Below are 279,530 nucleotides of genomic sequence, written 5' to 3' on the forward strand. Positions count from 1 at the left end.
GGAGGATTATGAGTTCAAATCTAGCCTCCGCAATGGCAGGGTGCTAAGCAACTCAGTGAGATTCTGTCTCTGACAAATATAAAATAGGGTTGAGGATGTGGCGAAGTGGTTGAATGCCCCAGAGTTCAATCCCTGGTACCAAAAAAAAGCCCAAGGTTTAGAGCAATTACATAATTACATAGCTTAGCTAATGTTACATTATCAATAAGCAGTAAACCAGATTTTAAATATGGTCAATCTTATTCTGGTATCTTACCACATTGTTTAATAGCATCATCTAATTTATTTCCTTTTTAGAAAAGCAAGACTTTTCTGGATAGGAAATACAATTGTACATTTCAAATAGTTCACATGGGCTAAATGCTTTCTGAATAACAATGTCTTTATTTTAGCTTTATATCTGACTTTCTATATCCTTGTTTTTACAATAAGTCCCATGTTGCAAGCACCAGATTGACAGTAATACCAATAGCTCATCTTTTCTTGATAGTATCAATTCCTCTTTTCTCATTATAATCTCTCATAGGGACTCCCTGAAAAAAAATATGTATATACATATGGGATTAGGTACTGATCGTACAGGATTATTAGAGAACTGGAAGCAACATAGAAAAACCAAAACAATGAGCAACAACTGTTGGAGAACAAGTAGGAATATTCAAAGATCATTTTGCAACTTTTAACTTCCTTGTAATTATCAATAAACACACATATATTCTTTCCATAATAAATCACTTTTGAAAAAAGGAATAAGAATGTTTGCTTTTACCATTGTTCTTCAACATTGTACTGGTAGTCCTAGCTAGAGCAATTTGTCAAGAAAAAGAAATAAAAGGCATTCAAATTGAAAAGGAAGTAGTAAAACTACCTTTATTTGCATATTAACATGATTCTCTCTGTAGAAAATCCCATGGAATTCACAAAAACCAAACCAAAACAAAAAACTCCTAGAACTAATAAATTCAGCATAGTTCAATGGTCAACACACACAAAATCACTTGTGTTTCTCTATACCATTAAAAAATAATCCAGAAAAGAAATTAAGAAAACAATTCTATGTAAAATAGCATTAACAAGAACAAAATATCCAGGAATAAATTTAACCAAGGAAATGAAAGACTTGTATACTGAAACTATAAAACACTCAAGAAATTAATTAAAGCAGGACTAACTAAATGGAAAACCAACCCATAGATTAGAGTGCTTAAGATTGTTAAAATGGCAATCTTAAAGCAGTATACAGATTCAATGCAATCCCATCAAAATTCTAATAACTTTTTCGGTAAAAAATGGGAAAATCCATCTTGAAATCCATATGGAACTGCAAGGGGCCCTGAACAGCTAAAACAACATTGGAAAGAAAAACAAAGAAAGTAGGAATCTCACTTTCTGATTTCAAAACAAGGCTAATAGACATGTAGATCAATGAAATAGAATTGAGAATACAAAAATAAACCCCAACAACTCTAGCCAATGATTTCAACAAGGGTGCCAACATCATTCAGTCTCTTAAAAAAAAAAAAGTGTTGGGATAAACTGGCTAACCACGTGCAAAAGAATGAAGTTGGACCCCCTCTACCTCATTACCTGTTTGACAGTACACTGGTTCAACAATCTAAATTTAGCAGCTAAAACTATAGAACTCCTAGAAGAAAACATGGGCATTAATCTTCGTGATGTTGAATTTGGCAGTGGATTCTCAGATTTTATAGCAGAAGTACAGCAACAGAAGAAACTGGACTATTAAATTGGACTACATAAACATTTAATAAAAACTTTTTGTGCATCAAATTATCAAATGTGAAAAAGGAACTGAGTGGAAGAAAATATTTACAAATCATGTATCTGATAAGGGTTTAATAAAGAAGTCCTTTAGAATAAAGAACTCATACAATACATAAAAGAAGCAACCGAATTAAAGTGAATAAAGGACTTGAATAAACATTTTTTTCTAGGAAGATATACAAGTGGCAGCAAGTGCATGAAAAGATGTTCATTACTATTGATCATTAAGAATATATAAAACAAAATTACAATAAGGTCATTCACACCCAGTAGGATGGCTTTAATTAAAAAAAGAAAGAGTAGCTCTCATGGTTTGTGGGAATGTAAAATGGTTTAGCCTCTTGGAAAATTTGGAAGTTCCTTAAAAAGTTCAATATAGAATTATCATGACTCAGTGATTCTACTGAAGGGTACTCAAAAGCAATGAAACCTATATCCACAGAAAAATATGTACAAGAATGATTATAGCAGCATTATTCCTAGGCAGAAACTGAATGTTCATCAATGGATGCATTGGTAAACAAATTACTGACAGATACAATGGCATGTTTTTCATCTATGGTTTTCATCTAGGGACAAGGTACTGATACTTGCTGCAAGTTGGATGAACCCCTGAAAACAATGCAAAACAAAATAAACTATTCATATTGTAGCTCAGTGGTAGAGTGCTTTCTTAGCATGTGTGAGGCACTGGATTCAATCCTCAGCACCTCATAAAAATAAAGGATTATGTCCATCTACAACTAAAAATGTTTAAAATAAAGAACATATACTGTATGATTCCCTTTATATATTATATCCATAATAGCAAATTTATGGGAACAAAAAGTAGATGGGATGAAGAGAAGAAATGGGGAATGATTATATATGACTATTTTGGGGGGGAGATGAAAAAAGTTTTGAAATTAGAACTAGTGGTTGTACAACATTCTCAATTTACTAAATACCACAATAAACTGAACATTTTTATTAAATTTATTATAAAAATATTTATTATAAAAATTTCCCTTCAACTTCAAAAAATCAATTCATATGGAAATAATATACAGCTTATTTCTAAAAATAAATGTATTTTAGGCATTACTCTTTAGCCTTCCCTAAAATTTTTCTTTTAGTTATCAAATAACTGACTTATTTTTTGAGCCCCTTTATAGGGTATGCGTTCTTCTTTTTTCTAGTCCAAGGCAGTAAAATTTAAATCCTTTCCTTGATGCTCTAATAATAAAATCAACGCGCACCCTTGTAGATAGGAGTACTTATTTATCTATTTCTGATATAGATTAAAAGGTTTAATTAATTTGTAAGTTTTACAACCCAATAGCAAGGAAATTAAAATCATTATATAAAACTTAACTCAATCTTGATGAGTTTCTTACAAGTCTCAGGTCATAAGATCCCATTTTTTTGTTTTAAATTTCTCTAACAATGATTTAATTTCCTTGAATAATTACATTCTTATGCAAAGTTTCTGAAAATTAACATTACCAAAGGTTATGTTCATAGAGCTAGTTAAATGTAAACAAATAATTTCAAGTTTTCACACTTTTTTTTTTAAATAAGAAAAAGGAAGCCTACTGTCAATTTTTTTTAAACATTTTTTTTTTTTTGTAATTTGTAGATAGACACAACACCTTTATCTTATTTATTCACCTAATAGACCATTTCTTTAGATATAGTTAGTACTTTAGCTACACCAGTGGTCCTTACCCAGTGGTTAATTTTGTCTCCATGGGGATGTTTGGTAATGTTTGGTTGTCACACCTTAACAATGCTACTGGTACCTGCTGTGTGGACTTCATAGATGCTGCTAATCTTCCTACAAATTCAGCACTGTCTCCACAACAAACAATTATCAGGTTCAAATGACAACCTTGAGAAGCTCCATTAGTGATCTTTTCCATTTTCAGCATAAAATTTGCAGCCAATCATAGAACATTTCACTGGAGCTGTTGTTTTTGTTTTTTTCACATCACAAGCTATAAATCTGATTTGCAATTATTAACTAAGAATTTATCTAAGCAATACAATCCGAGGAAAAGCAGAAGTTAAGATGGCAGAATCTGACAGAATGAAACATCAAAAGGAAATGCAATATAAATCAAGTTGGAGCTACATACAACAAAACTTTAAAGGATGAGTTTGTTATACATTTAGACCTCTCCACACTTCGGTCATAATTTGCAACACAAATGTCACAGAACATGACTGAAAATTAAGGGGCACTGCAGAAGTATTATCTATTTTCATGCTACATAAATAATTTTCCTTAAGACAAAATTTATTTCTATATTATTATTTCAACTTTCAGCACTGTGTTTGTCTTTATTGGCACATTATGTCTTCTTTGGAAAGAGGTGGGCACATAAATGAAACTATTTTTTAATACTACCTCAAGTAATAATAACAAACAAAGAAAATAAAAAGATGTTGCATCCTACTGAAAGTCTATTTTCTGACAGCACTATAAAACACTTTTTAAAAATAATGCTATTTAGGATATCCTTAATTCCAAATCAAACTTCCCCAGTGAAAGCCAATGTAAATTACACTTGCTACTTAAGCTGTTAATTTCTTAGAATTTTAAAAAAGGGTTACATCAATGTAGGCTCTTTACATTAGAATTTCAATTAATATTGATTCCTAAAGTCAGTTTAAAAATCATGTTTCACAAAATAAATACACCGAAGCAACTATAATAGTAATAACCTTTATTTAAAATATTTTTAATCTAGGAAGCTCATTTTACATGAGTTTCCAGCTAATTATTAGAATCAGAAACAAAGGAAATAAAACCAGAGAAAATTCTCTGTAGAAAAAATACACAAAGAACATTTCTACATGTGAAAAAACAGTAAACAGTCTTAACATCTGAACATCCACATATTAGACTTAACGCCATCTCTCCTAGTGAACACCACTATCAACCTTGAGATCTGATTTGTTCTTGTCATTCTTCACTGAGTAGATGAAATATGTTAAGGTGTCTTTTTCATTCACTGGAATAGACCTAAAGTGGCAACCAACTATCTATAAAGAAAAAAAAAATCGAGGAAATTAAATTTTAGATATAACAGGCTTCATAAAATAGGTAAAAGGTACTGTTTCACCAAATGTTCAAAAGTGCTATGTGATGATAAGAGTTATTTCTTTTAAAGATTAAACTATATTTAACAAAACAGCAACAGGACAAAAAAACACAAAAATAAGATGTTATAAACAAAAGACAGTCTGATTTTAAAGGACCCTTTGACCCTATTTAATTAAATATACATTGATTAGCAGTATATTTCCTTATATTTTAAATTTTACAACTGGGTCTAGATCAGGAAGTAAATATTTCTACTTTTAAACTTAAAATATGCATCAGATAAAAACTGAAGAGTCCACATGTATCACACTAGGAATGGTTTACAACTTAGAAAAAGAATAAAATGAAGTTCCCAAATTTTTTATATTAGTGAAACCATGAAATAGTTTACAAATATCTTTGCTGCCACTTATATTTATTCATTTATTAGAATTATTCTTTATAAAGATTCCTTGAAGGTTTTTTTTTTTTAGTATTTATTTTTTAGTTGTAGATGGACACAATACCTTTATTTTATTAATTATTTTTATGTGGTATTGAGGATGGAACCCAGGGCCTCACATGTGCTAGGTGAGCCACAACCCCAGCCTGGTTCCTTGAAGTTTTTTCTGAACACAGCTTATGAACAGAAAATGAAAGGAGAAAGGGGAATGTTCACTGAAGACTGTATATTTGCTTCCTTGTCTTTTTGTGGTGCTAATCTAATGTGTGGACTACCATTAACAATAGTAGAATAGAGCGAATGGGAGGAGGAGGAGGATGATAAGCATACCTGGAATCTAGATTTCTTATTTATTAAAAAAAATAGCTCTAGAATAATATAACTGTTTTTATAAGTTTGGATTATCAAAATTTTCAGTTTTAAATTTTGCATTAAAATATGTATGCATTTAAATACACATTGCAGGGCTGGGGATGTGGCTCAAGCGGTATGGCGCTGGCCTGGCATGCATACGGCCTGGGTTTGATCCTCAGCACCACATACAAATAAAGGTGTTATGTCCGCCTAAAACTAAAAAATAAATATTAAAAAAATTCTCTCTCTCTCTTAAAAAATAAATAAATAAATAAATACACATTGCATATACATGTTGCAGAACAAAGGTGACTTTACTCAATTTGTATCTGATCTACTTCATGGTAGGCAATATCTATGTTATTGCACAATCAAAAATGGACTAGATCTTTAAAATCAAATATAAAGAAAAAAGTTTTATTTTTGTTATGTAGGCAAGAAATAGAAAAGAAATTGTGGCTAAATAGCAAATATCTTGGATTTTAACAGCATTCAAAAAAATTTTGTCAAAGAACTGAAAAAGTTCTATTTATTTTTATCTTAATTAATATGAATATTTTATTTTATTTATTTTTCTGGTACTGGGGATTGAACTCAGGGATGCTGCCATTAAGCCACATCCCCAGCCCTTTTTTATTTTGAGACAAGGTCCACTTCATTAAGTTGTCCAGGCTGGCCTGGAATTTACAATCCTCTTGCCTCAACCTCCCAAGGGGATTACAGGAGTGAGCCATCACACCCAGCTAATATGCACATTTTAGAAAATTTTGAAATAACTACTAAATTCAAACTACAGAATATGAGAAAACTGATTCATTTATGTCTATTCTGTCTAGTAAGTGAAAAAAATTTATTTTAAATGATTAAAATGTAAATATATAAATCTATATGTATCTTAAAAATATTCAGATTTTTTGGTTCTGGTTCATATAATCAGTGAACTTTTCAAAACTAATGAGAGGACCAGAAATCCTATATAAAAGCAAACTATAAGTAAAAGCTTGGATAAGTTTTTGCCTCTCTTGATGTGAAGAAAACATAGATGTTAATAGTCAAACAAACAAGGACAAATTCTGAATAGTTAAATCAGCAAGTTATGGAAACATCTCTTAAAGACTCATTTGTAGACTCTTCCATCAGAAACTTCAAAAAATAAATTCTAAAAAAAAATAATGGCATATTTATTTATTATGCCTCAATCAGGTGTTCAATAAACATTAACTGATTAAATGGAATTTTAAAACTAATATTTCTAGAATGAGGAAAAAAAATTTTCATTCGATTGTGAAAGCCTTTATGTGAAGACATTGTACACAATCTGTATATAATCCACTAAGTAGTCATTACATATAGAAATTTCCTAAGTAGCAAATGTTTCTAGGCATCTAGATTTTTCTACAATACATTTCTTAATAACTTTGATCTTTCTAACCAAAATGCATAGTTACATATACTACATTAATACTTTTGTTAGCAGTATTTGTTTCATCACCTCTTGTTTGTGTATACAGGCTCATTTGAAGTTTATATAGTTCAAAACTCATATATACCTCAACAAGTTGAGCTTTATTAAGTCCTGGTCTGGTTGGTAGCTTGAAGTGTCTTTTGTATCGCCTAAGTGTATTTACTTGTAATTGGTATAAGTCAACCTAGAAAAAAGCAACATACATTAATTAGTTCAGAAATTTTTTGAAAATTTATCATTGATATGCATAATAACAATAAAAATTCAATTTGATTGTTGCAGAGCTATAAAAACTGTCAATTCAGATGTAAACATTCAAATTGTGTACATACATGGAGAGTGTTAACTGGCTATATTAAACTTTGCTTTAAACATTAAAAAATTGTTTATCTCTTTCTAGAAAAGCTTTGGAATAGAATACTTATGGTTTATATTTAACATACAAAAGTTTTTTTCTACCTCTGGAGTATCAATGTCTTGAACAGGTGAATCACCTCCATCATCATCACTCCCTTTTCTCTTTCTTCTGTTTCGGACACTTTGAATTAAGTTTTTATGATAATCACAAATGTAAAGATGCCTTGCCTGAAATAGAAAAGTTTCACAGACTGCTTATGATTACAGTAAAAATGCATCTATACTTTAGTAAAATGCATAGGCCACAATGAATTATTACAAATAAAAAAGTCAAAAACAAGTCATTGTTAATACAATGGCATGTTTCTTTCTATTCTTTTTATTTTTTTTTATTTTTTAGTTGTAGTTGGACACAATACCTTTATTTTATTTATTTATTTTTATGTGGTGCTGAGGATGGAACCCAGGACCTCCCACGTGCTAGGTGAGTGCTCTGCCACTGAGCCACAACTCCAGCACTCTTCCTACTCTTAAATTCTTTATCTTGTTAAAACATAAGATGCCTGGCAATACTGTTAAGAGGAAAGGGTATTGGTTGGACAGGTGGGGTGCCAGTTGGAGGCAGGGGGTGGTACCAATTGAGGAAGGTAGGGAGGCAGAGATAGAGAATAATAAATTCCAATCCTCTGGGTTTTGAGAAGAAACAGTGAGAATGACCTGAATTAGTTCATGCTAGATTCTTCCTCACAATAGAAAAGATGATATCACTCACAATTTGGCTACAGTATTTTCTGTAGTTAAAGAACAGCATATTTTAGTAATGTATGATTTACAATCTATATTTAAGCTTCAGTTACTAATTTTTCTTTCTATTAAATGTATATATTTATCTGAATACATTTTTCCGATTAAAGCAATTATTTTAAATTCAGGTTCATTTGAAATGTTTCTCATGAACACCAATGAAGAACTGTTACAATAGATAGAAGGTGTGACACACTTTTCTAAAACTTTACACTCTGGAGAGTTGTATAGTGACAATGAAATATTGGGTTCCAACTACTGAAAGTTAACTCCTTTAAAAAAAAATACAGTTAAGGGTTGATTTAACAGGCATTTAAATTTACTTCTAAGCTAAGTTCAAATTAAAAAACATACAGGACATGTGCTATGTTCTGTATCTTGTTATTTATTTACACAAGCCAGAGCTCTGAAAGGTAGCAATGGTTCTTTCTAAAAAAAGAAATTTAAAAAAATTCATAGATGGTCAAAAGAACTGACGTGCAAAAGGACGAAAAAAGAAATCCCGATGGCTGCCAAACCGACTGCAAAACCGCAGAGGCTTACGTGCTCTCCACGTTGGGAGCAGCTGCCCTAAGAGCTGACATCGCAAACATCGTTTACAAGCTGGCTCCTCTCTCACTCTGCGTTCAGAAAAGACCCAACATCGAAAAGAACAGATCTTCCTCGACTGCGGTGCAGGGTCCTGCAGGACTCCACTTTCCTCAGACGAGGGGAGCTACAACTCCCTGGGGCCAATCGCCAGCTCGGGCAGCAAAACAAAGGCGCCTCCATTCCAGAAGACTGCCGGGCTACAGGAAAACTACTCTGGGCCCTCGGTGCGGCGGTCCCCTTTGTTTCGTTTCCAGATCACAGCAAAAGGAGGAAGAGGGAAGGCAGTGCGCGGGAGAGGCGGGCAGCGGGAGTCGGGGTGGGGGACTAGCAGGACTGGAACCACTGCATGCGTGTGCATACGTTGTGGTTGGCGGTCCGAGTTGCAGCGACTTTGTTGTTTACTCCCTAACGGAGAACGCACGAGTCCGCACTGCAGCCAGTCTGCAGGAGCTGTGAACCCCGCCAACAGCCCACGTCTCTGCACAGCTGCCGGGACTCCGCGGGGCGGGCCGAGGTCACTTACACTCTTATCCAGCTCGATCTTCACCTTCTTCTGGGAGATGCTCTTCTGAATCCTCTTGCTGAAGCTGGCGTTGCCAGCCGCTCGGCCGCACCGCTCACCGTCCTCCCGTAAACAGCATAGCTGCCCGGGGCCCGGCCCGGCCGCCCCCGGGGGCCCAGCCGCTGAGACCGCCCCAGCGCCGGGTACCTCAGCCCCGGCGCCTGCAGCGTTCCCGTTCCCGGCGGAGGCGGCGGCCGCTGCAGCCGCAACCACCGCAGCCACGGCGGCAGCCGCGTCCCCGCCGCGGCTCATCTCCTCAGGCGTGAAGCCGTTCATGTCTATGTGCTCGGGGGCGCTGGCGCTGACAGAAATCCCCGCTCCGCCTCTCCCGGCCAGGTCCCTCAGGCGCCCTACCCGGCGGCGGCAATGCACTCTGCACCCCAAGTTCGGCGGTCGTCGGCCAAACACCAAGTATCCCCGGCCTGCTTGTCTCCGTCGGCGACGAACAGTGGACAGCGCTTGTGTCTGGGACCGAGAGTCGTGTGGCGCCTGGAGAGGGAACCCCGCTCACTGTCACATGGAGACTTCAGCAGTTGGACCGCGGCTCCCCCGCCTCCCTCCAGCCCCTGAACTTGCGCAAGCACGACGCATCTCCTCCCACCCCGCCTCCTCCACTCTGCCGCGAGGCCCCACGGGAACGGTAGTCCTCCGTGGGGGGAGTCCACCTGACCTGCGTTCTGAACCCGGCGCCTGGCGGCTTGGAGAAACTACTCATCCCGGCATGCAGCGTGCAGCGACTGGCCGGCCTTTTTTTGTTTTTAAGCACCCGGCAAAGGGGAGTGCGGTTTTAGGGTGTCTTGCCTCCTGTTTCTCCCGGGAAGGTGGGATGTGTTCAGCTATTGTTCTTTTGCAGAGTTGGTGTTCATTCAGTTGGCCGATTCCTGAGAAGCACAAATTGTGTGTGTGTGTGAGACAACTGAGCGTGTGGAAAAGTTTCGGGGTGTTTTGTACGACCACGCTTTTGTGGAAACCTGAGTCAGGAACTCGGGGGACCAGGCGCTCTGCCTCAACTTGACCAAACACTGAAGCACCAAATAAATACAGCGCGGCGGGGAGTGGGGGGGAAACGCCCTCCCGTCTTGTCGACCATGCCAGGTCCTCACAAACATCTACTGACTTAGTTCGCAATTGCAGGGCTATTTTTCGTCTCCACTTCCACCTTTTCAATCTCTCCTCAAAAGGATCTGGAGAAGGACGCAGTTAACATCGCTTAAAGGGGAACGCCACCACCACCAATACCAAGTCAGCCCGAAAGCTTCTCGGAAACTTCCCAGCGTCGGTTCCACCGAGCGTAACGGGAGAGAAATCCGATTTCCTGAGTCGTCCACACGCCCGTACGTGCGTGCGGGCGTGTGTATGCTTGCGTGGTAGTATGCTTGGGCTTGTGGAGGGAGGGGCAGGATGGGAGTGGCTAATATGAAAGCCTGCACCTTTGCTAGTTATTGTGCGTCATTATCAGCAGATACTGTTAACCAGTATCACTGTTTGAACAAAAATACGTACATTTCAGGCAGTAGATTTTTGAGGTTTTTTTTATACTTAACAAATTTATTGAAAATGCTATCTACACTGAAAGCCAAAGCTTTCCATTTCGTATGTGCATTTCAGTTCAATGAAAAAAATGCATTTAAAAAAAATCTTGCTTGTACTTTACTGAGCTTCTTAAATTATAATTAACATTTTAAATCAATTTTCAGAAATTCTAGGCCATTATGTTTTCACATATCATTTCTGCCGTTATCTAAACTGTTCCATTTCTGGGGCTCCAATTCAATACACATCAGGTCTCTCCCTGTATCCTTCTATCTTCAGTAATTTTAATTTTTAAATGTGTATCTCCTCTTATTTTAGATTCTTCTAACCTGCACGCATTCTTTCTTTAGATATGATTTTATAATTCTTACGTTGTTCTTTTTCAAACCTTAAGTCACCTTTTATAGTTCCCAGTTCTCTGGTAAAATTTTTGATTTTCTTCCATGAACATAGCAAAATAGTGGTTTTTAAAATTATGTATATTCTTTCTTTTGTCTGTCATTTCTGCTGGTCTGACTCATGCTTGACTCTTTTTGCATCCTTTATCTTTGATTTTTGGTATGCATTTTATCTGAGAAATTTTAGAAATAATTTGAAGAATTGGGTGTTATGTTCCTATAGAGAGAGGCTTCATTTCCTTTTTTAAAGTGCTAACGGGTACCAATAGTTCTTGTGGATTTTTCAGCCAACCAGATGATATTCTAGTCTATATTCCCATTTTGGGCTGTGCTTCTTGGAGTCTTACCCCAGAGTGATAACTAGGGTTATCACCCTTCATGTATATTGGATTCCAACCCTAGATCCAAGTGACTTGACAGATGTTGTTTGATTCAACTAGTACTATATACATTTTAAAAGATAAGCATTCTGAAGCTATCCATTATCTGACATTTTGTATAGGATATGGTTTCTACCATGATTTAATTATCATCAAAGTGTGAAGTGTACAGAAAAGTAGATGTAGTTCCCAGGTAATGCTGGAGCTTGCACTGGGTGCAAAATTACTTCTGGCTATCTATTGAGATAGAATGTTATGATCTTCAAAAATAGATTGAACATAGCTCCCCAGGATCAGAGGTGTGGGCCATCATGCCCAGCTAGAGTATTTTTTTTTTTTTAAGGAAGAAGAGAATGGTTATTGGATAGATAATTAAGATTTTTCTACAACGATGTAGATTTTAAGAATGTTTGACAAAGGAATAGACAGGTCCATGCTACTTTAAATTGCTCAAAGAGATGAAAAATTATTTTAGAAATTAGGAAATGAGTTATTATTTTAAATTATAGGCTAAAAATATTTTACCTGTTAACCTACAAAATATGTTCATGTATTAGAAATTCATCAAGTAAATATTTGTGACTTTGACACATGCATAGCACTGCACTAGACCCTATGAAATATATAATGATGTTATACATTCCTGCCTTTCAAGAAACTTCTAAACAATAATTTTTGATATTATACTTTCTGCTTTATAAAGCTCCTTCACAGGTATTATTTCTTTTGAAATTCTTAACAACTTTGTTCATAAGGTACAGGAAATATTTACCCAATGGAAAAACTCAAGTGTGGCAGACACGACTGATCTCTGCCCCTGCCTCTCTGACCTTTATTATTTCAATGTTCATTTCTTTGCTTGAGGGCTTTCTCCTAAATTGTGGAAGGCAGCTGTGTCCATGTGTCCATGTGGTCAACGCAGTTGAAAATGCCTTAGAATTAACTTCCCATCCTAGCAGCTTTCACCCACTAAAGAATTTGTTCTAACACATCCTAGCTAAGTCTGAGTTTTACACTATTTCCCAGAGTTTTCCCCTGAGATTATGCTCCAGGCTTTAGCAGTTGTAGCTGCTTGATACCGTACCCCTCAATGACTGTATTCCCTACTTTTTCTTTCTTCTTCACCTTCCACTGATGTTTCCTGCATCCCTTAGATAAACTATCTGCACTAAAATCCTTGTCTCAGATTTCTAGTGGTCCTTTCCACTTGGTTATTTCCCCCACTACTTGCCCCTTAGCTAAAGTGCTAGTTCAACAGGTGGTCACATGATTCAAGGCAGGCTACCTAGAATCCTTCCCAGGGAATTTTGTTCAATCTAGAATAAGAAAAAAGGAGCAATTTAACTTTTGTTTCTTTTTGTTTGTGCATCATCCTATACCCATTGTAACAATGTCTGGCACAAAGTAGACACTTAACATTTGTAGAATAAACTCAATCCTTAGAATTTCTTTGTTGCCAACCTGCCTTAGTCAACAGCTATAAATTTAAAAATGTGTGAAATCCTGTTGTTATAGCATGTCATAGTGTCATAACATACTATTGTAGTTAAGAGTATGGACTCAGGAGCCAACTGCTTGAAATTTAACCAATGCGATTCTGCAATCTGTATACGGGTAAAAATGGGGGTTCATAACCCACTTGAATCAAAGTGTGAAATATGATATGTCAAGAACTATGTAATGTTTTGAACAACCAACAATAAAAATTTTTTAAAAAAGAAATTTAAACTCTGTCACTTGACAGTTATTTGTGCTAGTTGTTTCTCAGTTCCATTTTCATTCTTTTACTCTCTCTTGTGTACCACAGGGTACTGGCATCCTAAAAAGCATTTGCCAGACTCACTTGCCTACTGATTTCAGTTCTGCTAATGGAAGATTAAAAGGCAAGAGGAAGACAGAAAACATTTTTTCCCTTCTGTTCAGCAGCCTTAGGAGTGTTGTTCTCTTCTATCCTGGATCCAGGAATGGTAGGGGCAAGGTAAAGGCTGGTTGCTGACTTCCTGAAATACACCTAGAAGAGATAGTTCCAATAATGCCATAGTTATATTCCAAAAGCCTCAGAAGCATCACAATTGTGGTTTTTTTATAACACTATTTGCCTTTTGTCCTTTTAATGATAGACGGTAGCTTTTCTTGTTCCATATTAGTATCAACACAAATATCAATAATTAAAGTTACCTCTTTTTGCTTCTCCAACCCTTATACTTTTGTAATGATTCTCTCAGTAATATTTCTCTCTGAAATATCTGAAGTGATTTTTGTTTTCCTGGTTGAACACTAACACTAAGAGCTTAGGCAATTACTTGCTCTTTGCTTCAGTTACTTCTATACCACAAAGATAATAGTATACATATCTCATTGGTGTTATTTTGAAGATTGATAGTTTTACAATACTTAAAATCATATAAAACACTGTTAAATAAATGGCATTATATATATTCTACTGTTAAATATAAATGGCCTGAGCCACAAAGTTCATAAAATCCAGTCTCTCTCCATATATTTGTTATTTTGTGCAGTTTACCTCCTGATCCATTCTTGACCTTACTGCTTATCACTGTTACTTTTTTTTTTAACCTGTGTCCTTTTATGCCTATCTTCTCTGTTGCTTCTCTTTCATGTCATAAATCGGCATGCAAGCTTTTCAGTGTATTTTTCTTATTTGCTGACATAATAAGAACATCTTGGAGACCCATAGGTTTAAGTGTTTGGAAAGGCTGTAATGGTGAGAAGATACTTAGGGTAGGCAGCAGCAATGGCAGTGAAAAACAGTAGCTTACATTAGACCCTGAAGATGAATCCAGAATTTTTAGCTTGGGATGTTGAGGGCCTCGTGTAGGAGAAAGACTTGAGAAATAGATTCTTTTGCTTAAATCTTGTCATTAAGATTATTTAAAATTTGGATGGAATTTTTTCACTGGCTTCTATTTTTGAATTTTGAGAATAGATTTGGTTTTGGACTCATATTCAGCAGTCTCCGGTTCTAGGATTATAATTACTCCATTCTTAAGATCTTTGGGACCCAAAACCCCCAAACAAACAAATATGGGAATAAGATAGGCCTATAAGATAGGCCTATAAGATAGGCCTAAATATTACTGAATAGACAGAATTCTTCTGTGTCTGAACAAGAGCTGGATCGCTATCTAGAGAATTGCTTATACAAATTCCTAGTATGATTGGTTTTTTTTATATTTATTTTTTAATTTTTGGTGGACACAACATCTTTGTTTGTATGTGGTGCTGAGGATCGAACCCAGATCGCACGCATGCCAGGGGCGCACGCTACCGCTTGAGCCACATCCCCGGCCCCCTAGTATGATTGTTAATGTTTTCAATGAAGATCACTTCTTTAATTTATACTCTTTTAAAATTTCAGTTAATCCTACTAGATACAGAATAAACTTAAAAAAATTTTTGTTGTTGTAGATGGACACAGTATCTTTATTTATTTTTATGTGGTGCTAAGGATCAAACCTAGTGCTTCACACATGCCAGGCAAGCACTCTACCACTGAGCTACAATCCCAGCCCAAGCTCTTCTTTTTATTTATCCATTGATCCAAATTTAAGGTATGCATAAATACATTTTAGCTTAATTAAAATTCTAGGATTATTTGAAAAGTACATTTGAAAATTTCATATTGTTTGTAAATGTATTTCTAAATACAGTCAAACTACTAAGCGCAGGAACAAAATTAGAAGACAAAGTAAATATATTACCTTTATATCTATGTGTATTTACATTAGAATTTGAAATTTTAAGTCATTACCAAACTTAAGAAAAAAAACTATCATTGGTTTAACCTAAGATCAACATAGTACTAATATTGTAAGAAGCATCTGCCATAGACATGCTGGGACTCATTAAATTGCTGGCCATAAGGAACAGCAGCCACTGAACTGCTTAGTCATGTCAGCTTGCCACTGATAAAGAGCTGTAAGGGGCGCTAGCCATAGGCATGCTTATCAATGAATGGTTACAATTGATAGGGAGCATAGATCCATGGACACGCTCAAAGAACACGCCCAATTGCAATTACATCACCTCACTGGACATAACCAATGGACATTGACTTTCACTGGGTGTAACCAATAACCAACATACACCACCAACTTGGAACTGTATTTAAATTGCTATCCTGCCACAATGAAGAGGTTTGCTCCAAGGCCATCAGTCAGACTGGCCGCCTTGCTGTCCATCTGTAGACTGACTCTACCATTCCCTGATGTCCAGCCATTGGCTGGAGAGAACCACCGGACAAGGACAACATCTGCTCTTTTACTAAGAGAAGTCATGTGGCATGGGAGGTATTTTGGGGCTCGTGGTTGCCCTAGGATTGTGTGGTTTGCTTATAGTGTTTAATTAGTGTGCACTGAATGCTAGTTGGGGTGCTCCAGCAAACCCAACACTTTTTACATTGTTTCTATTTGATGATTGGTATAATTGAATATACGCTTTACATTTAAAGACAAATCTACCTCTGGGTAATTATTAATAGCGCCACTAGCAACAAATATAAAACAAATTTACCTTAACTGAAAATACCTAGAAAAAAGTAGATAAAAGTTATTTTCAAAATTATTTACAAAAGAATTACTTTCCTATTGTATGAAAGCAAGGTCTGCCATCTATAGCTAGATTTTTGTCCACTAAATGTCATGAAACTCTGGGAGATTCACATTGTCTTTTAGAATATTCAGTCCTTGACTACTTCAAATGTCATGTTCAAACAAGTCATTGGCTTTTAAAAAAATAGCTTTGTTGGGGTGTAATTTATATATATAATAAATTTTACCCATTTGAAGTATATGGTTCAATGATTTTTAGTAAACTTATGCAACCATCACCATAATCTAGTTTTAGAACATTTCTATCACCTGAAGACATTCCATTGTGCCTTTCTTCAGCCAGTTCCTGCTACCATTTCCATCCCTGGGGGTAATCTTCTGCTTTCTGCTTTTATACATTTGCCCGTTACAGAAATGTTATGTTTGTCTCACTTCTTTCACTTAGTATAATGTTTTTAAGGTTTATTCATATTATAGCTTGTATTGTTGTTTGTTTTTATTGATGAATAGTATTTCAATGCATGGATATACCATATTTTTGTTTATTCACTGTCTAGTAGTAGGCATTTGGATTGTTTCCAGATTAGGGCTTTTACAAATAAGACTGCTATGAACATTTGCATTAAAGTGTTTTTGTAGACATTGGTTTTCATTTCTCTTGGGTAGATGCCTAGGAGTGTTTAAATTTTGAGAAACTGCCAAACTGTTTTCCATATGACTATAGCATTTCCATTCCCATTAGTGATATATGAAGGTTTCAATTTTTCCACATCTTTATCACACTTCTACCATCTTTTGATTGTAGTCATCCTAGTGAGAAGTGGGGGTGTCTACTGTGATTTTAGTTTGCATTTCCCTAATGACTAACAATATTAAACATATTTCACATGCTTAGTAATCATTAGTCATTGACTTTTAGTATAGATTAAGACATGGCATCTTATGTGCAAGAGGATAAATTTTTACACAGGCATATATCTAATACATATGTATTTATTTATATGTATTAGCACCTTAAACAGGATATAGCATGCTTGGCTCAATACAGTTTAATACAAATTGCTATTTTTACCACTTTATGAACTATAAAAGACCTTTACAACAACTCCACTTATCCTTCTCATCTTTTTTGCTATTGTTGTCATATATTCTACTTCCACATTATACAGTTATTATTGCTGTTTTAAACAGGTAATACTCTTTCTAAATCCACATAATTACTCTTGTTTGTGATCCTTTTCTCCTCCTGATGATTTAAGATTATTTTCGTTAAGCAGGACAACTTTTTTGTCTCGAAACATCTTTTTTTTCCTCTTAATTCTTGAAAACTTTTCCCCTGGATATAGAACTCAAGGTACTTTCTCATTTTTGTTTCTAAAGCCATTCCATAGGCTTCTCATCTAAGCGTTGGCTGCCAGCTTTATTTTTGCTTTCTTGAATCTCTCTCCTCTGGTTCCTTCTTCTTCTTCTTTTCCTTTGGCGGGTGGTACTAGGTATTTATCCATTGAACTATATCTGTACCCAGTCCCTTCCTTCCTTTATCCCCTGCAAAGCTCTCCCTTGCTTTCCTTCCCTTCTCAAGGATTGAACCCAGGGACTCTCTACCACTGAGCTACATTCCAGCCCTTTTTATTTTGAGATAGGGTGTCACTAAATTTCTCAGTACTTCTCTTAAGTTGCTGGGGCCGGCCTTGGACTTGTGATCCTCCTGCCTCAGCTTCCTGAGTCATCCTAGGATTACAGGTGTGCACCACTGGACCCAGCATGTCTTTAGGTTTTAACACTTTGTATTATGATGTGCTTAAAAGATATATTTTACTAGAGCAAGTTTGACCTTTGTTATTTAGGTAGGAACAACCTCTCTAATAGATGGAAGGATAAGGAGCTACTTATCACAATCCAGTGAGGGATTCAGCAGTGTCCGTTCTGTGTTGCAAAGTTTTAATAATACCCAGATCACCTGTGGTTTATTCCTGTTCCTTAGATATTTATTGCTGCATGATATTTTTTTCTTTTAATACAAGTTTTTTTTAAAAAAATTTTTAATGTAGTGCTGGGTATCGAACCCAGTGTCTCACATGTGCTAGGCAAGCTCTCTACTACTGAGCCACAACCCCAGCCCTGCATGACCTTTTGATTGAGGGCTGCGTGGTCTCTGACTCCTTACCCTTGAAAGACTGGAAAATTATTTTCATCAGGAATAAATCACTTTTCTCATGGAGATTTTATCTAAATTCACAAAAACAGTTTAATAGTTAAAAATAACTTTGTTTTCTTTCTATTTTTTGGTACAAGGTATTGAACCAAAGGATGCTTAAACACTGAGTCATATTCCAAGCCGTTTTTATTTATTTTGAGACAGTCTCACTAAGTTGCTTAGGGCCTCACTGATCTGCTGAGGCTGGCTTTGAATTCTCGATTCTCCTGCCTTTGGCTTCCAAGCTGCTGTGATTACAGGCATGTGCAACTGTGCCTGCCCACATTTTTCATTTTTTAAAACTTGTATTTTCAGTTCTTCAAAAATACATTATTCAACTATATCACTAAATTTCATTTCTGAAGTGAGTATACAGTTAGGCCTCATAATCAGTGATCTACCCACATGTGGATGTGCCTACTTGATAATAGGCTTATCTTTCCTCACTGCCTTTAAAACAACTTGAAAATACTCAGCTCCAATCTAAGATTACTCTTTGAGGAACTGTGCAGAGTATTTTTTTCAGTTTATTCACCAACTATGCAACTCAAAATAACTATTTTATATGCTGCTAACCTTGTATAAAGTAGACTTCATTTTGGCTCACTTTATGAGTTAATTAATCAATGATAATCACCATTGAGAATTTATTTATCGATTTTCAGGGGAACGGTCTACAAAAAATGTATATCCTGCCGGGTACTGTGGAGCATGCCTTAATTTCAGTGACTCAGGAGGATTGCAAATTTGAGGCCAGTCTCTGCAATTTAGTGAGACTCTGTCTCAAAATAAAAAAATAAAAGGGATGGGGAGATAGCTCAGTGGCAGAGCCCCCAGGATTTAATCCCTACTACTGGAAAAAAAATGTACATATTATCCATTAGTATTTTCCAATCTGATTATGACCACAGATTATTAAAAGTATAAAATTTTTAGGAAGACTGATCAAATAAATGATAGGCATTCCAATCTAGCATATCATTTTAATACAATTCTGCAAGACTGACATTGTTGTAGATAAATTCAAGTTTTTCAATAGAATAGTTGTTTACAGGTAGGTATAGGATAGGGACAAACTTTGGAAATAGTGTTGCTCCTCATAATTAGTTTATTGCTAACAGCATATGTTTTATGATTCATGAGATGCTGAATTAAGATAGTTTGGCAAATAAAATGATAGAATGATACCATCTGAGGGGAAAAGTTGTCCAGATAATTTTAATGAAAGGATAAGATGATGGAAATATTGTGTGATCCAGTTTGGTCTACATAATTTATTATGTTTAGCATCTATCAACTCTTACTCCATCAACCACTGTTTTAGAATAACTGGAATTAAAACTAATCAGTATTCTTATAGACACGTTATTTATATTTTTAAGTTTAATTATAATCACTGAACTACATAACAATTGCATAAGTTAAAATATGTTTATTTGCTCACATTATGATCACATACTGCCAAAATTACAGAATCATACAGTTTGTCAGTTGATACTTTAGAGATTATCCCCTGAAGCTCAATTTAGTTTGTCAATTGTAGGCCTAGAAATGCCAAGTGAGTGAACTGTTCTAAATCACAAGTTCTTGTTTTTTTATCTTTTTAAAAATATTTTTTTAGTTGTCAATGAACCTTTATTTAATTTATTTATTTATGTATTATACATGGTGTTGAGGATTGAAACCATTGTGCCTCACAATGCTAGGCAAGTGCTCTACCACTAAGCCACAGCTTCAGCCCCTTTATCATTTTTATGAAGAAAAAATACATTGTGCTTTTCATCATCTTTTAGAAAGGTGTACTGCCTTAATAAATATAGGGTATTTGTTTTAAAATACATAAAATTAATGTGTTCTTGGAAAAAATTGGTTTTCAAGTTAATTGAGAATACCACTTTATTTCCCTATTTAGAAATATCATAAGACTGGAACAGTGAAAAAGACCTTTAGTATTACTCCTTTTAGGACATTTCACTTTTCTGATAAAGTTGTAATACTATGTCAAATAAGTCATACTACGGTGAATCAGGCCTTGATTTTTTTTTTTTCTTTTTTTCTTGTTTTGGTGGTACTGGGGATTGAACTCTGGCCTCATGCATGGTAGGCAAGCACTCTACCACTGAGCCATATCTCCAGCCTAGGCCTTGATTTTTGTGTGTATTAATTCATCTTTTCAGAATTATATTTAGGACTAAGTTTTTTTTTTTTTTTTTATGCTACCAGATACTTTATTTTTTTTTTCACCAAAAATGGTAGTGTTCTGTAATCAACAACCATCAAGATCTTAGTTAAACCTATTTACACTTTAATGTGCTTCTCAATATTACTACTTCTAGGCCAGGAAGTATAGCATGAAAGTGAAATCTTAACAGCAATGGTAAAAGTAGATTAAATATAGAAATGTTTTTCTTTTCTCTGCTATTATGAAGAATGGAAATTGGTATCAGCAGATCTGAGAGCAGTAAGGGAAGGAGAATCTGTTACAGGTTTCTCTACTTGTATGTGCTATATTTTTGTGTTTTCACACTGTCTTACCTCTATACCTGTATAGGTGTTCAAATTTTTCTTTTTGATAAGGACATCAATCATACTGGATTAGGGGCTCATCCTACTCCCGTATGACCTTGTCTTAACTAATAGCATCCCATAATGACCCTATTCCCAATTAAGATTATCTTCTGAGGTACTGGGTGCTAAAAATTCAACATATGAAGTTTGAGGGGGGCACAATTTAACCCATAACACTTAAGTGGGCCTATCATCAATCTTGGCTTGCCTGATGGTCCTTTGTCTCTTCTAGACATCAAGATTAGGGATTAAAAACCTTTCTGAAAAATAAGCACCTCACACCCAACCAATTGCTAGTATAATTGAAAGGAAAAAAGGTCTTAGAATCATGATTCTTATAAAATAGAATGAAATGCAGACTTCAGTTAGTAGCTCTGATTTGGGATTTTTTTTTTTAGTTATTCTATTTTTATTTTTTTATTAGTTGTTCAAAACATTACAAGGCTCTTGACATATTTCATACATTTGATTCAAGTGGGTTGATTTGGGATGTTGAATAAATTCACTATTTGCTTTATAGTGAGTGACATAAAAAGTTTTGAAACCAATTTATTATTGCAACACAAAATTCTCCAAGTGGAGTAAACTTTAGTAAATATTGGTACTGGCGACCCAGGAACCCTCTGCTTCAGAGCTATGGCCAGCCCCTTTTCAACAATTTTGAGACAGGCCTCACTAAATTGCCCAGGGTGGCCTCCAACTTTCAACTCTCCTGCCTCAGCCTCCTGAATAACTGGATTATGGATCTGTGCCACTGAACTCAGTGGATTGACTTTAAAGTTAATGTGACTTCATTTTTACCATGCTGTAAACACTACCATCTAAGGTGGAAATCTAATTATTTTATCCTTTCTCACAATTTTCAGTAATTCCTTTGACTATAGGAAAGACTAAATTTCTTTGTAAACTGCCAGTCCAACACCATTCTTCTAGTTGATCTCCAAATAAGTCAGGCTCTTTCAAAGGCTTTTCTGTTTATTTTCCCCCCTATTTAATATTCCCACTCCAACTGTAATCAAATGCTACTTTCATGGAAGGCTTCCCTACTTCCCCATGGTGTTAGGTAATTATTTTATGCTCTCATAATTGAACAATTTCAATAATTATTATGTTTTACTGCCCTTTCCTATTTTTGTCTTCCTCTACACTGTAAATATTCCAAGGGCAAAGGCCATGACATTTCATTTTTATATTTTTACTGCTAAATTCAATGCTTAACATATTCAGTAAACAGTTCTTGAGTAAATGCCCAATTCTTATATAAGCACAACTTATAGTTGCAATTGTCATTTTGTAGGTATAGAAGTTTCGGCAGGCACAAAAATGTTATAAACTAAGGATTATGACTAATAAAATTCTTAAGATCCTTAAAACAAGAAAATTCACTTTTATCTTTTTGAAAAACTGCCACTTTTTTTTTAATTGTGGTAAAACATACATAAAAGTCACCATTTTAGCCATTTGTTGGTGTACAATTCACTGGCATGAACTGCATTCACAATATTGAGCAACCACTATCCCGTCATAAGGGAAATACACTTTAAAAAAAAAAATCTATAGTTTTTATTAGTAAATCTGGGTAAAGAATTGCTGGATCTGACGTATCACCGAGTATGATTACCATACTCAAACCAAAGAGGAGCATGCAGTTTCAAATGCAAGCAAACTTACTGTAAAAACAAGACAAAATTAAAAACCCGTTGAAACTGTCAGTGCAATAGATAATAGGCCAAAAGGCTGGGGGCGGGGGAACCTTCAAAACTAGACACAACACAGAAACAGTTTACTAAAGTGTCAAAGTCCTACCTTAGGGAAGGCAGCTTGTGAGGCTGGTAAGCAGCAAGTTAAGGCAGCTTGCAGGAGTCTAGAATGTTGCTGTACATAATTTGACGAATATATGCAACTGGGGGTGAGGCAGGGTGAAGCATCCATTGTTTTATTAGATTTTCAATTTTTTAAAAACTGTCACCTTAGAAGCCTGAGTCAATCAGCAAAGTGAGGCGGCCGCCTGGGCCCCGACCTCCACGCGCGCGCTGAGGACTGGGGCGTGGGCCGCGGGTCCCCAGTCCGCCCTGCCGCCTACCGCCGAAATCCGGGACAGGCCGGGGGGCGGGGCGAGCGGGGCGCGGGAGGGCGCGCCCGTTCACCTCCTAAAGTTTGACACCTGAGACAAAGAGCCAATGAAGGGCGGGACTTCCCGAGGGAAACTCCCTCGGCGGGAAGCGCCTCACTTGGCTTTTTATCACCCTACGCACAGGAGGCGGGAGCAATTGCCCTGTCCTGCGCCTCACACTCTGAGGCTTCTCGCCTTGTCTTTTGCGGGTCTACTCAGCCTCAACGACACATCCAAGGGGCTGAGAAATCGGTCCGCAGATCAAACTCCTCAGTCTCCCCCACTTACTGTTTTTGGAACAGTGCTAGGGAGACTGCAGGGCCGCAAGGGACTACAGCTCCCAAGAGACAACGCTGCAGGGTCGAGCTGGGACGTAGGAGAGAAAGGACCAAAACTGGTTGGAAAAGGGATAAGATAGGCTTCCGCCTTTACCTTAGCGTCAGTAAGCCCAGATGCCGCCGCCGGGCCCTGGAGAACCACCCCCAGGCTCCTGACTTATTACTTTTAAATCTGGCGGGGCTTTTCCTCTAGGGCCAACCACTCCTCCATTTGCAGTCCTGGCCAATCACTGTCAGGCCCGCCATTTTTCAAACCCTTTTCTTGCCGCCAATCAGGATCGAGCAGTACATTCCTCCTCTGACCGGTTCTAACGGGTCTGGGAGTTAACGACCTGGGCGACCCACCGAACCTGCTAGGCTGGGGAAAGGGGGACGGACCTAGAGAGACACTGACCAATAGGGAGACGTCTTGGGGAGGAGGCGGGGACTCCCCGGGTTTGAATAATCGTACGAGCCAATCAGAGAGGTGGGGGTGTGGTCTCTGGCGACGCTCGTCAAGTTGCCGTGGCGCGGAGAACTCTGCAAAACAAGAGGCTGAGGATTGCGTTAGCGATAAACCAGTTCACACCGGAGCCCAGGGGAGGAAGCTCCTCTGTCTGATCCGGCCGCTCTGCGGGTCTCTGAGGAAAAGCTCCCATCAGGCAAGAATCCCCCTTAATCTCTTCTGGTTCGTGGGCCTGTCCTTCCCCCTTCCCTCAGAGCCCTCTCTTGTGTCTCGGAGCCGTGACTCCTGGGGTCCGACCTGGCTAGCTGGATTTGGGGTACTGGCTGGTGAGGGCCGGGGCTGCCAAGGGCGGGCGGGGTCGGGTGTCGGGGCAGGCGGGAGGGCGGGAAGCTCCCCCGGGCCCGGTTCCAGTAGTTTTTGAATGTCGGTCGCGAGGCGACTCGTCCGCGCTAGGCTCGCGACGTAGAAGTCGGGGGACATTTCTGTCAGGAAAGGGTTGCGAGGGCGCTCGCGGCGTCCCGGGCCTCGGTGAGGGGCGGGCGGCGGAATCCGGCCTCGCGGAGAAACTTGCTGACCCGGCGTCAGGAGTCGTCGGCCGCGGCTGTGGCGGCGGGCGGAGGCGGCTGGGGAGCCGGGCGCGGCGGCCGCCTGCCCGCGAGGAGGGGGGCGCGGGCCGGGTTTGGGCGGGAAGCTGCACCCCGCCAGCGCTGCTGCGGGCCCCGCGCCCACCCGCCGGCTTTCTCCACGCCAGGTAGACGGCGGCTGCCACCATGGGTAAAGGAGACCCCAACAAGCCGAGGGGCAAGATGTCCTCGTACGCCTTCTTCGTGCAGACCTGCCGGGAAGAGCACAAGAAGAAACACCCGGACTCTTCCGTCAACTTCGCCGAATTCTCCAAGAAGTGCTCGGAGAGATGGAAGGTGAGGGCTTCCGAGCTGAGGGTTTTCAGGTGTTTGGGGCAGGCAGCCAACAACCTTGATGACCCTGGCGTTTCAGGCCGACCACTTCAGTATTTCACTGAGGCCACCAAACACAGAGTTGTTAGCTAAGGAAATGTGATCCTTAAAGATGCTCTTAATCTTTTTTGGATGTCTATAGCTTACAAAACTGCTGTGTTTGTACTCCTCATTCTATGCTCATAGACCATGTCTGCAAAGGAGAAGTCGAAGTTTGAAGATATGGCAAAAAGTGACAAAGCTCGCTATGACAGGGAGATGAAAAATTATGTTCCTCCCAAAGGTGATAAGAAAGGAAAGAAAAAAGATCCCAACGCTCCTAAGAGACCACCGTAAGTTTATTTTAAATTAACCAAACTATCCCTTCGATTTTTATTTTTGCTTTATTAACCCTGTTGCTTTCTTTCAGATCTGCCTTCTTCCTGTTTTGCTCTGAACATCGCCCAAAGATCAAAAGTGAACACCCAGGCCTGTCCATTGGGGATACTGCAAAAAAATTGGGTGAAATGTGGTCTGAGCAGTCAGCCAAAGATAAACAGCCATACGAACAGAAAGCAGCTAAGCTAAAGGAGAAATATGAGAAGGTATATTGTGGTAGTCTTAAAAAGAGGTTAAAATGAGGTAGACATTGTTTTTTTTAAAAGTATGTTAGATATGAACTGTAGAAAGTTGGGAAATTCAGGCAATCTTATGTTAATGGTCATCAGTTACATTAAGAAGAGCCTTAATGGAATTTGTCCAATTAAGCAACAAGCTCATTGAGGCCTTTCTTCCTTTGACTGAAAGCAATGTTTGTAGCACTGTGAAATTTCCTACATATGTTCTCATTTGTAGTTAGATAAGTCTGTTTTAAGAAGTTGGAGGGCCAAATATTTTGTGTAGATGTATTCAGAATGTGAAGTTGGCAGGGAAATGTGTGATGTAAATGAATATTGGTAGCAAAAGCACTCACTGACCAACTCCCATTTTTTATACCATTTGGTTTCCGAAAGTCTAAAGCAAACAAATATTCCCCAAAGTAAGGTAGACTCTGAATACCTATGTAGACAGCTATCAAGGTTATTGGTCAGTAGTTTTAAGATTTTTTACAATGAAGTGGTTTTTCAGAGTTGAGTAATGACACCGGATGTTGATTATATTATTTTGACAATATTTCAGGATATTGCTGCATACCGTGCTAAGGGCAAGAGTGAAGCAGGAAAGAAGGGCCCTGGTAGGCCAACAGGCTCAAAGAAGAAGAGTGAACCAGAAGATGAAGAGGAAGAGGAAGAAGAGGAGGAGGATGAAGATGATGAGGAAGAGGAGGAGGATGAAGAATAAGTGGCTGTCCTGTAATGATGTGTGTGGAGTGTGTGTGTGTGCTCAGGCAACTGTTTTGCTAAGAATGTGAATTCAAGTGCAGCTCAACATTAGCTTCAGTATAAAAACTGTACAGATTTTTGTATAGTTGCTAAGATTCTTTGTAGAGAAAATACTTTTTTAAAAATGCAGATTGTAGCTTTTTGAAGGGCTACTACATACAGTTAGATTTTAAAGCTTCTGATGTTGAATGTTCCTAAATATTTAATGGTTTCTTTAATTTCTTGTGTATGGTAGCACAGCAAACTGATAGGAATTAGTAAATTTTGGGTTTTTTAGGATGTTGCATTTTGTTTTTTTTTTTAAAAAAAATTTGTAATAAAATTATGTATATTATTCCTATTGTCTTTGTCTTAATACGCTAAATTAGTTTTCCCTTTTGAAAAAAAAAATTATGCCCAATAGTTCTTAGGTAATAGTAGAATTAGTAAAATGTTTTAAACTTTGAAATTCAGATCTGGAATTTAATACGCTTTAAGAAGTTTAATGAACTTTGTTTTCAAAGAAAGATTACACTTTGTGCTTGATGCTTATATTCATTTATTAAGTAACTTGTCCCTTACCTGCTCTGGCCTTCAGAAATTTTATGTAGCTAGGGTGGTGAATTCTAAAATGTACACATTTGATTTTTTAAAAAAAATTACAAAAATTTTAGCTTTTTATTAAGTTAAAGGTAGAATACCCCAGTAGATTTTGAATTATATCTGAAATCTTGGGTCTTAAGTCTAGAATTTTAGGTAACTAGCCTAAGAAGTATTTGATTGTGATATTCCCTGACTAAATTTCACTAGAATTTATATTTATAGGGGATGGCATTTATTTTAGGAATGCTTACTTGAGGAGGCAACAGTTAACTTGTAAGTTGATATTAGAGGTATTAGTGAAAGTTGATCATCTATGGACTAAATGCCTACCTATAGAAGTCTTTGTTGACAGTTTGACTATCTTGATTACCTAAGTTTGGTGGTTTTTTTTTTTCTTTTTGATATAGGATTGAACCCAGGGTCACTTAACCACTGAGTCATGTCCCCAGCCCATTTTTGTTTTGTTTAGAGGCAGGGTCTCAGTACGACTTTAGGGTCTTGTTAAGTAGCTGAGATTGGTCTTAAACTTGCAACCCTGTCTCAGTTTTGTGAGTGGTTGGGATTACAGGTGTGCACTACCTTACCTGGCAGGATTTTCACTGATCATAAAATAAGAATTTGTTTTCAGGTGTTCGGTGACTTAGTACAATTAAAGTATTTGGGGTAATGTATTTCAGATGCATACCCTGGTGTAGGGCTTTATAGAAGTAGGAACTTTTGAGCCTATTTTTTCCCATTTGTAATATGGGATAAATACTTATTTCACAGTGTTTTAATGATGAAAATTTTGTAAAGTACTTGAAAACAGCACCTAATGCACAGAAAAGATGGGAAGTTGTTAAAATCTAAACAGAGAAATTTTGTGTTTACTTAATTTCCATATCTATAGATTAGACCCACAATGCTGTCCTATTGAGTTTCTTGTCCCCTAACTTTGGGATACTGACATTCTGTTGTTTGTAGTTTAAGAACACCCATTTGAATCAATAGCCAATCAGGATTTGAAATGGGCCCTGCCTAGCTCATGTTTGAAATAAAAATTTCAGATCTGAGAGACTAAACAAGTTCTCAATAATTGCAACTAGGTGACTAAAAGATATATGAAAGCATTGAAATGAGTAATTTTTAAAATTCTCTTCTAGACTAGCTACTAATTGGAGGTATGTTTATGTAAGCTTTATAAATAGGTCATATTTAAATGGTACAAAATGTAAAAGGGTAGATATGAGAGGATAGTTCATCTTATTAAGTCCCAGCTATACTGTTCCAGACTATTAACTTGGATAACTCCAGTGATGCAATACTTTATCCAATAAAGGTGTAACCATAAATAACGGTGTATGTATACATCTAGATGCATATATCTAAATACGTAGTTCTTAACATTGTTGGTAACTTTTTAGTATGACAGTTGGCATATTAAATAGCTAACTGCAGTATGCAACCGAATAGATATTGTATTTTTTTTTTTCTTTAAGAACAATGTTGCTGTGACTATCCTTGTGATTTCACACATGAAAGAATCCTATAAGGAGTAGCTAGGTAAAAGGCATGCATATTTTAAAAAATTGCTAATTATAAAAACCAAACCCCATACATAGGATCTGGTAGAAACTGTCTTTGTGCTTTGTTTTCTCTCAGGCTTCTTGCTGAAGCCTGCTAAAATTGCTCTCCATAGAAGGTGTGCTAAATATACTCCACCTTTTATATGTTTTGCAGTGACTGGTTTCCTCATCAACATAATTCTCAAACTTTTTAGTCCCTTATTGTGATATATAAAAATGTTTTCTCCTGTTATTTTTTACTACATGTTAAGAGCCAATTGTGTTTTCTCTTGATCTGTGATCTTTTTTTGTCTGATTGGTCTTGTTATTCATAGTTTATTTAATATGAAGGAAAAGGATCTTTTATGACATGTAAATATTTCTTTGACTTTTGGTACTTTTTTCATGAAGATTTCTTATTTCTCTGTAGTCAAATGTTTCAGTTCTTTCATGGTTTTCAGAGTTCTTTCCTATTCAGATTACAACAACAACAAAAACTTTGGTTTTTCTTTTTTAAAATTTAAATATTTGGTCCTCCTGAAATGAGTGCAAAGACTGAGATAAAGGCTCAGATTTATTTCTTCCCCAATGTCACCCACTAGTTTTGGTCTTTTAACTTGTAATAGGGCACTGGGCTAGAAGACCCTATGGTCCTTTATACATCAAAGCACATACTGCAAACTTGGTGAGTTAATAGTACGCTTTAAAAAATATTTTGCCTTTTAACAGCATCATTTTCGATGAATAGTAAATAGCTTATCTTACAATAGTATAAATACAACAGTATCCTAAATCTGACTTCCCATTACTACATATCTCACTAGAAATGATTTTATTTCTTGGGGAATAGCAAGAAAATTAAAGGAGCTATTATGCCACCGCAGAAGCTCCTTTTAAAAAGAAAATAACCTTTTAGAAATAAGCCATTTTTAGGGAGTGGGGGTGTAGCTCAGTGGTAGAGCACTTGCTTAGCACCCAAAGCCCTGGGTGCAAAGTTTGTGGACACTTGTGCACACACACAAGCAAGCCATTTTTGGATTAGTTCTTCATGAGAGTTCCTCATGAGATGATGGCATTTTTAGGGAGAGGATATTTACTCATAGGAAACATAAAAACCCAGACCAGAAAAAAGCTTGTATGTGGTGAACTAAGGAGCATACAAGAAAACTCTTGGGCAAATAAAATTTTTATTTTATAGAAATTTATTAAAAATTTTTATACTGCTATACCCCAGTGTCACAAAGTGTTCTATGCATATTTGTAAGCATATAATGTCCAGGGCAAAGTGGACAGCCACTATTTAGCTCAAACAAGTAGATCAATCAATTGATGGTTCTATCCATCTATCTACAGACATCTATATATGAATATACCTATGTGTATAAATATATATACATTTTTTTGTACATGTGTGTGTATAAACGAGCGCACACACACACAATGTATAGATGTACGATAGAGTAATTAGATTCACTTCTGAGATTTTTGTCCATCAATGTGGGTAGGAAAAATAATCATGGAAGACGTTCTTTAAGAGTTTTTCTCAGCATTAAATAGAAATTCCTACCACAGGGTTCTGGGGATATCAAGTACAGGATTTATGTCCTTAACCCCAACATGAAATTTGTGAACTTACAATTATTTAACCTCTTGTATAAACATACAACTTACTGTATATTTAATTTTAGTCACTTAGTATTTATAAAGAGTGCTGAATGGAGTACTTGAGGAATTGCCTTTTTCACTTAACATAGTATTACTAAGACTGTTTATATCTAGTCCATTCATGTTCATCACTGTAATATTTGTTTTACCATAATTCATCCATTCTCCTTTCAATGGGTATTCAGGTTATTATTATTATTATGCTATTACAAATGGCAGCACTATAAAATTCCTGTACAGGTCAGCTAATACACAAAAGGACTCACCTTCACTAACTTCCCTGAGAAATTCCATCAGCTTTAACAACCCCAAACACCCACTTTTCTTGCTCAGCTCAGCAGTATCATCATTCTTGAGCTCCATTATCCATTTGTTATACCACGGTGGAGAAATTCTCTTAGACATAGTGAACCTGGGTTTCACCCCATTTCCCTTTTTAAAAAGTTTGTCTGTAAACCAATTCCTAAAAACAGTTGCCCCTATATATTTTGTCCAGTTTTAGAGTTGTTTAGAATAGCCAGGGTAATGTCAATACCAATTACTATGTCATAGCTATTTTCTACTATTTAGTTTTGAGCCCACCATGGTGGCACACACCTGTAATCCTAAAGACTCAAGAGGTTAAAGCAAGCGAATCATGAGTTTAAGGCCAGCCTCAGCAACTTAGACCCTGCCTCAAAGAAGTAAAAAGGACTGGGGATGTAGCTCAATAGATTCCATGCCCAGTACAAAAAAAAAAAAAAAAAATTTGATTGAATCTTAAATTAATCTAAATTAATTTGGAGTATGATTACCCATACTTAAAAAGATTTTTTTTTTTTTTTTTTGTACTGAGGATTGAACCCAGGGGTGCTTTGCCACTGAGCTACATTCTTGGACCTTTAAAAAAGATTATTATTTTGAGGCAGCGGAGTCCCACTAAGTTGCTGAGGCTGGCTTTGAACTTAAGAACTTCCTGCCTCAGACTTACTTCAGAGTTGTTGGGATTACTTGTGAGCACTGCTGAGCCCATCTTATTTACCCATATGAAAATCCCAAGTGAAATTTCATATAAAGATAATTTAAAGAGCACAGTGTCTTAAGACAACTTTCAAGATGGCACTTGGTTATCTAAGAGTTGAATTGGACCACTGAAAACTACTTTCTGCTTATCATGTGAATGACATGAGGCTGAGACAGTAATTTCTTTTGGAAACCATCTTACCTCTAGTTTCTTTAACTTTTGAGGTTAATTTTCACTTATAAAGTAGGGGTAATGATATATGACATATGGTTTTGAAACACAGGCATACACACACAGCTTTTCTAGAGGTCTGCAGTGTAGCCATCTTCTTATTCTGATTAAAGACAGATTTTAAGACTTTGAAACCAGATAATAATAGTTAACATATTACCTTGACTGTATTCCAGAAACTTTATATGAACTTTATATTAACTCATTTAATACTAATAACAAGCCTCTAAAATAGGCACTATTATTTCCCTCATTTTATAAACAAGCAAACTGTTAGTACAGAGGTTAAATAACTCACCCAAGTATTTTGTAGTGGAACAGGGATTCGAATACAAACGGTCAGACTTTGGAGTCCACCCTATTAAACTATATTATACTACCATTCAGATGAGCAGACTATACTAAAAGTTAAGGAGCCCTCTGTCACACTTCTGTTCAGATGTACTGAACCAGGTGTAATTCACTCAGAAGTTGAAATCTACTAACCTCAACTATGAGCATTTCAAAATCTTAAAAATGAGAATTGTAGAGCAATTATTGAATCTAATTTAGAAACAGTCCTTTCTTTATTCTCCACTTGCAGGGATAATGGTCCTCAAAATCCATTCCAATTTTGTCCATTTTCACACAGATTGATTCTAATGAATAATATTTTCTTAGTGCTTTATATTTTTAAAAAGTGCCTTCACATGGACTGATTTTCATATTCCTAAACTACTATTAAATATCTGGCTCAGGTCAGGTAGCTGTCATGTTTTTGAATTACATTGAATTACAGGTGGATTCTTTTCCAATTACATTTTCCCTGGAAATGAAATATATTCCAAGATTGCTGTAAGAGACTATCTTATGAAGTACGTGAGTCTCCATTTATTCCAGTCTAGTGCTGTCACTTTTCAAATTTCCTAGCCTATCCCTACAGCAGCGAAGAATTGAAAGACATGAAACAGGCAAATGAGTTGGAAGGTCCCAAGTCAACAAAGCTACTTACTTGAATCAGTTAGCAGCCATGTTTTCTCTTGGGATGGCATGTTTTGCACCACAAGGTCTTATGCATTATTTCTAATTTCATTCTCGTATGCTTCCCTTCTCTTCTCACTTGATCTGTTTGGTTGTAAAGAATTTTGATTTAAAGACACTTTCACTTTCAATAGGCAATTATATAGTAGAATACATTACCAAGAAAGATATAGCTTACTGGGATTATACTTTATAATTGGATAGGTGACTTAAAAAATTGCCACTCACAGGTAACTAGAATTGTAAAAAGAAACCTTTATATTTGCAACATTTGGATGATTATAAAACTTGTAATATGTAAATTTTTTTTAAAAAAATTTGCTTCCTTCCTATAGACAGGTAAGCGCTGAGTATTCTAAGCACATGCAGCAGAATTCTAACTCAACACTCAAGCACAAAGTCAACTAGTAACTATGGTTTGAAATATTTTAGCTGTAAACAGTATATCTTGTAAATTAAACTAATTCTTTAAAATGTGTAGATTTAGAAATGATTACAAATACTGAAAAACACCATGGGTTAAAATACAATATTTTATTTTTTCTCACCTAAAAAACAAGCAACCCAGAATTAGGATATACATAAGCTTCTCAAATTTACCCTAATAAAATTCTGAATATTTGTACAATTTCTACAGAAACATACAGTGTATCAAAATCTGCATAAATCAAATTTATAAAATGTGTAGAAATGCATAGTGATATTATCAACTTACAAAGCAAGGATATGAGAATTATTTCCAAAGCAGCCTACAGTAGAAAATAGTCATTATGGCAGCAGCTTCTGATGTTTTTCACGTTTGGTAAGGTTTCTGATTTCAATATATAGAATCATGTTCATAGAGTATCTTCTTTTAACGAATTGCACAAAAAAAAAAAACAACATTTAATTTACCCATAAAACTACATGCACAGTTCATGTGCCACCTTTCTTAGGCCTATGCATAGATAACAAGGTTATAATCTATTCAACATGGAAAATGGGGCCTATTTGCCAACACAAAAGTAATTAAAGTACCAATTCAATTCTCTCTTGGTTTCTTTTTTATAGTTGATTTTGCAATTATATAAGCATATAAATGTATTTCTTTTTAAATATCCCTAGAAATGGATGAACATTAAAATGGCTGACCACAGATCAGTAGCAAAATACAAACTGAAAACTCAAAATTTTGAATAAAACTGTTTAGGATGTTTAACTTTTACTCTCCAAATTTAAGAACTAAGTTTGGATGAAACAAATACGTAGGCTTTTCTTTTAAACAAATGTAGGATTCTTTTCTTTTTTAGGCTTTAAAAATATTTCTCCATGGCAGTAGTTTTTTAATTCCTTTCACTGTAATGATACCATGATTACAGATCAAAAATGCTTAATTTACTTGCCATTTTCCACCTTATCACATTTTTTAAGCACCCAACCTAGGCATTTTAATCTTTTGGGTAATAAAAGACTTTATTTAGACATCAAAATTGAATAGACTATTTGCAGTATTTGGTTCTCCTTTAGTAGGTACTGTCCTAATAAATGTTTAAACCTAAGCAAATCTTTTCACTGGAAAAATGCTAATAAAAATACACTTACTAAAAAAGAAATTAAGAAATAAAAGAGAATTAATACCCGATTCAACAGAAAGTAGTTCACAATTGTTAATGAGTGGTATTCTTAGTAATTTAATTTAAAATATATATAGGGAATTTCATTTGGATGAAGATAAATGAAATATCAATTCACTCTTGGTTTCATAGGTTACACAACTTAGGATGTAATGCACAGGAGTTTTATAAGGCTTAATCTAAAAAGGGCTTAGAAATTCTTACCTCAGCCAGAATGAACCTTTGACGTGTTTATTATAGCAGTGTTTTATTATTTTGGGTATCCCCCGCCCTGCCCAAGTTTCAAAACTTAGATTTATTTATAGCTTTCTGTATCAACAGGTACTGGGGAAAAGTAAATCCTAAATGTAGGAGTACAATTTTTCTCTAGTTGGAAGATCCCTTTGCTACCCTAAGAGTTGGCATGGACAGATGGCACTGAGAATGCCAGCAGGTCTGGGTGGGAGTTAATGCCACACAATTTTCAAACCCCATGTACTAAAGCCTTAAGATGTTACATATCATCATTTCTTACTCAAGCCACATAACATTCAACTTCATAGCAAATGGCAGCACACAAATTCATTTCTGAGAAGTCTAAGTATTCCTGATACAGGTGACAATTCATTCCATCATTACCATCCTATAAATTTCATCAAAAGGTCTTGAAAAATATACTGAGAAATGAAAGAGGCACTAAATGTGTTGAAATTCACCTTTCAAAAAAGCAGCATGACTGTGAAGGAAGGCCACCTTGGCTAATAACCTGTGGCAGTGCTTCAAAAAGATGTAAAATTAAATAAAGACACAAGAGGTTGATAATCACCAAGTTATATATGAAAGTCTGGTTACTACAACCTTTTTTCAAGTGTTTAAAAAAAAAAAATCAAACTGCCTTTCAGACCCCTGAGTGTAATCCCAAAGAAGACGACATGCTTTTAACTCTGTTCCCACAAAACAGAGTTAAAGGCACAAATTACCAACATCATCTTAAAACAAAACAAAAAAGATGTAAACATCTACAAAGTTTAAGGTAAAAGCAGTTTTGTAAACAGTAACTGCAGATGATAATGTTATTGTAAAATCACAGTTTATCAATGTCCTTCAAACTGATCAGGAGGTTCCAGGTTTGGAGCTGTACAGAGTTAATAATAATTGTTGCAGCAGGTTTCAGGCGGTTTTCAGTCCTGTATAAATTTACTTGTCAGTAGGTAGATTATTGGTTTCTTTTATTCTTTCTAAACACTGTGGATATTATTCATTTCCCACTTTTGAGTCATTTTACTAGAGTCACAATTAGAGATGAACACTTGATGTAGGACCTCGGAGCGATCCAAGCACTTTCCTGAAGGAATGTGAGTAAATCTGTGCAGGTTCTGGAAAACACAATAAGGAAAAATGAGTTTTAAATTTGGACTCTTTTGATAGCCCTGCTATTAGCAGTCAATATCTGGCTTTCATAAGGAAATCTTTCAAGCCTACCACACCTCAGACTTTGGATTTTTCTTGATTGTCAGATTTCTAGGTCCTTTTATTGTCTGTTAAGTCTTAACATATTGCTGGTACATCAAATTCAATGTGTACAATCCTAAATTCATCATCTTTACCCTTAAGTCTACTACTTTGAGTTCCTATTCTGGGCAAAAATGACAATACCACTTTCCAGTCCTCAGGAAATACTGCACTTTTCTTCATTTGTTTGTGTTACACCAGTTATCAAGAACTGATATTTGTAATGTTTCTGGTTTATATTTTTTTCCTTCTCATCCCTACTGACTATACCTTATATTAGTTTTCATCATACGTTGTAAGTTGTTTTACTATAACTCAAGTGTTTCTCATGGTCTGCAGACTATCCAAGATTAGATCTTAAAGGTGAAAACTATTTTCAGAATACTAAGAACTCATTTACCTTTTCAATGTATTGACATTTACACCATTGGAATAAAAGCAATGGAGTAAAACCACTGGAGCCTTAGCATAAATCAAGCAATGACACCCAAATATGCTAGTAGTCATATTTTTCACTGCCACATACAGTTAAAAAAACAATCTTGGTTTTGTTTAAGAATTGCTTTGGTTAAGTGGTTAACACTTATTAATCTTATTAAATCTTGAACCTCAAGTCTATTGTTCAAAACTACTCCAAGAGATGGAATGGGAAGTATGTATCAAATATTTCTACACAATAAAGTACAATGGTATTTTCTGGACAAGCACTTGTATAACTGATGTGAGGGATGAACTACCTGTTGTTGTTTTTTTTTATTGAAATGTCACTGTTACTTGAAAGAATGATTCATCAACAAACTATGATTATTCAAACTTGGGTAATGGGTAGAGATTTTCTCAAAACTGAAGTGAACCTGTCACTTCAAGGAAGAAGAAGAAGAAAAAAAACACCTGACAGTATCTGTTGTAATTGATAAAATTTGAGTCTGCAAGCAAAACTTGAGTTTTGGAAAACCTGTATCCATCACCATAAGAAACTGACAGCTTCACAAAAAGACATTTTTGATGAAACCAATAGTGGTTATATTTGTGATTTTTGGACATTGTACAATGAAATGTATTAACATTTGAAAGATTTATGTAACTTAGTAAAAATTGTTTCTAAGTGAGCAATGCATGATGTTTAAAGCTCATATGGATAAAAGATTCAATTTCAAGGCCTTTCAGGGGCACTTTGTGAATGGCATCATGCCCATGGAATAAGGTGTTTGGGCACCCTAAACAATGCCCACTTTGCTAATGTGACACAGATTGAAGATGCCGGCTCCCTGTGGGCAAAGTTGAAACTGCAGAAGGCTTCAGAAAGATGGCAGCCTGACACTGAGGAAGAGTATGAACACTCCAGTGGGAATGTTGTGAATAAGAAAACATAGAAAGATCTGAAAAGATAAGGACTGCTTTAGAGTACAGGATGCAGCTCAGCCTTTGGGCTTGCCCAGGCTTCCCTGAGATCTGCCTTTTCTATTTTTCTCAACTGAATGCTCTTAAAGACTCTGCTACAAAGTCTTATGGTCTGGCATGCTTCTTGTAGAAACAGGTCATGCTGGAAGATTGCAAGGTTGTGATGTGTTGTATCTATCTATCTATCTATATAATATATATATATATATATATATATATATATATAAAGATCCTGTGGGAAAATAAAATTAATCCCTTGTTTAAAAGAACATAAGGAAGACCAATGGATTTTAATGTTTAAAACACAACAAAATTTCAGTGATATGATTTCAGATTCTACACTGTCAATAACTTTCTAACTATCAATTATTGAATTGCAGTGCAGTAACAAAGAACAGTCACAATTTTCTGAAAAGATTATTAAATTATCCCTCTCTCTCAAACTGCATGTTTGTGTGTGTGGCAGGATTTTCCTCTTGTATGTCAACTTAACAAATTTCATTTGAATACAGAAGCAATATGAATCTAGCTGCCGTCTATAAACCAGATATTAAAGGGATTTACAAAACTCTAGACTATAATATTCTTCTATTTGCATGTGTGTATATTTTTCATTTAAAATATGGTATTTATATTACCATGTAATAAGGTGATTAGTCTTACTTTTACATGACTTAAAACAAAAAATTTTACAAATTTCTCAGATTTAATTTCTAATGCTGGAAATATTATTAGTGATAATCTACCTAAACAAAAGCTGTTTGAGAGGGAGTTTCAATAATTTTGAAGATTGTAAAGAAAGTCCAGAGATCAGAAAGTTTGAGAATTGCTGCTGGAGCTGACCTTGCTCCATCAGTTCATATCTTGCAGTATTTTTCAGGATTATTTTCCTGAAAATATCCATTGTTTCCTATTATTATCTTTCTCAAATAATCTCAATCACTCTCCAAAACTGACAAAATGAAGTTCAATGTTCTTTCTGATAGTGCATAATTTACGGATACCAAACAAAATGAGATTCTCAGAATTTCCTATATATTTTGATGGCATACCTCTGCACATCTACTTTTCTTATTTATCTTCCATGGGAAGCTTTTTTCTTTTGGGAAGTGGGGTTTGGGGATTGAATCCAGGGTCACTTTATCACTGAGCCACAACCCCAGACCTTTCTACTTTTTTTATTTTGAGAGAGGGTCTTACTAAGTTGCTTAGTCTTACTAAGTAGCTGAGGCTCCCCTTTAATTTGGAATCCTACTGCCTCAGTTTTCTGAGTTTGTAGGATTACAGGTAAGTACCACCACACTTGGATTTCCATGGGAAGCTTTTTGTATATTTCAGATCCGGTGCAATAATACTTCCTCTGTGAAAATTGTCAGAAATAATTACTTCTATTAATCTCTCCTTTGCACTCTGATGACATTTTGCTTATTTTTATTACTGAATTTTTCTTCTCTGACATTATAGCACAGTGTGTGGCTATTTTTCAAACTCTCAGACCATCTATTGTGTCATTGAACATTAGCAAAGACTTAGCAGAGTCTGATGTACAAAAGTGCATTTAATTCAGTCTCCTTTAAAATATCTAAAACAATATATATTCCATTTTTTATCCATCACTTTTTTTTTTAATGGTGTTGGGGAATGAGCCCAGGGCTCTGCTCTACCACTGAGCCACACTCCCTACCCCTCTCCATTACTTTTTGATGGTTATTTCTGGTCTACTAGGCTTCTTCTACTATTATACTAATATTGTTCTCACTGATCTCTACCATTTACTTCTATTCATTTTTCTTTATGAAAATAAATGCTCTGTTCTTCATGGTTTGTTAATCTATTTCTTAACTTGTTATAAGGGAAAAGAGTAATTGACACATATTTACCACGTTTGTTTATTATCTATGAAAGATGATAACTGGGAATTATTAAGATGGGTCATAATATTATTACTACATAGCAAATAAGTGCTTGCACGACAGATGGGGTATGATAACAAATATTAGATGAGTAAAGTTGAGTGTTGCCATGTTCTTTCAGTTTGAAAAAGCATTCCAAATGTTTTATCTCATAATAAATTGGTTTATTGTAGTCAAATCTAGATTGTGAAAACAATCCATAACTCACTTTGATTATTCATAATTTATGTTTGATCCTCACCTTGTCCTAGAGCATTAAACAGACACAGCTGAAACAGAAAAACTGTCCCAGAAATGTCATGTGAATAAATCCGACCTTTAATACAAGCAAATAGATACATTTATCCTGTTGTTTTTAATTAGCAAACAATGATAAGGAAGCAGAGAAGGCTTAAGCATCTTAGTTTTATATGTTTGTCTCTATCTCCACCTGCTGGACGACATGAAATACTAACCACACATTTTTTATGGTATTAATACATTTTACTTTAGTGAATGACTCATTTAGATTTTAAAAATCCAACTTTGAGCCTAGAACAATGGTGAGGATTACTTCTAGAATACTGATTTCCCTGAGTTATAGCAGTAGGTTTTCATGAACATCACTGTGACCTCATTATATGACAATATTTTATCAGAGAATAAAAGTGATGCCTCATTATAAAACAATAATTCATCCAGTACTCAGGAGAACCTGTTCAAATGACTAAATGAGAGGAAAATGCAAGTCAATTTGTATGTAGGTTTTAAGATTTATACATCTAAATTCCATGCTAGTTGCTATTGAAAATCAAACAGCATAAAAACAATATTTTAAGAGTTGAAACAATACCTTGAAGTACTGCCATTCCTTAAATTCATTTAGATTACAGTGCATAATCATAACTTTTGTTCCATCAGGCCCTTTTGCCAAACACTGGTCATATTGCATGAGCTGATTTGCTTCATTGATTCGGAAAAGCTATTAAGAATAAAAAAAAAAAAAAGGAAACAAATAACGGAGGCAACTTCCCTACTCATATGCACTTTACAAAAAAAGAAGAAAAAAAAAGGAAGAAAGGGAGGAAAGGGAGAAGAGGGAGGGAAGCAAGGAAGAAAGGAAGAAATTAAATTCCTATAATTAAGCTGAATAACTAACTTATTGCTTTATAGTTTTGTGTGTTTGGAACTGTTATTCCGCAGGCTGAAGTTGGTGAAGATCTCTGTAAACACTTAAACAATTGTGTTCTTTAGCCTCTAAAATACAGAATGGGTCATTAACACATACTTATTATGTATTATCATGTGAGAAAATGAAAAATTGTAAAGACCTGATAATATTTCATAATCTAAATTAGACATAAGAAAAATACCCAAATAAGGTAGTAAGAAAATATATTAGTAAAATACATTACTGTCAGTAATACTCTACTTTATTGAAGTGACAAGTACCTACTCAGAAAATATTTTAATCTCTTACATATAGACATCACTCCTAGATTCTGCTTGTTATGTCCAAGACTGCTATTATTCCCTTACTTAAGTGAATGTTTTAACATTGTCAATTCTTTAAAGAATGTTTTATTTTATCAAAACAAAAATACTGGGCTTGGGGATGCAGCTCAGTGGTGGAGCGTTCTCCTAGTATGCATGAAACCCTAGGTTTGATCCTTGGACAGGAGAAAACAAAAATCAAACTGAAAACAAAACTAAATCCTGTGATCAATAAACCCTGCATCTCTCTATGCTGACCAATGTATATGCAAAAGAAGGTGATGTACCTGATTTCCTCCCATCCTGTGGCAGGGTCCAAGTTCAACAATACCTCCATTTGTTTTTCCCATGCTATCAATGCAGTAAGCAGTTTCAAAGCCTCTGATCTAAAAATATAAACAAAGGACCAAAAAGCAAGAAATGCTTTAGTTCTTTAATAAGCCCTAATATCAGAGTAAAAGATTTTCATGTTAAACATTGCAATTTGCAAGGGAAATCTAGGGGTGTCTATTGCCAGGTTATTATGGCATTGTCAGTCTTTAAGTTGTTTTGAGCAAACCAGTCATCTTTGAAATTCTGATCTTGAAGTCAACACTGGGATGAGCTCTAGTAAGGGTACAGGCCTTAAAATACCACAGGGGAAAAAAATAAAATGATACCATAGGTACAATTTCAGAATCATAACAATTCACACGAATGAGAAACAAAGAAAATAAAGCTACCTTACCACACTGGCAACAGACACTGGCCCTAGGAATTTAGAGCAGAAGTGGATTTGTAAGAACTCACAGATAGCTTGGGGCACTATTTTTCCTAGTTGTCTCCAGGAGTCTCTAGGCAAACATCATGGCACAGAAGCCAGGCAGTGAGGTTTTTCTCTAACTATGGATAATATAGATGAAAAGCAAACACAGATTTCCATCTCTGGAATGGAACTTTGTATCAAAATAACTACTTTGGAAATACTATATATTTATCTCAATTATGCATCACTATAGTATTTGAATAAAAAGTTACATTGATTCATTCAGCAAATATTTACTATGTACTATGAAGAAAGAGCTTTTGAAGATACAAAGATGTGTAAGTCAGGGTCCTCCATACCCTCACAGTCTGTAAGGGGATACAGGGCTAAGTGTCAGCCTGTAGTGAGGATCTGGAGGAAGCAGTCTCTCACCCTGCCTGAGGAGCTCTGAAGACTGCCCAGGAGGTATTTTTTATTATAATTATTAGTGCAACTGTACAAAATAATGGGTTTCTTTGTGATATTTTCATACATGCATATAACATACTTCAATCATATCTACCCTGTTACCCTCTTAAATTTTCCTGGGACCCTCTCCCAGTCCATGCCTAATAGTCCCCCTTCTACTTTCATATCACAAAGACATCTTTTGAATAGACAGGGTTTTACCCTGTAATGTTCATGGAATGCTGAGAAATGAAGTGTAAAGGGCAGAATGGGGAGAGTTGAAATGAAAATGAATTTAGAAATCAGATAGTAAAAGTAGGACAGAAAATGCTATCCATCCATTCATCCATTCACTCATCTATTCATGCATTTACTCATTCATCAAATACTAAGTATATACCTATTGTGTGTCAAGCATGTTGTAAGGTTTGCTACTCCAGTGAATAAAACAGACTCACATTTCTAGGGAAGGAAAGAGACTACATGCAAAAACAAAACAAAAACACCATAATAGTCAAATTATTATGTTAATTACGGATAAGTGCCATGGGGGAAAAAAGAAAAGAACAGCAAGTTAAGTGGGGAAAGGGCTATCGAACTGAGGGGTGTACTACATGGTAAGTCTCATTGAGAGGGTGACAAGTGTACAAACTTGAAGGAGGTGCACAAGTTAAGACAAGTCTGCAGATGTTTAAAAGAAAGCAGTGTGGGCAGAGGGAATAGCAAAGGCAGGAGTAGTCTGGAGGAAGCCTGAGGACCAGCAAGGCCAATGGGACTGGAGTGGAGTGGAGAGTGCAGAGCAGGTGAGGCGAGAGAAATAGGGCAAGAGGTGCAGGCCTTGGCCATCAATGAGGAGGTTGGTTGCCTTTGCCTGAGAGAATGGGGTGTGACTGCAGGTTTTCCAACAGGGGGGAGACTTGACTTGCATTTCAAAAGGCTCACCCTGAGTTCTTGCAGTTTAGAACAGGCTCTAGGAGGTCCAAAAATTTAGTATTGGTCAGAGATGATGGTGACTTAGACCAAATTAAGAAAGGATCACATTCTGGAACTGGATGTGAAATGTACGAGGATTCAAAGAAGAGTTTAAAGTTTTTGGCTTGAACAATCAATCAGCAGAGATGGGGTGGGGAAGGAGAGATGGAGTTCAATTTTAAGTATATTGAGTTTGGAATGTCTGCTAGACATTCAAGTGGAGACATCAAGTACACAGTTGAATATACTTATCTGGGTCCTAGGAGAGAGATTTGAGTTGAAGATGCATATCTGAGAATCATCAACAGAATGATAGTGCTAAAGCCATGAGACTAGATAAGATCAGTACAATTCATTCCTCTCACAGAGAAGAAATTCCGAGAGATTAAAAGATAGCCAAAATGTGGTCTGAACTCCCAAAAGCTTATGCTTCACTTGGGAGTCAAACACAATTTGCTGTAACTGGAGAGATGAAATAAGAGTACAGGAGAGAGAGGTGTGGTAGGAGGAGGTACTGAAATGAACTACCAACAAAATAGTTCAATTTCCTCATAGACACCCTTATTTCTACTCTACATTTCCAAGCAGGGTGATTAAAAATAAACTATGAATCAAATCATATTAGCTTTTTGTTTAAAATCCTCCCTGGCTTCTCACCACCCTTGGGATAAAGGCCTTCCTTCTCACATGCCTGCCACTTCTGTCTCATTTAATCTCCTCTTTTCTGCTTACCAAACATGCAAAGCATTTCCTGACCTGGAACCTTGGAACTCAACATTTTCTTTACCTGTAACACTCTTCCCTGGCTCTCTGATGTGCTTGCTCTTTTAACATTCAGATCTCAGATTAATTGTACTTCCTCAGAGAGGCCTTCCTCACCCTGTCCCCCAACTCCTCCTGACAGCGTCCCAGGTTTATTTCCTTTTGCAGCTCTCACCACCTCTCTCAATTATCTTTGTTTTTTGTTTTCCTATTTTGTTTTGGTGTCTCTATCCACAAGTTCCCTGAAGCGAAGGGCCTTGCCTGTCTGGTTTTCTGTCTCGAAGAATGACTGACACACAGTAGGCCCTCAACCAATATTTGCGGAATGCATAAATAAGCATGGGCACATAGACTTGAAAGTTCACGATACTTTTAAGGTAACTGTGAGGCAGCAGTATAAGGTACTTGGGTGAGTACAATCAGAAATGAGGTTAAAAAGACAAGTCTGAAGAAACAGAAATGACAACAAGCATTAATATCTTTGGTTGATTTTAATAGCTTTTAATTATCATTATTAATTTATTTGACAAGCACTGTTTAAGTGCCCATTATATATTGGGTTCCTGCATTAGTTTATTATTATAGCACACTGGGGGTAGAAGTCCTGAAGTACTTAAGAATGGCTGGGGGATAGGCAATTTTGGGTGTTGGAAGAACCCATGGAAAGATCACAGAGCTAAGCCTTTCTGATGAAGTGGGTAAGAATAAGAAATTATTCTCAGTATTCATCATCTCTAAGTTGGGAAAAATAAGATAACAGTCAAGAAAGGGAATTGAAGTGAGGGACAGGGAAGTGGCAGGAGATGGAGAAGAGGCACAGTGTTCCAGGCAGGGCAGCCACACGTGCAGAGGCTGGGAAGAGACATCTCAGGGTAGCTACGGGTGTTGACTGGTAAGCTGGTAGATGTTTCCAGTCAGTTTTTAGCCAAACTTTTTCCTCCAAATTCTTTTCTTTAACTCACACATTTTCATCTCTCTTTGCCTTTTTCCCAAACGCAGACCCCAAACACACATACTTTGTGATCTGAATATTAGTTGATACTTACTTCTCCCCAGTCAACATTTTTGGGTGGCAAAGGGTAGTGTGAGGTGATGTCATAAGCTATTTCTTCCATGAACCATTTGAAGCTTTTGCAGTTGTGATCTTCTCGAAATTTTTTCAGCTCAGATATATCCCCATATGGTAATGCCTTTGATTCAGGACGACTAGCATAGAAGTAGTCTTTATACTCATCCCACCAAACCTCTACCACTCTAACATAATTCTGTGAAAAAGAAAATTAATATCATTTTGAAAACTGAAAACAATTGTAATGGAATAAATAGACCATTTTAGATACATGAAGTATGATCAACATATAACAAACAACCTCATTTCTACAGAACCTGGCATTTAATTAAACCAAAGAATTCAAGTGAGCTAATGAGTCCAATATGTCATTTGCCAAGATAAAAAATGTCACGTATGTTTAACTAAAAACTGAGGTACATAGAATATACTATCCCTGAATTGAAGATCATTTATTTTAAGTCAATGTATTCTCTCCTGGAGAGAGAGGAAGAAAATGAAACCCAGAGGATTCCTGAGAATTTGGCTGAGCACTGGTACTCCTTCTCCCAGAACAATCTCTTTCTATTAAACCACACAACTGGTATGCATAGGGGAAAATCTCATTTTAGAAACCATCATGAAAAAATAGCTCTGTTTGATAAAACATATTTAAAATTTTTTTTAAGATATTGATGAACATTTATTTTATTCATTTATTAAATGTGGTGCTGAGAATCAAACCCAGTGCCTCACACATGCTAGGCAAGTGCTCTACCACTGAGCCACAACTCCCGCCCCTGATAAAACTGTGTTTTATTTTTATTTTTTTAACAATCAGAATTGAATCATTTTACCATAGTCCCAAATTAAGGAAAAACAATTATAAAGCAATAAAATGGTAAGGAAAAGCAACTATGAAAAAAAATAAGTTGATGTTGTAATGTTACTTCCTCAGATTGAGTAATAAGCTGACGTTGTCTTAACTTCTAAGGTTTTATATAGAAAGAATGTCTGCATGAATATATATGAAATGACATTTACTCGTTCTATCCCTTGATTTTCTGTACTATACGCCAGCAAATTTTCTCTATAAAGGGTCAGATAGCAAGTATCTTTGTCTTTGTGGGCCAAATAATCTCTGTGGCAACTACTCAATTCTGCTAGTATAGGGTGAAGGTAGTCAGATGATATGTAAATAAATTAGTGGGACTGAACTCCAACATAACTTTATAAATGGGTTAGATTTGGTCTCTGGACCACAGTTGCTAACTTCTGTTTTACATCAGGAGTAGTACCTAGTGTTCATTTGAGAATTATTCATAACAGTCAAGACATGAAATCAATCTAAGTGTCCATCAATTGAAAAAAGGATAAAGAAAGTGTGACATATACAATGGAATATTTAGCCTTTAAAACTAAGGAAATCATGTCAACTGCAACAATATGGAGATCATTATATTACGTGAAATAAACCAGGCACAGAGAGACAAATACTGCATGATTTCACTCTATGTGGAGTAAAAAAGAAAAAAAAATGTGAAATAGAGTGGCTATCAAGGCTGAAATAGAAGTAGAGTGGCTATAAAGTCTGAGGTAGGTAGGAAAATTGGGGAGATGTTGGACAAAAGACACAAAATTTCAATTTGACAGGAGGAATAAGTTCAAGAAATCTATTGTATACTATGGTTACTATAGTTGATAACAATATACTGTACACATGAAAATCAATTTTAGTGTTCTCACCACAAAAAAGTGATAAATATGCTATGTAATGAACGTTAAATAGCTTGATTTATTCAATGCACAATGTATATGAGTCAAAACATTAAGTTCTACAGCATAAATATATACACTTTTTACTTGTCAATTAAAAAAAAATGGGATACAGTGAATAATCTTACAGAATAATAAGATTTCATTAGAGTAAGCCTAACCTAAGTTAAAGGTGAGAACCAGGATGACTGTTTAGGAGGTGTACCCCATATTTAATGAGATGACATTTGTTAACTGACTATAATAGCATGTGGTCTGTAAATGTTAGTTCTCTATCCTATCCTATCCTATCCTTCTCTCGTTTACTCACCTTTAGAGTTGGAGAAGACCCAACATAAAGGGGTGGAGGATTTCCTTGCCAGCCCTCAAGACGGTAGATGTGTCCAACACGAGAACAAGGGACAAACAATAATTTGCCGCCACATTGCCATATCTATCAAGAGACAACACATGTTGTTTATAATGCAAAGATGCATTATAATTAAAAATTTGTCTTCTAAGTATAAATCTTAAATCTAAATTAGATACAATGTCCACACAGAATTCATAAGCTGAACAAATCCTAAAATAATTGATCATTTAAAAAACTTATAATAACAAGGAAGGCAATGGGAATATAACAAAAAAACTGCTAAGGGGGTCTCTTCCTGTGTGCTTGCAGTCCTTAGAGACTTTTTCTCAATATAACCTTGCAAAACAATGCACATTCTTCATTCCTAATATCATCTGTGTTTTCAATGCTAACATATTTCCTACTTGGGTGATTATTATAATAACCTAACTGACATCTTCACCTTCTCTCTCTACTTAACTCTATCCTTATTTATAGCAAGAGATTACTGTGGCTGAAGGGCAGCTTTGGGTCATGTTATTCCCTTGCTTAGTATCTTTGATGGTTCTCCACTGCTTATAAAGTTAGGTAAGAATCTCTTAACTCAGCATTAAAGACTCTTTAATATGGCCCTAACCTCTTGCCCACTTTATCTTCTTACATGTCTTTATTCATGCTGCCTGCTTCTGCCAAACTGCCCTTCACTGTTTCCTGAATGTGCTCTTCCTGTCCATACATTTGTACCTTCTCCCAATCTATCTGCTCAGGTCTCCCTCTCCCCTCCTCGCTTGTTCTCTGCTCGGTTCTCTGATATCATTTGCATCTTTCTAGTTATGCCTCAAATTCTACCTCCAGCACAATGCTATTTATGAATAACACCAAGTGAATGCTATTCCTCCTTTTAATGTATTAGAAATTAAAATCAGCTGTAAATTCCTTGAGAACAAGGACCAGTTTACTCCTCTTCTAGTTCTCACAGTGCTAAAGCACAGGACAGTTAAGACAAGAGGTAATGAATACCTGTTTAACTCAAACTGTGATATAGTTTTCTCTCTCTTTTGGAAATTGGGGATAGGAGTGGGTGTTGAGGTAGGGGTTGGAGCGCGGAAGGTATTAGTGCTCGGGGACTGCCTCAACAGGGGAGGTGCTGCAGGAAGACAGTTCCAATGTCAGTCTGAGGATGCACAGTCATTGTGGGGATCTGCTTCTGTCTTGGCTCATCATGTCCTACAGTGATAAAGGGTGACTGTGTCAGTGGATGGTCAACTATGGCCCTAACACATGCAGATTCTCCAAAGAGCTACTATCATACATGGCTCCAGTGTACAGAAAGCCTGGGAGTGAGGAAAGGGGTTATTTCCACTTCTGAAGCTTATTGGCCACAATTTTGAAATAAGCTCTATAAACAAATAAATTTAGAATTTGCATTTTGCTCTATTTTTCCCCAGACGTATGTTAAGTCATTCCTTATAATTTGGAGAAATGCATTACATGGATTTTTTTTCAAAGAAACTAGTTTTATCTGAAAAATCACAAAAGTCAGTAACTGTAGAAAACTGCATAACTTAAATGAAACATTACCTTGTAAGAGATCTCAAAGTTTTCACCACCCCAAATCTGGAGACCTGGATCATACAGACCCAGTTCAAAGAAGAACTCTCGTTCAATAGCAAATAATCCACCAGCCATGGCTGGGGACCTAAGAAAGAAAAACATTGAGATAACCATTAAAGACAAACCCCCAACATCCTTTTACCAATAGAAACAAGATTTTTGGAATACAGTCTAAATATGCACAGAAGAGACAAAACTGATGGCCAAACATTAAGAAATTATAAATCCTTCAAAAATAACTTGTTCCTAATTCCTTAGCGAATTTATCAAAATTTCTGAAACCCAATTAGTTTGTCACAAATTGGAGCATTGTGTCATTTTACCATTAGAGGGCGCCTTGGTTCTTTGTTGATTTAAAAATTAGGCCTTCATTTTAGTTAAAATAAAAATTTCTTTCACTCCTGAAACACAGAGCCACACAGCCGTGGTTTGCTAACTGCTCCTGCAATGATTTATGAGTCATTCTGGGATGAACGAAACCATACACCATGGAAGTAGTCCGTCATTTTTTAATTTTATAGCTCAAGGGCTTGCCAAATAAGAGTGTAAATCACACTAGAACAGCCACAGTTCATTCAGAGTTTGCAAATGTAGTGTAGGAATGACACAGGAGAATTCCACATTACTATTTACTGTACAAAATGAAAAGGGTGATCTGTGGGCCTTCTTGAATGGATCTTAAATTAGGTACATTTTGAGGCAAGAGAAAAAGGACTGGGTATATTTTTAGGGTCAAGTCACTCCTACTATTGGAAGAAATGAAAGTGGAATAATTTTCATACTGCTATATGTCCTTCCACTCCCACGGAAAAAATAATTATTAATGCATCACAATTCTTAAGTTTTAGGGAACTTCATACCTTTAGGTACCTTCTTCGTCATCACACCTAATACTAAACCAATCACTGAATAATATTGATTCGACCTGGAAAATTTTGAATCTGTCTACTTCTTTCCAACTTCATTGCTACCACCCTAGACTACACCAACACTGCTTGGACTGTGCCAAATCTCCAGAAATTGTGTCCTTTATTCTATTCTGTCCCCATCCAAATCTATTCACACAGCAGCCAGAGCAGACTCCTTTGCATGGGCCTCCATGATTCCTCCCCACTGCCTAGGCTCACCCAGCTCCCTCTACCCAGCTCTTTGCCACTCTGCTCTTAGCTTAGCTAGGTCATGCCTTTGCCTCAGAGGCTTCACCATGCTATTTATACTCCTAAATGTTCTTCCTCCTTAAAGTCTCAGCCTCAATGACACTTTGTCAGGGATGCCTTTCTGGGGCCTCAAGATGGATCAAGTTTTCCTTTCCCTAAGTTCCACATACCTGTGATTTTTTTCATACTACTTATCATAGTTGCTGTTTCAGTTTTTTTTTTTTTTTTGTGTGTGTGTAGTAATCTGTTCAATTTCTATCTGCTATATTTTAAGTTTCATGAGGGAAGATATCTGTTAAAATGTACAGTGGCTGGCACATAGTAAGTACTCAATATTTGTTGAGTAGATAATGAATCAGATAATATTTCCATACTAACAGAAAACCACATCAAGAGAAAATCGTTTTACTATGCCTTTTCTTCTTAAAATATACTAACTAAATACACAGTACTATCACATTTTTGGTTATACTTTATCTGTCATTAAAAATTGTTCCACTACAAATGTGCTCATTTGGCTTTTAGATATATTCCCATCCATCTCAGTACAGATTTGAAAATGCTTTAACCCATTGGTCCCATCATCCCAGATGTGAAACACCTAAATAAAACTTAAACTGAGCAACAAATATACCAGTTATGGTAACTTTGAAATAATATTTGAATATGTTATTATGTTTTCAGAATCGAAAACTTGGTTTTAGTGGGCTATGTGGAAATTTGTGAGTTAGTTAAAGGGAAACCACTCTTAAATTTTCTAGCTTGCTTTAAAAAGGTCTTTACCAGCCCGTGGGATGAACAGAAACATAAATGTAGTCAGCATCCTTTATTTTTTTCCCCCAGAATTATTTGTTAGGTTAAGGAGGTAAGCAGCAGATTCCTGAAGTATTATGGGTAAGAAATTTTCAAATGAAAATTTGGAGAATGCCCAAAAAACCTTAAAGTTTTGTAATTTCCTTATGTTTGCCATTCAGTATCTTGATATCATGACATGCCCAAATCCCATTAGCATTTCCACAACATTGAAGCATCTTCCCAAAACAAAGTTCTAACATTTATCAGCAGCATAACAGGGAGAAAGAAACTGAAAGCAGAACCATAGGGTCAAAAAATAAAAACAGACACAATTTGGAGACAGCTGCACTAACATTTAGCAAACATTTCATTTGGGGGTCACTTTTTTGAAAGACAGTAAAATGTTCCAATTGAAAGATCAAAAAGAAGAGAGTAGCATAAATTGTTCTACTTGAAGAACCACAAGAAGAGACTAAAGCTGATTGTGGAACAGAGTTTTCTTTTAATCAAGTACACTTCTGAGAATGAAGCCATAGGGAGTCTATGTAACATCTTCTAAAGTGATGCATTTTTATTCATCAGATTTAACCAGAGCAAAATTAATATTTAAGAGTTAGCATATAAAACAAAAGGAGGGAACTTCCCAAATCTCTTGCTAGTATCTTTCATTGTTATCATCACACTAAGGCATCAAAGTGGAAATTAGAATCTTAGATTGTAAGTAATTTATGTATTTTAAATTTATAGGATGATATTGTCATCAAGAGAACAAAATTTTTTATCTAGTCTAATAGGACAGGACAGTAAAGGTTTTCTTTTTTTTACCTTATCGTTTCACATTATTTGTTTTCCCCAATGAAAGAGTATAATTGAATAGTGGAGCTTGCATTTAGGGTAAAAGCAATTACAAAGGAGCAAATGTGAATTCAAAGCTCTGAAAGAGTGGAAGCAAAGAAGCTCTTTCAGAATCTGAGACAGCATCTACAGGTTTAACAACAAATGTTTAGCTTGCCAAGAAGTTAATAGGTTAGCAGCAACTGGAGAAAAGAAAAATATGTAAGTGATTTAGTGATTACCGATACGGTTCAGTTTTTGTCTTTCTCAGTCTCTTCTCTTGAGGGGTCAGAGGCACCCGTTTCCAGAGCATACTCCAATCCCATGCTCCTCGGGCATACCCATCTTCATCACCACCCCCTTGGGGTACAATTTCATATGTGTTGCCATTTATGACATCTATAAGCGGCACAGTGCAAATGGTTCTGTATTGTGTTGATGATGGCAGCAAAGATCAAATGGAAACGTACGTATGGACCCACAGATTTATATGAGTTCATGGGGAAGGAAAAAAAAGTACTTAGATAAACATTCAACATTGAAAAAAAAAAGTAATAATCTTTACCGATAAGGTTCAGTTTTATGTTTTCTTTTGGCCTTTTCCTTGTGGCTTAGAGGGATACGTTTCCACAGTAAACTCCAGTCCCAGGCCCCTCGGGCAAAACCATCTTCATCCCCACCTTGCTGTGGTTCAATGGAATAATCATTCCCATCTATGTAATCTATTAGAGGCACAGTACATGTAGTTCTGAAACATTTACAGAAAATGAAGAAGCATTTAAGAACCCCAAACTGACTAGTTCAGCATGCCTAACTACATTGTCCTTTTTTGTAGTTTTGTTGTTGTTGCTTTGTAATTGGTTTATTTTGCATTAGGGAACTTTAATATCTAATGGGGAAACAGCAAATGAATGTTCCACACAAGCCAAGAGCCTATCAGTGCAAGGACAGGATAGAGGAGACTTTCCCCTAGGCTTACAGACAAACCTCAGGGACAAAGGGCCTTGCCAATTGAGTTTAATAGTGTTTTTTTTTCCATTTCACTTTGGTGCTAGTGGCAACTTTCTCTTGGTAATTTTGCACTATTTACAAGATTTTTCTTTCTGTCATTCTTCCTCCCTGTCCCCCATTAAAAATGTGTGTGTGCATGCGCATGTGCTAATAATAGTTGCCATATCATTAGTGGTTTCTAGCTCTTTGTTGCTATTTCTTTGAAAGCAGTTTTTATAAAAATGTGTTTTTGTGCTTGTACTCAATTGCCTTCCCTCCACCTTTTATTGCAAATATAAAGGTTCTGTAATGTATTGCTGCTTTAAAAAAAAAAAAAACAGCAAGAAAAAAAATCCCTCAAAATCTGTTAAAAACTTAAGTGGTGCAAGAATTTGGAACAAAGGAGAAAAAAGCCAATTCTTTCTATTTGGACATTATAAAAATGATAGTACTGTGCAACCAATCAGATACAGAGTTGACATTACAAAGGTAATCTGGTACCTTGCTTGCTTCAATGCTCATATTGTTGAAAAGGATTTTAAAATGTATTTCCTAAAACATAGATTGGACCTTCCCATAACCAGGTTACAGTTTTCTTTAGAAACCAAGAGAAAGGAAAACTCTCTGGGGGCTTAGAACCTTGATACGGGCAAGTAAATCCTAAAAGTGGGCTTTAGTCTTTCCAGAGTATGAACACACACTGGAGGTTCCCTGTGGGATATAAGAGATTGTCACTGGAACTTTGGAAAACCACTTTCTTATTGTCAGGAAGACTGCTAGCATCTCCCTGGCAAACTTGGTTATCTGATACCTGATTTATATCTTTTCTCACTAATCATGCTTTTCGCATTTCTAAAAAAATGGTACAATTTAAAATGGCTCAGAGACCTCAGTTTGGTAGTTTATTAGCTATCTAATCTGGGGCAAATTACTTAATTTCCCTAAGCCTCAGGATCCACTTCTATAAATGAAGCTAATGATCTCTAACTTTCAGGGCTGCTGTGAAGATTAAGTCATGTGAAAAAAATGTTTTATAGGACTTCATCTTAAATCCACTGATGATAAAATATTCTAAGTTCTTCCCCTGACTCATGCCATTCACAAAAGAGATATGTCTCATTCTCCTAGATTCTGAAATAGCCAGAATTCTGGATGAGAAGCAAGAAAGGCTTTTGGAACTAGGAAATTACGCTGCCTTCTGCTGTTTCAGAAATTTCTGGAGATTTAATGGTGAGCACCACATTTCCATGGCATAGCTATCTATTTCTAAACCTTAAAGTTTCCATAGGAACCCAAAGCCTTGACAGAAGTCATAGCTGGTCCTTACTAACTAAGGTAATAATTTAAAAGGGTGTTAAAAAAGAATAGGTACAATTTCAAAGCATGGTTCTTCAAGTCTCTAGAACTCATGTTCATGTTTAGAAGGAGCAACTAATATTTCTGTTAAGGAAAGTTTTTGGAATCAGAGGGAGTCTCAGTAATGGAATCACAAGATGACTCGACCTAGTTTCCCAAATACCAGACTTCATTTGAATCAACCCAAAGTATCAGCCAAGTTCCACCCAAGGAAACAACTAGCTCAAGGATAACACTTAAAACCCAATACTTGATGTACTAACTAGAAGTGGAATCAAAGAATATTATTTGTCCTTCTAGGACAAGGTTTACTTTTCAACTAGGAAAGAAAAAAAGCAAGGTAATGTTACCTGTCCTTAGAAATGGGAGCTACAAGTGGTGCATACCAGTTAACTGCCACCTCACAGTGGGCATCAAGGTATATCAAAACCTTAAAAAAAAGAGGCAGGGTGAAAGAATACTCCTTGCATATGGTACATCACAAATCACACACAATTTAAAATCAGACGCTAACAAAAATTAGCATTATAGTCAATTTTGACACAGTAGTTATTTGTTCAAGCCAGCATTCTCATTTCATTTTTAAAACCTGAAGGGTGATTAAAAATTTATATAATCTTTTAGTTACCAAATCCAAGCTATTGACATTGTGGATAGCATATGCTTCCTACCTGTCCAAGTTTAGCCTTCTGAGCACCAATACTTCGTGCTTGAATTAATCCTTCTCTTCTCTCATTTCGGAATACCTTTACTAGGCCATTCCACATCTTAATGTAGTCATCCAGTTTTTCTTTTAAGTGGTCTATGAATAAAAAATTTAATCAACATTATAAAATCAAAACTTTGCATATAATCAAGAATTATTTTTCTCAACAAAGAGTATAAATGTGCTGGGCAGTCAATAATTTTACATGGGCCCTATCAAATGTTTAATCTATTAAGAGGACAAGCAAGGACTGTGGCCTGCTGGGGGTGTAGCTCAGTAGAAAAGCCTGAGCTTAGCATCAGTGAGGCCCTGGGTTCAATCCCCAGGGGGAAAAAAAAGAATGGAAGCTGATATGTATTACTTAAGTTAAAATTTAAGCTTAATATATCTACACAGAACTGGTTGGTGTGACAATTATCAAACATCCTACTAAACTTTAAATAAATGGTGATTATGCCAATTGACAGTTGAGTCTTTAAGATACATTAAAATTTTTTTTTTAAATTAACACGGTAATGTTCAATCTAAAAGATTTTTTGTTGCTTTTTGTGTTGTCAGAAGCAATGATTTTGATTTGTGAAGATACACTGTGCACTGATAACATAAAACTTCACCGAAATCTGCTCAGGTTATACATTTCATTTCTGGGCTATCTTTCTCCAACTGCAGTAGGGAATGAAGTCTGCAGTCTTATTGTGATGAATATGGTTCCTGCCATGTTGATGAATAACTATCAAAAGATCCTATTTTCTGTATATCTTAGCATTACAAGTGTGTGTATAATTTTATTGGATTGTTATAATAATTGTATATATACACATATATGTTTATAATTTAGTAGAGGATATTTTCTTTTATAAAAACTAGATACATGGGCTGGGGTTGTGGCTCAGTGGTAGAGCTCTTGCCTAGCATGTGTGAGGCACGGAATTAGATCCTCAGCACCACACAAAAATAAATAAATAAAATAAAATCATTATGTCCACTACAACTAAAAATATTTTAAAAACAACAACAACAACAACAAACAACACGCATTATGTCCCTCTAGGACTAAAAATATTTTAAAACAACAACAACAAAAATATATTTGGCAAAATTTCCTTCTTGGCTTCCCATTGTAAGAGAACAGCTTTTGTTTTTATCACTATGAGCCTGTGAAATTTGCTCACCTCAGCCAGAATAAGCTCTAAAGATGATTCTTGACAATACAAAAACTGTTTAAAAATTTGGCCTATGAATATAAAAATCACAAAAAATTGCTATAGAAATGAGCTAGGGGTTAAATAGGAATATCAGACAATGCACTTAATATTTTACTAATTTTAGGGATCTTCTATTAGTAAGACAGCAAGAAACACATGGGTATTCAGAATTTAGAAAATTTTTTTCCTTCTGTTTTGGCAGTTTTAATGAGTGTTATAAATAAAACTCTTTTGTTCATGTTTCCCCCCACCCCAGAAAATCTGAGTAATTTTCCCTTCTAGATTTTATTTATTTATTTACTTTTAAACCTTCTCCTTAGATGATTAACATTAAACAGGGACGAGAGGTGGGAGGGAAAGGAAGAGAGAAGGGAAATTGCATGGAAATGGAAGGAGACCCTCATGGTTATACAAAATTGCATACAAGAGGAAGTGAGGGGAAAGGGGGAAAAAAAACAAGGGGGAGAAATGAATTACAGTAGATGGGGTAGAGAGAGAAGATGGGAGGGGAGGGGAGGGGAGGGGGGATAGTAGAGGATAGGAAAGGCAGCAGAACACAATAGACACTAGTATGGCAATATGTAAATCAGTGGATATGTAACGGATGTGATTCTGCAATCTGTATATGGGGTAAAAATGGGAGTTCATAACCCACTTGAATCAAAGTGTAAAATATGATATGCCAAGAACTATGTAATGTTTTGAACAACCAACAATAAAAATTAAAAAAAAAATAAACCTTCTCCCTTTTTTTTCTTTCTTTTTTAAGACTAGTATCCTAAGTTATTATTTTTTAAAAAATCTTTCTTTCTGAATTCCATTAGGTACATTTTTGGATGTGCAACCTAAACCATCTTAATTACATTTTTATGGACAGAAAAAAGTTGGTGGCCTATTCTTCAAGTTTAGATTATTGTTTAAGATGGCCCAAAAGGGGAAATAGTGAATACAATGACTCCTTGCTCCTTTGAAATCTTACATGGTAATAGACTGTATTAGGGTTCAAAATATCCACTACTCCTGGAGTAAAATTACCCGCCTCTAACCCACTGATGCCAGGCTGGGTGTGTGATTTGCTGTGGCCAATGACATGTGGATAGAAATGCTATGGGTCACTTGTCAGCAGAAGCACTATGAGGCCTTTTGTGTTTTACTAGATCTCTTCTTTCTTCTACCTTTATGCAGGCAGCATGAGCTGAAGCTGCTCTGCAAAGTGTAGGTCTTGCAGTGAAGATACAGCACAGAGATAGGCTGACCTGTAGGAAATGTAGTATAAAAAGAGAAAACCTTTTGTTGTTATAAGCCATTAAGAGTGGAGTTGAGGGGCTGGGGTTATAGCTCAGCGGCAGAGCACTTGCCTCGCATGTGTGAGGCACTGGGTTCGATCCTTAGCACCACATAAAAATAAAGGAAACATAAAGTAAAGATATTGTGTCTATATTTAAAAAAAAAAAAGAATGGAGTTGTGTTTTACCTTAGCCTGACTTAGCCTCCCTGGCTGATGCACATGTGTGTAGAGGAGCTTGCTATTTTAAAGGCTCCAAACCTTGTTGAGAGGACACACCAATTTTCAGAAATCTAAGTGCTATTATGAGTAGTTAGCTCCTTTGTGAGGTTTTTATCAGTAATTTTTCTCTAAAGGAAAACTTATAAATTCAAAGTTTAGTTTCTATATTGGAGAAAGTACAAACCAAATTTTTCACTCCAGCCATATTAAGCAAATATGATATTAATTTTACTGAAGTTAGGACCAACAGATTTAAAAATTATTGTGAGTTTGGGAAAACTAATGACAGATTTTCCGTACCTCTGTTCAAGGAGAACCTAAAAGGCTTTGCATACTATGAGCAGTCCCTGCATGACTGCCTTCAAATTATGGTACATGAGACTGAACATAAGAGATCTATAGCAACAGAAGCACTGATCACAAAGAGGTGAAAGTAAAAGGCACAAAAATCTTAAGCCCAAAATTCTGTTCTGACTTTCAGGATCAAGTAGTTATTTCAGGATGGTAATAATTTTTTAGTAAGCCTTTACATTTTTAAGGACATATTAAAATTTTTCTTATGTTAATAATATAGGGGTTCTTAAAATCAGTACAATCAAAGGCGATTTCTCAGAGTTGTTTTGTGGTTTAGGTTTTTCTATACTTATAATATTGTTGGTACCAACAGTATCACCATAAAACACATGTTCAAATATTTGTCTTGGAATAAGAATAATATTTTTGATGTAAACATTCCTGTTATAGAAAATTGCAACGAAGATAACATATCTATAATCTCAGCAACTCCAGAGGCAAAGGCAGTAGAATCGCAATCCATGCTAGCCTTGGCAAGTTATTGAGACCCTCAGCAACTTAGCAAGACCCTGTCTCAAAATTAAAATAAAAAAGACTAGAGATATGATTCAATGGTAGAGTGTCCCTGGGTTCAATCCCCAATAGCAAAAGAAATGAAAAAAATCTAAATGCATTTGATATGATTATAAAATTTAAAACTATACATTTCTCTAGTGTGATTAAATAGGATTGGTTGAAAAAAGTGATCCACTACACCAAGATAAAGGGAAAAGGAAGTAAGTCATATTTCTATTTCTCCTAATGCTAACATGTATGCAGATCATGATTATAATCATGTCTCTGCAAAAACAGTATGAGTTTATCCAGATTACAAGAGTTCTAAATTAAGTGGTGGAAGGAAGCTTTTCTAAAGTCATTTAGAAAGATTTTTTTCATGCTACCTATGTCTGTCTACATTCAATGATACCACTCTTATACAGAACAATTTTCTGCAAAATTTATTTGCCAGAATGAAAACATCCTGTTGTTATTGAGTAGTCTGAGCTCTCCGGTCAATTTTCAAAAGTTTCAATTCTATTTTGTGACAAGAAAAAAAAATCCAGATGTAGGTTGCAGCAGCAAAATTCCATTTTTATTTACATGCTGACTTAGATTCTGAGTTACAGCATTATTTGTATTTTCACTTCATGTCATTAAGACATTCAACTAACAGTAATATATTTAAAGAAAATATATAATTTAAAAAATCACTGGGGATGGGATTGTGGCTCTAGAGCGCTCCCTTAGCATAGGCGGGACCCAGGTTCAATTCTCAGCACCACATTAAAAAAATAAAGGCATTGTGTAGTGTCCATCTATATATTAAAAAAAAAAAAAAGATTCTCTCTCTCTCCTTTAAAAAAAAAATCACTTATCTGGAAGATCACTGCTCAATCATTCTCTTGCCAAATTGAGCCAAGACTAACCAAGACTTTCCTAAATGCTAAAATAGCTGCCTCCTTAAAAAGAATAAAAAGCATAATTTCCTTTTGTTTACTATTCTAAACTAAATATGGAACAAAATAAGCTTTAAAATATACTATAATAAATAAAATAGTTCATAGTTTCTGGTCAAAATTAATATTTCCCTCATCATTCAAATATAAAGTATAGGCTATGCAATAGGTATATGGATTTCAATGTGAAAACTGTGTACGGCCCTTTGGGTGGCCTTACAATAGACATGTGATTGCATTTTTTCAGTCTTTCAAACTTCCATGACTAAAATTTTGCAAAATCCAAGCCCTAAAGAACTGGTATAGTGTTAAGATAGTGACTGAAGACACAAACTTATGAGCCCGTGGCTTTGCATCCAACTTTTAATTACTGTCTTTGTGACTGTTAGCAAGTTACTTGACATTTCCAAGCCTTTGGTATGTAAAATGGAGATAATGACAATATTTATTCTAAAAATTACTGTTAGGATTAACAAAATAATTCATATACAATGCTTGGCACAGTGTCACTTGCTGATAATAAATACTGTCGGCAGTAACACTTAATTTTAAATTTGCAATTACTCATAATTAACTTGTTTTAAAGACAAACTGTCAACTTGATAGCCATTACCTTTATTACTGAAATCATCAATTAACACAATCTCTGCTAAATATTTCCTTGGAGTCCTTTTGATTACACTGTGGACTGTTCTCATGAGGGTTGACCATCCTTCATTATGGAAGACAATGACAACACTTGAAGTAAGCAGGTTTTCATCATAATGCCAATACTTGCATCTGCAAAAAGAAAATTTCATCATATTTATTTAGAGGTAATTTATAATGCTTGGCTCCAAACTTACTATGATTGTATTTTTCTAATTGAATAAAGTTTTATTGATTTAAATAAAAAAGTGAATGAAATACAGTCTTTCATATTTTAGCAGAAACACAAGATAGAAGAGAAAGCAGCCATGAGATAAAGTTATTCCTAGATAAAGCTAATTCACAACCAGTACATGGTGGGGTAAAAAGAACTAATTTATAAATTTCTGCTGAGAATGTGTAAGATACTACTAATAGGTATCAGGTTGTTGTTTTCTCTGACATAGATATTAGTTTATTTTCCTTTTTGAAACTTGAGCTTTTGGTGCAAGATGTTTACTTCACTTCTTGTGAAGAAACAACTCTATTACTGTGTTTAAAAGCTGTCCTCTCCAATATGGATAAGTAACTCAGAAAAAAAAATTCAACAGGCAGAACCAAAGCATACAGCAGGCATTAAAAACTTAATCTTGAATGAATAAACAAAGTCTAATGTTGTTTAGACTTTGTTGACTGGCTAAGAAGAATCTTTAGTTATTCTATGCAAAACTATCTGAAAATCTGCAGCAAGAATAAAGTTTTCCTCCTAACTAGATGAAGCACAAGACAGGGCCCAGCCCAAAGGAGACTCAGGATGCCAGGGGAGGGTCAAGAGTATGATTCTAAAAGAGGGGATTCAAGTACAACCTCAAGTAAAGAGAAGACAAATGCTCTTTCAGAATAACAAGTTTAAAAATATAGTAATGGAGAAATGCAAGTTTTGTAAGAAGATGTGATAAGTACTTCTGGAGAACAACTAATGTAGGCAGAGCAAGGAACATCTAATTTTAGGTAGGTAGGGATGGTAATCCCCCAAAACAAACTGTGATCTGGATGGAGGCTCAGGCAACATTTTTCTTCCTCTTACTCTAACCACTGGGCTGAAAGTGGCAGAACTGGCTGGGAAGGACAGCTAATTTCTAAGGTAACTCAAGGAAACAAGCAAGACAGGAAATTTGAAAGGGAAAGGGAAAGGAGTTGAAAACAAACTAAAGGAGGGTGGGAAGTGGGTATGTTGAAGACAAGAGAGAGGATCCATGAGGGCTTCTTCACTATCTTTGGACACTCCATGTGGAAACCTCCCAACTTGTACTCTTGCAAAGGACAGGAGACAAGAGAGCTGGAACAATATGTTGCTCATTTTATCCACTTCTTCTTGCCTATTGCATTTAGAAATAATAATTCTCTAAACATGTAGACTAGATTGTGTGCCAGTAGCAACTCTGGTTATTTATTTTTCTCACTTTTTTATATTCTTTGTTTTAAAAACAACAAAAGTAACACACAGCTTGTCATACAAAACTCAAATGATACAGAACTTTATAATGATGAAAATTCCCTTTCTACCTCTCTCCAAGCATGTCAGATTTCATCTTCTAGAGGAAATCATCATTAATAGTTGCTTGTATTTTTCTAAGTTTCTATTCATGAAGACATGTCTGCATGTGTACATGACATATATTCAGATGATTAGGTATAGATTCTTCTTTTATATGAGCATGTACAGACATATCTAATTCTTTTTTTATGGTAATTATTTATTCAGCGATCCAGTGAAAAATATTTTGCATGCTTCGCATCTTCCACTGAAAATGCACAGGTAAAGAGTTATTTTCTCAAAAATATCATAAACTACATTTTAATTAAATCTGATGTAGATTATAAAATAGTAATTCATTAGAATTGGCATCTACTACCACTAAAAAACTAATTTCTCCAGTTTTAATGCAATTCATAGCATGATTCAGAAATTGTTCACAATGAGTAGAGAAAACAGGTGTACTATAGGACTTGAGACACTTGAGATTTTAAAATATTCTGCTTAATTATCCTTAGCGTATTTTCATATTATATTATAGACCCTAATTTGGGGCTTGCAAAAATAGGTTTTCCACCTTATAAGAAAAGCAATCATTCTGCCTCAGCCTCCCAAGTAGCTTGGTCTATGCCATGAGCCATCATGCCTGGCCAATTACCCAACTGGCAAAATGGAGATAAAAAAAAAAAAAGACAGTAGAACTCTAATTCTTTTTAATAATTGTATAATGTTCCATAGTATAACTATTACATAATCTATTTAATCATTTCCTGATCAATGAATGTATCAGTTGAGTCTTCAACAACTGTTGAAATGATCAATCTTATGTATATATCTCCATGCTATTGAGATATGGCAATATTTCCTATAAAATGTTCAAGATTGTAAGTTCATTAAGGGTAGGAATGTCTTCTGTTGTGCTCACCACCTTCTTCCTGGCTCCTAACACATAGAAGCTGCTCCATAATAATTTACTGAATTGCTTTGGAGATAGTTATTTTGAAATGCCTTTTGATGTATTTTCCTCTTTCAATAATGTCCACTCAATGCATAATTTTTCTATTTAAAGTACCCTTGAGAACAAGTAAGTCCAGATGGTTTCATATTCCATGGAGAAGGGGGCTATTCCTCTTCCACATGAAAGGTTAGTAGAAGCTCTTTTAGTAGAAAAATCTGGAAGGACCAAAATAACAGACCATAACAAAAGCAGATGAAGGAAGAGACTTTTGCCTGGCCTCCATTTCTAAGCTTCAGGAGGAGACCATCTAATGTGGGGAGGCTACATTGCATTCTCCCTTCCCACCTCTTTTTTTTTTTTCCCCTATAATTTCTCTTGGCTGTAGAGTGACATGATAGAGCTCAGAAGCTTCCATGAGCTTTCAGTGGGGAATATGACAAGTAGTTAAGAGTTAAGAGCCAGCAGCCTGTTAGGAGATGCAGTGGTAAGGTGTAAGATGACATGCAGTGAATACATGGGGTAGAAGTTTGAGGCCAGGGTCTGGCCTCAAATATTATAATATAATATAATATAATATAATATAATATAATATATTATATTATATTATATTATATTATATTATAATATTATTATAATATAATAATAGAACCCATATAATATAATAATAGAACCCATGGACAGCAAAGTTTATGAAATATCAGAGAAATACACAAGTAAGAAAGTGGGGATGAGTCACCAGAGTGGGGCTGCTGTGAAAGGGACCACTGGCCCTAAGCTTAGGAAAGTGATAACCTTAAGTTACTATGGTTAGAATGTGTTCCCAAAGCTAACATATTAGAAACTTATCCCTAGTGGCAGGATATAAAATCAACACGCACAAATCAAAGGCATTTCTGTATATCAGCGACAAAACTTCTGAAACGGAAATGAGGAAAAACACTCCATTCACTATATCCTCAAAAAAAATAAAATACTTGGGAATCAACCTAACAAAAGAGGTGAAAGATTTATACAATGAAAACTACAGAACCCTAAAGAGAGAAGTAGAAGAAGACCTTAGAAGATGGAAAAATATACCCTGTTCATGGATAGGCCGAACTAACATTATCAAAATGGCGATATTACCAAAAGTTCTCTATAGGTTTAATGCAATGCCAATCAAAATCCCAAAGGCATTTCTTGAAGAAATAGATAAAGCAATCATGAAATTCATATGGAAAAATAAAAGACCCAGAATAGCAAAAGCAATTCTAAGCAGGAAGTGTGAATCAGGCGGTATAGCGATACCAGATTTCAAACTATATTACAGAGCAATAGTGACCAAAACAGCATGGTACTGGTACCAAAACAGGCGGGTGGACCAATGGTATAGAATAGAGGACACAGAGACTAATCCACAAAGTTACAACTATCTTATATTTGATAAAGGGGCTAAAAGCATGCAATGGAGGAAGGATAGCATCTTCAACAAATGGTGTTGGGAAAACTGGAAATCCATATGCAACAAAATGAAACTGAATCCCTTTCTCTCGCCATGCACAAAAGTTAACTCAAAATGGATCAAGGAGCTTGATATCAAATCAGAGACTCTTTGCCTGATAGAAGAAAAAGTTGGCTATGATTTACATATTGTGGGGTCGGGCTCCAAATTCCTTAATAGGACACCCATAGCACAAGAGTTAATAACAAGAATCAACAAATGGGACTTACTTAAACTAAAAAGTTTTTTCTCAGCAAGAGAAACAATAAGAGAGGTAAATAGGGAGCCTACATCCTGGGAACAAATTTTTACTCCTCACACTTCAGATAGAGCCCTAATATCCAGAGTATACAAAGAACTCAAAAAATTAGACAATAAGATAGCAAATAACCCAATCAATAAATGGGCCAAGGACCTGAACAGACACTTCTCAGAGAAGGATATACAATCAATCAACAAGTACATGAAAAAATGCTCACCATCTCTAGCAGTCAGAGAAATGCAAATCAAAACCACCCTAAGATACCATCTCACTCCAGTAAGATTGGCAGCCACTATGAAGTCAAACAACAACAAGTGCTGGCGAGGATGTGGAGAAAAAGGTACTCTTGTACATTGCTGGTGGGACTGCAAATTGGTGCGGCCAATTTGGAAAGCAGTTTGGAGATTCCTGGGAAAGCTGGGAATGGAACCACCATTTGACCCTGCTATTGCCCTTCTCGGACTATTCCCTGAAGACCTTAAAAGAGCATGCTACAGGGATGCTGCCACATCGATGTTCATAGCAGCACAATTCACAATAGCTAGACTGTGGAACCAACCCAGATGCCCTTCAATAGATGAATGGATAAAAAAAAATGTGGCATCTATACACAATGGACTACTATGCAGCAATAAAAAATGACAAAATCATAGAATTTGCAGGGAAATGGATGGCACTAGAGCAGATTATGCTTAGTGAAGCTAGTCAATCCCTAAAAAACAAATACCAAATGTCTTCTTTGATATAATGAGAGCAACTATGAACAGAGCAGGGAGGAAGAGCAGGAAGAAAAGATTAACATTAAACAGAGACATGAGATGGGAGGGAAAGGGAGAGAAAAGGGAAATTGCATGGAAATGAAGGGAGACCCTCATTGCTATACAATATTACATATAAGAGGTTGTGAGGGGAATGGGAAAATTAACAAGGAGAGAAATGAATTACAATAGATGGGGTAGAGAGAGAAGATGGGAGGGGAGGGGAGGGGGTATAGTAGGGGATAGGAAAGGTAGCAGAATACAACAATTACTAATTGGGCATTATGTAAAATTGTGGATGTGTAACCGACGTGATTCTGCAATCTGCATTTGGGGTAAAATTGGGAGTTCATAACCCACTTCAATCTAATGTATGAAATATGATATGTCAAGAGCTTTGTAATGTTGTGAACACCCAATAAAAAAAATAATAAAAAAAAAATAAAATAAAAAAAAAAAATAAAAGCAGTCTGGAAGCAAAAAAAAAAAAAAAAAAAAAGAAACTTATCCCTAAGGCAACAATGATGGGAAGTGGGGCCTAAGGAGAGGTGGTTAGTCTTTGAGAGCAAAGTGTATACATTAATGCTATTATCATGGCAATGGCTTCCTGAAAAGGAAGCTTGGGGCCTCCTCCCTCTTGTTTTCTCTTGTTCAAATTCTACCTTCCAGAGATCTAGCCCAGAGTGCCCATCCAAATAGCCCACGCAGGACCCAGGCTCTCAGTAGACCTGATCCCCCCAACCCCTGCATGGCAGACACCCGCCAGAGTCTAGCCCCTTCCAGCCAGCGGACTACCAAGGGAGGTCAAGCCCAGAGGCCCAGATCCATCCACTCCAACTTGCGCAGGACCCAGGTCCAGGATGCAGTAGCATTCATTGAGGGATACCAGCAGGGTCTGGAAGCCCAACATCAAAGTATACTACATGGGTACTACAAGGATATAGGGAAGAAACTATAATATCTCAGATCCACACTGCAAGAAAGCAAGACACATAGAAAAAACAAGGAAGGAAAGTGCCCCAAACAAATCAGGATACTATAATAATAGAACCCACGGACAGCAAAGCTGATGAAATGTCAGAGAAAAAGTTCAGAAGGTTCATAATTAAAATGATCTGTGAATTAAAGAATGACCTAAATGAGCAAATACAGGCCAAAATGGATCACTCCAACAATGAGATAAGAGAGCAAATACGGGTAGCAAAAGATTACTTCAAGAGAGAGAGACTCTGAAAAAAAAAAAAGTCAGAAATCCTTAAAATAAAGGATACAATAAATCAAATAAAAAACTCAATGAAAGCATAACCAACAGACTAGATCACTTGTAGGAAAGAACATCAGACAATGAAGACAAAGTATACAATCTGAAAAATAAAGTTGATCACACAGTGAAGATAGTTAGAAACCAGAACAGAACATCCAAGAATTATGGGACTGCATCAAAAGACCAAATCTAAGGGTTATTGGGATAGAGGAAGGCACAGAGTTTCAAACCACAGGAATGCACAATTTCTTCAATGAGATAATATCAGATAATTTCCCAAGCATGAAGAATGAATTGAAAAACCAAATACAAGAGGCTTACAGGACACCAAATGTACAAAATTACAACAGATGTATATCAAGGCACATTATAATGAAAATGCCTAACATACAGAATAAGGATAGAATCTTAAAAGCCACAAAAGAGAGGAATCAGATCACACATAGGGAGAGACCAATTTGTATCTCAGAAGACTTTTCAACCCAGACCCTCAAAGCCAGGAGATTGTGGAACAACATACACCAAATTCTGAAAGAAAATGGATGTCAACTGAGTATCTTATATCCAGCAAAACTAAGCTTTAGACTTGAGGATGAAATAAAAACTTACATGATAAACAAAAGTTAAAAGAGTTTACAACTAGAAACCCTGCACTACAGAACATCCTTAGCAAAGTATTCCAAGAAGAGGAAAAGAAAAACAGTGATTAAAATCAGCAGAGAGAGGGATTACACTAAAGGAAAATCTAATCAGAGGTGAAACCAAGTCATATAAAATACAAAAATAAACAAAAATAGCTATGAATACAAATCATGTCTCAATTATAACCCCGAATGCTAATGGCCTAAACTCACCAATCAAAAGACATAGACTAGCAGATTGGATTTAAAAAAAAAAAGATCCAACAATATGCTGCCTCTAAAGACTCACTTTGTAGAAAAAGATATCCACAGACTGAAGGTGAAGGGTTGGGAAAAATCATACCACTCATATGAACTGCGGAAGCAAGCAGGGGTTTCCATCCTCATATCAAATAAAGTAGACTTAAAACTAAAGTCAATCAAAAAGGATAAAGAAGGACACTACATACTGCTCAAGGGAACCATACACCAACAACAAGACTTAACAATTATTTATGCCCCAAACAATGGAGCATCTACGTTCATCAAACAAACTCTTTTCAAGTTCAAGAGTCAAAAAGACCAACACACAATAATTTTGGGTGAATTTAGCACACACCTTTTATCACTAGATAGATCTTCCAAACAAAAGCTGAACAAAGAAACTATAGAACTCAATAATACAAACAATAACTTAGACTTAACTGACATATATAGAATATTTCATCCTTTAACGAGAGAATACACTTTCTTCTCAGCAGCACATAGATCCTTCTCTAAAACAGAACATATACAATGCCACAAAGCAATCCTTAACAAATATAAAAAAAGTAGAGATACCACCCTGAATTCTATCAGATCATAATGGAATGAAATTAAACATCAATGATAAAATAAGAAATAAAATCCACTCCAACACATGGAGACTAAATAATATGCTGCTGAATGAACAATGGGTTGCAGAAGACATCAAAGAGGAGATTAAAAAATTTTAGTGGTTAAAGAGAACACAGATACAACATATCAAAATCTCTGGGACACTATGAAAGCAGTTCTAAGAGGAAAGTTCATTGCATGGAGTTCATTCCTTAAAAGAAGAAAAAGTCAACAAATAAATGATTTAACATTACATCTCAAAGCCCTAGGAAAAAAAGAACAAATACACACCAAAAGCAGCAGAAGACAGGAAATAATTAAAATCAGAGCTGAAATCAATGAAATTGAAACAAAAGAAACAATTAAAAAAATTGACAGGACAAAGAGTTGGTTCTTTGAAAAAATAAATAAAATTGACAGACCCTTAGCCATGCTAATGAAGAGAAAGAGAGAGAAAACTCAAATCACTGACATAAATGATGAAAAAGGAAATATCACAACAGACACTACAGAAATACAGAAGATAATTAGAAATTATTTTGAAAACTTGTACTCCAATAAATAGAAAATATTGAAGGCATCAACAAATTTCTAGAGTCATATAATTTGCAAATTTTGAATCAGGATGATATACACAATTTAAAAAGATCAATTTCAAGTGATGAAACAGAGATGCCATCAAAAGTCTACCAATCAAGAAAAGCCTAGGACCAGATGGATACACAGCCAAGTTCTACAAGACCTTTAAAGAAGAACTAATACCAATGCTCTTCCATTTATTTCAGGAAATAGAAAAAGAGGCAGCACTTTCAAACTCATTCTATGAAGCCAATATCACCCTGATTCCAAAACCAGGCAAAAACTCACCAAAAAAAAAAAAAAAAACCCCACAAACTTCAGATTAATATCTCTAATGAACCTATGCAAAAATTCTCCAATAAAATTCTGGCAAATCAAATACAGAAACATATCAAAAAGATGGTGTACCATGATCAAGTGGGATTCACCTTAGGGATGCAAGGTTGGTTCAACATACAGAAATCAATAAATTTAATTCAACACATCAATAGACTTAAAGATAAGAATCATATGATCATCTCAATAGACTCAGAAAAAGCATTTGACAAAATACAGCACCCCTTTATGTTCAAAACACTAGAAAAATTAGGGATAACAGGATATATCTCAACATCATAAAGGCTACCTATGCTAAGCCCCAGGCCAACATTATTCTAAATGGAGAAAAATTGAAGGCATTCCCTCTAAAAACTGGAACAAGGCAGGGATGCCCTCTTTCACCACTTCTATTTAACCCAGTTCTTAAAACAATGGCCAGAGCTATCAGACAGGTGAAAGAAATTAAAGGGATACATATAGGAAAAGAAGAACTCAAATTGGCACTATTTGCTGATGATATGATTCTAAACTAGCAGACCCTAATAGTTCCACCAGAAAACTTCTAGAACTAGTAAATGAATTCAGCAAAGTAGCAGGATATAAAATCAACACCCATAAATCAAAGGCATTTCTGTAAATTAGTGATAAATCCTCAGAAATGGAAATGAGGAAAACTACCCCATTTATAATAGCCTCAAAAAAAAAAATAAAATAAAATACTTGGGAATCACTCAACAAAAGAGGTGAAAGATCTATATAATGAAAATTACAAAACCCTAAAGAAAGAAGTCAAAGAAGACCTTAGAAGATGGAAAGATCTACCTTGCTCTTGGATAGGAAGAACTAATATTATCAAAATGACCATACTTACACAAGCAATATACAGATTTAATGTGATTCTGATCAAAATCCCAATGACATTCCTCATATAAATAGAAAAAGCAATCATGAAATTAATCTGGAAAAATAAGAGACCCAGAATAACTAAAGCAATCCTTAGCAGGAAGAGTGAAGCAGGTGGCTTCACTATACCAGAACTTAAACTATACTACAGAGCAACAGTAACAAAAACATCATGGTATTGGCACCAAAACAGACTGGCAGATCAATGGTACAGAATAGAGGAAACAGAAACTAACCCACAAAATGACAATTATCTTATGTTAGATAAAGGTGCCAAGAACATGCACTGGAGAAAAGATAGCCTCTTCAACAAATGGTGCTGGGAAAACTCGAAATCCATATGCAACAAAATGAAATCAAACCCCTATCTCTCACCATGCATAAAATTCAACTCAAAATAGATCAAGGACTTAGGAATAAAACCAGAGATGCTGTTTCTAATAGAAGAAAAAGTAGGCCCTAATCTCCATCATGTGGGATTAGGCCCCAGCTTCCTTAGTAACACTCCTGTGTCACAAGAATTAAAATCAACAATCAATAAATGGGATGGACTCAAACTAGAAAGTTTCTTCTCAGCAAAAGAAACAATCTGTGAGGCGAGTCTACATCTTGGGAGCAAATCTTTACCCCTCACACATCAGATAGAGCACTAATCACTAGGGTATAAAAAGAATTCAAAAAGCTAAGCACCAAAAAAAAAATCAAATAACCCAATCAATAAATAGGCCAAGGACCTGAACAAACACTTCTCAGAAGATGATATACAATCAATCAACAAATATATAAAAAAAGTTCATCATCACTAGCAATTAGAGAAATACAAATCAAATCCACTCTTTTAAGAATTCATCTCATTCCAGTCAGAATGGCAGCTATTATAAAGACAAACAACAATAAATGTTGGCAAGGTTGTGGGGGAAAAGGCACACTCATACGCTGCTGGTGGGACTGCAAATTGGTTCGGCCAATATGGAAAGCAGTATGGAGATTACTTGGAAAATTGGAAATGGAACCACCATTTGACCCAGCTACCCGTCCATACCCAAAGGACTTAAAAATGGCATACTATAGGGACACAGCCACATTAATGTTTAGAGCAGCACAATTCACAATAGCTAAACTGTGGAACCAACCTAGATGCCCTTCAATAGACAAATGGATAAAAAAAAAGTGGCATATATACATGATGGAATATTACTCAGCAATAAAAGAGGATAAAATAATGACATTTACAGATAAACGGATGGAGTTAGAAAAGATAATGCTAAGTGAAGTTAGCCAATCCCCCAAAAAACAAATGTTAAATGTTTTCTTTTGATATAAGGAGGCTGATTCATAGTGGGATAGGGAGGGGGGACCATGGGAAGAATAGATGAACTCTAGATAGGGCAGAGAGGTTGGAGGGGAAGGGAGATGGTATGGGGTTATAAATGATGGTGGAATGTGATGATCATTATTATCCAAAGTTATTCATATTGCCCCCTTTTAAAGGTTGAATCTTAACTTCTAGATCATTCACTGAGAAATCTCAATAAAAAGAGTCATTTGGGATTTGTTCTCTTATGAAGACAAAAATTGGTGTGAATACACTTAGTATACAACCAAAGACATGAAAAATTGTGTTCTATATGTGTAATAAGAATTATAATACAATCCGCTGTCATATATATATATATATATATATATATATATATATATATATATATATAAATTCTACCTTCAACCATGGGAGGCTACAGCAAGGAGGCCCTCGCCAGATACCTGAGCCTCAAACTTGGGACTGATCAGGCTCCAAAACTTGGAGAAATAAATTTTTAAAAAACAGTATTTACAGCGTTTGATACTCTATGCATTTTCTGCCACCCATTTGCAGTCTTAGAACATATCCCCTGTGGATAAGGTGGGAAGGGCTGCTGTAAGTTCTAAAAAGGAAGGCTAACTAAATAGAGAATGCCATTTCTAAGTGGACAAGTCTTGTTACACATTTTTGACTAACTTCTGCTCTCCAGCATCTCATTTTCCAGAAAAGCTTTTAAATCCTCCAGGATAGTAGTAGTTCACCTGTGTTGCAAAACTGCTCTGATTGTAAATATTCACATTCAGATTACAAGCTTGAAGTGATTAAAGCTATAGAGTTATTCTTGGGGTAACATTATAGAATATTTTCATGGAGCTATGTGGGCCAGGTGCTTAGTATCAGAAAAAAAGGTGGGAAAATTAAAAAAATATATATATCTTTATTTTTATGTGGTGCTGAAGCTCGAACTCTGCCTCACATGTGCGAGGCAAGTGCTCTAACGCTGGGGGCTATGATCCCAGTTCCCGGGAAAGAATTTTCACAGTGACTTTTCTGTAAGTTATATCAGTAGATTTCAAAATAAAAAATGAAGGATCTATGAAGAATTTTCTTGCATTCTCTCTATATCTGCTATGTTTTTAACATTTGTAGTTTGATATAAAGCCTTGGTATATTTGGACCTTATTAATAAATAGTATCTAATTCCACAGACTACAAAAAATGTAACATGTTTAGGCTGCAAATCCCTGCAATCCATATATGTTACCATCAGTCTTCAGTAAAGTGTGCATCCATACACTTGTGTGTGTGTGTGTAAGTTATTCATATTGCCCCCTTTTAAAGGTTGTATCTTAACTTCTAGATCATTCACTGAGAATCTCAATAAAAAGAGTCATTTGGGATTTGTTCCCTTAATTCTTCAAGCAGTCTAAATCTAAAAGGGAAGATTTTTGAGGCGCAGGAAATAAATCCTCAATTTGGGAAGCACTGATTTTTAAACTATCTACTTTGATTATAATTTTTAAAATATTTTATTGGTGCATTATAATCATACATGACAATGGGGTTCATTGTGCTATATTCACACATGCACATAATTTGATCTCTTCTCCTAGTACCTTCCTTTTCCCTCGTCTCCTTCATCCCCCCATCTGCTTGCTCTGCTCTACTAATATCCCTGCTTTATTATTATTATTATTAATTAGTGTATAATAAGTCAAATTGTATAATAAGTCAAATTCATTGTGGTATATTCATTCGTGGACATAGGACATTTGGGTAGATTGTATTCCCTAGTACTTCCCAATGTCCTCCCATTCTCCCTCTGATCGCCTTTTTCCACTCCATTGGTTTCCCTTCTATTTTCATGAGATCCCCTTTTAAAAATTCCCTCCACACTGGGCATGGTGGCGTATGCCTATAATTCCAGCAGCTGAGGAGGCTGATGCAGGAGGATTGCCAATTCAAAGCTAGCTTCAGCAACTTAGCAAGGCCCTAAGTAACCCAGTGAGACCCTGTCTCTAAATAAAATATAAAAAAGGGCTGGTGATGTGACTCAGTGCTTAAGTGCCCTTGGATTCACTCCCTAGTACCAAACAAACAAACAAAAAACCATGAACACCCCTCCCACCAATCTCTCTACACATGTGAAAAAAAAAAAACATTCAGCCCTTGACTGAGTCTGGTTTATTTCACTTAGCATGATGTTCTCCATTTCATCTTTTTACTAGCAATAAAACCCTGTTGTGTATACATACCACATTTTCTTTACCCATTAGTCTGTTGATGGGCACCTAGGCTGATTTCAAAACTTAACTATTGTGAATTGCACACTGATGTCCCTGTATCACTACAGTATGGTGATTTTTAGAGCTTTTGGATAAATATAAAAGAATGGGATAGCCAGGTTATATGATGATTCCATTCCTAGTCTTTTGAGGGATATCTCCATACTGCTTTCCAAAGTGGTTATACTTACCCAATCAATAAATGGGTAAATCAACTAAACAGATAATTTTCAAAAGAAGAAATACAAAGGACCAAAAAAAAAAAAAAAAGAAAAAATGTTCAACAGTATTAGCAATCAAGGAAATGCAAAACAAAAGTATACTGAGACTTGTCTTACTCCAATCAGAATGGCAATCATCAAGAAAAAAAGTAATAATAAATTCGGGCAAGGATGTGGAGGAAAGGTATACTTCTATTTTTGTTTAAAAAAAAAACTTTCGGGCTGGGGATGTGGCTCAAACGGTATCCCACTCAAACGGTATCCCCTGGTGTGCGTGCGGCCCAGGTTCGATCCTCAGCACCACATACAAACAAAGATGTTGTATCTACCGAAAACTAAAAAATATTAAAATTGTCTCTCTCTTTAAAAAAAAAAAACTTTTGCTCATTTATATAATAAAAGGAAGTGAAAAATGCTTATAATTTACATAAAACAGTGCTGATACCCAATGGTTGAAAAAATTAGTAATGTAGATATAAAATTTTGCTCAGCATGCAACATTAATAGAAATTAATATACATTTTCAAAAAAAGAAGAATTATCATTGCTAAACACAATTGCTCAAATGCAACAGACTGAGGTAAGTAAATTTTACTTAAGTTTTTGGTTCTACACACTTTGATTGGAATGAAACTAAGTTAGTGCCTTGACATACATTTGACACAGCATCTGGTATACTATGGTAGATGTTATTCCTTATAGCGCATTAAGAATAGCAAAATAAATAACCTAGGCATCAAAAGAAATTTGTAAATTACATATCCTTATCACACCTCAATGGATATGCTCTATTTTATCAATGTATGTCCTAGAAAAGATTGCTATAATAATTGAGATGTGGATTGGCAAACATAAGGGGATAATACTATAACCTGAGTCTATACAGCATATTCTTCTATATCCATGATTTAAAACTACATTGGCACCACACTTCTTTTGCAACTATATCACATTCCAGCTCACAGATACCTAGAATTTTTCTCCCCAATTTCCTGTTATGCCTGATGTTTCCCATTCTGTATGTTTACCATTTAACTCAACATAAAATAACATGCTTATGCTTTCTGCATTTTATATTGTTGGTTTAGGTGTCTGCTCCAGCAAGCTCTGTTTTCTTTTCAAAATTATTATCATTGGTACTGGGGATTACCATTAAGCAATATCCCCAGTCCTTTTTATTTTTCATTTGGAGACAGAGTCTTGCTAAACTGGCAATCTTCCTGCCTCAGCTTCCAAAGTCACTGGGATTACAGATGTGCAACACTGCCCAGCAGGCTCTGCTCTCTTTGGTGTTTATTATTTGTTATGAATAACCATCCTTCCCAGTTCTCTATGTTGAAAACTGGATTACTATGATTTCTATCTCATCTACTACTTATATGGGCAAATATGAGAAGGTCAAATGTTGTGTTTTAAAGCATGTTATCCCTGGATGATACCAATCCCTCTATTTCACCTAACATACTACTATTCAAACTACATTTCTTTATCTTGTCCATTGGGATCTGAAGACTTTACTAAAACATCATGCTAAATCAAGATGCAGTGGGCACCACACAGTAACCTGTTCCACTATGATAAGCTCATCTCTTTTTTCACATGCAGGTCTGAGTTTGGTCTGACTCCTTTTCATAGACCCATGTTAGCCTCTACTGAGGGCTTCTACCTAAGTGATCTCCTCCAGGATTTTACAGTGCATCAAAGTCAAGTTTCTAGAACCAAATTTTCTCTCTTCCCTTTGGAAAATAAGATATCTCATATTTGCTTACATCTCTCCTATTTCCCTAATACATCTTGATAACTGGCAGTACTTAACTCTTAAACCCACCTGGCAACTCCCTCAATATCTGGTGCTGTAAGAGGCACTTAAGAGCAAAGCAGTCTCAACAAATCTAATGCAGTCTTAAGATGTTGGTTATAAACTTTCAATATGGAGATCACTCCTGCTAAGAAGGAAAAAAGCATTGTACATGTGTTTTTTTCTCATCTGTTAAAATTATAAAATGCCCTAATAATTTACCTATGCTTCACTTTTTTGTTATTTTACTCTAAACAGAATTTTAATTTTTTTTATTGTCTTGGTATGCATGTCTGGAATGTTTCCTGCTGTTCTGACAGCTGCCACATCACAGAACCTGGCCTAGATCCCCTTCTTTAAGAGTCTTCTTGTCCTAAGAAGCAGTGGTCATATGATGTCATCCTTGGACTGGCAGAATGAACTAGCAGGAAACACTTGTCCACTGGGCCAATCAGAGCTCCTTTCCCTGGACTTTGAGCTTCCTTGTTGGTTTATATTAGGCTTGTGCACTGTGAGGCAAGGGCTGGACATGGAGATGGTGTTTTGGAGAAGCAAAGAATGAGGAGACGTGAATCCACAAACTCTAGAGGGTCCCAACATGTCACTTTACTTCTCAACTTTTCATCCCCTGGTTCCATGTCTCTCATGGTCATTACAAGTGCTTTGTCACCTTGGGTTCTATGAGATACCACCATATCCTTCTAATTAACCCCTCACTTCCCTGCCCTTCTTTTAGCTTAAGTTAATTAGATTTATTGGTAGGCAAATAATCTGTAACATGCTATTCTTGACATTTTTATAAAATTCAGTTCAGTTCATTTTGTGTACGTACTCATAGAATTGAACTTAAGGAGATTTTCACTAACTTTCAATTAGTCAATCTATTTTCTCCTAAAACATGAGATTATTAGAATAATCTCCTCTATGGTCATTGCTGAAGTTATAGAAAAAGGCACTAGAGACAGCCTCTCCAGATAGTTTTAATTGATGAACATTAAGTTTAAGATAATTATATATGATTACCAAATTCAAAACTGATATAAAAATATTAATTTGAAATGAGAAAAAAAAATCCTCAAATTTTCATGTCACTTAGTCTTCAAATATTTGTTAGTTAGATTATTTGGCCAACACAAAATTTGTCTTGATGGCTGGTGCCTTACAGTTTTGAAAGTTCCACACATCCTCCTCTATAATTGGGCTTGCTGAAAGACTAAATTTGTAGTGGCTAACTCAGACTCCCACTCTGTTGGACAGCTGCACAATGATCAGTTTTTCTTTGTCTTCATTATTCTAACTCCTAGGTAGATTATTCCCTTCTTCATTATATACTCTTTATTTTGAGTAGACACAATAAAATTGAGGTTATAGTTTATTTTTTCTTTAATCATTTTCTCAAACCCTACTTCAATTCCTTGAAGAGCATGTATTCTTTTCCTCCATGATTAGAAACTCTAAGATGACCTAATTACTTTTCCTTAATGTTCTTCTTATCAGTTAGTTCTCCCTTGAAGGCCAAAATTAAGTCTATAATAACAACTCATTGTTCAATATTATCTCCAAGAGGAAAGTGTTAGCAAAGCTAATCATCAGAAGTTCTGCTTTTAGACAAAATAGGTTTTATCCTTGGTACATACATGTTGACATGATTTCAAAATTTTTTCTGGGACTACTCTTTTTCAACTTTGTGCTATATCAAAGGCCACCACCCATTTTATTCATTAATGATTAAATATTCATGACAAGGAAAATAATCTTTAATTTCTGTTCTACTTGGGGATGAAAGTGAAATCAATCAACATAGAATTAATGGTTGGGCCTGCAAAAGTTTTTCACATATACCCCCTAACAGAATGGAACCAGGTAATTGAGAAAGGATGACTGCTAACTATAATCCTTGCTTTGGGGTATACTGAAGTGTGGAAGGCCAGGAACCAGAAATGAAGGTAGGGCTAGTGGATGGATGTAGCTCATCATGCCCATAATTCCTATCAGATCCACCTCTTCCAATCATCTCAATTTAAGTCAATAAGTGTTTGCTGAGCGTGCAAGGTTTTAAGACACTATCTGGTTCAACCAGGTTGCTGCATTTAATCTTATCCTGGGATAGAGTTCACATTCTGCGCTGATTTCATGTTGAACTGCACAGTTTTATTTTAGGCCCAATCAGTAGACTGGAGAAAAGGGGCTCAGCAAAGCAACATGGCTAGAACCAGAAATGACCATGGCTGAACCACAAGGCTGAAAGCTACAAAGAGAGCTAGTAAAAACCTTTGCTTGGGCTGGGGTTATAGCTCAGTGGAAGAGTGCTTGCCTAGCATTTGAGAGGCACTGGGTTTGATCCTCAGCACCACATATAAATAAATAAAGGTCCATAGACAACTAAGTATATATATATATATAAACCCCTTTGTTTTATGTAGCTTCCCTGACAAAGAACAGCACCACTTGTGGCTTCCTCTGACCCAGGGCTAACTGAAAAGCTTTATTTGTATTTATGTCCAATTCCTCTGAGGTAGCCATTTTCCTGGCACCCCCACAGTTAGAGAGATATAGCTGTTTAGTCATTAGATGTAATGCCACATTTTCTCCACCTTTCCTTTCCTTTATCCTCTCTTCTTATCACACAGTCTCTGTATGGCTAAAATGCACAGCTCTGAAATAGCCACAGGAGCTATAGGTTACGTCATCATTGGACCACACAGTTTATGGTCTCTGTGGCAAACTTAAATAGTGTGCACAAACCCTGGGGCAGCGACCTTTGAGTATGGCTCTGGAGAACACCTCCAGCTCAGCCATTCCACTGATGCTCTTCCTCAGTGTCCTAACAAGGCCAACCAGGTGAGAAAGGTCTGTCTTCCACCTTGAGGTACTGTAGGAGAAGACAGGGGTGAGAGCTTCACAGCTGAGCAATGTCAAGACTGGTTACATGGGTTGACTATACATATATATGTCCTTTTAGTGAGGACAATCAGTGGCATCAGACTGAGGCTAAGGAAACAGTGAGTGCTGGCTGCATGAGCAGCAGGGAGACACAGGGAAGGAACATGAGTACCCACAAGGAATCCCAGGGCACTTATTCCCAAGGATATGTTCGTTATTCCCAGCAGGCTCCCAGAACTAGTTATGAAGAAGTTGAGGAACCTAAAATTCTTGAAGAATATATGATGTTTAAGCTAAAAAAAAAAAAGTGTTTTTACTATTAGTGTGATCTCATTTAGTCCCAGCCTGAGGAAATGGGAGTTCTTATTATAGCTCTTAGTTTCCAAAGCTCTTTACACATATTATCTCATTTAAGTTTCACAGTCATCCTATGAGGAAGGGAGATATTATTATTGTTAATTTTATACATAGGAAATAGGCTGTTAGGTTATATGATTTCTTCAAAGTTACAGTAACAGGCGTGAGAGGTTTTTTTGGTTTTGTTTTTTTTTAATGAATCCTTTGACTGTGACTTTAATGTTCTCTCCCTAAACCACAGATTTATTCAAAAAGCAAACAGGGAAATAAATTTTTTATTTTCACCTATACCTACTAACAAAAATGACTATACACAGCTGGGCAGATTTTTGCCAGATTTCAAGTACTGAGGATACGAAATGTTAAGGATAGCTAAGAATGCTGAACTACTCTTTGGTTAATTGTCTTCAAATTTTCCTTTTCTGAAAAAGATAACATATCAGACAGATGTGTCTAGTTAATGATCTCAAATCTCAGACCACAGTTTAAGAAAAACCCTGGCAGGGCGTCCTAGGAATGGACATATGTTCTTTTAGATTTCTTTAAAATTCCTGGGAAAGGAAAAAAAAAAAAGAACATTTCACACTGTGAGCCATATGTTTATAGCTATATTGACTCTCATTTCACATATGAGCTTACATATCATATTCTAATTTTATAGAAGTGCCAGCTTATCAAACACCAATATATTTGAGCTGAAACAACCACCACCAACAGGAGTAAGGATCAACACCAGGTGCCACACACAGATATAAAAACACTAAATAACACAAGCAAATAAATATTTATATCTCTGACTTAGTTAACTAATTTATGCTGCACCTTATTCCATGAAGGACTTTGGGAAGCTTACAAAGACTCACAGAATCAAGAAACATTACAAAAATTAAAAATAGAAGGGGAAAAATGAATAAACAAAGGATGAGGAAGAGGGAGAAGGAATCAAGGCAGAGGTTCTAGGAAAACCTAGTTAAGTCTGTGCTTAACAAACTAGTTGTTCAGAAGAACTTCATACTCTTGGAGTGAAGTCCAGATGGAAGATTTTTCTTTTTTCAGAGGGTCTCCTTATGGTAAATACAGTAATGAGTTTCACTGGGCTGTTTTTCATGAAAGCTTCAATGGAGACCAATGGCATTATACCAAAGTGCAAGTCATTAAAAACAGTTGTGCAGAGAACAAGTTGGAAATTTAAGTTCAACACAGATTTGAAAATCACACTTTGCAAACATTCCTTAAAATGTTTATTGAGTCATCTTCTATTCCACATTTCATCACCCAGTGAGTGATTATATGCCTTCTCAATGTACTCTAATTACAATAAGGAATCACATCTACCATATGGAGAACTTGCATTTCCAAAAGCAAATTTCAACACTGTTAATGACTGAAGAAGAGTTATGAGCTTTCAGCAGTAGCATGGTAACTTTAGGTTCAATGATTTCCCAGCAAAGAACTATTAGAAATTTCAAGAGTTATCAAGACAGACCATATACTATTTATTTATGAAAGTCTTAAACACTGATTGATACTATAGCCAAATGAGGAAGTAATAGAAGGAGATAAAACAAATTTACTCTGTGTGAGGTAGAAGGAACACAGAACAAGATATAATGGTCAGTAGAGGAAAGTCAACCATTAAATTCTGATTACAAATGTGGAAAAAGTACATAATGTTCAACAGTTAGCATTTATTAATTCAAAGTAAAAAGCAAGTGCTAAGGCTAACAAAAATATATTAACTATGTTTACTAATTTATCTTGTTAAAAGTATTAGGAACCAAGTGGTTCATTTAACATATAATATAATTCATACAAATGAAATGTTTAATATATATCATGGAAGGGAAAACTTGGTAATACTATTTCAAGAAATCATTAAAGTAGTCTGCCTCTTTTCCAACATTAATTTGAGTTGTCTTTACTTACATCTTTGTAAAATTCATTGTAATTTTAGAAAATTATAGAAAATCAAATCCTTTTGAGCAAATGAGTCACCAAGATGGAGCTGTAGTTAGTTATCAAAAGATTTACTCCATCCATGAAATTATAAGCTAAGAACTAAGATGATATGTTAATTCTCATCCTGAAGAAGGCATATGTCAGGAAGTCTCAAACCAAATTTTTGAAAAATACTTTAGTTCACTCAAAACCTTGGCAGGAAACCCAAGGACTAAACACATGTGAACAAGTGAGCTACTGTTGACTGTCATCTTGAAACAGTATATCAAGTTTGCTGCATTCTGTCCTCATAGGTTCTGGATTTCTGATAGGTTTATAGAGAAGCTCATATACAGGAGACTACGAGGAGAGAAAAAGAAAAAAGGCGGGGGAATCAAAGGAAAGGAGATCTACTCTATGAGGTGGAAGCAACATGGAATAAGATATGATGGTCAGTAGAAGAGAGACTCCAGAGTTGAAAAAAACACTATAAAGTAAAGAAGAACAGATATTGATCCTTTGAACTAGAGGTTCCACTACACATTTGTACCATTGAAATAATAAATGATGGGCACAAAGATTGAGCCACAAGCTTGTTCATAACCACATTTTTATAGAAGCGAGAAACTGAAAACAATTCCAATGTTGCAAAATAAAGGACTGGTTAAATAACCTGTGGTCTTTCATGCTTTAGCATGCCCATCAAACACCTTGGAAAAATGATGCTGTGGAAAAAACATTTAACAACTCATTAAAATGTTTTTAAAAGTTTTAATGCATTTTATGAAATACTATTATGTACAATCTGCCTTGAAAAAAATACTATCTGGGATGGTAGTATTACAGGTGATTTTTATTTTCTTTTAAATTTTCTATTAAATATGTATAATTCTTTCCTTTTTTTCCCCAAGAATGTTTAAAAATGAAGTTTTTACTTAAGACAATTGCAAGTGAACTTAGAAAATTACTCTGGTGGCTTTATGATCGGTAAATCCCTGGGCAAGATAACCTCTTCTCTTGTAGGAACTATCACATGAAGGCTTTCCCCACAACAAGAGTGCTACCTTATGAAAATAATTGGACCAAAGTTCTGCATTACCTTTGTAGAAGCCTTTGCTGAAATACATCTATTCTAAGTATGCAAGGGCACATTTTAAAAAACATTATTATTTATACCCATTCTCATTTTCATTCAATGGCTAGGTATTTGAAGGACCTACAAATCTTGCTGAAGTTATCTCTATACTTCATTTCTGTCAGTTTTTTTCCATGCTGATACTTAGCTTGTTGTTCCACCTAATTGCATGGCCCTTCCAGATAGCTGTTAGAGGGGCCAACATGGAACAGAAGAATAGAGCTGCCAACAGATCTACTGTTTCTTTGAGGGCTGGAACAGCTAGAAGAAAGATAAATGTGCTTAAGTGGGAGATGGAAACACAAACAAAGATATAAGAGTTCTGTTGGAAGACATCTTTTCTAAGAGCCTGTGCCAACTTTTGGTGGTTTAAAAATTCAAACAGGAAAGCCAGCTCTTTGGAGTTCCAGGATAATGTTCCAAATATTACTAAGCAGATACATTTAATTATCACCATTTTAGAAATAAAGCATTTCATGTGGTATAAAAATATGCTTTTTTGATGGAAAAATCCATTAAAAACATTAGAAATTCCAGATATCCTGAAGAAAATGAGATGAGCTCAATTATGTATCATGTAACTCAAGAGTAAAACAAGTTTGACTTTGAAATTCCTTTAAATAACTGCAAGTAGACATGACTCTGCGATAATCTAAGGAAATGTATCTATTTAAATGCATTTCACTGACTTCTCAGTGCTCTGCCATCTGAATGCTCCTCCAGTATGTCATGCCATAGCCTGACAGCTTGCTTGTGGTAGCATTTGTCCACCTAAGATTAGAGTCACAGCACTGACCTCCCTGGCAATTTTAAGGCCTTCAAGAAAGAAAGTATGTTTTTGAGGCCTCTTCATTAACTAAGACATTACACCGCAGAACGCCAATTCTTCCCTTAAATTTTATTACCCCAAACACTTGTCACACAAAGAAAAAAACAACAACATTTTTTTTAAAAAAAATCTTTGAAACTGAAGGCCTCACAGGAGGGATTTGATTGAATCCCAATCTCACCTTAATTTCAAAGATGTCTCCAAGATATGATCAATAACACAAAAGTCAGAGGACTTTTATAAACAACTTCTTCACAATCAGCTGGGGAGGGGCCCTGGTGAGGTTTACTAGTTTCTCCGGATCTCTGCAATATGTTAACCCCCTAGAATCATGCCTGCAACTTTTGATGCTCAGAAACCATTCATTTCTTTTCCTGCATTATTACAATTATACTTCACAGCATGGTCTATTCGATTTTGTTGTATGTTTCCTTGAGACCAAGACAAAAGAAGCAGGTGGAATGTTCTTTTGTTCATATGATACATGGAAAGAATTTAAATTCTTTCTCTTGAGGAGGAGAAGAGATAATATCTAAAATTAATAGGCATTCCAGATAAAGTCAAGGCCAGTTACCAAGAAATTAAACAGATTCAGTGCAGCATCTACCCATCTAGGTAAGGTGATGCACCTGGGGTCTGAGAGTATGATGCTATCACATTTACATGGTCATCAGTACCTCTGAAATTCAGATTAGGTCTGCTAATCAAGAGAGACTTTTTCAGCACTAAATCTAATAAATATACCAAACAGTGCAGAAAACTCCTGTGCTCCATTGCTCATGCCACTGACTGCAGCCTCTGTGGTGCATGTCTTGGCATGACTCCAGTTTCCTTCCCAAGCCCATTTGAGCAGTAAGACATCCATAAAAGGAGATGGGGGATAAAGTTGGGAAGCAGGAGTGGGAGTGAGAAAATAAAGATGAATTACAAGGGTACACATTATAATAACTAGGCCAATTTATTTCTGTTCCTTGCATGGAAAAATTTAATATTCTATCCTTTTTGTTTTTGATATTTCTAAAAGCCATTGTCAGATTTTATATCTGGCACAAATTAAGAGGTAATAATATTTGTTCTATTAGTGGATCTTTATAATCCATGGCTTCAGTTTCCACAAATGTAGATTGAAACTATATCATGGACTCATGAAGATGATGACCTGCTTCTTGTATCTGCTCTCATACAGAAAGTGCGTGTCCTTTTGTAGGCTATTTAATGCCACATTCTTCTCTCTTTTCTGCTTTTTGTTGGTGATTTTACTGTTTAAAATGGCCCAAGTGTAATGCCAAAGGGCTTCTAGTATTCCTATGCACAAGGAAGCTGTGTTGTGCCTTACAGAGAAAAATTGTTTCATAAGCTTCGTTCAGGCACAAGTTATGGTGCTGCTGACCCTGACTTCTATATTAATTAATCAACAGTATACATAAAATAAGGTGTCTTAGAACAGGAACATACATAAATAAGGCCATCTATTTGATCAGTTGATGAAAATGTTGTAACTAAAGACTTACAGGACCTAAGGAACAACAGTTCAGTATTCATAACACAGTATTCACAGTTACCTTATAGAATCTAAGTCTCATGAACAATGGGGATCAATTATATCAAAATGCTAATACATAGAAATGACCTGTCACCATTAAAGATGAATCTTTTGGACTGCCCACTACAAAGGGAAAGCATGCTAGCTGAATGGATTTTCATTCTTTAGGCAATGCTTCTGAATACCAGAATAACCTGCAGAATAAAAGACCGAATTACATTCTCTCAATTAAAATTAAATGTATGCTTTTGAAAAATTATGCCAGAGAATGGGACATTAATCAATATAGTCATTAAAAAAAGCCAGGGCAAGTCAGAAACATTCTGTAAAATATTCAAGGGTGTCATGTTTAAAAATGTGCCCTGAAAACTGCAGGAAGAGACCAAAAGAACAGTGAGAAACAGGGTCTTCACCACCAAGTAACAGCAGTTACCAAGAGCCAGAGAGCCCATTTTATGACAAACCTATGCTAAGGACAACATGGTCTCTTGCTTAGATTATAGTCTAGGCTACAAAAATGATTAGAGTCAGAACAATTATAGGGTTAAGTTGGAAAACATTTATAATTTCAGAAATAAAAATGATGTTTATTTTGCAAAGTGCTAATAAATGTTATCTAAATACTAAGTATGACACCCAGGATGAATTTTCCTTCAATTCTCTCAATGCAAATTAGAGACTTGATCACCGAGTACACGCAAGGAAGTATCTTAGATTGCTGTTAAGGATTTTATGTTTGCTCACTTCCAGTAGGACTCTTCCTCCACTTATATAGTAAGATGGCAAGATAAAAGACAAGGAGGAGGGTCAGACATACACAGACAGGGCTGAATCCCACAGGCCCATCACCACGAGACCTGTGTGGAACAAAGAGCTTCTGTAGGTTCTCTGTGCCACACAGGGCCTGAACATGATCTTCAACTATTATCACCTCCAACCAGTAGGGCTCATGCTATCTACTGTGTGAGAAGTCTTTTGTGTTCCTTATCACATTTATTTCTCTTAATAACTTTATGAGCCAAGTATTATTACCCATATCTGCTGGAAGAGGAAATCAAAGCTCTCTGAATGCTGTCATGCTTATAACTCTTTGCCACCATACGTGGGACTCCTCCAGGTCTGCGTCACATGAACTCATGAATTGGGGCAGTCTCAGGTGCCACATAGCGCTCCGTTTTTGTCATACTTAGGCTCACAAAGGGGGCACAGAGCAGCCTCTGATCCTGAGAAGCTGGTGTGCCTATTCCAGGCAAGACCAGTTGAGGATAGCTGTCAGTCTGCCAAGGCTGTGGCTTCCTGTCACTGGCTGGTGATCCACATACCCTCAAGTGTAAAAATCTGCTGTCCCAGAGTTTTACAGGCATTTGAATGAAACGCTCTTTCACAGCATCTTCTACATATTTGGGCATGAGTTTCAGGAGCTGAGCCGGAGGATGATCTAAGGAACATGCACAGTACCATGGTAAAATCTGATCATTCCCACAACACCAATCCTCTGTTCTTGGGACTTACTTAGGTGCCTTTCTGATCTCAGTGTGGCTTCTTCCAACTTAGACTTAAGCAGAGGCCCTTATAGTTTAGGTTTTATATTTCTTTACATTTAAAGAGAGCCACTTTGGGGTTTGATAATATACTTCTTTTGCTCTTAAGCAAAAGTTTTATTACTATAAAAGAAGTTTCATGAATGTGACACAAATACTACACTTAAAGCTACTTCACTTAAACAAACTTTCCTGACCTTTTGTTTGGTATAGTGAAAGGTCCTAGAAGACTTGGATTTACTTCTGGCAATATTTAGTCATTAATGGTCACTTATTGTTTGGCCTGATAATTCTTTGTCCACAAAATGAGGGAAGAGTACCAAGGGATCTCTCTGGCCACGTTTGGCTCTCAAATTCTATATGACTATTTAATATATCATGACCAAGTACCTGAGCCATTTTCTTTAAAAGCTACTATGTGACTCTAAAAAGTGTAAACTTTCTCATGCATTCTTATCAACAGCTTATCTGGGCCATTTGAGGAGTGGGATGAGAGCAAAGATCTGCACTCATAGGGAGAAGATGGGAAACATAAAAAAAACAAGAATAGGAGTGCAGAAGGAATTCAAGGCAATCCCACATTGCTTGAGAGAAGAAGAAAAGGGGAGCAAAAAAGACAGAGGGACAAAGACAGATAACAGAGACAGAAGCAAGCATTTATGTCACCAGTACTATAAACAGCTAATGTGTACTTGCTGCCTATGACGAGCCAGGCAGGGTACTAACCATGTCATAATCTGATACCACACAGAATTGACTGGTGAGGCTCAAACATAAGGAAGCATAGAAAGTGATGAGTTTTGAGAACACAGATTAATGTTTATGCTCTAAAATTCCCAAAGTGTATAGATATATGGATAAAAAAAATGGCAAGTATCCACTAAACAGTAGTTGCCCCTAAAAGGGAGAAAGGTAACATTCAGTTCTTGATCTACAGAGCAAATGGGTTTTCCTCCATTTCAGGAGATGGTACATACAAAGGTAACAGGAAACACTCTCATAACAGGTTTATACTTTGGAAATACTAGCAGGGTTGAACTTGGCAATATAAAATGACTGATTGTCTTCTTAGCTAATCCATCCTGGTCCCCTGCCTGCTTCCGAGGAAACCAAAGAAGTGAGAGCCTGGGATCCTGGCTGCAAGACTGATGGTCTATCTGCCAGGTTGGCCAGTGTTGAGTGGCTGGACACCAAGTTCATGTTTTGCCAAACAAGTGCAAATTGCTAAAGTGCTGGAATCAAATCAGCGCTCACTTCTGTGTGAATACTGCATAACTCAGTGAATAAATGCTGCACCTACTGCTACTTTCCAAAAAGAGCCGTCACCCCTTGGAGTGGCCCAGGGACTGCCAGAACCCTCAGATCTTCAAGGATACAGGAAGAGGTAATACCCAAACAGAAAGCACTCCACCAACCTCAAGTGATTACACCTACACACCAGCAACTCACTGGCTGGTCCATTTCAACTTTTCCATGCAGATAAAAATGATGGAAACCTAGGGGAAGATGTAAACACAGAAAAACACTAATTTTAATATGGAAAAGATCTGGGAAAACAATCTAAGCCAGTGATGTCCAGACTAGTTTAAGGAGGTAGGGATTAAAGAAGGTATCAAGAATGAAAGTGTAGAGTTGCCTAGGAAGTCATCTGAAGAAAAGACTCTGAGGATTCTGTAGATAAAGCAAGATAAAAACCACTGACAACTTCCTCATTCTAAACAAATATGGAAACAGATTCATAGATTAAGAGGGAACAATACTTCACCTTACCCCATCTGATCTTACTGTGTACTTAAAGAATTCATATCACATTAGGACAGAGACAAAAAATAAATACCACAAGTGTGTAAACCCATATATTTTACTTTATGATGAACACTTATGAGAAAATAAGCCTTTATCATCCTGTAGGTTAATTTTGTCTTACAGCAATTGTCTCATAATCACTCATATTTTAATTACTTTGTTTTTAGGTGAATTTTTCTGATTCTAGTATGTATCTGCTTAAAGTTTTGCAGGCATTAGAACAGATAAAATAAACTCCTTCTGACTACTAAGGTATCAAATGGCAGATATTTTTCTTTTGAAAATGGAAGAATGTGCAGGGTAGAAAAATCAAAGTATGACCTCAAGTTGTTATAATTTGCTATTGAAACTTGGTCCTAACAGTAACTTCAAAGCTCAATTATTTTATCTATGGTAAAATGCCCCCCACCTTTGTTTAGAAATTTGGTAAGGGAGAAGGCCTTGCATGCAATAGCTTTGTAAATTATTCAACAAATGAGCTAGCAGTTTGGAACTTAGGTCATCAAAATAATGTCTAATGTTTTTTATCATGTAAATATTATTAACCTTATTTTATCATGTGTCTGCATAATATATTTATATTTATCCTAGTACTATCTCTAGACTTTATTTAAGAAATATAGACTAGACAACTTTTGGGCCCCTTATTATGAATTATTAAATTCCAAAAGCCATCACTACAAAATAGTGACTACTATAATAAATAAATCAACAATAAATTGTGTTTGTTCCCAGAAATTCCTTTAACATTAATTATGATAATGGTAAACTGAGTTACTCTTCCAGTTTAGAAGCTGGTTGAATTATACCATTTAAAACCATTTCTGTTCCAGGAATATTAGAGGTGTCCAAGTTTGTTACTGTTTTACCCATCAGTCCTATGCAAGTAGAGATGGGATTTCATACTATCAGATCATCTGCCATTTTGCAGACGTTCTAGCACTTCTTCTTTATCAGTTAGTTAAAATAAATATCGGTACAATTTTGGATTAAGTAAGCATCTTAATTATCTCACTGCTAACCATAGAATCTGGTGAAATTACCAATGATTCAGCTGTAACAACTTTATAAACTTACATTGTGTTTGTCAATGGTCAAACCGGAAGACTAAAGATGACAATTTGCGGGGCAGGGTACTGGGGATTTAACCCAGGGGCATTTTACTGTTGAACTATATCCCTTTCCCTTTCTATTTTGAGACAGGGTCTGGGTAAGTTGGTGAGGCTGGCCTGGGACTTGCGATCCTTCTGCCTCCACGTCCTGAGTCAGTGGGATTATAGGTAATGTGCCACTGCACCTGCCTACAAGATTTTTTTTCTTAAAGAGTTTCGTTATCATTATTCATCTAGTTCATTATAAAATCTATAGCAATGGTTCTCAAAGTATGATCTAAAGATCCTTGAGATTCCAAGAACACTTTCAGGATCCTGGTTAGTTCAAAATTATTTTCATGATAATATAAAGACTTTAATGCCTTTTTCATTATATTGATATTTACACTGACAGTAAAACCAAGGCAATGGCACCAAATGGTACTTGTCTTTCTAGTACTCTAGTATTTCACTAAAATAAATCCCACTTACACTGTACACCCTTGATGAAGCAAAAAGTCTTCTTTGATGAAGATTTATTAAATTTTATTAAATCTTGCCCTTGAGTACATGTTTTAAAAATATTCTGTGAGACAAAATAAGAAGTACGCATAGGGGACTTCTGTCACATGCTAAAGTGATGATTTTTCTCAAGGAAAAGCACCTGTGAGACTGTGATGCCTGCTAAACAAGCTAATTTTTTCACAGAATGTCATTTTCATCTGAAGGAACCAATGGACCAACTGAAGTTATTCAAACTTTGGTATGGGGCATTTTCACAAACGAACATGAATGAAAGGAGCCTGTTACCTCAAGGAAAATTTGAAGCCCAAGAAAACTTGAGCTTTCAGGTAAAACTTATAGTTTGGAAATATAAACCCTCCCAGGAGTTAAAAAAGACTTTTCTGATAAAATTGATGGTGATACTAACACACACGCTGCTGTTCTTACCCTACAAAACAAAATGGCCAATATTTGGAAGATATGCATTATTCAGGAAACTAGTATTTTACAGAAAGATAAATACCTCATATTCTATCTCAGATGTAGAAACTTAAAAAAAAATTTATCTCAGAGAAGTAGAGAGTAGAAGAGTGGTCTCCAGAGCCTGGGAAGGCTAAGGAGAGGGGAAATGGAGAAAGGTACAAGGTGTGGCTGAACAGGAGGAAGAACTTCTAACGTTCTACAGCACAATAGGAAAACAATGATTGACAACAATTAAATATGCATTTCAAATAGCTAGTAGAAAAGATTCTGAACATTCCCAACACAAAGAAGTAATAAATGTTTGGAGGTGATGGATATGCAATCACTCCAGATTTAATCATGACATGTATTAGATATCACTGTACCCCATAAATATTTAGAATTATTATGTGTATCAGTGAAAAATTAAAATAAGAAAAAGGTTGGACAAAATCACACAAAAAGCTGAAAAGTGCCATCAGTTACCACAATTGACTGAAAGGTAAAACTAGATAACAGGAAGGATTGGGTTTAAAAGAATTTTTTTTTTTAATTAAATAGTGGAAAAAAAAATAGCTCCTTCCACTTCAACCCCAGTACCTTTTTTTACCTTGACTGATCCCTTAGAACAGTGATTCTTAATCAGGGGTGATTCTGCTCTCCAGAGGCTGTGTGGTAAAGTCTGGAGATTTGGTTGTCACAAATAGGGATTCATAAAGGGTGGGCAGGGGATATGTGTGTGCTTCTGGCAAATATCCTTCAATGAATAGAATACTCCCCAGGACAAATTATCCAGTCTACTATGCTGAAATTGCAAAATGTGGTCTCAGAGGCAGAAAAAAAGTCTGCTTTATTATGTGATACAAAGCCTTTGCTTTTTACCTTCTTCTGACTTTCCTCTGTTTTTCTCCTGTAGCACACCATAATGGACTCCTCTGACTGTTAGTTTAGCATCACTAACAAGGCAATATGGTGTGTAAGCCAGAATTTGAATCTCAGTACCGCCTTCTTATAGTTATGCAACCTTCTAGTTATCTACTTACTCTGAGCCTCATTTCCATCATCTAAAAATATAATGAAAATAAAAATATGCTGTTTCAGTCTAACAATAAGGATTAGAGAGGGTGTATTTAAAAACCTAGCATACTTCCAGAAATTTAGTAGATAATCAGTAAATGGACAATGATGCTGTGAATTCTCCTGTCACTTATTGAGGACCCTGTGTCTTCATTAGCTGTGCAACAGAGAAAAAAGGGAGAGGAGCAGTCACAGCAACATTATTTATCACAGGAGGTGGAAGACATGGCTTAGGTTTCATTTAAAGAAATATTCCCCCAAACCAAATAAAGAAGTGTAAAAAAAAATACCCTAGGGCTGGGACCTGCTTTTCTGTATCTATGATGGGCATACCCTAGTACACTGCTAACTTTAGCCCTTGCACTCACCAGCCCCAATGTCCTGCAAGGACTGCAGAGACACAGACAATGACAGGAGACATGAGGTCCAGAACCAGTCCCATTTGAGTCTAGGTTGTTTCCTGTCTGCTTATAAATAGATTCTTCTTTACAGCTGATTTAAGTAAAAACACTTAAGCCAGGTATGGTGGTGCACACTTATAATCCCAGCTACCCAAGAGGCTGAGGTAGAAGATCCCAAGTTTGGGGCCAGCTAGGCAACATACTAAGACTCAATCTCAAAAAAAAAAAAAAATTTAAATAAATATGACTATTCAATGTCATTTTCCTAAGTAGTTGTGGTTTACAGATTTTGCCTAGAGCTTTTAGGAGAGAGTTTTATTGTCTTACTTCAATACCACTCTTTATTCCCTCTTTTTCAGAGAACAAATCAGTATTAAGAATCTCCCTTGGATGTGGACCCAGGTCAGCAGGCCTGCTGTTCAGCCTAACTGGGCTCTGGAGGGAGCTCCTGTCTCACAGTAAGGTGCAGCACAGTGGTAGTTCACATTCTCTTTTTACTGAAAAGTTTACAACTCTTTCCTTTAAAGTGACAGTTGTACATCTCCAGGGTCTTAAGAATGTATAGTTGAGATTCTCAAATCTTTCCCCAGAGCCTTTTATTCTGTTTTTGATTTTCTCACTGGGACTTTCTATTCTGGAGAACATATAGATACTTTTCATTTGATTAAAATGGTGTTGCTCATTCTAAAAAAAAGTTACTAGGTTATTAAAAATGTGATTTTCCTTCCACACATTAGCTACACTGTAGAGCATGGAATCTCCCCCAGGATTCAGTGAAGTTTAGAAAAGCAAAGCTATGGACCATTTCCCAGTGATACATTAAAAGGTATTATTGAATGTTATTTACATAATTTTAACTCATGTAATTAACTTGACTTTGGTGCTAAGTCCTTTCTACTTTTTTAGCATAGTCACCTTATATATTCCAAGAATGATGAAATAGCAATTCTATTGATATACCAAGTACATCGTTTACATATTTAGCTTACAATGAGTAAAGATAATTAACTTTCTTGTAAGTGCATTCAAGAAGTGGGGTGGGGGGGTGCTGGGGTTGTGGCTCAGTGGTAGAGCGCTTGCCTAGCATGCGTGAGGCATTGGGATCGATCCCAACACCACATAAAAATAAATAAAATAAAGGTATTGTGTCCATCTACAACTAAAAAAATTTTTTTAAATGGTACACTTATACATGTTATTACTCTACACACAATACTTGCTGAAGAAAAAAAAATGGTGCTCATGATCTTGTTTCCTAGCTCTTTGCAATAACCTGCCTTTCCCATTAGGGAGCTGTCACAAATTACCCGCCATGGACTATAAGGAGTGGATGTCAGCTTGAAACTCAGTCTGAGAGGAAGAAAGTCTCCCCTAATCAGCTCTGACCTGATTCAACAAGTTTCAATGACTGTCTTCTCTTCAACATTGCTCATTTTTCTCAGATATCCCATGAAGTCCACATGTACAACGTGAAAGAAACCAAGTTGTCATTTCGTGTTTTTACACCCTGCTGTGGCAATAGTGAGTGCTGGCTCTAAACTAGTCCAAGTTCCTCTCCAATGCAGGACCCAAAGTTAGTCCTAGCTCACTGAGAATAGTTTATTTTTCAGAATGGTTGCTGTGCTTTTAGAATAAATGGAAAGGTAGGGCATCTCCCTTTTCCTCCAATGTTGGTTTATGTTTAACAGCTAATCACTCTCACATCAATTATTAATCTTAAGCATGAATAACATCTCCCCTTCTGCTTCTGCTTTCCTATTGTCATACCATGACCCTAGGCCCAAAGTTTTTTTGGGGGGTGGGGTGGGGTGGGGTGGAGGGAGGGTTGAACCTAAGGGCACTCTGGCCACATCCCCAGCCCTTCCCTTTTTTGTTTTTTATTTAGAGACAGGGTCTCACTGAATTGCTTAGTGCCTTGCTTTTTGCTGAGGCTGGTTTTGAACTCATGATCTTACTGCCTTAGCCTCCAGTGCCGCTGAGATTACAGGCATGTGCCACTGAGCCTGGCCAGAGTTTGATTTTTGATGGACCTGTAGGTGCTATAATGTCATGTATATTTTCCTAATAGGCTTTTTGTTTTGTGAATATAAACTAAAAAACGAAAGAAGGAAAGGAAAAGAAATAAGACTTAAAGGAAGATAAGGGTTAAAAACCACAACACTCAAAAAACAGGGAATTTTGAGAACTAGAGCCCTAAGGAAAACAGAATCAGCACAGCTGAAATCACCACAGACATTTGTACTTTGTATTATGGTCCATCCTCTGCAGCCCTGAAATCCAGGGGCTTGTGTTTTCTTTTTGGTGGAGTTTTGGAGACATTTGCTTTCTAATACGAAATTAAAAGTATGATCCAAGGATAGCTTTGGATTCACTAATTTCCTTCTCGCCTTATTTGGATGCACTAGCAGTTTCCCCAGAAAGCTAAACAGTGGCAAGTACAATGGGTTCCAAAGCCACTAAACACTGGATTGACACCTTTTTTCCTAAGGTCTTCATAGATAGATTGTTATGGCTATACCTTTCCGAGAAACTCCAATTCTCACCCCCTCCTCATTCTCTCCCTGCCCCTGCCCCCACCACCTAGAAACATTAACACAGAGGAGGAAATCTACAAATCCCTTGGGACTTCCACAGTGAACTGACTGCATTTTCTCATTTGCCAAACACACAGGAGCCAATACGCATTAAAGCAGCACAGACCAGTGAACAGACAGCATCTAAGGGTTCTGCATTTCAGAGTTTGAACTGTTAAATTCCCAGAAGGGCCAAGTCAAGTCACTGAGGGAAGGGACTGCTCTGACATCCACCCTGCACGCAACATATTTCGGTCTATTGGCAGAAGCTCTCTTGTGAGGAATTGATGACCTTTTCACAGTGGATGAGTGATTTGATTGTTACCTCCTGCTACAGAACAAAAGGTCATAAAAAACATTACTCAATGCCCACATAAGTGCTCCTGGTGGGTAGGAATCTCACTCTAAAAGGAAAGAATTGAAGTTTTCTTAGTCTGTCATGGGAGTGGATAGCATACGGTATCTAGTGAATTTATTATAAATATTTTTCTAACTAACTTCTAGGGAACTTATTCTGAACTGCTGGTTGAGGGTAGAGGGCTGTGAGAAAACAATATATGAGATGGGAGTAGTAGATCTTTTTTTTTTTTTTTTTTTAAATCAGGTAGACTTGGTGACTTATAACTCTGGTGGCAAGGGTTGGGGGATGAGGGATGAGGGAGAAGAAATGAAGCTAAGTCTCCTCTTAAGAGAAACCTGGATAATGACCATAGTTGGAAGACCTCATTGACTACACGAGGTCTGGGCAGTAGGACAGATGTCTCCACTGAAGGAAGTTAGTCATCCTGGAAAGGTATCAAGGGGAAGGAGGAGCAGAGATGGAGGCAGAGATGGAGATCGCTGATGTTGATGGCAGCTCAGAGCAACCAACTGTTACAATTTCTAGTTTTTGTGGCCTCATTCTATGAATGCAGTACTCCTCTAAACTGCTATGGAACATAGGGGTGACATAAATTACTACATGACCTCTATAATAATTTGTTTCCTTAAATACATCTATTGTTAGCCAGAATCTTAAACAAAAATCAGTTCTGCCATCATAATGGAGAAAATTCCAAAGTGCAGTGTGTGAGTGTGTGAGTGTGTGTGTGTGTCTGTGTGTCTGTCTATCTTGGTATGTGTATGTTTATAAAGAAAAGTAAAAGAAACTAGGCATCAGAACTTAAGTTATTTTTAAAGTTAATCTCAAAAGCCCCTAAACTCATAAGAACTTTCCAAGAGTTAAAACTTTTCAGGGCCATTAGAAAGCACCTTTTGGACTTAAAGAAGCAACATGTACATTGTAGGTAATCTGAAACGTTTCTCTCTTTTTTAAGGTATTGGAAATTGAACCCAGGAGTACTTTACCACTGAGCTACACTCCCATCCCTTATTTATTTATTTATTTTTAATTTTTATTGAGATAGGGTTTCCATAAGTTGCTGATGCTGGTCTCAAACTTGCAATCCTCCTGCTTCAGTCTCCTGAGCTGTTAAAACTGAAACCATTTTCAAATGTGCCTGTTGTATATTAGATCTAAGGTTGCCAAATATAGTTGGAAAATGAGACCCATTTTGGCAATGTATGAGAGAAAAGAGTTGTGTGTTAAAAACTGGTGTTGTCAATGTAATTTTGGTGTTCACGTAGACCCATCATACATTCTGATCAAAGAACTGGAATAAAGTACTGAAATATATATAATATGAGATCCACATTTATATGTATGTATGATTTATATGTCATTTTATTTATTTGTTTCAATTTCTTATGAAAGGCTCTAAGATTTTAGTAATTTCTGAAACCAACAGGTCATGTTATTTAGAGACTGAAACTAAAAGGAAAATGACAGCATTTCAGCTAATTGACATTTTAAAAATAGCAACCATTTCATAAATTATAATGCTATATTTTAGATATAATAGGCATCAAAGAGAACTTTTAACATGGGTAATGAGAAAAACTCACAACCATATTCAACTTAAATAAAATTGAAGTATAAAAATCAATATTTACTTTGGAATCATGTAGGAAGAGAATTATCTGTCTTATAAGTTATGTGTACATATGTAAATTATTTTTAAAAATGCTCTATTTTGCACAAATGATCGGAGGGTATTAACAATTAATTATATTAACATTTGCATAGCTCTTAGAATTTTCAAGGCACTTTTTTTAGAAAAATATTTTTAGTTCTAGATGGACATGATACCTTTATTTTCTTTATGTAGTTTTTTTTATGTGGTGCTGGGGATCGAATCCAGTGCCTCATGTGTGCTAGGCAAGCACTCTACCACTGAGCCACAACCCTAGCCCTCAAAGCACTTTTACATCTATTATTTCACTTTGCAAATGCAACTAAGATAGCTTTCTATAAAACCAAAATGCAAAAGGTGTGTTAAGTGGGAGGAAAGGTTAAATATCAGAAGCAGCACATTTGCTCAACACGTCAAAATATTTAATTCATTTATTTGGAACAAAGCAGCTTGGATTATATCTCTCTGGTTATATGTCTTTGGGGGCAGAAAGAAGATAAGAATGATTTTCATGTATTTCCATCAGCAGTTCACAAAATAGATATAAAATCTCAAGTTTTAATAGAAGAAAATTTAACATCCACAAATAGAACTTTTCACCTCTTCCCAGACAGCCTTTTCATCCTGCCTGGCTCTGCATGAAGTCACCCAAAGCCAGCGACAGACTGGTTTAGGTAAATGAGTCTTCAGCAGAATGGTTGTTTTATTCTAACCACTGTTTCTGTTAATGGCGTGATTCTTCTTTGTATTACTGGGCTTCAAAACCTTGCATTTACCTTTGATTTTTTTCTCTAGTTGATCACCTGCCAAGGCCTACTGATTCAAACTCTTTCTTCTCTTACATCGAGCTCTTTTGGTTCTGTAATCTCCACTGAAGTTCCTACTCCAATACCACTAACCTCTAACAGGTCTCCACCCTCTAATCCATTCTACCAGTCCAACAGTCCTGAAGTTCTCTTTATCAACCTTCAGTGGGCCTGAATATTAAATTCAGTATTGACTTTGTAAATTGCATCATGGCCTTCCAATGCCCTAATCACCCTACCAGCTCTGTTTCTCTATATACTTTCTGATTCAAGTAAACCACACCACTTGTTCATGTCTTATGCCCTATTCCATCCTCCTGGGAACACTCCACTCATCCTTCAGACGTCTTACCTTATATCCCCTCTGTAAACCATTCTCTGACTCCCCTGAAGTGACCAAGAGTGACTCTTTGAACCCAATCATTTTGCTAACACTTTCCTTTAGCTCTTCTATTCTGCCCCATATTATGTCATTCTTTCCTTTCTCCCTGGGTACAGATGGTGAGCCTCTTGAAGGCAGGGACTATGTTTTCTATTAGTTGTGTTTCCTAGCATGGTACCTTATGTATTGGAGATACTCAGTTAATGCCTGGCAAACTGTAAAAAAAAAAATCATATTTTTTTAATCGAAAAAAAGTAATGAAAGCAGATGAAGTCATTCTTCACTCAAGTCTTTAATAAAGAAGTAGGCTCCATTTCACTCAAAATTCTGTTACTCATCCTTTTCACAAGCAATCAACAACCAGTAAATTACTCAGCCAGTGAATGTAATTCAAAGCTATCATATACTAAGTGTGAGTCATGCTGGCAGCTAGGCAGTTCTCACCTGCTTCGAGGGGAGAACACATTCATCTTAAAAGAGTATGGAACAGCCACAAGAACAAACAAGTTAACCACAGTGTCAGATGTCACAGCTGGACCAACAGTCCAAAGCTTGGTTGCTAAGTGTTGCAGGTGGCCCATTTATGTGACTAATAGAAGCAAGAGAACCAGGCTATTAAGACCTAAATTCTAATGTTGCAGAAAGTCAACAAAAACAAGCCAGTCTCTGATAGGCTCCATAGCACATTCTCCATGAGGGACAAGGGAAGCTGTGTGAGATATGAAAGTATGGTATGTTTTCAGTATATTGTCAGTAAAGCAGAAAGGTGCAATTTGCATATTAGATAATATATAAAACTTGTTCTTTTTTATTTTAGAGAAAAATTTTAAGATCGTCCACATTTAGGCTTATGAATAACTTTTCTTAAAAAATTGTTATACTCTGCATTGCACTTCTTTTCTCTTCTTTTTGAGATAGTCTTACTCTGTTGCCCAGGCTGGCCTTGAACTTGGCAATCCTCCTACATTAGCCTCTCGAATAGCAGAAATTATAGGTATGAATCATAGCCAGCTTACGATGAACTTTTTATGTGTTCACAGAGGAATGAAACCCATCTGATTTTTTTAAAAAGTGTGAGAAACAATCCAGCTTAAAATTAGAAAAATGCAAATTAAAACTAACAGAGATTTTAACTCTCTCCAGTCAGAATGGCAATTATTAAGAATACAAGTAAAACAACAAATGCTGGCAAGTATGTGGGGGGAAAAGGTACATTCAAACATTGTTGGTGAGACTGCAAATTGGTGCAACCACTCTGGAAAGCAGTATGGAGATTCCTCAGAAAACCTAGAATGGAATCACCATTTGACCCAGTTATCCCATTCCTTAGCATATACTCAAAAGACTTAAAATCAGCATACTATAGTGATATGGCCACATCAATGTTCACAGCAGCTCAATTCACAATAGGTATGCTATGGAACCAACCTAGGTGCCCTTCAACAGATGAATGAATAAAGAAAATGTGGTACACATACACAATGGAATAATACTCAGCCAAAAATAAGAATGAAATTATGGCATTTGCCAGTAAATAGATGGAACTGGAGACTATCATGCTAAGTGAAGAAAGGTAATCCCAAAAAACCAAACGCTGAATGTTCTCTCTGATATGTGGTCACTCACTCCCAATAGGCAGGGTGTGTGTGTGGAGGTTCTTTGGATTGGTATGGTGGGGGTGGGGAGTAAGAAAAGGGATGGAAATGGGAAAGACATTAGAATGAATCGAACGTAACTTTTCTATGTTCAAATATGAATACATGACCACTGTAGCTCCACATCATGCAGGACCACAAGAATGGGAAGTTATACTCCATGTATGTATAATATGTCAAAATACATTCTCCTGTCATGTATAACTAAAAAGGACAAATTTTAAAAATGTGGGGAAAAAAAAGAATCCAGCTTAGAATGTAATGTGGATTCGATTTAAAAATTATTTCTGGGGGTTGTTACACTTGAATGCTTTTTGTTGGGAGTTGCCCTGGCTCCAAAGACTAACTTCCCCATCCCCTGAGAAGAGCTGTCCAATGGTGAGCCCTGCTGGCTCACATGATCCTTATCCACCAATCAGACTAGCCCTGCTGGCTCACATGATCCTTATTCACCAGTCAGACTAGCCCTGCTGGCTCACATGATCCTTATCCACCAATCAGACTAGCCCTGCTGGCTCACATGATCCTTACCCACCAATCAAAAAGTACCCCATGCCAACTGTCAAACCATTAAACTGTCATAACTGTCAAACCACCCCCGGCTCTATAAATATGCAGAGCTATTCCTCAATAAATGGGCATTTTCTCCGACGATGAGCCTTGTTCGTTCTTTCACTTTTAAAATCATTTTTCTTTCTTTATTCATTTATTTTTGTGGTGCTGGGGATGGAACCCAGGGCCTCATGCATGCCTCTACAACCAATATTACAAATACTCTACAACAAAGCTACAACCCCAGCCCTTGAAATATTTTTAAAAAGAGAGGAATTTATCACTAGTATAGGATTTCAAATAAAGGCATAGGAGTATTTGCTAAGGTAGTCTTGAGTCATTTTATTTGATTGGAGACAAAATATAAAATGACACATAAAAACACAAAACATCCTATTTCTAGGTCCTGTTGTAGATGTGCAAAGGAAAGCACATGGGAAACAATGGACTATATGATGCGTGAGAGAAGAAAGGGAGGGAGAAAAGGCAGAAAAGAGGAGGAGGAAAGGAAAGGAGAGGGGAGAAAAGAAGCAAAGGGGCAAAAAGAAAGGGGAAAGGGGGAGATAGGAAAGAGACTGTAGGGGAGCTAGGAGGACTCTGATGGGAGTCAGATGGCAATTAGTGTGTCTAAAATTTTCAAGAGACAAATGAAGGCTTTGATATCATAGAAGCTACAAGTAGAAGCAAGATGACATAGTTAAGGCATGTGTGATATTTGTGCCTTTCAAAAAGCAATAAAGAATATCAAAGTTAAATAATAACTGAAAACATTCCAATGTTGACAAGAAAGTACTAAGAAAAGTGCCACAGCAGTAGAGGAGCTAATAATACTTAAGTTTCTAAACAACATGTCTATAATAAGAGTTTTAATCTATTGTTATTTTGTTCTAATGTAAATCCTGAGATTGTTATTGCTAATATCATTTTAAGTTAGAGGTCAGAAAGGATAAATAACAGGTTGAAGATCTCACATCTGGTGTTGGGGCCAAGGGCTGAATGTTGGCCTACTCCCTTAATTCACTCACTCACTCACTTATTCATTCATTCTCTCAAAGAGATATTTAGTTGGTACTACTGAGCTCCTATATTTTAATTACTGGGAGTAGCCAGTGAAGAAAAGAGACATTGTCATGTGAATGTGTGTGTTACTGGGGGTTGAACCCAGGGTCTCACACATGCTAGGCAAATGCTTTATCATTGAGCTACAACCCCAGTCCTAGACATAGTGAGATATTACCTAGTGAGAAAGATAAGTCAATAAACAACTAGGTAAGTATAATTTTTTTTAATTTTATACCTTTATTTTATTTATTTTTGTATGTGGTGCTGAGGATTGAACCCAGTGTCTCATGTGTGCTAGGCACGTGCTCTACCACTGAGCCATAATCCCAGCCTGTACGTATAAAATTTGATAAATACTATGAACAAAATGGTCAGGGAGTAGTAAAAGAGAATTAAGTGGGGCACTACTAAATTAAACAACATGGTTAGCAAAGTCCAACTGAAATCCAAAGGATGGGAAAGGGCTGGCAGCAGATGAAGAGCAAAAGCATTCATGGAAGAGGGAGAAAAGCATATGCAAAGACTCTGGGACAGGTCAACATAGCTGGAGTGCTATGGGTGAGGTGTATGGTGGCAAAAGGAGGTCCACAAGGCAGATCATGCCTTATAGGGTCACAGCATAGAGGCTGCTGCAGGGTGGGAGCTTGTGTCTTATTTTAAGAGCAATGGAAAGCACAGAATGGTTTTCAACAGACCATCTTTGGGTCCTAAAAGACCACCCTGTTTTCTGTATAAATAATAGGCAATAAGTAAGAATAATAGTATAGAGACCAGTAAATAGGCTTTTGCAGGATTCCAAGAGAGACGATGGTCACGTGGACATGGTGATAGCAATGGAGATGAAGGAAATGAACCTCAGAAGTGATCTGAGCTATATTTTGGTGGTAGAAACCAGAGGCCTTGCTGATAGACTGGATGTAAGAGGTAACAGAGAGGGAAGCATGGAGGATGCTCTAAATCCTGTGCACAACTCTAAGTCTTGTACATAATTTGATTTTCATACCACATTTCTTAGATTAGAAAGCTATCTATATTTATACTAGTTTTTGAAATTATACCATATATTTTTATAATTAGTTCATGTGCTAAAATTTCCATTTGCACACTGCCAAGTTCACCTTCTGAATGTAACATCTACTCTTATGTTCACTATCAAGAAAGAGACATACCTTAAGGGTGATGTGGTGAAAAGAGAAGGGGTTTTCAGACCAAGCCATCTCAGGGTGAATCACAGCTTTGCCACTTTGCTGAGTATATACAAAGAAGTGATCATTCTGAGCCTCAGACTTTACATATACAAGTAAGAACTCTCTCATAGTTTAGTTGTAAGAATTCAATAACTTATAAGTCCTGGCATGAAGTAGGAAGCCAATAAATGATAGACTCTTTCTTCTTATTCCCCTCCCTTCCCTTTCTCCTTCAATATAGTAATGAGAATACCACAAGTTCTCAAAGTCCCTCTTTAAAAGATAAAGAGTACTCTGTACATATGAAGTATATGACTGAGTGCTATATTTAACATAACTGGGACACCCTGTAGGTTGGGACAGCAGATCTTTTTATGGGTTCTAACAGGTACTCTCTGAAAAGTTCTAACTCTGCAACAATCACCCTCACCTCCTGACTAGAAACACTCCCATATGAAACAGAGGACACTCAGTTTATTTGGATTTTTACATAAACAACAACAAAAAGATTTTAGTATGTCCAAATACAGTATGGGGCTATACTAATTTTTTTTTTACTATCTATCTGAAATTCAAATTTAATTGTGCATTTTGTATTTTTATGGGCTAATCTAGCAACCCTATGACAAGGCAAGTCTCTACTAAGAATAAATTGGTCCAAGACTCTTTCTTCACAGTCCCATGTGATGCTAACTCTTCTCTGTATAAGTTATGTTTCCTACTGTCATGGTGCTATCCACTCCTACTTTCTATGCACATTTCATTCATCTCTTCTCATTCTTACCAATATGTGTATGAGTGTCTGACGTCTATTGAGTGGTACTACATTAGGTATGGAATTTTACTTAGTGGTTATAAAGACACTGGTGCAACCGTGTGTGTGTGTGTGTGTGTGTGTGTGTGTGTGTGTGTGTTTGTTTGTGGGTGGATATTGGGGGGGTCTGTGCACCTGCTGTGTTAACCTTTTCACATGAAGACTATGCTAACAATACATCATTTTGAGAATATACTTTGAAAGTTTTCTACCAGTAGTGAATAAATTTGCATACACATCATTAAAAGTTATTTAGATACCACACTAGTAGAAACAGTTATTGAATAAACTGAAAGAGAAAAGTTTTGAGTTCATTCAATAATCACTGTCACAACTTAAGAACTGGAAATCCTTCATTTAACTTATATATCACATGAAGAAAAAAAAAAGAAAGTTTAGGCCACAGTTTTATCTGAGTATTCCTTCTTAAAGGAAATATAAATCTACCTAATAATATGAGATACCCAGAGCAGTATTGGTATTTACTCTTGTTCCACAAAAAAGATAAGGAACGTGCTTGCTCCAGAATGAAAATCAACATGTGGAAGAAGTTTTGTATCAAAAAATTGTCAGGTGAACTAAACAAAGTATTTAATGGTATAGTTTATGTTCATCCTGGTATAAGCTAATTTTCTCACTGCGGGCAGGAAACAAACAAAACTCATAGATTGCTATCAGTCTGGGGACCATGTTTTGTTTCAGTAGCACTGATATAGAAGACTCCAGCATTTTATACATTGTACCTTCAATATGAAGACAAAAATGGAGGCCCTCATCTTTCAGGTCATTTTGCTCACCAAAGGTCCCCTTATTTCATTGAAATAAAGGCATAAATATTTTCTCCATCCCTAACAATCTCAATATCTAGCAAAGCAATAGTTGCCCCAATTTTAGAAAGAAGAGGATGTGTGCTTACTCTTCTTGACGTAAGTCATTGACGCTGCGGTCCAGTGAGATCATGTCACTTGCCACCATGTTAAATCCAAACTCTTTAATGCTGGCTTGAACTGCATGTTTGAATTCTGGTCCCAAAACCAATGGCTTGGCTTGTTCTCCAGGGCCACCAACCACTCCATGAGGCTCAGGTTCTTTGGGTTCAAAGTTACCAAGGATCCCGGGGCGTAGCACAGGATCACGATAGGTGAATGTCTGAGGCTTAAATGTGAGATACTGCCTCTGTATTATGTCTTTTTGGGAATCTCCTCCAGCATGGTGCTCCTGTTCATTTTTGGCCTTGTTTTTTCTTCTAATAGACTCTAAGTCCACTTCTACTCCTTCAACATGAGGCCATGGTACCACAGGTTTGAATCTGTCATCCCCAGGAGCTAATCCATTGCCTCCTCGGTTGGGCATGGGGTTATTGACATCTCTGTCTACCTATACAAAAGGAGGGGGATATACAATGAGTACATGAAGGCAAAGCACCACAGTAGAGTTTATGATACAAATTTTCATGTTTAAAGAAAGGCTGAGGCGGCAATAAAAACAGTTTAAAATGTGAAATGTAAGCAGGCCATTTTGTTAGGTCTTCATATTACAAGATCTTTCTCAGGGTAGAATGGAACTACCAAGAAATAGACTATTTCCTCACCATACTATTCCAATATAAATGAATGGACACTTAAAAAAATCATCTCTATAAACTTAACTAACAAAGATCTCTTACTAATGTCAATATTGTTAAGGGTTAATACTGTTAAGGATTAGAGCAATGAGTTTCTAGGATCTTTGATTAAAACAGATACTTAATAGGTCATGTTGTATAGTAATAATTCTCACAGGCATCTGGTATATGATAAATATAATCTTTAGTAAGTAATACAACCATATGATGGCAAAGGTATCAGCTGGCTTCATACCCCAAATGGCAGAGGAACGAGGTGAGGAAATGTACTCAACAGGCCAGTTCAGTGTTTTCTATTCAGTGAGAGTTTAGCTGAATTCAGAACTATGAGAAAAACTCTAATAACTGTAACCAAGTCTTTTAAACCTCCCCAAACCCCTAGTTTGCCCCATTCCAGGAGTGGCAGAGGTAAAAACAGGTTCTGCTTATAAGGATATTCATCAGGGGGCACCGCTCTTTTCTGTTTGGACCCTCTTCATCTATGTAGTTCTTTCAGTCAGAAATCCTGAGAGATTTTGTTAACTTATTAAGCCAGAACCATTCTTCTCCCCAAACAGTATTTCCCAGCATTAACATCACCTCAGTGGATTTAAAATACATACTGATGCCTGTGTTCTCCCTTCAGACACTGTGATTTAATTTGTCTGGGCATCCACTTAAATTTCTTAATGGTTTACAGGAAGAAAACTATACATTAGAAGAATATGGACTATGATGATACATGAAACCAACCTATCCAGTTGTGAAATACATGCTATTATCTAGGCTGGCCTGTGCTTATTTAAATATTTCCCAAATTCACCCACTTCAATAATAGAAGTTTTAATGGATTCAAACTTCGGCTTATCTTCTTCTAAAAGTTGTTTTGATTTTTCTTTAACTTAATGGTTCGTTGTCCAATATTAAACTATTGGTTTTCTTTAGGATTCTGTGAGAAGTCCATTTGCCATGCCTTTCTCATTCCAGGTTACCTCATTCTCTTCTAAGCTTAGTGACCAGATTTATTCTGATGATTCCTACATCCATCTTCCCAGCCCACATAATAGTCCTGATCTCTAGACCTTATAATCTACTGCTTCCTTAACATTTCTATTTATATGTCTCTGGGACCTAAATTTGAAACCCCCAAATCTGAACTTGACATTGACCTCACACCATATACCTGTTTCATTTACTGTCTTTCCCGCATTTATATAATAACTCCATCATTACCAAAGAAGGCAGGGATCGGCTAACTTTTTATGCAAAGGGTCAAGTAGAGAACATTTTGGCTTTGCAGACCAAAATTGTTTTTGGTCTCTGTTGCAATTATTCAAGTCTGTCATTGTAGTGTGCAAGCAGCCAGAGACAATATAAACTTCAATAGGACTTCATATACAGGATGGAAATGTAGCTCAGTGGTAGAGTGCTTGCCTAGTATGTTGAAGGCCATGGGTTCAATTCCCAGTTCTAGGGGAAGGAAAAAACTTCATATACAAAGATAGATGGTGGGCTGGATTTGGCCTCCCAATCCCTGTACTAGATGATAAACTCTAGGGAAAGATCTATGGTACACACACACCACTGCATTCCCAATGTTTATCTTGGCATATAAGGCTTCAGTGAAAATTTACTGAATAAATCAATGAATGAATTCTAAAATTTCTGCTTTGATGGTAAGAGAGATTCTGAGAAGAAAGGGTAAAGATAAAGAATAGAGAATTTGAAATTAAAGAAAAGGGGTTGGGTCAGATAGACCCTTACTGCCAATACCTTTGAATTCACCAAGGATGTAACTCTATATTCTCTATACAGTATTATATCACTAAAAAGTGATATATAACAGCACCAGAAAAATTTAATCTGCTCACTTCTTAAAGCCCATAATCATTAAATCTGAAGGCAGAACCAAATTCTAGAAATGTCTGACTAACCCAAGTCAATTAAGAATAATCATATCAAATCTTATGTTATATGGTTCAAAGAATGGCTATAAAGCAGTGTAATTCTTAGTTCCCCTGAGAAGAAAAACTACACACTTCCTTTTCCTGAGAGTAAATGAGAATCAGTAAATGCCTTTGTGACTCACTGGCACCGTGAAACTTTCATAAGCAACAACTAATTTACTGTATAGTCAAAATCAATGGATCACTGTTGAGTAGAAATGGAAGAAAATCATTAGATAATTTTCTGAGATTGTTAAGTTCAAAAAGATGGAAATGAACTGAAAAATACAGTCACTTATCACAGGTGGTAATATGAAATACCAGACAAAAGGCCAAACTAATCACTGTCCACCTTACAACTTAAAAAGTATCCCTACCTTGTATTCCCAAATCCTACTTATGTTTGCCATTTTTCCATGATAGTCCTGCCTTGCAAGAAATTTTATGAATCCAGAGGATTTAGAAAAATGGTTTTTGGAGCAAATGACAGTAATGTAGGCCTGTTTGCATTTCAAATCATAGATGGATCTTAGAAAATTTTACTCATGATGATGAGTTTATATAGTCACATGATTTCTTGAGAAATTACAATTTAGCAAAAGTGGCCACTTTTGAACAATATGCATACTATTTGGTTATGTTTCTTCATAAGCCATAGAATTTAAAAGTAAAACAAGACAAATTTCATTTTGTAATTTGAAGCCCACTTGATCAAAACCACCTTTAGTTAAGAAAAATCACATTAGCATCCTTTCTCTGGCTGCACTTACTCAACTAGGAGCAGAAGAACCAAGGGACAAAGAGAGCAGGAAGGGAGATTGTAAAAATAAAGCAGTTGTAACAAGTTCAGAGGAAACAGGGTGTGATCATAGGCAGGACTCCTCACACTCTTGCCAACATGTGGCAGGATGTAGTAGAAAATATGGGGTGTTCAGGCCTCAGTACCCTAGTTTCTCTCTGTTTAACTATGGCTGGATTCTAAGCTATCCCATCTGACAGTCTGTGCTAAGCAAAGACCCAAATCTTGATCCTTTCAGAGCAGGGAGAGCTTCCTGCACTGGGAGTTGTAGCTCTGCTGGGGGGTGGGGTGGGGGAGGGGTCAAATGATCTGTGCTTAATCAGGGCTTAAGATGGATAAACTCAAGATTAAACAGAGACCTTACCAGTCCTTGAATATATAGGATGTCATCCATTACAGGTAAGGATTCAATTTCCAAATATATTTTAAGACTCTTAAACTAGGAAGAGATTTAAGGCCACTTCCCAGTGGCAGTAACTCTGTTAGCAACTAGGACAGAACTGAAAAATGGAGAAAGTATGCTATCAGGTAAGTAAATTTATGTAAATATAAAAATTCCACACAAACTCTGGGTGTGGCTTAGTAAAATACCATGACATTTTGATAAGAAGAATTATCCACTGAGAGAAATATACTTTTTTTTTTTAAAGAGCCTAGCTAAGGTAAAAACTAATAAGAGTTAGTAGAATGAAGAAAAGAACAGTTAACACTGTGACTACTCCACCCAAAGAAATCCAGGTCAGCAACTCTTACGCTATAAATTAGACTTAGGCAGGGGGGCCACACTGAGTACTATAGTAAACCACATGAACCCAAACTTAACCCTAGGGACTAAAACATTAAGACTCCTGTAAGAGCTGCCTATTATATAATAGCAATAGTTACTCTCTTTATTTTTCTCTCAAGACTTCTGATCCACTACAGAAACCAGTTATAAGTGGGTAAGTTAGTGTTGCTTAAAATATATACTGGACTTTAGCAGATAATTCCTAAAAGGGAATTTTGAGCCAATTAAATGTTACTCCTCTTTAATCACTGTCAAGAGCCATCAGTGGGCCGTGTGTGGACTACATTGGCATCACAGTCTAGTAAATAGGAGAATCTGGTGTCTGGGAACTTCCAGTGGAAATTTCCTCTGGCTAATACTACCCAGACACATGTGACCTTATTCAAGCTCTGTCCCAGGCCCCACACAGCCCCAGAGATAGGGTGATTGGTGATTTACTACAGCCACATAGCCTCTCAGAGATGGATGTGACCTGCCAAGATGCCAATCAACCTGCTGACTGCAAGATATCATGAAGCAAGACTCCACCCCTGGAATCTATTTCCTGCCTTCAATATACCCCCTTAAATAAACCATGGGAGTCGTTTTTTAATTGTCCAGCTCCAGCGCCTGTGTGGGCTGGGCCTATCAGGGGCTCTACTGTAAAACTGTTTTTCTGACTCTATGTCTTTTGTTCTTTACTAATTATTTCTGACTTATTTTTTTCCTGTGGCTTATACCCTCCTGGGCAGGAAAAAAGGACCCCCTGAGAGGCCTGGAGACCTCCCCATAAACCATATAAGCATAATCAAAACATAAAATGCAATATATAATGCAGATCTATCCTATATGATAGTGAATAATACAGAAATTAATGTCTTCCTAAAGTTGGCTAGATCACATTCTTAAACACATAGTCATTTGAGTAAAAGGAAGATTCCCATTATGTAAGAGTCTTGTGCTAAATTTCATTGTTATATAAGCAAGTAACCAATTTTTGGATTTTCATGCATACCATTTGGTATTCTTAAAAGGTATTCTCCATTGACACACCAATTTCTTGAAGATTTCTGTGTAACCTAGAGTAATTCTGATCAACTACAAAATACCTAGAGATGACAAGCTTTAGATCTTTGGATCTTTCCCCATAGTTTTACCACAATTTCTTACTCATTATAGGATAACATAGTTTTGTGACCTGACTGTTTAAGGGGAAACAACCTTGAAAATACTATATATGGGTGCCCTTCAACAGATGAATGGATAAAGCAAATGTGGTACACATACACAATGGAATATCACTCAGCCATAAAAAAGAATGAAATTATAGCATTTGTCTGTAGATGGATGGAACTGGGAACTTCGTGTTAATAATAAGCCAAAAAAAAAAAAAAGGCCCAATCTTCTCTCTGATATGTGGATACTGAGTCACAATAGGCAATGAGCAGGGAGGGATCGGATGAAGGTTCACTGTATTGGACGGAGGGGAGTCAGGGGAGTGGAGGGGAAATGGGAATGGGAAACACAGTAGAATGATTCGGACATAACTTTCCTATGTTCATGTACGAATACACAACATGTTTAACTCCATATCATGTACAACTACAAGAATGGGAAGTTGTGTCAAAATACATTCTACTGTCATGTATAACTAAAAAGAACAAATAAAAAAATTTTTAAATACTATATAGTAAGTAGAAAAATATCAACTATTTTTGGCAATCAACTATTTGAGTTACTGCTGGGCATTGTGATGCACAACTATAATCCCCACAGCTCAAGAGGCTGAGGCAGTAGGATTGCAAGTTCAAAGCTAGCCCCAGCAATTTAGCAAGGCCTACACAACTTAGGGAGACTCTGCTTCAAATTAAAAAAATAAAAGGGTTGGGTATGTGGCTCAGTAGTTAAGTGACCATGGGTTCAATCTCTAGTACCCAAAACAAAATAAAAAGCAAAAACAACAACAACAACAAAAAAAACTACTTGAGTTACCAATGATAAACTCATGAAGGTACCAAAAGTTATCTACATTTTCTAATCCATGGTCCAAACATCCTTCCCAGCCTCTCTATCTGGAGACTGAATTCACTTTTTAAGCATGAGACAGATATGCATAGTCATCCCAGGTATTTCTAATCCAACCAAGGCTTCTTCCTCCAGGTAAATGAGGAGGTTGGGATGCTTGGAGTAGAAGCCTTTGATCTCTTCTAAGCATTTAAAATCATCCATCTAAGAAACCACATAGGGGTTAAACAAGTTTCTTTCTTCCATTTAATATAGCAAATATAAAATATTGACTCATCAGATGCATATGTTTTGCCTTTGGATAATAATTATGCCCTAAGGTATCTCCAGTTTTAAATCAGCCAATGTCCAATTATCATGGCCATCTGTATTTAAAGGAGATCTCTTAGTAAGTTTTTTAACATTTCATCTCCCTCATATATACTGGTAGTGGTAGTATACAAATTTTTTACATGGAAGCAACTCTTCATTTAGGCTTTAGGCAACTCTTCATTAAGGAAAATCACTCTTTAACAAGTAAGAAATATTACTATTCTTTTTAACAGAACCCAATCCTAACAGATAAGTATGAATTTCTTTATAGGATATACATTATTTAAAGTGTTTCAGAGATAGGAGGTCACACTAACAAAAAACCTTTGGAAATATAAAACTATTCCAATTTCTGAGTTTTATCTTTGGAAACTCTAAATTATTCCAGTGATAGTTTAATAAAAGTAATTTTGGAAGTGATATTAGTAAGTATGGATAAAAAAATCTATTAAATTTGTTTAGAAGTTTATAGTATAATTCTGAGCAAACTTTAGTTCATCAACACTAAACATGATTAAATTATTAAAATTATGCTAAAAATTACTTTTTAAAAACCATCTTGTATAGTATACATTTTAAAGGTAAGAGTAAACTGCAGATTCCTTATTAGTAAAAACTTTCAATTTTCAACCTAGAGGTTAGATTTCACACAAAATTCTTCTTTGTATTATTTTTATAATCTCTAATGTCCTATTCTGTAAATGTGAAATTCCCATTAAGCATACAGCAGTCCAAACCAGCACCTTAAACTCAGAATTCAGCTTCCAGAAACTTCTACCCTTCTCCCACAGTCCTGTGATTGTTTCTACCATTCTCTTCCTGTATTGCCTTAGCTGTTTCTCCCCAATCAGACTGAGAACTCTTGGAGCATAACGCACGCATATTACTTATCTGTGTGCCCCAAGCACCTAGTACACAGTAGACACTCAATGCATGTTTGTTTAGAGACTGAGTACACAAAGCATATCTAGCTGTGGATCATCTCTTATTACCCTGCTGGAATATAAACTGACTTTGAATCTTTATATTATCATATGCTTGACTTGATTTAAGCTAGCATTTCAGAAATCCAAATGAGATAACTGAAAACATTACTTCCCTACACATCTAAAATTTGAATAATCCTTTTTTTTAAAAAAAATTTCTTCTCTTCTTCAGATTTGGATAAATAATGTTTGCAAGTGAAATTTGGTGCTTCATAGAAAATGAGTACTTTATTTAAACATGAGAAAGTAAATCTGCTGATGTTAGTCGTAGTTCTCTAGACCAATTTATCTTGTAAATGGCTTTTCTGCTAAATTTGGTGCTTGTTGTAAACAGTAATAGGATAGAGATTCTAAATCAGATCAGAAAAAAATTAGGTTATACTTCAAAGTAAATTAAATGAAGAAATATGCAAAGGGCCAAAATATAGGTTAATTTGTACAATAGGAAAATAAGAAATTGATTATCCTTTTATTTAAAAAAAAACAAAACTTTTATTCATGAGACTATTTAATTGGCCCAGTTCAAAGTATTATCATAGACAATTAATCAAGAACTCTATGAAACACATTAAATTTAAAAATATTTATGAAATTGAAATAATTTTTATCTTTCAGAGACCTTATAAAAATTTATGCTTTAGTTAATGAGCTGAATCATGAATATACTTGCAGGTTTTAAATTATTTCTTATTGTGCATATATAATATTAACTCTTTAGTTGGTTTAAACTGAATTTTAAGAATCACAAGAATCACATGAGTATTAAATGACCAATAAATCATCGTTTAGTATATTTCAGAAGCTCATGTAATAGTTATATTTGTCCAGGACTATGCTGTCATTTCAGTGCTAAGAGCACAAATTATCAAGACAGGGCTATAAATACAAAGAATATCAGTGCTATTTAAAAGCCCCATCTCCCACAGGTTAGTAAAAGGCAGATAATACTTCTTGCAATCATAAAAGGCTATAATGGTTAGATTTTCACTCCTCCATGTTTGGGAGCTAAGTAATTCCTGAATTAAAAAAGAGAGCTCCTAAGTAGACTTTTTTCATTTTATAGATAACATAATAAGTTACATAAAATGTTTTCAGAAAACTGTCAATACTTTACAATATATCTTACCAAAATATTCCTATAAAATGACCTGTCTAAAGATAAGAACGGTATTAGGAGAATAAAAAAATGAAACCAAAGTATTGAGAAACGGATTGTAAAATAAAAATCTGAAGATTTTTAAACACATGAATAATTTATGCATGAATATATATTATGTATGCACATAGAGACAGGAAATATACATTTAAAAACCAAATGGCTTGGAAGGAGAAGAAATTAACCCAGCCGAATAGACCCTTCAAAAGAACAACAGCAGCATTTCATCAGGTGGAGAAAGGAGGAACTACTTAAAAGCTGAGCTGATTGAAATGAGGTCACATCTGCTCCTCTCCTGCCCACTCACATGTTTTGGAACTTTGTTTTAGCTTGTGCCAATCAACTCTATTTTCTTACCTAGACCAGCTAAGAATCTCTTTTCTACATCATCTTTAAAACATTTTAAAAGAGTTTTCCCAACATCAATCCCTGAAGACCACACTCAACACTTTTTTTTTTTTTTTAAATCCAGGGGAGTGCTTATTTAGTCCTGTCCTTTGATTCTTGTTTCCGAGGTAATAATGAATTTTATACTTTAGTGTCAGCCAAAGTCAAGCAGACAGTTTAATTCTTAATCTTCCTTCACATCTGGCAAATCCAGTGAAACCACATAATGATTTTGAATCTTCCTGAAAACCATATAGGAAATTATGTCACCAACAGAATCATCAATAATTCTTTCGACATTAAGGGAAACATTTTACTGAGTGAGAGTAGAATAAAGTAAAATGTGGCATTTGTGTTAGAAGAAAATGTTTAATACCCTCTTGAAAGTCAAAAGAGCAATGTCCTATTATCCCTCTAGGGGAGAAATTCAAGAATGCATACAGCACTCCCACATGAAGTGTTCCTATTTTATGTAGCTGGAAATGCATAAAACAGCTTTTTCTCTAGTGCTTCCTTGCTTTGCCCTGAAGCCTGGCTTTCATAACAGCTCATAAAAAACAGTATTGCAATGTGGGACTCTACAACACTTACATTTTGATTGGTATAAGATAATCTTCTATCGCAAACCTGGAAAAAAAAATCACCCCATGACAGAAAATACCTCGAAGTTTTCAAGGCAGATATACCATTTTGAAGCACAGACCAACATTTTGCTATCATGTCATGACTAGAAATCCACTGTAGGAGGGTTTGACAAACTGACATAATTATGTCAGCCAGAAAATTATCTGAAAGTAGATCAAGGTTATTCATGTAATAAACTTTTTGACTTTTTTTTTTACCATTCAACTATCAACATGCCTGATCTCAAGGGAGAATGTTTATCCAGTGATACTCTAGTTTATCTGGAGTATATTAGGTATTCAAGTTACTATTTATAGGCACCATTAAGAGATAAAAGAATTGTCCTTTTGGTACAGGCCTACTACATGCTAGGCACTCTACTCTAAGGGGGTCATGGCCTGGGGGAAGGGAAGCCTAGGAAACTGTCTGAAAACAGTAGGGGCTCCCAATCACAAAGCTGAGGGTGAGGACTGGTAGATAAGGAGGCAGGGACAGAAAGTGGGGCATGGAAGTCACTCTAGGCAGAGGCAAAGGTACAAAAACACAAGAACACAGACTGTTCTGGGAACTTCAAATGTTTTGGTATGGTAAGTGCAGGAGATACATGGGGAGAGAGCAGGAGATGAGACTTGAATTGGAAGATCCTCAGAAGACTCTTAGGAACTACCAAGTGGTTTAGAATCCATCCTCTTAGAAACTGGAGGGGTGCATGCAAGATCAGAGTTATATTTTGGAATTAGTATCATTTTCCATTCATTTTCTCTACCAAATTATTAAGATGTTTTCAGAAAGACAAGGAAAAAAATGGAAAGACAATGCAGGAGAGAATTTCAAGAAAGGAGTAGCTAATGGGGCTAAAAACTGAAGGCATGGTATTAAATTAGTAAGACTTAGAAAGCCTAAAGATGTAGATAAGGCAAGTTGAGTTGTTTAGTTGCAGTTCTGCAGTATGACTCTCTTACAAGCTATGACACACAGGACTGATGGAGGCCCCAAAAGCATGGATCTAAAGGCCTTAGGACTCCTTCTGTTTATCAGTATCCAGCTATAGATGGAACTATCACACTGCTTTCTATCATCTAGAGTACAAAAGGCATTTCTGGGATCTTCTTGTTCTGCCCTAGACACTAATTTGAAATGAAATGTCTGACTGATTAACAAATATATACTGAGTAGCCATTATATACCAGGTTACAGGGATGCAAAGATAAGGAAATTCATCCCTGCTCCTGTAGAGTTTTCTGTCCAGTGAAGGACTCAGATAATCAAATCACAAGTAAGGGCAAAATGTGGCTGGAGTACAAGAGTAACGGGCCTCAGTGGCAGGTGAGGCTGAAGACAGACAGCAGCCAGGCCAAGCAGGGTCTGGTGTCCACAGTAAGGAGCCTGGTCTTATTCTCAGAGCAGTGAAAAGCATGTAAATAGTTTAAGATTTAATGCATTATAGAAAGGACATAAGCATTTTGAAAAGAACCCTTTGGCTGAGGGAATAAGAGCACCAACTAGAAGGAAGCCACAGTGAATGAGGATAGATAAGGGAATGGATAGTACTAGCCAGGATGAGGATCTTGGCTGCGGAGAAAGAAAAGTGGACGGATTCGCAGGTTCATTAGAAAGTAAAATGGAGAAGCCTCATGATGGACTGGATATCTAACTTGTAAAATGCAAGTTTCTACACAATTGGATACTGTTCACTGTAAGAGAAAATGCTGAAAAAGACCAGCACTGAAAATGATGAGGTCCTTTTTAGACATGCTGAGATTGAAGTGCTTCTGAAACATTCATGAGGAGAAAAACAGATTTTTAGCTTAGAAAAAGAGTCTGGCCTAGAGAATAAAAATTTGGTGGACATCTTTATGTAGATAGTAACTGACATAAGGACTGGCAAAGGACAAATGATGGCAAGATTATAGTGAGAAAAGGAGAGTGCTTTGGACCTCACATGCAGGAATCTCTTAAGACATCTACCAAGGAAACAAAGAATCAGCACAATATATAGGAAGAAAACCAAAAACCAAGAAAAATCAAGTCAGTGTGCTCAGTAACATGAATTTGAGGGACGGTTTTAGGGAAAGCTGAAAGCTGTTTTGATGATATCCTTGGGTCAAAAGCCCAAGCAGGGTGAATGGAGATGAGAAGCTAGGAAGTGTGCAAGCAAGAGTAAACAGCATGTGGGAAAAGTTCCCCATTAGGGGCAGGGTAGAGATGCACAGGTAGATGGAGGCAACAGGAGGTGTGTGAGGAGTTTGGGTTGGTTTGTTTTGTTTTAATGGGGAAGACCTGAGTATTTCTAAAACGAAGGCAAGGGTGAAACATTAAAATACACATAAGAGAGGGGGTAATCAAGAGTAAAAAAAAAAACCCTGAGATTGCGGAAGGGATGGGAGCCAAAGCAGCAGTAGGCTTGGTCAGGAGGAGGTCAGCCCCTGTACTGCAATAGGAAAGATGAAACAAGTGCAGACACCAGCAGTTTTCTCCTCCCTGGGATTTAAATCCTCACCACTGCTGTCTGAATTACTCCACCAGCCTCTTATTTAATCTATTCTACATACTGTATTCCAGCAGTTCTCTTACTCAATAGTCAGTCATGCCCTGTCAGGAGATCATTTTTTTTAAAAAATACACACACACACACACACACACACACACACACACACACACACACACACACCCCACACACATATACATATATATCACTGAGTCTGGCCTATAGGGCTTGGCTAAGGTTATAACCTTAGCTTATAGCACTGACCTGTTTCCTTCTCTCCTTTCCAATTCCATTTATACAGATTTAGCCCTTGCCATCTGCTCTAGTAATTTTCCCTTTTGTGAATTTCTACTCAAAACTTTTCTAATTCTTTAACTATCCTATATATTACCTTTTCTTCCAACCAGACTACAAGCTCTAATTCATAAGTCTTGAAGTCTTTTGCACAGGAAGTTTCTATTACATTTCTATTATGTATCTTCTCCTAAATTCTCTGTCATTTCTCTTTTCTTTATTCTTCCCTCCATAAGCAAAATAATAACACCTATTCAATAGGAAACATGATGCTTCTGGCATCCATGTTTCTAAAAGAAACATGTTTTTTTAGATGCATTATTTTGGAGGGGACAGTAATGCAAAATTTGATTTTTAAAAAGTAAAATAATGAAATACTATTAAGTATGTTATATACTCCAATCCTCACAACTATCCAGGAAGATCAGTCACATAGGTCTTGTAATTTTATTTTCACATTTGTAATTGAGAAAGCTAATGATTAGAAAGACTAAATTCCATTGCATTAACATAAAATTAGTAAGTAACTGATCTAGGATTTGAACCCCAGTCTATCTGGCTACTAATAACTGAGCATGTAGTTACAAAGCTAAATCATTTCAAAAAGACTATTTGGTGATGTCTTTTAGGAATTGAGAAATTTATAAAAGCTATTAATTTCAATGGCCTTCAAAATGTGCAATTAATATAGACTACTGTATCTTTACTCTGTTTTTTAATCATGTTACAAAGTCTTTCTTTTACAACCACTTACACCAAAGAAATAGCCAATTCTGACATTCTGCACAACGAGATCTGCCTTGTCAAAGACTTTTTTGCTCCTCCAATGTGTTAGGTTATAATTTCCCTTGACAGTGTGTGAAATAAGGAAGAAAGCATTTTGAACAATTTTATACAAGGAATTAAATAAATCTTTCTCAAAAGCAAGGACTAAGATTTTTTTTGTTCTATGTTAAGTGACTGTTCTGACATACCACTGTGAATTTTGAGTGGTTCAAATGACCATTAAAGAACACCACTGCCTTTTTTATGACCAAAAAGATTGCTGTGGCTATGGAATAAAACTAATTATTCATGATCAAGCTATGGTTTTGATATTCTTCTCTAATCAAAAACTTTCCAAATACTTGGTTCCATAAAGACAGATGAAGTTTATTACATCATCACAAAGGAACTGCTATGCTTCTCAAGACATGTGAACTGTACCTGAGACTACAGTTCCATTTATTTTTCTTCCCATAGTGTAAAAGGTATCAATCAGAAAAAGGAGAAGAAATGCTCACATAGTGCTAAACCACAGATGCAATCAACAGTCTATTTTTTTTTTAGGACACATGAAGAAGCTCACTAGGAAATCGAAACTGAAACTGAACCAATTAGGAGTAGGTACAGCAAGATACTGCTTTTACAGAGAATAATTCAGGATGTTTCCTAATTTAATCTCTGGTTTATCATGTAAACACACAAATTACACTTACACTAAAACATTAAAATTTAATGCAGTTAACTTCAAATTAAATTTTCCATTTCTATTTCCATTTCTTAATCTTGCTAACCACCACCTTTTAGATATTAGAAATATTTCAATTTTATAATAAAAATGTTCATATTACTTATAATTCTTTTTAGAATACCTTATAAACAATTCAAATGGTCACTTCAAGAAACTTTTTGGCTCTTTAAGAAAAGGAAACCCAGCAGTTGTTGAGCAATAGGTAGCAACTCTACCAATTAGCTGAGAGAAGCCAGTCAGTCACACTTGCCTGAATTCAGCTGTCTGACACATTCCAACTGCCACTGGTAACACATAAGTTGCCAAGTGAAATCTGATATCCTTTTGCAACCAAGAGTAAAATTCTGGCAAATAATATGCATAATAATTGGGAGAGCTAATTTTAATAAAATACCTCAGTTTTATTTTGCCATAATCATATCTGATGACCCTGAGTCACCTGGTTTGTTTTCTATTCCAAAGATTTATTTACTTCTTTTACCTGGTATAGGGAAGGTATGCAATATATTTAACCCGGTATGTATGAATGAAGGGGAAAGGAAACCTGCTGTTACTACAGCACACATTGAAGACAGCCTGTCAACTGTCAGTCAAAGTACTGCCAAAATTAGAACAGAACTTCCAAAGGCTTAACAGGAAAGTGGAAGAGGAAAAAAAAAAAAAGTGATGAATCAATTTAATCAGTGAAAGTGTTTTATAGAATACTGATGTCCACCATGATAGCTATTACAAACAGAAAGGGGCAGAAGAACCCTTACAAGGACTATTTCAAGTGCATGACACCCACCTCTTTTAACCCCTACAATAACCCTTTGAATAAGGAACCACTATTCTTCCATTTTACAGATGAGAAATGTGAGGCCAGAGAGTAACTTACTGAAAACCCAAACTAGGGAGGTAGTTGAGGATTCAAATCCAGGGTCTCTAGCTCCATAGCCCATGTTCTCAACTGTTTTACTCTGTCCCTGGACTAAGGCATCCAGGGTTTGGTTTGTTTTGTTTTGTTTTTGTTTTTGTTTTTTAGCTTTTCAAACTAAAATTTTGAGTGAACTTTAGATAAATAGATAGCTATCTTTAAGGTTTTTTATATGCCCAAACCTACGTATATTCCTTAGAATCACTGTTAATTTCAATCAGTTCATTTCAATAAAAATTCCCTTATTTTCAAACTAATTACAATGCTATTAACTAGGAGTAGTAATAAAATAATTCACAGAGGACTATTTTAAAAGAAATAATCTTCTGGAAATCCAATTACTACTTCAAAAGTAGAAATAGCTTACTATAATGCCCACTACCTAGGTGAATATCAAGATGTAGGAAAATGTTGTATACTGAGAATGATACTCATCTCATATTATTTTATTTCTATAAAGGAAAAAATGAAATTATTTTCATTTAGACACTTTGACACATAGAACCATTAAACTGAGTTGCTGTGCTTGCTTGTTGTGATTTCACAGAAACAGAATGGTTTTCAAAAATCCACTGTTTGCCACTGACAAATACGAAGCAAATAAAGTAAGGTTCTCGAACTGACACCAAGGAAGATTTGCCAGAATTTCAATTCCCTAGGGCATGTTAGTACTCCTGAAAGGTATCTTCAATTTTGGTCACATGTAAGTTGCACTAAGATCCCATTTTAACAAATTTCTTGTACATTTACTTCAGGCTATGTTTGCTGCTAGACTTGGAGAAAGTTAAAAGGTAGCAATAGCTTCAAGAAGAATAAAATTTCTTTATAAATATATATCGATGGCTTAACCTTTTTTAAGATGATAAAGATCTTGGAAGAGAGAGAGAGAGAGAGAAAGAGAGAAGAAAATGTACAAATAGTAGAATGTTGGTAGAATTCTTTGTACAACCATCTGCCTCTATGTACCAAGATACTTAAAAACATTCTTTCTTCCCAACTACAAAATTTCAGACCAAGGAATATATTCTAAAGAGATAACTGTGATTACAGAAAAGACATTATACGTAAATGCTCACTGCATTACATACCAAGAAATATACTAGAAATTAACAGGTTTTCTCAAAGAGAGAGTGGTCAAGAATATTATGCTACACTTAACACAACTGAGCAATATAAAACTATAAAGAGCTTAAGCAAAATAATTTTGTGGAAAATGCTTATGTTGATTTTTAAAGAGTGGGGCACATACATTGACTATACATAATGCTTTATACCATATGACTTCAAATATGCAAAATAAATAAAAACAATAAATTTTATGACATAGAAATAACTACAAAAAACACTAACAGTGCATCTACAGTGGTGAGATTTTAAGTGACAATTGTGTTATATCTTTGTTTCCTTATTCACAGATTTAACATATGATTGTGTACCTTTTTAAAAATAATTATGCTTCCTATTGTTTTAAAAGTTTATTCAGAAAAAAATGACCTTTCAGAAGACAAATTATATAATAACTTGAAGTATTTTTTTTCCAGTAAGGAAGTTCTTTATCACAGTAAGCTATAAAATTTGGTCATTGCCAAAGAGATCATTTTCATAACTTAAGGATCAAACAGAAAACACCACTATGGGCAACTGAGAGAGAGCTTAGAGAAAAGTATTTAAGACCATAAAAAGGATTCTGCTGAAAGTTCACATGATACCTAGGAATATTTTTTTATTTGAGAACACAATCAAACTTATGTAACACTAAAACAACAGCAGAAACAGCAAAAACTTGCTTCAAGCAAAAATTTTTAAAAGGTTTATGTGAAGTCAATTATAAATCACTCAGACATCAATTATCAATTTAAAAAGCAAAGAGAATTATGTTGTAAGATATGTTCTAAAATGAGACATTCATGATATAGAAGCCTAAGGCCTACACAGCATAGGGATTTATGTAAAGACATATACACCTTTTTCAAAGAGAGGCATTAAATTCTGCACTTTACACTTGTCTCTTACATCTACTCTCAGTTCAGTCTTCCTCAAGATACTTCTTTAAAGAGACTTAAATTGGAAGTTTTTTAAAATTAAATTTAAAAATTAAGGAAGTTAAATTAAACACCTTTATCTTAATTTCTTTCCAAAGTGGTAGATAGATGATGAATTGGGGGGGGAAAAGGAATTAAAAGGAGTGGTTGGATTTTAGCATCAATTTGTAGGCTATTTTTTCTTACACTGACTTTTATCTGCACATAAAAGCATTTGATATATGCATAATTTTAAAGCATTTCATTTCTAGTTTAATGAAATGAAAATACTGTAAAGCAAAGAAGTTATGTTTCTGGGTGCTGAATTTCAACATAAACAGAAATGATTTACTTTTTTAAAAAATAAAGAAGTTGAAATTATTTCAAGATCTTCCAATAAAAATAAAGACCTGACATACCCCTAAAGTAAACAGCACATTTATAACATTCAGCCTGACTTGATTCAAATGTAAATTCAGGCTTTTTCCTGAGATGACATAATGCTACAAACAAGGAACAAGTTATACCAGGCAGTGGTGATATGCAGTGGTGCCATGCTTCAACCACCTCCACTGGTCCAAATGAGCAGGTGGTTCATTCTCTGTGCAATGAGATGGTGGCTCCTTCTACATAAAGGCAGAAGACAGCCTGCAGCATTTTTGCCTAAAAGTTTATACAGAGGAAAACAGACTGTTGGGACAGATGGGGAGCAGGTAAAGAGACTTAACTCAATCCAAAAAAAAAAAAAAATCAGGATGAGGGATGGATGCTGAGTGTGAAAGTGTGCTTCAACAAAGAAGGACTGGAAAATCAGGAGGTCATGAGCATGGACAAACACAAGGATCTTTTCTTGCACTGACTTCTTTGAGAATCTTCTCAAGCAGATTATAAAAGAAAAGCAGAATAAAATTATGAAGACTGGATTAGAGATGCTAAACACCTGATGTTTTTAAAAACAGCAAAAAGTTATATGCATGTAAACCTTTTGGCCCAGCCAAAATAATATAAGGCAAGGACATAAGTGTAAACTTCTTTAAATACACATTCTTCGACAAGGTAAATAAGAAAAGGATAGCCAGTGGTGGTGATGGGGGGGGGGTGTCTTTATCAAGAACAATTTGGTTTGGAGAAATTATATCAAATTTATCAAGATGCGGTAGAATAGCATGATGACACCCTAGATGCCCTAGAAAGGACTTATTCCTCATCTCCTGTGAATACTGGCAGAAGTGTGTCTTTGTTGTCAGTCCTTGTTAGAGGTTAATTCCCCCAACAACCTTCTTCCAGGAGTAGTCTATATAAAATAGTAAATACAAAGGTAAAATAATCCAGTCCTCCCACCTCATAATGGAGCAGACTATGGGGGGACTACTTTTGCTCCAGAGCTTTCTGTGGGACTGGCTGGGGACTTGCTAGAGAACTACTTTAAAGCTCAACTTCTGGTAGTTGTCCTTGCTCCGCCTCCCTTCCAAGCTGTTGATCCCCAGAAGACTCTTAATAGAATCATGCATCTACTCTTCTATCTCAGAGTCTGATTCCTGCAACCTGACCTGTAGCAGAAGATAATATTTGTATTTTCCTTGAAAAGTAAATCAGTAAGCAGACAGTAAATGTATTTAAGTCAATTTCTTCTTTTTTAAAATTGGAATAATACATAAGCACATTGAGGTAACTGCAAGGACTATATGAAGTAATATATAAAACATTTTGAAAGCCTAGCAACACTAAGTATGCAATAAATGTTAAGCCATTATTAAATAAATCCTAAAATGATATTCTAAACAGGATTACTGTTTAAAATACTCTGAAGAACTATAAGGAAGATGGGGATGATGGGACTCTGAAAATATGCAACGTTAATTGTTCGTGGCAATAGCTTCTAAGCTCCCTATACTATTTCCCTGCAAATTCTTATTTTTCTTTTGGTTTCTCAGTCCATACTTTTCCCATTTCTATATACAGTTTGCCTTGTACCAGTTTTTTTTGACAATTACATTATAAGAAAATTATAAAAGTGTTAGAAGAGCAGGAGGAGAGCTGAGAGCTGTCACCCAAAGGATAACAAATTTCACATATTCCTGCAGTCCTGAGACTGACTAGCTCAGACCATGGATTTTTTTTTTTTAAATACAAACTTATGGGCTGGGGTTGTGACTCAGCGGTAGAACACTTGCCTAGCACATGCAAGGTGCTGGGTTTGATTCTCAGCACCATATATAAGTAAATAAAATAAAGGTATTGTGTCCAGCTACAACTAAAAAATAAATATTTTTTAAAAATACAAACTTACAAGTTGATATTCCTCTTGCCCCAAGATTCTGATTCAGTAGTTTAGGGAAAAGTGGGCACAAGTAATATATTTTTCAAAACTCCTCATATTAAGACACTATAAAGAAATCTTAACCTTCATTCAGAATTTTATTCTTAGTAGCAATAATGACAACACTGTAACTTTATATATGAAGCAAATAAACAAATATTAGTAAGAATCAATATTTTCAATAGGAGACATAAAAGATAAAAATTATTATAGTGAAATTAAAAATGTCAGGACTGAGGTTGTGGGTCAGTGGTAGAGCACTTGCCTCACAAACATGTAAGGCATTGGGCTCAATCCTCAGCACCACATTAAAAACAAAAGTATTGTGTCCATTTACAACTAAAACTATTTAAATTAGAAATGTCAATATGAATTCATGATTAAAAGAAACATGTTTCCTTGCTTTTGTATACTGAAATAGCCTAGAAGTGATGATTTTTCAAGTCAGAATAGCACTTATCTAAATACCACCTCTCACTAAATAGCACTAGGGCTCCTTGAAAAAATTTTAGGTCTGAGGTAGGAGACAATAGGGTGAATTACATCAGAAGAAAAAAAAGCACTGGGAAAATTTCTGATTTGGTAAGATCTACTCCAAACATGGTAGTTTAAGGGAAGCATTAAGCGTGTACCCTTGACCTTAATGAAATAACAGTAGTTCATCCACAGGTGTAGAAGGAACTCTCACCTTCTTAGAATGCCACCTAACCTATTAAATAGAACAAGAAAGTCCAATGGAACAACAGATCTAGCAAGGACCAAAGGATGTTAAAACCTTTAGGTAAAATGTTGGGGAACAGCATATTCATACAGTACGGAAGTATCACCTGTTCATATTTGTTATTTATGAAAATGAGATCTGGAAGTTACTGCCATAAACAAGGGTGTGTTAGCTTTTAGTCACTGTGACTAAAATACCTGACCTGAACAACTTAAAAGAGGAAAAATTCATTTTGACCCATGGTTTCATTTAGTCAATCGTTTGTTGAGTTTATTGCTCTGGGCCCAAAATGAGGCAGGACAACTTGGCAGAAGAGTGATAGAGGAGTGTGGCTCACCTCATAGTGATGGGAAAACAAAGAGGGAAGGCACAACAGGGAAGATGAAGCCTTCCAGGGTATGCCCCCAGAGACCCACCTGCCTCCAGTTACCACCCAGTTAGTTCATTCAAACTAGGATGGACTGATTAGGCTATAGCTCTCACAATCCAATCATTTCATCTTTTTTTTTTGGAGGGGGAAATTAAAACCAGGGGTGCTTAATCACTGAGCCACATCCCCAGCCCTTTTTAGTTTTTATTTTGAGATAGGGTTTAGCTAAGTTAAGTTAAACTAAGTTGCTGAGGTTGGCCTCAAACTTGCAATTCTCCTGCCTCAGCCTCCCTAGTCACTGGGATTTACAGGTATGCTCCACTACACCCAGCCAATCGTTTCATCTTGAAACATTCCTACATTAACACAGGAGCTTTGGGGGAAAGGCAAGTGATATTTAAACCATAGCAAAGAGATAAAGTCATAGAACAATTTAGCATCATTTGTTTCTTGATACAATGCAATATATGTACACACATCAAAAAATAAGTATTTTAAAATCAATATGCTTTACCTAAACTCAGATCAAGCTAAGATTTACATAAATAGGTCTATGTATATACATGGAGAAGGAGAGAAGCAAGTGTGTCAAAATATTAACAACTATTGAAGCTATAAGGTATTTACATCAATGTTCATTGTACTTGTGTTTCAACTTTTTATATATTTGATGAAAATTTTCATTATTAAAAAACTTAAGAAAAATAACACTAAAAAGGTTTATAAAAATTAGATAGCTTATAAAATTGTGGACCAGGAGATTTCACTTATGAGAGAGAGTTGGGTCTATTCTAAAATTTAAGTAAAGGAATCCCTAAAGATAACACAATGGGGCCTGGGGTTGTGGCTCATCGGTAGAGCGCTTGCCTAGCACGTGCAGAGTGCTGGGTTCAATCCTCAGCACCAGATAAAAATAAATAAAGGGACTGTATCCAACTACAACTAAAACAGAAAAAAATTTAAAAAGATAACAGTAAAACGTACTATCAGTACTTTTAATTCAAAAACATTTTTATTACTGAACAACAATTATGAGAATGCCTTATGTAAAGGTAGTATGATAAACTTCTCTTAGGTCAAGATGAAATACAGATATAACTCAAGCTTGACTTTACTAATTTAAAAGAACTACCACTTATTCACCAAATTTATTTATGTGTTAGGACTAGGCAGGATGTAATATTTTTTAAAAAGGTAGTAAAGTCTATTGCATTATAAACCACAATGAATGGAATCTATACAGGATACAGAGACTGTATGTCTTGACTTTGATGATTGGAGTAAGTATGAATCCTTGTAATTCTCAAACTCACTCATCAGGCAGCTTGCTAAGGGCTTATCTTTTATTAAAACACTTGCTTATCCTTAGAAAGCTCCACCTAAATACAAGTGGTTCTTGGAATTGATCTGGAGAACTGATGAGGATAAGCTGGATTTTTTTAAAGGATGATTCTCACTGTGGAAAAAGAAATCATACTACCATTGCCAATGAAGATATGGAGGCAGAAACTAGCAGAGTTTCACCAATAACAGAAAATTACCATGACCTTAGTGGCAATTTTATTTAAAAAACTGATAGATGTCAATGATACAAGAGGATTGATTTCAGCTCTAAAATAGGAGTTACAACACAATTCTACTTTCCAGCCAATGTCTTCCATTAATTAGCTACATGATATCTGGCAAATAGCACTTAACTCATTGGTAAAATAGAAATGATAATAAGAACCCAACCCACAGAACTATCAAAGAGGATCAAATGAAGAATGTGTGGGAGGACACTATGTTATCTACATGTGGTAGGTTAAGAAGGTGACAGTATAGTCTAATAATTCCAAGCACATGTTGGGGAACGTATAAATCTTTACTGCTTCAAACCCCGTAATTTCAAGACACTGATTTTAAACCACTACCAAACATAAACACAGGGCATAAAGTTAAGACCTTCTCCGTGAAACAAATGCTCTGTTCCTGCAGTGTTCACAGAGGGTCTAGGAAGCAGGTGCTGATGCTGGAGCAACAACTCAGCAGGAGCTATTCTGTGATGGCACAGCTACAGAAAGTAAGTCAGCACTGAAAGGTTCTCAAGCATCCATGAGATTAGGTTACATCTTCTGAATCTGAATCAGACCTGTATTTAGTATGCTTTAAAGTTTTTCATTTTTCTATTAATTCATTTTATTGTAAGAAGTACTGGTTTGTGACTGAATAGAAATAAAATAAAACAAACAAATACCTTCACTGCACATAATTTGAGGAATAAGTAGAATATTAAGTCATGAGAATAAAGTTTCTGGCTCATTTTGTGGGTTATGCTACAATTTAATATCTCTACTAGACAAGTTTCCCTAAACAGCAGGAATTAGAGAGTGGGTGGAAATGAATAGATAACAACAACCAAAGAGGTAATTGTAATTAACTTAAATATTTGCCTATATAATTAAATTTAGATATGACAGATCTTAACCAATATTTGAATCAGAGCTGAACTGGCAATATCTGCCTTCAAAGAAACTTAAAACAGTTAATTTCGTAACTACTTTATAGTTAATATTATTAAAATATTAAAACACAATAAATCAAATGCTAAGTTATTTTAAAGAATGTTGTAGCTAGATTTGCTACTACCAACTTTCTTCGTATACTCACCATGATTTTAGCAGACATGGCTCTGGAGTTAAGAGAGACAAAAGTCGTAGCTCCTGCCTTCTAGAAGCTTAGGTTCTGGTGGGGGAGAAATAAAGCTGGCAACTGTGATAGGGTTACAGAAGGGAAATGGGTCTACCCGCCCAAACCACAACTTGGCTACAGGAACTGGCATTTGGCCACCACCAAGGCAGTCAGTGTATTCCTGAGGTACAACCATGGGCTAGATGCCTGGATGTGCTATTACTGCCTCTGATATTTGAGAAGTGTTGAATAACATTTAGGAAAACGCTATCCAAGAACTAGGATGGAAGGAGTATAATTAAAAAAGAAGTTCACGAGGCTGTTAAGTTTGGGAGCAAAAGGAAGACAAGGGTAACAGGTTACTGCCTGATTCCATGAAAGCGTTCTATAAACTCTCCGCTGCAAAATGCAAGTAATCTGATTCCTTATTATCAGGCTTGACAACTTCGATTTGCCCTCGTGGTTGGCACAGCTCTACTGGGAAAGTCTACAGTGTATACCAGCCTCAAGCACTTCCCTTTTTCTTAGGGCTCATTTGGGTCTATCAGTTCCTTTCCTGTATGATGATGTCTTAAAACCTGCTATTTTCTTAGGACTGTTATTTCCCTGGAGACTTGATTTAATCACAATGAGATCTTGCTCTTTCTTTTGGAACACACTTTTTATCCCAGGGGACAGGCTAGTCAGAGATAAGAGGCCTGAAGCTACTATGACCTTACATGGTAATCTGGGCCAAACCACAAGTTAATGACTACTCAAAATAAAGCTTCTGAGCATATCAAAATCCCAAGGCTGAAGTACTTATCACAATGTGGACTCTAAAAGAGTTTTTAAAGAGCTTTGAATTTATTCTGTCTTTTGAACTGAACTTAATTGTTTAAAGGAAACAACACTTGAACTTCTATTAAAACATCAAGATTAAAGGACACACAGTATAATGATCACATCTCTAGTTATGACTTGCAAAAGAAAAAAAAATAACATTGTGTCCAATGTTACACTAGATATTGTTTGAGGTTATACTAGATATTGCCTGGAGCAATAGAAAAGCCCCTAAATTAACTTTATAAAATGAAATATACATTAGTAAAGTGCAGAGGTCAACATTTCAGACATGCATATTGGAAGAATCCATTTAAGTTTACCTAAAAGCCCTCAGCCTAAACGTCAAAGGTGCTATAAAAAGTATATGAGAAATCCTTTTTAGTAATAACAGGCAAGGATGCTAATGTAATTCTCTCCAGAAGAAAAACAAGACTTTCTAAAGTTGATGAAAAATGCAATGGCCAGCAAATGAATAAACTTGATTTTAAATGCATTTTAGTACTTTAATATTTACCTGAATAGTTGTAATTTAGTAATTTAATATTTAATTTCATAATATTGAATTTTATTACAGATTTTTTGGTTGGCAGAACTTCAAAAATTACCAAGAAATAACAACTATATAGTTCAGGCTCTTTTGATTTCGAAGTACAATACTCAATAAAAAGATCCTTCCAGGACTCATATAATAAGACAATGTATGATTCTTCATATTTATCCATCAAGCTCAATTGTACTAAAGATTACTGTCTCATTGCCTGACCAGCTCTACAAACACTGGCATAGAAATAACTCTTTTTCTTACCAGCTTCCAGCCTAGTTCTCCTTTAACTCTCTTGAATGGCAGCTGCTTAGGCCTAATAGCTGCCTGAACAAAGTAGCTTCTAATAAACTCCCAGGTTTATGGAGAGCCTTTTCCTCATGGCAGTAACCTGAATAGCATACAGAGCAGAGGAGCAGGTTACCAGTTTTGATTGTACAATAAAAAACGTTGTCCCACAAGAGAAAAAAAAAAAAACACTAGGAGGAGAATGTAAAAAGAAACATTTTTTTCTTATTTAGATTGAGGATTTTGAATACTAATAACATATCAGAGCACTCCGAAAAAGGGGTTTTCCTATTTATCACCTGGTCAACTTAAAATTACTGATAAATACATACATTTCTCTCAGGTATTTAAGACTTTAGAAGACCAGTCAACCTATTCTTCCCATTGCGTTATATATAAAATTATATCCACTTGCCCAGAGGAAATTTTTTCCTTAAGTGAGCAAATATATTAAAAGTAAAAAAGAGGGTTGTGTTCCCAAGTTTCAGTATTTCCCAAAAAAGGGTATTTTTAAAATTCGGCTTTTAGCTCTGAAAAACCTATTTTTGAAGAGATTGTCATTCTCTATATTAATGCCCTATGATAGACAGACAGAAGGAAATACAAAAAGAACTTGGAAACACCAAAGTCATGCTGCTATTTTCTTTGTTCTACTGAATTGATGACTCTTATAAGCAAATATCTTAATCATTTTGTTATAGCAAACCACCACACCTTAATATGCTATTGCATTCTAGCAAAATAAAGTCCTCATACCTGAAGAAAAAGAAAAGTCAGTGGAGTAAGAAGACAATGGCAGACCTGCACTGAAAGGAATCTGTGTGACCGGGATTAATCTCTTGATCCCTTTGGATCTTGAAGTGAATTTTTCATTTGCAAAGAGAGTTATCTAGATCACCTTAAACAGAAGCCTCTTTCCAGTAAAGGAAATGCCACCATCCTGATTATTGGTAAAAATCTGTTTAAACAGCTTAGACCTTCAAAATGCTTTTTAAAAGTCTAGTAGTTATTGGTAGGGTACTATGGATACCATTATTTATTTAATGGGTTTTGTTAATTATTTGAGACTTCTATAGACTCTAATAATTTTTAATAAACAGATATAAATTAAATGATTAATATTTAATTGTAAAATTCATTTTCCTTGAATAAAACTTATAATCTTATGTATTTAATTACTCCATATATACCATGTTAAAAAGCAAACATTTTTCTCCACATTTTCAGTTCATCTAAAATAATACTCAAAGTACCTTTAGATGATCTGAGATTTATATTATTGCAATGTAGTATGCGTGCTGCCCTTGTCAGCTCTATGTGAGAGAAAGACAAGAAAGTCATTGTGACTCATTCTATAAAGAATTTCCATAAAATTACAGAGTAGTCAACTATACTGTCTGCTGGTATCTAGCAGCTTTGTCATTACATTAAAAATATAAAATTTTAACCTGAAAAGTTCATGGTTGACACTTTAAAAACTGATAGCTTGAAGAACTTTTATTTTAGTTAGAATTTTAATCAGAATAGCCCCCTAATTGTTATTTTGATATAGATTTTTAAAAGTAGTTTCAAGAAAGCACTGGCCTATCAGGTGGGTCTAAAAGGTATCAAGATCAAAGAATCAAGTAAATGTAAAATCTACATAGTCATGTCCATCATTATGAAACTTGAATTAAGAAGACTTTTTAGGCAAAATGTGTGTGCTTATACACACATTCCTGACCATCTAAAATTTAACTTCAAAATATCTTTTGTTGCTTCCTGTTGTTACTGAAAAATCAACATAGGATATTAGTCTGCTTTCTATCCTATATGTTACAATTGATAATGTGGTTGAGCAACAGAAGACCAGATTTGTCAATGGAAGATTCAAGCCTAGATCATTACTCTATGTGGGAAAGCTGTTTAATCACACTTGGATGTGTTTAGTATGGGTAAAATGCAGAAACTGTACTATCTCAGTGGTTTTTAATTATAGGTACTTGTCAGAACTACCTATGTACCCTTCTACAAACACAAATGCTATGGCTCATATGCAGAGATTTTTATCTTGACAAATTTAGTGGAGGTATAGACAAGAATATACATTTAGAAAAAGCTTACAGGTAATTCTGGACATGCACTCCTAGTTAAGAACTCCTAGATATGGCCATTTCTAATATAAGAACACAGCAAAATAATCCAGAATTTAGAAATAAAGCAATCTTCCATGTGGCTACTAAGCACTTGAAATGTGACTAGTCAATTTGAGATGTATTATAAATGCAAAATACACACCAGGTTTCAAATGAAAAAAGAAAAGAAAGTGAAATATTTCAAGTTTTAAAATACTGACTATATGGTTTGAACACAATAGGTTAAATCAAAATATTAAAATTAATTTCACCTGGATTTTTAAAACTATTTACATGTGACTAATAGGAAATGTAAAATTACATATGTGACATGTATTTATTTTTCTGTTGGCCAGCACTGGAATAGGATTTTTAAAAATCATCTCCTATAGAAGCTATTTAATAGTTAACATTTTGATTTTTTGTTGAATAATCAAAAAGGGTAGAACTAATACAGCCAATGTAAAGGAAAAATAAAGTGATTTTCTGTTTTCCTTGGTCTCTGATAAATATTTGTGCAAAGGAAACCGTTCTTCATTTAGCTCTAAGTGTGTTTATGAAACAGTCAATGAAGGTGAGTTTCCGACAGCTGAAATTCTATCTGCCTCAAACACAGGCTCCATGCCCACAGAGATTCCAAAGCATGGGTTTCTTGGCATCCTTCCTGCCAGGAAACAAATACTCATTCTTCTGTCTCAAACCTATCATACTTATGCTTTAGTGTTTCTATGTAAGCATAATTAAATAAGCATTTCTTAAATTGCTAGGTGACTAATTCTGCTTGAGCCCAGAGGCACTTGTATCAGAAACTTTTTGTGTGGACACTATGGCAGGGAAGGCAGAAGATGGGCTGGCAAATGGGGAGGGAAAAAGGAGTCTGACTAAAAGGCCTGAAGGTCATCTACACATTCCTGAGGGAGGCATTGATGGAGGCTGAGGCAGACTGCTGCAGAGGAGATTGGATTGGGTGACTGGGAGGTATTGGTAGGTACAGTAGTAGAAACACATGCAATATTGAGAGTGAAATTTGGCTAAGTGACTAGTTTCCTTTTGGTTGCAAGTAACTACACACAAATGTCAGTGAAGGTATTAAAGGTATATGTTCACAGATTAGAGAAGACTGGAGCTACTGGCATACACTGCATTTTCCAATCCTACAACTGAAAGCAAGTAAGAACAAAACTGGGTGGAATAGGAAACTAATGTAACACACATTTTACGCCTACCACGTAGCTGGAAAAAAAACATTGAAGAAGACCTAAGAGATGGACTGACACAAACAGCCTTCTTCAAACTTGTACTATATGCTACAACAAACTTTTCTTCTTGCTTCAGGGTAGAGAGAACATGACATCAGCTAAGACTACTTTGAAAAAGATTAACAATGATGGGGAATGGAGGAGATCTGCCTTCCAAATATTAAATGAATTCTAAAGTCCCAACAATTAAAATTTGGCACCAGTGTAGATAAAAGAGAGATTAATGAAACTAAATTCACAAACAGATAAAACTTTAATATTTAATAAAAAATGGAACTTCAAAATTTTTTGTTATTCAATAAATGATACTGAAAAACTGGCTAACCACTTGAACAAAAGATAGAACTCCAAGCTATTCTACCCACTAAAATCATTCTAGAAACTAATAAAGATTTAAATGCAATAAAGAATTTATTAGGGAACTAAATAAAATATAATCTTAAATTGGAGAAGAGAGCTAAGGCTATAGCTTAGTGGTAGAGCACTTGCCTAGCATATGTGAGGCACTGGGTTTGATCCTCAATACCACATAAAAATAAATAAATAAATAGATAAACAAACAAACAAACAAAAGACATTGTGTCCATCTACAACTAAATTTTAAAAAATTGGAGAACTCTCTAAACATAGTTAAAAAAAAAGGTAGAAATCAAAATGAATCATTTGTAGGTTCAATTATACAAAAAAATTTTAAACTCTATACATCTAAGGCCAGAAAGGTTCAATTTGAGATGATAGGCTTAGCACATCTGCCTTTCACCTTCTGAGGTACTCTCTCAAATACATAGACATCAACGTAAGGCAAAACGAAACAAGAAAAATACAAGAAATTATAAGACTACCAAAAGAATACTATGGTCCTGCAAGAGATGATCTCAAAGAAATACAGATACATAAATAGCCTGACAAAGAATTCAAAATACCGGGGCTAATGCTGTGGCTCAGTGGTAGAGCCCTTGCCTAGGTCCATACATTTTAAAAATTTTGGAAAAAAAAATAATTAAAAATACCAACATGTGCCACACAATGACATTTTGGTCAACAATGGAGCAAAAACACAACAGTGGAATCATAAAATTCAAATGGAGCTCAGAAATGCCTATTTTCTAGTGAATGCATAACTGAAGAAGGAGCAAGAGAAAAGGAAATACCAAAGAAGAAAAAGAACCACCTCCAAGAAAATTCTTAGGAAAGAGATTAACAGAAGTTTTTGAAGACCTCAATAAACTCTTCAAAAAGTTTGAAAAAATTGATCTAAACACTGAAAGGTTTTCATTAATAAAGAGAAATGTTCCTGATGCATTATCTGCTTATGAGCATATATGTAAGGAAACATGGACATATTTCTGAAAAGAAAGCCACTAGACATACTTCGGAAGAGTGACAACTCCTCAAGAAGAGCCTCAGGCAGGGTGGTCAGATGTGTTCCAAAAGAAGGCAGTGTCATCTTAGGAGATGAAAGCACCCTGTGTGTTACTGCCCTTGAAGACTTTACAGTAGGCCAAGACATGGAGGTAGGAGACAGTGATATTGAAGGTATTGATCCTGTAAAGGCCTAGGCTATTGTGTGTGTTTGTGTTTTCATTTTTAACAAAAATTTTTTTAAATTAAGAATTTTAAAAATAGAAAAAACTGTTTTTAGCTAAGTATTATGATGAGTAGAAAAGTTTTAAAATTTATAAAGAAAAATTACAGTAACAACAGATAATTTATTACTGAAGAAAAAAGTTTTTCTTAATACATATAGTGTAGACAAAGTATGCAGTGTTTAGAAAGTCTACTGTAGTGTATACTAATGTCCTTGGCTCTCATATTCACTCACGTTCATTCACTCATTCACCTACAAAACTTCCTGCAAGTTCTATTCATAGTCAATATCCTACACAGGTATAGCATTTTTAATCTTGTATATCACATATTTTACTGTACCTTTTCTATATTTAGATATGCGTAGATCCAAAACGTTACTATGGTGTTACAGGTGCCTCCAGTATTCAGTACAGCAACATGCCTATGAGCAACAGGCTGCACAAATATCCTCAGTGCATAGTAGACTATTACCCTCTAAGTTTAAGTACACTACAATATTCACACAATGAAGAAATTGTCTTAGAATGTAATCTTGTCATTAAATGATATGACTTTGCTTTAAGGAAGCTTAGCTTAGCAAACCTCAACTAAATATACAGAAATGATTCAATGAAATCAGGTAAACAATAAATGATCAAAATGAGTAATTTAACAAAGAGATTGAAATTATATTTTAAAACTCACACAGGAATTCCAGAGCTGAACAATAAATGAAAAAATGCAATAGAGGACAGCAACAGTGGAATCAATCAAGCAGAAGAAAGAATCTACAAACCCTAAGACAGGTTATTTGAAAATATATAGTCAGAAGGGTGGAAAAAAAAGAAAGAAAGAAAAAGCTTCTGGAACTTATGGGTGTTAACAGGCCAGAAAACCTTATTTTTATTGGTTCTTTTTAGTTATACATGACAGTAGAATACATTTGGACATAATTATACATGTATGGAATATATCTTGCTCTAATTCAGACCCAGTACCTCAACTCTCCTTACATTTCCCTCTCCCTGCTCCCTTCCCTCTATTGCTCTTTCTGCCATTTACACAATTACTTTTGTTAATTAATTTCTTGTGGATATACATGACAATGAGATTCACTGTAGTATAATCACATAGGTACATAAGAAAGTTATGTCAGATTCATTCCACTATTTCCTTTTCCTATTCCTCCTCCCCTACCTTCATTCCCCTTTGCCTACTCCACTGAACTTCTATTCTCCCCACCCACCCCTTATTGTGAGTTAGCCTCCACATATCAGAAAACATTCAACCTCTGGTTTTGGGGGATTGGCTTCTTTCATGATAGTCTTTACATCCATCCATTTACTGGAAAATGTCATAAAGGCATTTGTTATGGCTGAGTAAGACTCCACTGTGTGTGTGTGTGTGTGTGTGTGTGTGTACATATATGTATATGTATATATATACACACCACATTTTCTTTATCCATTAATATGGCTGCATCACTATATTAAGCCGATTTTAAATCCAAGGGGTGGGATAACTGGGTCAAATGGTGGTTCCAGTCGTAGTTTTTCTGAGGAATCTCCACACTGCAAAAAGCTTATTTTAATAAATAATAGCAGAAAATTTTCTAAATCTGGGGAAAGATATAAACATCCAGCTATAGGAAGGCCAAAGGTCTCCAATCTGATTCAACCCAAACAAGACTACACAATACATATTATAATCAAACTGTCAAAAATCAAAGACAAAAAATAGCATCCTGAAAGCAGCAAACAAAAAGAAGCAAATAACATACAGGAGTTCTACTAAGTCTAGCACTAGATTTCTCTGCAGAAATCTTACAGACCAGGAAAGAGGATATTTTCAAAGTGCTAAGAAAAAAACTGTCAAGTAAGAATACTGTGGCCAACAAAGCTATTCTTCAGAAATAAAAGACAGATAAAGATGTTCCCAGAAAGACAAAAGCTGAGGGAGTTCACTACCATCAGATCTGTCTTACAAAAAATGCTAGAGGGAGTTTTTCATGCTGCAAGAAAAAGACGTTAAGTAGTAACACAAAGACATGAAAGTATAGAACACACTGCTAAAAGTTAGCATCAGAATACTCTAATGCTGTAATAATAGTGGTACATAAATCAATCATAATTATTGTTAAATATAAATTAATTACTAAGTTATGTACCATAACTTAATTGTATGAGAGTGAAATGACTAAACTACTAAAATAATAATACTTACAATAAGTTTTTAAGGAAGACACAAAAGAAACTAAGCAGTTTTCCTCTACCATGCCCATTTGCCATGATGTTCTGTCTCTCCTCTGGCCCAGAGCAATAGACCCAACCCACCGTGGACTGGAACCATGAGTCAAGATAAGCCTTTCCTCCTTCTCTCTCTGTTGAAAAAAAGTGTGTGTGTGTATATATGTATGTATGTATGTTGTGTGTGTGTGTGTGTGTGTGTTTACATATATGAGGAAGAAAGCTTGGATGGAGTAAGAGTTGTGAGTCTTTTAATGCAAAATTACATTATCAGCTTAGAAAATCTGTCACAGCCATAAGATGTGTTGTGTAAATTCATGGTAGCACAAAGAAAAAACTTACAGTAGATACATAAAATTTAAAAAGTACAAATCCACACATAACACTAGAGAAAGTCACCTAGTAACAAAGGAAACGGAGGGGGGGGGAGTTGGACACAGTATTTGTAAAACAATTTTTTAAATGACAAAATGGAAGTATTGTTCTTATTATTAATAATTACCATGAATATAAATGGATTAAAACCCCTAATCAAAAAATATAGAGTAACTGAATGGATAATAAAAACCCAACTAATATGCTGCCTATGAAGAGACTCATTTCACCTTTAAGACACACACAAAGACTAAAGTAAAGGAATGTATAAAGATACTCCATGCAAATGGAAACCCACAGAAAGCAAGGGTATTTTACCTGTATCAGATATAGACTTTCAGCAAAAAATAATAAAATGAGGCAAAGAAAATAATTATATAGTAATAAAATGGCTATTATTATATAGTAAGAAACTCATCAAGAGGACATAAAGAATTGTGAATATATATGCACCAACATCAGACCACCTAAATACATAAAGCAAACATTAATAGATTTTAAAGGAGAGAGACTAAAATATAAATTTAGAATAATGTTAGTACATACCTCATAGAACTGCTGTTAAATTTTTTTAAAGCACAGAATCTTAGACAACAAAATGGCAGCTTTCATTAGGAAACTCTAGGCAGTATTAAGGGTCAGATCATATGATCACACAAATATTATAAATGCCAACCAATGGTCCAATTAAGGGCCAGACTGAGTGGTGAAACAAATACTGAAAATGGCCAGGAAAAGAAGAAACCAATCAGAACTGGAAGGAGCCCAAAAGGTTTTTTGAGCTGGGAAAGGTGGTGCATGTCTATAATCCCAGCAACTCAGGAGGGTGAGGCAGGAGAATCTCAAATTCAAAGCCAGCTAAGCAACTCAGTGAGACCTTGTCTCTAAATATAATATAACCTAGGGGCTGGGGATGTGGCTCAATGGTCGAGTTCCCCTGAGTCAATCCCTGATACCTGCCCCTATCCCACAAAAAAAAAAAAAAAAAAAAAAAAAAAAAAAAAAAAAAGGCAAGCGATAGGTAGGATTTGAACTAGACTTTGATGGCTATATAAGGAAGAGGCAGAAAAGAATGAAAAGGATAATCCAAGAAAAGGCAAAAGCATGACCAAATGAGAATGACAAATCCACCATCCTTTCTTTCAGTAATTTCTCAGTTCTACAGCCACATAAGACTTATACTACAAATCAACTTTACAAGCTTATTCTTCTTCCAGTGACCTCTAGGCTTAGGAAAAAGTTGGTGGTTGTGGTTTCTGCTTTCAAAAGTATTGGGTTAGATCTGAACCCATGGTTATACACTTCTCTTTCAGAAAATTCTCATTCACCTGCGTATCTCAGCAGTGTTCTTCAGGACCATATTATAAGACGCTGGGAATGAACCATAAGGCTTTCAAATACTGTTTGCATCTCAGTTTTCAAAAATGTAGAAGCATTATTATCCTTTGGCAAAATAAAAATAACTTTTATTATACAGTATCAAGATTGGTCTGAAATAGCAATAATCACCAAAAAGACAAAGTAAACATGAACTTTCTAGAAGAACACACCTACCTTAAGAAAAACTAGACTTCCTAATAAACAATTCATAAAGATAGGGTCTGCTATGTTTTCTTTTGCAAAGATTTTTCTCTCATCAGAAGTATAAGAACCAGGCATTTATTTACAATGACTTTCACTTTTCTCAAACTTCAGAATCACCTAAGAGACAGCAAGGTCTGCAAGTTCTCTGTTTTTCTATTAAGGAAAGGCTGCAATATAGCATCCTAATGAGGGCCGATGGAAAGATGTTTGTGGGGGTTCTAGACAACCTGGATAAAGCATTATTGATGCACTCCAAGCACACAGAAGGTTGTAGGACACAATTCCAATCACTAGAAAAGGGATTCTTTTTCCTAAGACGTCCTCTCTCTGATATCACCTGTTGGTCATCTGCTCTAAATGGGAGTTGGCATTTTCATTAATGTTAATACAATGTTGAATTGCATCCTACAGACTGAAAATGACTTACTGGTCTGATTCAATCTAGAAATAGCATATAACCTAGTTCTCTTTGCTCAAAATAGATTAAACTCTAGTCATACAAATAGCTGTGAACCCTTTCAAAGCACTTAAATGTTTTATTTTTATCTTGATTTCATAGGCAGTAAGATGAAACAGAAGATAGACATATAAATCCTCAAGCAAGTACCCTAAAATTTATTTGAATTTATATTATTATTTGGCTCTTCTATTTCCTACCTGTATGATTTTGGCCAAGTTTAAAGTCCATCAATTTATTAAATTTATTTAATAACCTCAGGTTACACTAAAAAGGACAAGAGATGGCTTACCTAAAAACATACAGTAAAAACACCAATTTTAAAATTCTGAACTGATAAGAAAATGAAGGAAGGAAAATCAGGGAAGAAAAGAAAACTACAAAATTCATTCTAAAAGGTCCCATATAATTGTTAAAAGTAGGCACAAAATTTAACTCTATAAACTTCACATATTAAAGTTAACAATGGTAATTTATAAAATCAGTAGGCAACATATTTAATCTGAATAAATGTATGTGTGATGGATTATATAAAAAATCTTTAAGGTTTATTGAAATAATTAAATGCCTCTATGAAAACACCTAATATAATCCTAGCACATAGTAGTTGCTTCATAAATGTCTTCTTGAATTTCTTTTGAGTTTTTTTGTAATAAATCTATTTTAAGCTGAGGTTCAAATGTGGTATTTGAGAAATGCTACTCTAATCTTTTTTCACTTAGAATATTACTTTGGTCTCATTGAAATAAAAAGCAACATATAACAATCTATAATACAGAATTTCAGGATCATAGAATCTTTGTACTAAAAACTGAAAATAATTATATCCTACAAACATTATGAGAACACATTCACCTCCTATTCTTTAGCACATCTCAAAGAGAGGCACAATTTAAAAAATATTTATATTAAAAATAATGCCTTTATTTTATTTATTTATTTTTATGTGGTGCTGAGGATGGAACCCAGGGACTCACACATGCAAGGCAAACGCTCTACTGATGAGCCACAATCCCAGCCCGAGGCACAATTATTTTTTACAAAGACAAATAAAATTGCTGTTAGCAAGCTGCAGAGAATATGTGCTATTGAAACAACCAAAATAATATGGTCTTGCACACAGTATTCAAAAATAATATGTAGGAGGCTGTCAGTTCTCAGATATTAGTATTCTAATTAGTCTTCCTTAGAATAAAATGATATGTCAAATGACAATAATTTTTTTTCTATTTTTGAAAAACAGAATCCTATAGGGTTTAGAAAGCAGTATCTAAGCATAAAGTGGTCTTAGAATATGGCTACATGTAGATATATACAGATAACTGAAAATAATCCTAAACAGATAATCTGAGTAGTTTTCTTTCTGCTTTAAACAATCAAGAGGAAGAGTGATTCTGTGTATTAGGAAGACTTGACATTTTCATTTTCTCAGCATAAAATTGTCATGTATAAAAGGTGACTGGCTTTCAACAGAATGCAATTAGATTAATTCCAAAGGACTGCTACAGAAGCTAGATATGTAATTGGTGAGCTAAATAGTCTCATCCATGCACAAACAAAATGTTATGAAATTTATAAAAATCATTTATTTAAAATGGTTAGGGAATGGGTTCTTCAGATTATGGACATTTGCAGCAACTGAGGCTTTCATATTCTTTACATGGATTACCAATTTTCTAAGAATTAGAAGCCAATAATGTGTTAAAACTATCCCAGATAACTTTTAAACAATGTTAGTTCAGAAGGAACATAGTAAATCTTTAAGAGCTTTAGAGTCACTGTTAAGATAATCCATTATTAGTACAGATTTATGGTTCTCACCTAACCTAATCCTTCTAGCAAGTGGTACATTGCAAGTTCTCATTTGTTCCACGCTACCTTCAACCTATTACCACCACCATCACACAACTGAAACAGAATACAATCATACTCATAAATCCTCAAGAAACTTTTGGGATTCATTAAGCAGTATAAAACAGATGAATCAAGTTTTATTCTCTTCCTTGTTGTCTAAGAATAGTGCCTACATAGTGGGCAATCATGTGTAGGACTCTGCCTACAAAGCTTGGATTTCACTAGGAGGTGATGAAGGATATCCAGGCATACAATCTGGGCCATAGAACTAGGTAGAAGATTATAATGAAGACAATAATAATGACATTGATTATGATAGGAATATCATCACTACCACCCTCATCATATATTTTAACAATGTTTCTGAAACTGTTCTAGGAACTTTACATCTACTTCCTGATCCAATGAAAGGCACTATTAATATACCAAGGTTCAGACACAAAGGTTAAATAACTTATCCAAAGTTATAAAGCAAGAAGGTGGCAGAGCTGGGATTTCAACTTGGGCAGTCTAGCTTAGCCTTGTCCACTACAACATGCTACTTTCATCATACAAATTATCACCCAGTTCCCTAAACACCAAACCTTTCTCCTCTGAATTACTTTCTTCTGTTTTTTTCCATGTATTACCAAGTGTTCTTTTTTTTTTCTTTTATTGATTTTTTAAAAAATAAATTACAGCGGAATGCATTATAATTCTTTTTACACATATACAGCACAATTTTTCATATCTCTGGTTGCATATAAAGTATGTTGACACTAATTCGTGTCTTCATATATGTACATTGGATAATGATGTCTATCACATTCTACCATCCTTGCTAATCCCCTGCTCCCTCCTTTTCCCTCCCACCCCTCTGCCCTATTTAGAGTTGTCTATTCCTCCCATGCTCCCCCTCCCTACCCCACTATGAGTCAACCTCCTTATATCAGAGAAAACATTTGGCATTTTTTTTTGGGGGGGAGGAATTGGCTAACTCCACTTAGCATTATCTTTTTCAACGCCATTCATTTACCTGCAAAGGCCATGATTTTTTTCTCTTTTATTGCAGAGTAAAATTCTATTGTGTATATGCCACATTTTTTAATCCATTCATCCACTGAAGGGCATCTACATAACTATATTCTCAGTGTCTTAAGCATACAATATATAGTAATTAATGCTCAATAAAAACTTATTCTATATTAAGCATGCAAAAAATTTTGATGATACACTTCTGTACATATACTCTTTGCTTTTATTATAACATCTTTCTCAAAGTACACTCCAGAGAATACTCATTCCTTTGTTGTTTTTCTTTGTCTACAAGATTCTACTCTTCATAATTTCTGCAAGGTCAGTTCACTTATGTGATATCTCTTTTTCAAGAGGTCTTTTATGACCAACTGATTTAAAATAGTTTTCACATCTTATCTACAGTACACATAGATTTATTAAGCCCAAATTATTCGTGATTATCTGAAATCAGCATTACAAGCTTTCTACTTATCTCTACCTTCCCCAGACTGCCCTGAGGCAGCCTATGACAGTGTCTACAGCATATAACAAGTTCCAAAACATCATTTTTTATTTCAGTAAATAAATATTCATAGGTTATCCTACTAAATATTTTGTTTTCATATAAATTTGTGAGACTCTGGGTTAGAAAAAGTTCAATAAATTTCATCAAGACTTTAGAGGCCTATGATATTTAAAAGGCAGTATGGCAGCTTTTGCTGGTCATAGAAATGATCTGGCCATGAGAAATTTTGTGTTTTTAATGGATCTCCTCACAAGAAGACACTTTGGCAAGGGCCACAAGAGATGTATTAACTATATGAAAGCCTGGGCATTACTTTAAGATGTGCCTTCTCCCCAATCTTTTCTTCACTAAAGAAATAGTTCAAACAAGGTAAATCCAGGTAAAAGAAAGTTGCAGCATCTATACAGGCTGCCAAAATGAGGATCAAATATGGCATAAGGCATGGTTCACATGTGGTAACTCCTGGCCTTCCCACACCTTGACACAGTCTCCACAAATGAGAAGGGTGAGGCTCTGAGCAATGAATCAATATGGCCCATTTACCCACTAAGAGGGTAGATTGGGACTCAAATTCAGAACTGCCTGGCTCCAAAGACCATTTTCTTCCTGCTACTGTAGACTCTGCCTTTTCATTCCTCCACTTCTCTCCAATCAGAACCTCGACATCCTGGGCCAGATGCTAGATGGGATATGGCTAGGAGCAAAAGTAGAGGATAGCACATTTGCCCTCTCCATACATGCTTAATATACACTTATTATATACTCTACACATTTATATAAACCAAGACAAGTTTTTCTTAATATTCAACATCAGGTACTATGAAATCTATGTAACAAAACAAAGTAGGAAATTTTATTGTGTAAAATTTGAGAAAAACTCTTTTTTCTATTGATGATTTATCAAATTAATATACGAACTATTTTTATTATAAAAAATCTGATCTAGGATTTATCAAATTCATCCCTAGCCTTTCTTTTCCGTCATACACAAGTTTCTTTACTTTTTTGAAAACAACATGTTCTAATAGGCTTTAAATACTACTACCTTAATGCAATACAAATTTATTTTAAGAAATGTGGATTACAGAAACCTTGCAAGCAGCATTATTTTGTTTAAGAAAGAAATTTAATTTAGTAATAAGTCTGAAACTCTGGAGTTATTTTTTTCCAGAACGTGCACGGAGAAGGCATTCATGAAATTAGATCTCTGCTATATTGACGAGAGAGAGAGAGAGAGAGAGAGAGAGAGAGAGAGAGAGAGAGAGAGAAAATATGTAAAAATTTCACCTTCTCTGAAACACATTTACCTCTAAAGGTACCACTGGATTCTGGGCAAAGAACCCACTTTTATATGCATAAGCCTGCTATTTAAACAACAGGAATTAATGCAGATAACATTCAGGAAGCAAAGCAGAATTCTACTATGGAGTGGCTCTAAGGTTAGGCCGTTATTACACTGTTGCTCCATTCTAGCCAAACTAATTTGTTTTCTTGACAACCAAACAGTAATAATCTTCATATTACTAACAGTGCCTTATCCCTGCTCCAAATTCCAAGTTTTTTTAAGAAGGTCTTGTGGAAAACATAAAGTGCTTCCATTTTAAACAACTTAAATTCATTTCACCATAAGACTACTTTCACTATTAAAATATAAACTAGGAAACTAATTTTGCATTGTTTAAGAGTTACAGTGTTTTCTGTTTTAATAGGGAATTGCCAGATAACTAAAAGTATCTCATCCACATTGGAAAATAAAGACAGCAGTTGGAGTCATTAGTTTTGTCCACATTAACTTAAAGGCAGCTGTTATTCTGACTGTATAACATTAATAAGAGGTATATTTTAGTTTTAGGGTTTAAGTGAAAATGTCAGCTGAAGCCACATCATGATGTGCACTCTTTTTCCTCATTATTAAATCCAACATGACATTTTTTAAAGCTTCTCTGAATTTTATACCAGATCTAGTTGTCTTCATTAAGAGATTACACATCTGAGTAAACCAGGCACAAATTTCTGTACTTGTCTCCTCTAAGTTACCCTCTTTTCTGAATAGCTATGTAAGAGCAACAGCATTCATTAAGAGCATGGAATGTAGCAGATGTTCTTGACGGTAATTATAGATTGTCCAAAGAGATTAGACAGAGTAAGGGCAACTCTGCTCCTACACTGGCAGATTATTTGTCTTCAGGATCTAGTATTATTAGAGAAGAAAATGTATTTCTGGGCTATACTGAAGTATCGAGGACACCAGGAAGTAGAGGTGGTTTTTACACCACTTTCATTTCTTTGCAAAATGACCTTAAGATTCTGGAGCCAGAGAATATGGAGAACAAACTCACTCATTTAAAAGTATGAAAAGCCATTAGATTCCAAGAACTATTCCAAATATGAAACACTTCAAAATTAGCCTGAAACTAGAGTCAGCCATTTAGGTTCCCTTCAATCTTTGGAAGATTGTATGCCTAATTTTATAGATCACTTTAGTATCTTTTAAGAAATAATTACATTTAGTAATAAAGGAAGTAGGTATAAATACTTAGAGAAGAAAATGACAGTTGCCAGGCTTGGTTTAATGCCTCACTGTCACCAACAACTTGCGATTCTCAAGTTTTGAAGAGGACTCTCTGCAGCTTCATTTTGCTCTGGGCCCTGTGGATGATGTAGCTGGTCCAATTTGTAATGTGGTTTCTCTTTTTCTTACTTTTTTTTTTTTCAATTTATTATTTTAAGTACTGGGATTTAACCAGGGGCATTTGGCCACTGAGCCACATCCCCAGATCTTTTTTGTTTTTATTTTGAGAAAGGGCCTCACTAAGTTGCTTAGGGCCTTGCTCAGTTGCTGAGGCTGCCTGTGAACTTTTGATCCTCCCACCTCAGCCTACCAAGTCAGGAGGATTACAGACATGTGCCACCATGCTTGCTAGTTTGGGTTTTTCAAATAAACTTTGGGTAAATGAGCAAATGTCATTTTCAAAAGGAATGTTAAAACTACGGAGAACTTCCAAGCTACTTCTACACACACACACACACACACACAGAAAATGACAAAGTGAAAAATAATAGATGTATAAAAACTATGACAGATATTTAAGGACTCTTCATCAACACCAACATTCAGTATTAATTCCAAATTCCAAAGGCATTTGGAGTTATATTTTGGTCTTGAAATTAAAGGAAATAAATAGCTTTATAAATACTTTATATGTGTGTGAAACCAAATCTTACGAACAACTCGAGTTATTATTAAACCAGTACTGAAGATTAACATCTGCCACAATGTACCCACTGATTCTAATTGGAAATTTAGCTAAGAACATCTAGGCCAGAAGTTCTCAGGTTTAAAAAGCCCTTTATTAATGTCTTTGATGGTAAGAAAAAGTAGAGCGAACATTTTCAAGACTCAGTCTGAATGCTTCTATGGCTAAAAACCAGATTAAATTTATCTCCTATAAGATAAAATCTTAATCAAAGACTCATATGAAACCATCTTCCAAAACAAGTACTTACATTCAAAACTGATATTAGTTTTATTTTGTCTGTAAACATTATGTCTCCCGAAGTTGTGAACATAAAAATTTCTCAAATTTACATTCAAAGCCACAGAACATGAGAAAGTGGAAGTGTTGGCAAAAAAGTTCCCAACAGCTCTCCTAACATTTTTCATAGTTGCAATATGGTGTATACTATCCCTCAGGCAGTAAAACAAACTTTCCAAGTTGACAAGTAAATTGTCTATTTAAATATAAATTGTTCCATTAAACAACCCATGGCATGTAAAAACATGCCTCTGTGTAAATGCTATATATTAACTTGTCATATTACATCTGACAATAAGAACCCAAATTAATTTACATCATTAGTTTCCTTAACATTCTCTTAATGTTTTTATTTTCTGTACCCTAAGCAAACATAGCAAAATAAATAATGGTCATAAAGCAATTAGTTGAACCATTAAAAAAAATATTTAATTGGTTGCTAGGCTATCAAAAGGACCTTAAATTCTTTTACAAATAGGAAAGTTCAAAACTTAAGTCTAATTGTTTTGTTCATATGCTATGTACCTATAGCTACATAGCATATGAACAAAATCTATGTTAACTAAAAACTCACAACAAATAAAGCAATAAATTATTAGTACCATCAATGCTGAGTACATTTAGCTTCCTTATTTTAACAATCTACAGTTTTGGCTATAATCATTTATCTCATAAGCCATTTAGGTACCTCTATAGTAAATGAAAATTTTATTTCATATTCATTAAATTCATGTTCTTTAGAAAGGTAGTTTATATTAACTAAAGGCCAACAATTGGGGAGATCAGCAATTCCCTTTCTCTGTTTTGTTGCCTTCTGATTTAGCATTCATTTGCACAGAAACTTCTATAAATTATATACTCTGTACCACACAGTTAGAGATTTTTTTATTGTCAAAAAAGATCAACAAAGTCAGACAGGCTAAAAAAAATTAGAAATTTACATTTTACTCTTGTAGAAAACATGTTTCATCTAATTTGACTATAGGCAACACCTTGAAAATAAAATAAAGTTTGAGTCTGGGGAAAGATAAGAAAGACAAAAGGGACTGTAACGGAGTTAGGCAGCAACTTTATGTACATCTTTTTAGGGTTCTGCTTAGAAGATTTCCTTTTTGTCTTACATTCTAAGTTTCCTTAATAGTAAATTCCTTTAGGTTAAAGTAGGAGATTATTTCCATTTGAGGTATATGTTACTCTAGAATGACCTGTGTACAAGTTAGAGAAATCCATACAAGCTATCCCACTCCTCAGTCTATACCCAAAGGACTTAAAATCAACACACTACAGTTATGCAGCCACCTCAGGGTTTACAGCAGCTCAATTCACAATAGCTAAACTGCGGAAACAGCCTAAATGGCCTTCAATAGATGAATAGATAAATAATCTATGGTATCTATACACAATGGAATATTAGTCAGCCTTAAAGGATAATAAAATTATGGCATTTTGGGGTATTAAATGGACAGAGTTACACAATATCATGCTAAGTGAAGTAAGCCAATCCCAAAGAATCAAAGGCCAAATGTTTTCTCTGATAAGTGGATGCTGATCTATAAGGGGGCGGGGGTGTGCATGGGAAGAATGGAGGAACTTGGGACTGAGCAGAGGGGAAGGTGGGCATGGAAGGGGGTGTGGGGGTGGTAGTGGAATGAGATGGACATTATTACCCCTATGTATGGGTATGACTGCACAAACGGTGTGACTCTGCATCATATACAACCAGAGAAATGAAAAGTTGTGCTCCATTTGTGTAAAAAATAATTTTAAAAAGTAAAAAATAATAATAATAAATGATGGACAGGAAGAGGGTACATATGAAATTCAAAATTCTGAAGCAAGAGGAGCTCCTTAAAACCAAAACAAGAAAGCTTTTAGGGCAAACAAATAACACTACATCATACAGCAACCAATAATGGCACATGTGATCATAATAGTTATTTCTCCTTTCCCCTTAAATTCCTAGTTTCTATTTACTGTCCCTACCACCCAAACACACACATATACATACTTCTCCCTCATCCTGGCAAATCTCTGCTCTGAAAGATGAACTCAAAAGTTAATTATCCTCTGCGGGCCTTCTTTTTTCCATTTCCCACACATAATTCATTATATCTTAATATTTAACATGTAATATTAGTGTCTTCACATTCTCCTTGTACTATAAACTAGGACGTGACTTCTCTGAGAACATCATAGTCATCTCTGAATCTTCTCTATGCCTAAGAACATAAAACTCCTAAAAAAAGAAAAAACTCTAAATAGTGTTTCAATGAGTCACAGACACCAAAGACAAATTTAATAAAGGCTTGTGGAAATTTATGAATAATATTTTCATAATGAGTTTCTAAAGAGAAGAAACTATAGGTTGCATCCTTAAGGCTTTCTTGAATAAAACTGGCTTTGAAATGGGTATAAGACAGCTAAGCTGACCTCCTTTTTTATCCACATGCAAAGAAATGGCACTTAGAAAAGGAAGTCTATGAGTTTAAGAACAGAAACATAACTTTTACACAGGACATCTACCTATTTCTAAAAGACACAGGATTCTAATGTAGGTTATACTTAAAACACTTTGACCTCCAGCCAAAGTTAAAAAATCATTTATAAAATAAATTCCTAAATATTAACATTTAGATTTATCAGGCTGCTGTCACAATGTAGCAAGATAGAGGTTAACAAGCTAGTATTGTTGTAAGAAACCTATTTTAACTGATCAAGAGGACTTTTCTATAATTGTGAAATGCATTTTAAAAATGGAAATTTACCCAAAAAATACCCTGAAATAATTTTTTATAAAACAATATTGCAAGATCAATGATTTATTTCCAAATGGAATTTAAGGATTAAGAATGAATTGCAATCCCCCACAGCGGACACTCCACCGAGGCAGTCAGCGGCCACCATCCGGTAAAGCTGAAGGATACACCGCCACTCTCCTTCAGAGTGCAACATCAAAACAGGTTGGTGTCATTCAGCCCACCCCCCAGACAGCGGGAATTCGCATAAAATCTCTCCTAGGCTTGCCGGGAGAGGGAGTATCAAGCTGAGCCTCCATAAAGACTAGGGGGAAACTAGAGACACCTGACCTCCAACCCCTCCTCCCAGTAGCAGCCAAAACGAAACCTGGCTAGCCAGCGCTGGGGGAGGGGCAAGCAGAGAAAATCAAAGTGATAGAGTGCCAGGGATCGCAACAGCCTGCAGCAGGACCCGGGAGATCCAGGCCAACTGATTCGCGCAGCCTGCCCTGCGGCTACAGAAGGCGTGGCGCCTCAGTGAAGCCATTAATTAGCAAGCAGGGAGGTTAGGGACTGCCATTAGGTGGAATCCCTCCAGCCAAGCCCACACGGACCCTTGGGCCGAGTACGGGATTTCAGAAGGGGAAGGAAGCAGTACAGTCCCGTCCCATCCCCCACAGCGGACACTCCATCCAGGCAGTCAGCGGCCACCATCCGGGAAAGCTGAAGGATACACCACCACTCTCCAACAGCTTGCAACATCAAAACAGCCAGCAGCAGGACCCCGGAGATCCAGGCCAACTGATTCGCGCGGCCTGCCCCGCAGCTACAGAAGGCGTGGCGCCTCAGAGAAGCCATTAATTAGCAAGCAGGGAGGTTAGGGACTGCCATAGGTGGAAGCCCGCCAGCCAAGCCCACCGCCCACGCCCGGAACAGGCCCAGCGACCTGCCAGCATGGTAGTCACGACACCCCAATTGGAATAGGGACAGAGCAGAGCCGCCTTCCACTCCCGGAACAGGCCCAGAGAGACGCCAGCGTGGTAGACACGTCACCCCAATTGGAGTAGGGGCACAGCCGCCGCCCGCACCTGCAAGGGAGACTTTTCAAGTATACAAGAGCAACATAAATAAATAGGGGGTAAATTTCAAAAACACAACAGTTGCACCAAGCAGAAAGAAACGCAAGCAGTATGAAAAGACAAGGAAAGAAAGGACCACAAGCAATGCAGGTCAACTCAACTTTAGAAGAGGTAATAGCTGCAACAGATGGAATATCAGATAAAGAGTTCAGGATATATATGCTTCAGATGATCTGGAGTCTCAAGGAAGACATGAGACAGCAAAATCAGACAATGAAAGATCACATTGACAAACAAATCCAGGAAGTAAAAGATCAATTTCACAGGGAGATAGAGGTAATAAAAAACAAACAAATAGAAATTCTAGAAATGCAGGAAACAATAAACCAACTTAAAAACTCAATTGAGAATACTACCAGCAGAGTAGATCACTTAGAAGAGAGAACATCAGACAATGAAGACAAAGTATTTCAACTGGAAAAGAACATAGACAGCTCAGCAAGTCTGCTAAGAAACCATGAGCAGAACATCCAAGAATTATGGGACAATATCAAAAGACCAAATTTAAGAGTCATTGGGATACAGGAAGGCACAGAGCTCCATTCCAAAGGAATAAACAGTCTATTCAGTGAAATAATACGAGAAAACTTCCCAGAATTGAAGAATGAGACAGAATCCCAAATCCTGGAAGCCTACAGGACGCCGAATATGCAAAATCATAAGAGATCCACACCTAGACACATTATAATGAAGATGTCCAACATACAGAATAAGGAGAGAATTTTAAAAGAAAGCAGATTACATTTAGGGGTAAACCAATCAGGATAACAGCTGATCTCTCAACACAGACTCTGAAAGCTAGAAGATCCTGGAATAACATATTTCAAACACTGAAAGACAATGGGCTCCAACCAAGAATCGTGTATCCGGCGAAATTAAGCTTCAGGTTAGAAGATGAAATTAAAACCTTCCACGATAAACAAAAGTTAAAAGAATTCGCAGCTAGAAAACCATCTCTTCAAAAAATCCTTGGCAAAACATTACAGGAAGAGGAAATGGAAAATAACATTTAAAACAAACAATGGGAGGTAGGACAGTAAAAGGGGGGAAAGTAGTCAAAGAGGATAACAAATCAGGTTTAGTAACATCAATAAACAAATATGGATAGAAGAACAAACCATATCTCAATAATAACCCTAAATGTTAATGGCTTAAACTCACCAATTAAGAGACACAGGCTAGTAGAATGGATCAAAAAACAAGACCCAACAATATGCTGTCTACAGGAGACGCATTTGATAGGAAAAGATATACATAGACTGAAGGTGAAAGGTTGGGATAAATCATATCACTCATATGGACCGCGGAAACAAGCAGGAGTGTCCATACTCATATCTAATAAAATAGATTTCAAGCCAAAGCTAATCAAAAGGGATAAAGAAGGACACTTTATACTGCTCAAGGGAACCATACACCAACAAGACATAACAATCATAAATATATATGCCCCAAATAATGGTGCAGCTGTGTTCATCAAGCAAACTCTTCTCAAGTTCAAGAGTCTAATAGACCACCATACAATAATCATGGGAGACTTCAACACACCTCTCTCACCACTGGACAGATCTTCCAAACAAAAGTTAAATAAGGAAACTATAGAACTCAATAACACAATTAACAACCTAGACTTAATTGACATATATAGACTATACCACCCAACATCAAGTAGCTACACTTTTTTCTCAGCAGCACATGGAACCTTCTCAAAAATAGACCATATACTATGTCACAGGGCAACTCTTAGACAATACAAAGGGGTAGAGATAATACCATGCATCTTATCTGATCATAATGGAATGAAACTGAAAATCAATGATAAAATTAGAAAGGAAAAATCAAGCATCACCTGGAGAATGAACAATAGGTTGCTGAGTGATCAATGGGTTTTAGAAGACATCAAGGAGGAAATTAAAAAATTCCTAGAGTTAAATGAAAACACAGACACAACATATCGGAATCTATGGGACACATTGAAAGCAGTTCTAAGAGGAAAATTCATTGCCTGGAGTTCATTCCTCAAAAAAAGAAAAAACCAACAAATAAATGATCTCATACTTCATCTCAAAATCCTAGAAAAAGAAGAGCAAAACAACAGCAAAAGAAGTAGAAGGCAAGAAATTATTAAAATCAGAGCTGAAATTAATGAAATTGAAACAAAAGAAACAATTGAAAAAATTGACAAAACTAAAAGCTGGTTCTTTGAAAAAATAAATAAAATTGACAGACCCTTAGCCATGCTAACGAAGAGAAGAAGAGAGAGAACCCAAATTACTAGCATACGGGATGAAAAAGGCAATATCACAACAGACACTTCAGAAATACAGAAGATAATCAGAAATTACTTTGAATCCTTATACTCCAATAAAATAGAAGATAGTGAAGGCATAGATAAATTCCTTGAGTCCTATGATCTGCCCAGATTGAGCCAGGAAGATATAGACAACCTAAACAGACCAATAACAATAGAGGAAATAGAAGAAACCATCAAAAGACTACCAACTAAGAAAAGCCCAGGACCGGATGGGTATACAGCAGAGTTTTACAAAACCTTTAAAAAGGAACTAACACCAATACTTTTCAAGCTATTTCAGGAAATAGAAAAAGAGGGAGAACTTCCAAATTCATTCTACGAGGCCAACATCACCCTGATTCCGAAACCAGACAAAGACACTTCAAAGAAGGAAAACTACAGACCAATATCTCTAATGAACCTTGATGCAAAAATCCTCAATAAAATTCTGGCGAATCGGATTCAAATACATATCAAAAAAATTATACATCATGATCAAGTAGGATTCATCCCTGGGAGGCAAGGCTGGTTTAATATACGGAAATCAATAAATGTTATTCACCACATCAATAGACTTAAAAATAAGAACCATATGATCATCTCAATAGATGCAGAAAAAGCATTCGACAAAGTACAGCATCCCTTTATGTTCAAAACGCTAGAAAAATTAGGGATAACAGGATCATACCTCAACATTGTAAAAGCAATCTATGATAAGCCACAGGCCAGCATCATTCTGAATGGAGAAAAATTGAAGGCATTCCCTCTAAGATCTGGTACAAGACAGGGATGCCCTCTCTCACCACTTCTGTTCAACATAGTCCTCGAAACACTGGCCAGAGCAATTAGACAGACAAAAGAAATTAAAGGCATAAAAATAGGAAAAGAAGAACTTAAATTATCACTATTTGCAGATGATATGATTCTATACCTAGCAGACCCAAAAGGGTCTACAAAGAAGCTATTAGAACTAATAAATGAATTCAGCAAAGTGGCAGGATATAAGATCAACACGCATAAATCAAAGGCATTCCTGTATATCAGCGACAAATCCTCTGAAACAGAAATGAGGACAACTACTCCATTCACAATATCCCCCCAAAAAATAAAATACTTGGGAATCAACCTAACAAAAGAGGTGAAAGATTTATACAATGAAAATTACAGAACCCTAAAGAAAGATATAGAAGAAGACCTTAGAAGATGGAAAAATATACCCTGCTCATGGATAGGCAGAACCAACATCATCAAGATGGCGATATTACCAAAAGTTCTCTATAAGTTTAATGCAATGCCAATCAAAATCCCAGCAGCATTTCTTTTAGAAATAGATAAAAGAATCATGAAATTCATATGGAATAATAAAAGACCCAGAATAGCAAAAACAATGCTAAGCAGGAAGTGTGAATCAGGCGGTATAGCGATACCAGACTTCAAACTATTCTACAGAGCAATAGTAACTAAAACAGCATGGTACTGGTATCAAAACAGGCAGGTGGACCAATGGTACAGAATAGAGGACACAGTAACCAACCCACAAAACTACAACTATCTTATATTTGATAAAGGGTCTAAAAGCATGCAATGGAGGAAGGATAGCATCTTCAACAAATGGTGCTGGGAAAACTGGAAATCCATTTGCATCAAAATGAATCTGAATCCCTATCTCTCACCATGCACAAAAGTTAACTCAAAATGGATCAAGGAGCTTGATATTAAATCAGAGACACGGCATCTGATAGAAGAAAAAGTAGGGTATGATCTACATACTGTGGGATCGGGCTCCAAATTCCTCAATAGGACACCCATAGCGCAAAAGTTAACAACTAGAATCAACAAATGGGACTTACTCAAACTACAAAGTTTTTTCTCAGCAAAAGAAACAATAAGAGAGATAAACAGGGAGCCTACATCCTGGGAACAAATCTTTACTCCACACACTTCAGATAGAGCCCTAATAACCAGAATATACAAAGAACTCAAAAAATTAGACAATAAGATAACAAATAACCCAATCAATAAATGGGCCAAGGACCTGAACAGACACTTCTCAGAGGAGGACATACAATCAATCAATAAGTACATGAAAAAATGCTCACCATCGCTAGCAGTCAGAGAAATGCAAATCAAAACTACCCTAAGATACCATCTCACCCCAGTAAGATTGGCAGCCATTAGAAAGTCAAACAACAATAAGTGCTGGAGAGGATGCGGGGAATTATTCATTGCTGGTGGGACTGCAAATTGGTGCAGCCAATTTGGAAAGCAGTATGGAGATTTCTTGGAAAGCTGGGAATGGAACCACCATTTGACCCAGCAATTCCCCTTCTTGGTCTATTCCCCAAAGACCTAATAAGAGCATGCTACAGGGACACTGCTACATAGATGTTCATAGCAGCACAATTCACGATAGCAAGATTGTGGAATCAGCCTAGATGCCCTTCAATAGATGAATGGATAAAAAAAATGTGGCATTTATACACAATGGAGTATTACTCTGCATTAAGAAATGACAAAATCATAGAATTTGGAGGGAATGGATGGCATTAGAGCAGATTATGCTAAGTGAAGCTAGTCAATCTTTAAAAAATAAATACCAAATGACCCCTTTGATATAAGGGGAGTAAACAAGGACAGGGTAGGGACGAAAGTTTGAGAAGAAGATTTACATTAAACAGGGATGAGAGGTGGGAGGGAAAGGGAGGGAGAAGGGAAACCGCATGGAAATGGAAGGTGATCCTCAGGGTTATACAAAATGACATATAAGAGGAAAGGAGGGGTAAGACAAGATAATACAAATGGAAGAAAGGATGTACAGTAGAAGGGGTAGAGAGAGAAAAGGGGAGGGGAGGGGAGGGGAGGGGGGATAGTAGAGAATAGGACAGACAGCAGAATACATCAGACACTAGAAAGGCAATTTGTCAATCAATGGAAGGGTAACTGATGTGATACAGCAATCTGTATACGGGGTAAAATTGGGAGTTCATAACCCACTTGAATCAAACTGTGAAATATGATGTATTAAGAACTATGTAATGTTTTGAACGACCAAAAATAAAAAAAAATGAATTGCAGCTGGGAATGTAACTTAGTGGTAAGAGCACTTGCCTATCATTCAGGAGGCTTTGGGTTCCATCCCCAGCACCATTCTTCCCCGCAAAGAGAATGAACTGCAGGTTTCACTGGGGAGTGATGAGAGAGAAACAATGCGTATTTTTTGTTAACTGAACAAAAGCCTCTCCAGAGTACTTAGACCTCTCTCCTCCAGGAGACAATCAACAGGGAATCAAGGCCACAGTATGAAATAGGGCCTACCTACCCAATGAGTTTAGGGAACAACTGGGGAAACAGCCATATGCTAACATTATAACCATGACCACAATGAGGGCCCTTTCTGAAGTCAGATATATCAGTGTGGACTTCAGTGGTTAAGGAAGGCATCAGAGAAGAGGTAGAACCTGAACTAATTTTGAAAAGTGGTAAGATTTTTGACAGCTGGATGATGACACTGCATACATAAACTTGTGAAATAGTTCTAAAAGCAGTATTCAACAAGCCAAGGCAACTAGATTCCTCCCCTGGAGACTGTGGATCTATTCACAGAGCACTCACTAGAAGGTAATATCCCCAGGAAACTCATGACTGATCCAGGTATTACTTAAATGTTTTCTGAGGACACTAAAGTAAGTTATTTAACAACAACTAGATATTCTTTAAAAGGTAGATTGACCAGATCAGCTTGTGAAAGATGAGCAAACATGCTAAAAAGTTTCTTTTCTGTAAGACTCTACAGCTTCTAACATGAAAGTACACTGAATCTCTGAAAGAGTGATATAATACACTATATTTCTCAAACTTATTAGCTCAAGAACCCTCTTTAAAAGTAATACATGTTGGTTCACAGGACATAGTTCAGGAAGTGCAACTTGGAGGCACTGAAACCTGCCTGAGAGGGTGGGCCTGGGTGTAAACTTGGTTCCATTACCACATGACCTCAGGCTTGGCATTTCCCTTCCCTACACCATGAATTTCCTCATCTATAAAAAGTCAGAATACAAAATTGAGAATGTAAATATGCCTAGCCCAGGATATTGTTAGAGTTCAATCAAAATTAAATCATTTGTATTTAATGCTCAATTTTCAGACTAGAATTTATATCCCCAACAAGTGGAAAATGATTGTACTGATCCATTGTATCACAATATATAAATATAAATAAGTAAATAAAGTGTGTGTAAATGTATGGATTTAAAATAAGATTTGAAAACAGAGAAAAGAAGAGCCTTATCACTGCCCAGGGAAATAAGTATAGCCCAACTACACAATGACTAAAAGAAAGAACATCATTTTCAAATATTCCTAATCTGGAGAAAAATGTTTAAGAAAATACTGAAGTAGTGAAAGTGAATTAATAGAACAAAACAATTATTCTTCACAACACAGACACAATAGGAATAAGACTAACAAACAGATTAATAGAACAAGTATTTACTCAACCTTATAAATTAACCACAGGTCAATGACTTAGATTTCTTAATACTGATTCACTATGCAAAAGTTTTAGAATATTAAGGGACCACAACTCAAAATTAAGTTGTAAACTATGATGGGTAGAAAAATAAGGGATAGAGTGTAAAATCAGAAACTTCCACAAAATAGTTGCTCTTCCAGTTTTATTGTCTGTCCCTCACATGGCTTCTATTTTTCTTGAATTCATTGTAGGTTCAGTCCTTAAGCACCTGAAGTTTTAGCAATATAATGAACCATCTTATAAAAATCAGAATCACGCCGAAGTTTTTTAAAGGGGCAGATTAAAAATAATTTTGCAAATTCATTGTTCATTACAAGAGCACAAGAGTTTCTTCTGCTGGGCTGGGGATGTGGCTCAAGCGGTAGCGCGCTCGCCTGGCATGCATGCGGCCCGGGTTCCATCCTCAGCACCACATACAAACAAAGATACTGTGTCCACTGATAACTAAAAAATAAATATTAAAATTCTGCTCTCTCTCTTTCTCTCTCTCTTTAAAAAATTTTTAAAAAATAATTTTTAAAAAAGTTTCTTTTTTTTTTTACTAACGTCCTCTTTCATTAAACCATCTCCATGCAAAAATGATCAGACATTAAAAGAGATTACTTTACAAAAGTATATACCCTAAAAACCACTAAAATAGTTCTACTAGAAAATAGAAGAGGCAATGCACAAAGCAGCATATATGCTGTGATCTATGTCTACATTGGGCCAGGAATATACTGAATAGTTAATGATAATTATCTCTGGGTAGGATGGATTATAGGTGAGTTTTAGTTTCACACTTGCTTTCACTTTTTTATACTTTCTACAATAATCATAATTTAGATTCTGAAAAAAGTTATTTTAAAACAAATAAATTGTAGTGTTTTCTTCTTTCCCCATTTTAGAACACTGGTTCAGTGAAGGATACAACTTTTAAGACAGAAGCCTTAAATCTAGGAGAAAACTTTCATTAACTGAATTATTTTCTTTCTTTTAAGTGTTCTTGAAACTATGTACAAATTATTATGCTTATTCAAGAAGAAAGAAAAAGAAGAAAGGGAGAAGAGCATGTATAAAACTGCAAGTTAAATCCTGTAGTTAGCAGCTCTGGTAACTGTAACTAATGGAAGAATAAAAAAAACACTGCTATGGAGATTTTATGTCTTGTAGGCAGATAAGGGTGGAAAGGAAACTGAAGAGAAGGTAAGTTGCTAGGCCAGGCTCATAAAACTAGTAACAGTGATTGCACCAGGATTTTAACTCATGTCAGAGTCCATGTGTACTTTAACTATATGATTGTCAGCTTCTATTTTTTAATCCACCAACTGCCAATTTGTCCTTGGGTAGCAACAGATTTTACAGTAAGAGAAACTAAATATGCATATAATTTCTCCAGGATATTTACTATTCATGGGGATTAATATTCATGGTTATTGACCTAATTGTTTTAAAAAAGAAAAAAATATGTATGTAGTTCATCTCACTGCACCCTATCAAATCCTTCTTAATCCCTAACCCCAATACAAATGAGTGGCCTACACCATGACTTTATATACCAAGACACCTCCTGCTTTTGGGTGGCACACACTTCTTTTCTTCCTATACCTGGGTGCTCATTTGTCCTGCCTTACCCCAAGCGCTAGTGTTACTAAAATCAAGTTGAATGTAACTTCCCTAGAAATCATTAGAATTAATTATGGGCATTTCAAAATATGAATTTTTCACTGTCAGTGAGACAGTGACAAGAAAATCATTAAAATCTGGTTGAAGTGTATGTAAATCAAAGAAGTACATCATAAGCCTGTGTAAAGAAAGTGAATTCATATGTTGAAAACCCTCAATAAAATAAATACTGGGAAAAAAAAAGAAAATCACTAAAATATCACATTATTCCCACATCATGAGATCACTCAATCTCTTGACCCAAAACAAAGTTTTTATCTCTTATTTGAAGAATACACAATTCCCTTAAGAGAAACTACTATAGTCTACATACTGGCAAAACCAAGAAATTGGTAGGCTCCAAGGCTTACACAAGGAAATAAAAAACTTTTCCAGCAGCACAGATTTAACCTCCACTATTTCCTGGTAACCAGCTTATAGTACAAAATTCTAAATTTAGTATTCTTGAGTTGTAGGTCTCTTTTGCTGAATATCCAATACATTTTAATTCATTGTTCTGACTGAGACAGGAAGCATTTAAGAGTATTTTAAAAATCATATATAGTAACTATAGTCTTATAAGATCAGGAATTTTTCTCAATGAAGTAACTGTAGAAATGAAAATCCTCAATTAGCTTCCATATCCCAAAATGAATTTTTGCACTTTTTTCTTGAGACATTGATCTTCACTCCTATTAGGTTAAACCTCTAATAAGAGACATTGTCCTTTCAAGATTTCAGGTGCCACTTAATGCATCATTCATTCTTTACACATATTTAAGAGTGCTGTATACTGCTATATGCTTTCAGAAAACAGTAAAGAGAATTCAACCAACCTAACTTCCTGGAGATGGCAACAGTGATTTCTACTGATAATAAGCAAACTGAAACACAGCAAATTTCTCATGTATTTTGCTTCACCACAAACTAGTTAAAACATGATAGTTTTTTTTTAAACACATTTGGTGTCAGTCATCTATTACTGATGTGTTTTTAAATATACACATGTGATATCCTAAAGACAATTATGAATCAGTACTAATTCATGTATTTTAAAAATAAGTGCATCGAATACATACCTAAGTTAAAAGTACTAGAAACAAATAAGGCACTTGATTTAATAAGGCATTGTATATTTTCTAACCTTTCTTACCATTTAAAAATGGTTATCATGGTTGGGTATGGTAGTACATGCCTATAATCCCAATGACTTGGGAGGCTGAGGCAGGAGAATCACAAGTTTAACTAGTTCAGGAATTTAATGAGGTCCTAGGCAACTTAGTGAGAGCCTGTCTCAAAATAAAAAATAAAAACATTAAAAGGACTGGGATGTATTTCAGTGGTAAAGTAAAAAAAAAAAAAAGTAGTAGTAGTAGTAGTAGTCGTCGTCGTCAGCAGCAGGTAAAATTATGACAAATGAACCAATGCTTATAGTTCACTGACAAGGTAGTGGGATAGAGAGAAGTTCATTAAAACTTACGTGATCAACTTTCGGAATACTAATATTTCAAAATACAACCATTCTAATTTTTTTTTTTGGTGGGGGAAATATTATCAGGAGCATGGTCTGCTTAGTAATTTAAATTTGATTTGATTTTCACCATTTGATATATATGACAGTCTTAAATAAAGCCCCTGTCAACCCAGGAAAATCTGCAGTCCATTGACAGAAAGAAGTCTCGTGCAAGAAAAGTAAATCCCTAACCTTACCCCCATTATTAGTCAATCACTGGGGTCTTTAGCTTTCATCATTCTTCTCTGTCAAGATCTGTGGCATTTTACAGGATGAAACAGCCTATTCAAGGCAGGTTTTTTTTTTTTCTTTTTAGTGAGACATGAGAGAAGCAAGGAGGTATATAGAGATCAGACAGCAAAAAACTTTTTTAAAGGTTCATTATCTCTATAATTTTAGAAATAAAATTTCATTTTCTCATCAGTACTGTCTCGTCACGAGAGTTATCCAGTTTATAATCTTTAATTAAAAAGAATTGGGTAAAAAAAATTGCAATTGGGTATATTCAGAAAATGCAACTTCTCTAGTGTGAGAATTTTAAGCAACCCACTAGGCTCCTCACTTTGAGGCAACATGCTGTGTATCCAAATGGTAGATATAGTTTATTGAAAATATAGATAGAAAAATCTATTGCTGACATTTGACACTAAAGGAATCATTCTTACAATTAGTACCCAGCGGGACCCAAAGAAACTGACCTACCACCAGTTCAATAAATTCCAAGCCTCAATCAGGAAAAGAAATCCTCTGTCCCAAAGGAGGAAAAGAAAAAAGAAATGACTAAACAGATTGAAGTTATTTCCACAAAGAATTGAAGGAACAGTAGAAAAGATATCTTACTTCATTAGTAATCAAAAAATTAAAGACACTGAATAAATATGTAAATATGTATTATTATCTTTGTGAATACCTTAAATTCTGATTTTCTATATTTAAAAAGCATGTATTCCTTAATTGTTACTTATAATAACTTCCTTTTACTCTTCCTGCATTTTAACAGCCTTTATAAACCATAAATAATTACATAAGACATGTTTACTTTTAAACACAGTACCTGTTATTTAAGCTAAATAAGTAGACACAAATCGGAATAAATGTTTCAAGCCATTCACTTTATCTGACAGGATTATTGCCAAGGTATAACAAAGATTTTAACATTTACATTTTGCTTAGTGTTACTGGGTAATTGAGCAGAGGTCAAGAATAGTAACTGTCTCTTATGAAACATAATTGTACCAGATGAAACTATTCATTAGACTCTGGCTGCTATTTTCTTGAACTGGTACAGGCTGCTCAAACAAGAGTAGCTGGCATTAGTCTGTGGCAGTAATAGAAAATAAAGTGAAGCCACATTCATTAACACATCTTCCCATTTTCATATAGGAATCTTGGAATAAATAATCATAGAATAATCTTGTAGTACATATGGATTTTGACCAATACTTCAGATGATACTAGCAATTCTCAAACTATGAAGACAGCAGGACTAGGGAAGAGGTATGGCATTTTTGGCTCAATTAAGGTTTGCAGGTTGATATCACTCTTCAAAATTTTACTGCGCTTTCAAGTACCCTACATTTATTTTAAGATAAAAGTGTTTGTTATATGTGCCATGATTTAGTGTCTAAATGTTAACTACAAGAAAAAGAATAAGTTATTTTAATTCATACCAAGAGAATGTATTTCTCTAAAATATTGAGGTATTTAGAAATCATCCTCTTTTAACATACTGTCAGAATACAAAAATTTTAGAAAATTATTTGTTAAAGCATTTTTTTTCTTTACCACTACGATCTCTCTAATCTGTAAGCAACTTTATTTTAATTGCCCACCACAGGAGAAACATTCTTTTCCAATCTCCCGTGACTGATTTTAGACTTAGAACTTCCTGAGGCCATCACAGGAAGTAATAGTTAATGAAACTGCACACCTATATTTCCTTATTCTAGCACTCCTTTGCTTATATGTTAAAATACAATTATCTATTTCAAGTGATCACAATTTCCAATGTTGACATCAATCTTTTAGTTTAAAAAACTAAACATCTACTATAAGAGAAAACCTGCATGTATAAATTAGTAAGATTTTAGTCATTTCTCTTTTATTACTCTAAAAAGCTCTTTGTAGTCATTTATTCTGTCATTATTTGAGAACATATTTGCCAAAAGTGTGATGGATTTTTTATTTATCTTAAATCATCCTGGTAAGAATTAGTAGACTTTTAAACAGGAGGTTTAAAAAGCTTTCTTTCAAAAGATGCAAAACCTTGCAAACGGATTGTAAAGGAAATAAATACTAACACTTTCACAACACATCTTGCCACATCAAAGATTAAACGGATTAGTTAAGACATATGATGATCAAATTATCTAATAAGAACTTCATGGATAAATACTAAATTTTGAAGGAGAAAAATCTGTCAGGAGTGGGGGTATTGAAGTCATCCTAAATACGTATACTTAAAACCTATGCCTAATAAGACAAATGTTTTAGGACATGCCTATGCCAGGTTTTGAAATTGCTATACAAAGCATTCTTCTTTTATAGGTACATGGGCTGCTATTAACAAAGAACTCTAGTATAGTATAACATATTGCTAGGTAAGTTTTTCTAGGTAAATAATTTCCCTCACAAATATGTATTTTTCATAGTAGCATTAACAATCAAGCAAATAAAATCCCTTAATTGATTTGACCCACTAGATTGTTCAGAGTCATTTTTAAGATATTTCCACAACTGACTATAAACTATACATATATCCAGAATTAGAATCTCCTTGCCATGTTCTTCTCTTCCCATATCCTGTACTTGAACATCTTTACCCAGTTACCTGTGATATATTATGGCAACATGACAACTGCATGATTTACTTAATTATACTGATAGCTCATGCAAGGGTTATGAGGTCATATTATTTTTTGCAATAATAGGTGTTACTAAAAATGTATGTGAACAATTTACAACAGAATAGAAAATATGACATGCAATTGTAAGTCCTGATAAATAAAGAACTTCCAGAGCACTCCAAACAAAACTTTATTTTCTCAATGTTCAGCTGTACCTTACTGTTCTTTTTTTCAATTTAGCCTTTCTAAGGCGTATATTTTTTAAAATCTCACAAAATTAAAGGTATTACTCTCATGTTATGACATCACTTCTCTCAAGGGTTTATCCTTAAAATTGTATAAACCGTTCGAAAGTGACTTCCATATTACATTAAGAATCTGAGACTGGTTAATAAGCAGAGTCAATAGGTTTTGTTTGTTTGTTTTTAGTGTTAAGTAGTTTTATTTTACAGTGGTTCTCATTTTTTATGTAAAATTTTTTATTTATATGACAGCAGAATGCATTACAATTCTTATTAAATATATAGAGCACAAGTTTTCATATCTCTGGTTGTATGCATAGTATATTCACACCACTTTGTGTCTTCATACATGTACTTTTAAATCAAGCATTCCAGCTGGAAAAGGGGGTAGGTATTCAGTTGTAAAAGTTACTTGCAAACCTTGCTCACAATAAAAAGAATATCTTTTCATAGATGGGTTGGGTTTTTTGTTTGTTTTGGTTTAGGTTTTTATTAAAAGGAAAATCCAAAGTCAAAGGAGAATATAGTTTAATAAACACAAATGTTACACATCTATCTTCTCATATGAATGACCAAAAAAAGATTTGACAGCTTCTCAGTTAATGCCTACTTAGTTAATACCAAGTTGTAATACACATTACCAAGGAATACACAGTTTTCACAGTAACTCAATATGGTAAGGACTAAGGTATTATAAAATAATTTCATAAAAGAACAAGATATGCTAAAATTACACCCAAGCCAGATAATCATTAAGCACATTAAGTTTGCTACTGAAGGGAGTACCGTTTCCCTTGAGGCCCAAACATGTTTCTCAACTCAGGGAATGGATAAAAATTAAAGATTAAAAAATGATTAGGTCATCTATTCTATCCTCATACAGAATGGTTCCCGATAGTATGTAATTTAATTTTAATTCATCCAGTTTAAAATATTCTTGGTAATAACAAATTCCAATTGCTTTGCTTAGAAGCCTATTAGCAGACTAGTTGGTATTGATATAATACTGCCATTAATTGTACCTTCTAGATTTGAGAAACCAGGCTGCTCTGCTGCAATCCTATAAACTTAATTAGATAATGCAAAGTTAATTTTTTCCTCAAGTTTCAGTGTTACCAGTTCTTATATTCAGTGAACTGAATCAGGTCTCCCTGTTGGCATATTTAAATGCTTCTCAGGAGCAACGTTTAAAAATGCTATGAAGGCTAGGGAGCTTAGGAGGGAATTTATAATGAAGCAGAACTGGGAACATTTCTCATTTTGAAACATTCAGATTCTTCTCAAATGAAGTATCTGAAAGTTAGTTCTTCTTTCTCCAAAACGATTTAAGCCCTGAGTAGTTGCAGTTCAAGTTGCTTCAGTATTGCTTTCAAGATCACAGGGCTGAACTAGAATTAAATGGTATCCTTCATTTTTAAAAACTTACTACTTAAATGCTGAGCATACAAATTTGCTATCCTGTTTTTTTTCTTTAAAACACATCAAATTAATGTATAAAAATTACATTATTTATGCAATATTCCCAAGAATATTAGGTAATTTGTACACACACACACACACACACACACACACAAAATTGGTAGCAGGAGGCGGACAGCCCATCAAATTATGGTAAGAGATATAAGCCAAAATGGGTTAAGTTCTGCCTTGATTGTTACAATTCTCTAATAAAACTCTTTCTCTATTTGTATTCTTTCCATAGTGAGGATGATTGTTCATAACCTGAACTTCTTTCTCATCTAAGCCTGTTTCTCTGGGTCATATTTACTGAATTCCACTAACGATGCTCCCTCTCCAGGCCAAAGTACTACTGGTTAGTTCAGCAGGAGATAACATTTCCAGTCACTTGCTGCATCATATCTTAACTGGCTCCTTCTTAATATTGCAGCATTTGAATGGGTGATGGCCCTTTCCTATATGCCTACAGGGTAATAATATTCAGCTGTGTTCCTTCTAAAGGCATTCCTACCATTCTTTTCTCCTTTCCTCTTCAGGAATTCTCTTCCTAACTGCTAATCTGGGCAATTCTATAATCTTTTTCTCCCTGTATTCAGTTTCTGGGTCCTTCTACTAGTATAGACTTCATTATATTACAGGGATAATTATCTCCACACAGAAATCTAGCCTGCACTTATTTCCAGAGTTTTCCTTATAGTCCAGCTCTGACCAGTCGTATTCAAAGTCTTTTATGGCTCAGATTCTATTTTTCTTTTTAGGGTCTTCTCTTCTTCCCCTCCCCTACCCAATCTACCAGTCATATAGTCCCCAGGACTGGCCATAATGTTTCATGACATAGCAATATGGCATGCTGCTCCTCTGTCCTCACATCTTCAGCATGTCCTTTTCTAAGAGAAGCTTTCTGATGGCACCCTGCCCCATAAAACTAGATGATAGCTTTCTTTTGTGATTTCATGGGTCCCAATGGATTTAGCTTACACAGTTCTTGACTTACCCACTGCAATTGTGTATTTGCATGTCTGGCCCATAAACCAGGTACCAAAAAGTTTATTACTCATTTTGTTTATCTAGGACCAAACAGAGTAAGTAAAATGACCATATAATTTACCATGCAACCCATCCACTGTTGAGAGAAAGGATTGTAATGGCTAAAGGACAATGAGTGTAAACTAAATATAAATAACAACCCTAATAACACACTATAGGCCTTACACTTCCCATCATCTGAGTCCTGACTACATTCCTCCAGCTATACTGGCCTTCCTTCTATTTCTCAAACACTCTAGCCTCATTCCATCCTCAAGGATTCTGCATTTCTGTTTCCTCTGCCTGGAATGCTCTTCCCTTAGATTTCTATATTTATATACTCATTCTTTAGGCTTAAGCTCAGTTGTAATCTTCCTTCCACTGAGTGATCTTCTCTGCCCCCATTTCCTTCATATTCCCTTGAATTGTCTTCACAATGTTTATCTGAAATTCTCCTGCTATTGTCTTCACATATGTACTCCATATGAACTTGTCCATGTTGTTTAAATCCATAATGCAGAATCAGAGAACACAGTGGTAAAGTTAAAACACTTGAAATTGAACCCTGGCTCTACTGCTTTCTTTGACCTCGGACAAAGATTTTACTTCTCCCTACCTATGCCACCTCATCTATAAAGTAAGGATTATACAGATTTGCATTAGAAGGCATTTGTTACAATTAAACAACATAATGCATGTAGAATATTTACCTGGTCCAAAGTAAGCATCCAATATATGTAAGCAATTGTTGTTATTATTTACTACCTTAGAGCATTTCCAATACCAAGAGCAATGTCCACTCAGTGGATATTCGACATATATCTGAAATATTTGTTAAGTGAATGATTAAAAGTTGATAAGTAAATGAATGCTACCAATTCCTCAAATCCACTTCAAAAGCCTCTAGAAAAATACTGCTGAATTAAAGAAACCATAACTCAGTTCATTAGCCTACCATTTAATTCCTTTCAAACACAGCCCAAACTTAACTTTCCAATCTTTTTTTATTGGTGCATCTCAATTGTACAGAATGCTGAGTTTCACTGAGGTACATTCACCCAAATTAAAAAAAAAAAAATTTATTCCACCATTTTTCATCAGTAAAACTGGACTTCTTTCTGGTTTCACCATATTCCTTTAGTTTAGAATGTTTTTCCTTGTAATTCTACCTGGCCAAATCCCACTGACATTCCTGATATAGCTAAATTCTATGCTCTTTTTTTGTTCTCCCTCTCAACATCCACCTCCTACAGCTCTGTAAGAAGCTTCTTTTTATGACTAACATTCCCACAGTTTATCTCTCTTAAGGGATCTGAGCCTATGTCCTTGACATTTTTGCATCTCTAGGACCCAGCCCAGTGCCTCACAGTAAAAAAGACCTCAACACATTATTTTGAGTGAATAGAAGTTTCAGGGTAGGAGAATGGGAAAAAGCCTCTGTTGCTTTCATGTGTTCATTACCACCCCCCCCCCCACACACACACACAAATTGCTATTATGGACACCTACTGTGGCTATTAGGTCAAGACTTGAATAACATCTTTATTAAGTCAAAACTTTCCACCTCCTCCACAATACACAATCTCCCATGCCTAGAGCAATGAAACTTATATTTTAGGGCCTGGGATCTAGCTTAGTGGGAGAGCAGTTGCCAAGCATATATGAGGACCTAGGTTCGGTCCCACACATACACATACACATACACATACACACACACACCAAAAAAAAAAAACCCTCTCTGCATACATACATGCACACACACAATATTTGTTGAGTATCATATTTAAATATCAATATATCTCCTAATACTTACAAAAATTGTCCACATTTATATTTCACCTTCTCACCCTTCCCCCTTTCCATCTTTATATAAAACTATAAACCCTTCCTTTCACAGCCTTTGTCATTGAATTCTAGAAATTTTAAATTCTTGACTTAATGACTTTTCACATGGCAGATTGTACATTCAATCTTCAGGAATGTAGAAATCCACAGTGTACATATGAACAAACACAATTATCTAGTTTGAAGTTGAATAATTGCAATCATTTTCCTATATTCAATAGCTTTTCAAATCTTGCTGACCAAATCCCCCCATCTTTTTTTTTAAATAACTAGGAAGTTAGAATGTGTATATGTTCTGGTTACAAATGGTGCAAACTCAGAATTTTGCTTTCCATTCCTGAAGCTTACCTTTCACTTTCTCCAATTTATAACTGACTGACCTAATGCAGCTTATACAGAAACCCAAATTGTATCCTTCGTCTTATTTCCCCTTCTACACAGCTAACCTAAGTCACAAAATAGTGATCCAAATTCAACTGTTTTACACCAGTTCTCATTCTCTTTTCACTAATAACTGTGCACTTCCCAAATGGATATTTTAAACCTTTCTACTTATTGGTATGGCTGTTAATGAAACATATTCATGTGACACCTTTTATATTGCTACTGGATTAAGGAACAGAAAATTTATCCCCAGTAAAACATGAACATATGCAAATAGGGACTTTAACTCTAGATATTTTCAATGTTCTCCAGGGGACATGACTGAGGGGAAAATAAGGGGACAGGGAGCAGGCTGACCTTACTTAGACCCCTGTATGGGAGACTCTTTCACAAAAACCAACAAATAAGAAGCAGGAAATCCACCAAACATTTTCAGTGACTAGACATACAGGGAATTCATAAATAGATGTACTTTATGTTTTTGACCAAAAATTTAATATGCACCTTCCATAAATTCAACACCAAGATCAGAAGGGAAGATATATCCTATGAGCAGGAAACATGAACTTTGCCTCCAAGGGGCTCAGTCAGTGGTCTGAGGCCTTGTTTGGCTTATAGGACCATCGGGGAAGTAGGGAAGATTCTAATTCTCAATCCAGAAAATGCACATATATACAAAAATCTGCAATAATTTCAGGATGTCTATAAGCCCAGATTTCTTAGGCTTAGTGATATAAATTTATTATCAACATCAATATTATTATTACTAGAAATTTTGGACGGTGAAAAGTTGAGAACTGCAAAGAAAACAAAAAACATCCTGAGCCATGTAGACTGGAGAACTGAGAGAACAGTGGCCACTTAGGACATTACACTTTTGCTAAGTGATAGCTCTATCCCTAACAGTATAAATGGCATTTCCCTTTGAGATAAAATCTCATGGTCAAAGGAAGAATTTTTCAGGTTACCACTGATCATCACTGAGATAAAATTACTTTGGTAAGTTGAAACTAAACTGTGACAGGGTAGTGAATTTGGCCACTAGTCCTCATTTAAGCTAGACCCCTTTCAAACCTAACCTCTTGGCCAAGCAGTAGTTGCTGAATCCTATTGTGTATGCTCTGAATTTACATGTCACTAATGGTTTGGCCAAAGTATCATTTGAATATACAGAGAATCATTATCATCATCTACCCTAGGTAACAACTTAATGCTGCATTCACAAAATCTGACTATTCCAATAACTTAAGAAAACAGTGTAGAAAGCGTGCGCTCACACACACAGAAGTACCTTTTCAAAATCCAGGGATGGCTCTGTGAACTTAGGGGTCAGTGGAAAGAGAGAGCCACTGGAATTCTTTATTCTTATATAGGGGACACACAAGGGGAGGTTCCATGGAACATTCTATCCCAAAAAGGGCAAAGTGGTAGTATTACAAAGGAACAGGTGAGTGTAATTCAATCCCACTGGGTAACACCTACTCTTGGAGCCACACCTCATTATCCCAGTGGAGATAAAGCCCAAGTTACTGCAAGGCGCCATAATTATTCAGTATCTCTTACTCAGGACTTAAGGGTGTGTATTTCCAGAGCAGCTCCAGAAAATGGGGTGCAACAACTGTTCCATACTCCTTTATTCAGGACTTAAAGGTACGTAGAGTCCAGAGCAACTCCCAACAAATCATGAGTTTACACAAAAGCCCAATCAGTACTGAGGGTTTTAATAGAACCACTGAGGCTAAATTTCCTTTACTTTCTTTCAGTGATTATGATTCAACTTCAAACACTCATTCAGGCCTAAAACCTGGGGGAAATGGTGTCAGTCTGAGACCTATTATAATTTATTAAAGAAACTTTTTGCACTTTGCATGTCTAAATAGATGGTCTTAATAAATGATGACCTTAAAATACAGAGAACAATGCCTAAAAAATAAGCCTTCTCATAACCATAAAATAGAATAGAATGAATAAATTTTGTCTTTATAACTTTTCATAATGTAACAATCTATCATCCTAGACCTTCTGCCACCTTCACTTCCACATCCAATCACCAAATCCTGATGCTTTTGCATCTTTAATAGTTGTTGAATCAATTCACTTTCTTCATTACCAATTCAAGCAAAGTCATATGTCATATGAACTACTGTAACAATGGAACTCTTAATTATCTATAGACAAAAGTGTATCTCCTGCAGGCAGTCAGGGTAGTCCCTCAAAACACAAATGTAATCATGTCTCTTCCCTAAATTACATCCTTATATAGCCTCCCATTCCTCTTAAGATCTAAATCCATGTCTGCAATATACATCCTTACCTTTGTGGTATTGTTACACCTATCTCCTCACCCTTCATGTTCCAACTACATCCATCTTCCAGTTCCTTCCTTCCCCTGCCTCAGGACCTGGTACATACTGCTATTTTCAGGAATGTCCCATCCCCAGATCAACAACTACTCTTCTTCAAATCTTCGGATTTCAACTCCAAGTCATTTCTTCAGAAAACAGCTCCTCTGTTTTCTGGTCCCCTATGGTTTTCCTTCACAGCATGTAGCACAATTTTTATTTATATACTGTGGAGGCTAGATCAATGTGTTTTCTTCTCATTAGACTATAAGGTCTCTGAGGTTAAAGACAAGGAATGTTTCCTTAACAATTAGCACCAAACATGGTACACAATATAAACTCAAAAATATTTGAATAAATCAAAGAAAAAAAATAACACAATATGATTGGGATAATAAGGTCATTTTTCTACATCATTCACCTCAAAGAAAGGACAAGAGATTCAGGTACAAGCATGAAGCTAAGAACATGTTTCTCTTGTCTTGACTCCACAGGTGGGAAATATTAAAGCAAAGAAATACTCCCTGTAATGAAGGAGTAGGTTGTAACAGACTTTAATGTCTGGAATAGTAATAATACAAAACAAAAAACTGCACAGGGTGGATGGAGCATAAAAAGCCTGATGGAACACAAACAGAACCTATATTTGATAAACTGGATGTTCTAGCCAATCTCAGGACATTTAAAGAGATCCAAAACAATTCCAGATTAACATTAAAGAAAAGCACGGTTCTCAAAATGAATTGAAAGTGTCTGCAATCATAATCACAGTAAATGAACTGCAAGGGAGAGAAGAAACTCAGGAATCAGCATCTGAGTACCTGGTCAGTCTTCCCTAATCAAGAAGGTCTTCTAAGACTGGATTTCTTAAGCTCTTAGATTAGCTTTAAATAAAGAAATGCAATAGTCCCTCATTTACACTTTTCTGATTTATATGCTATACTTTAAATCACTTAGATTACTATTTGCCTGGAAAGTTAATAAAAAGAGTTTGCTTTCCTGATACCTAAGAATTTATTTTAATTTTAATTATGTTGGTAAATCTTAAATCTGGTAAATTATACAATTGCACTGGGTCCACTGACAAATTTCACTAAATAAGTTGAACCAAAAAGATATCGCCACCTCACTGTAATTAAAGGGGCACTGTACCTTACTTACATATCAGCATTGATAAAATATCTCAAGAGATGGGAATGATGTTTCACCATCTCTTTAAGAAACTCATCATCTAAACTACAGGACATTCTAAACATGGCAATTTTGTCAGTTTTTCCTCAATTTCTCTTCCAGAAAACGAAGACTAACATTTCTAGCACTATGTAAAAGGCCATGTGATGATTTCAAATATTTACAGACAACTGCAAATATTCAGTTATCCTTTGTCAATAAATCCTCAGCAAAATTAGAAAAAGGTCACCATCACTCACTCCATGAGAGCCGCCAATACACTGCAAAGGAAAACGACACTTTTTATCATCAATTTAGATGACTTAGATGGGAATCCACTCCAGATAGTACAACAGGAGATTCCTCTGCAGTAAAAACTATCCAAATACTGAAATTTACAAATTAAGTCCTGACATAAACAAGGACTGATAAGGGAACCTCCTCCTAAGATTCTTACTCTTGAAAGGACTCCACAAGCCTTTTCACTCAACATCCTAACTTTCCAGAAGGAAAGTTAATAAGAAGATCACATGGATGCAATGTTGATCGTTTTTGCAAAAGGCACTTTGCTAAAGACTCCGAAGGCTCCTCAGCCTGTCCGTGGCTCTGAACCACTGGCCGGGAGGAGGTGGGTATCCAAGTCTCAGGAGCGAGGTACTAGGTGCCTGCAACGGCTCACGGGAGGGAGGGGGTGAGTCAGGTTGGGGAACCAGAACGCTCTTGCCCCTACAACTGCTTGGTCAGTGCAGAAGCAGTGACCGCGGCCCCTTCCAAGCGGCGCGGCTCACGGTAACTAATGTTCCGAGGCTCCTAGCTAAATCCTCAAAAGCCAAGGAGTGTCAAATCTAACACCCGCGCCTTGGGCGAAAGACAAATGCGTCCCAGAGGAGCGGCAGGGAGCTCCGCGCCCGGGCGCCACTCTGCGTCCGGCTCAGGGAGCAGGCAGGCAGCGCGGGGAGCCGGGCGCCGACACAAGTTAGTTTTCCGGCCCGAGAAACACTGCTGCAGCCGGGGAAGAGGAATTGACTCCCAATCCCCGGGAAAGCACCAGCGCGCTGTCAGCGAAGGGGTTTCCCCAGGCGCCAGGGGTGGGGGACGCCTATCGGGGCGAGGACGCCCCTCCCCTCGTCCAGAGAACCGGGAGGAAACGCCGGTCCCGGGCGAGGCCTCGGCCGCACATCGCACCCGACTCCCGGCCACCGGAGTTGAGGGGGAGGCGGCGCTCTCCGTACTAGCCGGAGGCGGGGCGCCGTCGTCCTCCCACTCCCCGGCGGGCGGGTTGGGGGGAGCGCCGGGCTACGAGCACCCCCGGACGGGCGGTGGCGTGAGGGAAGGCTGGACCGCGGGGCCTGGTCCACCGGACCGCGGTAGTGGCGGCGGCATCTCGCCTTCCTCAGGCCTGCACGCGCCACAGGCCGCAGCCTGGACCAACCCCACGTCCCTCGGCTGCGACCGCGGTATTCGCGGCACCAGCGAGTTGGACGCCGAGCAGCCGCGGTCCCCCGGACCCAGCTCTCCTCCGATCCCATCCCGCAGTCCGGACGCGGAGAGCGTCCCCCGAGCCGCCGCCGCCGCAGCGCGGGTGTCGGCGGCGGAGCCCGGGGCGGGGAAGCGCGGGAGGAAGGGGCGGCCAGGGGGCGGGCCGGCTGCGGCCAGAGGGGACCCGGTGCGTGGGGCTCGGCGCCCCCTTCGGCCGGCGCTGAGCCAGCACCACCTGCGGAGCTGCGGCGCCAACGCCGCGCCGCGACCCCGCCGCCCCCCGCTCCCGCCACACGCGCGCGCAAACAAAACAAGTTGCAGGTCGCAGCCGCCGGAGGGGGCCGGGCGGGTCACTCACCCTCATCCTGCTCAGCGGGCTCGGGTCGTCGGGTCGTGAGGAGAGGGAAGACCAGAGGACCACGAGCCCCAGGAAGCTTCCCACCACCAGCAAACTGCGTAAGATGAACCCAATCTTCAGCCTCATCTTCCTCCGGCGGCGAGAGACACACAGCCCGGCGCAGCCGCCGCCACAGCTCTCCCCTCCCTCCTTCCCCCTCCTCCGGCTCTCCTCCTCCTCCTCTTTCCCCCACCCCTAACGCTACGGCTGCCGCCCTCTCCGCTGTCTGCCCTCTCCTGCTCCAGCTCCGGAACTCCCCTCGGCTCTACCTTCCCCCGGGCGCTTCCCTCCGCCCCCTCCCCGCAGCCCGCGGCTCGGACCGCGCTCGCCGCCACCTCCCCCTCCCCGCAGGCGGCCTCCGCAGAGCTCCGACCGGCCGGTGTGCCTCGCTCTCTGGGTTTCCTTTTTCTCTACCTGCCCCCTTCCAGATCCGCAGTCCCCTTCTCTCCACCACCGAGCACACGAGCCCCCTTCCCAGTCCCTCCTTATTTTGTAACTAACTTAACACTTTCCCCAGGTCTGGTCCTTAGCCTTTGCCCTACAGCTCAGCTCCTTAAAGCTTCCAGATTGCCAAACTTTTATGGTAATTATGGACCATAACTCGGCCCTTAACACCCATGCCCTCCAGGATGCCGCGGACCTGCCCGAGCCCCCCCTGATTGCAGGAAGCAAACCAGGAAGTCGGAGCTACAGCTGCCGCAGCAGCAGCTCCACGTGGCTGATTTATAGCTGGGAGGATTTTTTTTTTCCATATATATATATTGATCTTGCTTTTTCACACGGCTTCTAGAGGAGGTGGATTTGTAACCGAAAGGCTCAGGTGAGATGTGCAAATATCACTGAACTAGAGGAGCTCACTTGGAAAGCCAGTATTACTCTTGCCCTTGAGCTAATTAGAAGAAAGCCAATCATCTTCTGCTAATAAGCAATGAATCCTTGATCTTAGATTTCTACCCAGAGAAAACAATTTCAGTTTTTAAGACAATACTTACCCCTTATTGTTTCCCTCACACCTGATTTTTGCCTCTTGATGGACTTTCCTTTTCTGTCCATGAGACCTGACGCCCTTGAAAGGATGTTGGTAATTATCAAGCCCCTTCTCAAGGAAATATTGTGCCCATATCTTCCAACAAAGATGTCCATCACTATATATCATGGAGTGTATGTTATTGCATTATTAGTGTGCCATACGCTGAAATGCCTAATTAAAGTTAAACAGAATGTTTAAAATTTTGTCTTTCTTTTTTTAGTATGGTCAAAGTATATTTTTTCATAATACTACTTCAAATCTGCAAGGTTTTGTTGTTGTTGTTTTGCTTTTGGGGTTTAAAACAAGTAAAACCTGGTTATTTAGTCTGCCTCAGTGATTAAATCTTGCATTTGTGCTCTCATTTTCACAGTCAGAAGAGACAATCTTTTGTTATGAATAAAATCAGAAGCTTAATTTTTTCTGTTATAAACATAGCTGCTCAGTATACAAATGGAAAGTGGTACTTATGGCTAAAGCCGTTTGAATGGTTCTTTTAGAGTATTCTAGGGAGATCCTGCCACCACCACTTGCACACAGAACTGGAAATACAAATGAAAAGGCCACAAAGTTAGAAATTAATCAATGTGTATACAGTAGTAAAAGACCATGTTTCTCTGAATTCTAACAATGTTTAAAAGAAACCTAACATACACCTTAAAATAAATGGCTTTTACCACTTTTGCTGGGATGCAGCTTTCGAAGAGTTGACAAGTCTGTTGAGAAAGAAGATGAGAAGCTACATTCAAAGCTTAGGTCAGGGTAAGCCACTCTTAACCTTTTTTAACCTAAGGCTCTTATCTGCCAAATAGTGAGTATACTGCATGATATTATCAAAGGGAATAACTGAGGCCAAGTACATAGCAGATATACAGTTAATGTAATGGATTAAGTCTCAGTGTATGGGTGTAATTCTTGTTTTACAAATGCTACAGCTGTTACTGTATGACAGGGATTGTTATTTTTGGGGGGTACTTCTGGCTTGTCTAACACAGGGAAATGTTCACTGGGAAGGAAAGTAACGTCTAGAGCGTAATGGGATGAGCATAGGAGATGGTGTCTGCCAGGTTAGAAGGTCACATATGGTTGATATGATGCCTTCAGTTCAAAGATCAGCTGGGGGCTCAGAAGCAAAGTAGCCAGAAAGGAGGTGAATTCTTTGAACACCTGGTATGGGTAAGAGGTTTCATGTTTTATTTTTTCATGTAACCTTTACACAACCTGAGATTAGTATTACTGTCATTTCTAAGCTGGGATTCAAAACACGTTTTTTCACCTCAAAATTCTTGCCAGTACATACATAATTTTTGTCAAGTAATGATTATGGTTATCTTATAATATTACATAATAGTATTTATTATATAATGTTCTCAGATTGGATGCAGAGGATCAGATTTGTTAGTTTTGTTTTATTTAAATTTTTTCCCATGTCAACTCTGCTACAAAGGAATCCACTATAAGGAACTGTGTCCATCCTGCACTAACTTGGGATTCTCACCATGCCTTCCTTCTACGTGCTACAGTAAGGCTGAAGGTCTAAGTTTCTCAATGTAACTCACTTGCCTTTGGGCCTTTATATAAGGAGCCCCACCCCACCCCCGAAATATCCTGTGACACCTTACCATTAAACTTGGATATCAATTACAAAAGCTTTTCTAGACTCTCTCCCATGCCCCTTCTACTAAGGTACAGGGTTAGGTCTCTTGCTAGGGGCTTCCATTGCACCTTCTACTTCCTCCCTAACAATTATCACTGTGTTGTAATTCCTGAATTGTTTTCCCACTCCCAGATTAAATTTGCAAGAATCTGGAGATTTGTCTGTCTAATTAATTATTGTATCCCTGTGCCTGGTGTGTCAAAAGAGTTTAATAAATATTTCTTGATGGAATGCTGAGTGAATAATTGGATTATGAATAAAAAACAGGAAATGAAACTTAGAAGAGGGGTGGGGACTGCTTCATTGGCTATTCTTTACCTGAAGGTTCTTCCCAGAATAAAAGTTTGGGGGTTTTATTTAGAGTTGTGATTACTTTTTACACTGTCATCTCCATTAACTGTTGTTTCCCTTTTACTCAATATCCTACTAAGAATACTCAGAATTAAGAAGAAAATGATAGCTTTAAGTTGAGATATTTTTTTTTAATCTTTTGAGGGTTTTTTTTTTTTTTAAGGTTAATTGAAATAGGAACATGCAGCTATGGGCAATTACTGTTTATGGCCAAATTTCAATTTTAACTCTGTCTGGTTGCCAAGAATTCAGTTAAATTAGAATCAGTGACCTGTAAATTACTAGTTAAATATTCTGTTGCCTATTCTGGAAACCATTTAATCATCTCTTTTCAAAGGAGATCACCAGTGGTCGTATTTCTAAATCAAGATAATATCTTATTGTGTATAACAATTACTATTTAATTGCATATAGTTTGTAAAGAGTTTTTAATTTTGTATGGTGTTTATTTTCTATTACTACACAACAAATTATACCAAAGTTTAACACTTTGAAAGAACAAACCTTTGTTATTTAACCCTTTCGAGGTTCAGGAATCAAGGAGTGCCTTAACTGGTATTTCTGGCTCAGATTCTCTCATGAGGTTCTTGCCAGGCTGTCAGTAGAATTGCAGTTAGCTCAGCTCAGCTGGGCCTGGAGAATTGGCTTCCAAGTTCATTCACATGGCAAACAGAAAGACCTTGGTATCTCACAGGTGGTGGGTGGGACATTTTAATTCAAGGGAGGAAGGCTAGAGCTCAAGACCCACAAGCTGGTACCATGTTGGAGGCTGGGGCAACTACAACAGATGTGAATACTAATAGGCAGGGTCCATTGGGAACCATTTTGGAAGCTCAGGAACAGTGTTAGTAATTAAATATATACATCAAAATACCTGATTTTCATTGTGAAAATTAAGTTGTCATTATAATGTGCTGAAATCTTCCAAGAAGAACCCAGATCTTAAATAATTGCTTATTTCTGATTATCTTGTGTACTGTTTTCATCCATAAAATGAAGACATTGGACAGAATGACCTTTGATATCCCTTTCAGTACTGAAATTCTGAGGATGACTATAATGTTAATATATGGTTAACACTTATGTTCTCATGTGGAATACTATGAAGTCAAACTCTGCATATATATATATATATTTTTCCAACATAGATTACTATTTCTATTATAAGTTTAGTGGGTGATTCCTGAGTTGTACTCATCTGGAATAAAAGACTGTTGTCAAGGCTCCCATTTGATGAGGTTAATGGTTTCCTACAATGTTCTGAAGGCAAAAATGCTTATTTAAAAGCCCTCTTAGATTTCACACTGAAGAATACTACCTCTTCATAATTTGGTACTGTTTTTGGACTCCCATAATTCCGAGTGCTCTTTTGATTTAAACATTTGTTTAGGAGGAGATTGAAACAGATTGTATTTCCTACTACTCTTGTTTGAAACCTCTTAAACAGCTTCCCATTGTTCATGGAATTATACCCAAACTCCTCAATGTATTGCAAAGACTTTTATGAGCTTTCATCTGCTTATCTCCATAGACTCAAAGCTGGTCAATTACCTTTTTTCCAGCTTAAACTGTAGCCATATTGATGTCTCTCTGTTTCTGGAACAGGTCAAGTTCAAGCCCACACTTCTATCTCACTTCTAGGTTTTTATGCACGTTATTCCCTTTCCCAGGATTCTCAGTAGTTTCTGTACCAGTCCTTCCCCCATCTTGGCCTGCGCCAGTGCCATCAAACTCCTGATAATCTTTCAAATTTCAATTTATACATCAATTCTTTCAGATCCCTCTGATTCTCTTCAACCCCTACATCTTTGCTGAGGCCAGGATCCCTGATTCATACTCAGAACATCCCATAAGTTCTCTCAGAGTATGTCACCTCCATTAGAACAAGTTTTTTAGCATTGTGTTCCTAGGATACTGACAGTGCTTGCACAGAAGACATGCTCTATAACTTGAGTCGAGTAAATGGGGGAAAGCATGTTGATGCCTTCATTGGTTTAAGCATAGAGAAGTTTAGAAGCATCCTTTTGCAATTATAAATTAATATATCTTGAAAGGAACTGATATCTAAATTTTTGCTAATTATTTTACAGATAGGTGATTTTGCCCTGATTTGGAGGTTGGAAAAGAAGGGTACACTATTCTGCATCTTGTTTGACCAAAATGAGTACTATAATTCCTAGTGCTATAATTCCTAGCAACTGATAGCTGCTTGAAGCTAACTGGTCAGTGATGGGAATATGAGTTGCCCAGAACTTCACAACCCTTAATGTAAATTAAACCCTTAATGTAAAATATTCTAGCCTATTTCTTACTAATATTGATGATCTGTTAGAGCATAACTTTAAAAAAACAGGTGAAATAGAAAGAAACTACATCAGTAAAAGAGCCAAAGAAGCCATTCTTCCATATGTAAAATGAGAGATTTGACTAGACTCTAATTTCACTTTACAGATTTCACTGAAGAGAGACTCAGGTTCTCAGCAGAATGGTTAAATGACCAGAAAGTCTTCAGAACTGAAATTTGTCAAGGTATTACTGTAAATCCTATTACAGTTTGTGCATATGAACTTCTGCATCAGTGAACAGACGGTTAGTTTCAAACAGCTGTCAGTTTATTATCACATCCCTCCAGAGATCTTGCTTATCCAGTTAAGCCCAGAACCTCACAGTGTTTAATGTGAGAATCTGATTCCTACAAGGCAAATTGGACTCTGTTTTGTTAATATTGATAATCTCTCAGCATAATTTATGTAGTGGATGGAATGGAGAGAAATGATGTCAGTAAAAGTGCCAGAGAACCCATGCTGCCATATGTAAAATGAGAGATTTGTCTGGACCACAGTGGGTGTAGCTGGATAAGCAAGATCTCTGTAGGGATATGCAGGTGTTTAGACCTAGAGAGCCGGACCAAGGAGGAAGCAATTCTCCTGTGCTTATCCAAGATGAGATGTAGAGCCTACAGAACAACCTGATAGGAACAGCATAGAAGTAGTTTATATCATCTTCATTTTCTAATTGGCTTTTGATTAGTTTAAATAAGATTTGGATTATTTTTAATAATGAACTCTATTCCTGCATACCTTTTTAGATACTTCAGAGGAGATAAACAGAATTGAATATAAATAAAGAGATCTTGAGACGGACAGTCAAGAGATTATATAGGAAGGTTATCTAGGAATTAGAGGCTCTATAGGAACTAGTTACCTGTCAATTACAAACTTTTATTTTCCATCTATGCCATGCTGCGTCTCGGTGATGCCTGGAAATTTTTTTTCCTCTTTTTTTAAAAGTTATTTCCCAATAACTGAACAGTGAACAAGTCCCTTTTTCTCTTTTATTTGAACACATGGCTCTATATTAAATGAGATTAGAGAGCCACACCAGGGAATTGTGGGCCAAGAGTGCAGATCTTCAGGGGAGTTCAAAATACTGTCATTTAGATAAATGTACCTGTTGGCATATTGCAAAGAGTTTTGAAACTTGAATTTTAATTACATTTCTTTTTGGAGAGTGGTCTTTGCGGACTCAGTCTTTTGGGATGACTTCTATTTCTCAAACCTTATAACGTCATTTTTAATGAAGTGAATCCTTTCCTGTGATCTTTTATTATATATTTATAGATATTTCTAGTCAACCTGTTATTTGAGCACATGTGATGTGCTAGCCATTGTTCTTAGATGGTGGGAATATAGTAATAAAAGCAAAAATTCTTGTCCTCTTGGCGTCAGCCAATAAACCAATATGTAAATTAATTATTATATATTGTCATGAAACAAAAAGTCAGTTGTGCCATACATTGTTCTAAAAAGTTTACAAAGAATAACTTTTATTTTAGATGGTATATTAGAAGATAAGTGTTATAGAGAGAAATAAAGCAGAAAAATGGAATATGGAATGCTGGATGAGGATGAGGGGAGGTTTCCACTTTAAGTAGCCTGAGATGTCACAGAGAAGATAACACTGAACAAGACCTGAAGGTGGTGGGAACACAAGCCAAGTGAATATCTCAGGGCAGATGGCTCCTATCTGGCATGAAGAGCAATAGATACAATGGTCCTAAGGCAAGAATGTCTGAGGAGAAGCAAGGACAGGGGAGCTAAGGCTGAGAAAGCAAAGGAAGAAGATTGAATCCTAGAACTCACTGTGGCTTTTATTTAGAGGTGGGAAGACACTGGACCATTTAGTGCAGAGTGGTGGCATGATCTAACGTATCTAATTAGAATCACCATGGGGCAAGAAGGTGGGAAGGTAAAGGATTAAATAAATAAAAAAGACACACCTTCTGGGTTTGGTTTGGAAAGAAACAAAGAAATTTTAATAATCCAGGTGAAAGATTATGGCAGCATAGACTAAGGATTATAACAGTAGCAGTCCTTAGAATAGGTCAGAATATGGATATATTTGATTCTTTTTCAACCATTATGGTTCCAAATAATTTAGTTTATTGTTTTGCTTCTGTGCTATCTGTAAGTAGTTAAATTAATAACCTGTAAAGCAATTCTAAATGCTTTAACAACACACAGAAACTATAAACAATTACTCAATCATTTGTTTAACATCTTTTGTTAAGATTTTCATGTAATACAATATATTTTCAAATGGAACATCCTGTATTTACAAATTATATGTCCCATGCAACAATAGCACTTGAGGTGCCAGGATCAACCGCTCTGTTGAAAACAGCTGAAAATACCAGGTAAAATTTTTATCTTTTTTTTTTTTTTTTAGTGGTGGTGGTGCTGGGGATTGAATTTATGCATGCAAAGCAAGCACTCTACCAACTGAGCTATATTCCCATCCCCTGTAATCTTTTAAAATGCATCCATGGGTAATGAGAAAATAAAGAATGCTAAGGTCATGGTCTCAATAAAGAAGATAAGCTGAGCACCCAAACTGGCTTTTACCTTCAGGGCTTTGACCTATCCTCAGTGTTATGGTTTGGATGTGGAATGTCCCACCAAAACACACCTGTTGAAAGCATGGTCTCCAGTGTGGCAAGGTTCAGAGATGGAGCTTTTAGGCAATGCTTGGATTAATGGGGGCTCTGGTCTCATCAGTACATTAATCCATTTATTGATGATTGTATGGACTACAGGGAGGTGAGATCTACTTGGAAGAAGGAGGTCACTGGGATGTGCCATGGAAGAGTTTATCTTCTCCCTGGTCCTTTGCCCTCCCACCCTCTGCTCCCCAGATGCCATGAGATAAGCAGCTTTTCTCTTCCATGTCATCTGCTATGATATTTTTGCTCAGAACCAGCCAACCATGGACTAAAGTCTCTGAAACTATGATCCAAATAAAATTTTCCTCCTCAAGTTGTTCTTGTCAGATATTTTATTCACAGCAATGAAAACATGACTAATACACTGAGGTATCTGTGTATCGCTTTTATTCTGAGTTTATGAGTTTAAGAACAAAAAAAATATGCAGAATCCCATCCATAATAGACTGCAAAACCTAGGCTTTCCAAAGAACCACATTCCCAAGTTAAAAAAGAATTAATTACCCATTCCCCTTACTCTTTAAGAAGAAACTTCCCTCTACATGTGCCCACACCATCATCTAAGAAGCTAGTAATCATAAATTGGCCCTCATGCTGGTTTGCAACCAGAATTCACACTACGTGGGTGGCTAGAAAAACCTCAAAACCAAGAATGTAGTTAGAAGTGGGCCCAGACCAATAATGTCATGGGCAAATTGAAAAACAAATACAAACCTATTTGTAAAGAACCCCCTTTACCTCACATTTTGAAAAAAAATATTCCATCCTTGTGGTCTCTTAAAAAAAAAAAAGTTGAAAATCAATGAATACCTGAGGCACAGTAAGAGCCTGCAGAAATAATAAACTACAAAATAAAATGCATAAAAAACCTAACAGTTGCAACTGTGGAACACAGAAAATAAAATATGCTTAATACATCTTAAGAAGTGAAAAGAGAACTCTGAAAGATGAGTAAAATTAAGAAAAGACCTAATTTCCAGAAGTAAAAACTATAATTGAGATTTTTCTAAAAAATGAGTGGGTTAAGTTACATACTAGAATTATTATTATTGAAATTTTCTCATCTCTTGGGTTCTGGAGTCCTGGTTTTGTGTTTTTGTTTGTTTCTGTCAGGTCACTCAGTCAAAGTCTCACTAACTCTTCTACTATCTCTAAAAAGAAGGCATCCTTTGGAATTTAGAGAATTTTAGTTCTTTATCTTTTCCTCAGTACTTAATCTTTTCCTGGTTTAACCATTCACAAGGTTTTGACTATGTTAATAATTCCCACACCTGAACCTTTAGCACAAATTGTATTCTGAACATTAGACCTACAGGGCATTGCTCACTTGGAATCTCCCTGTGCTACTTCAAAGTCAACATTTCCAGAGTGGAATTCCTGTATTATCCCACCAAATCTTCTATTCTTCCTGGGCTCCAGATTTAGCCTTTGACACTCAAAACATGAAATTTCTAAGAAATCTTCCATGGTTTCTCCTACTTTTCTCATCCAGATCTGGTTGTTATCAAGTCAGGGCCACTCTAGCATTGATGCTTCCTTTCGCTTCTATTCCCACCGCTGAAATTCAGGATTCCTTGCAGTTTCTTTCATCACCTTCTAACCTCTCATCTCTTCAAATGCTAATTCCTCTCACTACCAGAATTATTTTTCTAAAGATATTAGTTTAATCCTATCACTACTGGAGCAAAATGTTTTAGTGGTTCACACTGAAAAGTGATAGTTCATTGCATCCTGGCAAGTATAATCTCTTCAAATAAAGCTCTATCTACACACAGTGTTGTTGCCCTGGTTGGAGTGCATCATGAAGATTATAGGTTTTCATGGACTTTTGGATAGAGAATGTTAGACACCCAGACTGATAATGGATAAGGAAAAGATGCTACAGCATCATACTGGGTAAATCCTGGATACAAAATTGTCTTAGGTAATGTTCACAGCAACCTAGTCTCCTACTTTAGATCTGAGAAGTGGTAGTTGGTGAAATCCCTTATAGTCACTCAACCAGGAACTTCAAGTAAAATGAAAAAAAAAATCAAGATAAGAGTCATAGAAAAATTGCTACAGAACAATGGAATGGGGGTTTTGAAGTTTTTAAGACTTAGAGAAAGGGGAACTTTCCAGAAAGCTTGGTGGGAGGCAGGGGAACGGCGGCTGCCTGAGTTGCAGACAGTTAGGGTGCTCCTTCCCACTCTCCCACATCAGCCCCAACCTACTCACCTGCTGTAGAAAATGGTGAAAGAAACCACTTATTATGATGTTTCAGGGGTCAAACCCAATGCCACCAGAAAGAATTGAAAAAGACTTACAGAAACTGGCCTTGAAGTACCACCCTGATAAGAATTCAAATGAAGGAAAAAAGTTTAAACAGATTTCTCAAGCTTATGAAGTTCTCTCTGATGCCAAGAAAAGGGAATTTCATGACAAAAGAGGAGACTAGGCAATTAAGGAGGGTGGAACATGTGGTGGTTTTGGTTCCCCCATGGACATCTTTGATATGTTTTTTGGAGGAGGAGGAAGATGCAGAGAGAAAGGAAAGGTAAAAACATGTGTCAGCTCTCAGTAATATTAGAAGATTTATATGAAGTGCAACAAGAAAACTGGCTCTGCAAAATAATGTGCTTTGTGACAAATGTGAAGGCCAAGGTGGTAAGAAAGGAACAGTAGAGTGCTGTCCCAACTGCCAAGGTACTGGAATGAAAATAAGAATTCATCAGATAGGATCTGGAATAGTTCAGCAAAAGCAGTCTGTGTGCATGGAGTGCCAGGGCCATGGGGAACAGATCAGTCCTAAAGATGGATGTAAAAATTGCAATGGAAGGAATATATTTCAAGAGACAAAGATTCTAGAAGTTCATATTGACAAAGGCATGAAAGATGGACAGAAAATAACATTTCATGATGAAGGAGACCAAGAGTCAGGAGATATTATGTTAGATCAGAAGGACCAGGCTGGTTTTACTCGATAAGGAGACAACCTTTTCATGTGTATGGACATACAGGTGGTGGAAGCATTAGGTGGCTTCCAGAAGCCAATATCCAGAGTACTATTAGTGTCAGACCTCTTAATGGGACCAGTGAATAACACTCACTGCAGGCATTTTATATGCAGTAGTGAATGAGTGTAGGACTATAATCATGCTCACTACTTGCTATTGTTTTTGTTTTAATATTCAATTAGAGTAGTGTTTTAAAAGTTAAATGAAGAATAAACGCAAATATAAAAGCTCAAAAAATACTTAGAGAAAGAATGTAAATGAATTCAGATAGGCTAATTGCTATGACAACTCCAGATTTCAGGGGCTTAATACAATAAAAATTTATGATGTTACAGTCCCTTTTACTCTGTGGTTGGTTGAGGTTCTTTAGAAGGGATTTACATTAGTCAATGCCATGTCACTGTAATAAAATACCTAACGTGAGAAACTTATGAAGTAAAGAAAGTTTCATTTTGACTTACAATTCTAGATGTTCAAAAGTCCAAGATCCAGTGGCCACATCAGTTTGGGCCTCTGGAAAGGGCATCAGGGTTTGGCAGGAGTGTATATTGAAGTAAGTAATCATGTCTCAAGGCAGGAAGCAGAAAGAGACTGAGAAGAGACTAGGATCTCATCATCTCTTTGGGGGAATACCCACCTCCCCTACATGACCTCAGGACCCCTACTGGGTCTTACCTCTTCAGGATCTAAATACCTTCCAATACCATCACCCCAGGTGCCACACCTTTACATACGGAGCTTTGGGGGGACATTGATCCAAACCATAGCAAGACCCTTTCCATTCGGTGAACCTACCACCTTCAGGAGTTACAGTCCTCCCCTGGATTCTTTGTCTCTGGCTGGCACTTGAAGGGGAGAAGAGCACATGCAGGCTCACTGGGAAGAGCTGGGCCTGGATGCCAGTACCATCCCTTCTATCCCATTTTTTTTTAAAATATATTCTTTACTTGTTCTGAAGGCCTTTGACACATCATATACAAATTCATTCACCTGGTTGTACATTGTACATGATATAGTTACACAGGTCATGTAATCATATATGCACATAGGGTAATAATGTCCAATTCATTCTACTATTGTTCCTACTCCCTTGTCCCCTCCTCTCCCTTCACTCCCCTCTGTCTAGTCCAAAGTACCTCTATTCTTCCCCCTCCCCTTGTTGTGAATTGGCATCTGCATATCAAAGAAAACATCAGGCCTTTGGTTCTTTAGGGTTGGCTTATTTCATTTAGCATAATATCCCCCAGTTCCATTCATTTACTGGCAAATGCCATAATTTCATTCTTCTTTAAGGCTGAGTAATATCCCACCGTGTATATACACCACAGTTAATGGATATAAAGATATCCATTCATCTGTTGAAGGGCACCTAGGTTGGTTCTATAGTTTAGCTATTGTGAATTGAGCTGATATAAACACTGATGTGGCTACATCACTGTAGGATGCTGTTTTTAAGTCCTTTGTCATCCCAGTTTTTTTTTTTTGACCAGAGCTCAGCCATATGTCTATTGGCAGGTGAGTAATTAAGACAGTATATTTTGTCCTTCAGATTATATTTTTAAAAAATAGATAACACTGTGTGAAAATGGAAAGAATAAAATATTAAATGGAGAAAAAGTGTGATATAAAATTAAGTGTAGTTAAATACTAACTCTGTTAATAAAAGAATTCTATATATTTTCTTTCAAAAATGACTATAGAGAAAATAATCATTTGCATTTTAAACTATATCTGAACATTGAGGTTGCTGAGATTCCTCTTGACATAATTTTTCTATATTATCTATATAATTTTAAATTATTTTGTAGTTGTAGATGGAAATGTGGTGCTAAGGATCGAACCCAAAGTCTCAAATGTGCTAGGCAAGCACTCTGCCACTGAACTACAGCCCCAGCCCCTATATTATCTATATTATTAATGATGAAACTGTTACTTTTTAAAATAAACATTACCCAAAAATTTTTTAAAGAAAGACAGTGGAGTGACTTTAAAAGATTTTTATAGAATTCACAAAACTTACCTATCAGAGGACCCCATGCACAGTAAAGCTTAATAAATATTCATTGATTGATCAATGTATAATTGAATAGAATAATTAAGTGTAAAAAGCCTAAGAACACAGTGTTAATGAGTTATTTCCATAGACACTATTCAAAATGTGGTAACTGGTAAACCAAATAACCACATTTTCTTTAAATTACCTTAATTTCAGTTTTATTTTTTTATTGGCCTTAATTTCAGTTTTAAAACACTGTAATCATTCTGTATTTGTGACACCAATACTAGCGAGTTAACAGTGATAGTGTTTTCTGAACTTTGTTTATCATAGTACTATTTATACCATTTTTCAGTCATACCTGGAATTGCAATACACCTTTATTTTATTAATTTTCTTTAAATTACTTACTATTAATCAAAATTTAGCTTCGTTCTAAACAAAGATACCAGTAAAATTGCAGGAATGTAGTATTATTTTCTATACATATTAAATATGTAATTGTCAAAATTAAAAATATTTGTGTTTTTGTACTTTCCTGATCATCTTTTTACCCCCAAGTTTACCACCCTTAGGGAGTAACTGACTTATAATGTGTTGTATTTGCCTATTTAATGTCTTAGGTTTAAGCTTCTTTGTGTTTGGGGACCATGAACAACATATGTTTTGCTTAGTTGGCATCTCATTTGTTTATTTTTGAAGTGCTGAGGCTCAAACCCAGGGCCTCATCCATGAGAGGTAACCACCCTATCACTGAGCTACACCCCATCCCACTGGCATCTGGTTTTATGATTTATGATTTAGTTTCATGATATATGTTTATACATAGATACTAAAAATTAAATGATTTACTAGGTGGTGTATAGGGTGACCTTTTTTTTTTTTTACATGCCAGTTTTTTTTTTTGTTGTTTGTTTTTTTAATAATGAATACTATATTTCTCCATGCCAACCATTTTCAGTGGGTGTCCATTGATATGATGTAGAATATTTCAATGGCAAAACTTCATAAGTTGGATCATACATGGAGCATTTTTAAAGTCCAGAATTCTTTGCTTTTTACATAGCTCAGATGAGTCATGATAGAGAAGTAACTATTCTTTCTTGAGATCATATTCCTGTTCCAAGAGAAGACAGTTGACCAAAGTAAAGAAAAAGAGGCTAATCATTAATTTTAGACTTGGATGAAGGTTTCTTTTTGGATGATAAACAAAGAAAAGGCAAGCTTTAAGTCTTGAGACACTTTAAAAACAGAGGAAATTCTAGAATCTGTCTGGGGAAATCCTTAGGATAGAGATCTGTTTGGGGTGATTTACGGGTTGTCTGAAAGTATGAATGTGGTTTCGAGGTTATTTCCGGCTTTGTGGTTTTTATGATTAAGTCACTAATTTTTTTAAGGTTAAGTTAAGAGAGGAATGGGAGCCAAGCAGGACAGGGTGAAGTCAGCAATATAATAATTGAGACACATAATGAAGTAGTTATTAAACCAAATGACTTAATTAGTTATATTAGATAGATTAAGGCAGAAAATGTGTAAGATTTTTTTCCCTGTGTTTTAAAAGCAAATAAAACTCTTTAGCTCAAATTCCACTTACAAAGTCTATGGAGCATCTCATAAAACAAGAGCTAACCAATGAACATTAGCATTCATTTTGGAGCACAGGCTTTTTTTGTAGTAAGTATTTTCTTAAATACTGATGACCATAAACACATTGGCTGAATTATTTATTGTTTTTACGAATGAGGTGTGACTGAGTTTCTAGCATACGTAGTCATTCCATTATGTGATTCAGTCTTTGGTTGTATTTTAATTGTTGAACCAAAAACTGTATGATTAATTAGAAAGGAAGACACCCAAGAAAAAAAAAGTCAGTCTTTTGCATTCTTCTAGTGAAGAACTATGAATTGCTTTTTCTCCCTTTTGATATCTAAAAAGGAATAGGTGTACATCTGTAAGATAAAAGGAAAGAACAGGAAAATACAGTAGTGAAATTCTAGATCAGGACTCATGGTAAATGTCCCATTTGCTCCATATTTCACGTGTTTGAACCCTGCCCCTACCATACAGAGCTTCAGTGCTAAAATGCCTCGGCATACTGTTCTTCTCTAACACTACCATAATACATGTGTGAAGAGTTTGTTTCATTTAACTATCTACAATGCCTCATCTGTTTTGAAGTTGGATATAAATTATATAAATAATAGATGATGAATTTGGCCTCTATTTTGACTTTCGATGGCAATCATAGCCACAAATGCACATTTTAGTAGTTTTGGCACTGAGTTATAATGCCTAGGATTTATAAATAAAATAATAGAAATGATTCTGTACTACAGACTGTTGGGAAACAAACGGATGTACCTCTTGGTCCTCTCCGGTCAGTTAGCTGGAGGAATCACTGGTCTCAAGCATCCCCAAGAGGCAGAGTGGCAGACCTGTCTTGTTACCCTGAACTGTTCCAACTGCACATCCTAGGACAGTCCTCATGCTGCCCTGTGGGAAAGACTTGTTTGATTATTGGTCTTTTCAGTCACATTGTATAGACAGCAGTCATGTTCAAGGGTACCAAAGTATCTCAATTTGTGATAGTGCAAGTGTCTCTTAGTTTCAAAAACTATGATATGAGCAAACTAAATTATACTATTTAACTTGCTTTGTTGGAGAAGGAGGGGACAGGGTCAAAAAAAAAAATGGCCACATCACACTGATAATAGCATTTGAACCCACTTCTACAGATTCTAATGCTTTTGCATTGGAATTTTTATCCCATCACTCTACTGACTCTTCTAAGGTGAAGACATGATTAATTTGTTCAAGTTAATTTAGTAATTATAAATTCAGTATGGGTGCTGGAGAGAAAGTATTTATCAAAATTAAAAAGTTCCCAGTTTTGCATAAAACTTAGAGGCACAGAAGTAAGACAGACACTAATTTATGTGATGAATAATTATGACAAGAGATATTTATACTCCAATATAGTATGCTCTGGAAGTACCTAGTACTATCTAGTCTATTCTAGCGGAACAAAGAAAGGCCTTCTGGAAGAAGTGGCATTGAAGAGAATGTTGACACAATGAATTGGTGTTACCCAAGCAAGGGGGTTTGGAGGCAAGGGGATGTGCAGAATGCCTGACATGACATAGAGAAATAGAAAGAAGTCCAGGGGGAGCAATAGCTGAGTCAAAGATTTTAGAGGTAATCCTAAAGACAATGAGCAGGGGAGGAAAACGGCCCACCAGAGGGCATGTTACAAGACCCACGAAGAGCTTCACCACCAGCTAATCGACCCAGAGTTTACCTGGTTCAGATTAGAGTTGTCATTCAGATTAGAGTTATCTTATCTGATAATGTTAAGGACACACATATTAGTTTTCTTAAAAGTAAACTGGAGGAAAGAGAAACCAATGCTCTTCTGATGGATGCTATTCTTCAATTTATTCAATATAAGGGCATGTGTGATCTTGCATTTGACACTATTGAAGATTCAGTGAGCAAGTAAATATTTATTGAGTGTTTGTCCATCAAACTCTTTAGAATGGCGGTGATTATGCAGGAATTAGAGGGCCTTGTTTATAGGAATTTGAGGAGAACATAGGATGAAACAGAGTGAAAACATCAGGGCTCTCTACAAACAAGTATTATGCAGACTGCTTAATATTGTAATAAACAAGCTGATCTCAGGATTATATCCAAACATAAAAGAATTTTTGGTTCTTAAAGTTATTATTTTTAAATATTGAGAACTAATTTCAGTCTTATGTTACCATATTACTTTTTGCTTTCATATATGAATGCCTAACGTGCCAGGTTTTGTACAGGGGATACAAATCGAGGACACTCTTGTTGGCTTCTGAGGAGCTTACAAAAGAGTGAGAACTGTAGATACCTGAACTAATACATTACATTAAGATGTGGGGGCGTTAATGTGGGCAACTTCATAAACCTGTTTAATTTGTTTCTTTGTACTGCAAAAGTGGAGAAAGGCATTTCCTGCATTTTTTTCAGTTCACACAATTTTAAGTAAAATGTTTGAAATCCAACACATTCCTGTTATCTTCTAAGTTTTTCCAAGTAGAATAAGATGTGTAATAAAGTTATAAAACGATGAACCATTTCCTATTTGGCAAATTAGTCTCTTGGTAACCAGGAAAGGATCAGATAGCAAATTGCATTCCAAAAATGAAACTTTTAATTAGGAGACATTTTCAGTGTGATTAGGCTGTTTCCTATCAGCACCTTTTGAAGAAAATCAACCAGTAGACTAGGCCTCAGAACACTTCATGAAAATGTTTAATTTTCTTTGTTTTCTTAAGAGACTTATACCAATTTCCTTATCTCAAAATGAAAAGGTTTCTGGTTTTATTTGAAACCCATAAAGCTATCATAACTGTAACCATTCCTATATGAGTTTATTGATATACTTATTCAACAAATACTGAGTGATTGGTGCCAAATTGAGGATAAAAAATCCTGCCCGTAAGGCATTTATAACTTAAAAGATCTACATGGAATGATTAATAAAATCATCATACCATCATATCAAAATCAAAGTTTCTCTTTTGCTTGGCCGTTCTGATCTTCTGTTTTAAAAATATTTAAGGTCACATTAGTATTTTCAAACAGTACTTTTTAAAAATTAGAATTATGAGAACACACTTTTTCTGGGTGCCTTTCATTTAGTTTTATGCTATACTGACTCACATCATGAACTTACCAAGGAAGGCCATTGCCATGATTTAACCTGGTGAATTCTTCTGTATTTTAAAAAAAAGAAAAGAAGAAAGGAAAGGAAGTAAGGAAAGTCAGAAGGGAGGTGGGGGAGGAATGGTGGAAGGAAGATAGGCCAATTAACATGACTGTTCCTGAAGTTCTCTATGGAAGATGTGTAATAAGAAAAGGAAAAAAAGTGTCATTCTTGGGGAGCATCACTTTGAGAACACAGAAAGAAGGAAAGGGGAAATATAGATAGAATTATAAAACAAACCAGTCACTAGTATGGTGGGGCATACCTGTAATTCCAGCAACTCAGGAAAATGAGACAGGAAGATTCCAAGTCTGAGGCCAGCCTGGGCCATTTAGCAAGACCCTGTCTCAAAAATAAAAAATAAAAGGAACAGGGATGTAGTTCAGTGGAATTATAAATATATAAATTTTAAAATATTTTATTTTATTATAATACTGGGTTCACTCCCTAGTATCATAAGAAAATAAAATATTTAAAAAATTAAAATTGGGAGAAGAAGAGTTTAATAATCAGTCACTGCAATCTGAATAAAATCCTCACTTCAGATTCAAGAATTGAGAAGATCCTAAATCAGATATATTATCAAAAAGACATAATTTGGGTTGGGGTTCTGGCTCAGGTAGAGTGCTTGTCTAGCACATGTGAGGCACTGGGTTCTTCAGCACTACATAAAAATAAATAAGGTATTGTGTCCATCTACAACTAAAAATATATATATTTTATTTATATATGACAGTGGAATGCATTATAATTCTTATTACACATATAAAGCACAATTTTTATATCTCTGGTTGTATACATAGTATATTCACACCAATTCATGTCTTCATACTTGTACTTTGGATAAAAATGATCATCATTAATAACCCCATGCTCCCTGACTTCCCCTCCAACCCCTCTGCCCTATCTAGAGTTTGTCTATTCCTCCCATGCTCCTGCTCCCTATCCCACTATGAATCAGCCTCCTTATATCAAAGAAAACATTCAGCATTTGGTTTTTTGGGATTGGATAAATTTACTTAGCATTTTTTAAAAAAATAATTCATGGCAATTCCTTTAATTCAACATTAAATAAAGTTTCAGTCACCAGTTTCCCATGTAAAGCCTATCAAATGACTATGTTTCTGGTCTAGAAATAAGTCAAATAAATGATTGCAAAGAAACGTGTGAAGTCTGATTTCATGAATCATTTAATGCTTAGTACCAAAAGCAAACCAATTAAAGAGTGGAATAGTTAACCTAATGTGTTGATTTTGAGGTTTTAGATTTTATTTTACTTTAATTTTGAAATCTCAGCATTAGAAATCTGATTTTTTCATTACAATTCTCTTTTTCAAATAGTCTCAAGGACAGTATTGAATTCATAGTATTATGCATGTAAATTGTAATGTACAGATTATTTAACTTGATGAATTTAAGCGTCGATTGTACAGATAGAAGGTGCTACGTATGAGAATTCATACCTTATACAAGTAGACCTTTTAAATAACTGTACATTATTTTAAATACATATTTTCATACTTCACCATTTAGAGTTGCCATGACTTGCATTTAGTGGACACCCAGAGTTTAAGCACCGGCGATTTTAATACCCTAACCCTAACCTCACTCAACAACTCAGCATCATAGCGGCTGCATGCTAGTCCTTTCTCTTCATTTGGAGTCTATTATCTGTCACCCAGTACAAAGGCCATTGTGTAGCTTTAAGATTCAATAAAGTCTCTTCTTACCTGTATACTTGGGATGATCTATCACTGATCTAAATGTCAGCCCTCCTTATTCTTTTTTTTTTTTAATTTTTGGGACAGCATCTCACTAAGTGGCTAGGTTGGCCTCAAACTTGCAATCCTCCTGCCTCAGTCTCCCATGTTGCTGGGAGGCATATACCACCATGCCTAGTTATCTATATACTTTTGAAGAATAACTGTTTCAAAGCAGGAAATTGTAAGTTGAAGGACTTCTGAAATTCATCAGATTACTGATTTTGTATCCTACTTATTTCTTGAACTTGATCTCATTCTCCTCTTTTATTTGTTCTTTGCCCCATGTCTTTATCATTCCTCATTTGGTCTGTTGTAATTGCTTTCTAGCTGGTCTTACATCTCAAATTGTTTCACATAGCCATTAAAATGTCAATCTAATAATTCACCTATCTACTTTATTTAGAACAAAATCTAATGATCTAGCTTTCCTAAAGTTGTGCTTTCTGCTCTCAGTACCTCCAAAGGCATTTATTATATGCCTTGCTAGCATATTATAGATATTTAAAAGAATAAAATTAACACATAATTTCGTTTTATATTATTTCCTTAGAGAAAAAACTATTTTGCTCTGAAATATATTGATAATGAGAATTTTTAGGCAAGAAATGTACTTTAATAAGCTTCAGCTGGGCATGGTGGTGCATGCCTGTAATCCCAATGGCTCAACAGGCTGAAACAGGAGGATCACAAGTTCAAAGCCAGCCTCAGCAACTTAGTGAGGCCCTAAGCAACTCAGTGAGACCCTGACTCTAAATAAAATATTTTTTAAAAGGGCTGGAGATGTGGCTCAGTGGCTAAGTGCCTCTGGGTTCAATCCCCAGTACCAAGTAAATAAATAAACTTCATCATTTCTGAAATTTTGGTGCAAAGCTTAGTAATGAAGAGTCATAGATCTGGCTCCAAGATCAAATTTTTTTTAACATTTATTTTTTAGTTGTAGCTGGACACAATACCTTTATTGGACACAATACCACAAATGGTGCTGAGGATTGAACCCAGGGCCATGCACTTACTGGGTGGAGTGTTCTACCGCTGAGCTACAACTCCAGCCCCAAGATCAAATTTTTTTGTGTGATTCTTAGTTTTAATGGTTATCATATCCTTGTTTTTTCTGAATCATAGTTTCCTCATATCCTGAATTGTCTTAATTATTGTTTTCTTTTGGTATTGTACTATTTCATAACACTCTAGTATTACATCAAAATGAATGGAAGGAGAATAAGCAAATAAGTTGAACAAACCATTAGATTCAAATTATGCTTCCAACAAATAAGTGTTTATAACTCAAAGTTTTCAAAAACATAAAAGTTTCATAATAAACAGTGAATAATTTATAGAGACTTTATGATAGTAATTAATGGAAAGATAAGTAAATCTTCAATCAATTCAGTTCTGCAATTTCTGGACTCTATAAGCTAACTTATAAGTTTGATGACAGAGCACCAAACTATGAGAGGAAGATATTTTTTAGTCACCTAAAGATTCAAGTTGCTACGTTATTTTATTAATCATCATGAATTTCTACCTTATACTGCACTTGCTAAATTTGAAGAATAACAAAATACTTAACTAGATTTGAGTTTCCTGTAAACCTTCTCAGAATACAAAGGACAAGAAAGGACCAGCTTTTGTTCTCAACAATTATGTTGTCTTATATATGATGCAGAAGTGACAAAACTTTCATCAACAATTACTGGCTACTTTCACTGGCGTCCTCGTGGGAGTTCTGAAAGACTGAAATGCATTCAAGTAACAGGAGAGTGTATTAAACAAAGAGTAAGAAAAAAAAATATTCACTTCTATCCCACATGTGAGCAATAGAGCATTAACACAAACAAAACAGGCACAGACCAGAAAGCCAGGGAAAGAAGATTAAAACTAGGTTCTTCAGAGGTAAATAGTATAAAGGAAATACAATGTTATTGGGACGGAATGTTTAGAAAAGATTAAACCTGAATAGACTTAGGCAGACAGTTATTTACTGTGGTCCAGTGGTTCAATTTGTAAGGGTCTAGTAGTACCAAATACAGAACTAAGCAAAGAGTTCACAAAAATGCTCTGCCACTGTCTCCATTCAGGGCAAAGTCATTCACAACCTGTAAATTCCCAAAGCCTAATTTACTGAAAAATCATGATGCCTCAATTTTTTTTCTGTAAAAATATAGAAGAGGTGGATTATGGGTGAGTGTCTATAGAGAAATTCCAGATTGCTTCATAATCATTTGTGGCAATTAATTTAATGTCGTTTTAACATTTGAAAGACTTCCAACCCTAGGTGGAAAAGCCCACATGATTCTAGAAGTACTCATACCTCTCAAAAACCAAGTAAGAATTTTATACCAAACCCTTTTATTATAAAAGTATAAAATGATTTACTTCTTTGACATTAGAAAAGTGAACTAATTAGAGAATGTATTCCAGATTTATGATGACACCTGACAGATAATGTAAGAACTTCCTAAATTTAATGCACTATTATAAATTGCACAACGGATCATATTAGCATAATTGTCAAAGTAAGATTCTGAACACCTGAAAGTAATATTATTTTGGAAGGAAAGAATATATTTAGTAAATAGTGCCCCTATGGTAATTAGTATTGTGGTTTACAAATTCCAGCCTCGCTCTCTCAACACACAGTAGGATTATACTTCCCTGTGGATTTGGGATTAGATATGGCAAGTCATTTTTCTGGCTTCTGTGTTGCCTCCTTCAACACATCTGCTTTTCCCTCTGGCTTTGTGATTGACAGTATTTAAGATGGCAGCTGCTCAGCCCACTGGAATTCCTGAGTGATTATAAAAGACAGGGTCCTGCTTCCAAACTGTTATAGAAATATAGCATACCAAGAAATAAGAGAGTGAGATGTCCTTTCTGCCTCCGAGATTTTGGAGTTCATCACTGTCACAACCTAGCCTATCCTGCCACAATACTAAGGACAAAAGTATTCAAGAATCAAGAATCAATCTTTGAACAACATCATCAAGGGTGAAATAAAGACAGCTTCTCTATCTCAATTGCTTTTTTTTTTTCAAAAGAACTGCTAGTAGTTGCTATAAGAAAGAGATTCCCAAATTGTGTCAATTAACTTTAATACTACAAAGATATGGCTGGTGAAGTACAATAATGTTCTATATTCTAATACACAATAGCTGAAGAATGCTAGCCTTGTCAGGCATCTTTGTGCATTCTTCTCTATTTATTTGTATCAATAGGAAAATATGGGTTTATTTTTTAAAGCAATTTATTCCTATTCCATTTGGGCTCTGGTACTTACCCCCACCTCCTGATTAGAAATGAGCCAAGGTAATAGTTTGGGAGTCAAAGATTTGGGGATACAGCTCAGTGGTGCAGTGTCCCTGTGTGCAATCCCCAGAGCCACAAAAATTTTAAAAAATGAAATTTTTTAAATGAAAATAAAATTTAAATGATATTGTAGATCTAATTGGCATTTTTCAAAGACATTAGATTTATTGTATGAAAAAGGAATCTCATTGCTTTTGTTCAAAGCCATATTTCTAGTATTTAGACTAGTACACATAATAAGTAGACCAAAATAAGTATCTTTTTAATGAAAGCATCTACATTTTTTGCTAGAGATTTTCATTAACTGCAAGGTCAATGTGAGTTAACAGTCTGACTTGGCTCTCTCAAAACCGTAATCTCATTTTAGGCTGCAATAATAGTAATAGCAGGACCAGCACAAATGAAGAATATAATTCATTCTACACTGTTTAACCTGTCAGAGTAATATTTGGTTAAATATAATACTCCACACAGAAGCTGGGTACAGTATTACAGTACATACCTATAATCCTAGTGACTCAGGAAACTGAGGCAGAATGATCACAAGTTCAAGGCCAGCCTCAACAACTTATTGAGACCCTCAGCAATTTATAGAGACCCTGTCTTACTATAACAAATAAAAGAGAAAAAATCAAAGTGATAGAGTGCCAGGGATCCCAGCAGCCTGCAGCAGGGCCCGGAGATCCAGGCCAACTGATTCGCGTGGCCTGCCCTGCGGCTACAGAAGGCGTGGCGCCTCAGTGAAGCCATTAATTGGCAAGCAGGGAGGTTAGGGAAGGCCATTAGGTGGAATCCCACCAGCCAAGCCCACACGGACCCTTGGGCCGAGCACGGGATCTCAGAAGGGGAAGGAAGCCGTACAGTCCCATCCCCCACAGCGGACACTCCACCGAGGCAGTCAGCGGCCACCATCCGGGAAAGCTGAAGGATACACCGCCACTCTCCTTCAGAGTGCAACATCAAAACAGCGGACACTCCATCCAGGCAGTCAGTGGCCACCATCCGGGAAAGCGGAAGAATACACCACCACTCTCCAACAGCTTGCAACATCAAAACAGCCAGCAGCAGGACCCCGGAGATCCAGGCCAACTGATTCGCGCGGCCTGCCCCGCAGCTACAGAAGGCGTGGCGCCTCAGAGAAGCCATTAATTAGCAAGCAGGGAGGTTAGGGACTGCCATTAGGTGGAATCCCGCCAGCCAAGCCCACCGCCCACGCCCGGAACAGGCCCAGCGATCTGCCAGCATTGTAGTCACGACACCCCAATTGGAATAGGGACAGAGCAGAGCCGCCTTCCACTCCCTGAACAGGCCCAGAGAGCCGCCAGCGTGGTAGACACGTCACCCCAATTGGAGTAGGGGCACAGCCGCCGCCCGCACCTGCAAGGGAGACTTTTCAAGTATACAAGAGCAACATAAATAAATAGGGGGTAAATTTCAAAACACAACAGTTGCACCAAGCAGAAAGAAACGCGAGCAGTATGAAAAGACAAGGAAAGAAAGGACCACAAGCAATGCAGGTCAACTCAACTTTAGAAGAGGTAATAGCTGCAACAGATGGAATATCAGATAAAGAGTTCAGGATATATATGCTTCAGATGATCTGGAGTCTCAAGGAAGACATGAGACAGCAAAATCAGACAATGAAAGATCACATTGACAAACAAATCCAGGAAGTAAAAGATCAATTTCACAGGGAGATAGAGGTAATAAAAAACAAACAAATTGAAATTCTAGAAATGCAGGAAACAATAAACCAACTTAAAAACTCAATTGAGAATACTACCAGCAGAGTAGATCACTTAGAAGAGAGAACATCAGACAATGAAGACAAAGTATTTCAACTGGAAAAGAACATAGACAGCTCAGCAAGTCTGCTAAGAAACCATGAGCAGAACATCCAAGAATTATGGGACAATATCAAAAGACCAAATTTAAGAGTCATTGGGATACAGGAAGGCACAGAGCTCCATTCCAAAGGAATAAACAATCTATTCAGTGAAATAATACGAGAAAACTTCCCAGAATTGAAGATTGACACAGAATCCCAAATCCTAGAAGCCTACAGGACGCCGAATGTGCAAAATCATAAGAGATCCACACCTAGACACATTATAATGAAGATGTCCAACATACAGAATAAGGAGAGAATTTTAAAAGCTGCAAGAGAAAGAAAGCAGATTACATTTAGGGGTAAACCAATCAGGATAACAGCTGATCTCTCAACACAGACTCTGAAAGCTAGAAGATCCTGGAATAACATATTTCAAACACTGAAAGACAATGGGCTCCAACCAAGAATCCTGTATCCGGCGAAATTAAGCTTCAGGTTAGAAGATGAAATTAAAACCTTCCACAATAAACAAAAGTTAAAAGAATTCGCAGCTAGAAAACCATCTCTTCAAAAAATCCTTGGCAAAACATTACAGGAAGAGGAAATGGAAAACAACATTGAAAACCAACAATGGGAGGTAGGACAGTAAAGGGGGGAAAGTAGTCAAAGAGGATAACAAATCAGGTTTAGTAACATCAATAAACAAATATGGATAGAAGAACAAACCATATCTCAATAATAACCCTAAATGTTAATGGCTTAAACTCACCAATTAAGAGACACAGGCTAGTAGAATGGATCAAAAAACAAGACCCAACAATATGCTGTCTACAGGAGACACATTTGATAGGAAAAGATATACATAGACTGAAGGTGAAAGGTTGGGAAAAATCATATCACTCATATGGACCGCGGAAACAAGCAGGAGTGTCCATACTCATATCTAATAAAATAGATTTCAAGCCAAAGCTAATCAAAAGGGATATAGAAGGACACTTCATACTGCTCAAGGGAACCATACACCAACAAGACATAACAATCATAAATATATATGCCCCAAATAATGGTGCAGCTGTATTCATCAAGCAAACTCTTCTCAAGTTCAAGAGTCTAATAGACCAACATACAATAATCATGGGAGACTTCAACACACCTCTCTCACCACTGGACAGATCTTCCAAACAAAAGTTAAATAAGGAAACTATAGAACTCAATAACACAATTAACAACCTAGACTTAATTGACATATATAGACTATACCACCCAACATCAAGTAGCTACACTTTTTTCTCAGCAGCACATGGAACCTTCTCAAAAATAGACCATATACTATGTCACAGGGCAACTCTTAGACAATACAAAGGGGTAGAGATAATACCATGCATCTTATCTGATCATAATGGAATGAAACTGAAAATCAATGATAAAAGAAGAAAGGAAAAAGCAAGCATCACCTGGAGAATGAACAATAGGTTGCTGAGTGATCAATGGGTTTTAGAAGACATCAAGGAGGAAATTAAAAAATTCCTAGAGTTAAATGAAAACACAGACACAACATATCGGAATCTATGGGACACATTGAAAGCAGTTCTAAGAGGAAAATTCATTGCTTGGAGTTCATTCCTCAAAAAAAGAAAAAACCAACAAATAAATGATCTCATACTTCATCTCAAAATCCTAGAAAAAGAAGAGCAAAACAACAGCAAAAGAAGTAGAAGGCAAGAAATAATTAAAATCAGAGCTGAAATTAATGAAATTGAAACAAAAGAAACAATTGAAAAAATTGACAAAACTAAAAGCTGGTTCTTTGAAAAAATAAATAAAATTGACAGACCCTTAGCCATGCTAACGAAGAGAAGAAGAGAGAGAACCCAAATTACTAGCATACGGGATGAAAAAGACAATATCACAACAGACACTTCAGAAATACAGAAGATAATCAGAAATTACTTTGAATCCTTATACTCCAATAAAATAGAAGATAGTGAAGGCATAGATAAATTCCTTGAGTCCTATGATCTGCCCAGATTGAGCCAGGAGGATATAGACAACCTAAACAGACCAATAACAATAGAGGAAATAGAAGAAACCATCAAAAGACTACCAACTAAGAAAAGCCCAGGACCGGATGGGTATACAGCAGAGTTTTACAAAACCTTTAAAGAGGAACTAACACCAATACTTTTCAAGCTATTTCAGGAAATAGAAAAAGAGGGAGAACTTCCAAATTCATTCTACGAGGCCAACATCACCCTGATTCCGAAACCAGACAAAGACACATCAAAGAAGGAAAACTACAGACCAATATCTCTAATGAACCTTGACGCAAAAATCCTCAATAAAATTCTGGCGAATCGGATTCAAATACATATCAAAAAAATTATACATCATGATCAAGTAGGATTCATCCCTGGGATGCAAGGCTGGTTTAATATACGGAAATCAATAAATGTTATTCACCACATCAATAGACTTAAAAATAAGAACCATATGATCATCTCAATAGATGCAGAAAAAGCATTCGACAAAGTACAGCATCCCTTTATGTTCAAAACGCTAGAAAAATTAGGGATAACAGGATCATACCTCAACATTGTAAAAGCAATCTATGATAAGCCACAGGCCAGCATCATTCTGAATGGAGAAAAATTGAAGGCATTCCCTCTAAGATCTGGTACAAGACAGGGATGCCCTCTCTCACCACTTCTGTTCAACATAGTCCTCGAAACACTGGCCAGAGCAATTAGACAGTCAAAAGAAATTAAAGGCATAAAAATAGGAAAAGAAGAACTTAAATTATCACTATTTGCAGATGATATGATTCTATACCTAGCAGACCCAAAAGGGTCTACAAAGAAGCTATTAGAGCTAATAAATGAATTCAGCAAAGTGGCAGGATATAAGATCAACACGCATAAATCAAAGGCATTCCTGTATATGAGCGACAAATCCTCTGAAACGGAAATGAGGACAACTACTCCATTCACAATATCCCCCCAAAAAATAAAATACTTGGGAATCAACCTAACAAAAGAGGTGAAAGATTTATACAATGAAAATTACAGAACCCTAAAGAAAGACATAGAAGAAGACCTTAGAAGATGGAAAAACATACCCTGCTCATGGATAGGCAGAACTAACATCATCAAAATGGCGATATTACCAAAAGTTCTCTATAAGTTCAATGCAATGCCAATCAAAATCCCAACAGCATATCTTGTAGAAATAGATAAAAGAATCATGAAATTCATATGGAATAATAAAAGACCCAGAATAGCAAAAACAATACTAAGCAGGAAGTGTGAATCAGGCGGTATAGCGATACCAGACTTCAAACTATACTACAGAGCAATAGTAACAAAAACAGCATGGTACTGGTACCAAAACAGGTGGGTGGACCAATGGTACAGAATAGAAGACACAGTAACCAATCCACAAAACTACAACTATCTTATTTTTGATAAAGGGGCTAAAAGCATGCAATGGAGGAAGGATAGCATCTTCAACAAATGGTGCTGGGAAAACTGGAAATCCATTTGCACCAAAATGAATCTGAATCCCTATCTCTCCCCGTGCACAAAAGTTAACTCAAAATGGATCAAGGAGCTTGATATTAAATCAGAGACACGGCATCTGATAGAAGAAAAAGTTGGTTATGATCTACACGCTGTGGGATCGGGCTCCAAATTCCTCAATAGGACACCCATAGCGCTAGAGTTAACAAATAGAATCAACAAATGGGACTTACTCAAACTAAAAAGTTTTTTCTCAGCAAAAGAAACAATAAGAGAGATAAATAGGGAGCCTATATCCTGGGAACAAATCTTTACTCCACACATTTCAGATAGAGCCCTAATAACCAGAATATACAAAGAACTCAAAAAATTAGACAATAAGATAACAAATAACCCAATCAATAAATGGGCCAAGGACCTGAACAGACACTTCTCAGAGGAGGACATACAATCAATCAACAAGTACATGAAAAAATGCTCACCATCGCTAGCAGTCAGAGAAATGCAAATCAAAACTACCCTAAGATACCATCTCACTCCAGTAAGACTGGCAGCCATTAGGAAGTCAAACAACAATAAGTGCTGGAGAGGATGCGGGGAAAAGGGCACTCTTGTTCATTGCTGGTGGGACTGCAAATTGGTGCAGCCAATTTGGAAAGCAGTATGGAGATTTCTCGGAAAGCTGGGAATGGAACCACCATTTGACCCAGCTATTCCCCTTCTCGGTCTATTCCCTAAAGCCCTAACAAGAGCATGCTACAGGGACACTGCTACATCGATGTTCTTAGCAGCTCAATTCACGATAGCAAGACTGTGGAACCAGCCTAGATGCCCTTCAATAGATGAATGGATAAAAAAAAATGTGGCATTTATACACTATGGAGTATTACTCTGCATTAAAAAATGACAAAATTATAGAATTTGGAGGGAAATGGATGGCATTAGAGCAGATTATGCTAAGTGAAGCTAGTCAATCTTTAAAAAACAAATACCAAATGACTCCTTTGATATAAGGGGTGTAAACAAGGACAGGGTAGGGACGAAGAGCTTGAGAAGAATATTTACAGTAAACAGGGATGAGAGGTGGGAGGGAAAGGGAGTGAGAAGGGAAATTGCATGGAAATGGAAGGCGATCCTCAGGGTTATACAAAATGTCATATAAGAGGTAAGGAGGGGTAAGTCAAGAGAATACAAATGGAAGACATGATTTACAGTAGAAGGGGTAAAGAGAGAAAAGGGGAGGGGAGGGGAGGGGAGGGGAGGGGGGATAGTAGACAATAGGACAGACAGCAGAATACATCAGACACTAGAAAGGCAATATGTCAATCAATGGAAGGGTAACTGATGTGATACAGCAATTTGTATACGGGGTAAAAGCGGGAGTTCATAATCCACTTGAATCAAACCGTGTAATATGATGTATTAAGAACTATGTAATGTTATGAACGACCAATAAAAAAAAAAAAAAGAGCGCACTATAGGGATACGGCCACAGCAATGATTATAGCGACACAATTCACAATAGCTAGACTGTGGAACCAACCTAGATGCCCTTCAATAGATGAATGGATAAAAAAAGTGGCATCTATACACAATGGAGTACTATGCAGCACTAAGAAATGACAAAATCATTGAATTTGCAGGGAAATGGATGGCATTAGAGCAGATTATGCTAAGTGAAGTTAGCCAAGCCCTAAAAAACAAATGCCAAATGTCTTCTTTGATATAAAGAGAGCCACTAAGAACAGAACAGGAAGGAAGAGCATGAGGAAAAGACTAACAGTAAACAAAGACGGATGGGGGGAGAGAAAGGGAGAGAGAATGGAAAGCATATGGAAATGGTAGGAGACCTTCAATGATACACAAAATTATAAGAGGTTATGAGGGGCAAGGGGGAGGGGGGAAAAAGGGAGAGAATTGAACAACAGCAGAGGAGGTAGAGAGGGAAGATGGGAGGGGAGGGGAGGGGAGTGGGGATAGTAGGGGATAGGAAAGGTAGCAGAATACAACAGTCACTAATATGCCATCATGTAAAAATGTGAGTATGTAACAGATGTGATTCTGCAATCTGTATTTGGGCTAAAAAAGGGAGTTCAAAACCCAATTGAGTCAAATGTATGAAAGATGATATATCATGAGCTCTGTAATGTTTTGAACAATCAATAAAAAAAATTAAAAAAAAAAAAAACAAATAAAAGAAGTGGGGTTGTAGCTCAGTGGTAAAGTGCCACTGGGATCAATCCCCAACATGAAAAAAAAAATACCCCACACAGGACAGTCATTAGTAAATTTTATTGTACTCTTTCTTGTTTTTCTTCTTGCACTGTGGTGATCTCAGAAAAAGATAATAGTTGTAAGATACAAATGAGTAAAAAAGCGTTGCTGGGCCACTCTCAGGGGTGAGGAACTAAAATACTGCCAAAAACTAAAATTTAAATTTCTCTTAGAGAATTATTTCTAACACAAGTTGCTATTTAAATGCTGATAATGAAAGAATATTATATGACAAGGGAAAGAGCCCTTTAAAAAGGGAGGGCAGCAAGTTTTGTTGTTCTGCAGATGTATTTATTTATTTTTATGTGGTGCTGAGGATTGAACTCAGTGCCTCACATGCCAGGCGAGTGCTCTACCACTGAACTACAACCACAACCCCAACAACAACCTTTTTTAATTTAAAAACAAAAACAAAAATTGGAGGGCTCCGGTGAGACCATAAAAATGAATACAGTGCATACATTCACCAAGGGCATGACTCCTACAGAAAACAGTATTATTTTGGCATGCTTGAAACACACTGTCTAACTGTGAAGTTCTATTCTATTGTGTCAGGAGAAGAACAACTGGGATAGGAGGAGGTGACTGGAAGCCACTATGTTAATAATTATACTAGCCACAATCTAGTACTTCCACTGTAAGGAATTTTGCATGTATTAACTAATTCAATCCATTTAATGACTATATGGAATGGGTGTAATTTTCTATGCATTTTCACTAATGAAAATGACTTTGAGATATTTAATAACATATCCACTTCTATGTAAGTGGTTTATGGCAGAGCCCCATGCTCTTTTCTCTGCAAAACAGGTAATAAGAGTTTATATGTGCATGAGTTTGTTCAATCTAAAAGAACTGTTATGTGACAGAGAGATTAGAAATTTATATTCCAAGAAGTTGACCTAGAACCTATAAGTGGAATCATGAAGAAAGTAACTATTTCAAAATGAGGAAAAAATGACTTAACCTCAAGAAAGTGGAATTCTCCACCAGAGTTGGTGTTCAATATACAACTACTTCTTAGGGAGGTTTAGAGGAAACTCTTCTTGGAGGATTTCCAACTTTACTCATAACTTCAAGTATGATGTTATACTAAATAAAAAGCATGAAAAAATCTTTTGTAAATATTGTTTTCTTTATTATTTTCTTTATTTCTCTCTTTACAGAAGGGATTTGTATTTTAGACTGATAGCACGTCGATAAAGAGCCCACTTCCAGGAGAAGAGGCTCAATAGTTCTCTAAAGAAGTTATAAATGCCTTTCTATTAATTCTGCCTTATTATTTTGGAATTTCCAAGAGCTGGTCATTCTGAAAAAATCAAAATACAGTCTCGAACCTCCATCAGCAGCAGAATGGGAATAGAACACAGAGGGTCTATTACTTTCTTTAGTTCTTTCCCAGGAATTCAATGGGCACCAATTAACAAGAAATCTTTGTATCTATATACATTGCCCTGTTTGGGGAATGCTAATTTTTAATGTGATTTTATTGTGTCTATAAGGGAAAAACTATATTTTCAGATTTCTTCTTGTGTTTTATTGCTTATTTTTATTTTCCCACCCCCTCTTTCATAGATACACTTCCATTTTCTGCCTTAGACACCAACTACTCTTATAAATCAAGGATTCTCTAAGAAGACTATTTTCATTCTTGACAGCAAGGGAGAATTAAAATGAAGTGTTGGCCGTTGACAAGTAAAGAGAAATTGCAAAGCGAGACGGTATTGCTGCTGTCATACTCCATCATTGCTTTCTCTGCCTTCCTTTAGGCTGGGGCGGTCGGTGCCCTGTTGAACTCTTGTGATGCATCTGAAATGACTTTGGGCCCTCAGCTGTTATTACCTTGGCTGTTCATTACCCAAACTGAAGATGATTACGAGTCAAAACCATTACAGGCAGGGAATTCTCTCAATCCCTTGCAAGTCATTTCCCTTTCCTTAGCTGAAGGTACCTTTCATTATAAGGCAGAATGATTGATGTCAGAGGATAAGTCTAGTGGATCTGGATTGTTGAGAATTCTGTCATTAATCTGTTAAATGACAGTTAGCCATGTTTTAAGACAATTGTTTGATTGTTGAAACCATCTTAAAATGGAAGTCCTTTTCAGTTCAGCAGACCCATTTTGCAAAGACCTAAGACAGAATCAACACATACCTAATTTTGTTTCATAACAATAAGATTGGTGATAATTTTTTCTTTGATGATCTCAGAAAATAACATAATATGTAAGAGTGCATACTCAGTGGGCTCAGTGGTGCTTGATTGGAATTCCAGTAACTTAGGAGCCTGAAGCAGGAGGTTTGCAAATTCTAGAGCAGTCTTAGGTAAACAAACAAACAAAACATGTAATATCCTGTCTCAAAATAAAAATTTAAAAGGGCTGAGGATGTAGTTCAGTGGCAGAGCATCCCTGGGTTCATCCTAGTATTGGAGATTGTGGTGGAGGGGAGTGGGGGCAGTGTACACTCAGCCCTTAGACTGCTAGAATCTAGCTCCAGCATTTACAAGCTTTATCACATTGGGCAAGTTTTTTTTTTTTTTTCATCTAGGTTTCTCATCATATGACTTTCCCTCATTTATAAATTGGGGATAACTGGCAGGCCTCTTGACAGGATTAAGTGGGAAAAAATCTCATAAAATACTTGACATACTGTCTGACTCCTAGTATCTATTAAATACATGTTACCCATTATTATTATCATTAATTTATCAGCATCTAGAATAAAAGTAGATGACCCATAAGGAAGAATAATGCTAATAAGCAAAAAAAAAATGTGTTTGGGTGCTTTCCATATCTATGTACTTATTTTTTTTTTGAGATTTTAGAGTATTGTGTATTGTTTTTCTTTTTTTGTACATGCTTCAAAACTTATAAGAAAATAAACTATTCAATACTACAGTATTAAATATCACTCCATAGAAATGTATACAAAATGGTTAACTGCTTTGTAAAATATCATCAAACCTAAACTATTAACATTTTTCTTCCTCAAAAATACTTTTTAATGTTTTCAATATCTTTAAAATGTGCAGTCAGAGACTTTTATTCAATAGCAGAATCTCTATTATTCTGAAGTCTAGAGACATAATGCTATCACCATTGAAGTTTGCAAGTGGATTGACAAGTACTTCTTAAAAACATGGCACAGTTCAGAATATCATCCCAGACGGCAAAGAACACTATGTAAATAGACTTGGAAATCTCTTTGTATGGAGCTGACAGTTCTGCATCTTAACATTAACAATCTTTCAAACACCAAAGTTATTCATGTTCAAGACAATCCCTGATGAAATTAGTTTAATTGCCATGAAGGGGGCCAAAGAGTGAGGTTACATACATCTTCTTTGAGAGAGTGATGTCATTTTTTTATTAGTTTTCAAGCCCTTTCAGATTTCCACTGATTTGTTTTCAAGCCCTTTCAGATTTCCACTGATTTTTTTCCTAACAACATTTAAATTTAACTTCTTGTTCACCTTTCTTACTACTTGTTTTTGTCTAGCATGATTTTTATGCCTTCAGGTGTATATGAATTATTTATGGACCCATATGATTTTCTTTCTACATCCCCATGCTGTGTTTTAAGTGAAAAGTTATGAAGGAATATTAAATAAGATGAGAGCAAAACCAAGAGAAATGCAATAATATAGTTATGTGTGTGTGCTGATAATGCCAACCTCAAGTATTAGAAACCAAATATGATACATTCTGTAACTGCCTTCACCAGTTGCTTATTTTATATTGCCCTCCTCCTGCTGCCCTAAATGTAGGTAATTTTACCAAATCATAATGCATTTTGTTAGCAGTAGAGGGAAAGGAACTAAATGAATGTTGGATCATTTATTATGCCAGTGGGTAAATTACAAAGTGCCATTTCTCCAAATCAAATGCATTTGTAAATCAAACTCTGCAGTAGCTGCAAAAAGCCAGACATTGCTAGACTCATGTTTTACATTCATCTTAAGCCATAAATCTTTAGGATGCCTTTTAAGTCCACAGATACAATTATATATCTCTTTCCATGCCTTTCACAGAGAGCTAAAGAATTTGCCACACTTGCACTATTCTTGCCTAACAATTCATTTCCTTAACAGGCCTTTTCTCAAAGACCCATTTCTCCCTTAATATTCTCCAAAAGCCATAAAACTCAAGCTTTTTCTGTGATGGAGAGACAGTTTTAGTCTGAAATCCTCAACTTTGCATTTTCATCTTCAGAATCTCCTCTCTATAGGGAGTAAGCCCCTTCTTTGGCTTTCAAGTCAGGAAAAAAACGGAAATGGTATTTCAAGTCTAACTTGATCTTATGTGTTTTTATATCACTCAACACCTGTTTCTTTCTTCTATTCTCAGTCTGTCACAAAATTCTTGTGTTAAAAATTATACCTCATCCATCACAAAGTAAGAGATCAGAAAAAAGTACCTATCAAGGCCATTGTGAAGCCATCTGCTGACTCTCAACTGGCTTGCCAGAGGTTACAAAGTAAAACATTTTATTGGCTTGTAGCATTAAGAAAATGAAACCCCAGGGCATTCAGTCAACTTCAGCAAACAGCAAATGATTTCCCCCCCTCTATTCCTAAGTCTGCTCTAGCGTATCTAGTGATCTAGTGGAATTTTAAAATTTCTTTTACCTTCAGCAATGAAAGAAAATGTCTTTCATGTGAAGTGACCTCTAACACAACTGTGCAGTAGTAATGTGGTTAGATCGGAGCGATTTAAATCCCCAAATCAAGAATGACCTTGCTATGTTATCTTTGTTGTTTTATTCTCTTGCTGTTCTGTGAGTCCATTTTTCTTTCTGTAAAGTATACACTGCCATTTAACTAACATTGTAGGAATAGGAAAAAAAAACCTTTAAGAACTCTCTTACCGTGGTGTTTTCTTGTATAAGAACTTAAAGTTTTTTTTGTTTTGTTTTGTTTTTTGTTATTAGTGGTGGTTTTTGAAAGGATCACAAGTTCATTTATTTTCAGATATCTGTATTGTGGCTTCATTTTTCAATCTCCATGTATCTACCATTGAGCTCCTGACATTATTCCATATTACTTTTTTGTCACCAATGTAAAAAATTAAAGATCCTAAATAGCCACTGCCGGACTTTGAGTTTTTCTTTAATGTAATGCTTCTATAACACCGTTCATTTTAACTCCCCTCTTTTCTAGAGATTGTTCATGTTGGGAGGCATACTTTCTAAACTCTTCTCAAGTGACGATAAAATGGACTAGTTGATAAATCTTCCTGTGTACAGAGTTTCAGAACTCCTATTGATCCACAGTGCTTTCATGTTAAAGAAAGAATTGAAACGTCAGCTATAAAACAAGGTAACTTCAGGCAGCAGGGCTGAGGAGGCCATCCAGCTGCTGGGTAGTTTTGATATCAAAAAGATTTCAAAAACTTCCCTCTGTGGAGGATGAGTTATACACCCACACTGGGGCATCAACATGAAGGTGGCAACCAGCATGGAATTGATGGAACTCTTCAGGACCTACGGGTCACTCCGGCTAAAATATAACAGTTATTCTCACAGAAGTGCTGTCACAAAGCCCCAGGGCCTGACCCAGTGGTCAGAGTGAGAACATTCTCGTCTCTCCAGAGCCAGACGAGAGAGGATAGAGAAAGTATGTAGATCTCACAGTTTTCTCCTGCTATAGATATTAATACTGTCATGGGAATAAATTACTCTGAGGCTATGGAGACCCATATTTGGCTTTGATAACGGAGGCTGTGCAGTTGGATACCATAAACCTCTACTTCAATTTTTATAACATTTTTACAATATTTGTGTAAATTATCTGCAGAAGTTCAGTTAATACCCTTCAGACAAGAACCAATGTTATTGTTGTTGTAGTTTGTTATTATTATTATTATTATTATTTGAGAAAGCATGGAAATGTGAAAGGTTGATTATCAAAGGCTTTCTTCTTACGGTCTGTAGGCCCTACACCAGGGTGAAATGAGAAGAATAGATGTAGGCAGGGGAATGACTCTCTGCTGCTTCCAGTGACTGCATTTTTCCATGACTTCTCAGCCTTTTCAGGGGCCTCAAATTTGAGCTAAAAGCGGCTTTGGCCATGGAAGTAATGTTGGGGAAAAGGCTTTCCAGGAGGGGCGGAGGATGTAATAGCTACCAAGATAAATAAATCCTCTCCCCTAGCTATGTGAATATTATTGCTTTCCTCTTTTTCCAAGTTCTTTTTACATATATATAACAATTGTTGACCTCCAGGAACTCTAAAACATGGTCTCATTTGTACAGCAGGCTATTCCCATGATGTGTGTGTGTGTGTGTGTGTGTGTGTGTGTGTTTAAAAATGCTTTGTAACAAATGTATACATGCAATTGACAAAAGTAATAGTCTCATTTTACATTTGTGTTAAGTCTTTTAATACTATCAGTAAATGCAAAACAGGTGCTGAAAAGAGCCTAAAGCAATTATAGCAGGGATGACACATCAGTAGTTGTTATAATGACTTAACAATTAAGGGTTTGCTGAAAATCTTGTAAAACTCAGGAGATTGTTCAGTACCACCATCTTGTAGAAGGGCAACAATTCAGCTGAGTTGCTTGCCCTGTAGTTTATCCAGAACTGAAAACGCCCTTCGGATTAGTTTCTCATTTCCTGGGCCTGCTTGTTTTATGGAATGACATGATTATGTGACTCTCCTAAGTTTTGACTTGCCTTCTGTTAAAAGGTTTGCTTTTATGTATTTTCCATTAAATGTCCCTTAACCCCAGTGTAAACCATAAATGAAATTACCCATTGTGTATACTATGTTTAAGTCTCATGTGTCTTTATTTCATAAAATTATATACTATCTACTATAATCCTTTTTATTGTCAGTACTAAAATACTACTTGGGGGCAAATTAACAAAATAGACTCAAAAACAGTTGAAAATCCTTGCAAAGACTTAAAATGCTAGCCTAATTTTTTCAACAATAACAACTTACAGTTACTTTTTTTTTTTTTTTCCTTTTTGACATGCTGGGGATTGAACCCAGCACCTCATGGGTCACTAGGCAAGCACTTTACCACTGAGTTACATTCCCCAGTAGAAGTTAAGTTTGATTGTTTCTTCCAACTGCTAAAATTCCAGTTAGCTTCACTTCTTTTATTCTATTCCTTTTTTTTTTAAATTTTACTTGGATAAGATTTCAGTTCCACGTGTACTATTCCAGCTTTCACTTAAAGGCTGTAATTAAGTCTTTGTTTATTCTGACTTCAATTCATTCCTGGCATTGGGTAAGAGCTAAGCTATTGCTCCAGGTTCTTCCCACAATAAAACTGGAGGTAACAGTAGAATGATTACTAGCTTTTCTAATGTGAATTATAATACACATGACAAAACAAATTCACTATAATATAAAATGAGATGTAGAATTGTATTTCATCAGCCACCTGTCAAGCTAACCCGCTTATAAATTCTAAAATAATTTTTAACCTTTACATTAATGTTTCTTTTCATTTTCATTCTCAAAAAATACATCATATGTCCAGTGACAGGCTCTTTCTTGGTTTTATATATGCTTTCATTTTTAAAAGCAATTAATATATTATGTTAAAAGTATTGATTCCTTTCTTATACTTTACTTTTTTTGGGGGGGGGCATAAGAAAAGAAACAATAAAATTATATATTTGGACAGGATAATAGAGGGTTTCTAAAAGCCTTCTTTAAGACCAACTCAGATCCTTGGGAAAGACAACATACAATACCGAGTTCCAAGATAGCAAAGCAGATATATCAAAGACAATGTATGATTTGGATACTTTACTTTTTTTAAGGTCAGAGTTATGCTAAATTCAGCATGTTTTAGAACTCAATGCTGGGAAAAATACCCTTCTTTCTGGTTATTTATTTATTTGTTTATTTGTGATCTAAAGTTATTTTCTTTATTAGGAAGGAATAAATTAGGCATTGAAAAAAATAAAACTGACCTCATAATTTTAGGCCCACCACAAGATTGGGTATATAGGAAATAATTTAAAAATTACTTACCAATCTGAAAAGCAACAAAATCTTAACATTTTTTGGATGTGTCTTATTAATTCCTTTGCAGTTAGGCAACTGAGACTCTGAAGTTGTTATTGTCTTTTTTTTTTTAATTTGTTTGTTTGTTTGTTTTTTATACTGGGAATTGAACTCAGAGGCATTGTACCACTGAGCTATATCCCCAGTCTCTTTATTTATTTATTATATATTTTGAAACAGAGTTTCTTGTGTTTGCTTTGTGTTGCTATTACCAAAATACTTGATAAGAACAACTTAGAGGAGGCAAAGTTTATTTTGGCTTCCAGTTTCAGAGGTATAGTCCATTGTTCTGGGCCCCGGGTGAAGCAGGACATCATGGCAGAAGGGCATTCTGGAGAAGTGTTGTTCACCTAATGGTGGCCAGGAGGCAGAGGGGGCGCAAGGAAGGGGCCCCAGAGAAGATGAACTCTTCTAGGACACGCCCACAGTGACCCACCTCTTCCAGCTATGCCCCACCTGCCTACAGTTACCACCCAGTTAGTCCACTCAGACTAGGATGGACTGATTAAGTTACATCTCTTGTAATCTAATCCTTTTACCTCTGAATATTCCTGGATTGATAGGTACTTTGGGTGGACACCCATATACAAACCATAACAGTCTCCCTGAGTTGCCAGCACTGGCCTGGAACTTGAGATCTTCCTGCTCCAGTCTCCCCAGTGGCTGGGATTACAAGCATGCACCATTATACCTGGCTGAAACTAAAGATTTTAAGTTTATAAAGTGGATAAGGGAATGGGAATACAAGCCAGCTTCCTGATATCTTGTTCTGTGTTTCGTTAACTATGTGAAGAAGGGGCTACAGCTGTTATCTCCTAAAGGACATAATCTCTCCATTCAGTGTTTCTGGGATCCCACATTCTTCACGGTTCTTTTCCTACTCTTGAAGGCCTTCTGCATTGTAGCCTTTCCTTACTTATTTGTACCAGTCTACCCATTGATGTCTCTACTTTAGTCAGAACACATTATACTTATTCCTGCTTCTTTGCTTATGCTTTGCACTTTTCTACATAATACATCTGTATATCTGTTTCCCACTAACTGATTTTCCATCTTTTAGAGTTCAGATCTGGTCTTATCTCCTTCATTAAGTCTTTTCTTGATAGCTGCTGTTACATCCATCTCTCTTTTCCTGAACCATGAAATTTGTATCTATACTATTTTACATTTTATTCTATTTACATGTGGCTTTATATTACATACTCCTTATGAACTCTATTTCACACGTGTAAATCCACTACTGGTAAACAATAATTTTGTATATTTCATTTTATTGAAATGAAAGGTCAAAAATTGTCACTGTGTCTCTTTCATTTCCTAGTCTATTATCCCATTTCCAATGGTTTGAATTTAAGACTAAACAAAATGAATCAATCAGAATACAGTCAGGAAGAAAGAACCCAAACCAAGCCATGAATAAAAGGATTTAACATGGAAAACTAGTTACAGAGGTGTTGGAAGAACTATAAGGACAGACAGAAAATGGTAAAGCCAGGAATTGGCAAAGCAGGCAGTTGTTAGGGCTGGAGAGACATAAATAGGAGATGGTCATCCCAGAATTCAGGAGCTAGGGTGCTCAGTGGGAGCCGAATCCACCAAGGGCAGGGTTTCCAGAGCAAAAGGAGAGACATACCCTGGCTTCTTCCCTCCTATTACACCCCAGACTCCTGTCTGTGACTCTTAGTGGCCAAATTTACCAGAACCCAGTGGGTAAAGAAGGCTGGCAATATGTTGTGCAGAATCACCCCTCTGTGTGTGATACAGAGCAAATCAAGGAAACAGAGGAAAGAGATCTAAGAGCAAAAGGCAAAGGATTACCACATGAATAGGCCTGTTTTGAACAAATTCAAAGCCATTCTACATGTGGCAAAACTACAAAGAGTTTAATATAATTCACAAGTCACTTGTTTCCAATATCTTTACTGGGATTACTATTTCCAAATGACCAGGTAATATGTGTATGGGTATCATGTATATGAAATATGTATATGAAATATGTACATAGAATACATGTATAATATATATTTACACATTCTTTCTTCTTATTATCAGCCTCTTTAAAATTGTTTTTGCTATTATAATTTTGTCAATCATGCAAGTTATAAACCATTTACTACCTAACTTACCTCCAGATTCAATTGATTTTTAAAATATTTTTAAAACTTTTCCCTAGAAAATAATTCTAATAGTTGTCTTTTTCTTTTATTTTCACTGCCACCACCTTGATTTAGATCAGGTTTTCTCAACCTGGGTACTTCTGACATTGTGGACTAGCTGGTTCTTGGTTGTAGGATGTTCTTCTGTGCTTTTTAGGGTATTTACCTGATGGATCCCAGAAGCACATCCCCCTGAGTGACAGCCAAAAATGACTCTAAAACTTGCATATGTCCACTGAGGGTTAAATATACCTTGTTTGAGAAACTGCAATTAAGATGCTTGTTATTTTATACTGAGACTGTTTTGCTGAGTTTTAAAGTAGGGTTTCTACTCTCGTTCCTTATCCTTTTACTCCCCCTCCCCCATACAGCACTGCCAAAATAATATCATGAAAGAACCACATAGATTACAAAAACCCTTTGATAAAATTTCTGCTGATTTCTCTTTACTGTCTCCTAAATAAAGGCTGGCTTCTTTAATCCAGGATTTATAATCAAACTCATAACCTACTACTACTCAGCTAAATATAAGGGGCCACTTTCCACTCTAAATGAACTGCCTAGCTCTGCTTCCATTTTCCAAGTCATTGGTTTTGCTAATTTGTGATCCAGCACAGTCTTCTCTCAACTTAGCCTGTGAAATTTTCAAACTCCTGAGCATCCTCCAAGTACTAGCTCTGGCACCACTTTCTCTTTTCCTTCGGGGAAATCTCTCTTGTATCTTCCTCCCTCCTCCCCACTTTGTCCTCATCCTCATCTCCTTACACTTTACCATGCTCTTTTATCACATTCTGGCTCATTAGCCATTTGGCTCATAGCACATGCATCTTGCGTCATTATCATTTACATTAAGAGCGTATCATTCCCTACTGCATTATAACCTCCTTGAGGGAAGTGATTGACAAATGAGATACTATCCTTGGCATTACCACTTAGATGCAAGTTAGGGCAAGTTACAAATTTTCCTGTGTTTTTACTTCTCCATCTGTTTAAAGAAGTCATGCTCCGCCCCCAGCATATCTCACTTAGCTGTGTTCTTTTGTTGTTGTTGTCTATTTTGCTTTTCCTCTCATTTTCTAAACTGGGGATTAATCCCAGAGGCACTTTACCACTGAGCTACATCCCCAGTCCTTGTCATTTTTTATTGTAAAACAGGATCTCCTTAAGTTGCTGAGGGTCTCACTAACTTGCTGAAGCTGACCTTAAACTTGGAATCCTCCTGCCCCAGCCTCCCAAGGCTCTGGGATTACAAGCATGCACCACTGTGCCCAGTTCTCACTTTTTTTTTTGAAAATAAAATAAATAAGGTGAATGCATCTTATAGAATTATTACAAAAGACCACATAATTCTTATTTAAATCCTTATAAGATTCACTGTGATTTGCTATAGAGAGCTCATATGTATTTGGGAATGGATGGGGAAGTGACAATCTTTATTCTGGAGGAGAATTATTTGTGAATGTGACTGACACAGTGTTTTGTGCTTTCATTTAGATATTAGGTTGACTAATAAGGATAAAGAAAAAGAAATGTTCCTGAAGACCTATTCTAAGTAAAATAATAATAATAATAATTGTGATTATTACAAAATAATATTTTTAAAAAAGAAAAAGAAATGGAAGAAATCATGGTAATGCAAAACAGTATAGCCACTTTGGAAAACAATCCGGTAGTTCCTCAAAATAGTTCAGCACTGTTACTATATGACCCTTCATGTCCACTCCCATGTGTCTACTCAAGATAAATGGAAACATCTATCCACAAAAATTTGTACATGAATGTTTATAGGAGCATTACTTCTCTTAACCAAAAGGTGGAAACAACCCAAATAATGTCCAGCAACCAATGAGTGGATATAGGAATAATATTCCACACTAAGGAATATTATTCTGCCATAGAAACATACTAAGCGAAAGAAGACAGTCATGAAGATCTCATATCACTCACTCTGTTGGTATGCAATGGCCTGAATATGTAAATACATAGGGATGGAAAAGAGATGAGTGTTTGCTTAGGTGTTGGGGCAAGGGGAAATGGGGGTCAAAGGGATGATATCTAAAGGGTACAGTTTTTTTTTTTTAATATTTTTTTTAGTAGTTGATGGACCTTTATTTATTTGTATGTGGTGCTGAGAATCGAACCCAGTGCATCACACATCCTAGGCAAGTGTGCTACCACTGAGCCACAACCCCAGCCCCAAGGGTACAGTTTTTGTGGTGATGAAAATGTTCTAAAATTAACTGTAGTGATAGTTACACATATTTGTGTATATGAGGAGAAATGTATGGTATATAAATGCTATTTCAATAAAATCTTTTTAAAGACAAAACTCTAAATCAACCAACCAAAAAAAAAAAATCTACAACCTACCCGTGTCTGTTCAAACTTATTGAATCAAAACAGGCAAGATAATCAAAGACTAAAATGTTAAGCCCAGGGATTGTGTCATACATGTCTTTGGAGTTAGTCCTTCGATTGCCCTCAATTCATTCTTATTCCCCTGGCAGAAATTGTGTTCTGCATTCTCCACTTCTGCATTCTTATCTGATGCTGAACTCAGTGACTCATGGATCCATAGAATTCTATTAACTTGCCAATACTAATTTTCAGGTTTTAACTTAGCTTGGTCAGGTTGTCAAAACAGGAATCTTTATTACAATGAATCATACTTATGGTAGAATACAGAGGGGAAAATTCTGACTTCACAATGCTAGGGAACACTGGAATGAATGGCATCAATTTTTGCAAGTGCCCTTAAGTCATGGCCAGCTATATAAAACCAAGTTCACGCAGACCATGAATTTTCGCTGTTGTCAGAGGCATCCTGTTTCCTTTGCTCTTTCAGACACATGCTAAATTTGCCAATGAATTACTGAAGAGATTTCATTTCTTTGTATAATAAATACATAGATTGTTCTATATAAACTCATTTTCACCTTTCTGATCTATTTCCTCTTTTAAATATAAAAGGAATTTGTGAACCTCTCAAGTCTTTCCTGAGGGGGATAGACATTTTAACCCACATAAGACAATCAGGAAACTTGGCCTTAGTATCTTGCAAATATCTGCCTGGGGTCTCTGACACTCTGAGTTTCTGGGTTGTCACAGTAGCCTCTGTATCTTAACACATCCTTTAACCTGACTTCCCTCTTCTCTTGGTGCTGGAGAAAGTGGAATAGAGAAGACTCCTTTATAAAAGCAATGGGAAAACATCAGATAACATGGGCTGTATAATATTTATCAGAAATAAAAAACAGTAATAGCAATAATGGGAAAATTAATATGAACATTTATTGAGCACTTACTATACATCATTAACTATGTTCAGTGCTTTACAGAATCTCAACAGTCCTATGAATACTTGTGCCTATTTTATAAGTAAATAAACTAAATCTTTTTTGTTTGTTTGCTTTCTTTTTGTTTTTCTTACTGGGGATTGAACTCAGGAACACTCAACCACTGAGCCACATCCCCAGGACTATTTTGTATTTTATTGAGACAGGATCTCACTGAGTTTCTCACTGCTAAAGCTGGCTTTGAACTCATGATTCTCTCGTCTCAGCCTTCCAAGCTGCTGAGATTACAGGTACGCACCACCACACCTGGCTAATAAACTTAATCTTGTGGATGTGAAGAGATTTGTTTCAGGAGACATGACTACTTAATGGCAGAGCAAGGATTTTAACCTAGGTGGTCTCATGGATGCTTTAAATCACTGCCAAGATTCAAATTCTAAATAGCCTGAACTTTCTTTGTACATCCAAAGGAAATGACAACAAGATGTGAGCTTTCATAATGAGAAAGCTCTCATGAGTTGAACATCTTCTGCTGGTCCTCCAGACTTTCACCGTATTTCTCCCTTCTGCTTGGGTACCAGGAGGATAACCTTGGATTCTAACAAGGGTGGCCTTCCCCTTTGGCCCAAGGATAGAATTGGCAGGGATTAGAGGGAGGAGGGGATTGGAGGCTAATTCCTTCAGCAGGTCCCTGCCTGTTGGCTGTGTCCTGCCACACGTGTCTTAAGCTCTTGCCATGTGGCTCTCCTCCTGTAACCCTCTTTGTCTCTGGGTTCTAGTTACACTCCCTCCCTTCAACACTTTGACGAAGGGGTGGTAACACCTGTTATGCCAGTCTCAGGGACTGCATTGATCCCTTGTGATTTCTTCATACCCTGCCTAGACCTTTGTAAATAAGCCCTTTATTCAACTCTGTCTGAATTTTCCTGTTGTGAGTTTGCCATTTGCTTCCTGCTGGAATCATAGCTGATAGAGTCCTTTGGGTGTTCCCTGTTCCTGACCTGTTTCTACCTCAGTTCACACCCATGCTCAAACTGGCTCCTGGAAAAACTTGAGTCAGGTTCACAGGAAGGGACTTGTTGTGCCTTTGGTTCGTTCCTGATTCCCACCATCTCAAGTAGAACCCTGTTGAGTCTGGTGGACCTGGGGAGAGTGGGAAGCATGGGGTCCTCCCGTTTTTATTCAGTTTTCCCATCTGGGAGGGCTGTGGATCTGCTGGTACCTTATTAATTAATTACAGTTCAGTTTAGTCCAGGGACAACATGGACTAACTTAAAGAAAAATATTTCCCTTATTAGTAGGGCTCTGGCCCAAACCTGCAGAAACAGTGGGTCTTCATTATTGTGCCTAAAATCATCAGGTTCAGATTCTTGTGTGCTCTGCCTGGGAGCCTGGCAGCATAAACAGAAGGCTATAGTAGCTTCAGTGGCTCCCTGGAGACCAACATCACAAACTGTGACCAAATTACTTTGATTCAGAATTTGGGTATGCTCTTTCATTCATCCTCATTCACAACTAAATTGAGATAAGTAGTCTGCAGTAAATATGCCATCTTAAGGAAGAACTTCAGAGAAGTACCTAATTTAGGTTTTTGTTTTGTTTGGGTAAAGGGGATTGGATCCAGGCTGCTTTATCACTCAACTATTTCCTGAGTTCTGTTTTTGTTGTTTTGTTTTGTTTAGAGTCTTGCTAAATGGCTGAAGCTAACCTCTAACTTGTCGTCCTCCTACCTCAGTCTCCCAAGTAGCTGGGATAACAGGCATGCACCACTGTATCACTGGCCCTAATTTGTATTTTTTGTTTTTGTTTTTTGAGTACTGGGGATTGAATTCAGGGGCACTCAATCACTGAGCCACATCCCTAGCCCTATATTTGTATTGTATTTAGAGACAGGGTCTCACTGAGTTGCTTAGTACCTTGCTGTTGCTGAGGCTGGCTTTGAACTCACGATCCTCCTGTCTCAGCCTCCCGAGCTGCTGGGATTACAGGCATGCACCACTGCAACACTGGCCTTAATTTGGATTTTGAAAGGTCACAAAGTCTTCTTGCAAGAAATGACAGGTGTTGGGCAGGCCAGAGAGGGATTTTCAAGGTGGAGGCAACGACATGTGCAAAGGTACAGGGACAGCAGAGAGCCTGAGCAATTTGGGGAACTCACATGGGACTGCATGATTCCCAGAGTTTATCTGGTACAGATATCTTCAGAAGGCAAGGATGAGAGATCACGTAGATGTCAGGAAGACCACACTGGTTATGGATAGCTGACATTTGAGTGATCAACCTTCCTACTTTGCCAGGGCTATTCTAGTTTTACTGCTAAAAGTCCCATGTCTCAGGAAACCCCTTCATTCCAAACAAACTGGGACAACTAGTCACCATGTCCACCATTCAGAAACTGTTAAATATTTCGGACATCCCTTCTGCATTAATATGTAAAGGCACACACACACAGTGTATTATGTACATAATACGTGTGTGCTCTGAGTCCTTGTTTTACAAGGATGTGTCTTTAATGGCACTCTTGCTCTTTTAGCTTTGAGTAGGATTCTTAACTTGTTGCTGCCTTCTCCTGCATCCTCTAAGATAACCTCCTCTGACCTTGACAGTCTAAAGTGTTTTTCTATACATGTAGTCTCCGAGGCATCTTGAACTCTCCTTCCCTGCTATCAGATGGATTCCTCTCAAGGACCTTTGAAGAACTCTCTTCAGAATTTTGTGCTTAGAGGAAATTCCTTTTTAGCCTCTGAAGATGGCAGGCTGGATGAAAGGAAATGTTGCTATGACTGGAATGTTTGAAGACTTATTCTAGAAATTGTGGCTTCATTTTAGTTTTAATTTTAGTCCCTGAATTATGTGTTCAATATAGACCAGTTTGCAAGAATAGCAGATATGCCAGCTGATATCTGTGGCAGGAAGCATCGTTCTTCCTATCTGCTGCTCTCTGAGCCAAACATCTGGGCTCTGACTTGGCTCTCCAGGCACCTGCTGTATGCTCCCACCCTATCAGAGCACTTTCCTGTTTGGTTGCCACATCTGGAAGCTCAGAATGTCATTAGATGGACCATACCACAGAAAAATCTATCATCATTCCTTCCTACACATATCTGAAACTGGTTTTGCCAAAATGTGAATGTCTACATTGAATTGGGGACCTCTGAGATTTTTATTTAGTATCAAGATATACAGAAGGTCTCTGATTTATGATGGTTCTGTTTAGGGGGTTTCAACTTTGCAATGGTGCATGAGACATATGTATTCCATGTAAACTGTACTTCAAATTTTGAATTTTGATCTTTTCCTGGGCTAGCAATATGTGATAGGATACTCTCTTCTGCCAGCCACCTCATCTCAAATGCAAACGACTGCTACTCTACAGTGTTATACTAAGTTATGATGTTCTGTGGGTTAGGTTGTTGAATTCATTTTTGATTTATGAGAATTTTCAACTTTTTGTTGCAAGTTCCATCCCCATATATCAGCATTTTGAGAAGGACACCTATGCAATATCTAGGATCATTAAAAAAATGACTACTTTCTTTCCGTGGAGCTGTATAGTTTTAGAGTTTGAGAGGGATTTGGCAGTTCTGTGGGTACACTCTCTCCAGGCTCTTTTTTTCATTCCTACTCTAGTTATTTGCCTCTTTGCCTTTCTCTATTGCTCCTGAAAGGCAGGGCTGGGTCATATTAATTATATTATTCCCAACAGTTTAGTGAGTATCAGGTATGTAAAAGATGCTCAAAAGTTGATTGATAAACAGTTGCTTGAAGGGGATTTTTCAGAGGGTTAAGTGGTCTGCTCAAGGTCTGAGAGCAGTTAGTAGTAGTTACTGTATCATTTCTTTGTGTACCTCAGCAACACACAATTGGGACCATAGAAGCCCAATAATGAGAAGGCCAAAAATCATCCCAACTAAGGTTAGATGAAAAGCATGGGTGAGACTGACAGGTTCTGACACACCAGCTAAGTCACCGTGAATTATCCCCTCTTTATCATGAAAGTATCTGACAAGTCAAGCATTATGGGTGGAGTTGAATAAAATACAAAGCAAATAAATGACTTCTTCTAATCTGGGAAAGAAGCAGGAAGAATTTTGAAGAAAAGTGATACTCTATATTTTTCTCACCAGAAGATTAGGGAGAAGAACCTTGCCAATCTGATGAAAATTTTGATGATGTGATGCCAGTTTTGTAGAAAAATTATGTAAACATATCATAAATTGTAAAACATCATATATACTAGATTATTTTTTATTTATTTTTGGTATTGGGGATTGAACCCCCAAATACTTTACCATTGAGCTACACCCCAGCCCTTTTTACCTTTCATTTTGAGACAGGGTCTCACTAAGGTACTCAGGACCTTGAATATGCAATTCTCCCTCCCAAATCACTGTGTGCACCCCACAGTCAGTTATATACTGAGTTCTTAAGAGAGATTGTTGTTGGGGGGCGTGGAATTATAAGGCACTTTTGCTTATTATTTTTCATTTATATTAATTCTTCTTTAACTATTAACAACAGTGAAAAAAAAGCCAGCTTTATCTATAGATTTATCTACCCCCCCACCCCTTTTGGTACCAGAGATTGACCTGAGGGCACGTAGCCACTGAGCCATATCCCCAGAGGTAAAAATACTGTCTGTGAGAGTGTGGGGAACGAGTGGGGATGGGCTTAGTAAGGGCTTCAAGTGAAAGGTAGCTTTGGAGCAGACTGGAGGCCTCAGCATTTCTTAAGAAGCGAATGTGGAAGATTTCTCTTTCCAGGTTGAGAGCAGCTGGAGCACCCTGAAGATGTGATAGCATGCAGTTCTTCTGGGACAGGATAATAGGTTAGTGTGAAGGCTGCATATTCTTTTAAGTGAGGAAAAGGAGTGTTCTCTGTAGAGAGCATTGGATGGCATGCTAAGCAGCCTGGCTGTTCTGTGGGGATTCAAAAGCCACAGGAAGCTCTGTGATGAGGAAAGTGATCCAATTTTACTTGTACAGTTGAACATTTAAAAAAAAAACAAAACCCACAAAACTACATACTTTTTTTGTTACTACTTCCCCACTTATTAACATTTTTGGATATCTTTCCATATCAATAAGCCTATCCATATTTATTTTTTAATTGCAAAATGATATTCCATTATATGGAATAATTTATTTAGCCAAATCTTGTTGGTGAGTATTTAAATTAGTTCAAATATTTAAATATTCTGACGGCACTACTACTAGCATCATTTTAAGTATGCATTTGTCTTTTTGTCTTGTTATTTCCTTTGAACCACTTTCTGGAAGTGTACTTGCTAGTTTCTTTTTAAGGGTTCTAGTTTTCCTCTTCTGTTTTGAAAATTCTTTGTGCTACTCCCAAGAGTTTATCAATATTCATTTTTATTAATGTGTAATGTTGAATGTTTTTATTTGCATATGTAAATCTTTAATCCATTGTGTTATTGGTGTTTTGTTAATGTAACAAATATCTGAGATAATGAGTTTATACAAAGAAAAGGTTTGTTTTGGTTCACAGGTTTAGAAGTTCCAGTCCATGACTGATTGACTCTCTTGCTTTGGGGCACGTAGCAAGGAAGCATGTCATGGCAGACGCATATGGTTGCACAGAAGTACTAACCTCACACCAGGGAGCCAAAGATGTGAAGGCCCTCCGGTCCCACAATCCCCTTTGAGATTACATACCCAATGACCTAAATACCTCTCATTAAGCCCCACCTCTTAAAGGTTCCATAGTCTTCTTAATAACACCACTCTGGAGAACTAGGTTTTGATACACAGGCCTTTGGGGACATTCCAGATCTGAACTCCAGCAACTATCTAATACAACAAGATGAGGAATCTAAAAATTAACAAAAAAAATTTCCAGTTTTCTCACTGACTATTGAAGATTCTATTTTCTGTTCCTTCCCTACTATTCTGGAAATATATATGTGATTTAACTAATTTAATCCCATTTATATGTGATTTAACTTTTGGATATAGTACTTATTCTATCCATTTATTATGGATACAGTACCACATGCTTTAATTTTTGTAGTTTTATAATAGATTTAATTCACCATAGGGACGTCTCCCCTCACTCTAGCTAGTTTTAGGTAGTTTCTGAAATCTACTTTAGGAATTATTTTCGTAATTCTCAGCTTTCTATTTTTCATGCCAATAGCCTTATATTAGTGGTATTCTCAGGAATGATGTGATTGCAGGTGTCCGCCCTTAAAGAAGGTGGTGCTAGAGTCAAAGGAGCCACACCCAGAAGTGGATGATGGAGGAAACAGTGGAGAATTTAGAAAAACTAAAGCAGGTGTTATATTGATTTTGAAGGAAAGAGTGAATTCAGATGGCTGTAGAGATTGAAGACCCAAATGTTACATATATAAGGCATTTTATATCTATAAAACATGTATTTTTAATACAGTGATACCATATTGTATTCACAATTTTATATTAGGCTTCTTAAAATTAACATTATTTTAGAAGTATTTTTATGATATAAACTTTATTTTTATTTGGTTGCATAGTATTCTATCTATGGCTATCTCATGGTATCATGATGCTTTGTGAAGTCATATAATAATACTTTATTATGAACATCTCTCATGGGGGTCAACTACACAGGGATAATTCGAAAGCATTTTGGTGTCAGAGAAAAGATATTTTTCTCTGTGCCTAGAAATTACAGTGCTCCATTTAAATTGCTTGACTTAATGTGTTCTCAGATTTATCTGGCATTCAAATGTGCTTGAGCAGCTCTTACTAATTTATAGGTTTGCTTTAGCTATTTACTTTGCACACCTACTTTTGAGTAATCAGTATATTCTAAGAGTTCATTGATCCTCATTCTTCTAGTTGAGAAATCTTGCTATTTCATTAAATTGTTAGGAGTGGCCTTACAAATATGACTCAGAAGGAACTTTCATCTTCATATAAATGTCTGTTTAAGACAATTAACCTAATCATCCTTGATGACAGTATTGTATACAAGAGGTTTCTCCACATTCTCTAAAATCTTGTTTTTTTTCTAATTTGTATTTTAAAGTTGGGAGAGATTTTAAATGTAAATATTACCATAGCTCAGACAGGCTAAGTGAGCTGCATGATTTAGGACTAGAATACAAGTCTTCTGGCTCTAAATACAGTGATTACTTTTCTTAACCTCACCAGGTAGTGTAGTGAATATCCTTGCATAAACACCTCTTTAGCATGGAGTGATGGATTTAAATGCTAATATCTTTTTTTTTTTTTTAGGCGCTTAATAGCTGAGTTTGGTTTTATTTAGGTGCTGATCAAGGTCTTCATTTTTTTTTTTAAATGTGTTTTTGAGCTTGACATCTCCAATGATATGGCTCTGTTTTGAGATGACATCAGGACCATGTGCAAATCTCTCTCTCTCTCTCTCTCTCTCTCTCTCTCTCTCTCTCTCTCTCTCTCACACACACACACACACACACACACACACACACACGGCTCATGCATATGGCCCACTGTGTCCCTGTACCTACAGTCCGGTTCTAGGCCCCCATCCTGTCAGTCTGTGACCTCTCCCCCAGGTTTAGCCCAGTGGCCACATGCCCACCTGCGCCCCTGCCCGACACCCGCTCGTCTCTTCTTTCTTCCTCTTCAACAGCTCACCCATCTGCTCTGCAGTTTGGTGACCCAGCTGGGGGCTGAGAGTGCTGTGATGAAAACTGCTGACTCCCCTCTTCCTCTAACAGTCCCAAACGGGCAAACGGGAGTTTTTAGATGAGTTCTGCGCGCGGGAGCTGGTCCTGACCCGAGGGACAGAGTGGCACGGTGTCATGGACACCAGAGGAGAAGCGGTGGCTGGTCCCACTTTCAGCCTCCCCCCACTTCCCATGAGACAGAGCCCGAGACCCCATGAAGCAACTGCAAATGTCAAGTATTGCAATGGCGTGTTTCTCTGGCACTAAAGATGATAGCTCTGCCTGCTTGAAGTCTACCTTGCAGTCTTTGCTGGGTAAAGGCAGAGAGGGAACTGGGGTGGCAGCTACTGTCACCTGCCCATCAGCTCTTCCCCCACCAGGGCTAATATCTTATTTATGGTTTTAATCTTTATTTACAAGTGACACAGGCCTACCTTTTTATTTGTGTTGTATTTTCTAATCAAAATTAGCTGCCAATTTTTAAAATATTTTCCTATTCTCTGGATTTGCTCATGTAACACAGAAATTATCTGTTACTTATTTATTTTTAACATTTAATTTATTCATTAATTTACTTATATCTTCAGTGTTTGGGATTATTTTTGTGGTTTATATCTTTTATAAGTATAAAAGATAAATATAAACATTTTATATTTTAAAATATAAAAATATGACTCTTTTTTAAAACTGATAAATGCTTTTTTTCTTTAAATTTTACCTAACATTAATATTGCAATAGCTATTTTCTCTTCACCAAAAATTCCTCTGTTGCATCTTTTAACATTACTTTTTTTTGGTGTAGTTTTGTGTGTTTTAGGGGCTGCTCAACCTGGGACTGCATGCATGTTTCTGGCTCATAACACAATTTTACTTTTTTAATTATAGTAAGAGAAACACTATGTGATAGAGACAAAAGTGTGTATCTGCTCTTCATTTTCTATTTTATGCATTATTCAAATAATACCTTAGTGCTACAGACTGAACCATGACCTCCCCAAATGCATATATTGAAGCCTTAACACCCCGTGAGATTGTCTTTGGAGGTGAATTCTTTGGGGGGTCATAGGTAAAATGAGATCATGAGTAATAGAGAATGGACTGATATAAGCAGTGGAAACATGAGGTTAAGGGAATAATTCTATAAACTGGGTCCACTGTCCTGACCCTTACATGCTTTCTTTCTTTAAAAAAAAAAAAAAAAGCAATTTACCTGCAGCCCTGCCTGGTTTAAATTGACAGGATATATTACATTCCTCAGCAAACTTCCTGTTACCTGCAGAAGAAATTCAGGCCTGAAAGCCCAATAAAATGATCACAAGTTACCCTGAAGGGAGGACTTTTGTGACCTGATCCAGATCCAGAACTCGGGGAGATGAGAGTTCCTCTTAACATTAAAATCTGTAGGAACCAGTTCCAGTTAGAACCTGTCAGCATGGGCCAAAGTAACCTAGAGCCCTCAAGTGCAGTAGGGACTTGAAAGTCTGATGTCATCCTCCTATCTCATCAGTCAAAAGTCACAACCCGGGGGGCAGGAGAGGTACACCATTCCTCTCCTAGCTGAGAGGACTCACTGTCCCTTGAGTGTGTCCTCCTGTCCCCTCCCCTGTCCCTTCTAATAAACTCATTTGCCGGTTTCTCAGAGCAACATGTCTGATATCTTTCTGGCATGATTGCAAGAATCAGGCTTTGAAGAGGAAGTCTCCATGTTGCCTCAGTTTTGTGGTAGGCCCCTGCCCTGGACCAATGAGAGTGGGGTCCCAATGATGGGATCCTTAGTTACTAGGCAGACACTATGAAGGGCATGCTCTATGCTCATGGGGAAAATCTGCTCCTCTTTAAAAGACTGTTCATGTACCCTCAAAGTGATTTTTGAATTTTTTTGTTTGTTTGTTTCAACTAAGACTCTTCACTGAAACTTCTAAGGGACCAGTTAAAACTGCTGAGTCACTTTGACTCATGCTTTTTAGATGACCTAGAATAAACTATGCCCATTACGGTGGTAAATTCTCCATCCAGAAGCTTCATGTCTGCTATTTTCTGAACATGTGATTATGACCCTGAACTAGCATGCCCAGGAATGTGCCTACCTTACACATAATAATGATTAGTCTTTCCTCTATGAACATACACCCACAATTACCCAGTAAAAGCGCCTTGCTTTTTTTTGTTCAGTTGAACACTGCTTTGGGAATCATCTCCTGTGCTCTCCTTACCTGCCACCAGTAATACACCTTTCTCTACTCCTTTATCTCCTGTGCTTATTGGTTTGGCACTCACAGAGGGGCAAACCCATTGCATTTGGTTACAGGATTATAAGAAGAGAAAGAGAGACCAGAGCTTTTTTTTTTTCTCTCTGAATCATGTAAGGACACAAGAAGCTGGAAAGAGTCTTCACTGGGGAACTAAAATAGTGGCTGCCTTGATCTTGGGCTTCTAGCCTCCAGAACTGTTTTATAGCACCAGCCAGAGCAGATGAATGCCCTAAGGATCAAACACCTTCACCTTATTACACCTCTCTGCCTGGAGGTAGAAATCTCTAATCAACTCAGTGGTCAGGAGTGTAAGGCACCCATTGCTTATTCAGTGATTGCAGGGTGGAGGGACAGACAACTCATGAGGCTTATCTCAGGATGAAACATATGTCAAGAGCTTTGTAATGTTTTGAACAACCAATAAAAAAAATAAATTAAAAAAAAAAGAAGAAGGAACTGCTTAGTAATTTAGAAGCTCTTCAGATTTTAAAATTTCCTCTTCAAGTGTCCCCACATTCCTCCCTGGATATTTTTCAATTCCTGGTTGAAATTCCTACCGACTGTAGTCTGGGAGATGTTTTTCCATTTCCTAACTCACTAATTTGCTCCTCAGCTAGGTTACTTCTGCTATTCGGTCCGTTGACCTTTTTATTTTGTCAATTACATTTGAAAATGCTCATCGATGCAATAGATTCTTAAATCTCTTTGAATATAACAATGATGCTTATGTAATAGATAATGTGTAGGTTCACAACCTCGCCTCTCTCTGTCCTTGGTGTTGTGATTTATTAAAAAACAACGACAAAAAAACTTATATCTGTATGTAGCTATAATATATAATTCTGGCTGAGTTTGTGGGTGCTGCCCTATTTACTTCCTTCTTTTTCCTTGATAGGATGTAGCTATGAGGTCTAGAGCTTCAGCAGCTATTTTGCTACCCCTTAGAGGGGTGGAGGAGGGACAGAGGGAATGAGGAGAGTGGTGGCCAACCCCTTCATTCCGTGTAGCTGCCTAATCACCAAGGGCCCTGACCCTTCCCACCCACCCCATCACTTCTCTTGATGAGATAGTCCAGACCTGAAGAACTCCTCCCTATAAGACATTTTCTCTTGCTCATAATAAAACCTGTAGTTTTATTTTCTTTTAGAGCTGCTTTGAGAATATAATCTGATTTGCTTCCTATTTATCAGAAATGTTTTTAAAAAATTTTTTTATGATGATATACTCTATTTTGGGGCTACTCTGGATTTATTATTTTAGATCAGAGACTCTCAAATGTTAGTCTGCTTCAGAATCACCCAGAAGTCTTGTAAAAACATAGATTTCTGGTCCTCACCCTCAGTGTTGCAGTAGATGGGGGAGGCTAGAGATGTTTGCATCGTTATGTTTCCAGGTGATGATGACATTGACCTGGGACACCACATTTGGATCATCACTTTAAAAAATATCTAATGTTACTTAATAGACCAGTTTACCAAACTGATGTCATCTTATAAGTTTGATTGATGTTTAACAAATTTTATTTATGTATTTATGTATTTATTTTTAATTTTAAAAAATTTCTTACATACATGACAATAGTGGAATGCATTATAATCATAATTATCCATTCACAGCACAATTTTTTGTAACCCTGTCTATAAAGTATGTTTACGCCAAATTATAACAAATTTTATTTTTCAAGATCCAAGATTTTGGTAATTTGTAGTCAATTAAAAAGGGAAAAATAAAACAAATGTTAGTTTTAAGTTATTAATCCCCCCTCTAATTTTTCCTACCTATTTAAAATTATTCTAAATTTTTCTTTCACTCTTAAATGATCTTGTATCCCTTGGTCCTTTTGAAACTCTGTTTTCACATTGTTCAAAGAAAGAAAACAATGTGCACGCACATGACTCTGTGTGTGTGTGTGTGTGTGTGTATGTGTGTGTATGTGTATGTGAGAGAGAAAAAATGAGGAAGCCAAGTTTATTGTCTTTGTATATAGAAATATGTGTGTCATTTGCCAATAAAGTATAATTTAGATATCTAAACATTGTTTCAGAAATATGTTTCTACAAGATTTTTATAAACACACACTGGGTTTAGGGTACATTTCTGTAGTGTTGCCTGAGATTGACTCAGATAATTCAATCATCTACTGAAACCAATCTACTCCTGGTTTCCCCAAAGTAGCCCCTGATACCTAAGGAATCCAAACAGACAAGAGAAGTCCAACATTGCTTCCTTTAGTCTCATATCTTCTTTCTCCTTTCTTCTTCAGAATCCATTTTCAGGCCAGAGAAATATTTTCATACTAGCTTTCAAGATTAAGTGTTCATATCTGCTTTATACTATGTTTTTAGAAAATGATTCAATGAATGAATGCATTTAAAAGAATTACATGTATTTATCAGGATTGTTAGGACATTAAATATAGCAGGATATACACTTATTAGCAAAGTTTATTTTAACCTGGAGACTCTTTCCTACCTTATAAATAAGACAGTCCTCCACCCTACCGAGTCTCCTTAACTTAAATATTTGAATGTCCTCTGGTGTTATTTTATTCTGTCATTGTGTATTGAGCTCAAACACTATTTTAAGCTCTACATACTTTAATTTAAATTTGCAAGTAATTATTACTCTTTGGGTTTGAAATGTACATTTCTGTAAGTGCAAAATCACATTCAAGTGAATCAACTTATAACAACCACAGAGGAAATCTAAATTAACCATTCTTGTATTAGCTGTAATCTAAACATATCACACATATATTTTAGGCTGCAACATTCCTGCTATAACCTAACAACTAAAAATACTACCTGTGTGCTGGAGGGTAAGTTATGACTGTCATGGGAACCATAATTTTGAACTTGATATTTGTAGGCATAAATCTCATCTGTGTTCTGCCTAGGCCTTTAACGTAGTCCCAAAAACTGTTTTGGAAGCTTCTTTGCATTGTTACAATAATAGCATTTAGCCGGAAGGTGAGCTATTGAGTTGCCATCTAATTTTTTCCCCAGATGCAGGTGTATATGAAGATGTCCCCTAACATGGGACCTCAGCTGGATATCATTGCCCTTTAGCATGAGCATCACTTGCATTGCAGTATCAAAGTCGGCAGCTCAGCTCTTTTAGCTCATGCAGAATATAAATCAAACATGGCTAACAAAGACTGGGTTAGAAAAAGCATGTTATTGCATTGATTATTATAGCGCAGTGGCTACCTCTTAGGCAGATAAGATAAAATCAAGGGGTAAACAGCATATATGCATCTTGGGGCTAGAAATCAACATATTCATAAGATATGTTAACATACACCTGTGCCAATTTGGACATGGTCAAAAATATTTGTACATGCTTCAAAATGTGCCTAAAATTGTGGTAGGTCTTCTCTTTGGACTTATCTCTTAACATGGAAATGCATTTAACATTGAAATTCACAGTACTGGTTACTTTAGGTCAAGGGGTTGTGGTCAGATCTGTTGCACAGGTTTGAAGTTTTCCTGTTGTTTGTCTTAAATGATGGATGTACCTGGGGGGGGGGCTTTTAACCATTCATCTTAAGCATAAAGCATGCAGTGCTTTTCTTTTAACTGTCTTCAGCTTAAACTTTAACCTTTTCTACTGTCCCTGCCGTTTATCTTAAGCACAGGGTGTGTAGTGTCTTCTGTTAGCTGTCACCAACTTTCCACGCTATGCTTCTGCCTCATCCATACACAGAGGACACAGAGAAGGGCAGGGTGAATGGTCTTTGATGCATTTAAATTTTCTAGCTGAAAGAACTATAGAAGAAGAAGAATATCTTGGAGGTCTTTATACATTATTTCTATAGAGACAAGAGTTATCTTCAGAACTGCTAGGTGCATAATTGGCAGTGGCTTTCTGTCTTTCTGATAATTTAGAGTATGTTGCTGTGTCCCTAGAAGGGGGGTTCAGCCACTCTGAACATGGAAATAATAGAAATTAACATGGAAATAATAGAAATTGTAATTAGAATAAACTTAGCATTGATCATATGGAAATTGTAATTAGAGTCAACTTAGCACTGATCAAATGCCAGAAACTTCTCTAAGCATTTAAATTTATAAATTTAAATTTAAATGCTTAGAGAAAGTAGGTTTTATTGTAATTAAAATCAGGAAGTAGGCTTTATTGTCATTTTTATTTATTTTTTATTTTATTGGTTCTTCTTAGGTAGAAGAAGACAGTAGACTCTATTTTGATAAAATTATACAAACATGGGATATATCTTATTCTAATTAGGACCCATTCTTGTGGGTGGGCACTATGGTGAGATTCACTTAGATATTTTCATAGGAAAATTATATTAGATTTATCCTACTGTCTTTTCTATTTGTGTAGCTCCTCCCTTCCTTGTGTTACCCTTTGTCTAATCTACTGAACTTCTCTTCTTCACTTCCCCCACTTTATTGTGGTTTAGCTTTCACATGTCAGTGAAAACATTCAATCTTTGGGGTTTTTTTTTGGGGGGGATGGGGGGTTGGCTTATTTCACTTAGCATGATATTCTCTAGATCCATCCACTTACTGGTAAATGTCAAAATTTCATTCTTCTCCATGGCTGAGCTGTATTCTATTGTGTATGTTTACCACTTTTTCTTTATCCATACATCTGTTGATAAACAAAATGTGGGCTAAAATTGGGAGCAGTGGCCCACACCTGTGGGCCTTACCGGATTATCTCATTTAACCTTCACAAAAACTCCAAAAGATGAGTATTATTCCTTCATTCTGAATTTCAGAACACTGGTCTATTGAGAGGCTGAACCTCTTCCAGGGACACAGCAACATACTCTAAATTATCAGAATAACAGAAAGCCACTGCCAATTATGCACCTAGCTGTTCTGAAGATAAATCTTGTCTCTATAGAAATAATGTATAAAGACTTCAAAAAAAAAAGACTGGTGTTCTTGTAAGAATAAGTTTAGCTATTGTGAATTGTGCTGCTATAAACATTGGTGTGGCTGTGTTACTGATTTCAAATCCTTTGGATGTATACTGAGGAGTGGGATAACTGGGTCGAATGGTGGTTCCGTTTCTATTTTTTTCAGGAATCTCCATGCTGCTTTCCAGAGGGGTTGCACCAATTTGCAATCCTACCAACAATGTATGAGTGTACCCCTTTTCCCACATCCTTGCCAACATTTATCATTACATATATTCTTGATAATTGGCATTTTGACTGGAGTGAGATGGAATCTCAGTGTGGTTTTAATTTGCATTTCTGAAGATGTTGAACATTTTTTCATGTGTTTGTCAATCATTCCTATTTTTTCTTTTGGGAAGGTCCTGTTCAGTTCATTTGTCCATTTATTGATTGGGTTGTGTTTTTGATGTTAAACTTTTTGAGTTCTTTGTATGTCTTCGAAATGAATGCCCTGAGGTGCAGTTGGCAAAGATTTTCTCCCATTCTGTAGGTTCTTGATTGTTTCTTTTGCTGGGAAGAAGCTTTTTAGTTTGATGCCATCCCATTTATTGATTTTTTATTCTATTTTGTGTGTGTGTGTGTGTGTGTGTGTGTGTGTGTGCTTTAGGAATCTTGTTCAGGAAGTTAGTTCCTGTGTCAATATGTTGAAGTGTTGGTCTGAACTTTTCTTCTACTAGGTCCAGGGTTTCTGGTCTAATGCCTAGGTCCTTGATCCACTTTGAGTGAGTTTTGTGCAGGTTGAGAGATAGGGGTTCAATTTCAATCTACTACATATGGATTGCCAGTTTCCCAGCACCATTTGTTGAAGAAGCTATATTTTCTCCAATGTATGTTTACGAAGCCTTTGTCTAGTATGAGGTAACTGTATTTATGTGGGTTTGCCTCTGTGTTTTCTATTCTGTTCCATTGGTCTTCTTGTTTATTTTGGTACCAATACCATACTGGTTTTTTGTTTGTTTTTGTTTTTAACTATAGCTCTGTAGTATAATTTAAGGTCTGGTATTGTGATGTCTCCTACTTGTATTTCTCTCTAAGGATTGCTTTAGCTATTCTGGGCCTCTTATTTTTCCAAATGAAGTTCATAATAGCTTTTATATTTTTATAAAGAAGGTCATTGGAATTTTGATGAGAACTGCATTGAATTTGTAGAGCACTTTTGGTAGTATGGCCATTTTGACAATATTGATTCTGCCTATCCAAGAACATGGGAGGTCTTTCCATCTTCTAAGTTCTTCCTCAATTTCTTTCTTTAGTATTCTGTAGTTTTCATTGTAAAAACTCCTTCACCTCTTTTGTTAGATGGATTCGTAAGTATTTTTTTTTTTTTGGAGGCTATTGTGAATGGGATAGTTTCTTGATTTCTCTTTCAGCCGATTCATCATTGGAGTATAGGAATGCAATTGATTTAAGGGTGATAATTTTGTATCCTGCTAGTTTGCTGAATTCATTTATGAGTTTTCCAAAACACAGAGAGCTTAAGTGATTTGCTTAAGGTCACACAACTAATAAGTCAGAGAACTTCTATTTGAACATTCTAATTCCAGGGTCCTTACCCTAACCACTGTTATACTGTATATACTTTGAACTCTATACAACAAAAATTATAAATAGAAGTTTATTGATAATTATGGTCTATATTAGTCCATTTATTATTTTCTATATTTAAAAAGGCACCTATTAATAATGTTATATGAAATTTTAAAAAAGTTCTCCATGGTAAGAGAATGCATATACTACTACATAGTAAATGCTCAATCTATATTAGTTTTCTTCCTTCTCAGTGGCAACTAGATGGGCACAGCAGAGTTAGGGTAGCATTCTATATATGCTCTTTATATGACTCAGGATTGACAATATTTCCATATCATTAACTCTGGGAGTACTAAAAATGTTCAGAAATATTTGCTGGGAACAGAACAATACACTTGATCTCATTAGATATATTAGAATGTTTGCCTTCGGAGGGGAACCCAAATAATATTTGAATAACAAGTCACTGACTTTGGATGAATAATGTTCAATGGCAAAGTTGAACAGCATCTATTTATCTATAAATGGATTCTTTTGGTCCTTGCTAAAATCAGTTACAATCCTCTGAGTGGTATGATAAATATGATGCATTTAATTTGACTTCTATATACTATAAAGAGTTCCCTTAGTTTTTCTACTGTGCCTACACACTTCTGTTGCTCTGAGGCCCAGTTTCATGCTTCGTTGTGATGCAGCCTTCTCCTTCACTAAGTAAAATAGGGTGGAGACACCTACGCAATCCAGCTGGGTTTCTTCTTCTACTCAATTAAAAGTTTATGGGCTGGGCAGGTTGCTCAATGGTAGAGTGCCTGCATATGTGAGGTCCTGGGTTAATTCCCCAGCATTTCAAAAAGGAAAAGAGAAGTTTGTATGTCTATATACAAAGGCATGGCAAAGGCATATCTTGAACCATATGAATCCCACAGCTCCTTCTGTAGGACACGTGATTACTAGAACAGAACAGTTGTAGCAATTCTTTGGATGCGCAGGTCATCTGAATATCTGCTTTACAACTTCATTAATGTGGATAATGGAAAACTGACTGTATTTAACAATATATACTCACATACATATATGGTGTGTGAAAGAGAGAGAAATAGGGAGGGAGAGAATATCTGTCATGAACAAGGAAAGCTAGTTATTATTCTTTAACAAGTCTAACAATTTCGGAACATTAGTGACAGTAAGTTTAAAAAGTATGCAAGTATGCATTATATGAAAACTCAGACGTCATTTTATATGGTATAATGGACTCTTTTTGAAATGATCTTATTTCTGTTCTCCTTGCCCCCTGAAATCTTTATGTTGGAGACCTACCCCAAATATGACTATATTGGGAAATTAGGTCTTTGAAGAGGTAATTAAGGACTCTGAGTATGTAACTCAGTGGTAGAGCATTTGCTTCCCAAGCTTAGGGCCCTAGGCTAGAACCCCAGCACATGGCAAGTGGCCGGGGTGGGGTGATTAGGGTGGGGCCCTAATCTTATAAGACTGGTGTTCTTAGTGCTGGGGCTGTAGCTCAGTGGCAGAGCACTTGCCTCCCATGAGTGAGGTTCTGGGCTTGATCCTCAGCACCACATAAAAATAAATAAAATAAAGGTATTGTGTCCATCTACAACTAAAAAATTATTTTAAAAAACAAGCAAATAAATTAAAGGCATTTTGTCCATCTACAACTACAAAAAAAAAAAAGACTGGTGTTCTTATAAGAAGAGGAAGAGACAACAGAAGTCGCAGTCTGTGTGTGTGTGTGTGTGTGTGTGTGTGTGTACGTATGTACAGAGGAAAGGCCATGTGAGTATACAACTAGAAGGTGGACTTCTGAAAGTCAGGAATAAAAACCTTATCAGAAACCAGTGGTGCTGGCACCTTGATCTTGGACTTTGAGTCCCTAGAACTGTGAGAAAATAAATTTCTGCTTAAGCCACCCAGCCTGTGATATTCTTTTATGACAGCCCACGCTGACTAATACAGAGGCCTGTCCTGTTAAACTGCAGCCCTTTCCTCATTACCCATGTCCTTCTACAGAGAGTTCCCATTGATCTTGCTAAGTGGGTGGCAAGTGAGCCATGTAAACCTGCCACCGGAGGACAGCTGATTATCTGAGCCGTTCACACTTGATCCAAGTTGGTCCAACAGGCTACTCTCAAGGGAATTGGAAAGAGGGAGTCCGAAACTCTAGTTAGTTTCAGTGAAATAATGAAGAGAACATCTGAAGCTCAGGCTGTGGAAACTCAGTACAAACTGACTAGAGAAAGCAGGTCTTTTGAGAGAAGGAAAAGAATAAAATAGACAGACAGATGTGCAGAGAGAAAGGGGAGAATCCAAGAGAGTGGCCTGAGAGAGACAGAAAGGGTGGCCGAGGCTGTGGACTTTCTATTGACTTGCAGTCTCTTGAAAGGTCCTGTAACAACAAATCCCACCATTATGTACAATTACAATGCACCAACTAAAAAAAAATGTGGAAAAATAAAAATTAATAAAAACAAAGGTCCTGCTTAAGTCTGTACTTAATTTCCACGAAATACCTCTGATTACCTATAAAAAAAATTCTTCTTGACTTCTCTAGGCAGCTTCTGTTTCTTGAAACCCAAGGATTCTTTAATAAGCCATATGAAAACATGCATAATCAAGTTCTAAAGCATGAATTAAGAAGTTCTGTAATAAACAAAATGTTAATTCATGAATTTGCTAATCGTTCTCTCTTGCTGTAGAAACAACGAGAATTTTACTCTTAACCCACAGCAGTTACAGATCTCTATTTAGTTCAGTTCTTTTTGTTCCTTGTTCACATTCTACATTTTTTTTTTCAAACAAGACCCTGCTATGTCTCTACTAAATATAACAAAGACAGGGAGAATATATTCCATTCATTCATTTTAAAGATGATTATGTACTTTGGAGAAATTCTGAGTAAAACTGTGGGCAAACAAAATGGAACAATGTATTATTTTTATCCTAAGTATTTCCTATTAACTGGTGGAGACAGACGCATGATATCCAGGTGGGATCATGCAGACTGTTTATTATATAACTCTAGGGGGCATATTCAAGACTGCTCTTGAGTCGTGTACCCTGGGATCTGCAGTGCACAAAATTCATAACCAAATGTGGAGTTCTGAAACAACTAAGTATAAGGCTGTGATTAGTGCTATGAATATATATGAATAGTCTTAGGGATCATGATTAATTCTCTGGGGGAGAGGAAGAACAAAAGGAATTTGGTGGAAGCTGCAGTGAGGATGAGGCATTTGATGTATAAAGAGAAATTTCCCAGGCAGAACAGATGAAGGGCTTGGACCTTCCTAGCATGGAGAATAACAAAAATAAAGACATGGGGGCATAAAAATATGCATGGATGGGATGATGGAATAGGGACCACCCAAATCTACCCACCCACAAAAGCACCAAGAACAACAGCAAAAACTGTCAAAATCAACTTTTTCAAAATTCCAGAAATTAATTAAAGGTTCAGAACAACCTGAGGAGTGTTTATCAAGAAAAAATGGCAGAGTCTCAGAAAATTAGCAAACCTTATATCATTTTAAGTTGCCCTAATTCCATCTCTTTCTCCAAGCTGTGCCATAGGTTTGAATAATCAACGGTTTTACAGTCCTGGTAACCATGAAAACCAGCAATGTAGCATCTATCAGAGGGGGCAGAACCAGATGAGGAGTTCCCACAAGTCCCATCCTCAGAGGATTGTCATTGCTTGCATTATCTGGTAGCTCATGGAGAAGTTACATTCTCAGGACTTGTCTTTATTTTATCTGGCCCATAGATCTTTCTATGTGAACAATCCTACCTGTGAGGCAACTCCAACCTGTGAGCCTATAAACAGGATGAAAAAATAGAAGTTGTCCCTGTAGAAGTCCAGGTGTTGGACTTAATAGACTTTAAAGTACCCCCTTATAGATATATTCAAAGAATATCTTTCATTTAGGGTATTTTGAATTATTATGAGGAAAAAATAGAGTTTTCTGGTTAAACCAACTGATGAAATACTGAATTAAACTATGCTTGTTTTGCAGGATATTTCAGTACCTTTCCTATGCTAATTTTCATTGTGACTATGCAAGAATAGAGTATGTTAGAGAATTCCCTAATAGTTCTTTGCCTATAGAAATAAAATGACAGGAAATATTTTATAGTTTATAGGAACTGTAATGACTGTTCACATAGTTTATAGGCCTAGATGATAAGGTAATTCCTAAGAAAGGAACAGTCTTATCTAATTTGCATGTCACCTGGTACAATGCCTTACACATCCTACATGTTCTGTGCCCATTTAGTGACTGAACACTTTTAAGTAGAAAATCCAGGGGACAAGAAATAAGTTAGAGGAATCATGACAGAAACGCAGCAGGATGAACCCCCTGCCCCGTGCATGTGCACCTCTCTCGACATGCACACTGATTATCCCTGCATTTTCTGCCATCTGTCCTATCAAAACTCCTGAACAGATCTTATCCCATCCCAGAATCACAGAAGCATTCTGAATTTCATCTCCACTATTTCCGGTCTTTTGTTGGTTCCTAAATCCAAATCCAGTTGAACTTGAAGTGCTCATTTAATTCTCAGCTAGGGTTCGATTCTAGTACTTTACCAATCCCAGCACCGGGATTGATAAATTCTGAGCTTCTTGCTTCCTTCTGTGTCCTCTTCTGATCTGTGTCAGATCAGAAGCATTATTGTGATTGAGCTACTGAAGGTGTGCTACAGACAAACCTACCAAATTTAAGTAGATATTTCAGAGAAGGCTCCATTGGCTATCCGGATCTAGACAACATCTCCTCCAAACCACCCTCTACTTTCAAGTCTGTGACTCACCTTCTACTTTCCACCTCTTTCCTTTTTCTCCACTCTATTGTGCAGCGGAGTTCAGAGCAGGGGACACTATTTTAGAATATTTGGTGTGGATACCATGAGATCAGAATCAGAAATGGAAGAGATCCAAGCTAGACGAGGGCACCCCACTCAAGTCCTAGACACAAGGCAAAACTATCCACTGAAGATCTTACCTAAGTCCGACCAATGACAAGGAGAGAGTGCTGAGGGTTAAAAGAAAGCAAGGAAGAGAACTTAAGAAACCAACGCTAAAAAAGAAAAATAAAGGCCTTGAAACACCAGCAATTTTGATGCAAATTAACCTTATGTAAATGTGGAAACTTGTTGGGAATTATTTCTTTTAGAGCTCTCTGATAAATGTGCATTTAAGCAACAATAGACAAATTTTCTGGGAAACATCTTTATGCCATGTAGTTTGATGTAGACCTTTTGAATAAGGCAATCAAAAGTGTTTGTTATGACAGTGGATAATAAGACTGCAACTTGAAGAAAACTAGCAGTTGAGAGGGAGCAGCTTGACCAAATAAGAAGGTAAAAAGCATTCCCACTTCTAGCTTTTACTGCCAGAGTGCCTGAAGCATTCTAAGAGCACTGTCAGGAGAGCTGTTCTTGACCTCTAATTCACGTTCCCATCAGGTGCCTGTCTCTGGGTGTACCTGGGAGAATTCTGAAGTTTCCCATAGTCTAAGGAGTGAGACAGCCATGGAAGATTGAAAAGAGGATCAAGATAAGGCAGGCAGTCCCTTCTGCCAACTGGTGGTGGCTGGTGGTTGTTATTGGCCCTTCTGAGAAACAGCAAAATGGAGAAACTTAAGGGGTTGAAAAACACACATCATAGAAAAATAAAGCATACTGCAGGAAAGGTGACAAAAACTGCAGAGTTAGCTGTCACAGAGAAGAGACAGTGGGTATTGTGGTTTAGATGTGAGGTATCCCCAAAAGCTCATGTGGGAGACAATGCAGAAAGTTAAGAGGTGAAACTATTGGGTTATTGGGTTATATGATCCAGGGATAAGGATTAAGTGGGAGGTCACTATAGGCAGATAGGGTGTGGCTGGAGGAGGTGGATCCCTGGGGGAATGACTTTGTCATTTATATTTTGTTCCTGGTGAGCAGACGTCTCTCCTTTCCAGTTACCAAAGCCTGAGCTGCTTTCCTCTTCTGCACCCATTCACCTTCCTATTCTGCCTCACTTTGGATCCTGAGAGATGGAGTTGACCTTCTGTGGACTGAGATGTCTAGAACCATGAGTCCCAAATAAACTTTTCCTCCTTTACATTGTTTTCATCAGATCTTTTGGCCACAACAGCAAAAAACAAACAGACAAACAAACAAACAAAATGACTCATACAGTGGGCAAGTGTTGGGTAGAGAGAGTGGGAGCAAAATAAAATGAACCACATCTGGAGAAAGAAGACAGGAATGCTGAAGGAAAGAAAGATGACCACAAACGAGAATATAGACACACATATGCAGTTTGTATTATGCACATGTACATCACATTTGACAGCAGTTTATTGAACGAGCACGCAGTAAAGCATGTACACACCTGCCAGGGTCCATTATGGTTGAGTTCAAGATTATTACTGTGAGTTATTGGACCTATTTCCTTATATCTGCCTAGAATTTTGAACGTTAAGGACTTTAACATTTGATTGTCATATGGTTATTACGTTCAAAATATTTTTCTCCCCAACACCAAATTAAATCAACAAAATTTCCATGTTGTTTCTGATAAATTCAAATCAACCAAGGATCTAAGACATATGCTTCTTAAAAGATAACAACTGAGCCCGACCTGGCTGTGTATACATATAATGACAGAGGGCACAAGACCCCTGAAGTCAGAGAAACTGATAGCAGAACCAGCAGCAAAAGTAGCACTAAGGACCAGTTCCTAATCATTGACCACATGGAGACCACCTGAGGGCCAGGTAGACCTGTATGTATCTGTGTATGTAGCTAGGTACATAACAGGAAAAGAACCCCTCAATTAGGAGACCATTAGCTAAGTTGGGCTTCCAGTGCCTCTTTTTTTTAAGGGAGGTACTGAGGGTTGACCTCATGGAGGGCTTTACCACTGAGGTACATCCTCAGTCTTTTTATTTTTTATTATTTTGAGACAGGGTCTCACTAAGTTGCATAGGCCTTGCTAAGTTGTTGAGGCTGGCCTCAAACTTATGATCCTCTTGCCTCAGCCTCCAGAGTCACTGGGATTACAGGTGTGCTGGGCTTGCAGATATCTTTTAATGTTCTCCCTCGTGGAAAGCGTTTCAGGGTAAAGAGTCTCTTATCTTGACTACTGTGATGTTTAATCTTGGTTATCAACTTGAAAGGATTTGGACATGTCTGAAAAATTAGTAGACACTTCTGGTTGTGTCTGTGAGGGTGTTGTAGGGTTGAGTGGCATATGCCTCAGTGAACTGGGGAGGGGAAGACCCTCTCCTGCCTGTGGACAGCACCAAATGGAACAAAAGGAGGCTCAAATGGAAAAGAAAGCAGATGTGTGGGGCGGGGAGCTTACCTGATGGCAAGCTTGATTCTTTTTGAGCAGGTGTATTTTTTCTGTTGCTATTGCCCACGGACATCAGGCTCCAGCTTCTTCAGTCCTTCAACCTGGACTCACGCCAGGGTGGTTTCCAGGGAGCTTTCAGGCCTTCAGCCTCAGATAGGTCTGCATTATTGGTCCCTCTTGTTTGGAGGCTTTCAGCTCCTAGGAACTAGCATCTGCTGACTTCCCTGGCTTTTCCATTTGATGACAGCCATTGTGTGATCATCCAGCTCCTCTGATTTTGTAAGTCAATCTAATAAACCTTTATATATATATATATATTTCCTGTTGGTTCTGTTCCTCTAGAGAACTCCCACTAACACAGTTACCCTGGAATGTCTCTGTAAGACATGTCTCTAAGTTGCTCCAGAGGATCACACTATCTCCAGCTTCCAAGGCTGTTTGTTCTTCAAAAATATCTGTTACTTGGAAGGCTTGAGCTATCCAGGAATATAAGATATCCATGGAAAATTGTCCCCCCAAAATTTCAACTTCCAAAAAATTTATTTTCATTTAAAAATGTTTTAGTTTTTTTTTTTTCTTTTCTTTTGCTTTCCCACCCGCCTGTACTAGGGATTAAACCCACTGCCCTTTACCACTAAGTTACGAGTGCCATACCCTTTCTGTAAAATTTTGAGACATGGTCTGGATAAGTTACCGAAGCTGGTCTTGAACTAGCACTCCTCTTATCTCAGCCTCCTGAGTAACTGGGATTACAGGCGTGTATCACCATATCCAGGTAGTTTTATTTTCCTTTTTCTGTACTGGGGTAGAACCCAGGGCCCCACAAATGCTAAGCTGAGTTACATCTTCAGCTCTTTTTTTTTTTTTTTTTGAAACAGGATCTTAATATGTTGCCTAGGCTGGGCTTGAACTTCTGATCCTCCTGACTCAGCCTCCCTAGTAGCTGGAATTATAGGCATTTGCTGTTGTTCCTGGTTTTAGTTGTCTTAGCTTCCACTACTATCCTTTTATGTTTTACAATTTTTGACAATTCTCCTTTCATACTGATAGGCTTTGATATTTCTATTACACTGAAGGTCTTTACCCCCACGACCGATTCTTTCCTCTCTTTGATTTCATCATACACAAAATATTAAAAATTTCATGAGTTATATATGATGTCATAGAAAATTCAACCAGTATAAAAATACATTAAATATTCTTCAAAATCCAAGTTGGTGGTGCATGCTTCTGAACCCAGTGACTTGGGAGGCTGAGGCAGGAGGATCACAAGCTTGAGATTAGCCTCAGCAATTTAGCAAGGCCCTAAGTGAATTAACAAGACCCTGTCTCAAAATAAAAAATAAAAAGACCTGGGATGTAGCTAGGTGGTAGATCACCCCTGAGTTTAACCACCTGCACCACAAAATTCCACTATCCAGACATACTGGGTAAACATATGCATGCACAGAGATATAATATTTTATATGAATGAGGTTATTAACTTACTGTTTTGAAATATTTGAAATCTTTCATTGAACAATATGTCACTGGTTTATTTTTATGCTAATATGCTAATATATTAATATCTATATCTATATCTATAGATAGATAGAAAGATAGATAGATACCAGGGATTAAACCCAGGGGCACTCAATCCCTGAGTCACATGCTTAGCCATTATTATTATTATTATTATTATTATTAATTTATTTAGAGACAGGCCCTTCCTAAGTTGTTTAGGGCCTCACTACATTGCTGAGGCTGGCTTTGAACTTGCGATTCTCCTGCTTTAGCCTCTCTGGTGGCTGGAATTACAGGCATGTGCCACCATGCCCGGTTGTTAGCATACTTTCAATGTGTAAATTTAAGTTGCTATTGATATAGCACACTTTTAATGGTAGTCAGAACCAATCATGGGAGAGAAAGTTGACCCAAGAAATTGCTTTAGTCTTAACATAAAGCTAGTTGTCAGTTTCTTGCTCCTTCTTCAAGATCGCCTTCAAACAGAAGCTCTTCAATAAAGCCTTATATTTTCCTTGGACCAAAATAGATAAGAGATCTTTCTTCACGGGGTTTAGAAACAAATGAAAACCAGACACCTGGCTGTCATGAGGACCTTCCCTGCCTCTCCTATTTGGGCTCCTCATGATGGACCATGGCTGTCCTCAGCTCCTGGTTTTAATGTTTTTCCCTAGTATAGAACATATATCCATCCCTATCTTGCTTCTTAAATTTCTAAACAGCTAAGCTTCTCTCTTTACAGCACAACAGGGTATCTTGTTCATCATCTCTCTAACCATAACCCTCATCTTTTTTTTTTTCACTTGATAGTCATAAGCCAGACAGTCATAGGTTGGTTATTTATTTATTATTTCTATATATACATGACAGTAGAGTGTACTTTGATATATTATACATACATAGAGTAAGTATAACTTGTTCTAATTAGGATTCCATTATTGTGGTTGTACATGATGTGGACTTACATTGGTTGTGTATTTATATATAAGGATAAGAAAGATATGTCTGATTCATATTATTGTCTTTCCCATTCCTATTCCCCTTCCTTTCCTTTCATTCCCCTTTGTTTAATCCAATGAACTTCTAATCTTCCTCTCCCTTGTTGTGGGTTAGCATCCACATAATAGAACATTCTTCCTTTTTGGGGGGACGGGGGCTGTGTTTGACTTATTTGCTTAGCATGATAGCTTCCAGTTCCATTCATTTCTTGGCAAATCTCATAATTTCATTCTTCTTTATGGCTGAGTAATAATCCCTTGTGTACATATACCATATGTTCTTTATCCATTCATCTGTCATAGCTTAGCAATTGTGAACTGAACTGCTATAAACATTGATGTGGTTGTGTCACTGTAGTATGCTGATTTTAAGTCCTTTGGCTATAAGCTGAGGAGTGAGATAACTGGGTCAAATGGTAGTTCCATTCCACGTTTTCTAGGACATCTCTATACTGCTTTCCATAGTGGTGACTCCAATTTTCAGTGTCACCAGCAATATATAAGTGAAAAATTTCCCCACATTTTGCCAACATTATTGTTACTTGTATTTTCAATAATTGGGAGTCTGATGAAATCTTAGAGTAGTTAGAATTTGCATTTCCTTCTCTAATTGCTACAGATGTTGAACATTTTTTTAATATATTTTTTGATCATGCATATTATTTCTTCTGTTAAGTGCCTGTTCAGTTTTCCAGCCCATTTTTGATTGGGTTATTATTATTATTATTATTGGTGTTAAGTTTTTTTTTTTTTTAGTTCTTTGTATATCCCGGAGATTAATACTCTATCTGAGGTGCTGGTGGTAAAGATTTTCTCCCATTCTGTAGGCTTTCTGTTCACATTTTTGTTTCCTTTGCTGTGTAAAAGCTTCTTAGTTTGAATCCATCCCATTTATTGATTCTTGATTTTACTTATCTTTTAGGAGTCTGACTGAAGAAGTTGGTTCTAAGCCTACGTGGTAGAGAATTGGACCTACTTTTTCTTCTAGTAAACTCAGAGACTCTGGTCTAATGCCTAAGTCCTTGATCCACTTTGAATTGAGTTTTGAATCATAGGTTCTTTTATTCCAACCTTAATTACTAATATCTATAATACTCAAATCACACATCACAGTTTACCCAGTGTTATACACTGGTTACAGAAGGGGTTACGGTGGCCATATGGTTTTAGGAGGCTGAACTGAGAGCAAAGACAGAAAGCAGATACAAATAAAGGAGTCACTATGAGATAGGAATGTGAGGATACAGAGAAAGATACACTGAGTCTCAAAAAAGAAGCACCCACAAGCTGTTGGAAGGCAGGAAGCACGTGTTAATCATTTGGAAAGTAAAACAAGCAATTCATAAGCAACCTGACTCATGCCCTTTCCCATGTCCTTGCCCACAAAAAAAGCAACATGATACAAAGGCAGTGTGCAGGTGCTAGAAAAACTGGCAGGAAGTTATGTTAGCTCTACCCCAATTTCACCTCTAGTCCAGCACCTAGCTACTGTCTTTCTGTAAGTATTAATCCCCAGACCAAGAGGTTGCTGTCTCTCACTCTCAAGACGACCCACTTTCTCCCTTGAATGTGTATTTCTTGCTTGCCTAAATCAATACTTGTGCTTCTCCTGACACATGCTGAAATTCCTTTTCATCTCAAATGTCAAGGGCCCCATTTGTACTGAGTCAAGGCTCCCCTCTCCAGGACCTTCTCTGGTGACAACTGCAGGTGGTAAGATAAGATTGTGAACTCTGACCTTGAGCTTGTTCAGAGTGCAAGCTATCAGAGTGCAGAACTTGTTCTAGGCCATGCTCCACACAGCAGGCAGTTTCAAGGTGGGCAGTGTCAAGCAGGGAGATGGAACTGAGCTGAAGCCCAGGGACAGAGAGTGGAGGTTCATTCCTTGGTGACCCTGTGACATGTTCACAGATGATCTGATGATGCCATACCCCTCAGTCCTCATGATAAGATTTATAGAAAGAATCTATCAGTAGTGTGCATAGACTCAAGTGCTAATTCCTTTTCCTGTGCCTCTTTAAAACTTTATTAACAATACATTTGTTTTTTTAAACGACGATTAGTGTTGAACTGTCTTGCATATGATATTGAAACCCCACAATTTTCTCGGACAATTTTAGTTTCAAAGAACACAGCAGTCAGGTTATAAACACAGGAGATTTTTCTTACCTTAGCATCTTTTAATACCACTTATTTGTATGGTCTCATATAAATTCACTTGTTGGTTCACCATCTCTCCCACATTGAATACCCAGGAAAGCGGACTCTGAGATGGAATTTAGCGGTCAGAATATTATCACAGAATGTTTTTGTTGTCAACATAACGGAAAGAGAGGGGAAAAAGCAGAATAGAATAGATGAATAAGAATGGCTCTCAGATTTGTCCTGAGTTGGATCAAGGTGGCCAGGCTTTTATAGTCCTAACTGTACAGTTATTGCATGCGGCTGCTATGACCTTGGCCAAGGCTCTCTTTTCCAATTGATGCAACCCTGAAGGAGCTGCCAACTGAAGGCCACCATGTTCCTAGCAGCTGAGCTAAAGAAGAGTCTAGGCAGCACACATAGTATTCACTACACCTCCTTTAGAATTGGTCTCTTCTGTACTTTATTCTGGAAACAATTCTATGCAGTGCTCCTTTTAAAGATCATTTTTTAAAAAATTTTCTTCTGGCTAAACTTTAATCTATTTTTAGTGCTTAGCCTACTATCATCCTTTATTCTCTTGTTGCATACTTAAAATGTCTATAGGAAATGTCTTTAATCTTGCCTGGTTTCTTATCACTCTTGACTCTGTAGACAGAATTATCTCTTGGATGTTGTCTTTTGATATTTCACTCTAAAATTTTACCTTTGTTTTTTTCTAGCATGTACTTGATGAAATACTAGCAGCTTGGAATATTTACTTTGCTCTTTAAAATCTTTGGCTTTGTGCTTTCTGTTGAAAGTTTTCTTTGTATCATGTTTTGATAGGTGCACTGTTTTCTGACATTTATTGAAGGGACAGATCCTCATTCTCCTACATCATGTCTCTTACATTTTCAATTTCATTTCTGACAGGAATTTTCTTGTTTTCCATTGCTGAAGCTCTCACTTCCTAAATCTTATAAATAAATGGAATAAAAATCCCTATTAGAGTACATTCTGGGGTTCAGACAAGTCTGAACTCACAGGTGGGGCCTTGAGAAGTATATTTGCATGATGAGGTAACAGATTTTATCCTATAACTCGGAAAAAGGGAGGAAGGGAATGGAAGGAATGTCAGGGAGAAGCTCTGTCCATTTCTTCCAGAAACTCATTCCAGCTCCTAGAGGACTGCAGGAAACACAGTGTTGATATGGCAGAACAAAGGTTTGCTTGAAGATTTGCCAGGCTTTAGGAGGCACCAATTTTGGCAGGGAAGTCCGGTGGCAAGCTGGCTTAATAGATTTCTTTCTTTCTTTCTTTTTTTTCCCCTAGCACTAGAGATTTAACCTAGGGGAGCACTAGCCATTAAGCTACATCCCCAGCTCCTTTTTTTATTTTTTAATGTATTTTATTTTTTATGGTGGTGGTGGGAATTGAACTCAGAGCCTTAGTACATGCAAGGCAAGCACTCTAGCAACTGAACTATATCCCCAGCCCTAATTTTTTATTTTTCAGACAGGATTTCCTTAAGTGGTTCAGTCTGGCCTTGAACTTGTTGTGGTCCTCCTGCCTCAGCCTCCCAAGTAGCTGGGATAACAGGTGTGTGTCATCACACCTAGTCTAAAAGACTCTTAATTACTGGCAGGTTTAAAGTATTCACTGTATGCTACCTAAACTCTCAGTTCCCCTACCCCACAAGGGGCCCTCAGACGTACAGTGACATCAGTTATACTCACAAATACTTAGCACAAGTAGGAGCCTTATTTATTTCTCTTTAGTGTGGTGGTTTTCAAGGAAGTAGGAACATATTGCATCATTGCAGCACAGGATGGAGAGCACAGGGGGACAGGAGCCAGAAACCTGGTTTGGCCTTGCTGGAATAAGACCCCAGGGGAACCACTGAAGTATTGGGGAGGTATTAGATGGGGATCCAGTATGATTGTATTTCAATTTCAAGGAGCTGGGGACCCCAGATGTCTTCTGGATTACACAAAATCCCTCTGCTGCTTGGCATTCTTCTGGCAATCCTGCAAATTTTGTCATCTATCTATTTATCTATCTATCTATCTACCTCCCCTCACCCTCAGTACCTTGCGGAATATGATCTTATTTGGAAATAGGGTTGTTTCTGATCAAATTGGTTGTTAGTATGAGATCATCCTGGAGTAGTCCCCTAATCCACTATGACTGGTGTTTTTAGAAAAGGGTGCACACACACACACACACACACACACCAAGAAGAGAAACAGGGAGAAGATATCATCCATCCACGCATCTGCAGTCAGGGAGAGAGACCCTTTGCCTCACAACACCCAGAAGCAATCAACCCCGCTGAACCTTAATCTCAGGCTTTTAGCCTCCTGATTGTGAGACAATCAGTTTCTATTGTTTAAGCCACTCAGTTTGTGGTGCTGAATTATGACAGCCCTAGCAAACCAATACTTCAGCTAAGATGAGCCCTGATGGTAGTCACTTCATACTTTATCTTTTCATAGTCATTGTGTAATTTTCTTTTTTAAAAAATGTAGTTTAGGAAGTGTATTTTGAGCTTTGCAGTCTTCTACTTAGCTACGTGTTTATGCTGTTTACTTTGCCTAGTAGAGGTTTTGCGTTTCCATGTGTGTGACAGAGTTACAACTTCCAGGCTCCCTGTGGACTTCCCCACTTGACTCCTGGGGCCTACCTTTCCATCATCCCTCGTGTTCTAATTCCCATCTGTACCTTCCAGCCCTTAGCACACCTTTCTCCTCCGACTGAGTTCCTTCAGCTGCACACCTTTTTCTTCTCCACAATTTCTTTGAATGTTCTCATCTCCTGCCATATTTTTACAAGTTGAAGCACTATTTCATTTGAAGCAAACATTCCTTTTCTTACTTCTTTTTGGTAAATATGGTGCTTGTTTATTTTCACCCTCTCACAATATAAGTTCCACTTTTAAAAAATTGTAAATAATCTACATGTTCTCTGGAAACTCCTTCTTAGGCATCTTTCCTGTGGATCCTTTTTAATTTTTCTTCTCACCCTTGAAGATTATGTTACTGTGACTAATTTCCTCTATCTCTTTTTATCTTGCCTTTATATGGATAAATTCTTCAGGATCTTTCCTAGGGGTGTCCTCTTTCTGATCAAAGTTCTGCATGAATATTTTCTTGCATTATCTTCCCCAATGAACCTTGTGAAAACCAAAAGTCAACACTCAGTAAAACTACTTTTGGGAGCAATCTCCTAGCCATTTCTATTTTTCATTTTTCACTGACTCGTATTGATTTGATGCCAGCCCATGCTGTCAAGAAAGTTATCCTAATGAGCTTTAAATGCCAGATAGTAAAAACAAAATGTTGAGTTTATTCTTTTGTAGTATGATGCAATAACACTCAAAACTTATTTCCAAATTTTTCATCTCTCTTAACATTTACACCACGAAAATCTCGTGATGGCCTTTTGTTGTTGTTGTTTTCCCCTGCAAAATATATTGAAACCTCAGGAGGAAGAATGCCTGTAAAGATTTTTATATTTTGAGCTTAACATTTTATTTTAATGCATTTAAATTTTTATGAAAGCATTGTAGGCTTCATGGCAAAAATCAAAAGCCTTGAGAGGCTATTAATAATTTAGTGTCTCAAGTTCATGTGGGAATGTTAATCCTACTTACCAAAGAAGAGTTCATTATGACTCATTATGATTAAGACCTTGTAACTGTGGAGACGTAGAAGTGTGAAAGTATGCTATTATAGACAGATTGAGCACAAAATCCAAATATACCAACTGAATAGATTATGAATATGAGTCCCTGGTAAACATCCCTTGAAAGACTTAAAAGTCAAACTCTGATCTAGACTTTTCAAAAAAGTGAAATATCATCCAAATATGCTTCTGAGACAATCTTGTGGATTGATAATAGCTGCCTTAACTATCTTAGAGGTGAACTAGTTAAACCAGAACTGTAAGACTTCAAACACCAAAGAGTGCTTGCATTTGTACAGAAATGACTGTATGTATCACTTCAGAAGTGTTTGATGGAGAAAAATGATTGATTTAGAAGAAGAACAAGGACTGAGAGTCTGGAGAGGTAGTAAGTAGCCCTGGAGATAATTAATGCTCTCTGGGTCCTGGGAGGAGAAGAGGTTGTTCATTTTCTCAAACTTCATGTGCCTCTGGAACAGAAACAGGGGTTGGTGCCCTTGTAGATTTTCACTGCTGTTTCTTGATAATTTCCACAGTCTTGTTGAAAGTTGTGCTTCACTTTTAGCTTCTATTTCTTTTCATTGTTATAACCTCCCTGCTACTCCCCCACTTACTCATGAATGAGCTTTGCGTAGGCATGATAGTGATTCTTTTTTTTTTAAATAATTTTTTATTTGTTTTAATTAGTTACACATGGACAGTACAATGATCTTGACATATCATACATTTGAATCAGATGGGATATAATTTCTCATTTTTCTGAGTGTAGAGATTGCAGAATCACATTGGTTATGCAGTCATGTATATACACATAGCAATAATAATGTCTATTTTATTCTGCTGTCCTTCCTTTCCCCCCTACCTCTCCCCTCCCCTCCCATCACTTCTCTGATAGTGATTCATTTACCCCAGGTTCTGCCTTCATGCATAAGTGTGGAAATGGCCATGCTCTGGCCCCCATTTTCTTTACTTCCCTTCTCTAGAGATTTTCTCCTTCATTTCACTTCAACTATTCACTGTGTGAATCACATCACGGAGCTGAAAACACCTGAAACTTCTCTATTTCTAAATCACAAATCTGACATCCCACTCTCTGATTATCTATCTCTCCAGATTTCTTATTCAATTACCTGTACTGTGATCATATTTCAAATTCACGTGGGCATTGGCTCGAGGAACAGCTGTGGCTTCTCTCTGCTCATTAGCCTTTTCTTTTACCTTCTTCCATAACTAATTTAGACTCTGTGATCCATTGTTTCAGTGTAGCTCTTTTCTGAATGCCAAAGTACCTCACGCTTCTGTATTTTGTCATTCTCATCAGAGAAAACTTCAACCCCAGCTGTTATATCTATTCCCAGGTATTCAAAGAACTGTTGAAGAAAACCTTGCAGGAGGGTAGATATTAACAGCTACCAATTTAGAATCAGACCACCTCTCTGGGGCTTTCGACATTTTCTGGAATTCCATCAATGCTGCTCTGAGTAATTTTTTAATGAATTCTTTACGATGACTAAAACCACCACTCTTTTCGAATTTCCCATCTATCTCCCTCATATCTATTCTCATGCCTTGGGTAACTTTGCCAAGGAAAGTAAATGTTCACAACTTCTTTCTGTTTCCTCCCCTCTAAGCCCAATCCCTCTATATGTGATCAGCATCTCATCTTCTGCTGCTTCCAGGAAGTTACGTTTTCAATAATTCATGCTCTTTTGTAGCTTCAACTTTCCTTCTTTAATGGACCCCTTTATTCAAGCTCTGAGTCATGTTCAAGGTTTATTCACACATAGAGTTTTTTTGTTTTTGGCTGTTTTTGCCATTCCTCATTTTAATCTCCTTACCCAGTAGCTTGTCTCATTTTTAAATTTTTATCTCCCAGAACAACCCTTTTTTATAGTTCTGAAGTGTTTTCTTCTTATAGAAAACAGATGGAATTAAAAGATTGGTTTTATCATCTATTGTTCTTCAGCAAATTATACCAAGATCTGAGATTCCCTTCCCCAGAAGAGAAAATTGGAATACCTGCAGAATGCTTTGCCCAAAGCCTTTTCTGCTTAGAGATGGTACTTGCTGGACTTTTATATAAATTTGTACCTCTCCATCCTGGATGAGGGTAAAGAATAGGATTGATAATCACTAATGACTGTTAGTTTGGGTGCTGAGGAAAGGTAATAGAAAGAATCAAAATACCTTTCCTATTCCTCTCTTCATGCAATCATCTAACAGCAGGTATTTGCAGTGATATCCACAATCTTAAAGATATTGGAGGAAAATCTCATCTTCAGACAGAAAGCTGGAAGTAGTGAGAATAAAAATATTTTTATTTGATATGGTCGTTATGGTTTGGATGTGAGGTGTCCCGTAAAAGCTCACGTGTGAGACAATGCAAGAAGGTTCAGAGAAGAGATGATTGGGTTATGAGAGTCTTAACTCAGTCAATTAATTAATAACCTGATGGGATTAATTGAGTGGTAACTGAAGGCAGGTGGGGTGTGGCTGGAGAAGGTAGGGCATTGGGGGTATGGCTTTGGGGTATATATATTTGTATCTGGTGAGTGGAGTCTCTTTCTCTTCTTCTTAATCATCATGTGAGCTGCTTCCCTCTGCCACACTCTCCTGCTATGATGTTCTGCCTCACCTTGAGCTGGAGAAATGGAGCCAGGCTTCTGAAACATTGAACCATCAAATAACCTTTTCCTCCTCTACAATTGTTCTGGCCCAGTCTTTTAGTTACAGCAGTGAAAAAGCTGAGTAAAACAATGGTATAAAGGGACAATAAAAGTCTTTTGGTTGTCCTATCTCATGATGCCTTGATACTTCCACCCTATTATGTATTAGAAAACAAAATAAGGCCTCAGAGTTGGAGTTATAAATAAATTGGAAAGTCCTAAAATACTTCTGTTCATCCCTTGGAGAATGTGGGTAAAATGTTATTTCCTCAAGAAACTCTTTCCTGGGTCTGTGGCATAGATTGAGACCTCCCTTGTGTATTCCCATAGCACACAGTGTGGTTTCACATCAGAGTGGTTTCCCCATTTTTTATTAGGAAATTACCAATGTAGAAATTATAATACAGTAATTCTATAAGAACTTAATTTCTATATTCTGATAAAAAAAGAAAGGAAAAAAAGAGAAAATTATGAGATTGTTTAATTAATATCTGATTTCTCTATCAGAATTTCAACTCCAAGAAGGCAGGGACCATACCTGTAAGGTCACTTTTGTTCCCCTGAAAAACTGCACGGTGTTGACTTATGCTGAGTGTTCAGTAAATATTGGCTGAATGAATAATTGAGTAAATGAATGAAAGAGTAGAAAAGTCTTTTGTTCATTACCTGTCTAGTTAGTAGTCTTAGAAGCAGAGACTCATAATCTGAAAATTCTATTCCAATTTCTTCACAGTGGTTGATTTAGGATCAAAAATTTCTTTTTAACTAAGCCTTTGAAGAAATCCAGGAAAACATCCAGAGAGAGAAAATGGCATTAAATAGAGATGATTTCTTTGACAACATGGCTCTAAAGCATATTTATTAAGAATCACCTTTTCTCTTTGATTCCCTTTCTGTTTGTCATATGTATTAGAAGGGCTTTCAGAGAGAGAGAGAGAGAGAGAGAGAGAGAGAGAGAGAGAGAGAGAGAGAGAGAGAGAGAGAGAGAGCGCTGTGCTATGTGGAGGTGCACGCTGTGTGGAGTCCATCTGTAACATGGCCTGAGCTAGGTGGCAGTGGTCACTGAAAAACCTGCTATTCTTTTTTTTTTGGATACACATTCTGCCCCTTCACGATGAGTCACTTTCCCCCAGGTGCTGCTATTGCTTCGCAGCAGGGCATGGTTATTGCCACATGGCCTGATTTCAGGCTCTCAGGGTTTCTTCTATGGACCTTGTTCTATTTCCACTCTCTGCATGACAAATGCCTACTCAGCTGGCCACCTCTGAAAAAGTGGGCTGTTTTAAGCATGACAGCAGGACTTCTAAACAAACCAAATTTCAGACTGGTGCTGAAGATCTTGCCCTTCCATCTGCTATAGGGAAGTGCTAATTTAAACCTGACCTTGAATTCCTAATTGGCTTTGCTTTTTTTTTTTTTTTTTTGGAGTAAACAAAATGACTGGGTATTTCTGAAGTATATTGACTCTCTCAATAATACAACTGACTGCACTCTAACAAATTATTTAATGAGTTTTTACACCATCTAATCCAGTCTTGTACCTTTATCTGATTTGCACATAACATTTTGAAAAACCCACCTCGGCTGGTTTTAAATTGTGCCTTTACACTTGTTTCTCCCATATTCCCTGGCCTTTTTTTTTTTTTTTTTGCCTTTTTAAAAGTTTTCTTTGTAGCCCTTGACTTTGACACACCTGCATGTTTGTTTTGTTATTCTTGCACTAACCGTTTAGACTCTTATTTTGAGAGTTTTTCCTCTCTCTTTTGTTGTATGGCCTTATCTATTCTGGGCAATTAATTTCCTCACTGACCTGCCTTCTATATAGATTCCACCTACTGCAGCTTCCACTAGATTCTAGTCAGTTCTTTTATCAAGAGGACCCAGAGAGATGCTAGGCCAAATAATTTTTATTTTTATTCCAAGAGAATTTTGAAACAAAACTGTTTTGGTGGTTTGCAGTTTGGGATGAACAAGTTTTAAGGGTGAGTAAATTAGGGCTGTTCCCTGTAAAGTGAAAGACAATGAAGTATCATGATTTTATTTTTAGGACAGGTGGAGTCCAATATTACAAATTAGAATCTGCATATTCAAACATTTGCATGGTTATTTTTTAAGAAGATGTTTTCTTGTTGTTTAAGTAGATACCTAGGTGATGTTGTGATTAAATTACTATGGGGGTCTAAAAATTTACTAGTCTGATTACCTGATATTGAAAGTCCCAAGGTGACCTTATCTATGATCCATTTGTTGATGTTCCTGTCCTAGGTACGATAGGTGACTCTCTTCCTTCCAATCCTGTTTTGCTTAATGTGTGTGAAGTAAAGACTATTCTCCTTATTTTTCATCTTAATATTTTCTTTCCACCTATCCATTTATATTATCAATTCTATCACCATGAGGATATCTCAAAGTAGATAGTGTTTTATAACTTCTTGTAGGAGGGAAAACATATACTTGAACAGTGATTATTTTGCTACCTTGTGATATATAAAATATTCTCAAGATTATCTTGAAATACTCTAGTGCTACCATCCTGGTTATTTAGATAATTATCCCTGAGCTAGTTGCCCACTACTTTAGGTAACAGAGAGCTCTCATAAATTGTCTAACTGCTAGTTTAAATGGATAGGGGCCATTTTTATTTTTTTTTCTGCTATAGTGGTGTGAGTGTGTGTGTGTGTGTGTGTGTGTGTGTGTGTGTGTGTGTGTGCGTGTGCACTGAAGGTTATCAAACCCAGGGTCTCACATAGTCTATGACACACTCTACCACTGAGTTACATCCCCAGCTCATCTGCTATAAAATGTTTCATTTAGCTTGTGAAATTAAGCAAGCACCCATTAGAAATGCCCACCATATTGTGAAGAAAAACAAAAAGAGACAGAAGCAAGGTGCAGGGACGAAGTAAAAAGGCTGCTTATCTGAGCTGCCAGTTTTCTTTATATCCATTAGGCTACATTAGGTCATTGAAATCATTAGTACATATTGTTGATTGTATAAAGTTACAGTTATGTGGGCAGGTTTAGGTGCAGTGACACATTGGTGTTGTTTAAGAGAATTTCTTTATTCCTAGAAGCTGAGTGTCTGAAATCAAGGTTGAGGCTGATAAGACTCTAGCATAGAGCCTCCTCATGAAGGGCAGTACCACAGCAAGTAGGCATTGAGCATGTATTAGTCATCTTACTAGTTCTTGGAAAAACTCCCAAGAAACTCCCCCAGAGTTTGCTCACCAGAGGAATGCTGTCTTGTACATATCCACAGCTAGAATCCTTACAGCCCTCCTTTCTTATTTTTTATGGCCTTTTGGATGAATAACATTTGTTTTCTCTTTAATATTGGCAGAGGCAAAAAATGGGGTAAGCATTAACAGTAACAAGCATAACAATCCCAGTATTGGTAAACATCCACTTAGGAACAAGGAATCTGATTTTTTTCTGGATTTCCATAGCTGGGTTACAATAGCAGAACAGCATTATCAGAAGGATCAAAACATTTAGAGTTTTGTGTGTAAGTTTAGCAAACAAAGCAGTAATCAGTTTTTCTGGAGTGCATTTTAACCGTTTGAGTCAACATCTGTTGAGCTAAGGCTGTTAATGATTTTATATTTCCCCAAGTCACAGGAGTTCGGGTATCTTGGGGCCCTTTTGTGGTATTCCTTCTCTTTTAAGGAGAGTTATTGTCTTTTTGTTGGGCAGAATCCTCCTCATCCAGTGTCAAATGGAACTTGGGGATTGGGTTGTGAAGTCCCTGATGCCAAATGATGATTGACAGGTCTCATGCACCAAGCCAGAATCCAAATAGGACCTGTTGGTGTAAGTACAGTAGCATATCTTTTTCCCCATGTGATCAGAGGCATATGGTCTTAACTCAGGTGGGGCAGCCTCTAGACAAATTTTAGGTAAGGTGTTTTATTTTATAAAATAATCTTAATCTCTCTCTTAAATATTATTTTATAAAGTTTTTATATATCATTTTTTTGAGTCTCTGTGAATCAGGTAACAAAATTTAACATTACATCTGAAATATAAGTCAAACAAGTCAAGAGGGCCACTTTTGTGGGAAAGAGGAAAAATATCTTTACATCTCATATTATGAAAACTTAAATAAAATAGGCTCTCTTTATTGCATATTAAAAGTATATTTGAGTTTACTTCTCAGTGTAGAGATTAATACAAAATTTAATAATTTATGACAGATTATTTTTATCTAATTATAGAATATTAAAACCACATAAATAAATTTTTATCTAAATTTGTTATTTTTATAAAAGACCATTTTCTAGGGAAATTTAATTTGGAGACCACCAGCTTTGTAAAGATGTTCTTTTTCCTAAACTTTCTATTCAAAAGACTTTATATGAATACTTTTAGAATATAAAGAAACCAATTAACAGTACCACAATTACATTAATGTTTGTAATTACACTGATGTTTTTATATCAATGAAGTTTAACTTTTCAAGAAAAATTTAGAATCTGGAATGTAAAATAATACTCTAAAATAATAGTTTATCAGAGTTGGATAAAGAATGACTTATTTAAGACTTATTTTTTGATAGAATTTTCATTACACATAATTTTTTAGTTTGGAGGACACCAATTTGGCAATTTGTTCTCCTAAACTTTACACTTAAACTAAGTTTAACTTTTAAAGTACACTTTAAAATCCAGAGTACATAGTAACAATAATTACAGATCTACATAGGTTAACAAAAATCAAAGAATAGCCTTAAATCTCTTATACATTTAGGGAACAGTGTAGAAATTGACTTAAACAAGACAAACAGATATAATAGGGGTCTTTAAACTTTTACATTACACTTAGATAAGACTTAGTTAGATATAGTTCTCAGATGCACACATATACCTAGACACATATATTTTGGGTGTCAACAATACTGTTATAACTTAAATAACAGTTGTTTGTTTAAGCAGTTACAAAGTAATTTTTAAGACTTTAAAACAAGAACATTCTTTAATTTTCTTAAGACTTAATTTTCCCAAGTAATAAAAACTAACATACAAGAAAATTATCTTGATAAGAGTAGACCGATGTTTCAGACTTTGCTTTATACCAGTACATTAAATTTCAAGTAAATTTAATGGATTGTGCTAATTATAGCCAATTTAATCACAAACCCAATGTTTTTGAAATTTACCCTTCACTTACTCAGACCCTCTTATTGTTTTTCAACAACTTCTTCTTCTTCTTCTTCTTATTATTATTTAGTTTTTAAATATTTACACATTTTCTTTTTTTTAATCTTTATTTATTTTTATGTGGTGCTGAGGATCGAACTCAATGCTTTGCATGTATGAGGTAGGTGCTCTACCTCTGAGCTACAGCTATAGCCGCTGTTTCACAACTTTACTACATGAAGGCTTTCTTACCCAGAAACATTTCCTTTTTCCTTTATATCCTAATACAAGCCTTATATCTAATTGACCACTTAGACATAAACCTTATGTCTAATTCCCTCCAGAAACCTTATATTTAATTTTCCATCACAAACCATCTTATATTTATTTCCCCTTTACAATCTCACATCTCTTTCTCTCCTTTTAAATTTATAATTAGAAAACAGTCTTTATAAAATTTTGAATTTAGATAAATTACTTCTCTAAATAAGATGAAATACTTTGTTGTTTATAGTATCTTAATTGAAAACAGCTGAAACTTTTTGAACCCTTTGCATATAGAATTATATCTATTAGAACTTTATCTCTTAGTAACCTTGCTTTAGTGAAGACCTAGACAAAGCAATCTTAAACTTCTTTCTTAATTGATCCATTTGAGAAAACTTATTTATGAAGATTAATTCCATTTATTCTTAATTTAGTTTACTCATTTTAACTTTAAAAATAATAAAAGTATCAGAAAAATGTAATTAACAGTATTAATCATCTCTTTCCTGTTGAAGAAAAATCCTAGAAGTTATTAATATTATATTACATTTTAAAGATTTGTAGAAGTAAACACTTTATTGATTGACCACTTAGAAAAAATTTGTGAGTTAGGATTTTAAAGATTCTATATTTTTATTTGATTACTTGATTTGAATTAAATTATTCGGATCCATTTTTTCTTGAAATTTTCATTTATGAGTGCTCATTTGTCTAAATGCCAATTTTGATATCAAGTACCTAATATAGAGACATAGGACAGGCTTGTACAACTGGAAATTCCAGGTATGTATAAAATCCACCAGCCATGATGGACACTGAAATCAAAGGTTTCAGATAGCTGGATCTTTGTCCTTGATGGTTATCAGATTTATCCCCAACATCACCAAGACTATATCTTCCTAAGGATTTATTAAAAGAAAATTTTGAATGTATTTGAGAATTAACCCTGGAGAAACCTCTGGCCAAGGACAGGATGTTAAAACCTTTATAGTTAGATAAAATAAGACTGATCAAAAAAATACATTAACTTATGTAGAATATTTTTTAAAAAACTTTCATGGCCACAATACTAACTTTTTCATCAGGTCAGAATATACCTTTAGCTCAGATAAAATTCGTATGGAAGTCTGTGAAGTTCTCAGAAAAAAAAAATTTTGAAGAAGACAGCTTGTATGTTTGGAATCTTTCTACTTTTGTCTTTCTGTGCTGTGACATTAGGGAGGGACTGGTTAAGAAAGCTGGCTGAAAACAGATAAAATAGCCAGCTAAGCAGTTTGGACTTAAAAGGGACACTTTTTTTCCTTCTTTTATCTAAACTGGTTTTGCATAAGCTTAATAAATCTTGTAGGCCCTGTAATTTCCATTTTAAATATAAGGCAAGGAAAGCTAGAGATCCAGCAGAAGCTAAGAAATAAGGAAAATTGTTGTAACTATTTTTCTTTTAGAAGATTATTCGATTGTTCTCTTAAAGCATGGTGTTGTAATTTATATTCTTTTTTTTTTTTTTTTTTTTTTTTTTGGTACCCAGGCTCAAACTCAGCGGCACTTGACCACTGAGCGACATCCCCAGTCCTATTTTGTATTTTATTTAGAGACAGGGTCTCAATCAGTTGTAGTTGTTTAGAGCCTTGCTTTTGCTGAGGCTGGCTTTGAACCCAAGATCCTCCTGCCTCAGCCCCCTGACCCCCCAGTCGCTGGGATTATGGGCGTGTGCCACTGTGATAGTTTATATTCTTTTTGGAGAGTTCTTTTTTCTTTTTGTATTTAATTGTTCTTGTTCTAATTGGCAAGTGGGAGTCAGCCTTATAGGACAAACAGCTAAATTATGAGATTTTCCTTCCTCCTGTATTTGTTGCATACTTTCAGTTAAATCAGAATCTAGATGGGGCGGGGGCGATTGCTGCTGCCTACTGCAGTGGGAGCAGGGGCAGATAATTTAAAAGGACCACTCACCCAAGAGGCTCTGGGATTGTGGCAGGGCAGCTTGTTGGGCATGGGAGGGAAAGAGAGCGTGGGCTGAGAATTATAAAGCTTAAGTTTAGCAATGGCATCATGACAAAGAAACCAAGCTTGCAGACAAGCAAGGAGCTTGCAGCTCCTCATGAAGCTTCTTACCTATATCTTCTTAATCTTTTGAATATGAAGAACCACTTTCTGGGCACCAGGGCAATGAGAATCTATTTCTGCCAGCAAAGCAGCAAGGTTAGCATTACTTACAGCATGTTCATTCTTTTTTTTTTTTTAATTAGTTGCTCAAAACATTACAATGATCTTAACATATCATACATTTGATTCAAATGGGATATGAATTCTTATTTTTCCACATGTACAGATTGCAAGATCACATTGGTTATACACCCACGTTTATACATACAGCCATACTAGTGTCTATTGTATTCTGCTACCCTTCCTATCCCCCCTCCCCTCCCCTCCCCTCCCATCACCTCTCTCTACCCAATCTACTAGCATGTTCATTCTTGAGAAGTAAATCAGAATGTTTAGCCTGATGATGATGGTTTTGAGCCTTAGTGGGGATCAGTACCATCTGATGAAAGATATGCGTCAAAGCCTGTTCCAGGCAGTAAGCTACTCCTTTCCCTATTAACGTGTCCATCCAGAAGGGTCCCTGTCTCAAGCACCAGCTGTAAAGAAAAACAAAAAGAGACAGAAGCAAGGTGCAGGGACAAAAATAAAAGGACTCCTTGTCTGAGCTGTCAGCTTTATTTATATCCATTAGGCTACATTAGGTCATTGACATCATTAGTACATATTGTTCATTGTATAAAGTTACTGTTATGTGGGCAGGTTTAGGTGCAGTGACACAGTGGTGTTGTTGAAGAGTTTCTTCATTCCCAGAAGCTGAGTGTCTGAGATCAAGGTTGAGGCTGATAAGACTCTAGCATAGAGCCTCCTCACGAAGGATATTACCATAGCAGATAGGCACTGAGCATGTATTAATCATCTTACTAGTTCTTGGGAGAAACTGCAGAATTGTTCAACCATGGGAAACAGGGTGCTTGTTAACCCCCAGGAGTTTGCTCACCAGAGTAACGCTGTCTTGTGCATTTTCACAGCCAGAATCCTTACACCATATATTGTTATTTTACCGTGAGCTACTACATACAACTGTATAATTACTTATTTTTACAAAATTATAGATTATTATTAGTTTCCTCTCCTTCCAATTCAGAGACAGCTCAGTTGTGAAAACCAGATGGAAGCAGTCCAGAAGTCTGTGGTCCTATAGATGTGATTAACATTCAACTCTAACCTTCAAGTATCCTTTATATTTTGTAACCATAAGCATTCAGAGCCTTTTCATTTGATTTTAACAATACTAGAGTTATGGAAAAACTGTAAAAGTTTTACTCATTAATCAATTCAGCAATGGCATATTTTACATCTCTCTGGAGAATTAATTAAATATTCAGTTATTTTAAAACGGATTGTTGAAGGGGAAATTATGATTAAGTAACACATTTGCTGTAAGAGACACTCTAAAACTTCAGTCTAGAATACATCATGTAGGAGGAGGTGTAACAAGCAGTCTCTCACCTTCAGGTTTCTGAGTTTCTCCAGATGTCTTCTGTGCTCATTTCTTCCCCTTGTAATTATGTCAGTGTTTGGGAAAAGATGATCTGATGGAGGAAAATCTAGAGATATAGGCAGCATGGTGACATCAAGGTGTGGAGACTTCACCAATGAGATTTCAATCTGATTCTAAGATATTTCTCTGTGACCTCTGTTTATTGATCCTTTCTCAGTGTCATAGTTTAGACCTGCTAGATGGATACAGTTGATAAAAGACTATGATTTGTGTGAAGAAACAGAGTCCTGGTAACTTATTAGACTAGACAAGTGAATTTTTCTACAAAAAATCCTATGCAGAAACTATTTACACGCTGAAAATCTTAGAGCTGGATGTCAATAAGATGTCAAAATAGGACTTTCTAATACTTATTCTTTCTCAAAAACATCCATCTACCAAAACAACTATCTACTAAAGAAAATACCTTCACAAAGGCTAAGAAAATCAGGTGAGCAAATGTAACAGCTGGGTATAGCACAGAAATAAGAAATGACACATTAAAGAGCATAGGAAGGACTGCTTTATATTATCTGAGTTACCCTACCTGTAGCCCCAGGAAGCATAATGTGGACAGAGATAATCCTTGTGTGGAGGAAAGAAGAAAATAAGCACTGGATTTTGCCTTGGATCCCAATATTGGGAATCTAATAGTACCAGCACTGGGCAGGCCACCTTGACTCCAGGTCATAGTTCCATGCTCTAGGCCTGTCTTCTGGACACTGTCTCTAGGTCTGCTCCAATGCCAGGTTAGTCCTAGCAGATGTAGGCTTTGGCCCAGTCTAGTACTAGTGTAGTCCCCATAGACTCAATCTCCAGGATGCCCCTAGCAGCCTCAGCTTCTGGACAGCCCTCTGCACTAAACTGATCCTTGTGACTTAAGGTCTAGGGCTACTCTACACCAGTCAGGCCTTCACGGCCCTAGTAATCAAGCCAGTACCCACGGATGCAGCATCCTAGCAATCCCCTGTGGATATAGGCTCCAGGCCTTTCTAGTGCCAGGCCAGCACCTGTAGCCCCAGATTCCAGACTATCCCAGATCAAGATTAGCCCATACAGTCCCAAACTTCAGGTTCACATCAGTGCCAGGTCAATTCCTCTGTTTTCAGGCTCCAGACCTTCCGGTTCCAGGCCAGTCCCTGTGGCTCTGTCCTTCAGATTCACTCCTATAGTCCCATGTACCAGCAGATCCATAATTTAGGCACATCCCAGTAGACCCCTGTGCTGATAAGGCTGTCTCAGGCACAGACTCCGGGGTCATCCCCCCAGGTTCTAGGACAGCCCCTGTAGTTCCAGGAACAAGGCAGGCCCTCATATACTTAACTCCTTGTCAGCACTTGTATTCACACACCTCAAGCTGGCCTCCATGGATCAGGCTTCAGGCCAGTCCCCATGGATCCAATCCTCATAACAGCAGACTCATGATCCCAGGCTTTAGACCAGCTTCCATGGACCCAGGCTCCTTGCCTGACTCAGCACCTTGCTAGTTCCAGACTCCAAGCTGGTTTCTGTGACCCTAAACTCTTCTGAGGACCCAGGGACCATTGCTGGTCCAAGTGGCCCATTCCCTATGGGTCCAGAACCCAACCCCACATCCATAAACTCAAGCTTCAAGCCTGTCTCAACACCAGGCTAGACCTTACAAGACCCAGACTTTAAGATAGCCTCATCAGATACAGGCTCTAGTCCCATATTCACAAACCCAGGATCCATGTTCAACCACGTGGATACAAGAGACAGACCTGTTCACCTGCTGACCAACGCACTAGACTAGCCTGCCTGAAGAACCCAGTAGGAAGACCACTTGCCACACAGCCTGCCCAGAATCTCTGGATGGGTTGACTGTAAACAGATTATATAGACAAAGCTAGTTTGCAAAAGTCAGCAAAACCTGGCTCCTACTGCTTCAAATAAGCGGATCCTATGTATAGCTGCAGGACCAAGAATAATCAGGGATAGATTACCTCACCAAAGGAACAAAATAAAGCATGAACAACCACCACAAAGAAATGGAAAGTTATGAAGAGCTGGACAAAGATTGTTTTAAGGAAGCTCAGCAAATGTCAAGAAAATAAAGAGAAGCAACTTCATAAAATCAGAAAAAAGTAAACAAAAAGAGAAATTTAACATAGAGATTGACCCCCCCCCCCATAGAGGAATGCATGCACGTGCACCCATGCACACACACAAACAGAAACTCTGGAGGTGAAAAATATAATAAATGAAATAAAAAATACAATAGAAAGACTCAACAGCTTAATTAATCAAACAGAAGGAGAATCTGTGTGCCGTAAGACAGGTTATTTAAAAAAAATAGAGGAGAAAAAAAAAATAAGGAAAAGAGGAATCCCAAACACATTGGCGCTTATCTAAAGATGTACTTCTGCAAAAATGGTGATTTCATTTTGTTGTTTTTCTTTCGTGTCAGACTCTGTACTAAGTGGCACAGTTGCTTATTTAATCTTTACAACTTTCTAAATGGCATTTTACAATTGAGAAAACATATATGGCCTCATGGGAGTTCTCTAGGACTATATTAATAAGGAGGAAATGTTTTGAGCTTGTCTTGGTACTCTGAAGCTGAAGCTTGCATGGGCCAGAAGTAGAGTGTAGTGCAGTTAGATCCCCAGTTAGTTGGGACCTGAAAGAATGACAAAGTTAAGACTTTCCAGTGGGAGGAATTCTGAGCAGCATAGCTGCTATCTATTAAGTCTGGAAAGACAGTGACACCATGTAAGCACCTACACATGTCATGATCAATGACTGATGGTGTTGCTGATGATTTGATTCCTGATAGTCATGAATTTGCTAGAGTTTTTATGCAGAGTAACCCACACAACTTTGCATATGACAGAGAACTGACTTTATAGTAAATTAAGAACAGCAATGGGTTAATACTCAGTTATTTATTAACATTCATATGTTCCCTATCATCCAGAAGCAGTTGGCTTTATTAATAGGCATATTGAAGATTTAGTTACTGTGCCACTGAGGGATATAACCTCTTGCAACATGCTATATATATGCTGATATCAAATGTATTTTCTTGGACCAGTTATTATGTCTTTTCCAGCAAAGATACATATATCTTGGAATCAAGGAATATAATTAATTTACCTAAAAACCTATTCAATTTTTTTTTCTATTCCTACACCCTGGAATGCTTAAGTATACCTGGGTGCTTAAGTACTCAAGGGATGAGTGTGTCTGCTAAGAAAACAAAACAATGGTTCCCTTGAGTTGGAAACTTAGACTACCACCTGGCCATTTTGGTCTTCTCATGCCATTGGCATATAGGATTTTGGTGTTAAACTGTGGTGATTGATTCTGAGCATCAAGGTGAAAGAGCTGCTGCTTTTATATTTATGATATGTTCTGAGGTACTCTCTCTCTTACTGTACCAAGATAATACTGAAGTAAGGGTTAATGAAATTCCAAAGAATTGGGTGACCTTACCAGGAAAAAGAATTCCAGGCAGTAAATGGGCTATGGAAGAAGAAATACAATTTTATCTGTGGCATAGCGACCAGTCATAAATATGAAGACTATGGATTTCCTTCTTTGCATGAAATGTATATATAACACATCTTGCTATCTGACCTCTTACTCTCTGAACTCCAGAACCTGATAGATTTAGGTTAGATAGATATTTGCATGTTTGGCAGTTTTCTTTTTCCTTCTTCTCCCTTTCTAACACTGTAGGCGTAGAGTTATTCATGTTAAAATTTGGTGCGTTTGTTGCTGGATATTGAGATGGAATTGTGATAGAACTTAGTAGGATTAGAATCATTTAGAGAGCCTGGATGAACTCGGATTCAGTTGGTGCAAAAACCAATGTGTTCCTTTTGGGAGGAGGTTTATGTACTTTGGACTATATAAATGTAGCCATTTTTCATTGGGTGGGAAGTTTGGAAGAAGTTTAATAAGGCAAAATTGGGTGGATAAACAAGTGAATTGAAGTATGGGTTTTCTTTTTTCTGGTTTCTCAGCCTTCAAACCTCTTTCTGATCTGGAGGAAATCACCTATTATGCAAATTTCCACAGGAGGCTCAGCCTTACCTTCTACTAAAGAGGATCAGGTACTCATTCTCTGTCCCCTGTGTTCATTAATAGTCCAGACACGAGTCTGGGGTTGGCCAATTGATGCTTCCAGTGGGGAATTAGAATCTTAAGTGAGAGTAACAAGATGCACGGATCTTCCAGAATTCACCTCTCAGTGGCAAAAATCAGAGTGGATGGAGGCAGCATCTAATGTCCAGTGGCAGCAGAGTTTCACAGTGTAGGTTCAGCAGCAGCGGTGGCAGCACTTCATACGATGACACCCTATCCAAACAATTTCTGAAGCATAACCATGTCCCTGACTTTGTGTGATTCCCTCCCATAGTTCTCATCCATTTTCTTTTCTTTTTTTTTTAATATTTACTTTTTAGTTGTAGTTGGACTCAATATCTTTATTTATTTATTTTTATGTGGTGCTGAGGATCGAACCCAGGGCCTCGCATGTGCTCAGCGAGCTCTACCGCTGAGCCACAACCCCAGCCCTTCATCCATTTTCTTACTTGGTTCTATGGCTAGATCTCTGAGCTCTGTAATAGCCTTCCAAGAAATTCCTTTTTTGCTTGACATTTCCAGTGTAATTTTTGCAATCATGAACACTGACTGCTAAACATATATATTATTATCCCATTTTTCAGTTGAGATTGGGTCATTGAAAAGTTGCACTAATAGTCACAAAGAAAATATCAGATCTGAAATTTCAACTGGGGTCTGTTTGGTGCCAAGCTTGTGTTCTGAACCACTACTCTATTAAGTATCAGTTAAAAAATGAGAATATTACAAAGACTGGCTTCCTGTAGTTTTTAAAGAATTTTTTTTTTTTTTTTTTTTTTTTTTTTTTTTTTTTTTTTTTTTTTTTTTTTAGTTTAAAGACACAAAGAATTCATAGGCAGTTGTCACCAACTGTGAGGGTACTGCTACAAAAAACCAAGTCATGCAGATGAATCAGGCTGATGCCTATCCTTTCAACAGAACCACTGCAGAAGTTTGTTGCTGGTAATAGGTTTGTCACGATTTTTCTGAAGAGTTCAGACAGGGTGGTGTTTCTTACCACTTCTCAACTTGCCCATGACCTCACCCTTTCCCATGGCTTCCATTTTCTTTCCCACATTTTCCAAAATTGTCTCCTTGTTTTGATTTTCACCACAGGCTTCTCTTTATCTGAGAGAAATTTTACATGATTATTCTTTCCAAAAAATATGACCTGGCTCTTTTAAGAGGACCTTTTCCAATCCAAAAGATTGGAAAAATGCTTTTCTGGGTCATGGCAAAGACTGACCTTTCAAAACCTCCTGAGGAGATGTCTCATAACTTTACCCCTGGGAGATGTTTCACTATCAGCTCTTCTCATCACAGATATTTAGATCACATTCCTCTGTTCTTAATTTCACTCCAGTATATTCCTTCTATTGAATTCAGTAATGACTCTGACTGCTGTTTACTGTGTGGACATTTTCCAATGACAATCACATCTCCTCTTGGTTATTAGTCTGCGGAGCTGGGCATTTTAGAATCTTTGAATCATTTATTTTCATATGTCAGTCCCTTTGCCCTCTAAATTTGTGCTGTTCTCTTTAACTTCCTTCAGTCTTAGCCCATTTGGAACTATGATTAGCATAGAGATTGTTCTTGCTTCTGGCAAGGATTTTACAATTGGATGAAAAAGGAGATTCTAAGTTTATTGGAAGACTCTGGGTCGAATTTACCAAACTCTATCATTCCCTGGAGCAATATCCTTCTTCTTTTTCCTTTTTATTTATTTATTTTTGTACCATGAATTGAACCCCTTAACACTTAACCCCCGAGCCACATCTCCAGCCCTTTACATTTTTTACTTTGATACAAGGTCTCACTAAGCTGTTTAGGGACTTGCTAAGTTGTTGAGGCTGGCTTTGAACTTTGGATCCTTCTGCCTCATCCTCCTGAGCTGCTGTGATTACAGGTGTGCACCACGGCACCCAGCCCAATATCCCTCTTTAAAATCCCTATGACACAAAGTTTTGTTTCTGATAATGGGAAGTTAATTTCAAGACTTTGATACAACGTTTGGATGAGGCTTATATTTTATCCTGCTTTTCCCCTTAGACTGTAAATCTCAAATGATAAAAGTACAGCCATAGTTTTCAGTTATCTTACTGTACTTAACTTCAGGCAATGTTCCTTATCTAAAAATTGACTGTAGAATGTTTTAAATGTTTCTACAGCAGCTTCTTGTTCTTTTAATAATCCTGACTCCATTTTAACAGGTATCTCTCTTGCAAGGATAGTTTCTGTGATCCTGAAACTCCAATCTCCTCTAGGATCTCATGTTAATTTTTGCAGCTGTCTTGTTATCCAGCAGTGCCCTTTGTTTTGCTTTAGCACAGTCCCACACAGGAGTATTTATCAAGCACTGCACAGTTTAATGGCCTATAAAGATTAGGCCCAGGCTATTTACTTACTGGATTGGTTAAAATTGCCGATTGGGATAATAGTCCTCCCTTTCCAATGACTGGTACAAGTGGCACATTTCCTGCCCAGTTGAAAAATATCAATGAGCTGTTAAATATGTCTCTTTTAAGAGAAATTTAAAGCCAGTGAATGAAAAATGGAAGCCTATTTAGTGGCAGTAGAGGAATTGCCTCTGAGTTAGTTAACATCTAATAGTTAAGAGTTTGAATTAGGCTTTTTCAGAAGCATTGCTTCAGTAGACAGGATTTTGTTCTTCTCTAGTTTGCTTTTTATCAAAATATTGGAAGAGAATGCATGGTCTTGTATTTTCAGTCGGATGTGTACTGTTTTCTCGGGATTTTCTCTGGGAGAGAAATCACTGAGGCCAGCCTTTAACCCTCTTCTGTACTGGAAGAGTCCAGGGATTCTGAGAAGTAAAGATGGGCAAAGGCTGATGACTATATACACCAGTAACTCACTTAGGTGTCTGTTCTCAGTTTTGCGATGGGTGGGTGGTGCTATACTTTGGATATAATTTGTCATCCAATAGTTTCTGTACTGGAAGCTTGGTCCCCAATGCAATGGTATTCAAAAGTGGAAGGAGTTTAATAGGGGGAGGTAATTGGGTCATGCTGCCCTTTGAAAGAATGAATGCTGGTTTTATGGGGTGGTTAGGACTCACAGGAATGAATTAGTTTCCACAAGAACTGATTGTTATTAAACAGCTAGCCTGGTCCCTCCTGGGTCTTTTCTCTCTCATCAAGTGACCTCTCTCTCCATATCTTTCATGTGCTCCCACTGTGTGATGCCATCTGTTAAACTGTGGCACAGAAGATGATCCTTACCAGAGGCCAAGAAAATGGGGCTGCCTGATCTTGAACTTTCAGTCTCCAAAATGATGAGGTAAATAAACTAATTTTCTTTATAAAATAACCCAGCCTCAGATATTTTGCTATAACATTGCAAAATAGACTAAGGCAGATGGCCTTCACATGCCTGATGCTTTCCGGTAGTCACAACCAGGGTATCCTCAATTCTCAGGAATACCTGCAGCTATAATATCCATCTCCTTGCATGCTATTGAGAAAATTTATCAGAGTACAAGTGAGTGAAAATTATATTATTTTAGGAAAAATGTCAAAATGCTTTAACTTTTTTAAAAAATGTAGAAATTGTGGCATTTATATACTGTTAATAAATTAATGTGATGTCACTGATGAGGACTAGGAGCTGGTAACTGCTGCCCTCTCCATGATTTCCTGTCATGACTTCAAGAGTAAAACTGCTCTTTTGTCATCTGGTTGGGCAAGAAGGGAATATTTAGGAAAATGAAGAAAAGTAGTTTCTACTTCCAAGGATGTGTATTCCTAATTTTCTTCCTGGAGTGAGGAAAAGTGGATATTTTTATTTTTTAAAAGTTAAGACTTTGAGAGTATTCAGCTGGGCACAGTGGCACACCCCTGTAATCCCAGAAGCTTGAGAGGTTGAGGCAGGACGATTGCAAGTTCAAAGCCAGCCTCAGCAACTTAGTGAGACTCTGTTTCAAAGTCAAAAATAAGGGATGGGGATGTGACTTCGTGTTTGAGTGCCCTGGGATTCAATCCTAGTACCAAAAAAACAAAACAAACAAACAAACAACCCCCCCCAAAAAAAAAAACCAAAAACTCAATATTTTCTTTTTATCTTATTTTAAAAACAATAGTAAAGGAGACTGAAATTAAGAAGGGTTTTCCTTTAAACGCTGCATCTGGCTGTGGTTTTGCATTTCTGTAAGAGGATTTTCGGCACACTGGCAGGGCATAAAGAATATTTGACTAGCTTTCTGATGAATTTGATTATGTAAACAGCATCATAGGAGAAAGATTTGCCATGAAGCATTATTGTAGGTTTTTATGAACTTATATTATTAGAATCTACAACCTAGTCACTCAATAAATATTTGATTCATGAATTAATCAATAGCTTACAGAATTAATAGCTTGCCCGCCATCTCATTTTTGCATTACTTTGCTCAACCTAACATTGCAGCTGATTACTCTTATCTCAGCCCTACAAATGAGAGAAAATGTTTCATATTCTCCAGATTAAACTCTTATAGTCTAATATGGATACCCTTTTTGACTTTATTATTTTTAAATCACAGAGTTTCCATTTGTAAAGGGTATTAGAGTACAGCTCAATTTAAGAATGAATATCCTAAATTATACATATTAGGTCTTTTACCTGTGGTTATATAGCTATAGCAAAGCCTAAATTTTATAAAATTAGAGTTGGTGACACTGGGATTGGAAAAAAACACAAAAAGCAGTTTTGCTAAATGAATAGTAAGCCTTGTTCCCCTTGCAGTGATTTAGAATAAGCACAGTTGGTCAAATACAATGTGCCTTAAAGTGTAAGAATATTAATTTATACTAGGTCAAAATAGTCACTATTAAGAAAAGAAAGTAATTACAACAACCATTGCTTTTGCTTATTTTCCATTTATGTAATTCAGTAGTATAAGCAAAATGAAGGAAAGTTTATAGGTCAAGAACATTCAGTAAGCCTTCTCCACTTATTTCTGAAGCATTTTATGATTGCGTTATAGCCCAGTGTTTGCCTTAGACATGACTCCTTTCTCAGTTTGATGCATTTCTTGCTGCTTAATTAGTTTTAGAAATCAATGTCACTTACCCTGAATGGCTTTCAGATCACTGATTCCTGCTTACAAATGGATAAATGGGAAAATACTGGACAAATGCACTTACATAGTTCCCTCTGTTTCTTCCTCTCACTGAGTTTCTGGTAGCCCAGGGCTCTCTGGGAAGGAATTAGTACTCATTTCATGGACAGTGAAGGGTCCTAAAATACAGTGGGCCACTCCTGCCTTGTGTTTTCTGAGATGCCAGATATTAAGATGAATCTCTCTCTCAAGTGACTCAGTTTAATATCTTATAGTTGCCATTTCCATCAACTAAATAGGAACTCCATATGCTTGTAGTCTTCCTGTCTTATCTTGGAGGTTTTTTTTTTTTTCCTCAAATTCCTTTCTCCAACTATTATTAATCCTTAGTGAACATTATTACTATATGCGTTTAAGAATGGGGTAAAGAGGCTGGGATTGTGGCTCAGTGGTAGAGTGCTCGCCTAGCATGGATGGGACCTGGGTTCGATCCTCAGCACCATATAAAAATAAAGGCATTGTGTTGTGTCCATCTACACCTAAAAAATAAATATGAAAAAAAAGAATGGGGTAACGAATCAGCATGTCTGAGACAGAACAGGAGACCTTTTCTATGACCTGTGCTCTCTCCAATGGGGGAGCTACATGGAGAGGTGAAGAGTCAGTCGAGGTTCTATGTAGACAAGGATTTGTGCTCTTTTATGAAGAATTTTTTTTCCTGCCCACTTCCCAGTGGGGTACTTATTTTGCTTGTGCCTCATTTTTTTCCCTTGAAGTAACAATTTTAAAATTATGTATCATATCCATCAAAATGTGCAGTGAAGCTGCATTCCTTATGCTTTAGGGTGGGGGGTTCCATTCTGATTACTTTTCTCTGTCTTTGATTCTTATTTCCTCTCTTTCATTTTCCTTTCTTTCTGTTTTCTATTTCCAAGGTTGAGTTATGGATGGGAAACATGGAGAAGGGAAGTAAGCATTATTACTGCCATCCATCCCTCCATTCAGTAAAAAAGTACTTTTTATTGGTGAATATTAATTATACAGAATGGTAGGTTTCACTGTGATATATTTGCACATACATAAAAACATCATTTGATCAGTTTTGCTACAAAATACCTCCCCCCTTCTTTTCTTCCTTCCCGTGATCCCTTCCCTCTACCCTACTGGTCTCCCTTCTAATTTTGTGGAGTCGCTTCTGCATATTAGAGAAAATATCTGGCACTTTTCTGCGCCTAACTTTTTTTGTTCAAAATTATGGTCCTCCAGTTCCATCTTTTTTTCCTGCAAATGATATAATTTTGTTCTTTATAACTGAATAAAACTCCATTCAACCCATGAAAATAGTTTCAGGCATCCAATACACACATATTTTAGATTAACTCATTTCTGTCTCCACAAGTCTGTTGCTGGGATAACATTTTGGAACCTTAGTCTTTTGTTTGTTTGGTTTTGATTGCTTTGTTTGGTTATAAACAAGATGATTCATTGTCTCATTTTTGCTAGGCCTGCAATACAGCTTATGAGGAACAAATTGTAGACAAGGGCTTCATTTCATAGCAGCCTTTCCCCAATTTCTTTTGTCTCAGGATGCAGTAAAATTGAATAGACACATTCTGAACATGGGGTGTATTTATCAGGTAAGCTTATCAGGCATTATTACCGCACGTTGATGGAGGAATTACCATTGGCAAAGCAAACGGAAGTAAATTGGCAATAAAAAAACAATATCTTCTTCACTATTTTGTTTTATTGCTAAATTCCGTGACAGTAGCCTCTTTCTAAAATCTTCATTCATCAAGAAGAACATAGTTTTATTGGCAATAGACATAAAGCAAATTACAAAATAACCATTTTAATATTGTGGAAAGTATCTAATAGTGCAGTTGCTTTATAAGATATTCTTTCATTTTCCTTACTTTTTAATTAAGTTATATAACTGCCTATCAAACAGAGTAGAAGATTCTATTTCCTTTCTAACGTATCTTCTTTGTCAGCTTTTTATTTACATGTTTTAAATTAAACTGGTTATTGTGGTGTTATTTTCTGAACCCTGAAACAATGAATAAAGGGACACTTCAAGCCATGAATAGCTTAGATATTGTAATCTAACCATGATAATATATGAACAATTCTGTTTTAGCTTAAGCTTCATGCTCAATGTTAGAAATAGCAAAATAAAGCCACATCCTTGATTTCAAAGAACTTTCCAATAAGAATCCAAGTACTCAAATCCAAATGCACTTTGTGTACCCTTAAATGCTGCCCATGTGGATTCTATTTTAATATTCCTTCTTGTCCATGAATCTTTTGTTAATTATTTTTAAGATGAAGATAACCATATATATCAGTTTCCCCAGTTCTGGTTCTTAGGACTGAACACAGAGCCTCAAGCATACTAGGAAAGTGCTCTATCACCGAAGAATATCCCCAGTTGCTCCCTCCTTTTTAAAAATTTTGTTTTGTTTGAGACAGGGTCTTGCTAAATTGCCCAGGTTGGCTCCTAATTGGCCATCCTCTTGTCTCAGCCTCCCAAGTAGCTGGGATTACACGTGTGCACGCTCCCCTCACCATCATTATTAATAACACCATTTTACTCTCAAAAATTATGTGATTTACATGAGACATTATATGGTTCTTGTTGGAATCACTTTGCTAGGTTGTAAAGTGGTAGAGGAGAGGGTTCCATTAAATACTATCAGCTTTCATTTACATTTAGGCTTGCAAGTTACAAAACAATTTCATGCTCATCATCCTGTTTCCCCCACAACCCTGAAAGGAAGGCTTAAAGGGATTAAGTGTCTGCACAACTTCAAATGGGAAAGCAGGGCTGTAGCAGTTGTTGTTGTTGTTGTTGTTGTTTTTGACAACTAACAAGACATTTTTTTTCCCCCTAGTTCTTTAAATCTTTGGGTCTAATGCAAAGCCTCACTCTTGCAGCATTTGAATACTCAGAGAGAAATACTAACTGCTGACATAACCTGAAACAGTTCATCCTAGATTTGGAGAAGAGACCCACAAAGCATGATGTGTGTGCAAAGGAGCGCTGGGGGGTGGCTGTTCTAATCATTTCTCTTAGGTCTAACAAGAAGTCCTCTACTTCTCCAAGTCACCAAAGGAATTTCCCTCCTCTGAGGTCCTAACTGTCTTGATGGACTTCTACTGAGGGTTGACAGAAATAAGGGAGAATTTTAAAAGAAATAAGCGAAGAACAATGATTTCTTGAAGAGCCTAGCGTGCTTCTCAGGGGCTCAATCCCTGGAGCAGGCGCTGGTCCCTGCGCTCCAGGGCGGAGATAGCCATCAGCATCTTCAGAGCAGTCACGGAGGAAGATGCAGCACATTTTCCCTCCCGTAGCCTTTCTCGCTGGCCATTTTAAACCCTCGACCCCACGGGCGGGTTTCTGGCAGCCGACTGAAGCCTGAGGAGTGTAGAAACAAGGTCATTAGCTCTCCTCCGGTTAAGTCTTTCCTGTCGTTCGCCATAAAAGAACCTCAGCTCCGTCTCCCTTTCTCAAGCGGAGGCATTTATTATCCCGATGAATTGCCCCAGAGATTGTTTTATTTTAAACATTTCCGTGACTGAGTCTGCACAGTTACTTAATACTCGTTTGAGCTCCCATTCTGTAGGAATCCTCGTCTGCCCACTGAAAGCAGTTTTGGAGACGGTGCGTGCCTGACCCTCTCCACTTGCTGGAGGGTAGACATTAATGAGAAGCGGCTTCTTGCTTCAAGTGCAGCATTTCTTTTGTGAGATTATTTCTTTGACATCTCAGTCACTCCGACCCTTCCCTGCTGTTATTTCTCCAACATTAAAAAAAAAAATCATCTTGAAGAAAATGAAGCATGGCTGTTTCTTTCTCTCTTTCCCATCCCCATCCCCCAGACTGTTCCCCACCTTCCTTTAATCCTTCTTTAGTCTGATGGGGAGAGGTGGTGAGTACTCCAGTTTTTTTTTTTTTTTTTTAAACATGCATTGAAAGTCCTGATCATAGAAGTTTATCCTTTTGATTTGAGATGCAATGTTTAGATTCTGATCCTGAAAGGAGTTTTTGCATCTGCTGTTTTTTTTTTTTTTTTTTTCACCATAAAATCTGAACTCACGTGGCTTGGATTATTGGCACATTAGTATACTATACGCGACATAACAAACAATCAGTGATAGAAATTTGAATAGCAAACCAGTAAAGTGAAACATCTTTTTTCATACATTCTCTTATGCATAGTTAGTATATACAATAATAACAAAAAAAATTGAAGGAAGATAATATACAGGATTTACTACTCTGTGTGCCAGCCAATACAGGCAGAAGTTTAAATACACTGAAATGAAAAAAAAAATTAAATTAACCTTTATTTTTGAAGACAGGGATGGGTAGAAATAACTTTCAAAGAATATCTTAGTATTTATTTTCAATGAAAAGAAAGTTACAAATCTAAGAGTGTCACAGTTCTAACATATATAAAATTCAGAGTTCATCTTTTCCTTGTGCAACTACTTCTAATAAAGTCACTGAACTGAGTTAAACATAGTTAGATATTGTTACACTTAAATGAATTTTAATTAAACTTACAGCACTTTTCAAAAATGGGGAACCACATTGGATTAGACAAAGGGAAATGAAGAGAAGGGGTGATGGGAAAGGAAAGACAGTAGAATGAATTGGACATAACATTCATATGTTCATATATGAATACACGATCAGAGTAACTCCACATCATGTACAACTACAAGAATGGTAAGTTATACTCTATGTATGTATGATATGTCAAAATACATTCTACTGTCATATATATAACTAAAATGAACAAATTTTAGGGCTGGGGCTGTAGCTCTGTGGTAGAGCGCTTGCCTCGTATATGTGAGGCACTGGGTTTGATCCTCAGCATCAAATAAAAATAAATAAAGATAAAGAACAAATTTTTAAAAAGTTTAAACACAGGGGAACCATAGATCAGTCCTATCTATACCATGTATTTAAAGTGAGCTTGGCCAGGTATTTGCCATTATAAATTAATGTTTCTTTTCTCAGGACAGAATTTGAGAATCAGTATGGTCTGGAGTAAAAGGACTGATATACTAGAAAACAATATTGAGTAATTATTGAATTGAATTATGCCTTCTTTTGATTTTTAGTACTGTTTTTATAATAGTACAGAGTTCATGACAGTTCAGAGGAAGGGACAGTAATAATTCAATTATTATTGTAATGTTCAAGGTCAGACATTTAAGGTAGAGGTCTTGACTTATTCATTGAGATTATGTTAAATTGAGAAATTTAAGTGATACCATAATACTGCTTGCTTCAGTTAACTTTTTCATTGCTGTGTCCAAGAGATTTGATAAGAACAATATAGAGGGGGAAAATTTATTTTGACTCCCAGTTTCAGAGGTTCAATCAGTGATCAGTGGATTCCATAGATTTGGGCCCCAAGTGAAGCAGAACATTGTGACAGAAGGGTATGGTGGAGAAAAGCAGTTCAGGATATGTAACCAAGAAGGGGAGAGAGAGAGAGCTCTGCTCTCCAAGGATAAACTATAAATCCCAAAGGCACACCCACAGTGACCTATCTCCTTCAGTTACACCCTACTTATCTACAGTTAGCACCCAGTTAACCCATATCAGTGGATTAATCCTCTGATTAGGTTACAACTCTCAATCTAATAATTTAATCTCTGAAAATTCTTGCATAGTCTCACACATGACCTTTTTGGGAACACCTCATATCCAAACTATAACAGTGCTTATTCTTGTTCTTCCAGCTCTGTGATCTGTTTTAAAGTCAGCTTTATGGCAAGAAAGGCTTCTGGCTATAAATACTTATTAGGCTGCATTATGTTCATTTTTAATTTTCAGTGGATTGGGGTTTTATCATTTTCAATACATAGCATTTATATAATTTCAATGCTTTCTAAACATATTCAACATTAGCAAAATCATCTTTAAAAAGATATTTTCAAAATGGTCCAAGCCAGTTGCTTTCAAAAGTGTGGGTTCCTGACCATTAGCATCATCATCACCTAAAAACTTGTTTGCAATATAAATTCCTGAATCCCTTCCCAGCCTGGAAAAAAATCAGTCAGAGGGGTGCAGCCCAGTAGCTTGTGATTCAGTAATTCCCCAAGGTGCTTAAATGCTAAAGCTTAATACAGCTGACCTAATAAAAGCTAGAGGAGTTTTGAAGTAAAAAGTTCTCAGACTTGTTTCTCTCAGTTTAAATTTAGCTTTGGATTACAACTGACCATTCTTTTGAACATCTGCTGTCTATATTTGCGAGCAAGCTGGAGCACAAAGCAATTTATTGTCTCTTTGATTGTAGAATTATCTGTATCTAGTAACCTTATCCAGAAATTCTCATTTAGTAAATGTGGGATAAAACCTAGTACTATGCTATGAATATTTTTTATCTCCCTCAATTCATCCGTTGAGATCCTAATGCCCAAGATGATGGTATTAGGAGGTGGGTCCTTGGAAGTCTAGCAGGTCATGAGGGTAGAGTGTCTGTAATTGGGATTTGTGCTCTTATAATTGAGATCCCATTTAGTTCCCTTGCCAGTGAGGATACAGAAGAGGACACTGTCTATAAGAGATTGGGCCTTAATCAGACTCTAAATCTACCTGCTCCTTTTTCTTAAACTTTTCAGCCTCCAGAATTGTGAGAAATAAATTTCTATGGTCTGTAAGTAACCTAGTTTATGGCATGTCGTTTAGCAGTGTGAACAGACTAATCCATCTGGTCATCTGCATGTTTAACAGATACTCCCAGAAGAGAAAAACTGCCATAGAGAGAACTCACATTGAATGCACACAGTCTCAAATGTCTAAGAGATGTACCTGACAAAACTTTTCTGAAATAAGAATATGGAAAGAAGGTCAATTTGGAGGCTTACTGCAAAGTAAATGCAAAATCTTTCTTTAGTGGCTGTTTTTATCCCTGAGGACTGAACTCATTAACAATCACACAGCACACAGTGTTTGCTTTAGGATTTATCATCATCTACAGCTATACAAATAGCTTTCGTTGATCACTTCTTTTCTTAAAAGTACCATGGAAATCTCATTAAGAGGGATTAATCCTGGATTCAGTTTGGTGTTCTTACTTTAATAAGCTTGTGGGAAAACCAACAAAAACACAGATGCAGAGAACAAACATAATTAAGGGGTTAAAAACAGAAGTGTTGAAGGAATAAGTGATCATGCTAATTTGAAATAACTCAATACACTTCATATTTGATTTTGCTATGGATAAATGACACTGTAGTGAGGTATGAAGTACCATGGAGAAAGGAAGGAGCACAGAACTAAGTACCAGAAGGCCTGAATTTTAGTGGCAACTCTGCTAACTTGCTATGTGACCTTGACCTTCCACCCTCCACCCCTCAATCTGAGACTCTCCACTCCTTCATAAGGATAGTAATATTATCTAAGATAGAGGTAGTTATAAGCCAGAATGAGGTGATAAATATAGTATTCCTTTGAAACACAAAAGCAATAATGAATTAGAAAATATATCTTATCTTAATATTTAGAATTAATAATGGGTTTATTAATCCAGGTTGAAGATCTACTGTTTATAGCTTGGGAAGTACAAAAGAAATGACTTAATAGATTTCAAGTAAAATGTAAAAAAAAAAAAATTTAAATTTTTTGGTAGCAAGGATTGGACCCAAGGGTGTTTAATCACGAAGTCACATCCCCAGTCCTTTTTATTTTTTATTTTGAGAAAGGAGTGTGGTGCGCCACCAGTGAAGCTACTTGAGTGGTCTTTTACTTGGTCTTGAGGCATAGGGGACTTAGGTATTCCTGTGTGGAGACTGTCCAAGGCGTGAGATCTCTGTCCTTGATCTACCTATGGGACAGCTCTCATAGTTCCAGAATTGGGCGTAACCCATTGGGATTGGACAGCCCACCTCCTGCCTTATTTGTCCAGGAACATCTGTAGGAAACCTTTGAGGTTCCCTTGTATAATAAACCAAATGCGGCTCGCTCACTAGCGCTTGCTCTCTCTCTTCCCAGTGTGGAAGCTCAGCCACTAAGGTTCTAGAGCCATCCTGTCCCCGATTTTCAAAATTACTTCCATGTTGTGTGATTTCTTTGCCATTTCTTTTTCTTAGCTTAATTTCACAGCCAGTTCACTCCACTCAGAGGAACTCTAACTTAACACCCCACGCAGGACGTGGACGAGACAAGAGTAAATTTTTTTTAAAAATATTTTTTAGTTGTCAATGGACCTTTATTTTACTTACTTATATGTGGTGCTGAGAATTGAATCCAGTGCTTCACACATGCTAGGCAAGCACTCTACCACTGAGCACTAGCCCCAGCCCCAGGAGTAAATTTTTTAAAATATGAAAAAGAATCCATTTAAATTAGAATTGTCTTAACTCAGCAAAAAGATTTGGTTGTATATAAGAACTTCCCATTTAAACAAACTCCATGAAGCAACTAGTAAAGAACTATGTGAATGCAATAGAGTCATCAATAAACTGGTTTTAGTTTGATCCTGTTTGAAAGGAAAGGGTGAGTCTAAGCTGATTCCCTATAGGCACAAACACACAACGGATGTTCTAACTTTCCATAGAAAAATCATGAAGCAAACACTCAGGCAGATTACACGTAGGGAGAACATGTAACTCGTTATCCAAATCAGGACACTCCAGAGTAAAAGGGGGGCACTGTTAATAATTACACAGAACAACAGGCACAAACCAAGACTGTTTTGGGTAACCAAGATAGATGCCACTTTGTTATAAAGAACTCCCACTCCCAAGCGAATGATGTCAGAATAAAATCATGAACACTAAGATTCAGAAACTTGGCCACTCTGTAGTTTCACTCTGTGGCACTGAGGAGATGCAGAGAGTGGAGGACTGTGGAAACCCCAGGAAGCTATTGTGCAATGAGCTGAAGGGACAGCTTAATGCAGGAGCTGCAAGAAAGGTTTCCAGGTTTCTCTGAAGTGAGGTATCAAACATGTGCCTGAACTGCTGTGGTTGAGAGGCTGCGGTACCAGACACACCAGTCTGGTCTGTCAAGTGCAGAGATGAGTGACTGTGAATAAAAGCTTCAGGCCAAAGTCGAGTGTACCAAATAGAGTTGCAAACAGCTCCCAGTTCTGCAAGCAAAGGCTGTAGACATAAATCAAAGAGCAATCATCCAATGTCGGCCTTGTGGGAAGGACTGGCCACTTGTCACGCTTCAGTGTTCTTAGCTACAGTTTCACACATGGAGAGTCATTACAGCTAGTGGTGTCATCTGAGAGAAATGATGGCAAGGGTAGAGTTTGTGGATGAGGTGAATGGAGAAGTTTATACACACCCACAATTAGAGACCCAGTTTACCCCCTTCATTCATATTTACTCCCAGGTTTGGACGGAAACACTTGAAAATGTCCCTTTGAGGTGTTCCTTCTCGTGATTTTTATAAAATGCCTTCCTTCCTTCCAGTTCCTGTTTCTGTAATTATATTATACCCTTAGATTCCTGCTGGTGTAAAAAGGCCTAAAGAAATTTTATTAAGTGGGTCTCTAGGGATAAAACATCAAAATTCACAATGTCATATTGTTAGGATAGCTTTAAATTCTGGAAATATATAACTTAGCACTCCTCCCCAGGGGAGGGATGGGGAAATCACCTACCCCTGGGAGATTCTGTAATATTGAAAGAGAGAAAGCTAAAAGCAGATCTGGAGTGGCCTTGCCATCAACGCTCTTATGAGTCACAGGTGTGTGAAGTCCTAGGCCATGGGAATGTCATCCAGCGATAGGTGTGGCCTTCTATGACTGCTGACAACCAGTTCTGTAATCAGAGCATCATTGTCCTTTTGAAGGGTCTGCCATAGACCTCATAATGCTGGTCTTTCTAATAAAAGATGCCTTTTTGCTCTTTCTTTATGGAGATAGCTATTAAAAAATTGAAACAGAAGTTTTCACCTGAAAGCAAGCAGCATAAAGTAGATATTTGCTTACTTAATTGCCCTGAAGAAAATGGTGTCGAGTATTGGCATTAGTTTCATGTTTTTGTTTTTGTTTTTTTTTTAGTTTCATGTTTTGAAAGAAACATGGAAAGAATGACCTAACACTTTTTTTTTCATTGACTGCAAGTTCATTTGCATTATGTGTTATTCATTTATTGTAGAAAGTTCTATGTTATCAATTCACAAAATAATCCTGGAACTTGCATTACTCACTGAGGCTTCTAATATGGCGAATACATTTAAAAACAGTCTTGTGAGCATATTAGTATTTCTAAGTAAATAACAGTAGACATAGAAGCCAATACATTATTATTGCCATGGTATTATTATTTCAGCCCTGGAAAAAGTATAAATCCCACAAACAGTTCACAATTGTTTTACAGCATAGCATTTTCTCTGTAAATACATAAGAAGGACTTAAAAAATTAAGTATTTTCTAGCTTCTGGCAAAAGTATATTTTATTATGGAGAAGTAGAAGTTTCTGTGGTCAGATTAACTTGATGTTTTTCTTCCCATTCTGATAATAGGGTAGGTGTGTACTTTACTGTACAATTTTCAAAACATGTCATTTGCAGAAATGAAAGTGTTTCTGAGGACTGTTCGGTCTCTTGTGCCAATAAAAAAATGCAAGCATGTATTTTTATACTTTTAAGAATGGTAGTAGTGATGTCTTAAGCGAGTAGAGTCTTAGCCTTCAGTGGCATCAGAAATGCCTCCTTAAATGTGCTTATTGGCTGTACTATGCCCTTTTGCTTATGTGCAGATTCTCTAGGTTTTATTTTACTCTATATGTATGTTCCCCATGTGTACATATTTAATGATTGCTTGACAATTTGAAGTCCCAATTTTGAATTTAACGTCTCAAGCTTGCCTTCATTTAAACAGGTTGTTCATTTCTTAGATGACGTTCTTTTACTCAGAGAGTAGACCAATCTTTGTTGATCCCTGTGTGCCACACTAAGATGATACAATATTCTGGTTTTCTCAAAGGACAGTGCCCAGTTAATGAAAGACATGATGACAGCATCCTAAGAGATCATTGCACAGCTGGGCTTCCCAGTGTACAGAACCCCAGGTTGTCTCTTTGGTACAACTGTAAATACCAGTCAACTGTTTAATGACATAATGTGAATTTTTATAGACTCCTCAAATTCTACAGCCAGACTGCTCTCTGAACACTTGAGATGAATCTTCACTCACTCTTTAGAAGTATTCAACACCCAGATTAATTTCTCACTATTGATTTTCTCCTCTATGCATCTCGAATGCTTCAAGATCTCTTGACCTATACAAAATATCTCTGTGACAGTTGGTTTAAAAAGAAGCTCTTCAAAAGAATGCTTGAAAATTCAGCGAAGATAATGAAATAACTCTTCCTCAGCTGTTAGCAGAGAAGATTAAGTGGACATTTTGATTAGGTTTTGAGGAGAGAACAAAATCATTGAATATTTATAAGAAGGTGGTTTTGGAAGATGAAGGCTATTTTTGTGGACATCCCCAGGGAAGCATAGGATTCTAATCTAGTTACCAAAAATTTCCAGTTAAATTGGAGATATAATCAGAATCACCTTGAGCCCCAGAGTGAGAGAGCACAGCACAGGAGACAAATACACAGGAATAAAGGTCAGAAGACCTGTCAGCCCTTCCAGGAGTTGGGCCTCTCTGGGCTTTTGTTATTAATCTAAAAATAACAAAGGGATTGGATTTCAGGAGTCTTCCTAGTTCTAAAATTCAGTGGTCCATATCTAAGACAATATATATATATATATATGTGTGTGTGTGTGTGTGTGTGTGTGTGTGAACAGAAAAAGACAAGTTAAAAGAAAAATAACAAAAGCAATGTAAAAACATTCTTGTACCTGACGAAACTTGAAAATTGGGTAAAAAATGTGATTCTAACCTCTATAGACCCATTTTGATACCTGTATATTCTACTCCAAACCCATGATTATTTAAAAGTAAATCATTCTTTTAAGAATTAAATATTACACTTCAGTTTTTGAATTAATACTTGCTTGACCTCTGAAATATTGTCCCATTAACAGAAAATGGTGTTAGAAGCACTTTATTAATGGTAACTCCTTTTATGGGCTTCCAAATAAAACAGCAACATCATTAATATCAACAATATAAAGCAAACAAACAAACAAATAAAAAATCCCCACCAAAATAACGAAATAAAACCACTCTAAGTTCCCAGCACTGATTAAATAGGATTGAAGTAAACCAAGCCATTTTTACATGTCACGTGGAGTGTAGATTTATTTGGGTTTAAGAATCTCCTAAACAAATTACATCAACCTCACTCCATTTTCCTTCCTTAATAAAAAGTATGACTGGACAAACATCAGACTTTAAAAATTCTAAAAATAATAGAAAAGTAAAAATAGATTTCCTAGAGAAATCTCCTTAATCTTTTTTTATGGTTTGCTGCTTCTGTGAAATCTTTCTTTGGAGTAACTTGGTAGCATAGTTTTATTTGTTGTTGTTGTTGTTCTTAACTGGATTCATAACAAGGGCACTGAGTAGAACTTCAGCTGATTTATGGAGCATGAACTTTTATGAACAATAAGTAACTTCTGCTCTACAAGGAAAATGGCAAGTGTAAATGAAAACATGGGAACACTGGAAGTCCATTTCATTATGTGATTTTTAAGTCCTATTAAATATTGCACCCATGTTTAAAAATAAAACAAAAGGAAACAGAATGGTATGAGCACTCTAAAATCATCTGCAGCACTTTTAAGGGTTAAACCTGCTTAACCCATTCTTAGTTAGAGAATGGCACCAAAGAGTACCGCTCACCCCTTAAGTGTGGCTAGTTCTAAACCTGTGGTAGCCTCAGGTTGTCAGAGCAGTCATGCACTCCATTTCCGCCCCCCTCCCACCCGATTAATAGGATCCATTCATAGCTACTCACTACTGCAGGATTTGACCTGAGAAATGCTAGGATTTATTAACTCAGCAG

General features: G+C 36.6%; 3 protein-coding genes and 1 pseudogene across 6 annotated transcripts; 2 read left to right on the forward strand and 2 right to left on the reverse strand.

The window, feature by feature from the left end:
* Window positions 1–4,358: 4,358 nt before the first annotated feature.
* On the reverse strand, window positions 4,359–9,994 carry Sap30 (Sin3A associated protein 30). The gene is made up of 4 exons (XM_026389741.2): window positions 9,410–9,994; window positions 7,594–7,719; window positions 7,220–7,318; window positions 4,359–4,812 (listed from the first exon to the last, which is right to left on the reverse strand). Exons 1-4 carry the CDS (start codon window positions 9,722–9,724, stop codon window positions 4,690–4,692), a joined length of 663 nt encoding a protein of 220 aa, XP_026245526.1. The 5' UTR covers window positions 9,725–9,994; the 3' UTR covers window positions 4,359–4,689.
* Window positions 9,995–24,046: 14,052 nt separating this feature from the next.
* On the forward strand, window positions 24,047–26,587 carry Hmgb2 (high mobility group box 2). The gene is made up of 5 exons (XM_026389736.2): window positions 24,047–24,187; window positions 24,743–24,911; window positions 25,134–25,279; window positions 25,357–25,531; window positions 26,106–26,587. Exons 2-5 carry the CDS (start codon window positions 24,762–24,764, stop codon window positions 26,265–26,267), a joined length of 633 nt encoding a protein of 210 aa, XP_026245521.1. The 5' UTR covers window positions 24,047–24,187; window positions 24,743–24,761; the 3' UTR covers window positions 26,268–26,587.
* Window positions 26,588–32,958: 6,371 nt separating this feature from the next.
* Window positions 32,959–169,890, reverse strand: Galnt7 (polypeptide N-acetylgalactosaminyltransferase 7). Of its 4 annotated transcripts, none has more exons than XM_026389742.2 (12): window positions 169,765–169,890; window positions 101,592–102,052; window positions 58,893–59,059; window positions 53,743–53,873; window positions 53,422–53,501; window positions 50,968–51,150; window positions 47,907–48,024; window positions 46,305–46,427; window positions 44,217–44,435; window positions 40,532–40,630; window positions 39,604–39,732; window positions 32,959–35,321 (listed from the first exon to the last, which is right to left on the reverse strand). In XM_026389742.2, the coding sequence occupies exons 1-12, from the start codon at window positions 169,888–169,890 to the stop codon at window positions 35,184–35,186; spliced, it is 1,974 nt and encodes a 657-aa protein (XP_026245527.1). In that variant the 3' UTR covers window positions 32,959–35,183. The 4 variants fall into 4 exon arrangements, with proteins under 4 accessions (XP_026245527.1, XP_026245528.1, XP_077648742.1 ...); XM_026389743.2 differs by lacking the exon at window positions 50,968–51,150 and adding an exon at window positions 51,291–51,473; XM_077792616.1 differs by lacking the exon at window positions 40,532–40,630.
* A 10,179-nt stretch (window positions 169,891–180,069) lies between these two features.
* On the forward strand, window positions 180,070–180,959 carry LOC144250067 (dnaJ homolog subfamily A member 1 pseudogene; annotated as a pseudogene).
* Window positions 180,960–279,530: the final 98,571 nt, after the last annotated feature.

Source organism: Urocitellus parryii, chromosome 14, assembly GCF_045843805.1.
Source record: "Urocitellus parryii isolate mUroPar1 chromosome 14, mUroPar1.hap1, whole genome shotgun sequence".
NCBI classification, from domain to species: domain Eukaryota; kingdom Metazoa; phylum Chordata; class Mammalia; order Rodentia; family Sciuridae; genus Urocitellus; species Urocitellus parryii.

Excerpts from the sequence above, each read along its gene's own strand:
- Hmgb2 (XM_026389736.2), top strand. The coding sequence starts at position 24,762 with ATGGGTAAAGGAGACCCCAACAAGCCGAGGGGCAAGATGTCCTCGTAC. Across the intron at positions 24,912-25,133 it reads AGTGCTCGGAGAGATGGAAG|ACCATGTCTGCAAAGGAGAA; the intron begins GTGAGGGCTTCC and ends CTATGCTCATAG. Across the intron at positions 25,280-25,356 it reads AACGCTCCTAAGAGACCACC|ATCTGCCTTCTTCCTGTTTT; the intron begins GTAAGTTTATTT and ends GCTTTCTTTCAG.
- Galnt7 (XM_026389742.2), bottom strand. The coding sequence starts at position 169,890 with ATGAGGCTGAAGATTGGGTTCATCTTACGCAGTTTGCTGGTGGTGGGA. Across the intron at positions 48,025-50,967 it reads ACAAAAACTGAACCGTATCG|GTCCCCAGCCATGGCTGGTG; the intron begins GTAATCACTAAA and ends TTTCTTTCTTAG. Across the intron at positions 35,322-39,603 it reads AGGAATGGCAGTACTTCAAG|AACCTGCACAGATTTACTCA; the intron begins GTATTGTTTCAA and ends TGTGTTTTCCAG.
- Sap30 (XM_026389741.2), bottom strand. The coding sequence starts at position 9,724 with ATGAACGGCTTCACGCCTGAGGAGATGAGCCGCGGCGGGGACGCGGCT. Across the intron at positions 7,720-9,409 it reads AGATCGAGCTGGATAAGAGT|GCAAGGCATCTTTACATTTG; the intron begins GTAAGTGACCTC and ends TTTCTATTTCAG. Across the intron at positions 4,813-7,219 it reads ATAAAGCTCAACTTGTTGAG|ATAGTTGGTTGCCACTTTAG; the intron begins GTATATATGAGT and ends TTTTCTTTATAG.